Raw genomic sequence first — 267764 nt, forward strand, 5'->3', positions numbered from 1 at the left:
AAACAATGTACAAACGAGAAGAGAGCTATATAGGGAATTTCGATATAATATAAGAATTGCAACATATAATTCTAGAAATTTAATAACGTTCTCGCTTTATGTCCCCAATAGAGTTGTAAATCACAAGAAAAGCATCCATGTGGCTGAATCTCATGCGCAGGCGCCTCGAGGGGGAGAATTTAGAGAGAGAACTATAACTACCATGACTGGCCAAGTTAGAGTGGATAGCACAAGTTGGCGAAATGGAACTTGTAAAAGCTTTCTTGGTCCTAAAATTGGCGGCCAGGGTGAAAAAAAAAGAAAAGCTACCTAGAATCAAATACATAAAGCGTGCTTCAACGGTGGAATGCAAAGTGCTGCATGAGCGGAGGTCTGTCTGCGGCGGCTGCCGTGAATCGCGCCCACGCGCTGCCTCTCGCGATCTCCCGATTAGCGAGGCAGTCGCGCCACACTGCGCTCCGTTTACAACGCGCAGCACGAGCCAGACTGTCTGCGCCAGCCAATGTATGGCGCAACGAAAACACGTGTAGAGCTGCGCTAAAATTTCGCGTTAGGGAGTATCGTAATCGTCGGTGAACTTATCTTATTTTTTTGCCTTTTCGAATAACGCTTGTTTTACGTGGATGTAACTGAAGTTTCCCCCTACGCCAATGCCTAAACAAATTAAATTCTGGGGATTTAAGTGCGCAAACCACGATCTGATTATGAGGCACGCCGTAGTGGTGAACGCTGGATTGATTTTGACCCTATGGGCTTACTTAACGTGCACCCAATGCACGGCATATGGGCGTTTTTGCATTTCGCCTCCATTAATGCCATTGATCCTCCATTGGTAGCCGCCGCGACCAGGATTCGATCCCGCGACCTCGTGCATAGCAGCGAAACGCCAAAGCCACTAAGCAACCACGGGGGTTTAGCCAATGCTTCCTGAATGCATGTAAGATATTCATTAATAAATATATTTAGGAATAAACAAATAAAATAAACGTGCCGTAAGCAGGCACGTGGGAAAGGCGACTAGTGTTTCTCTGTTCGGTGCAATAAATATGTTAGTCATTACTGTTTATAGTTACGGTGATGCCTGCTTGGCTGGCGGCTACGTCCGCTAATAAACGAGCTAATATTTGCATAATTTGTAATTTTACCCTGCGCGCTCAATTTCTCTCTTTATCGAGCCTTCATATTGCGTGCTGAAGGGACTAGCGCAGGAGTGGACACGGGATGCAAAAAGCCGACAAGGACAAGCGCAAACCGAAGACTGCTAAGACGTCTGCGGGCAGCTGCTGGTTGCGAATACGGTATCCAAAGACGCGGGCACGGCAAACAGTGATTACGATCAAGGTTACGAGGACAGACGGATGAAGATTAACACAATCAACAAAGCCCGGCGAACTAGAAATGAACTGAAGCAGGGTGTGAGACCGGGCTAGTTGGTCGCCTTTTTGTGTACCGTGTCCACTCCTGCGCTAGTCACTTCAGCATGGAATACCAACTGGCCCGGTTGCTGCTGACCTCTAAGCTCACACTTATCTCATATGCCTGCTGCGTAGGATGGAGGCTGCAAGAGTTGGGGTCGGGCATGAAATAAGTGGTAGCTGGCCCATGCCATCGTCCGACTCATCCACGCTAAGGACGTTGTTGAAGGGAGGAGCTTGCTCGCATCGAGAACAATATCTACATGAAGACAGGAGATACATTTCATCAGTCTAGCATTACTGAAAAGGAAGCACACGGAGCAGCCGAAAACGGCTGCTTAAAAACCCTCTGTCCTCCCTAGATCTCTAGGTGAGGGAAAACTGCCGTTCAACCTTCGTCCAATGGGAGTGTCCAAAGTCGTCGTAGTTGACCGGCCTTTGAGGGGGAGGGTTCACACGCTCACTTCCGCACTTTGGCTTCACTGAACACACCGAGTGGAGAGGGTCCTCGTTGACAGGGGTTGATACGCTTGACCCAAGCTGGCGTCTCTTGATTCCAGAGCTGACTCCACAGTTAGCCGCCGCATCTGTCAATCGACTGTGACGTTTTCTGGAGCCCGTGAGAAAGCCCCGCGAAACACCCTTTTCCAGGAATTCTCTTGCTCCAAGTAGGCCGTGAAGGCGACAGCGAACCAACTAACGATACTCGGTCCGCCGAACGTGGCTAGCCTTGTTGGCGCCGCTGGGCTGTCCGAGGAGGCGCATTGTTGGCTTTACAAAGCGACTCGTCGCAGCGGGCTGGGAAAGGCTCGAATGACGCTACCCCCGCAGGCCGATCGTAACAAGGCACGCCCACGGAACCAAACGGAAAGGGACGTGGTAGTAAACAAATTGAGACCGAAGCGAATACGAATCGAATATGGCGCCGAATACATTTCGAATAGTTTTCGAATAATCAATGGCCGATGTCACAATTAATGTAATACGCTGTTAACAACTTGTAATTATTAAAGTTACCGCGCTTCTGTCACTGCAGTACGTTATGAAGTGTTGTTCATTAAAACACGAATGGAGCATTAGGAGCAAACGAGTAGTTTCTTCGCATGCACAGGATCCTTCAGAATGATCACTGTACAGTATGGCTACCTAAGTGACGTAGCATGCTGCGCTGAGCAAGTGCTCATGTTTTGTGTCTATACTACGCCCGCGGGGGTGATAACGTACAGTACTGTTGGTCTAAATTTATGTTTATTTGTGCGCGTTTGACGTTTTGAAATACTCGCAAAGTATTCGAAAAAATATTCGCATTTACGAATAGTGACTATTCGATTCGTTATTCGAAAGTTTCGAATATTCTCACACCCCTACTTGAAATTGGACGCTCTCATACATGCGGTAAACGCTAATTAGAGTAAGGGGGGAAACTACAAACGCAGCGGCTAGCTTCTTTTTTCTTTTCTTCTTCTTCCTTTAGACATTTGACACACGGGCAAAGCGAAAGTCGTCCCTGGGGACGGGGGCAGGGACCTATCCGAATTCTGCCCTTGTTTGAAGAAATTTTGACTGTGCCGTCGTGAAACGTGCCGCAACAACGAACGTCGTGTAATTTCTCTCGAGGCACGCGCTCCGCAACGTCATCCTCGCACGCGTTCCAGACGCCTTAGGCCGCACCACTGACGAAACGCCGCGTCCACCGCGGCCCAGAGACCGCGACGTAATCGAAGGACATGCCACACTTGCGCGCACTCTGTTAAAAAGCTTCAAGCACAATTTAAACAACAAACGTGCGAAGATCTGGCGTTTGTTGGTTTACTTCCCGATTCACAGGTGGCAGGGCAATCGGTAAGACCTCAAATTACGGCCCTATTTTAGTGCAGTCTTTTTAAACGCGAGGGTCCCCTGCGAGAGCACTGCAAATGGCCGTGCTTGAGGAACTCGGCGCACTGCGCCACGTCACGTCTCGTGCGCCGAAGTGCGAGCAGCGCACGGGCAGCTCTCGAGCCTTTCGCCGTTCCATTTCCCCCAGATGCGCCAGCCAGGAGTGTGGCGTCCGAGTGTCTGCACCGGCGCTGAATGCTGACGTGTCCGACAGGATTCATCGTGGGAACAGCGACATCGTGGGAACAGCGCTGGTCAGGGCACCGTCGCAGTGCCCCCCATTGGAGACCGCGGCACAGCGCCGGAATTCTCCGACGGAATTGGCAAGTTTGCGTCAGCATTTTTGCGTCGTTTTTTCCGCGACGGAACCGCGCCGAAGGGTCACAGCCAGGTCACCGGGTCGCTTTCGATCGCGATCGAGGCCGATCGGGTCAGAGTCTCTCGATCGTGATTGCCTACTTTGAGCAAGCTGCGGAAGGGAGCCAGCCACCGTCGAGAGATTCGATGCCTTTCGGACTCGATCGTGCTTAGAAAGGTCCCCGTGTGACCACGGGGTACGCGATGGAACGCTCCTGAGAACGCCGTCAGGCGACTGCTCTTTTTGCCGTCAAGGACGCTCGGCGCGATATAAGTCCTTGAGACAGCACGACCGCGGGTCGACGAGAAGGGTACTCGTTGCTGCGCATTTTCTTTCTTCCCTTTATTTATCTTTTCCGTCCGTTTCTGATGCCGGATGTCTCTTATCGGTCGCGTCCGCGCAAAGCGCACCACGGGTCTGTCGTGAATCTGCAATGCGCGATAGTTAGCAGCGAAGCGTCTTTGCCGCCTGAAAGTTTTGTCTGGAAGAACGCCGATTTGGGGGTATTTTGTGTTCCTGCGTCCGCCGGACGCCTAGTGGCCGATCCTAGCGATCATATGCTGGCGTCCAAGGGCTAAATAAATAAATAAATAAATAAATAAATAGAAATTTAAATTGATAGCCACAAAATGCAGTCCTCGGGATGTCGATTTGGCTTCTTTGTTGCGACCAACAGTATCGAACGACTCAACACGGCCCCGAAGCTACATGCTCCGACGGCGATGCCTTTACACGCGCTCGGTATACGTGTTTCGGTGCCGTTGAGTCGCGTCCGTATTGCGTGGCTCAGCCAGATAATCGAAAATTACTTTCACTGCAATAATGTATGCGAACGCGAACATCCGCGCACGACTGCTTTGATGCGTCGATTAGTGGGGGTTACTTGCAGAGTACGATTTCGGAAGCAGCGGCCGCGTGAGCCCGTGGCAGCGTAATGTCCCTCGATAATTTGAAAGTACCGCCACTCTTTGAACTCTGCCGCCGCTACGCGACCTCCTCGCCCCATTGCCTCCCCCTCCACCCGCGGTACGCGGTCTTGTGCCCGTTTTCCTGTACGACGATTGGTCTCCCTGCCGTTGCCCTTGGAAACGCGGATGTCCTGCGTTTTGTTTGTGTTTTTCCGTTTTGTTCGCCATTTTTCTCCTCAGCTCGGCTAGCTCGGCGTAGCGCACGTTGTACGCTGTGTTTCCTGCTCTCTGTGCTAACGCTATGCCGTGCTGTATATATAGCAATATAACTGCAGCAACAAGCCTGAAGATGGTTGTGCAGTTTTTTATGATACCACAAGGAAAGCCTGACGGCTTGCACAGGAAGCAGTGGCTGCATAACATTGGCCGAAAGAACTTTGTTCCGGCAAAGAACAGTGTTGTTTGCGAGGCGAGTCGTCTTTCTTATTGCTTGTATCAAAGCATCCCCTAATAGAGTGTTTTAGTTGAGCGTGTTTACGCTCCGCTAAGCAGCTAAGCGGAGCGGAAGCGCGAATGCGCATGCGCCGTCCGCTTAGCCGTACGCGGGATAGCGGAGCGAGGAACACGGTCCGCTTAGAAGCTGCCTGAGCGGAGCGTGCTGCGCAGTGCTTTGGCTAGCGTTGGCGTCAGAAAGGATTGGATTGGCTGCAGAAAGCAAGCGCGCTGGCTATCACGTGGCGTTCCCCAAGACGGCGCTTTATTTTCGATTGGATAAAATGGACCGGTAACGCATTACAAGCGCACGTCTAGATACTTCATGGAGAAATAAGTTATATATATACATATATACGTTTTGCTGTATAAAAGTCATCAATAGGTGTTTTTATTTTCTTTCATTACCCTGCATTTAGCCAGGGGGCGCTGCAACTACGAAAGGTCCGCTCCGCTACGCTAAACGTATAAAATGCTGCATCTTTTAAATTCTTCCGGCCTGCTCACCAGCGTTTCTGCTGTGGCAGTTTGTATGTTGCATCAAAATGGGGTTATTCTGCTGGTACTCCATCACCTCGCACGTCACCCACTGTTGTTATTCAGTCGGAATCTCTCTCAAGGTCTCGTTGTGAGCAGAAAATATCATGCGACGAGGTTAATGATTAGTGATTGAATAAGGTGGATTAGGGAGGATTAAGGTTAATTAAGGAGGATTATAGGGTGTATTAAGGATGATTAAGCTGTATTAAGGAAGAAGAGGGTAGATTAACGTGGATGATGATTAAGGTGGATTAGGGTCGATTAGGGTGGATTAATGGGAATTATGGTTAATGAAGAAGTATTAAGACCGATTAGGGTGGAATAATGGGGATTAGGGTGGGTTAAGGATATTAGGGTGTATAGAGGATTAATGTGCATGAACAAGGATTAAGGCGTATTAAGGAGGATTAGGGTGGACTGAGGTAGATGAAGCAGGATTAAGACCGATTAGGGTGGATTAAGGAGGACCAAGTGGGCTAAGTTGTGTTAGGGTAGATTAAGGTGAATTAAGGTTAATGAAGGAGTATTCAGACCGATTAGGGTGTATTAAGGATGATTGAGGGAAAATAAGACATCCACCCAATCGTAGCAATTGCTACAAAGCAAGACGTCTCATTTTTTCCTTAGTTACTTCTCTCCACCTTGCGGGTTTCCGCAAAACTATTACGTCAAGGATTATTAAGGTGGATTAAGGTGCATGAACAAGGATTAAAGTGTATTAAGGAGTACTACGGTGGATTAAAGTGTATGAAGAAAGCTTAACGTCGATTAGGGTGGATTAAGGTGAATTAGGGTTAATGAAGGAGTATTACCACCTATTAGGATGGATTAAGGAGGATTAGGGGACTAAGGTGTATTAGGGTGTATAAAGGAGGATTAAGTTGCATGAACAAGGATTAAGACATATTAAGGAGCATTAGGGTGGGTGAAGTGGGTTAAGTTAGGGTAGATTAAGGTGGATTAGCGTTGATGGAGGTGGATTAAGGTGAATTACAGTAGGCTTTTCAAGGCTTTGCATTCGCATCTATTAGGCGATACCTAAGGACACCTTGGAATTCCAAAAGTCAAAATCCAAAAATGGCGATCGCGATCAGGCCCTTTGAACGCGATTGCTTGCTGCAGGCTGAAGTCTGCGCACTCTAGCGCAGTATTCTGAAAACGCTAAAACAAAAAGGGAAGGCAGCTCAAGAAAGAACGTTTAAAAATATTTTTATCAGCAATACAGTAAGCCATAAAATTGAAATACTGTCCAAATTTAATCACATTTTGCAAATCTGAATTTGGAGCCAAGGCATTATGCAGTTCTTCGAGTTCCCGAAGTGGTTGCCGACGATCAGCAGACGATAACTCGGTCCGGATCGTTGGGCCGTGTAGCAGCGACCACTGTTGATCGCGATCAAGAAATACGATGCGGATCGGCCCCGATCGCGATCAGAAGTGTACGTGTGACACTGTCCCTTCGCCCTGACAGCAACAAATAAACGGTAAAATCGATCATCGCTTACTCTCATCTCACGCCAAGGACGAATCATTAGGTATGTTTTGTCGCTACTATTGAGATCAGCTGTTTGTCTTCACGCTACTCCGTTTCGGACATCATCAGGTACAACGCTGTGGAGGCTAGGGATACCTTCTGCTGTGGCTGCGTCCGCACTGAGAAACAGTTCGATAATCTTGATCGAACTTGTGTGAAACTTCTTTATTTAGGTTCAGTATTGAATGAAAAAAAGAAAGGTTTAATGCTTTGAAACAAACTGTGGTATATGGCTACCCACTGCCCTTGTTTTAAATCAATTTGTTCTTCGTGGCGTTTTTTTTTCGTCCTATTTTTTTTTCCCCAGCTCGTCGCGGCAGCCTCACGCGCACGCTCGCGCGAGCAAACGCCGTTGGCGCGCACCGAAGCATGGACGGAACGCGCGGAGTGATACTTCTTTTCGTCACCGGACTTGGTGCGTAGCTTCCACAGCGTTGCACCTGAAACGGAGCGCTGAACAGCAATAGCGGTTTCTTTTCCACTTAGCAGATTTCTATTTAACACACACACACACACGTGTGTGTAAAGACTAGGCTGAGCTCGAGGTGACGGCTTCGATCCCAGCCGCGGCGGCCGCATTGCGATGAAAGCGGAATGCAAAAAAATGCTCGTGCACTAAGGTTAAGGTACACGTTAAGGAACCTCAAACGAACCATGTGTCCCAAGTAACTAGTGCCTGAATTTAAATATGCGCAAGTGCCACGTAGCTGGACGGTAAAGTCCGACTTTTTTTGTATTTTCGCCTATATCTACACGGTTATTTCGGTTAATCAACTGCTCAGATAGTATATTCTGAGCAAAAGTGCCAGTGGGAAAATTCTATACCACGCTAAAAAATTCTCAATCCAGCTTTCTGTTGCTCAATACGTGCTACGTGAAAATACTTTTCCAATCCTGAAAGACCGCGAAATGCGTAAAAGTGCCCGTGACACTTTCCCGAATTTTGCGTTGTTTGATAATGATACTTTCACTCTCAATATACTATTTGAGAAGTTTATCGATTAGTAAGCACGAATTGTGTAATTAGGCAAAAAATAAAGAATCGCCTGACTTGCTCCAAGCGACGTCATTCTGATCTGTCCAGCGACGTGGCACACACACACACACACACACACACACACACACACACACACACACACACACACACACACACACACATTTATATATATATATATATATATATATATATATATATATATACACTGTGGGCTGCAACTTTGGATTCGAGGCTTTGTTTCGTTCATTCGCGGGAATTCAGCTTCTTGCCGCAAATACCGCGTCCCGTAATCTTTTGTAGCCTACTGCACTTCATTAAGTGATCTGTTTGTTACTTCCTTTGGCGCATTCCTTGATGTTCCAGCAGAGCGTTTTAATCAAGCAGGAAATATAGTACCAGAAGAGAGTCGTCACCGTGTTGCCCGCCTACGTGCGCGACGCTGGCTGAAGAGAGGGAGAGAAACAACTGATGGGAAAGGGCAGCCCACCTGCTTCCCTGCACCACTCTGCGCTCCGGGCCGAATGAAGGAGCCATTAGCGGTTTGCAGATGGGCGTCCTCTCGGTGACACACCGCAGCTGCTTCTCGTTGCTGCTTTGGGCCGTCGAGTCGATCACGACCCGTAGCTTTCGCTTCACTGCACGGATTTAGTGATGCCGAGTATTGGGGAGGGCCTGAACGTTTCGGGAGAGGAGGGAAGCTCGACTCCCCGTTCCCCGTGCGTGCCCCCCTCCTCTCAAACATGCCGCTCGACAAAGGGCTACCGAAAAAAAAAAAAAAAGAGGGACACCAGAAACGATCGCCGATGGTTGTGCGAAAAAGGGGACGAGCGGGTGGAGGCGGCGGCGTGGTGTTTGATCTGACAGGAAAACACGGCACCGGAGCAACCGGTTGACGAAGGACACAGCAGCGTTGGGCCTTTTTTTTTACTGGCGAACTCTGCGTTCTCAGGACATTCTCTTATTTTATGTTTATTTTTGTCGTACTGGTCGTTTCGAAACGCCTTGTAATGTGTACGAAACAGCCAGGACAAAAAAAAAAAAAAACGCGAAGAAACATTGTGTTCACCCGTTGCCATTGATGCGCTGCTCAGTAAGAGGTCGAGGGTTCGATTAGGAGCCTGCATTAGGAAAAACGCTCGCGCGCCGTACTTAGGGCGAACGTTAAACCCCGCACACCCCGCCTTGCAGCTGGTCAAAATTCGTACCAGCGTTTTTTTTGCATGCCTCCCGCCATCGTAATGCGAGCGAAATGGAAACCGCGTGACCTCGCGCCCAACTGCGCAACGGCGTGGCATCTGAGCTACCGTTTAATCAGCATCCAGATAACATAATTATCACGTAAAGACTGACGCCTCGCCTGAAGAGAGACTAAACAAGGGACGTTCTTTTTTGAACGTAAAATCCACACTGAATAGATAAGCGCGAAAGGGAACACGAGAAGAGACTCTCGTCTTGTGTGTGCGACACCGACGCATGGAATGAGGTAAGATAACCGATGGTCATCAAGGGTTACGGACTGGATTCCAAGGGAAGGGAAGCGTAGCAGGGGGCGGCAGAAAGTTAGGTGGGCAGATGAGATTAAGAAGTTTGCAGGGACGACATGGCCACAATTAGTACATGACCGGGGTAGTTGGAGAAGTATGGGAGAGGCCTCTGCCCTGCAGTGGGCGTAACCAGGCTGATGATGATGATACCGACGTGCCGATTCCGTCGAGCGCAATCCATGCGTGGCTGCTCGTATACGCGCGGCCTCGTGGAACGTAGTGTGACCGCGCATCCATACGTTCCACAAAGCAGACTGGTAGGGCTATTTGGTATTGCGTGTTAATATTTTTAGAGCAAAGAAACTCTATGGTGTTATGCGTTACTCTATATGTTAACTCTATGCTGCATCCGCGTTCGGTAGCCACGACGCCGCCAGAAAGACCGCGACACGGCGGTCGTGCAGCTGTTTCTACCGTCTATCACTTTAAGGAGGCCAGCTGTTTTAGGGAGTATGGTGATCGTCGGCGACGTTTTTTTTTTTTTTTCCCTTGCACACAGCCGACAGCACCGCGCGGCCGCCCGAGTGTCAACGATCGCAGAGGAGATAACAAGCAGCACGCATACTTTTTTTTTTATTTCCCCCCCACCCCTGAACCTTTCCTTGCCTACCGTCCCATGGTTTGGCATGGGTCGAACGGCGGTCGGTCGCTGGTCGGGTTCTCACCGGGAAAGAAAAAAAAAAAAAAAAAAAAACGCGTCCCGCATCGCGATTCGAACCCCCGTCCGCGAACGCAGCATTGCCGCGCGACTGGCAATTCGAGGCACTGCGCGTGTATTCGCGGGCTTCTTTCCCGCTCGTAAAAACAGTGTTATGTAGCACGTATCGAGCGAGAGAAAGCTGTATCGGGAGTTCATGTTGCTCTACAATTTTCTCACGGTCACTTTTAATCTAATTATAATGTTTGAGTTGATTAATTAAGACTAATTACGTACTTAGGCGGAATGCAAAAAAATAAGAAATAATCTAAATCACATCTCCAAGCGACGGAAAACCTCGGTACTGTCCAGCTACGTGGCATTTGCATACTTCAAAATCTCGGTGCAGTTGGGACACCCCGTGTAGTTCACAGGGGCAAATTTTGGTGAAAATGATTTCGCATATAGACGTCTGAAGCCGGCCACTCCGGAAATATTTTCAGGTGGGGCCAAAAGCCGAAGAAAGGGGGCGGGGGAGGACGTCGGCCCTGGGAATGCAGGGCTTGCTTGCAGTGGAACTTGCGCGAGGCTCACGCTGTGATCAACGCAGCTATACAGTCCAGATTGGGCGAGTTGGTTGTACATGGTACTTATTAAACTTTTGCGCGCACAAAGACAGGGCGTCGAACGAAGAAGGGTCACACAACATGCGCACAGTCGGGCGAGTTGGGTCAGCATTGCGGCCGTGTAAACGCGCTGTCTCTGCAACCGTCGTGTCCTTGGTAATAATAATAATAATAATGATAATAATAATAATAAAAATAAAAGTTAATGAGTAGTAAATTCGGTAATACTTTAGTAGACCACGACTAGCAGTGTCGGTAGGAGGTATTGCGTGTACCCAGCGACGATCATTCCAGAGCCGATCTCGCTATGTTGTTAAAGCACGGTAAATGGTTGCAGCCGCGGTCGCGCCTATTTATTAAAGAACAAATTACGTATATCTGCAGGCATCACGACAGTGAGTACCACGTATAGTTGGCGGACTATAGTCCAAAAAATATACGGGAATTGTCTCCTCCTCTCCCCGCGTTTTTATATATCTTTTTGTTCTCCATTTAGAAACGGGGCAACCACGTGCGGATGTGGTAAAAACTAAAAACACGAACGCAGCGTTTCCTTTTTTCGCCCCCCCTTTCCCCCTTTATTTATTTCATATACCTTAGTTAATGCGCGTGTGGCCGCATACGGGCGCCTGCCGAGTTGGGTTGGTCGGTTCACGACGACGAGAATAAAAAAACAAAAAAACAAAAAAGAACATCGCGAGAGGCAGGACCGAAGCTGCAAGGGCGTGTACAGACATTTGCTGAGACATAGTTACTAGCGCTAACAAGACTAACGGAAGAAAAAGTTGGGACAGGACAGAGGGCTGGACTTCAACTGACAAGCTTTATTCACAAAAAAAACATGGCATGCAAGAAACCACCGTATGCTCAAATAAATGCGCAGACGGACGCGTAAACGAACGTGCCACGTAGGGGAAAACCACATGCGCAACGAAGCCTATGATAGGCGCCCACAGCAAGCAATTACAAATCATTGATCAGGTTCTTCTCAAGGTACGCTACCTCTTTATCAGTGAGTGCCAGGGATGGAGCGCTTACATTTTCATCAGCAGCTCTTGAAATGCAATATATGCTTCAAATATTTCCCTATCTAACTTGTCCGAACGTCTTCTTCCGTTAGTCTCGTTAGCGCTAGTTACTATATGTCTCTCGGCAGCTCGACCAGGGGGCAAGCAGTGCAATCCGGTGGTGCAGTTCGGCTCGTCGACGCGTCCCAACGGCCGCCCCGTCGTCGTGTGTGGTTGCGCCCGCGGGCTGAAGCGGTCGAGTTCCAGACGGTGCGTACTTCGTGTTGTCTCCCCTCGCCATCGTCGAGGGTGAGAACACCGAGCTGGGGTTAACGAACCTCCCTTTCCCTACAGGAGTTTCGTTTTCCTTTCTTTCTCCCCCGCCGAAGGCGGTGCTTATCACTAGTTTTGACCACGCACGTGCTGTCTGCTACACGAGCTCTTCGCGTTGTTTCCCTCCTTTCGTTGCGTAGTACGAAAAGCCGTCGTGTGAGCGTGCCGCGCGATGCTGTTCGCTGAGCCATCAAGTAATCGTCGCTCTTTCCTTTATTTAAAAAAAAAAAGTTCGGGGGGGGGGGGGGGGGGAGGGGGGAGCGTTTGGTATATGAAAGTACGCGAGCAGAAAGCACAGGAAAATATACCATAGTCGATGACGACCTAAGCATTCAAAGGTCACACGTACGCCCTCCGACTCGGAACACAATTTGTATATAGATGCACCAGCCAATTAGGTTCACCTATATATATATACTTACCTGACGTCGAAGCGGTTTCACGATGAAGTCCGACCGTATAGGCAAAGTTTGTGCATGATGCTGGTATCGCTGCCCAACCACAGGTAACGTTTTAGCTCGAAACAACTAGCCTTTTATTTTCGGATTGGCTTAGCACTTACATTAGCAGACCAAAGTCATTAAGCTGTGAGCGGTTCAAGTTGGCTATGTTCTCTTTCGTAGGGGACGGGCAAGTGCATTGCGTTTTTGTGTGTGCATATAACTGTTTGCCATTATTAGGCTGTCACCGACTATAGACACCCTAAATAACTTAAAGCAACACCTTTTCTGCGAGCCAGTTTCGGTGCCGTTTTTCGTAAGGCATATGCATCGTGACGTCATCACGCAGAGCGTGGTCACGAGGGAGGACGGCGTCGGAGAAGCAACGTTTTCGCACCCGCTCGGTGATCTTACATTAGAGTTATAGCTTAGGGCACTCAAACGGCTTGCGTACGCAAGAACTAGGGGCCACGGTACTGCGCATGCAGGGACCCCTACGTCTGGGTCTGCGCATGCGCACTTGCTACGTCTCCGCTACCAGTTTCGGCGGAGCTGCATGACTACCGACGACTCCTAGGAGCTCGAGTCAAATGGTTAATTCCCGCCAACGTGAATAGTGTTCGAATGCGCCGCATCGCCAAATGTGCTCAAACAAAAAGTTCAAGGTATGGTTCTGTTCGTTTCTATTTCTGAAAAATAAACACCATGCAAATGTGTCAAGCGGACAGCTTACGCAGGGCGTGCAGAAACAGAGCCGAATGAAAGCGCGCCTAGGACCCTAGCCTAGGATCTAGGCGACACTACGCACGGAAGCGGTCACACTTCAAACCAGCATTTCTGTGTCCACCCCGGAAGCTTTGCTCGAGGTCGAAGGGTTTGATCCCGACCGCGGCAGCCGCATTTCGACGGGGGCGAAATACAAGAACGCTCGTGCAGTTACATTTAGGGACACGTTCAAGAACACCACGTTGTCAAAATTGATCTGGAGTCCGCCACTACGGCGTGCCTCGTAATCCTACATTGTGGTTTTGGCACGCACATCCCCATAATTCAATTAGAGTTTAATACTTCTGCCACGATGCGATGTGCCATGTGAGGTAGTGAATATGCTCAACCTTCTCAGAGGTTATGAAATATGGCGCACAACAATGCCTCAAGCAAACACCTCGCCCAGTGTGTTCTGCAGTGTACTACGCAGAAGGACAGCAGTGGTGCAGGCAAGGTAACGTTTAACATCAACTCGCCACTCTCGTGTTCGACTAAACGTTGATGAAATTAAACATTCGCCGTCAACATCGCCGCTAATGATCGTCAATAAAGGGATACAGCACAGATACCCACAGTGCATGGGATCCGCTTATCTTTTTCTTACCAAACCAAGACTTTTCTGTCGAAAGGATTTACATGTTCGGCATTCGAGAAGTGCGGTTGGCTGATTAATGCACCATAAGAAAATTTTTACACCCTTTGGGCCTTTATTTTACCCAAACAATAATCGCATCATCGATACTGCTTGATTTCCTTTCTTGAAAACTCCGCGCTCGCTACTTACCTGTCAAGAATGCCATGTCACGCTGATAACGCGCGCGCCGTTAAAGATAGGAAAATGCAAGCGGGACAACATACGCCCCTCGAAGGGCGCAAACTCATGGTGTTTTCCAGTGTGGGGTTTATAATAAAGTCCCAAAGCAGTATTCAGACTACTATATATAGTAGGAGACAGGGGGGGCATTAAATGTACACTAACGGCAAATACTAACTCGACGTGGACTGCTGAGACACCTAATATTCCAGAAACCTCCCAACGCTTGTTTCGTTCCAGGAAGAGGCTTAGTTTAGGATAAAATTGCATCTGAAGGGTCCGAATACCTGTATCGCAATTTAAATCTCCTGTCACACAACCAGGGAAGCGGCGACGTTGCATACGCCATCACACACCGACGCCCTTTGCTATTTGTACATCTTTGCGACCGTCGGCGCCCGACAGACGGCGGTGTACGATGCACGCTGTGCACAAACACTCAAACGTGCGGTCATGGAGAAACCGAGCCGTGACAGAGCGGTGGATTCGCCGCTGCACCTGATTTATGTTCAGGCGGTGTGCACCGTTTGGGCATCCCGCAACGTCGAAATGGAAGTTGAACTATCTGCCATGCTTGCAGCTTTGCGCGAGTTTCGCGAACCAGCAAAACCAGCGCGGATAACGAAACTACACTGAAACGCGAAAGCGCGGGCGGCGCAGAGTCGGGCGAAAATGAAACCTTTCGACCGCGCCCGCGTTGTTGTCGAGGCTATAATAAAGAGCTCTAGATTAGGGGGACGCAAGCGTTCAGGCCCCCTAATCTAAAACTCTCAAATGTCAACCAGTTCTCTTTTTTGAAAAAGCAGTGCTGGACAAGTAGCATTTTCTTTACAATTATATTTTTATGGCACGTGGTTGAGTACTAGTGGCAGAATTTAAATGAGTGTCTTCGTCATCGGGCAAGTACTCGAATGTCCCGGGAGAACCTAGTCGTGTCCTTTGTTGACCTCAATTTCTCGATCACTATAAGGCTCTGTTCGCGACTGACGCTAAGAAATTCCCGAGCACGACTACTCTGTCACTTTAGCTTGACTTAAAGGGCCGCTATAGGAAAACAATAAATCAGTTTAGACTGATAAAGCATTGCTTGAGAACTCTGCAGGCGGTCATTTCAAAATAATAGTTTGAATATTAGATGAGAAAATGGAGGTTAAAGGACCAATATTTGAATTTCGCGCCTAAACCTCTACGTCGGTACGTCAGTGTGACGTCAGGGATTTCGAAGTACGTTTTTGTATTTGGGCAGCGTTGGCTCAGTAAAGGTTCCCCAAACTTGCCATGTCTAATATTTGGTTCCTTTAGAACACTACACAGTCATTCTGTACCGCTAAATGAGTAAATAGGCCCTAGAAGATGCTGTGAAAATTCATGACGTCACAGCGGCCTGGTGCGGGAACATCAAGGAGACGTCGCCACCAGTATTTCGCTTTTTGCGCTTTTTCTTGCTAGCTAAGCGTCTTATCGTTGTAAGATTGGTGTTTGTGCTGTTGTAGAAGGGTAATTTAATGATGCAGAAGAAATCATTTTTTCTCTTTAGTGTCCCTTTAATAGTTTGTCTTTGGTGTTTGACCTCAACGAGGCCCGGTAACTTAGTGGGCATACTATATGGCGTTATGCTGCCGGGGGTTCCGATCCCAGCCGCATATTGCGGGGGGGCGGGGGGGGCGAAACACAATAACGCTTATTGCGTATTTACATTAAAGTTGGTGCACCTTAATCAACTCCAGGTGGTCGAAATTAACGCGGAGACCCCCACTACGGGGTGCCTCACTCTAATCGGATCGTGGTTTCTGGCACGTAAAACCTCATAATTTATCTTTTGCCCCCCCCCCCCCCCCCCCCCCCTGGCGTTCCTTAACACGCCCCTAAACGTGAGTACACCAGCATCGTTGTCCAACTTCGCCCCCACAGCTAGGATTGAACCCGCGACCTCGTGGCCGCGGGAGCGCCAGGAGTTCGACCACTATAAGCTCCCGCGTCCTGGAGGGGGGGTCAAAATTAATCCGGAGTCCTCCACTATGGCGATCTCGATTTCTCGATCGCTGTTGACTACATTTTGCGAAAGCTGCGGGAAGGAGCGAATCGTGGTCGAGAACTTTGATCCCGAACGAGGTCGACCGAAGGTGGCCCCCCGTGTGAACCGGGGTTTTACACGGTCTGTTCGAAAGAGTCTCTGGAAGTACAACCTGTCGCGACGCTCTGGGGCGATTGGCGAGTGTTTTGACGGCTGCCTGTGCCCTATGAAGGCACGCGCCCTATACCGCATAGTGTCTGTGCATTGTTTACTACACCTATTGGCCGTTACGTCCACTGGAAGTGTGACAGACAATTACCACGTTCCCCACTTCAGGAGGAAAGTCTGAACGTAATATGGAAAGCCAGAAAAAAAAAAAAAAGATTGCGAGAAAGAAATCGACCACGTGCGATACACTTCAGTCTCGTTAGTAACTCCAAGATGCAACGGGAAATATTGCAAAGCGTTGGCATCGTCAAGTGCGCGAACGAGATTGTACCATGAGATACGCTCTCCGAATATGTTGTGTTATAGCTGTTTTCGGAAACAGTTAACCTAAGGTGCTGAATTATTTCTGTGCACTGCGATATCTGAATTGCTTTCACCATTTTTTTTTTTTTTTCACGAGCAGGAGACCATCATCACGGCGGCCAAGCGCTCTGTTCTAGTAAGTACATATTCGGGACGTTGGAAAAAGCTTGTTCTACATGCAGACACAGTGGCGTAGCCGCGGGTTTCTCTCTGCACTCGGCCAATTGACTCGGCGCGATTATGTGTAAGAAAGGAGTAGATAAACATGCAGAACTACAGATGGTGAAGCCTGAGAACACTGGCTCGTTCATTACGTCAGCAGATGCAAGGGCGGTATTCTCGAACGATCACTTTCGGGGATAAAAACTTTCGCGAGATTTACAACGGCTGCGAACGACGACATTTTGGGCACAGCGCCCAAGAATGCTGCCGCATGTGAACGCCGACGTGTCCCGTGAAAAATCGCATAGCGACACGTGCGACTGCACTGATTTCTTTCGCTTCTCAGTCGCAGCGTGTGAAACAGCCAGGCGAAAATGAAAGTATTCGATACCGAAAGTGATCGTCCCACAGGACCACCCAAGAAACGCTTGCCAAGACAGAGCGCCGACGCTGTATCGATTTCGAACTACCATCATAGAATAAAGCTACCATCACGAAACGCAGCCTGTTGTGTACAGCTTGATCAATCAGTAGTAGAGAAATCAACATCTGCATAAAAACAACGTACTTCGAAAGCTGTAGCTCGACGCCGCCGTCGTTGCTGTCACTTCACCATACTTCACGAGAGCTTCACACCGTTTTTATCGACATCTGCTTGGATATCCTACATAACAAACACGCACGTCAACGCGTACTCTCGCTCTGTGAAATTCGTACGGTTTAGAGTGAATCGGACCTGCCGCCGTGGAGTACATTCCTTCCTCCGCCATGGACGTCCGCCGCCAATGACCAGCTGAGGCATTGCATAGATCCGTGCTGGAGAAGTGAGCTCGACATCCACGACTGCGCCTCGGCGCTTTTCCTTTAGGCTGGTAGCTAGCGCCTCTGGTGGCGACAGGTGCGCGCTCCCTGACAGCCATGTGATCGCGATCTCCCGCCAGTGGTGCGGCAAGTGCGTTCGCGCTCGCACCATTTTGCTACACGGAGGCTGACCACTACGGTGAGTTTGTGTCTGACGTTGCGTACGCGCATTTTTCATCTAATTTGTAACGCGTCGTGAAGTGTTAAATTTCTCGGCATCGCGTTTTTGGGCAATTTTTATTCGGGGGCTGTTGTTTTTTACAAGCTGGTAACGCGTCCGCGGCCTGTCAGAACAAACGCTAGGCCTCCGCCGTTCTCTGACCATGGATACCTTCACTTTCGTTCTAGAGCCTTCGGAATAAAGTAGGGTCAAACGTGCCGGCTTAGGTGCGTCATTATTGACAACATTTGCACTGCGCAAAGCGTACGTTATTTTTCACTTCGGTCTAATGTCAGCTACTTAAAAGGCGAGCTGTTTTTCCGCGGACTTGTCAAAAACGCAACACGTGGTTCGGTGTAGACGGTTATTTTATTGTTTCGTGTTCTTCGTTTTGCATTTTGCAACCCTTATCGCGAATCCGAGTTGACGACATTGTAACGCCCAGTTCCTCTCCAGTCGCATGATAATTGTATTTTCCTAGGTCAAGCTTGAGAAACGCGCAGCGTTTTTTTCTACGCTCTTTGTTGTCGAAGCGCTGCCTTGTAAACCATTTACCTGTCACTACGAGACGCGTTCCGTTTCTTTTTAATAAGTGCAATTTTGTGCATTATTTGTTGCAGGAGGCTTCATGGCCGAAGCTATGGCTGGTTTTACGGCAGGCGGCTTTGGGTAAGTCAACTGAACGTTTTCGAAAACTCTTTTCGCTTGCTCTGGGTCGCGAACGCGGCAGCGGTATTCGTATCTTTGTTTTGCAACGCTTTCTCAAAGCAGGAAGTTGTGTCTATCGTCATTTTTTTTTTCTCTTTTCGTCGCAGTCGGTTTTGCGATTGTCAGAATCGCGACTCGTTTTCCCTTGCACGGCGCACTGTTTCAGACGGTGTGGCTCATTCGCCATTTGCCGTCGGCCAAGCGCTCGTGGTTTCGGAATCGCCCGGTTACAAGAATGAATGGATGGAAGCGTAAAAAGTGGCTCGAACGTATTGTTCATGCTCCGCCGTGGACTTAGGGGCATGAGAGTCCACGGCGGCGGCTGTCTGATTGGAAAACGCGTTTGCGGCGCCATTCTGAGAAGCGCCCGCCCAGGTGTATTCGTGCATTGAAGCTGACGCCCGGTAAACGTGATCCGTTGTCGGGCGGCAATTCGCACATGCAGCATCTATTGTAACCTGCTCAAAAACCACGAAGCGGGAGGTGCGTGGCCGACATGTTGACTCGGTAGGCACACTGGAACCGTCGCGCTTGAAGCAACGCAAGCCGCTGTTCTCAAGGAAACATCCGTAATAGCCTTGCAAGGGTCAGTGGCTGCCGGTATTACGGTGGCGCTAGCGATAGGAGAGCGTAGTGGTTCGTTCGGGTCAGCTGTGTAGGTACTGTGCGAGCGTTAAATCAATTTCGGATGTTCTTGCCGTCGTTTGTTGCAGCTGACTAATGGTGCATATCGGTGTGCGCTGGTTGCTGGGCCTGAGATAGCGCGTTTTGCCTTTTATCGGGCTGCATTGTGTATAGCATGCAAGGGGTACTGTGTGGACTACTGCATTTGCGGTTTTCCTTTGCAATCTTACTGGTAGGCCCATGGACCACGGGCCACCTTCTTTCCAAAGTTAATTATTTCGTTGCAATAAAGTTGCATATGTGTGAGCCAATGCTCTTTCTGCTGCTGCATGTGGCGGTTCAACTGCATTTGACTTCGGACAAAGGCTATATTAAGGGCACTCGCTGCCAACTGCTTTGATGGTTTGAAAACTTGTACCTGTTAGCAACTCATCATGCTACACATCATAACCACCGGCTCATAAGATGGCAGCAGGAAAATGATTGGATATTTATATTTGCTCAAAGAACCGCATAAAGCACATAGGACATCAACGGCATACCATAAACTAATTTTTAGAAAACTATATATGGGAGGTGTCATTGCATGTGCAAGGATACGGTGCAAGGCTTTACCAATGCCATCGATTTCTCTTGGTTAACAGCAATTTTTTTGCTGTTTTAGAATTTAGGCTCATTCTGTGGTAAGGTAACTTGCGAAAAATTTTGCCCTTTGAGATCTGACGATAACCTTGCAAAGGACAGTAAAGAGTTAGCTGCATTGAGCAAGTTTATTTAGGTAAGGAGTAAATAATTCCTGAAGCAGGATTGACAACAGCAAAATGTTCTAACAGTGCAAACCTGTCACATTTTGCTGTTGCTTGTATTTCATTGTTAGTACAGTGCTTATGTATCCCGCAAATGGTGTACACTCTTGGAGCTTTTAAATGGGGGTACTTGCCCTCTCTCAAGCTCCTCAAGCATTCACAGGATTTTTCGCTTTAATAAAAGTTTGCAGTTTAACAGGTGTGTGATTAGATTTCTACCGAAATGCTGCACATTGTGCAGCCTCTTTCAGAGTACTGTGCTCAGTTTCCTGCTTATCGGGTAATGGCGCAGAAGCTAAACAAGTAATGTAATTGTAAGTCTATCATACCCGTCATTCGGTGAGACTGCCCTGTCATACCCTGTTTGGTGACAGACTGAATGGAACCATCGATAACATTCCAGAAACTTCCAATACATGCGGGCGCGTCCTATCGCATTTGTTGGGCGGTGAAATGTGGTCGCCTGATAAACAAGTACACGTGTCGATACGTTCTGCGATGTGTTTAGCTACATATGCCGCAAATACAACTTGCGGACGTGAGGTTTTTGTCAAATCAGATTTGTGCTTCCTGCATGCAGCACTGTTTAGTGTGCCATTGCTGCTGGTTGCGGAAACCTGTCGCTTTTCTCGGGTGGTAAATAGGTTCAGATCTGGGATGCCTTCTACATAATGGATATGTCATACTTTGAGACATGGGAGCTTGAGATTTTAATGTTACCTTGCACACATGCCATACCATCCATGTGTGGCCATTTTTGGTCTTAAATGCAAATGATCAGAGAAGTCCTCTCACACTTCTGTGGTGTTGCCCGCTTTGTGTGAAATTCATTAAAATTAAGAAATGGGTGTCGCAGCACTTAACCTTGGGGTTGAATTCTGTAACAGTTCATTTCCTAAATTTCGTCTGCCCTTTATTGTTTGGTTATCACTGTTATCTCTGGATTTGGCTAGTCACTGCAGAACCATGTCCTGCTCACACTAATGAGCACACACTAAGGAGGCATCTACGTTGGACTGGAAATTAGACCTATTGCTTTTGATTGTACTTGTGTGTCTGAAGTCTGCTTTTTTCAGCCAGTAGTGTGTGCCTCCAAATGTTTCTCTTCTGCTTCAAATATTTCAATTGTAAAGTTGGCATAGCTAAAATGACTGAAAACTTAGCGGGTCTGTTTGGACTCATGATGTGGTTTAAAGGCAGGAGTACAAAACACGGACGCAAAGACAACACTAGCAACGGTTATGAGCTCTGTCAATTGGGAGTTGGTGTTTGTGTTCTCGTTCATGTTTTGTACACCTGGCCTTTCTGTACCTTGGAGTGTAGTTATGCAGCCAGGTTGCATACAATAATGATAGGGAACCAGCACTGGCCAGGAGGTGCTATGGCAGCTTGAGTGTGCAGCTGAATGTGCTGACACAGTGTAGCAAATGTACCATGAAAATAGGCGTTTTTAGCAATAACAAATGTGCGCCTGTATCAACGCTAATGCCAGATGGAATTGGGCTTGGCCTGTCCGAGCGAGTGTGTGCTCCTACTTTGTAGCATGCCAGTGTTTGCAGTGAATTTGCAATTAGGAAATTGTTCTGAACTTTTCTCTGCCCGCTAGACTGAATGTTACAGCACTGGTACTTGTGTGTGAAGTTTCAGTGCTGGCTGCTCATTCTGATTGTTCATTCAGCAGACGACCATTACAAAATTTTCAATTTGGTCAGTATTTGGGGATAATGCGATGCTGTTTTAGACCTGGCATTAGCTTTCTGCTTTGGACAGGCTTAGGTCTGTGCGACCTAGCAATTTATTCAGTGGTGCAACTGTGCTAATAGTGTTTTAGTTGAGCGTCCTTACGGTACGCTCCGCTCCGAGCGGCCCCGCTAAGCCACAACGGAGCGGCGGGCGATTGTCCCGTTTTAGTTGCACGTTTAGCGTAGCGGAGCGGACCTTTCGTAGTTTCAGCGCCCCCTGGCTAAATTCAGGGTAATGAAAGAAAATAAAAACACTTTATGATCACTCTTATACCGTAAAACGTATATATGTATATATATAACTTGTTTCTCCATGAAGTATCTAGACGTGCGCTTGTAATGAGTTACCGGTCCATTTTATCCAATGGAAAATAAAGCGCCGTCTTGGGGAATGCCACATGTTAGCCAGCGCGCTTGCTTTCGGCATCCAATCCAATCCGTTCGGACGCCAACGCTAGCCAAAGTGCTGCGCAGCCCGCTCCGCTCAGGCAGCTTCTAAGCGGACCGTGTTCCTCGCTCCGCTATCCCGCTTACGGCTAAGCGGACGGCGCATGCGCATTCGCGCTTCCGCTCCGCTTAACTGCTTAGCGGAGCGTAAACACGCTCAACTAAAACACTCTAATTGCGCCATCTTGTGTTGGGCTGCTAAGCACGAGGTTGCGGGATTGAATCCCGACCACGGCGGCCGCATTTCAGTGGTGAGATGCAAAAACACCCGTGTACTTGGATTTAGGTGCACATTAAAGAAGCCAGTTGGTCCAAATTTTCGTAGTCCCCCACTATGGTGTGCTTCAATCGGAAAGTGCTTTTGACATGTAAAACCCATAATTTAATTTTGCCATCTTGCACCACACATTTAAGTTCTGCATAATCACAACAAACCTTGTGGGAGCAGGACACAAGGAGACAGGTTTGTCATTGCGTTTGCGATAAGGTTTATTATAGATACCACCACTAGCCTGTCAATACATGCTGCTGAATCTGTAAATGTTAAATAAAAGTGACATTTGACTGGATTTGCACGTTCAGTGGCAACCACAGTCATAACTGAGCGTTTGCGAGTGTTTACCTCTGGAATCCAAACCTAGGCAATCTGTTTCAGCGTCAGTGCCTTTGGTGTGTAGGTGCTTGGTTGGTGCACAGTAACCTTGGCTGCAGGGAAGAATCAAGTTCTTCTGTGCTGTACAGTGGATGTTTGTCTTGTGTGTTTGCTGATACGCAGGCCAGATATTTGAGCTGGTGCTCTGTTTGTGAGGTTATCAGAAAGAAAGGGCCTGGTGTTAAGCTGCGCACACCAAGCTGTGATGAATATGAACATGTAATGAAATTAAGCTTTTGTAATTACAGATTACTCACTTCTCCTTTGCTTTTGCAGTGATTATAGGATATATATTGAATTGTTTTCTGGGGGCTCTGTAGGCTTTCTAAGATTTCTGCATTCCTTTTTGTCACTTTCCTTTTCATATTGCCATTTTAATCTTATTGCCCGTTTGCAGTACTTTGCAATAGCCATTTTGTTTCAGTGCTGACCAGTAGCATAGACAGGGCACTGGGCACCCTCCCCCTTAAAACAAATTTTTGGCAATGCCACTAACATAGGTTGTGTTTATATTTTGCTTTCATATATTCTGTTCTACTGATGCATGATCTGTACCACTTTGCTATGGCCCCTTTAGTTGGCGTTGGTAGTACTTGAAATGAGTAAAATGCTATCGGAATTGCGAGTCTGTATAACTATAAGCAATGCCAACCCATTTGCACAGAAGGTGTGGTTTGAAAGCTTGAACACACTGATATTCGAGTGCCTAGCTATGAATCTCATCATGGCGAGTGGACAAAGCAGGTCATTAACCCCATACTCTGTGTCACAAACTCTATGCAGTGTAGTGAGCTTGAGCGGCATTAGCCAACTGGAATAAAGCCTGTAAAAATTTCAAAAGCTAATTAACGACCTTTAAAACGCTGCTGATAGTTGTGGGGGCTGGACTTGTGGCTGGAAGCTCCTTCCACCTGCTGTGCTTTTCCTAGCATGTTCCAACACCATAGACAGAGATGTGCATTGCCAGGTTAACAATGTGTAATGGTGTCAATAACTCATTATTACTTCTAATGTTTTGTGGACATCATTCTTATTTTGCAAAAAAAAATTGCAAAATGAAAGTGCAAATTTAATGCAGCCCACAATGTGCAGGGAATCCAGCATCTGTTTTCAGTTACCTGTTGAGGTGTGCAAAAGTCGGTATTTTATTTGCATGGGCGACACACTTGCTGCCACAGCAGAATTACTGACAGCCTTACCACCTTTCATGAAAGTATAAACCTGAAATGTGTAGCAGAGGTGTGTGGCATGAAGCGTGCTGCAGATTGCCAGGAGTGATGCTGTGATGCACACGAGCTGTGCATTTTGCTGGCTACAACTAGAACAGACGCTAGTTGTCGGGCTTAGAGGCATGGTGCTGCGCTTTTTCTTCTGCTCCTCATTTTACAATTACTCACGGCTATCATGTAGAAACAGTTCTACGCCATCCAAAGGTGTGTACTGTGCCTGAGTGAGTTGTATGATACTGAATGTGAGGGGAAAGAAGAGGCTGTCGCTACTTAGCAAAGAAAGTATGCCCAGGGACTTTTAAAGGGACGCAAAAGGCAAATATTGTGTGAACATCCGTTGTTAAAACGACATTCCAGCAGGCCAGTAGTGCATATTAGTGCCAACAAAATGCTTCATTTAAGTCGGCGAGTAAAACTGCATCAGACAGCCTGCAGTGCTGTTTTTTGTGTGAAATGTGATATTTATGGTTAAAAGCCAATTGAATTGGATACAGCTGGCGGCATCCCAAGACATAGCATGGACACAGCATTCTTTTGCTGCTTGTTGTCCAGGAGCCAGTGTGGCGGCCTGCCTGTTACCGCGAGATTGCATAACATGAAGGCAACCAATGCACCAATTTTGATGTGAATTAGCTTTTGCTATTTGGTCTCCTTTGTGATAGCAAGTATTAAATAGTAAAATGAGCCTTCACTATCTCATCTCCCAACAAGTGCAAAGCACCCAAGATGGCATATGCCCAGTCTCTGAGGCTATAGAATCTCAAAAGTATTTTCATTTCCAGCTCTTAGATAATGCCACATCATCTAGTATCTCGGTTTAAAATGTTGGCCTTTGGCACTTTCAACATTTATTTACGGGCATATGATTGAGTTTATTCAGACAACGAAAGCTTGTCGTTACTTTTTTCGTAGTGTTGCACGATGGTTCTGTTGTGTTGCTGTCGCTTGAATAATGCATGCATGTGGCTGACTACAGTGTGAGCTTTGTGAGACGGAAACAGGTGTGGGTGGTGTGGGGTCATGTGAAAGCTGAACCTAGAACAGAACTTGAAGGGCTCTTCTCCATTGCCCATCGAGCTCTGATTGCTGAATGGGAGCTTCGTGGTAAGACTGGTGGCACATGGATCAAGCCCTCATTCTTTACATTGTTACAGGGCACACAGCTGGGCTCGATTGTTGGCTGACACCATGATTTCCAACAGGAATTAGTATTGGGAACTCTGGCACTGCAATTGTTCAGCCATGATCGGTAGGATGGGCATTATGTGGACTTGTCAAATCTTCAAGCTTGCGGCTTCACATGCTCTTGCGACAGTTGTTACGCATTGTCTTGCTAAATTTCTAAGTGCTCAGGTTTTTTTTTCAACATGGCAAGGGGATGAGTGTGCACATATTTAAATTGCAAATTGTTGCATTTGTATCTTGCTGTTGTTAAAAATGAAGGATTTGCAAAGCCACAGTGCATTTTAAAGCCACAAAGACAGAAGTTGAGCAAATGTATGCGCTGTCCAACATTCCCATGCTTGCTTAATGCCACATTTCACTCTAGTAATATTCGTAGAAAACTATGGCTCGCATAAGCAGCACTACACAGAGGTGGCGAGATAGAGTATAGTCTGACTTTCGTGTGTGACATGTAGCACTGACTGGCTGCAATTGGGTTTTTCTTTCCAGCCTAGGCCGTGGGCGAGGAGCTAGAGTGACGGTAGGAGCCACATCAGATGCTAGGCAGCCGGGTGAGTAGTGGCATCATTTGTGCAATGAGCACATTCACTTTCTGCAAGTAAACAAACACAAAGGTTTGCTTTGTCACTGCGCCTTTACGATGTGCATGTCGAGCATGAGCCTTTCTAGAGTTGGGCATGGCATGCTAGGCTATGGATGGGTGGCAAATGCACCCTTGTGTGGTGCTGTGCAAGTCCAGCAAGGAGTGTGGTGGTGGCATTTGCACACTTCTGTCTACGAACTAATGTTTTAAGAATGCATGAAATGAGGACAGTGGGGTTGGCAGGTGTCATCTATAACTGCTTTAATTCAGTTGCGAATCGTGTGGCAGGCGAGGTTGGCTTGGAGGATTTAAATTTGCTGCAGTAACAGCATTGATGCTAGGTTATGTGGCGGCTTATGTGGGTAACATGGTGGCCACTGGAGGAGACGCTTGAACAGGACTTGTCCTGGCTGCACTGTGTGACCATGATTATACTCTGCTGGAACTGAAGTTACTCATACGTGTAAGTGAAAAAAACTCTTTAGATTGTACGTATTTCATGCCATATTCATGCTGTGCGTACAAAAAGATCAAACTGGAAATGAAAAGTTTGAGTACTTCTACGTCTTTAGTTTCCTGCTGGCAGTTTCAATGCATTAAAATTGGGTGTGCACACAGTGCTATCTTATTAGGCAGTCTCAGTTGGGTGTACGCAGGAAACCTGCGGAGGTGACAGTACGCAGGAGCAAACGTGGGCTCTTGTGTGCATCCCGGCTTTTCAAAAGCTGCATAGCATCTGTTGCAGGCTTTGCTGGACGTTCTAGCTTGTCCCTGAGAGTGCACTTTTGGATATGGCTGTTGCGGAAGATATGACTACGGTTTGCGATACGATTTCGGAGTGGCCGATATTGGCTACACGCTTTCAGAAGCTGGCATATGGCAGTGCCGAGTAGCACACTACTGGCTCCTGCGCATGTGCTTCGCTAGGTACGCAGGAGCTCGTGCCCTGTGTTTGTGGGTGGTTGCAGACACTCAACTGAAACTTGTCTAAAGTTGCAGAGCACCAATCTTCAGGAATTTTCATAGCATAATGTATGCATAGCATATATGCCAAGCGCCAGTATTTGTAAGATAGGTCTCTCCAAAGGCCACACTATTTAATAAAAACCTCAATATCGTAAGTAATATAGGAGAGTGATTGTGTTTAGAGCTTAAAAAATGCCGCAACTTTAGAAATCTTCAGTCAACAGTACTTCCGTCTAAAAGCTGGATAGACAAATAGTGTTTAAAGTGGCCAATAAACCCAGTTTGGTGACCAACCACTTCAAAATTGTCAAGTGTGGTACAGGCAAAAATAAATCTGCACAGTTATGTGCAGCATGTTGATGACACTGTTCTTGCATTTTCCTACTGATGTCCTTGTGTGGCATGGGTAAGTTATCCAGTGGCCTTTACCGTTAGGGTCTGCAATTGTGTTGCAAGCAGTGAATAAAGACATTACTGCAATGCACGCTACACTTTGTTTTAGTGCTCGTTAGAAACAAGATCTCGAGTTGGTATTTCATATAAAATTTGCCAAGTAGAGATACGTCCATGTGGTGTGGTGGCATTCTGTGCAAACGATAAAGCTGTGGCATTCGTCTGGTCACATATGACACGAAGTGTGTGTTGTGATGGGTCAAATAGTTAAAAATTAGCAGCTCTATACAGAGCTGGTATGGATGGTGGAGAATAATTGAGGTTTAAACATGCCTATGTTAGTGTCTCAAAGCAAGCCTTTTATTTAGACATAAAAGCATTTTGCTGCTGGTTATTTCGGGATACAAAATGCCCTAAAATAAAAAGCAAAGGCTTCTGTCCAATGCACTGTTAGTGTCTGCCTATGTTAAGAATATGCAGCACAAAAACGCGACTTAATCGCAAATTCAGTGGCCAGGAAAGTAGTAAGCATCAGTGGTAAAGGCACCTGACAGAAAGGGTTCAGGATGACTGATCTGCATTGGAATTTTGAGGAATCCTCGGAATTTGTGGTGAACTCAGGTGTGCCAAAAACGTTAATTGCCTCTCTCTCCAATGTATTCTTGAAATTTCATCCTACGGTAGGCAAAACAGCAGTTCTCCATTTCTTGTGAAAAGTTTTGCCAGGGCCGTGCCTTTTATTTAATAGCTTTGCATTTTGTAGCCCCCCCCCCCCCCCCCCCAAAAATTGCCTGCGCAGCACAGTGGTCTCTCGCTGCAGTGTGTTGCAGCAGCTGCATTGCGCATGCTCTCCTCCCTCGCACAGGTGCCGAGCAGTCTACTAACGGTTGGGGAACCACTGCATCCACCGCAGATTCCACAGGGTGAGTGTGCAATTGATGAAGCTGGATGCATGCCTGTGTTCTCTTGCGGATTACTTTTCTGGCAGTGTCCGGAATGCTCAAGTCACATTGAGGAATGCATTTACGGGCTCAGCATGTACGTGCTCACCTTGCATGTTCTCACCTGGTTGCAATGTTTTGCTTGCTTGGGGTAGTGTAGCCTTGGCGTAAACACAGCAAGCACAGTTTATTTATTTATTTATGGTACCCTCAAGGACCGAAGGCATTACAGAGGGGAGTGGGAAAACGGGAAGTATAACAGTAAAGTACCGAAAATAAACAATACAGTGTGTTAGTAATTACTAATTATACAATACTATGTAATATCTTGCCCACTATTTGTAAGTACGACAGACAATGTAAACAAGGTAGCATCTTGATAATTCTTGTTATTACAATGTTAACCAGTGTCGTCCTTAGTTGCTTGTAAGTACGGCAAGTAAATGAAATAACATGTTAATAATTCCTAATTATACAATGTTAGCTAAAGCCTTACGAAACAGTTTGTTGTCGAAAATAGATACAATTTCACAAGGAAGGTGGTTCCACTGCCGTGACGATCTGGGAAAGAAAGATTGACTGAAAGTGTTAGTGTTGCCTGTTTGAAGTCCTACCTTATGGCGATGATCGATGCGGCTCGATAGGTAATGAGGCTGAGAAAAGAAGTTACTGTGAAGGGAGGAATGGTAATAAAATTTGTGAAACAGTGTCAAACGTGCTATTGTTCTACGAGATGCAAGTGATGGAAGAGATAGATTGTCCTTCATTGATGTTACGCTAGCGGTATGGTTATAATTTGAAAATATGAATCGGACTGAGTTATTTTGGACAAGCTCGAGTGAAGAAATAAGGTTTTCATGGTATGGATCCCACACAGCTGCAGCGTATTCTAATTTAGGACGCACTAATGACTGGTAAAGTAGTAATTTTAAGGATGATGGAGCTTTGGAAAACTTGTGGCGTAAGTAACCGAGCATGCTATTAGCTTTACTTATTGTGTACTGAGTGTGAATGTTCCAGGTTAGTTTTGCTGTTATATGAACTCCTAAGTATTTGTATGAGTTGACGGGTTCGAGAGGAATATTATTTAGATAGTAAGTAGGAGTACTGGTGTTTCTCTGCACGCGCATAACTTTATATTTATTAATATTAAGTTCCATAAGCCAAGTGTTACACCAATCACATAGTCCAAGTCAGACTGAAGAGCATTAGTGTCATCGTTAGTAATTATTTCACGATATATCACGCAATCGTCAGCAAACAAGTGAATGTGAGATGTCAATGAAGAAGGTGGGTCATTAATATAAATCAGGAAAAGTAGGGGCCCTAGTACTGATCCCTGAGGCACACCAGAACGAACCTCAGTCAATGATGAATCATAATTATTTGCAGTAACAAATTGATGATGGTTAGTAAGAAAACACTCAATCCATTTCAGCGAGTTACTGTCAAGGTTTAAAAGACTCAGCTTGAATAGGAGCAGTTTGTGCCAAACCTTGTCGAATGCTTTGCTAAAGTCTAAAAATACACAGTCGGCACAGGAGGCGCGGTCTAAAATACAGTGTAATCTATGAGTGAAAGATATTAGTTGGGTTTTGCATAAGAATGTTTTGCGAAAACCATGTTGAACAGAGGTGAAAAATGTTTTAGAGTTAGAACTAGACGCTTCCCTGAAAGAAATTGCTACCGTGATCTCTGGTGCTGCTGTTTGGCTGACATGGAAGTGTTCAATGGGACACGATCTAATGAATACAGATACGCTGGCTATATTGTGCATCTCCAAATAAGAATTGCTTGAGGGGCCCCTTGCCAGGTCTGGCCATTTTGAGCTGAGAAGCACAGTGCATACAGTGAGCACGAGCGATAGTGTCTGCTAAGTATTACGTCTCTATGCGCCGCAGAGAGCTGAAATTTAAACAAAATGGCGGTTTGCCCTTCTCGTGCGTGCTGTGCTTCCAGCTGGAGAGTCGATGCATATTGTGCAAGTGCCCCTACGTACAGGGCAGTGCTGCGAAGTCACTCGTAGTGACGCCATTTCGAGTATTATTCGAGGCAGCATCAATTATTTGTGTAATCTGTTGCTTCACTAGACGAATTAACGTTAGAAGAAATAAACATACAAGCCGAATGACTGTGTGCTTTCGTTTTACTTCGCACCGCAGCAAGAGGTGCACTTCTGTTTCATTTGCTTGTTCCACATGCTGCAGAGGCATGCGCGGAGAACGAAACTCATTTTCTGCACTGTCCGGCACTGCATCGTGCTCTTCCATCCTCTCACACCCGCCTCATTGCTCATGATTGTGCCAGTAATCAGGTGTTCACGTGCAGAGTGGGCAAAGTCATCAGCTGCATGAAATAAGAAGTGCAACAGCTCGCGTGCGAGACTGTCACTGGAGGAGTGCCACTCTGCAAAAATGCACGAGAAAAAAATGTGCCGGAGTCTGTGACGTGCGTTGTGTGTTCCTCCAGCTCCGGTATGCGAGAAAGCAGGGAAGGAATATCACTGGCAAAAGCTAGACAGGGCAAGTACATAGAATGTTGGTGATGCTCACCTCCGGAAATCATACATTCGCAGCACTTCAAATATTTGTCCCTGCTATTAAAGAACTAATTTGAAAAAATTATTGCGTTAGAACTCTCCTTAGAGGGCACGTGACAACTTCCAGCATGCAACTCAGATTTGCTGTAGAAATAGAGGTGTGCTATTACCAAGCTTTCAATTTCGAAGCGACTTCAAATAATGAAAACCAAGTGCAAATAAAAATTTGAGCAGGAATACTATTCGTTTTACTGAATGTTTTTTCAGCAACCAGAGGTAAAGCAATAATAGAAATTGTACAAAGCTCTCTAGTACAACACTTAGCGGGCTATATTGTTACGGGGTTAAAACAGTCAGGCTTGTATTTACAGAATATTTGGAATAATTATAGCAGCTGACAAGATGGTAGCCAGCGCGCGCAACCCAGAGAGTCGTCGTCTTCCGACCAAGCTGACATCTTCATCAGCGTGTCACATGACCCCCGGCGGCGGAAGCACCAGCTCGGTACTGGTTAGGAAATGGGAGAGTGATAACAACTTGATACGTGCGACGTGGACCACGTCGGAGCGTTGCTGAGCCACGGTTGGCTCAAGAGGGGCGATTTCGTACGCGACGTCACTTACTTTACGGAAGACACAGTAAGGGCCAGAGTAGCGTGAAAGTAACTTCTCCGAGAGGCCAACGCGTCGCGACGGCGACCAAAGGAGAACCAGGGCGTCCGGTGTGTAATGGACGTCACGATGGCGGGCGTCATATAAGCGCCGCTGATTGTCCTGTGACTCCACAAGTCGACGTCGTGCATTATGGCGGGCTTCTTGAGCTTTGAGTATGGCTTCACGGGCGTACTCGGACGTAGAATTCAGGCTAGCAGGCAGAATGGTGTCGAAATGTAGCATAGGGTCGCGGCCAAACAAGAGGAACAATGGAGAGAAGCCGGCGGTATCATGGCGATATGAATTATAGGCGAAAGTAACAATGGGCAGCGCAACGTCCCGTCGCGATGTTCAGCGGAGACATACACGGACAGCATGTCAGTAAAGGTGCGGTTAAGGGGGGACGCGGGGATCAGATCGCGAAAATTGCAAAAAAGATAGATTTTTGGCCACAACGCGTTTCGGTATCTGCAATGCCTAATCTACGTTGTATCAAAATGGTTTGGCTTAAAACTCACTAAAGTGCGCGAAAAAAAAAATTTATCAGTGTATAGGGCAAGAAAACAGCTTTAGATCGCGTAAAATCACCGCAGTTCGCGGAGCCCTAACTCGTCTTTCCCGCCACCGAATGCCGCCATCTTGGTATCGTTCGAAAGCTCGAAGTTTCGCCGTTCCGTTTCTGAATTCTTCGGTCATCGCCATCTTGTAACAAACACAAAAGAAGCGCGGGTCTGCTAGAGGTGGTCACACGGGCCCTGCGATGAAAGCGGGCCTCAGATTGGTTCCCGTGCCGAAAGGCGTCTCGCCATTGGTTGCTGCTGCGGCAGTGGGCAAGCTGGCAACCGCAGCCGGCTGCAGTTGTCTGCTTTGCACACCATGCCGGCATTGTTCTTCATTTGACACTCGCAGAATTTGGATTTCTGAAAGCTCCCAGATCAGTGATGGATCGTCGCTCGTTCGAAAAGAAATTTTAGACGAAGCACGCCTTCGGAAAACGGGACGCGCAAGCCTACGGCGAGAAAAAGACCGCGGCCAGCGGAAGAAGCGGAGCACCCTACTGAACATGCGGATAACATGCCGTGCTATCTTGCACCGTGTGATTCCAGCAGCGAAGCTGACAATCGCTCTGTGCCATCTACCCCGATAACCAAGCCACCGGAAGACGTGCCAACGGAGGCTCTTGCATGTGTGCGTATGGCCGCGTGCGTCAGCAACCGAGATCGCGTTGTTGGAGGTGAACCTCCAGCAGAGACGGTGTACCCTGTTTCCTACGCATGTGCGACAGGGACACGCAACCTGCGAGTGAGCCCCAACCGTCGACGAGCTACAGTATGGTGACTCAAGGTTCACCAGACGAATCTTCACCCGAACGTCGCACGATTCAGGCGCACCTCAAGCCGCATTTCGTGTCAGCAGTGACGGCAGAAGCGCAGGCATGCAGCGTTCGCCACTCCCTTCGCGTAGTGTCCGCAACTGAGCGGGAGTTCAGTTTGATGGACCAGCAAGGCCAAGAACAAATTTCGGCCCCTTGTGACAGTGAGTACATTATTGTGCAGTTTTCCGTGATGAACTCTTTGATCGCCAAAACTCTGTGCCCAAGATGCCAGCAGCGTTCTGTGAGTGTGCACTGCAATACTAGGCTCGGTCTGGCAGTGAAAATGGTGCTGTCATGCACTACTTGTGGCCCTATTGAGTCCCAGTGGTTCTCTCAAAGGAAAGTGCAAGGGTGTTTGATGTGAACATTCGCTCAATGCAAGCTGTTCAAGCAATAGGGAAAGGGCAGACAGCCCTGAACGATTTCTGGCCACAATGAATGTGTCCTATCGTGGTTTGCACCACAAAACATTCCAGGGCCACTTGAAGGGGCTGTTCGAGCCTGCTGCAGGGGAGGTTGCCAACAACATCTTTATAGATGCTGTAGCTGCTGTGAAGGTGTACAGCGAGATGGAGGTTGGCTTCACTAGAAATGTGACAGTTGTTTATGATGGCACTTGGCTCACGCGTGGTCACGGCTCCCACGTTGGGGTTGGATGCATAACAGCATTCCACACAGGGCTTGTGCTGGACAGTATTGTTCTGTCAAACTTCTGCCTTGGGTGTAGGCTGGGCCCAGAAGAGTGACCTCCACATACTTTCAGTGGAGGCAACAGCACCAGTGTCAAAAAAACACTGAAGTTGGCTCTGGGCGAATGGAAGCGGAGGCCGCATTGCAGCTTTTTGGCCCTTCATTGGCCAAGAACGACCTGCGATATACTGCAGTTGTCTCCGAGACAGCAGTGTTTTCCAGGCATTGCGAGATGAGAGCAGCCATATGGGTTTATAGCAGTCACAAAAGAAGACTGCATAAACCATGTGAAAAAAAAAAGAATGGGCACTGGCCTTCGCTCCATTGTGAGCAAAGCCAAGAAAGGGGAACCACTGGGTGGCAAAGGTGGGCTCACAGTTGATAAAAAAGCTCACCAACTACTATGGCCTGGCTATCAGCAAGAACACTAACGATGTTGCTGCAATGCAGAAAGCTGTCATGGCCACGTATTATCACGTGTCATCTACTGACAGTGACCCCCACCATGAGCTGTGCCCCCCTGGCCCTCTCAGCTGGTGTGAGCAGAGAGCAGCAGAAGCGAAAAAAGAACCACAGCCTGCTCACAAATACAAACTTATGAGCAGAGTTTCCCAAGCCATGCTGCCTTTGTATCGTCTTTCAGACGTCCACTTGCTGGAGCGCTGCAAAAGTGGAAGGACCCAGAATGCAGCTGAAAGCTTGCACTCAGTTATTTGGTCAACATTGTCAAAGGATGAGCATGCCTCACATATTACGGTAGAGACAGCAGTAAATGAGGCAGTTTTGAAGTATAATTCAGGGAGCCAAAGAGCTTACTCGGAAATGTGTGCTACCTTGGGTGTACATCCTGGTGCCCTTGCCGTCCAGAGGGCTCAAGGAAAGGATAAAGAACGCCTGAAGAAGGCATCCAAAGCCCACCAAACAAAGAAGCAAAGGTGCAAGAAGATGCCTGGCAGCAATGAATCAAAATATTACAGCCCTGGTGCTTTTTAATAAATGTGCAGTGCTTTTAAAACTTTGCAGCCAGTTTTCTCTGTTGAGTTTTTTTTTTGTCAATCACCTCGCTCGTGGAAAGCATAGCACAACAATGGCTGGACTGATTTCGGTCCAGTTTGTTTTGCTGTGATCCATAAGCTGCGCTGTACTTAGACAGTCTTGATATGTTTCTTTATCTTTCCATTATGTAATTATATTCACAATAACTACATGGCTCCACGCAGTGAAGCAGTCATGTGCGTGTTAGGTTGAGCAAAAAATTATTAGTGCACAAAAAATAAACCGAACACTGTCTTGATGTAGATTAGACATTTGGGCAAACATGCAAAGTATTCCCAGCTCCCTATCATGTTTCGTTACTGTGCCAGGCTTTCCACAAGCAAGGAACTTATAAATTCTTATAAAATAAGATCTAATGAAGATATCTTTATGAAATTTTAGATTGATCTCATTATAGCAATGTGCAGTGTGTGTGCCAAATTTCAGCCCTTTCTGTCAAGAAACAAGAAAGTTAGTTCTGATCCCCTCCTCCCCCCTTAAGGCGCTCGGTTAGACTGTTCGTTTGTGGATGGTAAGCAGTAGCAAGTTTGCGTTGCAGTTATTTAATAACTGCAGTTATTTAATGTCGTGAAGGAACAATAGCTGCTGGACATGTTCGGGGAGCCGAGACACCTTCTTGCATATCACTGCAGTGAAACCTCGTTAAAGCGTAGTTGGTCGGAGCTCAGAAAAAGTATGTACGAAAGGTAGTACTGCTTAACCGAAATAGCATGAGATTACCCACTTACCAACCAAAAACAGAACTGAGTGTGATGAAAGGGCAAAAGTTTGCAGTATTTATTCACTTCGTGTGACAAAAGCCCGTTATTTTCGTTTGGTGCTGAGGCGGCCTACCAGCGTTGACAGAAGCCTCCAACTTACTGAAGCTGCGAGCCAGCTTTTCAGCCAGCCCCCTCTTCTCTGCAAACACTTGAACTGCAGATTCCTTGTTGATGGAAGCGCCGCTTTTCCCATTTGCGGCGGCACCCTCAAAACGGCGGCCCTTGCGGGGAATATTGGTAGTTCATGGAAGAGCAGACAACGCACGCAGGTTTCTACATCTCTGTTGAAAGGCATTGGCATTGGTTTGACGCGTTCCACTTGACTGCAGGCTACGTGCTACTTCTGTGCTTCCCCAGTCATGAGTGCTCCAGGCCCACTAATGGTTCGGCACTTGTTCACAGCAGCGTTCAAGAGGGCTGCCATCCTTAACGCCGAAGAAACAAATCACTGCATAGCGGGCTGCAATTTCGATGTTTCTGAACGGGTGGTGCAAGAGAGGCGACTGCAAGCAAAGCGAAATTTTCACCTGTGATGACAAGTGAGAAATTTCCCACGTGCCGAAGTCTGGACGCTTTCCGGAGCTCTAGGCTAAGCTTGCGGCGTACGTCGCTGAAATGCGTGATCTGTCCCTGCCAGTGAAGTGCGACATGGTCATGAAACAAGCCCGGACCTTTGCCTTAATTTTAAGGCCCTGCTTCGCCGAGAGTTCGAGTGGCTGGCGGCAGAAGACCACGAAATTACGCCAACCGAACCTGCCAAGAGCTTCCCTGACGGCTGCGTGTGCTTGGGTGCATTCGGCGTGGGCTGCTGTTCCACAAGATGTCCTGGTGTGGTCGTTTGCCAAATGTGAAATTTCGCTGGACCACGACACGCTGTAGGACCGCAGCAACAATGACGATGGCAGCACTAGTGAACACGAGTAGTCCAGTGAACATGTCGGCTACTAATAAATTTTTGTTGTCGAATGCTCCCTCGGGTATGCTCTCCATTCTTTTTTTTCCTGTCACGTGATATGGGGGGGTCGACTTACAATCGTGTAAATACGGTATGGCTCCGCAACAGCCATGGCATAAGCATGCAATGTGTAGCTTGCACTTGCAGCGCGCTCGGTGCAGAATCTGTTAACTGTAGTTGCAGAAGACAACTGTGGAATACTATGGGCGCACAGCAAGAAATGAATAGCACTCATCAACCAACAGGTACACAATGTACTTCTACGGTTTAATCCGGTAATAAACACATTAAAGGGCAAGAGTCTGCGATTAATCTGAACTACGTTGGATAAAAAACTGGCTTAAGGGGGGACGTGTTGGGAATTGGTGAAATTTGGCAAGCAGGTGTGATTCGTTATGGTGATATCATAACTGAAATAAGTTTTGTGCTATTATAGTTCTTCAGTTACAATTAATAGCCTTTAATGGTCATCCCCAAATTAATTACACATAAGTTTGCCGAGATTTTCACATTTGCATGTTCGAAGGCCCATTCTGTGCAATAAAGCTATTGGTTTATCTTTTAAATGCCAAAATGAGCATTAAAATATTTTTTTTTCAGCTTTCCTATACACATTGTCTTACTAACGACTTTTGCAAAAAACCCATTAATTTTTTTTTTTGAGGTGCCGTTAAAAGATGACAGATTTGTTTCACTTATCGATGATTCAGGATCTAAGTGCAAGAGACTGAATGATTTTATCTTCATTCGTTGTAAAATGGCACTGGGATGACTGAAAGCATACGAAAAAAAAAGCTGAGAAAACGGAAGTCAGTTTCATTTGTTGTAAGCATTTAAATCTTTATTTTGAGCACCTAAAATGGCACCGTCGCTTGTGGTAGCGTAGGTGTTCTGTGGTCGCGTCGTCAGCAGCACATGCGGGCACGCTTTCCCAGTCACTGACGTGCGCGGGTCGTGCCTCGTCAACAAGCTTGGCGGCGTCCGCTTCTTCGAGTAGTTTTCTCCCTCTTTTCTATGCCTTTCGTAGTCTTCCGTACACGTGGGCTGTTTGGAACTTCATTCCTTTGGGGCTTATTGCAGAAAATGTGCGTAAGCTTCCGCAATCGTCGATCATGTTGATAGGAACGTGCAGCTCGCTGATGTGCAAATGCGCGCGGGAGAGGTTCGTCAGTAATTCAAATCTACAACAGCCAATAGGAGCGCGCCCTGTGCCCCATGTGACTGCTACGCCCAATCGCAATGCTGCGCTTGCCTTTTTTAGCTTGCATTTGCTGGTTTATTTTTCGGTGGAGAAATGCGTCGCTGTGGCTATCTTTAGCTCCGATCTCTCCTCTTTACGATGATACCAAGATGGCGGCGCTGCATCAACGGATAGTCGGGCGATCCGCGGTGCGATGGGGCCTTCCGAAACAGCACTCCACGAAAGTGCTGTTTTCTCTATTTCTACCGCATATTTTGTTATACTATTTCACTACGAGGTAAACAAATGTCCGTGGATAGCGAAAAATAAATGAGAAAATCGAAAATTTTGACAATTTGACCACTTCAATTGCCGTGTCCCTCCTTAAGCAGGTATGGTTTAATGGGAATTTACTGTGCTTTAAATGAGGGTCTAGTAACATGGCTAAGCTTGCTACTTGGTCAAATTTGTAGTTGGAAGCAGTGCTTTTATAGCCAGATTGCGAGCACCTGGCAGCTGCTGTTGAGGTGCATGAAGAGGCAGCACAGTAGCACACTTGAGCTGATAGTGTTTCCTGGCCATAAGCACCGTCGGGCCCCTTTCTATTTTTTGCACAAGTTATGTCATATCTTGACCTGTTGTCTGCAGTTCACTGTGTAGATCTGCATTGTTAGCTTGTTGCAAGAACACAGTGCCAGATTAGTTTCGAGCATGCATTACTCATCGGTTGCTGTTTATAGGAAGATCTGTAGCTGTATTTTCTAACGCCTTTCATTTTCTAGTATTTTTGATCCTGGTCATTAGTTTGCACAAAGCTAGACCCCGTTATCACTCATTGGTCCAGTGGTATAATCAAGAAAATGAAATAGGACAACCTTGAAAATACGGCTACAAGTTGAATGCTCGAAAGAATTCCCAGTGTGACGGGATCCACACAGGCATGGTACTCTTCTTTGCAGCTGGGGTACAGGAGGAGGCCACACCAACAGTGCGCCGGCCGAGGCTGGCTGGGGCGCCACGAACGGGGCTGTCGACTCCGGCTGGAACAACAATGGCGCTGGTGACAACAATAATGGCAGCACGGCGGCTGCAGATGACCCCTGGCAGGAAGACACAAGCAGCGGATGGAAAGAGGAGCCCAGTTCGAGCTATGGCGGCTCCAGCAGCTTCGGCGGTGGAGGCAGCTACGGAGGTGGCGGCGGCCGCTCTGGCGGGGGTGGCGGAAGCAGAGGTCGGTGTCTCTTGTGGGCCTCGAGATGGAAGGCGGTCAATGCGAGGGAACCTTGTGTTTGAGTCAACTTTACTGATGTGTAGTAGTGCACCTCTTCCGATTACCAGTCCTTGACAGTCCCGGACTGCTTGGGACTGCTGTCCCACATTGTTTTCTTGGGAAGAGGTTTGCAAGCGCCGCCCGCCAGTCCAAAAGCTGCCAGAATCTCATTTTTCATGGACCAGAGATAACTGTCTGAGGACTCTCTGAACTGTCTGCAGATATTTGCTTGGACATTTGCAAGCAGCTAGCAGATGATGGCTGCGTTTTAAAAAGATGTGCACGGCGTCCGACGCCATGTTGTGAAAGGTGCCATGTGCTTCTGCCTACTTTGCACGTTCCAGACGGCAAATACTGTGTACTTGGTTGTCGCTTCCGTTAATTGGTGCTTTGTGTTCCATTATGCTCGTTTTTCATGAGCGATCTAATTGCTGCAGCGTCTTCATAAGCACAGCGATCAGGCACAGATGCTTGCTTTTCTTGATGTGTTTTGCAAAATCTGTCGTGCTCATTGCTATATGTGTAGCAAACGGCTAGATTTCACTTTTCAGGTCAGTGAAACAGGTATGCGACGAAGCATATGTTGCATGGGGCTATTTCGTGCTGGTAGCTGAGGTGGTATACAGTCGAATCGGGTTAATTCGAACCCGTGCAATTGGAACTGACACCGTGGTCCTGTGAAGGCTACGTGTATTCCAAAGGGTGAAAGTGCTCTGTAATTGGAATGCGCAAGCATTTGCAACAGTTAATTTGAACATACCGCGCTCAGCAGTGCTTCAAATCTCATGTCAGCGCCTTCGACCAGCATTGCTCTGACCCACTCATAGTGGGAAGGCTTAGGAGAAACCCCTCAATGCCACACGCAGAAAAAGGAAAGTGGCGGAAATTTTACTCTTAAATAGTAGGGTCGCCGCTTCTGTGTTGCTCAGTAATGCCCCAGTCACACTACAGTCGAACCGGGCTATCGAACCCGTTTACATAGAATTATTCTATACAGTCGCCGACCGTTTATTCGGACCTCACGGGGACTGCAGAAATGTCCGAATAAACAGGTGTCCGAAAAAGCAGATTAAGAAAAAAATATGAAATCCTTTATTTCCACGCACTCATTCGAGCTCGGCATTAGGCATGAAGAAATCGTGAGTGCGCCGTTGCACGCTGTTCGGTTTACGCGCAATCAGATAAGCCTGAATCTCGGAGGGGGTCGCACGGTCACTATAGGCGGCTGAAAGCACAGTCACTGCTTGTGCACGCTCCGCACGCGACGGCAGCGCAGCACATGGTGCGTCATCTTCCGACTCGGAGTCATCGTCCGGCGGTGCAGCATAGAGAATGGGTGCAGCAGAAACCTGACGAATGATCTCGCCGTCGTCGAGTTCTGCGCATGTCAGTACAGCAGTGTCAGCACCTGTGAAACTGTCAAATGAGACGGTGTCCGGAATCGCAATGCAACCACTGCGCAGGTCTCGGCAGAACATTTTCCGCGTCAGTAGGGAGCACATCGGAAGGCGACAAATCTTAGGCCTCCCGGCACCCGCTTGCCGGCATTCCCCAGCGCAGTCTGCGCGAGCACTGTCTGTGCCATTAGACACTCGACGCGATGTTTTCGTACGCCGCGTTGGAACACCGAAACCTCGACACAGCACACAAAGCAAACACCACCGTGCCGACACCAGTCGCACAAACGAAAAACGCGGCCTGCTCGTAGCGTCGTGCGCGAAAGAAACAAATCAGCTGCTGGATTGTCTTGACATGGCTTGCTAAGCTGAAACCGGAACTGCTGTACGGCCACTCTATCGAGCCAGGCAGAAACGATGATGATGAGCGGGGATTTCCAGTAGCGCCACTTCGTGGGGCATCAAGGAGGCTCCGTTCAAAAGAAAAATGGCGTTCAGCAAGTCGAACTATGCGCCGGTCAGAGTCGGTGCATGATGCCCTCGATCGAGTTGGCTCAAGGAGTGTCCGAAAAATCAGACGAGAGGTCGCAAGGTGTCCGAACTTTCGGCAGTTGTTATACATTATGGTCTATGGGGAGAACGGCGGTGCCGCGAAGCTGACCGAATAATCGGGCATGTCCGAATTTTTGGAGTCCGGAAAATCGGTCGGCGACTGTATATTGAACGATTTCTGGTGACGGTATAGTTACAATGAGTATATATAGCATAAGTTACACTTACATCGAACAAAAATAGCGACTCCCAATATATCGAACATCAAGCAGTGGAAAAGTGCCCCCGAAGTTGGCTTTCCCTCACGGTAGCGGGGAAACCCGGCGGCGCGGCTCCACCCAACCGCTCCCCCTACCCTGACTGCGCTGCCTCGGGCTTCTCGGGCGAGCTGTTGACACCCCCTGCAAAAAATGATCCTGCCCCGCCCGCTGCACTTGCTCAGACAGCCAATCAGAGGCTCTTGTGCTTTCGTTGTGCAAGATGGTGAAAGTGAGAGTTGTCTCGCTGCTTTTCTGGTTCATTGTGTTTGCGCCTTGTGGGCCTTCTCCTGCAGTGTTGCCGTGATGAAGCGGCAGAATTCGCCTTTCGCTGTGAAGCTCGAAATCGTAAATCGGGTCGAGTGCGGTGAGAAGTCAGATGTCCCCGCAGCGTGCAAGATTCAGAGGAGCACTCTCGGCACGATTGGGGCTAAAGCGGCAAAACTCGCGACCCGGCGCCTGTGGTGTCCAATGCGTAAGCACAGCTGTGCACAAGTGGTTCTTCATACATGCCGGTTTCCGCATGCTCAGTGATGACTGTAAATTCTGATGAATGCGACGAAGCCGTTGCCGGTGTTGCCTAAGCTTGGAGTGAGCTGTCAGAATTTCAAGAAGCTGTTGACAAATCAATGGTGGACGAGTTTGCGAGTGCAAATAATGGCGTCGCGACCACGGGAGAGCCCAAAAACGACTACATTGCAGACATCGTACTGAGCACAAGTGAAAGTGGGCACAATGAGGAAAGCAACAACGGTCCTTTGCCCACATCCTCCGAAGTGATTGGTGCGCTTGCACTAGTCCGGTGCTTCTATTGAAATGGGGAAAGTTCGGCCTCAGCTGCTCCGACTCCTTATACAATGTGGAAAAGTGCGTGTGTCGCAGGCAGCGAAATTGCCCAAGCAGAAGAAAATGCAGGACTATTTGATGCGAAACTAAGCTAATTCCATCGATAAAGTGATTTCATAAATGGTATGCGCTTTTATGACATCGAATTATTTAGCAGGCTCATATCGAATTATGCTCTATATCGAACTGATGGGCGTTTTTTTGTGAGTTCGCTTAGTGTGCGCGACGCTATCAGTTGCGTGGTTGGAGTGAACTCCGAAGCGTGGCTGCCTTTGCTTAGTTTGCACCACCCCGATTCTGCAGCCCCTTTCCGTGTAAGCAAATCGATCGGCGGCTGTACTTATTTCCGTAAAAGGTCAACATTTAATGCAACGAAATTTCATTAACGAAGCAAATTGCAAATTTTGTTGACTTCGTTTATGAAGGTTTAACTGTGTGTTTTGTGCATTTATACAGAAATCAGTTTCATGCCTTTATACAGCTAAATTACATCCACTTATTGCTATTCAGCAATCCATTCATCGCTCAATACTATTTATTGGTGCTTTTTGGCCATACAGCCCTTCCATCATTACACACTGTGCATCATCATTTTAGTGGAATCTCAATAAACAGAACTGCCTCTGAAATGGTGCACCAATCGTCACGATTGGTTGGTTTTGTATTCATGCAAATGTACTCAGTCTTGTCTCTCAGTAAGTGGAATTTCTGATAAATGGAACCAATTCCCCTGGTACATTGAGGTTCTGTTTATAGAGTCCACTGTGTTTAAAACCATAAAGATCTCCGGTGCTGCGACTGCCGGGGAAGTTGTTCGTGACTCTAGCAGTGGGAACAGTGCTACAACGGGGCCCGTCACTGTGTGCTCGTCAGTCTTGGGCAGAAATCTGACAAGGTGCGTGTGTGTACCACAGTGCACTCTGGCTGGGACAACCGGGCAGGTGGAGGCGGCGGCGGAGGACGTCGTTCGGATGGGCGTCGTACAGGTGGCAGAGGTGTGAAGTGGTAAACGCCGCCTGGGCTTTACATCGAAACCCTCTCGCTGTGGTTGCTTGCTTTGCGGGGGCTGGTCTGCTCTGTCGTAGTCTAGGCTGCTCGATTTTTGTGGGTAGTCCCCTGGGTGTCCCCTGCCTGCCTGTCCGTCTGTGTCTTGCACGGCACCGCTTGGCGCACACCTGCTAGGTCTGTCGGGTTCACCCGATCACCAAACCAGGGTTCCTGTGCAAACAAAAAATGATGGAACCGTTCTTGCTGGTGTTAGTAGTGTCCTTTTGTTTCTTTTCACTGGATGTTCAGCTTGCAATGAGTCACCTAGCCTGCTTTTGTGGTTTTTTTTTACTCAATCCCTGCCTTGTTGCTGTGCTTGCAATGAGTACCTGCATTTGCATGCATTCTGCCACAGCAAAAGCAAAAAGCGACCTGTCTTGTGCTGTCATCTCGTCTGATCGGGTTGCATCAGTGCCTAGGATTCTTGGCTGTGTATTAGTATCGGAGGTACGGAAAGTTTAGCTAGTTCGCGAGTGTTAGTAATGGAAGCAGTCTAACGTGGTCACTGTTGAACAGTTTTTATTGGAACTTGCTGCAATTGAAATAACAGAAATGGTGCAGACCCTGCATTCACAATTTTTGAAGCACTGCTAACACTGCAGACGTTGACATAACGAGGGCAGGGGTATTCTGTAGGTGAGGCTTGTGGGTGCTGTGCATGAAGTATGAAGTTGGTTTAATGTGCAGACTGATATTCTTTGTGCCTTCAAGTTCTCAGCAGTAGAGTTGACAAGTAAGCATTCTGGCACTGGTGAAGTTGAGATTAGATGCAGAGAGGGCAGCAGGACAGGGTCTGGGTGGTGTCTTACCGACTAATCTGTTGTTGCAGCCTGCTTCAAATGCAACCAAGAAGGGCATATGAGTAGAGATTGCCCTAATGCGGACTCTGGAGGTGGAGGAGGCCGCGGACGAGGTGAGTGGCTGGTTTCTCTACCTGTGTTGCACTGGATGTGCGTTGTCGTGTGCACGATAGGAATGTTTGAAGTTTGAATCAAATGAAGTGTACCTTTGAAAGCTTAAGGGCCTGTTTGCAGCTTTTTAGTGCAAACTCTGTTTTGTACGAACGTTGGTTTAACAAATATGGAATACCGTGCGGTTTTGCTATGCATTCTATGCAAAAGTCTTCCAGTTGCAGTAGCCGACCGATTTTCCAGATTTTTTTTTGGGGGGGGGGGGGGGGGGGGGCGGCTGAAGAATAGTCTGAAACATTGAGCAGTCCAAAAGACACGTTAACCCAAAAAATTAAATTTTATTAGGCTTTTATTAGACGAGGCACTCCTCAAAAAACATTTCTTAATTATTTGTACTGGTGATTTGAAAATCCACCCACTTATAAATCATTACAAGCTGATTTCAAATACATCATTAGTTTCTGTGTAGCTGCTGTAGTACTAGTTATGTCTTATACATTAGCAAAATAGAGATCTTGTGGGAACTTCATCATGAATAAATTTTTGTAAAAGGCTGTGCGCTGTATCTTATTTAGCTTTTTGTAGGCTGCTAAGTGTTGATATCTATTCAAACAGCATCTACAATTACTGCAACTACGAAAAAAAAATTACGACACCAACTATTCTTTCCCACGATCACATGAAAATAACCTAGTACATTTATCAGCCTTATACTAACAAAATTTGGCATACAAACTCTTCAAAATTTGTACAGTTCTGGTGCCTACTTGAAATTGCAATACCTCCAAACCGTAACAAGGTAATATTTCAGGGAATCTAGAACAAAAAATACTTGAAATGCTCTAATCTTTTGCATAGTTTCAGTAATTGTACGCACTGTTACTTCTTGCCCTTTAAGAGTTTCAGTGCAAATGAAAATTATGTATATACAGTGAAACCTCGTTAAACTGTGGTTGGCCGAAGCTCTGAGTACATACTAAACAGTAGTACTGCTTAACCGAAATAGCATAAGATCGACGACTTACCTGCCAAAAACAGAACTCGGAGTGCGATGAAAGTGGGAAAAACATGTAGTATTTATTCACTTCGCGCGACAAGTGTTATTTTCGTATGGTGTCGCGGCTGCCTAGCAGCGACGACAGCGGCCTCAAACTTACTGAAGCTGAGAGGCAGCTTTTCAGGCAGCCCCCTCTTCTCGGCAAACACTCTAATAGCAGATTCCTCGTTGGCGTTATGTATTGTCTGTGCACGCATGCGGTAGCGCTGCAGAAGTGGCAGGGCGCCTTTTTCATTGCGAGGTGCTCTTCTCGTCGCGACGGTTGCATTCATGAGGCTGACGTAGTGCGCAGCTTCTGTTACTGTTGGGCCTGAATCGCCCGTGCTGTCGCTTGTTGTGTCGTCCTGATCACTGTCGCTAGCCGACATTTCGGCAACAACAGAGGCAACGATGGTGAAACGTTGAACCTCGTGCCCGACATCTCTTCGCGGTTGCAGCAGCGCTGCCGAGCAACTTCTTCGCATTCCAATTGCCACACACTGTAGTCAACAGCAGATCCCTGTCGCGTGCCAGCGCCAACAGGGATTGTACGACGCCACTACGCACAGGGCGCTTGGAGGCTGTTTCGATCTCCGAGGCTTGTGCTGCCGGGCGACCCGATGGAGATGACGCACAGCTGTGTTTGCACGACGAAAAGTGGAAACACTACTTGTTAACCGATGCATACGCAATAAGCTGGTACGGTTTATGCGGATACAAAACTTTTAAAACGAAACTAGTGTTTAAGTGGGTACGGATTAATGAGGTTTTACTGTGTATATATGTGTATAAACGTCAGCCTAGATTTGAATAAATACAGTATACAAAGTGCGTATGTTACGTTGCTATCAGATTTTGAATATATATATATTGTGGGGTTCTCCTCCGTGCTCTTGGGACAAAGGAACGACAACACAGTAGTGCAAACAATTGCAAGGGCATTTATTGCACCTTTCATAGATCAATGCCTGCTAGCCTAGTTGCTATCCCCAAAACATGCCGATGGGTGCGCGACAAATCTAGAAGTCCGACTCACCGCGACCGGATAGCGACCGTACGGTCACGCGAACGGTGGCGCGTTCCAAGGCGGCCACGCGAGACGGTCTCACAGAAGCATGGATCGGCGCACGCGCGGCACGGCACGTCCGTACTGCTTGCTGTCCCGAACCAAAGAGAGCAAGCGCCTTCCTTTCGGCGCCCAAGTAACCCCGCCTATCGGCGGCGTTGGCGGCGCAAAACTCGCGCCATCTCTCGTACTGCGCCTCAACCACTCCGACCGCCGAGGGCGCCAGGCCACGCGAGCCGTGTGGGAAAACCAACATATCAGGGGACGCGTCAGAGTCGCACATCCCCACAATATATATATGTATATGTATATATATATATATATATATATATATATATATATATATATATATATATAGGCTGACATTACTTTTTTTCCTCAAATAATCGTTTACGCTAGGATCTGCTTAGATTTGAGGATGTTAAAGAAACGCCCCAGTTTGTAATTTAAAATGATATAGTCTGTATTCAGGGTTTCTACCAACCGGGAAGAGAGAAACAACTTTATTTGCCACTGCAGGGTAGGAAGTTAGGGCAGGTAGGCCTAGTGTGGCTACCAACCGGGAAATCGGGGAATTATCAGGGATTCAGAATAGTCTTGGAAAACTCAGGGAATTTGTGCTTCAATCAGGGAAAGTTAGCTGTCATTTTATTGAAAGGGAATGAAATGTCTCCCTACTGCTGGCTCGAGTAAGAGAGTAATCTTAATGAATTGTCTTTGATGCCGTGTCGTCAGCAAGAGGAGTTGCAAGTGTACAGTCACCAGATTTTCCAGACAACCTATTTTTGTGAAATGCCCGATAATGCGGTTGATTTCGTGGCACCGTTTTATCTCACTGCCTCAAACCAGTGCTCTCCCACGCAGATCCGCTGGCAGCCATAGCCACCACTGTGGCAACGCGACGCCTAGCTGCTCCTTCGTCGCTATGAAGCTTCTTGCTGTTCGGTGCAGTGATTTTGATTGCAAGAATTCGCTGCTTTCAGTAATGGCGCACCGACTCCGCCTCTGTAATCCTCGTGATTGGCTTCGAAGCTTGGAAAGCACGACGCGATGCATAATGCCGGTTCCCGAAAGACAGCTTTGCCTCAGCACAGTAATGTTATGCAGTGAAGCGTACGAGAAGTATTGCGCTCAAGCTTAACAAACTTGGGAAGTGGCTATTGTCACTGGACACACAGCACGTATTCCATAATTTTACACGTGCCGTGCAGTCTCCTGTCACAGTAAGAGCACCAATATGCCTAATAAATGTACTGGCAAGCCTTCAGAGCTCTTTCATATGTGCTGTGAGGATTTGAGCCCTTAAGGGCAGTAAAAAACATGCTCTCATTTTCGGACTGCCCGATTTGATTTTTTCGGACGTTTTCGTGGCCCCTAGGGAGTACGAAAAATCCGACGTTGACTATAACTGACGGAGAGGATGCTTCAAATGGTCCCTGGGGCGAACGCGCAGCAGTACAAGGACAAGAACAGCAATGAATGTTACATAGAGAAATAATCTGGAAAGTAACTGTGCTGCCTCTTTTTTGAGGGTGCTTGAGCTCAAAAAGCAAAGTGTTCGCTGACGCAAAGATGCAGGTGACCGTCATCCAGACCAAAATAAACACCAAACTGATGCAGTTGTGCATAGGCTAAGAGTATGTGAGGATAGTTGAGGTTGACTTGCCAACTGCTGAGGAAATCTCACTTGTGAAAAAGTTGATCTTGCTAAAAATTCACCAATCTTCTTGCTATCTCTTGATAGAAATAGCTCATTTTCAAAAATATTTCCTTTTGTATGCATCTTTTTATTCGTATTTGAAAATATTCGGCTCAATTTACATAGGGCTTTATAATTTTTCTTATTTGCTGCGCATTTTACTATCCCCTGCCTTTAGTTTTCTATTTTGAATAAAATAAATACTACTCTTTACTACTCGGTGTGGCGTTATCGTAATGGCTCCAAACAAGTGATGCCATTATGCTGATGCTTTCAAATAAAAAGTTGTGCTAGCCGATCACCAAACATTCAAGCTGGGCGGGGCTTTAGCATCAATGAGAAAAGTGTCATTGGTGGGGGCAACGGGAGATGTTTTTTGAGTGTGCACCAACAAGATGACGGCGGTACAAGAATGCAAGCACGCAATAACGGGGAGGAGCCATTCAAAGATAGCACCGCATTTCGATGCGCATGAGCCGTGGTGCGCTGTGCACACATGTGGGCGCAAGCTCGCGTCCGCAAGCGTATGAGGCTAGCAGCGAGGATGACATCGAGTTCGGCATGTTCATCTTAAATAAATGCTGTCTTCATTTTCTGTACGCTGTCCTCACTTTTTGTTCGGCCTACATTTGAGGCAAGCTTTTTTTCTTTTCTGGCCTCGGACATTTGGGGGTTGGCTTTGAATCGGGGCCAGCCTAGGTTTTAATAAGTGCTGTAGATAGATGTACACAACTCCATCAATTGCATTTCACAATTTTGACTCTGTCTGCTGTGCCCTATGCTGTTACACGTTGAAAGCCAAATGCTAGCTTTTCTTTTTTAATTGAAGCACTCAAGAAAGTTTCTTAGACATGATGTGCCATCTATATACGGAACCTCTTTTTGCAAGCAAAAAAGTATGCCAAGTGGATGGGATGCCAATTTAAATTTAGGTTGTCATGGCACTAATGGGAGGCATTGTTCTAATGGCTGGGCGTAGTGGTCTTTAATGGGCTCTCTCAGTGAGATGATTTTGTGTGTGCCTTGCTTATGCTGTTGTGCAGGCTGCTTCAAGTGTGGAGAGGATGGCCATATGAGTCGCGATTGTCCAAATGCCGACTCGTCTTCTGGTGGTGGTCGTTCTGGCGGCAGAGGTGAGCATGAAACACACATAAAAGCTCTTTGTACTGAAGTTCAACATGAAGCCAAAAGTTCTTCGTTATGTCTCTTACTTGGTTATATTGGTTATTGTCCTTTACTGCAGTATATGCCCAACGGTCGTGCACACAACTTCATACACGTGCAAAGACTGCAGCTCTGTGTATGCAACACACCACTTCTTAGCACCAGATGCAACAACCTTTAGGATTGCTGCCTACCGTACCACTTTGAGAGCCTTTTGCTTTGCACTTGGCTCGCTTGTATTGTTGTGAAACCATTGAAATGGCGATGCGCTCAAAGGGGACAGGTAGCACACTGCGATGTGAACAAAGTCTGTCAAGCAGCAAGTGGTGCATAACACTGTGCATCATCTACACAGCTGGTGCAGTATTCTTGGGCGACCTCCACGATTTTCAAATTAGCTTTCACGAGATCATGCAAACCTGTTGGAAGTATATGGCCGACAGAGCTTGGCGTTATGCCAGAAACACTTTCTGCAACATGTGCAGATGTAGTTCAACCAGCAAGCTTGGTCTGCTCGTGGCTTTCGAGATGGTGCCAAGAGAAATGGAGGCACTGGCTTTTAGCATGCAGTGCAAGCAGCGGGGGGGGGGGCATGCGTTCTTGGTGCAAGCTCAGGTGCTCTTGCTTGCTCATGCCTATACCATGTGGTAGAGCATTGTGCAGTCATTACATTGGGTCATTTATAAGAATGTAGTGTAGGGTGTTGAAGTATGGGACTAAAAAATGTGCTTGCAAGGAATTCATGGTTACTGTGCTGCCCTCTGGTGGCAGTACAAGGCACCAGAAAATGGGGGGGGGGGGGGGGGCGTTTTCTTGGAGCAAGTTTATTTGGACAAATTCCCGAAGCAGGCGAAATTCAGTACCCCAAATGCAATGCGTTCAATGTCAGTCTTTGCCGTTCCTAGTTTTCTGCGACTTGTGAGCAGTGCCTGAAAGCTGCGCCGATGCCTTCAGAGTGCTAGGGTCTCCCATTGTGCATCTTACGCGAGTGTTTGGCACGCAGGCTGTTTCAAATGTGGCCAAGAGGGGCACATGAGCAGGGATTGTCCCAACTCTGATTCCTCAGGAGGAGGTGGCAGTGGGGGTAGAGGTGAGTGAATGTTTGTTTTTGCAGTGGCGGTACGTGTGTTCATTAATAGTATGTTTTTTTCTTCTACGCGTAACACCTTGGTGGTATCTGCATGCACCAAAGCAGAGATTGTGACTCATTTCCCATTAAAAAAAAACAGCTTAAGAGGCAAAGGGTGCATAGTTGCCACCAAACAGGAGTTTGGAATTTAGGAATTAGGTGTAGGGGAACTAAGCACAGGATTGTTCTAATGAGTCTAGACTATGTACAGAATTTACCTTCACAGAATCAAGGTCTATTCATGCTTTCTCATCCATCATCATTGTACTCAAAACAGCTTTGTTGCTGTAAATAAACCACACGTGTTTCCATTGTGTCTGTTGCATTTGGTCATCTCTATTTCTTAGAACAGCTCTCGTGTCCCTGCTCCTTGAGTAGATGCTTGGCCTGCTTCTCCATGAGCATGGGAGGCTTTCCGAATGAAACATGTGACATCTTTGACATCCTGCACTGGAATGTGTTTAGTGACGGTGACACTGTGGCGTGGTTTTGTTGCATGCGGGCAATTTCTGAATGCTGAAGAAAGGAGTGGGAGGTGGGTTGGCATGCATATTTTTTCTCTAGCCCAGCTGTGGCTGCACATGGCTGTCGGCATGGCTGAGTGCGTACACTGCTTGCACGCCCTGTTTTAGAGGTAATCTGCTGCTTTGGCAAAGACTGGGCGAGTCGAGATGGCGTGGCATCGTACACTATCTTCCCGTGCGGTTAGTGCTTGGGGTTGCATAATCTTGAGTTTCAGTCTTTTTGAAGCGAGATGCAAAGTGCACACTCCCTCTTGCCGGCACTTTTCAGCATGGTGTCGTCCCACTGTGGGTGATGCAGTCGGCTCCTGGGATTGAGTGAATGCAAAAGTGTGGCTGCTTCGCTTCATACCACTGATGTAGAGATGTCAACACGGCTTGAAACCGTATCTTGCATTGCAGAGTGTTTCAGCTTTTTTCTCATTCAAATTTGCTTTTTCCCATTTGCCCAATAATTGGAAAATATGGTGGCCCCTTTTATGCAAGAAAAATCCATTAGTGAATACTTACTTGCATAAAAGTATGACTTTCAATATTGAAATTCAATATTTTAGTTTAAGCAAATTTCCAATTTTACTGACTTCGCCATGTGGACGTTTGGCTATATCTTCAGAATGAGCTAAAGGAGACATTTTCATTGGTGTTTGCTTTCTTCACTTTGGCCCTTGTTTGTCTAAGCTTTGTTCAGACTATTTTGGACACCCCCTTTATGGAACCAACTTTCTGCCATGAGATTAGTCCCGGGCTTTTCTGCTGAAACTTAGGCGTGGACAGTGCTGTTGTGGTTTCTCCAATCAACTTTAATTCATGAGAAAAGTTGGGTATGAGTCTCAATTTCACACTCATTGCGAAGTCTTCATTCTCTCCTTCCTGCCCTTTGCGTGTCTAAATGCTGAGCAGGACAGGCTTCTTGCCGTAGTTGCCCTTCAGCCTGCTAAATGAACTGCTTTAGAGGCATGCTTTGCAGCAGCAGTGGCATAGCGAAACTTCCGAAATAGATCTTTTGGATGAACACAAATCTGCTTGCCTCATGGGCGTCTGTCTTTGTGCTTTTTAGGCTGCTTCAAGTGTGGCGAGGAAGGCCACATGAGTAGGGATTGCCCAAAGGCCTCCAGTGATGACCGACCCAAGAGGGGTGAGTGTGTGCAGCTCAGTTCACGCAGAAGCGTATTGTAGTTGCATAACGAATGAGTTGAGGGAATTCTTTATTCTCCTTCAAAGCAGTGCGAGGACAGTTGAATGGTTAATTGATTGTGTGTACCACAGCTAGAGGTAAAAAGAAACTGACATGCGATGTTTTCTTTGTCTGCTGGAAGTAAATGTTTGTCCAGTCGACACGGCCTTAGATAAACAAGCCGGTCAACTCCTGCTTTAGTAATATTGGAAAATTGTAATGTGTGTGGAGCTTACATATAAGCTTCAGATTGGCAGGCTGTATACCCAGCAGGAGTGGGAATACTGTGCCAAATTGTGCCAAAAGCATGCTGCACCAGAACGGCTTTGGCAAGTGTCAGCGAAAGATCACCAGTGCCGGAACACGTGCCTATCTGCCTTTTCTCCCTAGCCCCAGCCTCTTCGTACACATGGCTGTGTGCAGTGTCTTGATGGTCAATCTTTTTGCGGCAAGTGCAAAGCCTAGCAGAGACAATTGGTGCCTTGATGCACATGGGGTTCCCGTGTGTATAGTGTCGATGATTGTGTAATCTCGCGTCCTGAGGCACGGTACGAAGTTGGCACAGGGCATCAAGTAAGACCTGTTAACGTTTATGTGAGCGTGCATGACACTGATAAACTTGGCCAAAACAACTCTGCAACAGTCGCATACGGGACAAGTGACCCACATCTATACCAAGCACTTCGCACGTAACTCTGCGGAATGTAAAAAATGTGAGACCATTTGTAGCTGCTAGCATTGCATGTCGAATAAATTTTCAATGAGCTTCAAATATCACAAATCAATATGTTAAACAGTAACAAAGAAATCTGCTCCAGAAACTGAGCAGAAAGGCAGAAACACAGTTATGAGAAAACGGCTCTCAAAGTTTTACCTTCTCTTCAGTTCTCTAAAAGGCACCAAATTTGTAGTCTTTGGGGTGTTTTGTGATGTGGGGCTTCTTGTACATATGGCCTCTGGTCTGGTGTGCTCTCCCCCTCCCCTTTTTCTTTTTATAGGGCATTATTTGCTGCTGCTCTACAAAGAGCACGGTGCCTAGGTTTCAAACCAGACCCGCCGTGGTTACTCAGTGGCTATGGTGTTGGGCTGCTGAGCACAAGGTCGCGGGATCGAATCCCGGCCATGGCAGCCGCATTTCGATGGGGGCAAAATGCTAAAACACCCATGTACTTAGATTTAGGTGCACATTAAAGATCCCCAGGTGGTCTAAATTTCTGGAGTCCTCCACTGCGGCGTGCCTCATAAGCAGAAAGTGGTTTTTAATCAATCAATCAATATTTATTTTTGACAAAATCAAATAAAAGATGGGTATAAGTACACATTCGGAGGTCCCGAAGTAACAACTGTCGGGGGGACCTCCTAACAAAACATGAAAAGGGGATAGTAGGATCGTGGCAAACAGTGAGTCATGTCATATACAATTTCCACATTGTAAATAAATGACAAGAGAGAAAAGAAATCTGTTAAAAATATCACAAGTATGTTCACAAAGTTAAAGAAGAAAAATAATTGAAGAAATCTTAAAAATAACATGCAACAGTTCAAACGAGGATAAATGGCACGTAAAGCTAACGAGAAGCATCAATTAAGGCAAAATTTAGTAACTCGGTAATTCAAAAGTACATTGCGTAATGGTAAAGTGAACAAAATTTAATTCTAGGTTCGTTAAATTATGCTGATGATGTGTGGTATATGTATTACCTCAAGATGACAGGCAGTATGAGAGATGACTGTGTATATACGCGTAATATAAAGACATGAGAAGGGTTTGCTGAAAAAAAGAGCGAGTTTTTATTATGGTGTGAATACCAAATGAGATTTTTTGAATAAGTGATTGAATATGGTACTGGAATTTTAGGTTCTCATCTAGTACTCCACCAAGAAATTTAGTAGTGGATCCCGCAAATACATTAATATTTAGACACTACAATAGAGTCAATGTGCAAAGTTTTTGAAGAATGGAATACCATAAATGTCTTAAATGGGTTAATGGTTAGCTTGTTTTTTACACACCATGAATGAACATTCGTTAGGTCAGCGTTAAGTTTATCCTGCAATGCAAATAAATTTTTATCAGATGCGAAAATAGTGGTGTCATCAGCGTAAAGAAGGCAGTGCGCATGTGTTAATATTTCTGGCAAGTCATTAATGAATATGAGAAATAAAAGTGGCCCAAGTATTGATCCCTGAGGGACACCTCTATTTACAGTTTTCGATGAGAAGACACCATTAACTTCGACTATATATTGTCGGTCAATTAGGTAGTTGCGAAGTATTTGTAAAGGCGGCCCAGAAATGCCATATGATTCAGGTGTACTTAAAAGAATACGATGGTTAATTGTATCAAACGCCTTGGTGAAATCAATAAAGAGAGCACCAACTAAGAGGCCTTGATCGATGGCTAATTTAACCCTCTCAGTAAAAGTAATAAGCGCTAATTCAGTTGAAAAATTGTCATGAAAACCAAATTGATCAGGAGTTAAAAGATTAAATTTGGATAAGTATTTAGTTAAACGATTATGTATAAGTTTTTCGATGACCTTACTAAAGAAAGACAAAATGCAGATAGGACGATAATTACTCGTGCACTTATGGTCACCTTCTTTAAATACTGGTATTACTTTACCAGTCTTGAGGTGATTAGGAAAGATGCCATCTATAAATAGTCTATTTGCTATATGTGCTAAAGCAGGTGAGATTTCGTTAGACACAAGCTTAATGCTAGAGGGGCGTATCAAGTCTAGGCCCGGACCGGTTGTTTTAAGAGAATTGATAATGTTACATACTTCTAGCAATGTTGTGGGGAACAGGTAAAATGAATGAGAACAGCGCGGAAAACTAAGCAACGTTGAATCAGGCTGACTACCGTCTGCAATACTAAAATGGTCACTGAAAACATTAGCTATGTCTTGAGGGTCAGTAATATTAGCAGAGTCGTGGTTCACACACGATGTGTGATATTTAGTTGTACTGCTGTTTAAGGGGGGACCTGGGCTTTGAGCAATATCATTATTGATATTGCTGCTATAGGAATGAAATTTGTAGGTAATATGTAATTTAATGTGCTTGATGCAAATATGTAATTAGTTTTTCTCTATAACGAGACAAATATTTTACACAATTTTTCCTGTTCCAATGTTTCGGGATGACTGGCAGAAATTTTTTTCCAGTAAGAAATGTAAAAGTTATGTGAAAGTATTCCTGAATGTTCAAGGAGTGCAGTAAGCATTGTCTCATGTTTCTACCTCTGTTCTATCCAAAGTTACAAAAGTTAGAAGTTGTAACTTTACATGCGATATATATATTTTTTTACTTTCCTCAAAATTTCAATATGTTTCAAGGTGCAGAAATGTGGTATTATAGACTTACTGCACTCCCTGGGAGCCTAGCTATCAGATAAAGCAAAAATTATTAAAATTGGATGATTGGGCAAGTAACTATGCCTCCCGCAAAATTGCTAATTACCAAAAAAAGCGTATTGAGAAAAGTGGAAGAAACTAGCCACCATGTGAAAAAAGCATTTCATTACCCTGGATGCATGAAATTGTCATAGCCAATGGCTCAGAAGGCTCTAGGGAAATAATCTGGATGGGGATTTCCTCGCTGCCTCCGCTTTGCAGCTGCTTGAAAAGCTGCCAAGGACATTCGCTTTCTCTCCACACTAACAATGCGACAACAGTCCTTTTCAGGGGGAACACTGCTATTGATATGATATTCATTTTTTCATCAATATTAATGAAACTTTGGAACCTTATTAAGATTCTTGTGATGATCTCAAATGTGTAATTATTTTTACCATAGGCCAATTACTTCTAAAGATAAATGAGATTCATTGTTCATCATTTGCAGAAACAAGAATACTACCCACACTACAAAAATTCATATTGCCACATGCCTAGTACTAGAAAACATAGGAAACACAATGGTAGGAGTACCTTTTTTATATAACTAATATTAGTAACTCTATAGCAATTCAATATCCACTGTTCCAAATGTGAGTTCCCCACTGTCTGATCTAAAGCAGAACTAAAAAAGTTTAAAGCATAAATTCCAATATCTGTTCCTACCATTGTGTACTTTGCACTCTCGGCTACAAATAAGCCACAACAAAAACTATGGCTCTATCTGCCTTGAAGGCACAGATATCGCTGCTGCAAATCAGTACAAATCAGCAAGTAAAAAATCGGTGTTTTGGGAAAACGAGAAAAAAAGAAATACATGCACTTTTAACCAAAAGTGCAGAAATAATTTTGCACTATTTTGCAGTGAAAGTGGCTAAAAGCCACCAGGAATGTAGTCTCTCTGACCGCTGCCACCCAAATGTGCCAAAAACATCGTTTAGCGCCGTTCGCCGATTGCCGGTGGCTTGCATCGCGCGCGCGGCACGGTTGCCGTTCACGCGGGTCGAGCTCCACGCCGACGCGATATCGCCGCAGCACACGCACGTGATAACGATCTTTATGGCGAGGCCATATTCCCGTTCGCTTTTGCCTACTGCGACGTTACCGCCGCACACCTTGTGCTTGAGAAACGATTAGTGCGTTCACGGGGTCCTACTGATGATAGCGTCGACTGGTGGGGCTGCAGTGCCGTCGGCGCGAGTGAGCAAATCCAACTTCCGCAAATCCGCACGCTGCAACATTGCAGTGTCACGCCGAACGCGGCCGCTGTCCGGTCACTCATAGGCGAGCTAGCTAGGCCTACTTCTGCATCGTTCGCGGCTACGACATCACTTGCGGATAGCGGCGGACGATTATCGATGGTTCTCTGAAGAAATGGAACGCATTTGAAAGTTATAAGCTGATCGCTTCTTCTTTTTTGCCGTAGTTGTGCCTCCTGGCGAACTTTTTCGGTGGATCGGTCATCGTTCCGCATTCGTCACAAACCTAAGAGACGCGCCGTCGCGTCGCCTGTGGAATGGAGCAGACGACAGGAACCTCGCGCAGCCAACCACAGCACGTGTTTCTGATCACGCGCGCTAGTGGACGAATGGGATCGCACGTTCGGACTTTTTTTCTTCGCGGATTTTAACGTCACCGGCGAGCCGACGGAGTCACTTTTGACGGGAAATTGAAGAAGAAAGGCTCCTCTTTCCAACGAGACCAAGATGGCTGCGATCGCGCGCGTAGGAAAAGGGCTACGCGCCGCGACAAAAAGGGTCGTTTTTGCGCGGAATTCAGTTCACAGGGATGTTTTAAATTTATATTGCGGGCAAAATACTCTTCCGCGAGATATGAAACTTGGTGAAATAAAGGAACAGTAGTTGTAGGTACTGAAAATGTTATTTTCAAAAAATCGATTTTTTTCGAGATTTTTTCGCCTCAAGACTTGTGTCCCCCCTTAAGAATTTTTTAATAACTTGCCAGTTTCGTCTGGTATCACCTCCATTTTTTCTAATTTTATTTTCGTAGTAATTACGCTTGGCATTTCTTAAAGTGGCTGTTAGAACATTAGAATATGTGTGGAAGCGCAATCGCAACGCATTATTGAATGGCTGGACTTTGTTTCTTACGAAGATTATCTTTTTTTAATGGGCCGCAATAAAGAATCACTAATCCAAGGCTTTCTTGGCGAGCTAAACCACCGCGTCACCGTAGTGTTACTTGTACATAAGTTAGAGCATTCGGATATTTTTGCAAAAAGATTCAAAAGCCATTTCGCAACATTGCTGTTCAAGCACGTCGGCCCAGTCGATTGCACGAATCATACCAGTGAATTTATTAGAATCAAAGAAAGTCCTGATATATTTTGCTGCTTGAGAAGGCGTTACGGAACCTATGCAAAAAAATATAGGGTAATGGTCTGTTACGGCATATTCCACTATTCCAGCTGTGCTAAGATCAGTAGGTATGCTAGACAGTACATGGTCAATTAAGGTATAAGGTCCGCCTATTTCACACCTCGTTGGAGCTGTAATTTGTGAGGAGAGACCGCAGCTAAGTACGTAAGTACTCAGAGCAACATTGACTGTCAGAGCTGATAATGTTGATGTTAATGTCACCACATATCACAATATCCTTGTTTTCATCAGTGTCATCAGTGACTGTGTTTAGTAACTGCTCAAATTCTTTGCAAAATTCGATGTAAGAGGAAGAAGGTGAACGATAAATGCATGCAATTGTGATGTTACGTTTGGTAGGCAGCTGCAGGTTATTACTCTCTACTTCTAGCCATACTGATTCACAGGCAATGACGAAAAAAAAGGTAATGACGTTTATATGACACTGAAGATTTTACTAAAATGGCCGAACCGCCACTACGATAACCTTCACAATGACAATATTCAGGAGTGTAGCCTGAAAGACCGTATAGATTCCCGTCACGAGATAACCACGTTTCAGATAAGCATACGAAAGAGAATGCACGAACAAGACTGCAAAGAAGAGCGATGAGATCATCATGATGCCTATGAATACTGCGGATGTTCCTATGTATTAAGGATAAAGGGGGTTGTTTTTCCTCAATTAGAGCTTTTGCTTCGTCAAGAGTAAAAACTAAGTCAGCCATGATGAATTAGACGTTAATGCAAGCAAGGAAGAAATTATTTGAAGATTGACAGATGATTTACACTACATATGTGTTGAACACGGCTGTTTTCAGACTTTCTGGCCTTAATGGCACAGTTATCAGTCCATAGAAATTTCCATCCTTCAGACTTTAGACTCTAGCGCCTGCGCAAAAAGCTGCTTATCAGGTGTGAGGTGATCATTAACAAAAATAGAAGTGGGCGGTTTATGTGATAGCCCTACTGCAGTTGTGAGTCTTGCTTTACGCGCTTTGGAAGCAAAGTCAGCCTTCTTTGTTCGCGAGCAGAACCGCGCGATAATGTTGGTTCCTTGTTTGGCAGGCACGCGGTGAACAATATCAATGTCACCAGCAGTGACAGGGCACCCAATCTTGTCACCCAAAGCCTGGATAATTGTTAGGCAGCTTGCTCCTTCAGTCTTTGGAATACCTTTAATTTCTACGTTATTTTGCCTGGAATACTGCTCGGGGTCAGCTACTCGTTGTGAAAGGCTTTTATTACTATCAATAAAAGACTTATTATCGTCTCTCAAGGATTTGTTTTCTTGGAGAAGGTTGTCATTTCTTGCCTTCACAGATTCGTACAATTCATTAATTAAACACACCAAGTCTGCGACTTCAGAACAGAGAATCTCAAGTTCTTTCGCTAACTCGGAATTAGTGGGCATCTCTTAGAATTACGCAGATCAACACAAAAAGCAAAGAGCAGCAGCAGTGGTGGCGGCGGAAACTTATGAGCTACGAGGAAAATTTCAGAAGCACTAACCTGCACAAATATGCAGAGAATGGTTAGAAGCGGTTCGCAAGCCGCAACCACTGCTGCCTAAGGGATGATCGCCGTTCCGGGGCAGTCGCTTATAAGGCAGGATCCCTCTGTCGGCGGCGCTGCAGAGGCGATGCAGTGATGACGGTGCTGGGGTCGGCAGCTTTACACGTGCGCGTCTTGGTAGGATCGTTGTTACACAGATGGCGCCAGGAATCAGATGCACACGAAATCTGCACAAATATGCAGAGAATGGTTAGAAGCGGTTCGCAAGCCGCAACCACTGCTGCCTAAGTGATGGCACATAAAACCCCATAATTTAAAAAAAATAAATAAAAAAAATAGGCTTCAAACCAAGTGACGTGCAGAAATCTGTGGGCATGAATATTGTTCCAGTGTACATTCAGGCAGCCTGTACCTGCAGGCTGCACGATTCATAGCAATCCCCAGTACAATCTGTGAGGCTTTTTTTTTGGTAGAATTGACCATGTTACTGAATAAAGGCTCTGAGTGTCAGCAGCCTCCGAAGTCATCTTTACTTGACAATGGCTGTACAACTTAGGATAGAGAGCCAGTGATATATACGCAGCTGCTAGGTGCTTTGCAGAATTTCCAGATACAAGGAGCCGACGCGCGAATTACCTAGCTGCGCAGTCCAAGGTGCCGACGCGCGAAATACCTAGTCGCGGGCTCGAGGAGTCGACACTCTGCGCTTATTCGCGCAGTCAGAGGTGCCGATGCACAAAATGCTTTGATGAAGGTCCGAGAAGTCAGTGCGCGATGTGCATGATCGCAGAGTCGAAGACTCCCTATGCACGAGATGTTTAGCCGCGTGTCCGAGGATTGCGTGGCGATGTGCTTCGGCACATATTCTGAAACATTTAGTGATAAATGGCTTAGACGCATGTCCGAGGATTCCGCGCATGAATCTTGGTCGCGAAGTCCGCGTCGCTGATGCTCGGAATGCTTAGCCGCGAGTCTGAAATGTCCACAGGCATAGGGATCGGCCACGCTACTGCGGTGACCCCGTAGCGCCTGTTTTGACACGTCGAGATTACGGCGAGTGGAGACATCCCGACTCGCGAGGTGCAAAGAGCCGAGCAGACGGTGCGAGCGCCGGACCAATGGCAAACAGCGCTGAAGTCATGTGGCAGGTGCAGCCAATCGCGAACTCCGGCACGACCTTCAAACATTTGCTTTTTGCGCGCTTGTTTCTGTATGGAGGAGATCGCTGAAGCGGCAAACTTGAAGACTGAAAAATGCGCTTTCCAACGAGACCAAGATGGCGGCGTTCGGTCGCGCCGTTCTGGACATATCACGGCTTGAAAAACTCTGTTCTTTCTTGATTTCAGGGGAGACGCTCCTCAGAAACCTTTCTCTTTTTTTTTTTAAATTTTAATGCTAGGCAAACGAAAATTGTACCGCTTATATAGCTTGATATCTTCATTTTAAATCTGTTTTTAGTTTTAGGATAGCTCGATGCTTTCATGTCCTAAGTGCCATGCAGAAGTGAGAAACAGTGCATGTTTGTGCAGCTACTGGACCTAGCAGTTGGCATGATATAGCAGTGCAAAATAGCTTTTCTTGTCCCTAACACCCCACTGAGTGCTAATAACCAAGATAATGCAATTCCCTTGACAGGCGACATTTTGAGAATTTCATATCTGGTGCTTCGCTTTCAGTGGCTGGTACCCAAATGTATTGAACATTTCCATTCTTAAAAATAAACTGATTGCATTAAAACCTAGATAAGTGCATTCTACACATCTTACAGATTATGCACACCAAATTTGGTCTTCACTGGACCAGAATAAGCCCATCAAATGTCATGCACAAATGCCATGTTTGGCCGAAAATATGAACCTGAGAAAAACATTTGAAAGTTATAAAAGTTCTTTACTTGTGTTGTAGCACTGAAATCTATATAAAAACACATAATGCAGGCCAGGGTATCTAGATCCAGTGCACATTAGAATTAGCCTGCACCATATGTTGTTCCCTCGCTCAGTCTTTGTGAGCACCATGCTGACCCACTTCCTGTGCTATTACTTTCTGACCCAACCCCAAGTTATCAGCCACTGCTTTTGTAGCAAAGAGGTTCACTTTCTTTGTTATGACGGTGAAGGATTTATGGTGCATCGGTTTTGGCAAACCAAGAACTGCACAAAATCGGACGAGTTGTGTCCAGCTCCAATTGCGCGCGCCGCAACCACTGCCTTGATATCCACGACGAAACTTTCTTGGAGTGGCCGAAGGGCGCGCTCCACCGTTAGCGTCGCCTGCGGGAGGTGCACGTCGCGACGAATACGTTAACGAGATAACGGACGTGGTACACGCTGCACTGTTGCAACACAACTCCAAAAACGACGCGAGTCCTTTTCGTTTTCTGGCCAACTCGCGGATAAAAAAATCTCGCAGTCCGCACACCGACATGCCGCGGCGCCCACCAATGTGTTCGCGGCGCCGATCTCGCAGATAAAGGCACCTGCCGTCTACTCGTCGCTCCTATCTTGATTGTCGAAGATTCTCAACTCTTTCTCCGATTTCCAGACGAATTCGTCAGCGCTGTGAACGAATCTTGAGCGGCCGGCTGGCTCTGAACCGTCGAAAGCGTTGCCGTCACCGAGGTTAGGCCTAGCTGCCGCGGACGTCTCCGTTGCACACCGCTTGACTTTGCGGCGAGTTCCCTTGAACTTGTGCTTCGACCGATACTTTCGAGATTGAAAATCGTGTTTCTTCATGGGATCCATCGAAACAAGGAGCAGAAAAATGCATGAAAGCCTGGGAACACGTCGAGAGAGCTGCGCGCGTCGCAGGAAGAGCAGACAAGCTGTGGCCGCATTGCGCTCTAGCAGCCAATGGCGTGGCCGGAATCGCACCACGTGATTTAAAAATCTAGCGAAAGCACTTGGTTTTGGCGGAGAAATGTTATTATTACTTCCGGGGAGATTGTGACATGGCAAAGCCGACCTCGGAGAGAAAAAGCGTAGGCCTACTGCCTTGCACAAGCCCAATGACTTGCGACACCGCGATTTGACACATCAAGCGCTGAAAAATGGGCCAGATTTGCACTTTTTCTTGCCACCTCGAGTGCTTTCACCGAGTTTATTTATAATTTCCCGATCATTTACGGCTCTGATTTCTTTATATGTGAAAGAGGAGGGATCAATCTTGCTGAAACAGTCAAACATAAAACTGACTTTTTTTAATGAAAATCGCCGTTTTTCGACTCGCGTCTCCACTTCAGCGAGATTTTTCGCTACCTTGGCTGGTAAAACGAATTCTTTAGAGCACCTCTAAGTGGTTTACAGTGACTATATTTGGTAATGAGATAGAAAAAGGATTACAGAAACCGAAAATGTGATCTTCAAAAAATCGAATATTTGGCAATTTTTCGCGATGCGTGCCCCCTGAGCTGTCGTCCACTTACTACCAACTTCGGGGTATAATGAACAGATGCCGCGTAACGCTCAGGTTCATTATAAGTGGGCTCAACTGTATGCTCGAAGTGTGTGTGAGGCAGCCATTTTGAAATGCCAATGGCGATGTAACGCAGATTTAAGGTCTTACTCGATTCTAACACATAAGCACACAATTTTTAGACACGTTTTATTGGAAAAGAAAGTGTGCATTAGATCAGAGTAAATACGGCAGGCTATTCCTCTTGGGCTTAGGGTTGGTGAGCGGCGAGGCCGTTTCAAGCACTTGCCCACCTTTCACAGGACTGCCCTGCGAAAGGCTTAGGAGCAGGACACCGGAATGAATGAATACCATAGTTCACAATGTGACACCGTTCCATTACTACATGAGACCGATTAGGTGGTGGTGTTCAGCATGGGAGTGAACATATTAGCTTGGTATCTTGTTGCAGTGAGTCAGGCTTCCTCGATTTGTCATACACCCATCAGCATGTTCTATGGGTTGCAATTTGGCTAACTGGCATTAGTGTTTGAAAGGTGTAATAAATGCCCTTTTCATTGCTTGCACTAATGTGGTGGTCGTTCCTTTGTCCCAAGCGTACATTTGAGACCCCACATTGTACCACGACCTACTGTATAAGGGGCGACCTGCGCGTGCGGGGCTGTGCCAGCGCCGCTGATTTGCTTTTGCTTGTGTTTTTTAAGTTTTCCAAACCGCCGCCGCGAACAGTTCTGCGCATGTCAGTACAGCAGTGTCAGCGCCTGCGAAACTGTCAAACAAGATGGTGTCCAGAATCTCAATGCAACCACTGCGCAGGTCTAGGCAGAACATTTTCCGCGTCAGTAGGGAGCACATCGGAAGGCGACAAATCTTAGGCCTCCCGGCACCCGCTTGCCAGCATTCCCCAGCGAAGTCTGCTCGGCCACTGTCGGCGCCATTAGACACTTGACGCGATGTTTCCGTGCGCCGCGTTGGATCACCGAAACCTCGACACAGCACACAAAGCAAACACCACCGTGCCGACACCAGTCGCACAAACGAAAAACGTGGCCTGCTCGCAGCGTCGTGCGCAAGGAAACTAATCAGCTGCCGGATTGTCTTGACATGGCTTACTAAGCTGAAACCGGAACCACTGTAGAGCCACTTTATCGAACCAGGCAGAAACGACGATGATGAGCGGGGATTTCCAGTAGCGCCACTTCGTGTGACAGCAAGGAAGCTCTGTTCAAAACAAAAATGGCATTCAGCAAGTCGAACTATGCGCCGGTCAGTCGGTGCATGATTCTCTCGATCGAGTTGGCTCAAGGAGTGTCCGAAAAATCGGACGAGAGGTTGCAACGTGTCCGAACTTTTGGCAGTTGTTATACATTAGGGTCTATGGGGAGAATGGCGGTGCCGCGAAGCTGACCGAATAATCGGGCATGTCCGAATTTTTGGAGTCCGGAAAATCTGTCGGCGACTGTATACCATAAGTTATGCATGATTATTCAACGTCTTTATTCATCATTGTTGGGCACATTGTCTTGCGATTTCTGTACAGCCATAAACACAGCTCTCTGTATCGGTAGCATCACTCTCTTCTCCTTCCATGTTGAATGCGCACGCCTGTTCTCTGGCAAACGGTTATATAGTCGGCCTCCGCGATAAACACGCGCTTGCGCCGAACGTCAAACGAACTCCGAACACGCTTACGGAGCCAATTCCGACATACGCCGGCTTTTGTTTGTGAAGCTTTTCGTTTCAAAAGCCCAACTCCAGAAAAGTGCTTAAATTGTAGTGACTATCTGTGTGATGGCACAAGAAAGCGCCCTTGGAATTTTTCAAGCTAAACTTTCGTTATCATTTGGTAAAGCGGCGTAAATAAATACGTCAATAACAGCAGAATTTTACGATAGTGGCATACACTGCAATTACAACTACTCACGTTCTGCTGCGGTCTCAACGGCACGTCACTTCAGTGAATGCGCCGAATGCAGCAAAGGAAAGCGTGGGCCCTGCAAAGCGGTACGTAGTGCGTTCATTGCGTCCGGCTCAGGACTATCGAAACCTACGGGAGAACGAAGTGGGGGCGAGCTCAGGCCTCGGCTAGTGCAGAAAGTGCGCACCAGACCATATTGGCACCACAGCCCTGACCAACATTTTAGCAAACAATGAGGGAAAAAAAAGCTCTGAGGGATTACACTATTTCAATCCTAGCAGCTGCGCAGCCGCGCATCAAAGTGGTTTCAAATTTCATTGCACTGCACAGCGAAGATACCAAACATGTATCGCATGTATCGATGCGCATTTTTCTAGCCGCACCCTGTCAATAATGTGAAATGCAGAGTTTACTGCAGCTCCTCTGCGAATTTTTACCATCATCGCAGTACTCCTTAAACAGGGCCGGAGCGTTTCGGGCGTTGCTGTGAGGGTGGGCACTGGCGGCCTCTACCGGCACGCTTGGTCCCTACTCAATGATCACTTGGTATTTCTTCAGCCGCGCGCTGCCGTAGGCGACCACGGGAGGCGCAGGTCGCTCTTTATACAGTAGGTCGTGCACGGTACATAGGTGTAAAGACACTGTTAAGGGTGCTCGTGTCTGCTACACAAAAGCTAAGATTTTGATAGTTCTGCACAATTCTTTCGACTCTGTAGGTTTTTAAAAACGGCGGTGTTAATAAGGTTACCTGCTTTCACCTTGTGTCCTAGAGCAGTGGGCACAAAAAGCCCACCAAATGAAGTTTCGAGATAATGTAGTAAGCGAGTGTTTTATTTTCAGGCTGCTTCAACTGTGGAGAGGATGGGCACATGAGTCGGGAGTGCCCGAACCCGCAACAGGAGCGGCGACCCAAGGGCTGCTTCAAGTGTGGCGAAGATGGCCACATGAGCAGGGACTGTCCCAACCCCGACGCTGGGGGAGGCCGAGGGGGTGATTCCTCCGGAGATGGTGGTGATCGGCCAAAGGGGTGCTTCAAGTGCCAGCAGGAGGGCCACATGGCAAAAGACTGCACGAATGAACCCGTGCCCCGCATGGGAGCAGACGGTGAGTGAGCATCGCTTGAGATTACAGCACTTGCTTTGGCTACTGATTTTTATGCCAACTTCACACGTGTGGACCTTGAGCGCACGCTGTGAGAGTGCAGAGCGTAGCACACGGGGCCGTGTTCTGGGTTACCTTTGCTTCTTCTGCATGATGTGGTATTCACTAGGATGGTATGAAGGCTGTTCTACCAGTTTTCCAACAGGTTACATCCACTTTGTGTGTGGTGTAAAGTTATTTGCTGAGAATACTGCTCCAGGTACCAGGAATGCCGCTTCAGTTGACAGCGACAACTGTGTAGAATGAAATTGAGAGCTACAAGTGGGTTGTACTGTGAATGCATTTGTTACCCCATTTTAATGCACTGAAACTAACGGTTGACCTTTTTGCGAAAGCAGGTTCACATTGCCCCGTGTAACTCACTTTCGTTAAAATGGCCCATGTCTTGTGCAATGTAACAAGCCTTCTGTTCCGTGATGCTGCCAGTGCGTACTTGCTGCTGTGCACTGTTTTGTCGTCTGCCCTCGTACTAAGCGCTTCGCAAAACGTTGTGCAGGCAAGCCAATGGAAGCACCTTACGTTCCGCCTTCACTTCCAACTGACGAGGACACCCTCTTCTCGAGCATCTCCACTGGCATCAACTTTGACAAGTACGACACCATTCCTGTGGAAGTGAGCGACCCTCAGTTCCGCACGCCCTTCACAAGCTTCGAGGAGATGGGCCTTACTAATCTGCTGCAGCAGAACCTGAAGCGGGCCAAGTATGTCAAGCCCACGCCTGTGCAGAAGTATGCAATCAAGATTGCTCTGGCTGGCAGAGACATGATGGCCTGCGCCCAGACTGGATCTGGAAAAACGGTGAGCCTGTGACACTGCTCTGGTTTCAGTGCCTTGGTTTGTGCTGGGGTTGCCACATCCTAAGCAGAACAAGTTTGCCACAATTCTCAAGTGTAGACACACTTGCTAGTCTAAGCTGCAACTCGAGAATATAGCCATACTCTACCATACTCGATGCTATATTTACTTGAATCGAACGCGCACTTCTTTCCCGGGAAAATGGCTCTGAAAATTGCATGGTACGATAGTCTGATGTGAAACCAAAATTGTATTGGGACGTTCGCAACAGCTTGCCGTCAGATGGAGCATCATTGCCATTGCAAAGTGACAACCATATGTTTCTGTAAAGGTTGTTGTTAGCTCATTTAGTGCTTGACTACGATCTTGAGTGGTATGTTCAGCCAACAACTTTTCGGAGATACCGATTTTAGTCAATATAACGCAAGGTTTGATTTGCCGGTCGTGTAAAAAAAACAAAAGCCAATGTAATGCTGATGAATTGAAAAAGAAATGGTACTTTTATTCAAGGAATTGCAATTTGAAAATGAGTCGAACCTCGCTATATCGAACAGCATGGTAAACTAAGGATAGTTCAATATAGTCAGAATTCGATATATAAAATCTCGTAAGAAACGAGTCAAAAGCTCCTGCAAAACAATGAATGATACAAGGGCATGGTTGGGGATCATTGTTCGGAGCACGCGTTTGGTTGCCCTGCGCGCAATTGGCCAAGGCCGCGCAGACTTCGTCAGCCACGCGAAGTCTGTGGCCCAGGCCAATCTCGTGTGGCGCCACCGATCGTGGCGCAGTAAATACTGCCTTCAAGCTTCACGCAAAGTATTTATCTATTTGACTGAAAGTACAGCAGCAGTGTAGCCTGCTTGTTGTTGGCAGCCACATGCTTAACCATGGCGCCTTCAGCATAGTCTAAAGGATCCACAAGCTATAGGCTGGTGCCCTCTATTGCGCCACAGTAGCGACGTAGAAGGGCCAATGCAGCTACCGTAAAAAACTCGCGTATGTTTTTTTTCCCTATTAGCGTCACAAATTTTCACTTCATGCTATATGCAGATCCGAACAAAAATTTCAGTAAGAAATCTGGGCTAGAAGTTTGCCTTTCGTTATTGCTGCGTGGCTATGGCTTAGCTTCCTTATTGCTGCGTGGCTACCGCTTGGTTTCGTTATTGCTGCATGACTACAGCATCGTTTCTTTATTGTTGAGTGGGCACCTTGGCAGCACACGTGAGAACTACACTTCGCGAAGTGCATCTTTTTTATTCCCCATCGAAGGACCAAGATGTCTGGACCACGAAAACAGTACTCGGCTGCTTTCAAGAGAAAGGTTATTTTAGCCGCACAGGACATCGGCAACAGTGCGGCCGGGAGGCAATTTGACATCAACAAGGGAAGCATCCACGGATGGCGTCGAAAGAAGGAAGCCCTTTTCGCATGCTGCGGAACGCGAAGGTTTCGCGGCCCAAGGATTGGGACATTCCCGGAAATCGAACTCTCCCTGACTCGCCAACAGTGAGACGCAGATGAAGCTGTGAGCGTGGAGCTTATGCAGGAAAAAGCTAAGGAGCTTGCAAGAGAAAAAGGTCTACCAAACTCCGCCTTCAAAGCGAGCGAGCACTGGATTTATTCCTACATGTGCCCTGCTGTATTTTCCTTACGCCGCCTAACTTCGATTTTGCAAAAGCTGCCCGAATCGTTCGAAGAGCTGCTTGTGGCTTTCCAGCGACATGTTATTTCGCTGCGCAAGTCCAAGAACTTCCAGCTAGGGCAAATCGGCAATACTGACCAAACGCCGGTTTATCTGGACATGCTGTCGCCCCTCACCGTGCACGCAAAGGGCTCTAAACAAGTTTGTCCGGTTCACTGGTAAGGAGAAAACGCGAGTTACCATCATGTTGTCGTGCACGGCAGACGGATGCAAGCTCCCGCCCTATGTATTCAATCGCAAGGCAGTGCCTAAAGGTGAGGAGCTGCCAAAACATGTGGTCGTGAGATGCCATGAGAAAGGCTGGATGAACGAGAATATTGTGCTCGACTGGATAAAGTCCGTCTGGTGTAGGCGGCCTGGCGCACTGTTGTCACTCCCGTCCGTCCTCCTGCTGGACACATTTCGTTGACAAATGGCTGACTCGGTGAAGAGGCTGTTGCGTGAATCCGGCACTGAACTTGTTGTTATCCCGGGTGGAATGACTTCTCAGCTGCAACATTTTGATGTTTGCGTGAACAAGCCGTTCAAAGACGCGGTTATGCAGATTCGATGCGCTCAGGTGAGCCTGCAGTGACGCGGACCGGGCGGCTGAAGCTGGCTTAGCCAGCCACGCTATGCAAGTGGATTGTGGATGCATGGGCCTGCATACCAGAAGACCTCGTGTGTCGCGCATTCAAGTGCGGCATCTCAAATGTGCTCGATGACACAGAGGATGAGTACCTATGGGAAGATCTATCCGAAGACAGTGATTGAAGTGCGCAGTGCTATTTAAATAAACGTTTTCGAGTTCTCCTAACTCGCATTATATGCGGATAAAAATTTCCCATTTCGTGTCGCAAAAATTTCGTTTCGTACTATGTGCGGATTTGTATTAAACAGGAGTTTTTACGGTACAGTCCCAGTGAAAGTCTAGAGCAGGTCAACATCAGTGCTTGGGGGATCAGCCTTGGCAGAGTCATTGTTTGGCCGCTACTTTTGCTGTGATCTCCACGCCAGTCAGTCGAAGAATTTATAAAGTCAGTAACAACTAGGACATGGCCTTTGAAAACCAAAAAATTGTGAAAAAGTTGATTTTTGGAAAACCACATTCGGGCAGTATGTCTTGTAATCTACCATTTCTGGAAATAACGTATAATTCATCACGAAACGATTGCAAATAAAGTTTATAACGAGCTGTGGCAGCCCTCGAGCGGTGAGCGAGTACTCAAAATGCTTGGTGCGAACGCCAGTTCTCCACCGCTCCCAGAGCACTGCCATTTTGTTCTTTTGTTCGAGCGTTCTTGTGCTTGCCCCCCCCCCTTGCTGGCTTGTGCCGTTTTGCAAGCTTGCTTGTCACAGCATTTCTTTTCGTGTGATCCTTGTTGGACATGTGAAGCCTCCGATGAGCCTTTTCAAGGCTTTGGCGCATCATTCGCGCATGCCACAGGTGGAACGCTCCAGCACAAGTTTCACCGATTTTCTTAGGGTAGCAGTAGGGGCCGTAGCAGAGACTGGGGCCTGCTCTCCTGGAGCAATATCTTTGCTTGTGCCAGGCTTTTCGTATGCTTTTTTTTGTTGCTGGGTGCTTGTGTCGTTGCGACGATACATTTTTTTTTCTACAAGTACTGCTCCAGGAGGGCACCGGTGATTATAACGGCGTGTGTAATGGTACGTCGGATGTACCTGCTTTGCTTCCGTTTTGCTAGCTCCACGGCTATATGAAAAGCATACGAAAAGCCTGGCAAGCTAGCAATACTAGCTAGCAAAACGGAAGCAAAGCAGGTACATTCGACGTACCATTACACACGCCGTTATAATCACCGGTGCCCTCCTGGAGCAGTACTTGTAGAAAAAAAAATGTATCGTCGCAACGACACAAGCACCCAGCAACAAAAAAAGCGCCCTGCGATTTCTTCAGCACCATTCACAACCTGCTGAGAGCCCGTACTCCTTAGCGGGGCCCTTTGAAGCCATCACCGCTTTCTTGCTGCACCAGGGACACAGCACGAGTCCGAAGAACTCTTGTACGACGAATAAATCCATGATCGCAAATTCAGTTCCGCTGTCGTGTACGTCCTGTTTCGTGTCAACACCCAGCAGCTCGAACTTTCGCTCTGTTGCAGACCGTGACTCCAGGCACGTTTTCTGGCGCTCGCTGCATGCTCGCTACTTTCTTCAGTTGTGAAGAAAACTGTCTACATGATCTGTGCCAACATGCGAGGCGTGGGCGGACGACGTGTTCAGGCTAGACATGCCGGGTTGCAGCTTGGAACTCGATCCGGTAGAATCTCCAGGCAGCAGCAGCAACTGGCAACTCCGGGAGTGACAGGCCTAGCCGCCTTCTGCCACACATTCCACGGCCACTTTCGCGAACGCTGGACACGTAGTAGCCTTGCGACGGCTACCTCCTCCAGCCATTCAGGCAGCGAAAGTCACCTTATCAAATGTCACGAAGCAAGCGGCTAAACAAACGTAAGACAGTGGTGCGATGAAACCGGAGATAAATGCTTTTCTTCTTTTTATGGCAGTCTAGGTATAGCAATGATTGGTTATAACGATAGAATTGTTCACTCTTCTTGATATCGTTATAAGTGGACTACACTGTACTAGAGGGAACGATGCTGCAGCTGTTGTCTTTGGGAATGATGAAGTACATGGATTTGTCTGATCTTCGTGCTTGTGAATTCACATGTTCTTGTGGCTTTGTATATTACGCTTTTTATGCCTTCATTGTTATAAATTTTGGAGCAATTTATACACTTCGAAGTGCAGAAGCCGCTGTGAACACGAGCAATCGCTCCTAATTGAAATGAGCTTGTCGAGGTGACCAAATCGAAACACGCCAAGAGTCTCAAGGTACTGGCATGTCTGCAATAAATTCATAAGGGCGATTCACATCGCTCGTCGACGCATGTGTCCGTGGCGTAATGGTTTCAATATCGGGCTTCTGTGCTAGAGGTCCTGTGTGCGAATCCTGCTGTCGGACAATTTTAATAATGTTCATTTATTTATTATGCAGTGTATTGTTGAAAATAACGAGTTCACAAAGTCAAAAGGCTGTTTGAAGCTCGAAGGACGAAGTTTAGGCAAATCCATGTACTTCCCTTAATTGCTGGTACAACCGTTCCCATTGCAGTTCCTGTAGATACTAGTGCCAGAGTTTCCTCTAGTAATTATTGTATGAAACTCAATGGTTGGGGCTACGCTCACCGCTGCTGATAGCTTGCCACAGATGTCGTTGCTAGGCCTTGTCCGGCTCACTTCAAATCTGCAGCAAACGGCGCTTCGACACTCCCGAGGAGCGTTTTTTGCCATTGTTTCCGCTTTACCCTCTTCTTGCAATAATTTCACATGAAGAAAACAGGCTTATATTCGTGCAGGGTGTCTACTAACCGGGAAAACCGGGAATTTGAATAGTCTGGAAATAACTCAGGGAATTTGTGCTTCTATCAGGGAAAATTAACTGTAACTTCATTAAAAGGGAACGAAAGTCGTGTTAATGCTGACTCCAGTAACAGGAATTGCAACGAATCGTCATTGACGCCGTGTCGCCGGCACGAGGTATTGCCAGAGTAGTCAACGACCGATTTTCCAGACGCCCAATTTATTGGACATGCCCGATAATTCGCACGGCTTTGTGGCACCACCACGTACTCCATATAGTCAGTGTATATTGCCCTGACTGCAGGCCTGAAATGGCAATAATCAAAGCCACCACTGCCGCCATTTTATCTCGCCGCCTCGAACCACGCAGATCCGCTGGCGGCCGTAGCCACCACCGCGGCAACGTTAGGTCTAGCTGCTTCTATGTTCGTTATTAAGCTTCTTGCCGTGCAGTGCGGTGTCTTTTCATTGAAAGAATTCGCCGCTGTCAGCAATGGCACCGACTCCGCCTTTATAATCCTCGCGAATAGCTTACAGCGCGTTGCGTATTGACAGTGTCCGAAAGTTAGCTTCGCCTCAGTACAGCAATGTTACGCGGTGAAGCATAACATGCGTAGGAAGGGGCAATTGTCACAGGACACAGTATGCATACACACGCGCACCCCCGTCTCCTGCCACAGTACGAGCACCGATATGCCTAATAAGTGTACTGGCAGGCCTTAAGAGCTTTTTCGGACGTGTCTGTGGCAATTTTAGCCCTTAAGGGCAGATAAGACATGCATTCCTTTTTTTTCGGACTGCCCGATTTTTCGGATGTTTTTGCGGCCCCTAGGGAGTCCGGAAAATGGGACGTCGACTGTACAACTGACGAAGAGGATACTTCAAATGATACAGGGAGTGAACACATGGCAGAAGGAGGATGAGAACAGGAAGGACCGACGTACTGAGGAATTAACAGGAAAGGAAGCGTGCCGCCGCCTCTTTGAAGGCGCTTGAGCTCAAAAAGGAAAGCGTTGGCTGATGCCGAGATGCAGGTGTCCCTTATCCAAACCAAAATAAGCTCTTCAAAGCAGTGAAACCCAGCACTGAGATGTTGTGTACGGGCTGAGAGTATGTCAGGGCAGCTGAGGTTGACTTCCCAGCTGCTGAGAGAGAATCTCAGTTGTGCCAAAGTTCAGGCTTCATACCGATGAGCTTGCTATCAGTTGATAGAAATAGCTCATATTCAAAAATATTTACTTATGTATGCATCTCCTTACAATTCGTATTTGAATATGTTCGACCCAATTTGCAATGTATTTTATCATTTCTTTCGCTGTGCATTTTACTAACACCTTCCTTCTGTTTTTTTTTTTAAATAAAGTAGATATTACTCCTTACTATTCAAACTAGATCAAGTCATTTTTTTGTTTCAACATGCATACTACAGCATCGGGCAACATGGTGTCAGCATGTCTTGACATAAAACAGAGTTCACGCTCATTCATAGAATTTCGCAAAGGCTATCAGGGAAAACCTGGAAAACTCGGGCAACTTGGAAATGTGAACTTGGTAGACACCCTGTCGTGGCGCCACCAGCTGCAATGTGAGCATGGCCAAGCTGCGGTTCGCTGTCCGTCGTCGGTAGCCATGCACTGCAGCTAAGCATGACTTGTTTTAAGAGTGATGAACTGCACAAACAAATCTTTGGCTTAATAAAGCTCGCATTAAGCCCTCTGCACTTTCTTTTCTTGCCGGAATATTTTGTCGCCGCCATATTGAATTTTTTGCCATTTTGGGATAGCGCCCCCACCCCCCACACCACCTTGCTGGTAATTTCGACTTGCTTGAGGGGGGGGCACTTGCTTGGAATTTTACAGTACTAGACTCTAACGTGCACACAATTTTTTAACCCATTTTATCGGGAAAGAAGTGCGCGTTAGATTAGAGCAAGTACAGTAGTCAGTGTTGGCACTGTTTCGGATGCCACTGCACGCACCACCTGTTGAGCCGATGGTGCGAGATGTGCTGCAGCTACCTCTGAAAGCAGCAGCAGCAGTCAACGAAGACATGGCGAATGACTGGCTGTCTGATAAGATGGTTGAGTTTGAGTACGACAGATATTGCTGAGCAAGACCCACTCGCTGAAAGGCTACAAATGTGTTGGGGGAAAAAAATTGGCGAAGTGCGCATGACAGTATTACTATTACGGTTGTGACAGGCTCCTTCATTTCTTCATAGGAAAGTCAAAGAAGCAGAGGTGCTTTTTGCTCTATGTGCCTGTTTAGTACAAGCACAATAAAAAAGCCTGGATGATTTGGGTGCTATTCGGTGAGTGGCAGAAGGAGTTTGATGAGCTGAAAGCCATCGGTTATTTTTTTTTTTTGCCACCCAGTGCCACTGCAAGGCTACAACCTCTCAACATGGGCACAATTCAATTACTGTTGCTGCAACCTCAACCATCAAGTCAAGATTCTAAAGGCCGACTTGTGGATTGCACTTCAGGTGCTCGAAAGATGGATGGATGTGACACGCGAAATAGGGCAGAACATTTTCAGAAAGACTAGTTTTGTCTGTATTGGCTTCACCCACACTAACGCTGTCGTTCCCGATTCCTGATCACTGAGAAGCATGGGAGCAAGCCGTAGATGCTAGGCTTGTGAGGGACACAGATGATCTCGACAACTTGCTGCCGATGATGCTGTATGGTTAACCAAAGAACTTGACGATGATGCAATTGTCTGTGAAGTGTTACCCAAGGCTTACCCTGAGGAGACCTCCTTCGATGAGGACAGTGATGTTCTGCAACGATGAATGGCTACGTTGCCACTTTGGAGGACCTTGCATATTCTGGGGGACTGCCAGAAAAGTATGCGACTAATTTGAAAAACTTGTAGAAAGCCATCAAATGCATTACTACTGGGCATAAGCAAGCAGCTGTCTCCCCTTTTTTGGACGTGTGGCAAGGCACCTGAAAGCTTTTTCTTTTTTGTCAGCTCTTTCGAACTTCAAATTGTTACAAGGACTCATTTTGTCCTGTAGTCAGTTTTTTCCTTAGATGTTAAATTCAATATCTAATTAAAGTAAAAAAAGAGCATATCTACATTGTATGCCATGGTAAAAAAAATGATTAAGGGCAAATAATTAATTTCCTGCACCTTGAAAAAGCTGTAAATTAATATTATACGCCACCTTGTACCTGCTACCTTTTAAGCATTGCTATTGTAGCTGTCGATCATCACACAGCCAGTCGGTGTGAACACAGCACAGTGCACGGCGCAAAGGGTCAGAGGTTTACAATTAAAATTTAGATTTTTGTGTGGTTGATGACTGCACAATCGATTTTCAAAATTAGTACCACCAATGTTGCATTTTACGGGCAGGAACATTGTGCGAACAACAAGGTACCGAAGAGGATTCTAATACTAATAATGTTTGAGCCTTTTGCCCTGACAGGGCTTTAGAGACGTTGTAATGGAGAAAATGTATGAACGAGAGACTTATCAGCTGGTCTCTACTGTATTTTTTGCCTGTAAGCTGGTTGGAACCGCTTGTCAATTGCAATTCATTAGAAGCCAACAGACACCGACACCACGGACAACATAGGGGAAATTACTTGTGCTTAACCCTTTGAGGGTAGATTTTTTTTTTGCCATATGCAACCGCCTAGAGTCGATTTTTTTTATTGCAGATTCCAATTCTTCTAGGGGCTTGTTTCGAAAAAAAATTTACCATAATTTTTTTAAGGTGACCGTAAAGTGAGAAAAAAATATTTTGCATTGGTATACAGGCACTCTTCATTCATGAGTAACAATAAAAAAAGGAAATAAACTTATCCGAATTAAAAATTCGATGCATTTTTGTGCGCAAAGTTCAAGGCTTTGAAAATCCGCACACGAGAATATTTCGCAAGCCTGAAATGTTCCTGCTCTTACACTAATAGGTATGTCCATAGCGTAATCGAACTGCATAGGTGCCAGGGTGTCTACCAACCGGGAAAACCGGGAATTCTCGGGGATTTTGAGTAGTCTGGAAAAAGTCGGGGAAAACTCGGGGGAATTTGGGCCTTACGAGCTGTTGAGAGAGAATCTCAATTGTGACAGAGTTCGGGCCTAATACCACTGAGCTTGCTATCAGTTGATAGAAATAGGCCATATTCGACAATATTTGCTTCTATATCCATCTCTTTTTATTCGTATTTGAGAATGTCAGACTCCATTTGCAATCTTCTTTGAAGACATTTTATTTGCTGGCATTTTACTAACCCCCCTTCTATTAGATCTCTTTTTGAATAACATGAACACTACTCCTTAGTATTCAAATTAGATTAAGTCGTTTTTTTTTTAAATTTTTTTCTATAGATTACTAGAGAGTGACAGCATCGGGTGATATGGTTTCAGCCCGTCTTGACATAAAACATAGTTCTGCATCACTCAGGGAAATTTTCAATGGCACTCAGGGAAAACCTGGAAAACTCAGGGAATTTGGAATTGTCAACTTGGTAGACACCCTGGGTGCGCGCACTCGAGAAAACTGTTTGGTTGTGTGCCCATCAAAAAAAGCAACACGTGTGACAAACTTGCGCTAATCTTCATCTTATCGCCAACCAGCGAGGGCAATTAGTTGTCGTGAGTCTTAAAAGAAAAACTGAAACGCATGCACGGTGGCATCCTTCCTATGTGCACCCCTGTGAGCACTAAATGAGTAAGGAACAAGCGGTCGCCCTTTGAGCGATTAGGAACGAGATAGCCATCAGTTTTGCAAGCGCAAAAAGCCGAAACCAAACGGCCGCGTGCACGCAAATGCACGAGCGGTAGTATATAGACGCGTGGGAGCAAAGTAGCGCTAAAACAAACCATGCAATGAAAACCGAGAGAGGGAGGCGAGCGAATTAGGAAAGTGGCGCGCTTTTTAAATGTACAGACGGTGCTGTAAATATACGGCATCGACCATTTTGGGACTTGTTCGCGGCGGTGTATTTTTAAGTCATTGACTGTCAAAGGGTTAGTAAATGAAAAAAAGAAATGATGGGGAAACGCTGCCGCTGTAGCTCAATTTGTAGAGCATTGCATGCGAACTGCGAAGGTTGTGGTATCGTTCCCCACCTGTGACAAGTTTTTTCATCCTCTTTCATTTCCATTAATTTATCGTTCCTTTATTTCATTTATCAAGCACAAGTAATTTCCCCTATGTTGTCCGTGGTGTCATTGTTTGTTGGCTTCTTACGGTATCACTAATAAAAATCGGGCCCCTCGGTTAACTCCTTCTTTTCGTTTGTCAATTGCAATGTAGTTTACAGGTTCCATGCGTTTGCGCAGGGCACAGTAAACTAGCTCTTCATCTGCCACATCTTCAGTTATTGTTTTCATGACCATGGGTATCAGCCATGTGGTCCTCAAGCACATGGCCTATGTAGTGTCGTGGCATCTGAATTAAATGGTGCTCACCCGGGCATGAATGAATTTGAATGAATAGGCTCGATGGAACTGTACACAGTCTGAATTGCTTGATTCTTCTTGTGACCGAGGTTTGACTGCATCATCTCTGCTTTGCTGAAGTGGGTGTCTGCTGGCTCTATGTGCAGGCGGCGTTCATGCTTCCCATTTTGCAAACTCTGATGAGTGACAGTGCCCTGGAGAACCCTGCGAACCAGCCTGTGCAGACTCCTCTGGCGGTGATCCTGTCTCCCACCCGCGAGTTGGCCATCCAGATTGCCCAGGATGCGCACAAGTACGCCTATGACTCGATCCTTAAGACTGTGCTCGTGTACGGGGGCACGTCTGTCCAGCACCAGCTGGCAATGCTCTCCCGTGGCTGCCACATCCTGGTGGCCACCACGGGTCGTCTCAAGGACTTTGTCGAGAAGGGCAAGGTGGGTGGCAACGGGCACTCCGTACTTCTTGCAGCCATAGGGTTTCCTGCTAAACTCACCAGAGGGACCTCCAGTCGGTTGGCTGCCACGGTAACGATGGTCATGCAGTGCAAATTTTGATACAATGAACTTCCAGGAACTGCGGCAAATCGTTTGTTATTCTGAAAGGGAGTTATAGTGGAAGCACAAAAATTAATTGCGGTGCATAAGTTAACACTGTATGGGCTGTTCATGAGAGCGCCAGTGTTGGATCCCAGCCCGTGCTGTTATTTTTTCGTACATTCTGCTGCCACTCACCATACGGTAACAGTGGCACACGCGAAAGAAACGCCGCCTACAAAACCATGAAGGAGCAAGCCCCTGTCCCCTTCTGCACAGGGTGCAATGTTTTTCTTCACATGCAATGTCTAGGTTGCCCCCCCCCTGCTTTTTTCCCCGCTTTTTTTTTTTTTTTCATCCCGCTCACTGTCCTAGGTTTTCGTTAGCCCGTGCACTGTGGGGTAATTTCTACACCGTGTAGTCTGCCCCGGCTGTCGTGAAGGACACCTTAAAATAGAAGAATCCCCGGATTTCGGAATATGAATTTGTGGCATCAAAGGCGTTAAAAGAAAGAGCGCACCTGCACAATCACTGGAAGTTGTTGCACTTGTGATGCAGTATTTTGTTTGAAGCCTGAACGATGTAGTTTAGGCACATGCATGTAGTGTACTCGTAGACAACTTTCTGTGCCATTGAAGGGAAAGGTATGGAGGGCAAAGCATCTGCATTTGTGTTACTGTGCCAAATAGTCCGTCAGCATTTGACAGTGCTTTTGAATTCTTGGAACAGACAAAATTCTTGGAGCATTTTCGAAAGTTCAGCACCCTTCGTTTTTTTCTGTTCGCTGAATTAATGCTTTGTGGTAAACTGAATTTGTTTTGTGCTGAGTTTCATGTGGCCGAGCAGCCCATGAAAACTGCTAAAATCTGCCACTGGCATGGCGTGCTTACAGTCAACGAACAGAATCTCTGATCGGGACAACTTTTTGCGGTCTTTTTCTTGATAGCCATTGACTGCATTGGACAGCGGTAGCACAAAAACTAAACAAGTGGTTCCTTCATATAAGACCAAGGTGGCTGCAATCAGAAATGTAGAAATGTAGAACCTTAAATCACTGAAGTTCCTTTTTCCACGTTCATTAGTAAACATACAACTCGCCAACATAATGTAAAGCGCTATTATAACTGAAACAGTCACTGTAGAATCCAATAGAATCCAGTAAAATGGTTGTCCTACAGTTGTGTTCTCCAGCCAAATGTCTTCATAAACATTCTGGCTGATACTGTTCTTACAATTGTTCCCATAAACAATAGGCGATTAATTTTAAATATATCTAGAACCACTCCGTCAATTTAAAATAATTTTTGAAATCAGCATAAAAAACAGTGATAATTTTTATCAAATGTAAACAAGAAATAGTTTCTAAACCCCCCCGCCCCCCTAAAGAACTTGGTGTTCCAGGATAGGCGACTATAGCTTACTTATTAGGTAACAAGCTTAATAAGTTTTTTTAACTCAGTTGTACAGCTTTTGCGACAAAGGTTGTGTAATTGTATTTCAGTGCATATGTTGCAGACAACCATATGCACTGGCATATATGCCTGTGTAATCAGATTCCCATGTTAACGAAACAATTGAAGGTCACACTGGGCTTCTGTTAACTCAGTGAAGCAGTGCACTTTCGAAAATGACATCCGCTCGTCTCCTTCCCATTTTGTTGTGCTCGTTACAGATCACATTCGAAAAGTTGCGCTTCCTGGTCTTGGATGAGGCCGACAGGATGTTGGACATGGGTTTCGAGCCCGACGTTCGCGCCCTCGTGGGGCACTCGACCATGCCACCGAGGGGCCAGCGTCGTACGCTCATGTTCTCTGCCACCTTCCCGGAGTCCATTCAGATGCTGGCGCGGGAGTTCCTGGACAACTCTGTCATGCTGTCGGTGGGCATTTTGGGCGCGGCCAACTCTGACGTCCAGCAGCAGATTTACCAGGTGACCCAGTTTGAGAAGCGACAAAAGCTTCTGGACATCCTCGCCGAGGAGGGCAGCGACCGAGTCATGGTGTTCGTGGAGAAAAAGAAGACTGCCGACTTCCTCGCTGCCTTCCTGTCCCAGAAGGGTGTCAAGACGACCAGCATCCACGGGGATCGGTATCAGCGGCAGCGCGAGGAGGCCCTGCAGGACTTCAGGCGGGGCACCTGCCCCGTCATTGTGGCCACGGCTGTGGCCGCCCGCGGTCTGGACATCAAGGATGTGCGCCACGTCATCAACTACGACTTGCCCCAGTCCATAGACGAGTATGTGCATCGCGTGGGCCGCACAGGCCGTGTGGGCAACCTGGGCAAGGCCTCGAGCTTCTACGACTCCGATGCTAACAGTGCACTAGCTGCTCCACTCATCAAGATCCTGTCCGAGGTGGGTGCTTGCTTGGCTGTTGCCTCCGTTGTGCCACCGTTTTATTGTCCTGTGCATATAAAATTATAAAATGCCTGGATAAAATTACCTTTACTGATCGTGCCGTAAAGCTCCACTTGCCACAATGTTTATTTCATTGTGCTCACTCTTGCCTACATTTTCGAGTTGCATAGATGCAAGTGGGTGTGCTTGCATCCCCCCCCCCTTTTCTTTCTGGTCAGTTCTGATATATTACAGCTGCATTAGTATATATATACGTCAAGCCTTTCACTCAACTGTGACCTCTGAGATTGTAGGAAAGTACAGCATGTTTTTATCTAGCCGTCCCATTCACGCGGGCAAGTGCATGTTAAGTAGTGGGTGTGGCCGGTTCCTCCGCACTGTGGTGCTTGAAACTGGGGGCGTTTCCTGTGTCCAGGTTTTAAGGCTCTCCAGTGCTGTTGCTGTAGCATGGAGGAGGCGAGAACAAAATTATTTTGCTCTGCTTTATATGATCCCTTACTGGTTTGGGAATTGTGGCTCAAGGTCTACTTAAGGCAAAGTGTGTGCTAGCGATTACAGTATTCACTCGAATTTAACACGCACCTTTCTTCTGATAAAACGGGTCCGAAAATTGCATGAGCCTTAGAATAGAGTACGACCCTAAATCCGTATTACCATATTGCCATCGGCATTCGAAAAATGGCTGCGTCGTACGCGCTTCTAGCCTAGCTGCCGTATCTTCCTGCATGTGCATACTTTGATGTTGTACGTGTAACCAGGCGCTGGTGTAACCTAGTCTACTGCCCGTCTTCCCGTTTTCTGCGTTTGTTCAATCACCATGGAAGTGCCGAATGCAAAGACACGCCAAGTCCACCATAATGCCACATTTAAAAGGAAAGTTAAGGGGAGATGTGGGTCTTAAAACCAATTTTGTTAATTTTAGTGTGAACGGGATGATATTTAACAGTATTGTTCAGTTCTTTCTGCTGATTGCAAATATATAATTAGATTTTGTATATCTTCATTAGAACAAATGATGCAAAGTTTTTAATACAGAAATTCAATCAATTTCTTACGGGACTTTTCAAAAACTTAATTTTGTCAAAAGGAAAAACAAAGTATATGGCCAGAACGCCAGAGAGTAGCTCTAGCCGGTGATGCTATTTTTATTGTTCTCAGTGCAATTATAATGCAAAAATAACAGATGTAAACATAATTCAAATATTTCTGCTAATTTTCGTTTGTATTTAGTGGCAATTAAAATTTAGCCGGCAGCTTTAGAAATAAATAAATAGCATCACCGGCTAGATCCATTCGACACAAATATATTGATACCAAACATTTTGCTGGTACTTCGAAAGAACATATGAAGATCCCCCGTAAGGCAGTGTGCGGTGTCCAAAAAAATGAAGCTGAGAAAAATGAGTTTGAACTTTCAGTTCACTGTAACTTTTAATGGGCTAACAATATGGCAATATTAATTGCACCACCATGTAGCCCTGTCTTTCAGCAACAAGTTCATGACATATATATGGCCATTTTGCAAAAATAACATTGAGATATTGGTTGCAAAATCATGCATAGTCATTGAAAGCAATGCCAGAAAGCTAGCACCATAAGCTTCACATTCCTATTTTAGGTCCTTGTTGAACAGAAGGCACACAAATGGCATCCCTATGCAAATAAAGTTGTGCAGAGTTCATGGCCACAACAAAATATGTCCTTTCCACAAAGTTTACGGCTACAACAAAAAATTGGGATCAAATCCCAGTGGTGGTCGCCACATTTCAATGGAGCTGAAATGCAAGAAACTTCATGTGCTTGTGTTGTAGCGCTTTCCAAGTGGTCAAAATTGGTCCACAATCAAATCACGGTTTTGGAACGTAAAATCCTAGAATTTAAATTGTAAACAAAATTTATATCTCTTGCACACTCTCACAATTGTGCATTCAGCAAAAGGTCACACCTATACCTATAAATGCCCAAGATTGTAGGCAGAGTCTGTTGGTGGCTTGTGCCTCTTTGCAAGCTTGTTTATCAAAGCATTTCTGTTTTTGTGATCCTTGTTGGACATGTGAACCTCTGACTATCATTTCGCGCATGCCACACGTGGAGCACTCCAGCACAAGCTTGGCACAGATCCCGGACTCCTTGGCGGGGTCCTTCGAAAGCATCAGCGTTTTCTTGGCGCACACGGGACACGGCATAAGTCCAAAAAAGTATTGCACCACGGATAAATCCACGATCGCAAGTTCCGTTCCGCCGTCGCTGACGTCCTCTTTCGTGTCAACACCCAGCAGCTCCAACTTTCGCTCCGTTGCAGACTGCGACGCCGGGAGCGTTTTCGCCTTATCGGCGATCGCTGCGCGCTTGCTTCTTTCTTCGGTCGTGAAGAAAACGGTATCTACACGGTCTGCGCCAACACGCGAGGCGTGGGTGGACGAAGTGTTGATGCTAGACGTACTGGATTGCAGCTCGGAACTCTATCCGGCAGAATCTTCAGGCAGACCAGCAGCCGGCAACTCCGGGTACACGACAAGCTTATCCGTCGTCTATCGCGCATTCCACGGCCGCCATCGCGCCTTGGCGAACGCTTGACGCGTAGTAGTCTTCAGACGACGATCTCCTCCAGCCATTCAGGCAGCGAAAAAGACACTTCATCGAACGTTGTCGAGAAGCGAGCGGCGCGATGAAACCACAGAGACAAACACGCAGCGCGCACGAGAGCGACCAGCCTGTCGGGAACGCGGGAATCGGCACTCAAACGGCGCCGGACCAATAGGAGCGAGGCGCGCGGGGGGCGTGCGTGCTTTGGCCAATCAGCGGCACGGGCGCATCCTTCAGAAATGACGCGATAGCGTCGGTTCCTCCTCACCTACGCCATTTTGAACCGACGCAAAATACGCACAAAGAAAGCAGCTTCCAAACAAGCTCAAAATGGCGCCCGCCGGCCAACGCGTTCGCAAATGACGACGGCGCGAAGTTCGAACATTTTTGGCGATTTTTTGCTAATTCCGCGGCCACCGTGGCCCGTATAAGTGTTTTTTTTTTATTATTTTCCGATTAAATTTAGGTTCTAGATTTCGCGGAGGGATTCTTGAATGTATAAACGTAGCGAAAACGCACTTTTCCAAAAATCGACTTTTTTGCGATTTTTTGTCATTTCAAGACCCGCGTCTCCCCTTAACATGTGTGCAGAGACGTAAAAAAATCGGGCCGCATCACAGGCGTTCACTTTCTGAAACTCGTGTGCGGGACTGGCGCAAACACACTATTTTCGCCAGCAAAGCAACAAGGAAGGTTTTCAGTGGACCAAAGCAGGGCCGCTTCGCCAAAATAGAAGAGCTGCTCGTGGAATACGTGCAAGAGCAGCAAGCGGCACAGCGGCCTGTGATACCGATCTGCTCAAACCACGGGCAATGCAGTTAGCCCTACAGAAAGGGCTAATGCAGAGTGACTTCAAAGCGAGCAGGTGCTGGCTATCAAACTTTATGAAAACGCTTTTTCCTGTGAAAGCAGACAGGGATATGCCAAAAATTACCCGAAGAATATGAAAAGAAATTGCTTTTCAGTGGTAAGTTTTGAACTGTGCCATTGAAACGGCAACCACTTCGGACAGATTGGAAATGCCGATCAGATGCCGCTCTACTTTGACATGCCTGCCACCACAACTGTTGAAAAGGGGGCGAAGCAAGTGAGTGTTTAGTCTTCCGGCCACGAAAAAAAAACTTGTCGCCTCAATGCTTTGTTGCACTGCAAATAGGCACAAGCTGCCCCCCTGTATCTTCAGACAGAAGACTCCCCCAAAACAAATCATGTTTCCGAATGGCGTGATCGTGCGCGCAGATGAAAAAGGTTGGATCACCACTGACTTCATCACTGACTGGATTGATAGTTTGGCAGAAGAGACCCACCCAGTGGCAGTTTGGGTCTGCGTGGTATGCTCGTGTCACCTTGACCAGCGTATCAAGGACAAGCTGGCTGCATGCAACACCGACCTTATCGTGATACCCGGCGGCGTGACATAGCAGCCAATAAAATGAAGCCTGCCTCACTGCAGGACTTTGCTGGATGGGTGAAAGATGCATGGTGCACGATCCCGTTTGCCATGGTCAACAAGGCCTTTGAAATGCGGCATTTCGAATGCCATGGACGGCACCGACGATTAAATGCTTTGGTCTGTTGATAGCAATAGGTTGTCTGATAGCGATGACGAGTGATATCTATTGTTCCGCTCGACTCGTACCGGCGCAGTGAAAATCTTGGCGGAAAGTACGCCGCTTCCATTTGCGTTCTCATTGATCGCAACTTTAGTGTAGTGGGAATAAATGTTTTTTTCCAAATCGGAGAAAATACTATTTCTACAGTAGAACCCCGTTCATACGTTTTTCACCGGACCGAGGCAAAAAACGTAGCAGCCGGGAAAACGCAACAGTGAGGAAAGCTCCGAAAATGAATGAAAAAAGTGCAGCTTCAATTATAGGCAATTTATTTCCACAGAGTGCGCTTAGGACTTAAAAAAGTCTAGAATGGTGGCTTGCTGTTTCTTTCGCTCGCTAGAAATAGCCACACGTTTCTTAATAGCCTGGAAGGCCGCATTGCTGTCAGCGTCGCTGTGAGGTGCGACGTACCTGCGGAGGAGGTCCAGAGCCGCGACGGCTTCTCCAAAGCTAGGATTTGGCAACTCACCGGCAACATGCGGCTCGTGCTCCTTGTCGTCGCCACGGCAATGGCAACGAAGGAATATCCGTGGGAAAGTTTGCCCTCTTTGGCGTAATCATGCTAACGATTGTTTAGTATTGCTGCGGAGCGCGCGCGTCCGAGCAGCCCAGTCAGCCCAGTTGCGCGCAGCGCGGCGTGGTTTCGCGAGAAATGTAAACAAGAGAGGAGAGCTGGCCCGATAGGCGGAGCAATGCCATGAGCAACGCCAACTTCCGGTTTCACTTTAGCTTCACAAAGAGTGACGTCAGGGCCTCTCCCGAGTTTCCTTCCTCCGCGAGTCGACCCATCCAACAACCATGTGGTGACCGTAATCACAGTGATGATAGTGAGAGCATTTTTCACGAATGGCCACCTAGTGGCGGCCTCTCGAACTGGCGTGCGGCTTCTTGCAGCCAGTTCCATAGCGAAGCCCGGCCAAGCCCGGCCAAAACTATTCAAAAGCCAAAATGGCGGTTGGAGCGCGTTGCCTACTTTAGCCCAGGCGGGTTTGGGGTGCTAAGTTGCGACGTATCATGCGGGAACGTTTTCACAGCTACTACGTAACAGCGGGGTTCCTTATACATTGGATCCTATGGAAGCTATGCCGGGACTGGATGAAAACGACGTAGCAGCCGGGAAAACGCAGCAGTGAGGAACGTAACAGCGGGGTTCTACTGTATATGAAAGCATGAGGTGCACGGTATTGTACTCTCTCTCTCTCTTTTTTTTAACGGAAAACTGGAGCGTGTTACAATCGAGGGCGCGCTCAAATTGCCACAGGCATGTCTAAAATAGCTCTGAAGGCCTGTCGGAACAATTATTAGGCATATCAGTGCTTGTACTGCGACAGGAGACTGGGGGTGTATAGTTGTTATAGTGAAAGCCACAAAATAAACCATTCTGCCCATCAACCCATCAGTTCATAAGTTGCCACCATCTGAGCTGTCCACGAAAATGTTTCTGTTGGCTCTCGGCCCGTGGTGTTGGTATTTTCCATAGATTTCACAGCCACGCACCACCAAAGCACCGTATAATAAGAGTGATGCGTGCAAATCGGAAACATAGCTGAGAAAACTACTGGAAAAAGGAAGCTCCATGTATGTCGCCACAAAGTGCAATGTTTCCTGTTATTCTTTTTCGTGTACCTTGCGGTGAGCACTGCCACCGTCTCGCTCCAGGCAGCCCCTGAACTATTCCAAAGCTTAAGTGCACAAAAATGATGCCATCCAGAAAGTGCGAAGTGTGGCCGTGGGGCATCCCTGCGAGTACGAAGGTTGCATTTCTCTGCACGCCTAACTAGTAGAGCTGCAGAAAGAAGGGCAAACAAAAAGGAAGTCACCCCCGTTGCTAGGCGACACTTGCCTGGGCAGAGCATGCACTCGCCAAACCCGATGCGTTGTCACCTCTGCAGTAGGTTTTTTAAAGAAATTCTCTCCTGCATTTTTTTAGCGCTGCTGTGCCTGCTCTGTGCCTTGTCTGCTAGCACACTGTTCCAGCTGCCATGAAGGATGCACGGAAATCTAAGAATCCCCAGATTACGGAATAGTGGTTCGTAGTACTGAGACGTTAAGGGGTGTGTAGTGGGCAGATTACCGCTGCTCTGCATTTCGTGAACAGTTAGATTGTTCATGTCCACAAAAAACGGTCTCTAGAGTTCGCTGCTCATGTGTGGCAAACTCCACATCAACGCAGCATCACTGCAGATTCCACATGGGATGACTATCTCTATGGCGACACCGCAGTCATGTTCACTTTTGCCCGCTGCCACGCTGCAACTTGTGCAACAAGAGAGCGTAGCAACTATAGAATCGAGGCTTACGATAGTGAAATGAGTCTCCGTCGCATCAGAGCCAGCTGCGGCTGCATCATTGTGAGCGAGAAAATCTGATTTTTGCTTGGTAGGCAATGTTGAAACAAAACCGTTAGCCTTTTTCACGTTCTCCAAATCATGGAGCTGTAGTTTTTCTGGAAGGCCACGTGAACACTGGTTGCTGCCAGTACCGCTTCCATTTGGTAAGCCTATTCTGCAGTCACGGGTAGCAAACTGTTGCCGGCATCTTCCAAAATTAATGCGCACTGTAGAAAGTAACAACCCTTGTTTTTCTCCTTTTTGGTGAACTTGTGGCTTGTAGCAAACTGAATTTGACATCATCCAAGTTTCACACGCCCGAGTAGACAGTGAAAATCTGCCAATGGCATGATGTGCCTATGGTCGCGTGTCTCAGTTGACAAACGGAAATGCGCATCGGGGCAACCTTTTCGCCTCCTTTTTCTTCATAGCCATTCAGCGCACAGAGTAGTGGTAGCACGGAAATAAACTAGAAGAGTGGCTCTTTCTCAAGATGGCTGCGATCAGAAACTTGGAATGTCAACTGCGCATTGTGGACATAAGCCCTCCTTTGCATGCATCAGCAAAAAATACAGCTCGCCGACGTGATATAAGATATTGCGATCAAAATATTGATTGAAGATGTGTGAAAATGTCCTAGATAATGCATCAAACACTGCAGAACCAAAAATGTTCTCAAGAAAGGGATTTTTCTGAGATTTTTCGATCTCTTGAGACGTGTCCCCCTTAATGTGACATGAGAACCGAATAACAATCGGTTTTCTGAGGTTCATAAGTAAACAGGGGAATTCTGAAAACTTTGATAATGTGCTGTTCGTAGTAACGAGGTTTCACTGTAATTCAAATTTTGCGGCTTATATATTCATTTTGTAAGCTGGTTTCACAGCTTTTGACGAGTTGCTGCTGGCATCAGCACTTGCTTTTGTCTGTACGTTCTGCTGTTCCGTGAAGGCGTGAATCCGCCTTCACGGAACGATGGCGCATGCGCCCTGCCCTAGTGGATTAGTTTCAAAATGTTTTGGAAAGGACACGTGCACGGCATGACATCGGGGGAAGTACTCCGGGGAAAAAAAACAAATGTGCACAGACGCTCACTGCAGCAATCACTTGTGCTGGTACCCGCATTGAAACTCCACTGGTAGCTCGACGTCGCTATGGTGCCGAAAACGTGCATAGCGTGAGACTGCAACCCCACTTTAACAGAAAAGGGCCAGGGCTTCATCTGGGCTGCACCGTGAACCACGTAGTTGCTGCTTTGCATTGATGGCTATCAAATTTATTCATAAACCCCTGCATTACACTTGCACGACACATCAAAAACACGTTGCTGACGCAGTCTTCTTGCAGCGGCGGCCCACTGTTGCTGCACTGTTGCTGGTGGTGGCAGCGTGTGCCTGACTTCATGTACTCATTTAAAGCGTGGTAACACTAGGTCGATAAGAGATCGACAGGACGCTGACGCCAACGATTGACCAACTATTCAGCACTGTGTCACTGAGATATTTGATCTTAATAGGCAGACGACGCAACCGACGGGTGCGAGTTGTCATACAGTTGAACCTTGCAATAACGAAATCGGCGGGAAACGCAAAAGAAAACGCTGTCGCGAGAATTTTCTTGTTGCGAAAAAGACAGTACAGATAGGTAATGCATCGCAGAACAAAACTTTACTGTCCAAATTCCGTTGGCCTACTTTGCAAGCTTTGCTCAAGGATATAGAATTGCATTGTTGACAGTACAAAGTGTAGTGCATGCGTCGACCAGCAGTGGCAGTACTGCCGTAACGCAGAATTCTCAGTCAACTGCTTTCGGAGATGCGATCACTTGTCGAGATTTTGTGTAACTCGGCACGGACGCAGACCAACAGCGCATGCAGCATCTCTCCAGCGCCCGTAGGTGCCGATTGCAAAAGTGATCGTACCTCGTGTACGTGAAGGCAAACGATGAAGATAACGGCCATTTCGCGCAAATCTACGTCCGGCGTAGAATCCGCACACGATGCCTGTCGGGTGGCACCAAAACTAGCGTTCTTGAAGCAAGGGGTGCGTATTCCCGGACGATCGGTCAATCATGGCCCCAGGCGTGACACTACATATGCTGCTACTGCCATCTCAAGCGCCATAAACGATTTCACGTAGGTGGGACATGGATTTCTTTGTTTTTGCTGCATTTTTCTCACCGAGGCGCACATTACGAACGAAGTGCACTGCTGCGATCGGGGATTGTCGTTCGAAACGCGCGTCCAGTTTGCGTTCAGTCTCGCCTCACACAATTGGCCTAGGCCTCGCCGAGTCGTCAGCCATGGGGAACGCCAAATGAACGCACGTTTCGAACAACAATCTACGATCTCGCCTGGTAGGCGTGCAAACACGTCGTCTCATGCCGGTGGCAACGTGCGTGCCGCTCATGGTGCCGCTTCAAACGGGCGATCAACAAACAAGATGGCGGCCATGACGTGTTTCCAGTGCACTGATCGCTTCCGGCGCTTGGTTGTTCTTGTGAACAAAAATGGCGGTGCCCACACAAGTGTAATGTGGTGGTATATTACGCAATTTTAATGCAAAACAATCTCATTTGAGCACATTATAGAGCATGCTAGCCCTACGCAATATGCGGAGTTACGTTCCGGCAAATTTCGTTGATGCGGGATTGCAGTGCAGCGACATTTCGTTGCCGAGAGGTATGAAACGCATTGAATCCTATGGGCGTTCGCCGGAGATATGAAAATGTTTCGTTGTCGCGAGAATTTCGTTGTTGCGGTATTTCGTTATCACGGGTTCTGACTGTATAGCGCGTTTTCGTGCCATCGCAGCTAACCCTAGAAAGTGTTTGCCAAGTAGAGCTTGATGGTTGCGCGACTGTGCTGTTCAAATGTAGCTTGTGCAGCTTCCACTGCAGTTGGCATTCCTTGTGCACGTTAGCTGGGACAGTAAAGATGTGTTCGGCCTTCCTCTACTCAGCATTGTGTATTGCACAACCATCGTTCTTGTTCGAGTACGTATTCAAGCACCCGACAGACATGCAACCCATCGGCATTCTTGCAACAGCTCAGATCGCGAGCGCAACAGGGAGTCCAGAATGCATGCCAAGAAAGGCGCCCATTAACTAGCACATGAGGGAGCATTGTGCCTGGCTGCCTAGGCGCAAGCGAGACATCAAAAGTTGCCCATGGTTCAATATTTGCCACATCCTCATTGCTACCGCTTTGCCGCCAGTTCCATGCGTTGTCTCCATAGGCACTGTTTAATAGCTGTTAATAACGAAATTAGGCAATTACCAGCCCAGCAGCTTTGCCACGATTACTTTAAATGTATACGCTAGGCATTTATAGTCAATTCAGCCCAAGTGAAATTTCATTGCATTTGGTCTTTAAAGGGCATATCTGGCACAAGGTATGCTGGCCCTGCCAGTACGGAGAACAAAAGCAGTGAAGAGCAGACGCTCGGCTGATCCATGACTGCACTGGACCATTTGCACAATGTCTTCGAGCGGCAATGTCGCTGCATCAGCTCTTCGGCACTGTCAAATGGTGACAGCTACGATTCCGTTAAATTCAATAGCCATGAATCGCTGCATGTGACCCGCCACCCGAGAGCCAGCGCCCCACACACTACAGCAAGAGTAGTGCTAACCACGCAATTCATATTTCTCTGGGAAGCATTTCACATACCTCCTAGAAGGTATTGTGGAGCTCTGCTTTGTGCACTTGTATGTCAATTTAGTATTGCGAAAGCGAAACCATCTCTGTAAGAGATCGCAAGAGATCACGTTACCTTCGAACTTGTTTGAGATTGAGTACTTCTTAAAGGACCCCTCACCAGGTCGGGCCATTTTGAGCAAACACAGAGCATACAATGCGCGCTAATGATAGTGCCTACTAAATATTACTTCGCTACACACCGGGGAAAAATCTGAAATTTCAAACCGAGCGCTGGTTGCCCTTCCCCTCGCAGCCGCTGTGCTCAGTCTGGCTGCACGCAAGTGCTAATCACGTGGTCTTGCCAAAGAGGCCACGGGTAAGGTGACGTACACATGCTAGTGTGCCTTACATACACGTTTGGGTTGTGACATTACTGGTAGTGACACTTCACCTCGAGAATTATTCAAGGCAACATCTGTTGCTTGAATAGACAAATAATGTTTACAGCAATAATAATACACACACCAAATGTCTGCATCTTTTTGTTTACATTGCACTGCATCAAGAGAGGTGTACTTCTGTTTTGTGTTATTGTTCCCACGTGCAGTCGCATGCGCAGGCACCGAAACTCATTTTCTATTGTGTTCCAGTGTGCAATTATGCTCCGTGATCTGCTTGTCTGTCTCGGTATTCGTTTAGCACTGACTTGTAGGGCTAGTCGGGCGTCCTCGTGCACAGCGCACAAATTCGTGTGACGCCGTCAGCGGAAGTGCACCCGCGCTGCCAGAAAGTGAGGAAAAAATCGTGAAGGCTTGGCCCGTGACGTATGCAACGCTCGCAGCCTGAAGTCATGGGTTCGCGTCACAGAAATATTTATCTCTGCTATTAATGAACCGATTTAAGAAATTTTTGCAGCAGAATGCTCCCTAGAGGGCACTTCCAGTGTATAACTGAAATTGGCTATGTGGCCTGGTGAGGGGCCCTTTAAGAGGCTGCTCAACCATTTCCTTCGGGGTTGGAAAAGGCAGACCGACCTGCCTGCCTGCCTTTCGCATGTCGGCATCGGCCTCCAGCCAGCTGCCAAATGTGACCCGGGTCACCCATGCCTTCAGGTTCGCAGTGCATTTACAGACAGCCTATGAATTCCCTTGAAGCAGTGGGGCTTCTTGTTTCTGCAGACTACAAGCAATGGCCATTTGCCTGTGACATCCATGTTAGCTAACAAAATTGTCACATGTCGTTGCTGTCCCCCCCCCTTCCCCCCCCCCCCCCCCCCCCCCCCCCCCCCCTCCGTGGCATTTCTGGCCTTTTAAGCACAGAGTCTTTGAAGCATCTCGTAGAATAAGGCAGTCTCATCCACATTGTAAATGTCCAAAGGCTTGTACTGGTCCGGTACTTCTTTGTTGGTCAGCAGCCGCGACATTGCCACAGGGTTGGCAGCTGCTGCCTCCCTGGAATTGACTTGGCCACTGTGTTGTGGTGAGCTTTGACACTGCTCAACCAGCAGAGCTTGCCTTAGTTATTGTGCCCGAGCATGCACACGAAGTCCAGCACCTTGTGCTAAAGCACTCTGCCAGACAATGGCACTGTGTTTTCACAAAAACACGCGAACACCACCATATATTTTTGTAATGTTTGGGGTCGGGCATGAAATAGATGGTAGCTGACCCATGCAGTCGTCCAACTTATCCATGCTGAGGACGTTGTTGAAGGGAAGGACTGCTTCTCATCGAGAACGAGGAATAAGGGATTTATTTACAGCATCTACAAGAGAACTGAACAGTTCATCAGTCTAACATGACTGGAAGAGGAATGCACCCAGAGTCGCCAATGGCTCCTTAAATACACCCTGTCCTCACCTAGATCCCTAGGTGAGGGAAAAAGGCCGTTCGACCAAACGGAGCGTCCAAAGTCCAAGGCACCTGCCCCGAGCAGGTGCCTCTTCATCCTAGTGTTGACCCTGCAGACAATGGCCGCCGTGTCCCGCAGAGATTCCCACTGTCCACGACTTCTAAGCCGCCCCGTGAGGCGGCCAGGATTTCCGCCATTTTTAACAGGCCGTGACGGCGACAGTGAATCCACTAACAATATTTGGTCCGCCGACCGCCTTTAGTCATAGCAGCGCCGAGGGGGTGTTGATGCGGCACATGGTCGCCCCTACAATACGAGTTGCCGCAGCACGTGGGGAAGGGTTCCACGGTCGCTTCTCGGAAGCTCGCCACCTCTGCAGCTGGCTGGGAAAATTTTGTAGGTTGGCACCCTTGCAGGCCGTTCATAAGTCTGGAAACACCGTAGCCATCACAGTTTGTTTCTTCGCACTATTTCTGAGTGCGCCGAGAATGAAGGCCTTGTTTTTCAAAATGGTAGGCATTGAGCTGCCTGCAATTGCAAATGAACTCCATTTTTTTCCAGCCCTTTTCAACTGTGAAATAATTGCAGCCTTGTCCTGTTGCATCAAAGATTTCTTCTTTTTAACTGGAGTTGGCACCTTAGCAGGCTGGCAAGGCAGACCGTCCGGATTGGTCACCACATGCACTGCACACATGACCATGTGCAGATGTACACAGAGCATAAAGTGTCGTCGGTGTTAACCAAGCCTTCACGTGTCGAATGTCGATTTGGCTAGTCTGTGATGGTCAGCTTGCCACACAAGCATTCTGCCCTGCTTTAGCAAATGCTGTAGTGGCACACAGAATTATAAATGTGCTCCTCTGCGAGGTTGCCTATGGTTCTTTTTCTAAATTGAATAGTAATGTTGCATTTTTGCTGGGGACACTGTGCAGTCGCATGTTGCGGGGTACAACTGCTCCACTAATAGCTCCACTGCATTTTTGTAAACAATAATGGTGGCTGCCATGCAAGTGCGTTGTGGCGGTAGTTTGCACTACAGTTAAGCAGTTTTTAGACACTTAGCATTACGTGCGTGGATTATTTGCGGACTGCCGTTCTAGAAAATTTCATTGAGGGATTGCTGTAAGAAAAGTTTTCCATGTTAAGAGATTCAATATGCATTGGCTGTGGGGATTTGAACATTCTGTTCCCTCAGGATTTCGTTAACACGGTTTTCGACTGTATCTGGTATGCCATTGTGACATTGCAAATTTAGTTTTTCTTTGTCTTTTTTTCTTTACCTGCTTGGGGTGCTTAAAAAAGCTTGCTTGCTACCCACCGTGGTTGCTCAGTGGCTATGGTGTTAGGCTGCCGAGCACGAGGTCGCGGGATCGAATCCCGGCCACGGCGGCCGCATTTCGATAGGGGCAAAACGCAAGACACCCGTGTACTTAGATTTTGGTGTACGTTGAAGAGCCCCAGGTGGTCGAAATTTCCGGAGTCCTCCACTACGGCGTGCCTCATAATCAGAAAGTGGTTTTGGCACGTGAAACCCCATAATTTAATTAAGAAAAGCTTGCTAGGGTTCTTTCTGTAATGCAATATAATTTTAAAATTTAAGACAATCCTTGCCTGTAGAATTCACTGTTAAAATCAAGGTTGTGAGGAGTTTGTGTTCATATGCAATTATTTTGGTAAAAGAAATATTAGGTGAACCTAAAATCTCTCCTAAAACCTAAAATCCCACAACGTCAAGCTAGTTACAGAATGGCCGCCGTGGGAAAGAAAGTGCAGTTGAGTACGGCAGATAATTTTGTGGTGCGATGAAATAAAGAAATTTGCAGGCGTACAATAGAATTGCTAGTGCAAGGCGAATTAAAAAACTCTGCGCTCTTCCACTATGAAGGATTACCAGCGAAGCTGTGTATGTGGGCAAACTGCACCTCTGCCTTGGGTGGCGCCGGCATTGTACTGTCTTCGGGATTGGCCCACACGTGGGGAGTGCTTAATGCCTGCTTCACCTCCGCTGCGGGTCAGCCCCGCATTGCACTATCTCCAGGATCGGTCCACGTACAGGGAGTTTTTTGCTTATCACTCCGACACGAAAATTTCCTTGGACGGTATAGGTATACAGCTTCACTGTAAAATAGGCTGACGAATCGACATGAAGCAGTGCAAGTGAAATGTGCTGATTGGTCATGTTTTTCTGTGTAGAGTCAGCAAGAGGTTCCCGACTGGCTGCAGACCGAAGCAAAGTATGGGGGAGGAGGAGGTGGAGGTGCCCCGGTGAGTGCTGTTCCTTTGACATTGTATCAGTGGCTATGATGTGTAGAAAGCACTGTGTACGACAAGTGTTCAGGCGGGGACAGTGCACTTTGCTGTCCTGCGGTGTGCGCAAGGTCCAGTGATGTACAAGGTCTGATAATGTCCCTTGGTAAAATGACTCGCTTGTTATAGATCTGTCGTGCAAGAGGCAGTAGTGCTTTTCTGTGAGGAATGTGCACTGTTCATGTGCTGTCCTATAACAAATTTAGCACTGCCACTCATTGGAAATGTGCATCTGCACAAAGGTTATGCTGCCGATGGAAGCTTATAATCGTGATGGGTGGGATGCTGCGCTAGCTCTTCTGGTGAGTCGATTAACCAAAAAGTGTTGCATCTCAAATGAGTTGCATTACAGGTATCACTATGCCATAGTTCACAGCTATAGACCTTTTCATCGGGCGAGGAGGATAGGGCGCGCGGAGAGCCTTTCATCCTCTCTGGCTTGGGCCATCCGGCGCGGTCCATCTTGAAAGTATTGCTGTCGCGTGCTGCGGAACGATTTCGAGATGTTTTAGATCGTACTTTGTGAAATTTATGCCATGTCCATTCATAAGTCGCCAGGGAAGCCTTTCAGTGCATCGGTAACTACAGTAGGCGGAAATATCTCTCGGGGGCGCAAAAATGTGACGCGCTTTATCAGCCGCGGTGTATGTATGTGTTATGAACTATTTTTCTTACATCGGTTTTAACTCAACAAAGAAAACCAGTGTCTCTGTATTAACAGCATGAAATGGTAAATCTGCTCACTATCTGATCGCTTGGCGTAGGGAGTAAAACATAAAGCATAAGAGCGCATGCTCGTGCACGATCAACCTAAGTCAACCACGAAACATCTAAGCGGCAGGCGCTATCAAATATTTGTGATGCACCGGCATCGTTCTCGCGCATTTCAAGTCTAGTAGGCTTCAATTACCGTCTACGCTAGCCTTCCTGCATGAGGCCGATGGCGCTGCTCAACACAGCGATCACTGCGGTTGGTGAACCAGCACGATACATATGTAAGCTTTGCGCTTTGGCATTGCCTTTTTTGCCTGTATACAGCCATAATATATGAGAGGGATCGCATAAACAGAATGCGATGCCTATTTTTGAGGACAAAATTTTCATAATACGTGTAAGTGCGCCGTAGAGAACGGAACGAACACAACTGAAAAAAATTTCGGTTATCATCCTCTTTCTCGAAAAAGCAAGAGAAAATGGGTTAATGCCGCAATACGACCTCACCTAGTCACGCCGCACAACGTTTATAGATATATAACCGCTAATGCCGTATGTCTGGACCATGTGGTATATAGAACAAATATATCTGTAACCCAGCATCTACCACTGCTTAGGACACTCGCGCAGTTCGTAAACAGTCCCTTTGCTGGACAAGCTTAATTCAGACTGTAAGGTATGCTGCTATTACTTACCAAAACTATTTTATTCACGGGCGGAAACCTCATCCATCGAACAAGGTAGTCACGCAATGTAACCTGCAGCGAACAGTTTGAACGCTTGTCAATGTATAACATCACAGCTCCTATCATAGCAGAACGGTACCCACGCTGTTACGATCATCGTGTATGTTTCATGGATCCTAAACCGCAGCTTAGAAATAGAGTATAATACTGCAATAAGGTCACATCAGTAAATGTAACATTTAGAAATACACAATTGATCTCTGAGGCTGATTGTAGGCTCAAATATGTGCGCACACGTCGCGCTGCGTGTTCCGTCCACCTCAACGCCAGCAGAAACTCCTGCCATGACAGCACGTCTCACTGAACCGTTTGCCACGTAGAAGACGCACGCCATACTAAACTGACCTCACGACCGCGAAAATAAACGCCAGAACCTACCGCCGAGCGTATACCTGCCATGCAAATGACCGCTTTCACCCAAGCCAGTATGGCGCTGCTCATAGGCGGCGCCACTGCATTCACAGAATGGCGGCGCCTACGAAAAAACGGTCTATACGAACTGACATGTTATCTTGAACCAATTGACCTTCAGGGAGTGTTAGACAGACAAGCAGCCACTCAGTTGACATCTTGTGGCAGCATTCTCAGCCGCGATGCATTGTGATTCATTATGTAAAAAATATCTGTGTTTGTTCAGGCTATTATCAGCGAGGAACATTTTGCTCGTCATGTGTGAGAATGAGGTTCAACTGTGTATACACCCTTGGTGTGATGGAGGTCTTTTTTTTTTTTTTTTTGCAAAATTCATTAGACAATATGCATAGGAAAGCTTAAAAAATAATCTTATGCTCATTTCTGCATTCAAAAAATAAACCAATAGCTTTATTGCACAGAATGTGCTTTTGAGAACATGCGGGTGTCGAAATCTTGGTGAACTTTGTAATTAATTTGGGTATGACCATTAGAGGCTGTCAATTGTAACTAGAAAACTATAATAGCACAAAACTAATTTCAGTTATATCAACATAACAAATCACACCTGCGTGCCGAATTTCACCAATTTATTACAGGGTGTCTACCAACTGGGAAAACCGGGAATTCTCGGGGATTTTGACTAGTCTGGAAAAACTCGGGAAATTTGTGCCTCTATCAGGGAAAATTAGCTGCAATTTTATTGAAATTATTGAAAGTCTCAGTAATGCTGGCTGGAGTAAGACGGGAATCGTAATGAATAGTCTTTGACGCCCTGTCGTTGGCTGGCAGAGTTGCCAGTGTGCAGTCAACGACAGACTTTTTAGATGCCCGATAATTTGGATGGCTTTGTGGCACCACCATGTACCCCACACAGTTAATAAGAACGTTCGAAATTTCGGATGCAAGAACCCTTTGCCGTTTGATTTTCTGGACTTTTTGCCGTGACCATGGGTCCGAAACTGCATTAATCAAAGGCACCACCGCTGCCGTTTTGATTACCTTGCTGCCTCGAACCGGCGCTCTTGCACGTAGATCCGCTGGCAGCCGTAGCCACCACTGCGGCAACGCTAGGCCTAGCGGCTTCAACGTTCACTATGAAGTATCTTGCCGTTGGGTGCCATGTTTTTCATTGAAATAATTCGCTACTGTCAGCAATGGCACCAACTCCGCCTTTGTGGTCCTCGCGATTGGCTTAGAAGCTTGGAAAGCATGGTGCGTTGCTAATGCCGGTTTCTGTAAGTCAGCTTCGCCTCTTTACAGAAATATTACTAGGTGAAGCATGCGAAAAAGTATTGCAGTGAAGCATAACAAGTGTGAGAATGGGCTTTTTCCACGGAACACAGTATGTATTCCTTAATTATACACTCGTGCACCCGGTATCTCCTGTCACAGAACGGGCACCGACAAGCCTTCAGAGCGTTTTCGAATGTGCTTGTGATTTGAGCCTTTAAGGGCAGTAAATGACATGCATTTATTTTTTACAACTGGGCAATATTTCGGGCATTTTCGCAGCCCTTAGGGAGTTCGAAAAGTCGGACTGTGCAACTGACCAAGAAGATGTTTCAAATGGTCTGTGGGGCGAACGAGTGACGGAAGGACAATAACAGAAAGGACCTACGCATTGAGGAATTAACGGGAAACGAAGCGTGCCGCTGCCGTTTTGAAGGAGCTTTAGCTCAAGAAACAGTGTTGGCTGATGCCGAGATGCAGGTGTCCCTCATCCAAACCAAAATCAACTCTTTAAAGCAGTGAAATGCAACACTGAGGCGTCACGCGTAGGCTGAGAGTATTCAGGACAGTTGAGGTTCACTTACGAGCTGTTGAGAGAGATTCTCAATTGTGACAAAGTTCGGGCCTCGTACCACTGAGCTTTGCGATCAGTTGATAAAAATAGCTCATATTAGAAAATATTTGCTTCTGTATGCATCTCCCTTCCATTCGTATTTGAGAATGTCCGACTCGATTTGCAATTCTATTTAAAGATATTTTACCTGCTGTGCATTTTACTAACCCCTCCCTTCTATTCTCTTATTGAATAACATAAACACAACTCCTTAGTATTAAAACTGGATTAAGTCGTTAAGTTTTTCTTATGCTTACTAGAGAATGACAGCATTGGGTGACATGGTTTCAGCCTGTCTTGACATAAAACAGTTCTGCGTTGTCACTCGGGGAATTTCGCAGGTACTCAGAGAATTTGGCAATGTCAACTTGGTAGACACCCTGTATTACCATAAATAAATGTTGTCATTGCCATGTCCCCCCTTAATTAAACAAGCCCATTGTGTATTTAAAAATCAGTCTTAACACGTAGTTTGACCTCAAAACTGGTTCAGCGTTTCTCATCACCTCGGTCGGAGTGTATTACGTTACGAGAACCAAAAGTTCTAACATGAAAACGTGGCCCAAGATGAGATGGCTGGTTTTTGGTTGTGCAGCCCTGCTTCAGACGCTTGTGGGCTGCTTGTAAGTTGATGTTGCTTACACCCGTCTCTGCAGAGCTACGGCGGTGGCGGAGGAGGCGGCGGTGGTGGCGGCGAGATGTGGGGAGGAGGAGGATCGGCCTTTGCATCCCAGCCAGCCGCCGAAGAGGAGGAGTGGGCCTGAACACTCTCAAGCCTCCAATGGGGCCAGCCTCCGTGTGCTGTGTTTGTTTGTGTGCGTGTGTGCGGATTCATTTTCTTTGTTTGTTTGTGGACATACGGCACCTGCTGGAAGAAGTGCAGGTTTCTTGTGTACATATTTCACCGAGTTGGGTGTTCATTGAGATTTTACCACTTGTTCAGTTCAAATAAAGATGCTTTCCACCTTGTTCGTGTACCACTATTACATTACTTGGTCAACCTGCCTGGCATTCCAAGATTGTCTACAGCTTTCCTGAAGTTTGTTTAGCTGTGGTAGTGACAAAGCATTTTATTTCACCGAGACGTCTGTTGTTTAAATGTATGAAGTGAAACATCCACATAGTAAAAGTTGTAAATAAGAAGCGTCAGCGTGGGCTTTCCGTACTGCGATAAAGGCACGGCGCTGGTATAAAGGCTAAAGAACGTTCGATCCATGCGTCAACATTTAAGTTGGAAGCAAAAATACGCTTAGCCAAACAGATTGCAACGAGTTTCATTTAAATTGCAAAGCACACCGTATGTGGTATATAAACGGCAAAACATGGTAAATTTCAAGCTAATTCGTGATAGGTTCGTGAAAGATCCCGGATCACCCTTCCCGGCAACTGCAGGTAATGGAACTACTGTTTACCGGGAAACGCTGGCGGCAAGCGCCATGCACGAAGCCGAGCTTTCTGGTAAAAACGTTGCCTGCGTAAGCAGATGCCCGAGGTTGTGCGCAGTGTAGGAGTTGTCGGACGATCTCGCCGCTGCCACCATTTGAAGGAGTTGAATGTCGTGGAGAGGAACTACGTGAACAGGGTTTACATTATTTACAGTTTAAACGAGGCATTCATCGACAGTCTAGCATGGCTCCCAAATGGAGCCCGTAAGACGAAGCATACACCAATCGAGCACACAGCTCACGAGTACGTTTCGAGCACGGAGCACGATGACGAGCACACACTAGCAGCCGACAACAGCCGCTTATAACCACTCCGTTCGACGTCATCGTAGAAAGTCCTCGTGGTCGCCTTTGAGAGAAAGGGGGTAGGGGTTTTACACACGCATGTCGCACAGGTTTCAGTGCTCTCTCCGAGGGCAGACGGCCTTTGCAGCGCAGTCGTCGTGGTATCCATTGCCCCGTGTCCGCGTAGTCAGGTGGTCATGCCCGACCCCAGCCGGCGCCTCTAAATTCCAGAGCTGCCTTTTTCCTGTAGTCTCCACATGTGTCGGCAGACTGACGAATCCTGAGGCCCCCGTATCGCAAAGCACCCTTTTGCCAGGGAGGCTCCCCCTGCCGCAGAGAGACCATGCCGACCTGACAAATTAACCAACAATGCACGGGGCGCCAAACGTGGCTAGCTCTGCTGTCGTCACCGATCCTCCAAACGCGGCACATGGTCGGTTAGCGCTGTCCTCGCTGGTTCTCTTCGGGGAAGATCGCAACGCTCGCAGCTGCAGCTGGCTGAGGAAACCTGCAGGTCCGCAACTCGGCAGGCCATTCCTAACAGCAGCCGCGCCAGAAAAAATTTTTAGGTTGTAATTGCAGGTTTTTTTTTTCGTACTATTGAAAGTGCGAAAGTTAGAGATTTCAGTTAAGACATGCGCTGTCGATGTTTCATGACTTTTGCAGGCTGTCATTAAAACGCGGAGGAATGTCAATGTAAGCCACGGTATGAGCAACTCGAGTGATATGAAAAAAGCCACTTGGCTGAACGCTTGCGCTGTGGTGTCTTGCTGCTCTCAAGTGTGCGTTAGGTTACTGTAGTTAGGTGAACCAGGTCGGGCCCGTCGGATGGCGGCGCACATGCATGTTGCTTAAAACCCCTCAATCTCCAAAAGTAGCGCCAACCACTTTCCTCCTCCGCTCACCGCGACCTCGACAGTGGCGCCGCCTATGCGGGCCCTGCCGTAGCAGACGACGGCTAAAGCTACCGGAGGAAATCCGCGGAAAAGTTCGTTAGAGCCCTGCGGAGCACTTTGATACGAGATTTTGCTTCATCAGTCGGCAACTGGCCCGAATAATTTGTTGAAATTGCGCAAAAAAAGAAAACATGGAGTAAAAGGTTGTTATTTAAGGCGTAAAGCGCGCACGTTGGGAGTTCGTGTTGCTGAAACACGACGCACGCACACGGTGTGCTCAAACGCGCGCGTAATTACCTCAGTTTAAGGTTCTGCCTGCGCGAAAGTATGTGTACGTGGTTTCGCAGGTTCATTTACGTACGTACAGGATAGTTTTGTTCGGCCGGCGCGTGAGAGATTCCGACTTTCTGGGACCAGCAACGCCTAACAACAGGGCCACTTCGCGCATTTGTAGATGTGTAGCCTGCGTAGCTTATGCACGGGTTGTGGCAGCCATGAGCAGCGTTTTCAGACGTAGGCAGTATTTATAATTTGAACAACTTAGCGGCACATGTAATCGTTTTCATTTATGTATTACAGTGCAAGTGGTTGGGATTTGATAGCAAGAACGAACTTGATGGGACAACTGGACAGAGGTTCCGAAAATAATTATCCCCCTACTCATTAGCACCAGTAACACTTTTGTTGAAGTGCTCATTTTATATCTGTATACTAAGTGCGTCTATATTCTTTTGCGTTGTAAGTTTTCGCAGAGAAGCAGTGCTGCTTTAACTGGGACACTCCAAGGCACACAAGACAGAGAAAAAAAATTATTACTTCTCTGCACTTTGCGGGTTTTCGCACAACTAAAGGGTTTCCTTTTTAGCTCTTCGATACGTTCGGGTGGATGTCTAAGTTTGCCTTCATTAATTACTTCTCTCCATTTTAATTGTGGGTTTCCGCAGAACTATTACATTAAAATTATTGGGTTTTACGTGCCTGAACCACGATATGATTATAGGCACGCCGTAATGGGGCACTCCGAATTAATTTTAGCCAGCTGGGGCTCTTTAACGTGCCCCCAATGGACGGGACACGGGCGTCTTTGCATATCGCCCCCATCGAAGTGCGGCTGCGATTTCTTCACGCGATCAATCGGTCTGCATACTTTCGTCGCACCTGGCCAGCAATGGCGGTCGGAGCACGCTGGAAATAAAAGAAAATATACAAAAGCGCGGCGCGTGCTTCCACGTGACACAAGTTGGCCAATGGTGGAGCGGAGGAGGCTGGGGCGACAGGAGGCTTGGAGGAGGAAACGTCGGGGAGAGTAGGTGGCGGAAAGATCTAAAATGCGCCTTTTGGAAAATTGAGGGGTTTTAAGGCTGCTGGTCGAGCGCTGCCCAGGAGATACAGCCTGCCGCTTCCCCATCGCCAGTGGCGATGCAGCACAACTTGTACCAAAGGCGCGCTTGAGAGCAGCACGATACCACTGCGCAAGCGCCCCGTCACGTGGCTTTTCTTTAATATTTCGCGGGCTTTCTTTGCAACCCGGGAAAAAGGACCACAATCCTGCGTATCATACTTGGGGTCCTTAGCCGATAATTCAAAAGTTGGGCAATTAAACTTAATGAGTTAGTTATGGAGAGAAAATGCGAATAATGTGCCTTCGGTTCAATTCGCTTCCGACGCGCCTTTCATTTTGAAAACCTTGGCTCCATGTTACGTGGTACACCCTGTGTAGCACCATTTTTCCTGAAGTTGACCTTGCGAGATATAGAGGACCGCGGACGACGCACCGTCGGGCAGACTGACTCATTTAATTGGCGGGGCGAAAATAGAATTGTCTTGCTTGTCCTTGGAGCACGCTGCGCTAGACGCGACTCGATTAGTTTTCCGGAGCAGAGCTTTCGAAGTCTGGGTGCGGTCTAGGTGACGATGCGCTGAGCCATCCATAAAATGCCTCGCTGCAGCTCGGTTAAATCGTTACACGCGAATGTGCTTATAGGCGCCACTAAATACTCTACGCATACCTACCCAGTTGGATGTGTGTCGAATGGCGCGACCGGTTCCCTTTATGGCAGTCAGAGTTGTGTGGGCGGGGCCGTACGTTGCATTCGGAGATGACGAATGCTCTAGCTCAAATAAAATCTGTGTATTATATGTACACCGCTTTGAAATACATCGACAATTTGCGCGTAGGACTTTAACTAGCGAGAGGAAGCACGGGGACATAATCACTTCTGAAGTTAGAAAGACGCAACCGTCTTTTTTCGATCTCATGTTTTAGTATATGTAAACACAACTTTAAATTGTTTGCTTAAACCCAGACATTAAGATATGCAAAATCGTATGGTACGTTGCCCTGGTGGGTTGCAGCATCATATCATCGCGTTATTCAAAATGCACCAGCTGGTGCTTTTCGGGTTTTTGTCTGTTGTGACACTTCGGTGTCATAACAGCGTGTCAATTAACTTTCTCGAAACACGACTACAAGACTATCGGTGGCGTTTACATGAACTCGACAGAGGCGGGTCGAGTCGTCTTATCGGACTGGAATCGGCCTGTCGAGTTTCATGTAAATGCTATAATTGGTCGGGGTGACTCGAGCGTCGAGTCGGGTTGGACCATCCCGACCCTTTTGCAGCGTGCATGTATTTATAAACGTGGACGGGTCGGGCGAGCCAGCAATTGAGGGAACACTGTGATGTCGCGATTTATGCACAGGCAGTGGGATTAGTAGTGTCGGGACAAGGCAAAGACAAAGGATTGTACAGTACATCCTCATCTTAATGATAAGAGCCATGAAATCAATTAACATGCATGAAATAGCTGTTGCCTGAAGCCCAGTTCGAACGCGTTTGTGTCTCGGCTCAACGCTACGTCATATAATTCTATGAACCAACGTGCCGTCGTTGTCCAAACTCGTTATAAACGCCGTCAGGTTGTGCTCGGTCAACCCGATTTCTAATTCGATCGGCTTGCGTCGGGTTCATGTTAACGTAGCCAACGATGAAACCACTTTCGTACAGGTCGTACCCTTTAAAATAATCTAATCGGTTCCGGTGCGGATGTCATACGTATTTGAATAGGGACATCGATAGAGCTAAAGTTTTTTCCTAAAGCTATAACCAAGATGTGGTGCTCGGAATTCCCAAATTTTTGGTAGAAATCACGGTTACGAATATAATCTTTGTTGCAAATATTTTCTTTAAGCAGACTGCTTAGAGGCGCGCATGCTCAAAAAAGGCAACTACCCACTTGTACATAAAAACAAAATATTTAACAAATTGTAGGATTTTAACTGAACTAATGTAATACAAGTGAAAGAAAATAAGCCATTTACCGTATGGTACAGCGTTCTTTATTCTATGGTACAGCTGCGTTAAATATTCGTTACGAGCCAGATTGCGTGCGCTTCTATGCAGCACGTCTGGCAACGCGGACTGTCTTTTACAGACGAGAGTTTTTCTTCTCATGCGTGCGGTTGTATCAGCGTCGTTTCCCAAAGGTGGAGATGTTTATGTTTGTGTTTGGGCGAAGCGGCGACAATGCTTCCTTCGTGCGGCTTCTTTAATAAACTGCCGTGTCCTTTCTTCGCGTCGGGACTCTGCGAGCGGCCTCACTGCCACTTCAGCCATGAGAAAAAGGGTGAGCTCCCTTTGGTGCTGGCTGAAGGCTCCTGCGCGACGTCCTTTGATTTCGCTCGAAAACGCCACTGCGGCCTCGAGATGTCCCCCAAACATCACCAGCGCGTTTGCCAATGCACTTAGTTTGGGTGCCGATCTCCCGCAGATGTGTTCTCAGCAGCCGTCGTCTCTGGTCGAGCGTAGAAAACAGCGGCTTGAAATGCACTTTGAAATACACGCGCATAGGCATTGCGGCGTGCGAACGCATGATCAACGAACTCGCTGAAGCCATTTTTTGCTCGCTTTGTAAACAATTGTTATAGACCAGCGGTGCTGTCTCGGACCAGAAGTGAACCCCAACTCGGGAATCACTTTCGGCTCCATAGCGCCGCTCATAAAGTCGTTGCGAAAGGGGCGAAGTCAGCGTACAAAAACAATTGGCATGTGATGAAACATTTGCAAGGCGGATGTCCTTTATCGGCCCCCAACAGTTAGTCTAGCACAAGCGAGAGACGCCGATGCGGCGACCATTCAATGTATGGGCGTGCGGGGACATGCCGTCACGTTCTCTCTCGGCAACCCCGGTTGTGTTTTTCTGGGGTCCACATATCGTCATCGTGAACGCTTATGGATGCGATCTGAAGGAACAACAGTTTGTAATTGGACGGGCCGTTTACAAGCGCTAGCTTGTGGAAATTGCTATTCACGGCTCATGTTAAAAACATGTCCGAACATGTATGTTGCGCGGCCGCCGAAGGAGAACCCCACATTGAGAACCCTACTAGTGGCTCCTGAGTTATCTTGTAAGATTCAAAGTGTGTTCATTGCACAAAGTGGCCATGGTGATGCGCACAGTGTTTCAAGCTGAAAGGCTAAATAATTTTGCACTTCTGAACTTTCCGAAGCTGTTCCACCAGGTACTCTAAACATGCATCACTGTGCTTATCTTGTTCTGTGATTCCGTGCAGAAGTGCAGATGATGTCTTCTGCAACTCTGACTGGGACATTATATTGTGATGAAGACAGTATTGTCATGTATTTGTTTTCAAACACATGATAGATAATGTCTAGTATCCAGTTTACCATGTATCTGTTTACGTTTACAAATACCCACAAATGCAAAACCATTTTCAAACACGCAGTATGTACATCTGTATACAAATCCTTTGGGAATGGCACTCAGGTTTGTTCTGGCTTATCGAAAACCAGCACTAAACATTTGAAACTTTAGGGTGTGAAAAAGCATAATGGCATACATACAACAAACACTTCGCTACAGGACCATCTGCCTGTGTTTCTCTCCCCCGACCCTCCCTCCCACCAAGAAAAAAAAAAAATGGTTAAGCAGTTACATTAATCTCTGGCCAGATGCGCCCCTTGCACACCCACAGTATGTGCCATAAGTCCTGTTCAGCGCCATATCCTGAGCACTCATTTAATTCTATCTGCTTCAGTGCGCTGCCAAACACAAAGTCACAGGTTCGACTCCCTTCTGCTGCAACTGCATTCTAAAAATGTTCATGTGGGAAGCTGTGAGGCCATCTGATTGTCCTGTCACAGTCACATTCGATCGCGATCGAGCCCAGCCCAGATTAAAATTCTTGACCTTGATGTGTTCCCTCCCACAGCTTGTGCAAATGAGCCAATCAGGATCGAGAAATTAGAGCCTGATTTGGCTCAGTCGCGATCAAAGTGTGCCGTGTGACACCCTTAGTAAAAAACCTTTGTGTAGAAAATTAATCCAGACCACTCCTTGTAGTATCTCTCATAGCCTCGGTGCTGCTTTGGAACATTGGACTATATCAGTCTAATGATATAATTAAACCAAATCAGATTTGCTTCTTATGGCTGCAGCTTGCATGGTGGCTGTGTACTTTCTGTTCAACATATATTACAATAGCGGGGTCTGTCAAATGACCATACCTGCCAACTCTTCCGAGTTGTTTGTAAGGTTTAGACATTCAGCCTCGTTTTACAATTTTACGAATGGAGTGTCAAGTTTTACAAAAGTTGAGCTGAACTTGAGTTTGTCAACTTGCAAAGTCATACACATTTGTTGGACATATTGAGCAAACCAAGGTGTGACATACAATAAATAGGCACTAGAAGGAAGCGTCTGAGGTGGGGACAGATTGCTGAGGTCTCACAGGATAGCAGTGATAATGTGGCAGTGTTGTATATTTCCCAAAGTGATGCTGAATGCTTGCAGACATTTAGTACCGTAAAGAAATACACCCGGATGGAGTTTCACTTGGCAGTGTCCGACCGCACCTCTGGACGTTTTCTGGTGATGAAAGAACACTGGAGGGGTGTGCGGTTCAAGCAAGTTTATTCAGACAAGTTCCTAAAAGCAAGCAAAATTATCAACAGCAAACTAGCCAAAAGAGTTTCTGTAATCTAAAAAAAACTTGTGTGTCGCTTGTCTGTCTGTGCTGTACTTAGTTTGCTGCTGCATGTGGCTGGAATATGTAAAGCTAAGTAAATTCTCCTAGAGGTGTATTCTCAAAGTAAACCTTAAGAAGAAATTAATGCCATTCCCATCTTCTTCCTTCTGGTATTGTGTTCATGGGATTTTTAAGAACTTTAATGTTCACAGGTTGGCAGATATGTTATGGTAACGCATGCACATGTCATCACCACATCGAGCCCTTGCACCTAGGCAAATTGCGCCAGACTTGGTAGTTACTGCCGGTGCACAATGTCTGCAAAAGTGGCGCATGCCATCTGCACAAACGAAAACTCAGACTAGAGCCATCTTTAAATAAAGTTTGAAGGTTTGCTTCAGTTCTTGTTCTGCGTGGCTTCAGCACTTGGTGCTGAGCACAAAAGACAATGTCATCAACACCCAGAGTGCTCCAAAGTATGTCTGTATGTGGCCTTGTCAAAATGTCAGTCATAAGAACACAGAGCTAGAAATTAGGGGAGCCCCACTGCATTTCGGTGTTCCTACTTTCCTTTGTCAGCTGGCCGTACTTCTCTGGTGTTTTGTTCCCGAGACTTGGCAGTTCTTTCCTTGAAGCAGTGTTGCATATCTTTGCACAGTTGTTGTGCAGTGTGCTAAGCTTCTCCATTATTTGTCTTAGTGTGGATTAAAATTCTTGTGTTTTGCATTCCAAAACCACAATTTGTTTATGAGGCACGCCATAGTGGGGGACTTTAGATTAATTTTGACTACCTGTGGTTCTTTAGCAGGCACCTAAGTGCATGACCGTTCTCGCATTTCGACTCCGTCAAAATGCTGTTGCAGAGGCCCGCAACGCCATAGTGGCTGGGCTGCTGTGGTGGGTCATAATGTGGTTTACACCCGTGATAGACTTCCCAGGCCTGAATTAGAGATGTTGCATAAGAACCACATGGAACTAATTTTTGATAAGGCTTTGACCAAGGTCAGGGTGCGCATTTTATACTGCACAATAAACATCCTGCTATGATAACCAAATGGGTTATGTGGTTTCATTGTCGTCTTCATCATTCAACTGAATGAATTTCGTAGATCACTTTGTACCTCAACTGCTTCAGAAAATTTGAATTCCAGTTCCCTATACTACACTTTTATATAATTTTAAATCCATATGCCGCATAAGAGGGTAGGTTGATAAAAGCCTTTTTCTAATTCCTGCGCTTTAATATAAACCACTTGTGAGGAGTGTGCTGATGATGTTAGAAAGTCTGTCCGTAAATTGTATTACATCTTATGGAATACTGAAATGTCTGAGACGGGCTTCTGTGGCAGCTCTGGTGGCACCATGCTGTGGCATTTTCTTCAGAACATAGTCCTTGCAGTTGTGTTCACATGATGGTGCCACCTGCACCTCTGCGCAGGTCTGACTTTCCACCGTTGCGGTAGTCCATAGACCATGATATATTTGCATACGGGCTGTAGCTATATTACAGTAAGTGCTGCCAGAGTCGCATGATGTTTTGCTTAGCCTTAGCTTCATTACTCTTTTGGCTGACATTGCCCATGGAAGTAGTGTGTGAGAAAACGCTTGTATGCGTGGTATTTGGTACGCCGCTCTTCTGTTGATGAAAGTGGCTGTTGTTGAAGTGTTGCATGTCAAGGCCCAAGCACCAGCACGCGGACTACTCCATTCCGGTGTATACAAATGCAGGCCATCAGGTTTTGTTTTGAATTCACCTCCTGGGACAGAGTAAAGGTGTTACCTTAAGTCCGGATTTTACATTGCAGGAAACCTTATTGAAAGAAGGTCAGGCTGTTATGCATAGAGCTGTCAATCGGCGTGCTTACTTAAGAGGACCAATCTGTCTTCTCTCTTTTCATGTCTATAAATAAATAGGAGCTTTCTCTTGTGGGAGAAGGCTGTATTAGTAGCTGATAGAACACAGCCTACACTTAAATTTTAAATTGCTTTAGTATCCGATAAGGCCACTGCAGGGCAGAGGTACCTCCATTGACATATATAGAGAAGGGCCTTTAATCCTTTGCAGGCAGCGGAAGTACACTTCCCACCTGCTACATGTGTGTAACAAGGCTGTGGCAAGCATTATTTCCACCACATGACTGTGTCGCGATCTCAGAGGAACTTTTCAAATTAAAAAAAAAAAATGCAGTGGTATTTAGAAGCATGGAAGCTTGAGTAAGTTTGTATGACTGCACGTTACAAAACAATTGACTGCATACATTAAAAGAACAATTGTATTTCACTTGTGTTTGTGATTTACTTGAATACGTTTGCATCTATTAGGATACATACGTCGCCGATCCCACAGGTAAGCTTTAAAAAGTGCAAAATAAGGCAGTCACATTTACAGTTAATAACTAGAGCAGGAAATTAAGTGGGACAGGAAGTAAAAATAAATTATCGTGACAAGCATTAAAAGACCGCCGACAAAGTATTCGATCGAAATTTTTTCACAAGGTATATTATTTTAAAATAGCGATTGACGGAGAAAAGTACATTAAATCACCATATTATATCTCGAAGAGACACGGCCATGCATGAAAGTCCGTGAGTTTTGTTTTAGTGGTGTCACCTTTTGATATTCTTTTTTGTGCGATCCACGAGTGAATAGAATGCTTTTTCGCCTGATATTGTTAGTATTGAAGAGAATGACAATTTTACCTTTCTTTAATATCTGATATTATTGGTTTGTATTTCTTTTTGTTATATACCTTCCAGTTGTAATGCCCACAAGGGTGAAGCAGGTATGTTACAAAGAAAGAAAGAAAGAAAGAAAGAAAGAAATCGCTGTACAGCATGAAACAATGAGGACATGAGGTAAAGAAAGGACAGGACAAGGGCTTCTTTCGCGCTGTGTAGCAGTAACATGCAGTGGTGCCCTCTGTTGCCCCGAAAATTGATATACAGTGCCTCCCATGCATTGAGCTGATCTCTGTGATAACGTTTGCTGGATCATCTTGCATGAATTGCTGTTGCAGAATGTGCGTAAAAGCTTTTAAAAAATGTTTTGCCATTGAAAAAGCAATTTATTTGGAATTTCCTGTGCTGTGAGTATGTTTTGTTGTGAAAATGATACCAGCACTGCTGCCTATGTGCAGCAGAGATGTGGACACAGTATATTTGCTGGGGCAGAGCTGTGTCACTTGGTTCTGACTTTTACTTCAAGTAGAATGATGGAAGGTGAAATACAGTTCCTAATATATCTCTTTTATCTTGATTTCTGAGCCTCGGGAAGACAAATCAATTGTTCTGTTTTTTGCAAGTATACGAAAAACAAATCCCTTTCTTTTTTTTCTTCTGCGCCCCTATTGGACAGGGGGAAGAGTGCTTGCCACCAGAGTACTTCCGCAAATGTTACTTGAAAAAATCTAACATTCTTACGGGGAACATTTGCGACCATGTCTTGTGGGAAAATAAGTAAACCTGTGTGCCAAGTTTGAAAAATTCACCTGTGAATGGGTTAAAAGAGATTGCCAGTTGCTTCCATTCTGTGTTTGCCAGAATGATACTGTGGCTTGAAATTTCCTAATCTGATCATGAAAGAGAAGAAAGGAAACCGAGGGCCCGATTTTTATTAGTTATGTCGTAAGAAGCCAACAAACAATGATACCAAGGACACCATAGGGGAAATTATGTGCACTTAATAATTGAATTAAAGAAAAATAAATTAATAGAAATGAAAGTGGAGGAAAAAACAACTGGCCGCAGTTGGGGCACGAACCCACGTCTTCGCATTACGCGTGTGACGGTCTTACTAATTGAGCTACCGTGGCACCGTTTCTTAATCCGATCGTGAAACTGATAATGCAACTGCTCCACAAATCTGTTGATTATGTTGGTTATGACCTCAAGATATAAGGCAAGAGAAAAACGGTGTTTTCCCATTTGATAGGTATGACGGCAGAACTCAAATGCATACTGACTGCTGTATGTAGCTGACCACTGAATGGTCTAGCCACTCAAATTGTGCAAGTGCACATTCCAATGGTTGATGCTGCATGCCTTCTGTTGAGGAATGCAAGTACCTGATGACGAACAAGTAGGCATTCTGAGCGGTGTTTGAAAGCTGGGTCATAGAAGACAAAGTGCATCAAGCAGTCTTAACTAATGTCCATGATATGCGAGGAATGAAAGACAAATGAATCTTGCCAGTGACCTTCTGATGTTCTGATGTTAGAGGAAGAAGATTGCACGGTGGCAGGATTTTTACTGACAATGAAGAGGAAAGCTGCACAGGTTGTCACTTTGCCATACATGCTCTGCACTCTTGTTGTTTTGTGTGTAGGTAATGTGTAAAGCATAAATAGCTCCAATAGCATGTTATCATCATCGGCAGCAGCAACTTAATTTCTCAGCTTTCTTTAGTCACCCCTGCCTTTTGTCAGCTGGCTGCATCCCTCTTAAAAATTTTCTAATTCCATCACACCACACCTGCAATTGCACTGCCATCCTCGGAAGTGTTTGTTTTCCCTTAGCACTCAACTCCAATAGGCCATCAGTTATTGACCCTATGCATTGTATTGCCTGCACAACTTAATTCTTTCTCTCAACTAGAATGTTGGCAACTCCTGTTTGCTCTCTAATCCACACCACTGTCTTCCTGTCTCTTAATGTCACACTTGCACCGAACTCAGAATATGGAATAGGATGCCTTTTTCCTGTTTACATTGTAAAATATTTGTTGGATGCGATACAGTGTCGGATGTCATGCAGTTGTGTGCATTGGGCTTGAGTTGTGCAGTTGCTTCAGTTGTACGCATTCTTTGGCACTCAGGAGATTCTCGGCTGGGTCTCCCTACAACCCCTGCCCAACCAACGGAGGACCAGTCAAATCAGCTGCTGCAGTATGTCAACGACGCCCTGCGCCGTGTCAGGCAGGACATGGCTCAAGTGTCCTCGCTTGGGTGAGTGCAGCACTGGTCATCTCACTCACTGTCCACTGTTGGTGCATAGCTGTGTAACCTGCATAGTTGCACTGATGTGAGTTCCCTTCATACGGGGTTTACTTGCAGTATAGTGAAGTGTGAGATTGTCGTGCCGCGCTCTTGGCATCAGGCATCTGTCCCTTTGTGCAAAAAGCATGGGACGGATGATATGAATGGACACACAGATGCGCAATCGCAACTGAAAGTTTACAGAAGGCAACACACCATATTTTGGCACGAAATTTCTTAAAAATGGTCAAAGGAAGTTGCCTGCTTAAGCTGCATGCAACGAAAACATGTTATAGCACTATTGCCTATATCTTTGTAATCATCCTACCCACGTGCCATACTTTGTTATCGTTGCTTCTTTGTTGCTATTCACAAATATGCGCCTACACACACTCAGTGAGTTTGCTCTCTTATTATTTGTCGTTTTCGTGACAAAAGCTGGTGTGTCAATAGGCTGCTCGCACCATTTGGACGTAGCTTAATCAGCTTCCAAAGCGCTTTGGCATGTTCTCTAAAGCTGTTGCCAAAGCGTTGTGTCCCTCACCCAGTCACTGTCTACGATATCTCCCAAAACAGAGGTTTGCTATGCCGCACCAGTATCGTAGACACCCATTGTAAATGTGAAAGCAACAGAGGCAGTTGAGGCAAGCAATGGACGCATCACCATGTATCAAACATGGCAGCACCCATGTGATTGCCATGAAAAAGGTCAGTATGGAGGAAAGCAGGGAGGCAGCGCGCAAGCGAGTGGGGGCGGCTTCGACTCCGCCAACAAGTGCGTAGTTTGCACGGCTGCGCTTGGTCGCACGTGCCGTAATTTGAAAGGGATCTGGAGAGGGCTCATACCTTTGTGTGCACTGTGTTCTCGCCGCTCTAGCTTTAGAGCAATAGACCAAATCAAGGTGAGTTCACTCGCTGCTGCTGTTGCGCTTGCTCACCCCAGTGTTTTGACAGCGAGTGTCTGCGCTTGTTGAGTGTGTTGTTCTCATGTTTGCTTGTGCACGCTGATACCGTGCTTGTTAATTCACTTAGTAAGCGAGTGTTTCTAAGTTTATGCGGCCGATAAAACTACTATCCTTGCTTCGTATAGCTGTCCGTTAATTTGCTGTCGCAATAGATGCTTCGGCTTTTTTTTTTTCACTAGCACTCATGCTTTCAAGTACTTGTTTCTACTGACAACCACCATTTAAAGGAATTCTTTATAACTTGTGTCTAAAGACGTCGCCATTGATTTCAACATGCCTCTTCTTTTTTGCCCTGCCCCCTTTTTCCCGCTTTCGTGCACTGCATGCCCTACCACGACCTGCACAGGGCATGCAGTATGCAATGAATGAGCGGATTAAATAAAATTGCTTTGAAGAAAACTGCAGCTGGCCGTGCTTCCTTGTGCAGTTACGTCCCGACACCCATGGTCACACGTCCGCCGGAACCGAAGCCGAGGCGCTACATCCCAGCCCAAAGCGTGCCCCAGTACCGGCCCACACCTCTGGCTGAGCTGCGCAGGCGTTGCCTCCTGCCCATTCGCGCACCGACCCAGCTGAACCAGACGAAGAGCGCAACTTCGGCAGCACCAGGTGAGGACTATACGGGCACGGCTGGGCACCACAGGCGTTTATCTGCTCACGAAGGGAGTGTGTTCTTTGGAGCTGAGAATTGGGCCGAAAATCTTTTCGTGTTCCTTTGCTCCTGGTTGGTGCAGAGCATTTATTTTTGCTTTGTTGGACTCCCATATCACCCTTGACAAATTTTGCCTTTGCCGTAATCGCCATGAACATGCCGTGAAATATTTTCCCTCATTTTCTCAAAACAGCATTTCGGATGGTGCTTCAGATGGTGCTGCAGTTTTGGAGGGACAATAACTCTGGTTCTACTTATCCTCTTGCAATAATTGTGTCTTTTGTTAGGAAGCTAGAGAACTGGAAGGTGAAGTAGGCCGAATAATATGAGTGAATATTATTACAGAAATTTTCAAGAAGTACTAATAATTTATCCCAAACGTTACTGTGGGTTCTTACTTAAAGCTGCTTGGTATACTCTGATACTCGCCCCAAATCAATTTGGAGCATTCATGCTTGCAGCTTTTCACACTTTGATCATTCAGCATCATTTTCATTTTGATATGCCGGTCTCCCCTATAACGAGTATTTCATACAGAGCTCATCTCCTGCAGTCCACACAGACACAAGAAGGAGGTGTTCTAATGCTTCGAAAACTACTACTTGCACAGGAAATTCAGTTGTACATTTAAAAGCAGTATATCAAAATACGTAAGTGGTGCAAGTTTGGTCAAAATGTGCCCATAAATAAAAAGTAAAATTTTTAAGTGGAATGTCCTTCCTTTAGGTACTTTGGTTCAAAGGAGGATACGTTTAATTTCACACGTTGGAAGCCATTGTGGGTGGTCCTATTTTTCTCTAGTGCTACTGCCCTTTCATGTAGATGGCACAGTACTCAGGCTGGTGGCAGCTTTTTTTGGCCTTGTCCACCACAGCCAGGTGTGCCAAGTGACTAGACAGAGCATTTAATGGAGCGTTCAAATTTTCTGCCATCGCATATTTATTTATTGCCTCTCACTCTTCTTTCTTTTTTAGCCGGCCCAGTTAAGCAATCCAAGTCTCCGGAACAGAGCAGCGATGGGGGCAGCCAGGTGAACGGCAGTGCCGCAGTTGACGATGACGATGCGGACATGGTGCAGGAGGAAGTGGATGCCATCGTTCGGCTCAAGGACAAGCGCCTTGGTGGACTGGACGGCTCTTTGGCAAAGCCTTCTTCCAAAGCTGAAGCCACTGCTGATGTCGAGGGTGCAGACAAGGCATCGAAGGAGATGGTTAAGAATGAGTCAGTGGAAAAAGAGAAGAAGGAAGAGGTGAAAGAGCAGGAGAATAAGGGTGAAGCAAGCAAAGTGAAAGAAGAGGATGAGAGCATGGCAAATGGCGAGACCGCAGAACAAGCTCAAAAGGAGGACAGCTCGGAAGAGCATCACTCAGGACCATCATCCAGCAGCAAGGGGCATTCGTCATCCAAACATCATTCGTCGACCAAGCACTCGTCCTCCAAGAGTTCACAGTCCAAGCATTCGTCATCTAAACACTCATCATCCAAGCACTCATCGAAGGAACGGTCCTCCAAAGAGTCATCATCCAAGGTGTCATCATCCAAAGAGCAATCGTCCAAGGAGCCATCATCTAAGGAAAGTTCATCGAAAGAATCATCAGCCAAAAAGCCTTCATCCAAGGGGACATCCAAGGAGTCGTCATCCAAACGATCCAAGGAGTCATCATCCAAGCGGTCATCTAAGGAGCCCTCAGCTAAGGACTCCACTTGCAAAGACTCCTCACCCAAGGAGAATTCCCCTAAGGAAATCTCTGAGGACTCGCCCTCCAAGGAATCCCCGCCAAAAGAGACCCCATCAGATGATTCCTCATCCAAGAAGTCATGCAAGGAATCACATACAAAGGGTCCCTCTGAAGATTCCTCATCCAAGGCAGCATCAAAGCCACCTTCTAAAGAATCGTCAAACAGGCATTCATCGTCGAAACACTCCTCTTCAAAGCACCCCTCAAAACACTCATCTTCAAAGAACTCATCTTCGCATCATTCATCTTCGAAGCACTCGTCTTCAAAACACTCATCTTCAAAGCAGTCCTCCTCGAAGCATTCTTCACATCACTCGTCTTCAAAACATTCTTCCTCTTCACGTCACCCATCTTCGAATCACTCCTCTTCAAAACACTCGTCGTCAAAGCATCCATCATCGAATCACTCATCGAAGCGGTCCTCGTCCACATCTGCCACAGACCACTCATCATCTAAAAAGAGGAAGGAAGGCGATTCCAAATCTAGTCACCACAGTTCGTCCAAGCGGTCATCCGGCCAAAAGCACAGCAGCAGCAGCTCCTCATCGCGGAAGAAGGAAGCCAGCGCGGAGGAGTCCGACAAGCGGGGAGCAAAGTCTGCATCCAGCGAATCGGAGGATTCCTCTTCAGGTGCTTCTTCCTGCCAGGAAAGGGGGTGTGACGAAGGGAAGAAGAATGATGGAGTGAAAGTGGAACCCGTCACGGACAGGCCTTCGTTCGAGCTGGAGTGGGATCTGGAGTCGGAAGAGGAGGAGGACCCGGTGGAGGAGTGCTTGCGCATATTCAATGAGGCCTCCCAGCCCAACAACACACCCGTGATGGCAAATCAGGTAATGGCCCTGTAGAGTGTCGTAGGGGCGTAGGGCGGCATAGGGCTTGCAGCCATTCTGGCTTTTGGATGTGATGGCTTAGAAACAATAAGCACACTTTATTTAAGGTTAGAAAAGAAATTTGTGAGGGCAACTGGCTATACCAATCCTGTAAATAAACCAAACTAGAACAATCCTGCAAAATGTGCTCACGTTGCACTGTGGTGTTCTGTAGTGTTCCAGTTGATGGTCCCTTCTGTCTGCGGTTTGCTCTCCACAGTCTGTCTCCCCCAACTGTGCAGAGATGTGGCATTTTGTGGTTATGGAAGGATGGATGGATGTTATGAGCGTACCCTTTGGAACTGGGCAGTAGGTTGTGCCACCAAGCTTTTGCTATTATACAGCCTAAAGCCCTACCTAGGTTAAACAATAAAGAAAGAAAAAGAAAACACTGTGAACTCCCACAACCAAATTTTCTGATCCCCTTTTACGAACTGTGGTTTTGTATGTCTCCGTTCTTTGTCGTTTCCCTACTTTTCTTCCACCAATCCTCCAATTGCCTCTTACTAATCCCTATTTCGGACATGTTTACTTTTACACTGTTCTCGCTGAACCCAAGGGCTTCAAGGAGGCCAATGGTGCCTAAATCGACCGCTGGATAGACGTCTTCACATTCTAACAAAACATGCTCAGTCGTTTTCCTAGCTTTACCGCAGCAAGCACATGCTTCTTCCTTCTTATATCTCGCTTTATAGGTGCGTGTTTTAAGGCATCCCGATCTCGCTTCGAAAAGTAATGAGCTTCCCTTTGAGGTATCATAAATTGTTTCTTTCCTGATTTTGTTTTTTCCTCTCAAGTAGTTACTCATGGCAGGTTTCTTTTCCATTGCCACCACCCATGACACTATTTCAGCCTCTCTGACTTTCCACTTGACCTTCTTTGTTGCTGTGTTGCCCACCCTATAGGCCGCATAATTGCTGGTAAGCTTCCTAGTTCTTTTCCTCCTCTGTGAATCAATGTTTTTCCTGTACAGATACCTGAACACTCTCCAAGCCCATTTACTTCCTTCCATATTCCTCACTCGTTCTTCATACTCAATTTTACTGCAAGCTTCCCTCACTTCAAAACTAGTCCAGCCCATATCACCCTGCACAGCTTCATTTGTAGTCTTCCCGTGAGCGCCCAATGTGAGGCAACCCACTGACCTTTGGTTCCCATTGAGTCCTGATTCTACCCCCTGATTTAAAGCAAACAACCGCATTTCCAAAAGTGAGTCCTGGAACCATTACACCTTTCCACATACCTTGGAGCACCTTGTGCCTATTGTATCCCCATAGCGCTCTGTGCTTCGTTACGGCTACATTTCTCTTCCCCTTCACTGTTGTTGTTTTTTCCTGTGTTTCCATATATCTATTGCCTTCGTTTATACATATACCAAGGTATTTATATTCTGTTATCCGAGGTATTTCCTGACCCTGTATCGCCACTGTCTGTTCACCGTTTTCATTGAATACCATAACACCTGATTTTCTAACACTAAATTTCAAACCTAAATTGTTGCCTTCCTGTCCACAGATATTAGCCAGACATTGCAAATCAATTTGCTCGTTAGCTAGCAACACAATATTGTCCGCATAAAATAAACCTGGAAGATGCTGCTCTACTACTGTGCCCGCCTGTTTGTATGAGAGATAAAAACTGATACTACTTCCTTCTAGCGCCCTACAGACCTGTATAGGCTGACATGACTACCTCCAGAAAATACACATTGCACTAATTGGGCTGTTACTCCATGTGGCTATGTTGCTATTCTGCTTTCTTCACAGTAAAATGGCTCTTTTCACTTTGCAAGGTTAAAAGGAAAGTTTAGCTTGCGCACACCATATTTGCTGACTTGTGGAGTGTGCATGTAGAAGATGCATATAGAAGATTGACTCTGCTCTGTCGCTGGCTTAGGCAAAAGGCATTATGTAAAACTAACTTTGGCTGATGGTGTCGTGCTCATAGTGAAGTGACTCCATGTCCGTTAATGGGCAAGAGCTCAAGAAATTATTAAAAAAAAATTATGTTATAGGGTTTTACGTGACAAAACCACTTTCTGCTTATGAGTCATGCCGTAGTGGAGGACTCCGGAAATTTTGACCAGCTGGGGTTCTTTAACGTGCACCTAAACCTAAGTACACAGGTGTTTTCGCATTTCGCCCCCATCAAAATGTGGCCGCTGTGGCCAGGGTTCGATCCCGCGACCTCGTGCTCAGCAGCCCAACACCATAGCCACTGAGCAACCACGCCGGGTAAGAAATTGTACTAGAAACGTTAATACAGTAGATTTCTGTTAATTTGACTCCAGCTAATTGTCTTTCTTTCTTCTTTTTTGTTAATTTGATTGTGACCGAAGGTCGCAGGCTGCGCCCATGCATTTTTACGAGTCCACACTTTTGTTATTTCTATCATATAATTTTCCATCACTAGATAATTCAAACTTGACCAGCCAGTATGCACATGCCTGACCCTGGCAGCATATGTCGGCAAAGCTTAGAGGACGGTGAGTGTGTTGAATGCACGTCATCTCCTGTCAAAAACGCCTGTTTTGTGCCTGCCTTATGAAGATTTTCGAGCAATAGCAGTAGCTCACAACGTCTGACTATGGCATTTACCCAGTTCTAAAGTGCGCCTTATTTTATTCCTCCAAGAAAATTGGACCAAGAACTGCATTTGTGGCATTCGTATGATACAGCTGTACTGTGGCGAAGCCGACTTCAATAAATGCACACGGCGAAGCAGATTTTAGGAAACTGGCCGCCCTTGTGCACACATATTTAACCGTTACCCATATCTTTTGCTAAAAAATCGAGTGGCATTAGATTTATACTGCGTTTAGGAGCTGTAATGTCATTTCTATGTTGGTTTTCTAGTTGAAACACATAAAAAGCATATGTGCATTTGATTCGGGGGGCATGGTATCATCTGACAAATACTGCCAAATGACTCAGTGGTGTGTTTTGACATTTTTTTGTGCATCCTGTTTAATTCGACCTGCCAGATAATTTGATCAATTTCATCGGACCCGTCAGGGTCGAATTAAGGAAAGTCGACTGTAGTCATATTTTATGTAGAATGATTTCAGTTTACCTCTGAAATGTTGTCTTTTATGTGCAGCCATAACTGCTAACATTGGGAGCTAGTGTACACAATCGACGGCTGGATGAGTTGTGAGAATGGACTGCATCTCAAATGCCATTAAGTTTTAATGCCATGAGGTATGTCCGCGTGGCTCCATGTGATTGCTGTTAGACCTTAAGGCATTCAGCAGTTAACATAATTTTTTTTGTGCCCTCGTGGCACCATTTGCACTGCCAAATGTTGCACTGCCCTCGTGGCAGTGCAACATTTTGTTGTTAACTGCATCACAGAGTGAATACTTTACTATCTAGTGTTACTGGAAATTAAAGGTGAATCATAACTAGTTTACCGGTAGTGTGTTACCAACAACCACTTGCTGCCCGAGACAGGTTTTCCCCACCATCTGGTCTGCACCTGTGGTTCTTTTCCTCAGGAGCGGGTGCATGTGAAGCGGCCGGCTGAGAGCACTCTGGAGCCTGCTGTCCCGTCCAAGAAGCGTGTTGCCCACAACCCAGATCTTGCTCGGGTGAGGCCCGCGATCGCTGGCTCGCACGGCTGTGTTTGGCTCGGAAAGTTGGGCACAGCTATTTGTTGCCCCCGTGTTGCTCAATTGCTGAGAAGTGTGACAACCCGGTTGGGCATACAGTGGTGGTGTGCTTCGTTATACTTTGCCTCCATGCCAGAGAGACAAACATGGTCAGTGGCAAGCAAGCATGCAGAAAAATACTTCTTACTTTTAAAAAACTGCAACAGCGAGCAAAGGGTTTCCACCATTTCAGTCAGTGAATTACAGTAAATAGCAGTGCATTAAGCATTCAGCCATATCCTGCCACAGAACAAGCACTGAATTATTTCTTAAGCAACGATTGCTCAGGGTGTACCAATTCAAATCTGACGTACCATGCAGTTGCACAAACTACAGACACCAAATGATAAAAGGGACGTTACCAAACAATATAAACAAGAGAGCATATATTAATATCATCCTCTTGCTATCCTAATGTTTAACCAGCTTCTTGGTTATGGGAATTGTACAGAAAAAGCATTCTTTGATGTTCAGAATTTCGCTTAACTAATTTTCAAGCTAAAGGCATTGTTGCATAATCAAGTGCTATATGTTTTGTTTATCAAACTTCTGCTCACCTAAAGTACTACTTTGTGTAAATATTTATTGCTAATTCACAAAAAAAATATTTGTTTCACTCTATAGCAGTGTGATATATCATTTAAAGTTTACTTGAATTTACGTTGCTAGAACAGCTGTAAAGTCACAGACAGGGTGCAGACCCTGTCAAGTCTTCGAAGCTTTATGTCCACTCCCAGTGCACGTATACTTTGTATATATGCAGAAATAAATTTAATCTAAAAATTGAATTTACAAACTTCAATATGCAACAAGTAGCTCTCTCATCGAACATTTAGTTTCACTGAGCCCTTTTATGCTGGACAAATGCGTTTAGCCACCACAGCCTCTTGAAGGCAACCTCACAGTTCCCGCTTGATATTACTTGAGCTAGATGTTTTCAGACTTTCTGCTGAGTGAAAATAATTCACGCTGTGCTAACGTGCGTTCCCCTTAACAGCGTACCTGTCTGTGCACACGCTGTTTGCCAAGTTGTGACCATGGGTTATGCGCACGTTTGTGCAGCGTCCGGCAGCAGCAGCTCCGCGAGGCCTGCTGGCGCACGTGTCCGCTGCGCAGGCCATGCACAACCGTTTTGCGCAGCTGCAGCAACGTTTCCAGGCAGCAGGACAGGTGAGTGGCCACTTCACATCGGGGCTCGTTCACACCGGCGATTGACAGTGGTCGCATCACCTACCTTACTTGCACCAAGGAGGGACTCGCGGTGACCTGCAAGCGTGACGGCCCATCGCCAGGTCTCGTGATTGGTGCCGTTCGCATCTCCTCGTACCGCCATTGCTATGTAAAATAATCGTCTGTGTATACAGACGTCCCTTTTCTGCACTGCTGATTGTTTGAGAAACTTTGTGAGTGCGGTCACCCGACTGAGAAATTGAGCAGCGAGTAACCGAGCCAAAGCAGTCGCTTTTCAACCGAGGGTTCAATGCATTGCTTATCTCTCGACAACGAAACATCACCAAACTGCACTCCCACAATAATGAAACCTGCCAGAATATTAGAACCCATATTGTCAACCCATGTAACATTATAAGAGTGCTATAAGTACTAAAAATGTGTTTTTTCCTCATTTAAATTGCATAAAGTGCGATCACAACATGCTTGTGAGGCCACTGCCATTTTTGTTTTCAAAAACAGGAAAGCTCCGGAAGCGATCGGTGTCGCTGGAAGCCCATCGTGACCACCATATTGTTGTCAATCGCTTGTTTCAGATGCAACGCCCACTTCACCATCGACCTCTATTGATATGTGATGATTGTTTTTGTACCCCATGCACGGTGCATTCTATGTGACTTGGTGACAAAACAAGGTGCAGCAAGAACAAAAATACAGGTCCCACCGACGTAAACTTGTTTATGATTTTTGAGATGGTGACCATATGCGTGAGTAGCCGAGCCTCTGGCCCCAGTTGAGAACTGGGGCCTTATTGTGACCCCGAAAGTCATCGCCCCAGAATACACGTCCTCTGCTTCAAGTACGCTGGGAATCTTGCATCACGTGTGGATTTGTCGTCACCAGACAAAGATTTGCCCATTTGGGCTGTATCCTTGGCCAGTAGCTTTCGTGGATACAATCACTTTCACTAGCTTTCACATAACTTGGCACAGAATACATAGACGTCTATGGCTTGGTGTCAAGCTACGTTCACGGCGTGCGTGTTCAGACATCGCACGCGCCATGCGAGCACCGCGGGTTTAAGCACTCCGTGCTGCCGTGCATACAGGGCGCTGCATCCGCGCCTGTATGCACGTACGCACACGCATTGCTGTGCTCGCATGCATGGTGGTCCCAGCCGGGAGAAGGTGAGCCCGTGCGCGCAGCAAGGGAGACCCTAGGCGAAACCCTTGGGAAAGAACAAATAACATTTATTAAGCTGGGGGTTCAATACAACAGTTAAAACAACATGTCCGAACCTAAATCTAATTGCGACACAGAACAACGGGGCCAAATGGTCGCCGGTGGCCACTAATGGCGTTCCGCGACACTGGGAACAAAGAGCCCAGCAAAGAGAGGCTGCCCATCCTTTGCTCCAGCGCGCACCCCCATAGCAGAGCAAATGGAAACAGAAAGAAGAACAGATGGGGCACAATTAGAAGTCGTTGCCTTGGGATGTTGAGGTGACGAAGCGTGCGTGCACCCACCGAGGCCGGGACGCCAACAAGCCGAAGTAATCATCGGCTGGCGGTGGACAAAGGGGCCACCGCCGGCAGAGAGGAGTGTGTACGCACCCTCCGACACTCCAACGCGGTCTCCTCGGGCCGCGTGTTTCGCGCATGTACCTGGAGCGCACACAAGCGGGGCCCGAATCCTGCCGACAGGTCGGCCAATGGATGAAGCCCGTCGACCTTCCCGTGGGTGGGACGACAGCCGAGCGACAGTGTTTTATGACCCGCTGCCATCCCATCCAGGCAGGGAGGAGAGAGACACAGAGCCCTCGGAAACCCAATGCAATGCAACAGCGTCGCACAACCACTGCGAGCGCTTGAAACCCCACAGCAGGAGACAGTGTGCACTTAATGAGTGCTATGGGCATCTATGAGATGTATTTCATGCAGAAACTGTAGCAAGCATGTGACGCCCTCTCGGGCATAATCTTCGTTGGCCCGCCAGGCTCAGTGACCAATGTTGCCTACCGAGCCTGGCAGGCCAACGAAGATTATGCCCAATGGGGCATCACATGCTTGTTAAAGTTTCTGCATGGAATACATCTCATAGATGCCTATACATCCACTGCTGAGTCATGCGAAATCCCGTAAAAGTGATCGTCTCATTGAAAGCAATCGGTTAGAAATACAGCCCCACTGGGCTAATCTTTATCTGAGCGCTGTTGCTCATAATTAGCCAAGTAGGCCGCCAACGTGTTTCAGTTGCTCGTAAAGGCCAACGTGCCCAAGGCTAAGTTACGCGAAAGCTCGTCAAGTGATTATGTCCCCAGAAGTTATCAGCTGAGAATACAGCTTCATGGCAGTGCTGCCATTGCTGAGCTACTCATGGGATGCACTTTGTGCTGTCGGCAGTTTGGCTCTATAGTAGTCCAAGCAAGGCCTGCCAAAGTAGGTCAACGGAATTTTGACAGTAAAGCTCCGTTTCACACGCACTTCCTGTCAGTTCTGTCTCATTTTGCAGTAATGCACTTCTTGCAAAGGTGTGTTTTTTCACTTTTTCTGCCGGTTTCCTTATTGTGGGGTTCAACTGTATGCACACATATAGAACATGACTGGAAAGTACTGCCACGAGGGACTGCTGAATTGCTCCTTGTGAAACTGGCCTGTTGTTGCACTCTGCCCATTTCATTTCTGTGTTCTTTGGCGAGTGCCTGGCTGCTCTCGTGAAGTGATGGATGGCGGCAGCGTTTGCATGCAGTTAAGTTGAACTGTGCTCGCTGCTTGTGTTACAGGGCCGAGTGGCTCCGGTGGCGAATGCGCCGCTGCTGGCGGCGGCGCGTCGCTCTGCCCTAGCCCAGCTGCCTCAGGGGACCCGCACTGCAGCCCACGTGGTGGCCTCCCAGCCCAAGGGCCAGCCACGGGTGGCCCACGTTCCAGCCGTGGTGAGCGGACTTTCTTCGGGTGTTGTTGATGATGATGATGATGGACCTCCGTCATGGCTCGCATCCACTAAGAGGGATAGGCCGAGAATCAGGCAGCAGGAGGGTAGCCACAGGAAATCCTTATTTGAAAACGATAAACGCAATGTAAAAGAAATACACGCACACACAGTAAAGTATGCGAGTGAGCAGTTGGACTAACTGAATGGTGAGTGTTAAAAGAGGCTACAGTCAAGGAGTAATGTTAATAAAGAATTTGGAGAAACCAATTTAGGTGAAAGGAATGCAGATTTGATATGTAGAATAAAGATACGATAATTGACAAGGTAATTGGGTGTGCTTCCCTCCACTATTCACTCGTACTTACCAAGTTTCTCGCAACATTCCGTATAGGGAAATCTGGCTGCACATCTTTTGAGAGTTCTTCAAATTAGTTCTGACACACATATTCAAAGTTCTCAGAATTCTGCATCATACCGTATTTTTGCATGTATAGCCTGCCACCGTGTGTAATCCACACCCTCAATTACAACAGCCCGGAAAGAAAAAAAGATATCCCCGCATGCAATCCGCGGAAGTAATTACATACAACACTGCTCAAATCTTTGCAAAAACTTCGGCCAGCAGTTCTGTTCCCCCATTCTTTGCCGATGCTGACAGAGCTGGATTCACACGCAAGACATTATTTTGGACGAATCAGTCGCATGGTGTGGGACGAGAATCGGATCACTTCGCAGCTAGCACTCGCGTGACAGCGGACGACAGCATGGACAGGGAAACACTGCGCATTGGTGGCGGAGCAAACGTGACCGAGCCAAAAATCCCAACGGTGATTTGGCTCACCACTGTATCGTGAGGCACTTTCGCACAGACTGAGGGAGCGCCACGAAATGAGTGACATACGAATTTGGAGGGGGCGCGAGCGCTATTCGCTAACTACTAAACACAAAATGGCGACCCGCAAAGCGGAGGAGAATGGGCGACCGTGAAAGAGGGGAGAACAGAGCTTCAACACCTAGGGCTAGGGAGGAGGTGGGGTTCCCTAGGAGATCACGAAACATTGAATAGCTGAGACCTTGCCTTGAGGTGTGGCTTCACTGTAGCATTGCATGTGCTGTGAAGCCACATGTTATGATGAATTTCGCATATAATCCGCACCCCCACTGTACTGTTAAATTTCTTGAAACTTTTGTGCGGGCTACACATGCAAAAATATGGTACTTGTTGCATACAAATGCATGATATTTAGTACATATAAACGCTTGTAAGATATTGTTACAGGGGCTTTGTTAGCGTGCGCTGTGGCACCATGAACATGCACAACGTATGAGCTTAGAGCAGCGGTAAGTAAAGTATTGAGAGGCAGAGTAGGTTTACAGATGAGTTGTAGGCGAAAGTAACCGGCAGAGTAGCATCCCACTTGTGGAAGTCGGCAGAAATGTAATTTGAAAGTATCAGAATTTGATACTAAAGTTATCCTAAAATACTGGACCTGGCGTCATTGACATTATCCTGATACCGAGATACGGAGTAAAATTTGCTGGTGTCTTGCAGCAGCAAGGCCAGGTATGATAGTGTTGCAGATTAAAAAAAATTGGGCAGTTCCACTCGAAAGGCGAAAAGCCGATCGCGATAGCAAATTAGTAGATGGCTGTACGAAGTAAGGATAGTAGTTTTATCGGCCATATAAACTTGTAAACGTTCACTTACTGACTAAATCAACAATGATAGAATGTGTAAGCGTGACTCAACAAGGACGTAGAAAGAAACAGACGCACAGAGACAGTGCTGTCTTTGCGTTTCTGCTTCTTTCTACATCCTTCTTCAGTTGCACTTACCCATTCTAGCATGGATTCAAACCAAGTAGCCCGTCATTCTGTTTTTACTAAATTAACCATGACGATGTCCCGCGTGCACAGATAAACATAAACACGTCTTGCTCGATAACGGTGTAAACTGTCTATGAAAACGCTGGAGTTGGCAATCGCGGCAGCAGCCTTGAGCCAATTGACCTCTGTCCATCTGTTGCTTCACGGCGTACGAAACGTAGGAAGCACAGCGCATACGAAGCTACCGGCACTATGCGCCCTCTGCAAACATTGCAAATCACTTTGAATATGAGGCCCGCACAGGTGCACACTTTGGCCACATCGCAGATCGCTTTCAAGACACACGAGCGCCACCAATGCGTCCCTACAGCGTCCGCCAAGGGCGTCTACTATGGCGTTCGCAATATGCGTGGCCAATGCCGTAGTAGGCACCGCAATGTCTCCACTCTGTATGGAGCAGCAGGCGAGGAGGACACTGAGACACCCTGGCAGCCGCCGGAGAAGAATGCCTCTCCTCCCTCGCCTCACCCCATTGCCTCGTGTGTCACAGAAGAGGGCACGCGTGCGGGCTGGGTTCCTTGCTCGCGCACGCGAGATTGAACCGCGTTCGCCGTCTCACCCTCACACGCTTTCACTTGTACAGAACCTCATGGCGACGCTGATGGCAGAAATGTGCCTGGAGTGTCCATATAATTGCTATCGCAATAAAAGCTAACTGGAGGGCTGTGCATGTTTCCTCAGTCTGCACTCACTTGTGGCAACTACAGCAGTTGCAAGAACTGAGCAGGCTAGTGTATTGTGATGTCATGAAGCATTCACCTCCTGGGTACTGCAACTGGTTTGTAGAAGAAAGTGTTGTAATAAACTGTTTGATCTGCTGTGACTTACCAGTACTTTTTCTATCATTTAGAGGGTTCGGATCTTCCTTCAACTCAAAATATGACAGGTTGAATATGCCTTGTCGATCACGCAGGTCTTGTCCAAGCGCCCCACCATCCCGGCCGAGTACGGTAGCCGAGTTCCCACGGCTGTGCGTCAGCGTTACCTCAACCTCTTTGTGGATGAATGCGTTAAATGCTCCAGCACCGAAGATGAAGCCATTCAGAAGGTGCGTTGACAGCCACTTGGTGACAGCTCCAGACTTCGATGCCGTCATGCATTGCAATTGACTCTGTGTATAAAGGTGTATTGCTTCAGCTTGTGCTTTTCATTGTACATCGCTCAGGTTTGGTTGTAAAGGCCAGCTATTGATGATCCTAACACTGCTCTCTAGAGGTTTAGTTTTGGCACTGTTATGCAATGGAACCCAGACATACGCTCTAAAATACAGTAAACCCTCCTTAACTGGAACTCTGATATCTCTAAATTCTGGTAAGTCAAAATTTTTTGGCCGTGGTTTTAACCCATGTGTTTTCCACCTCTTACTCTGAATATCACAAAATCTCTACTTTGAAGATACCAGGAAAAAAAGCAATGGATCAGCGTTGGTGTTGTCGCTTCCCATCGCTGCTATAACTGTAAAGCGGTGTCATGGGTGGCAAGTGACATGCAAGCTTCGCCGAGGGATTGCTTTGTTGGCCTCAAAAGGGGCCTCTTAAAAAATGCGAGAAGGTTGCCACGGCAGCCTCTCAGGTTGAGAAATCCAGAAGAAATGCTCAGGTGGGATCGCCATAAGCGTCTCGCCTCGTACTTTTCACTGGCTTGCGCAAGAAAACCCTCATGTCTGTCAGCCCTGCATGCTTTACGCGAAGCTTGCAGACATCCTTCTCCAAGGCATCCAGGTGCTCCATGTAGTGCAACAAAAGGTCCCTTGTGAAAACGAAGCCCCAGAGGGACTGAATCATCTGCAGGGCCTCTTGTAAGGACAACGTTGAGGCAGTCTGCCCTACCGCGTCATGGCTGCCATCGTCACTGTCACAGTAGCTGTCGCTATCCTATGTAAGGACGAGCGTGACGATCACCTCATTGGTTAGAAGCTCTTCGTTTCCAAATTTATAGCGGTGTGCTTTCTTTTCTTCGGCAACGTCGTGCATTGGCGATTGCCAGCGGGAAAATCGACCATCTTCCGTATTGGCGGCAAGTCAAAGGAGGCTGGAAAACCACGTGGCGAGGAACGACTTCGACGCAGCCAACTACGACGAGCACGAGCGGCTTAATCTGTTGGCAGAACTGCACAGCACGAGGGGCCAACGGGCAATCTGGGAGCAACCATGGAGCAGTGCCCAGTGCTGTCAGAGGTCCATTCGTGTTTCGGAGGGTGGCACAGCATAGAGCTATGGGTGCAGCCCATTCGTGTGTGGAGGGGTGGAAGGGCGACAGGAGAGAGGCGCACTAGACTGGCGATGCGGAGAAGGCTGCAAAACAGCATACGGTAGCATGCAGTAGCTGGAATTTCTCTTTTTCTTTTTTCTTTTGAAGGATTTTGCTTTCCGTTACATTTCGGCACAAACACCCAGCAGCCAGACTTTATCATTATAACCGATAATGCGGCATACGGGCATCATAGGAAGTGGGTTATTTCACCATCGAAAACATGCAGAAGTTGACGGTGCAGCAGCTTCTCATTGTTATAACCGATATATTGTTAAAACTGGTATCACTATAAGTGGGTTCGACTGTAGCTGGGATTTGTATTGCCGTTCTCGGTCCTCTTCCGTCCACGTTTTGCACAGCTGCCTTTCCTTACCGTAGGTATGTGCCAACGAACAGGCCCTACAAATGCTGTCCCCCAAAAGTGATCAACCGAGAGTGCGAACCCTGCACTCGCTGCATCTGCAACCGACGTCTATCCCCATTGCAGGCACTGTCCGAAGAAAAGCAGACATACGACCGGAGCTCCAGCAAGACCGTCTACCTGAATGTGGCCGTTAACACGCTCAAGCGACTGCGCCGAGAGGTGGCCCAAGAAGGGGGCGTGTCCTCTGCTGGCTCTGGCTCTTCCGGAACGGCCGCCACCGCTGCTGCTGCGGCGCCCGTGCAGACCTCCAACCGGGTGGTCTCCCACGAGATGGTGTTGCAGGGCGCCCGTGCAGCGCGAACGAGCTTTAGCATCGAGAAGAACCGCTACCGCAAGCCACCTCCGGAACTGACAGGTGAGCGAGGCAGCTAGAAAGCACTGTGCCACGAGAAATGGGACAGAAAATTCCAGATGTCGCGAGGTCGACGGCATGGGAGAAGGAAAAATACTACAAGGGAGCATGATGCTGGGTAGGAAAGGAAAAAATTGTCATTCATCTGACTGTGATATGAAGCTACAAAGGAAACCTGTACGAATTTCTCTGAAAGCTTTGTAGCTTTGTGCTGCAAAGGGGTCACAGTGGGTGCAGGCAACTTCTAAACGCCTGTTTCATGCGAGGTTTTTGTTCTAGCGGGTGATTTTTCCAAGTGTTATTGTAGTACCAATAGCATCCGTCCAGCTTATACAATTTTAGCAAAAAACGTCTGATTTTTAGAACTTGTTTACCATTGTCATACCAATGACAAAAAGCAATTTTTTTTTTCAACAAGTTTAGAGCAACACTGATTTGGAAAGATTCCAATGCAATTGCCAGCTGACTTTTTAGAGCCTGATATTTTGCCTCTGCTTGATGATTCAGGCTTTCCTGCAGCACCTCCCTGCACTCCATAAAACTAGCGTGCAGTGGCACCCGAAAGTTCTAGCACTGTTGCACGAATGTTTCATCAATAAACTTCATGGGCACTTCCATTTGTCTGTGTTGCAGATAAGTCTAGCGGTCACAGTAGATTGGAGGGCCTTTTTGTGCAGCATCCCCACGAAACAAAGACTGCAATATACTTAATGAAAAGTAAACATCTGGTGTAATGTAATGGATTTATCTGTTTTTAACAATTGTTGGTGCACCCAACTTTTTTTTTTGGAGGGGGAGGGAGGAGGGAGTTCAACTGTTGCATTCCTGAAGGTGTTTAAGGTTGGCAGGTCTTCAATACCCACAATGTTTGGGTGATGCCAGTTTTTGATCACTGCACGTCCTTTGGTGGGGTGGGATGCAGCGTCCCGCTTCTATGAGCTGCTGGAGCCGTACCGGCTGTCCACGGAGCAGCTTGTGGAGTACAACTACCCGCGGTCGCATCCAACGGAACCAGGCCGCGCAATTTTTGGCGGAACCGATGGCCGTCAGTACTCCAAACTGAATGGTGAGTCGGTGACTCTGGCCGAAGGATGAAGATTCGCGCATTCTTCTCGTGCCTTGCCTATTTGCACATGTTGCGTTGAAAAACCATCAACTGTGTCTTGTTCGTTATCATTCTGACCATGTGAGTATTTTATGTGGCAATTGCAGTAAACTTCAGCTAGTCTGGCACTTTTGCTTTATTGCAGCACAAGCACGTTGGCAGCAGATGCAAGACCAGTGCTGATTGGAGGCACCTATTGTTGATGTTAACATGTGAACTAAGCCAACTATGCTTGATGTCAATTAGTTGAAAACAGTTAATAAGGAGCCACTTGTTAACATTATATATATACTTAGTTGTTTCTGCAAAGACTGGCGAAAGTTTTTAAAAATTGCCTGTGGCAGATAACACAACTCGAGTCCATAAGCTAGATTACCCAAAGAGGTAGACATTACATCCACAAGAAATGTAAATGCATCATTGACTAATCAACAAAATTTCACTAATTAGGTTTTTAACTTGTTACTTTATGGCAAATAGTGCATCTTATGAATTGTAGCTAATGTGATTGCAATGCATGTCATCTTGGAACGAATTCTGAGGATGACACCAGTTTTGATATATGTGCTCTCAAATTTGTGGTAGGAATGTATTGTTGTTCCACTTTGTTGTTTTTGCCATAGCACCGTTTTAGACATTGAAGCACAAAATATAACTGGAACACAATTTTGTTACAAACTTTGGAAATTAATATACCCAAATCGGTGTCATCCTCAGAATTTGTTCCAATTGGCACAGCCAGAAGTTGGCTGTAGCATGGCAAGCATAGGTAAGTTACTTGCTCTCGCAGGCAAATGCAAGATTTTCGTGTCCAATGTACCGAGAGCGCCTCTTAGCATAGCGACGTAGACACCTGACAGCATGGTCTGTATGGGCGCATTGCCCCTAAGATTGGGTGGACGACAATTTTCCCTTTCGTGACACTTCCTCCACCTTGCGGGACTCCACAGAACTGAGTTGCAAAGTTTATGTCAGTGTGCATTGTTCGGTGTGGCAGAAAACTCTTAATGAGCGAAGAGCTCTGGCATACGCAACAGCCTGGCCTTGAAATGATATTGTGGCATAACTTCACATGACAAACTTCTGGTTTGCCAAATTAATTTCATGCTATTTGTTATAACAAGGTTCGACTTGCTGGATGACTATGCTTACAACTATGTCGTAACATCATTGCAGCTATCATTGTTAATAAAACGGCTGTTCTGAGTTGGTGCTTGTTTGAATCATCCTTGACGTCTGTGGCCCCTTTTTCTTAAAAGTAAGTGAGCCTGTTAGCGCTTTTGCCTGGCGAGCAAACATGTGATGTTGGTTCTTCATGGTAATGTCATTGAAGGCAGCCAAACAGTGCCAGTGTCAACCATGAGAGGCTTGTATGCTGTGCTGACTCACTTCCAAACAAGGTCTTGAGGACTGTTGGATAACATTGTCAATCTTGTAATGCCTCCTGCAATTTATTTTGCTCACTGCGCCTGCCAACTCTTAAAAAACTGAAGGAAATAGCAGAATTACACAAAAAATGAAAAAAAAAATCTTGTACAGTTTTGGCAAGCACCATACGTCATTGGTCATGGAACAGCAAGAACAGAGGAAACTAAATGTTGCATCACAGCCGCCATGAAGGTGCACATCAAAAATCCCTAGAGGGTCAGAACAGAGTGAAAATCGCCACTGCAGTTTTTTTGTTAGCCGTATTGTGGCTTTGGCTCACCACAGTGGCTCGGTGTGGCTATGGCGTCCTGCTGCTGGACTTGAGGTCACAGGTTCGAATCCCAGCTATGGCTGCAGCAATTCAGTGGTGATTAAATGCGAAAGAAAAATACACTTGTGTGCCTATATTTAGGCACTCAATAAAGAACCTTAGGTGGTCAAAATTACCTAATCTGGAGCCTTCCACTACAGCATGTCTCACAGCACCAGTGTTTTGTGATTCTATCAATCAAGCTGCATCTTTAGAATGTAAAACTCCATTGAAGGCCAGCTGCAATGGAGTTTTACTTTGGATAAGTTAGTTAATAAATGACTAGTGTATACATACTACTGGAGCAATCCTGGAAATTCTGGAGGGCTGCTACTATGCTAATTGTCCTACTAGCAGCCTTTAAGTAGAGCCTAAGCGGACAACACGTACCCGGTGCTTAGCGGACGTGACGTAAGTCCCAGTACGTCACCTGCCAGAAATTTCAGCGTGCTACAAACAGCCGCGGATGGCACCTTATCTCGGTCATGTCGAGGGAGCCACGCATTCCGTGTCACGCATCACTTTCGGCAAGCAATAATCGTGGTGTCCCTGTCCCCCCTCACTTTGGTATCAGGAACGTCTAGTTTTTCGAGTCCTTGTGATGCGTGCACTCGTATTTGAAATGAGATATTGCACGGGCTGTGCTATCAGAAACTAGGTTTTTGAAGTGGTTGAAGGAATGACACCTTTATTGGAAAGGCTGGCACTTTCGCCTAAGCTGGGGAACTAGGGGCATTCAGGTGCGAGAATGGGTTTAAACGGAGGGGGCAAACAGGAAATGGCCAGTCAGCCAGCCCTTTTCGCACCTGCTATACATGGCCATGGTAGCCCATAACAATGCTAACTCACCGGTGCTGCGGGATTTCTAAAAACGCTGCCTAAAATTTCATTGCAGTAGGCCTTTAACTACCATTAACTAATCCCAGAGCCATCGCAGTGGGTGTTTCAGTAACCTCTTGCCACGTGCACTTGGTGGTGGCATGGTCGTATAGAGAGCTTCTCGAGTGTAGAGGAGGGGCCGGTATGCCTTTCTCAAGTGCCTGTGTGTTTCTATGCGCAGACTCGATGCTACGATGCAGCCGGTGCGGCGCCATGTTCTCGCTGACGGAAGATGGTGACTACGTCCGCTCGGAGGAGTGCGTCCACCACTGGGGTCGCCTCTGGAAGAAGAGGAGTGAGTGTTATCGACCTTTGCACTTCATTCTGGTGTCATTGCACCTCAGCAGGCCGACTTCACTTGGCTCGCTGCATGTGCTCGTGGTGTTCCGCAATGCTGTATTTGCACGAATATAAATCTGCCAAGCATGTGACACGGGGGTCAGCATTTCGAGGTGCAAATAATGTGTTATTATGATTATAGAATAGGGAAAGTAGTAATACCAGTGACACTTGTTAATTACAACGACCTAATAATGCTATGAGAAAGGTCCATTGTATCAGAAGTCCTCTTTATAGAAAATTAGGGCCACAGCACGTTGTGAAAGACATCCTTGCCGAACCGCCTGTGTCGTCTTTGTGTCTTTCTTTTTGTGTGCATCTTATTTATGCCAAGCCTTCAAGCAAACACAAACTAGGCCAAGAAACAGCCCTCTTGAAGTATGTTGTGAAATGGTGAGACTTTTGCCTGGCTTTCTATCTAGTGTTTGGTTATTGGAACCTGAAGTGCATGCACAAAATCACTACTCTTTAGCATGTGCTAAAGAGGATGAAGGCGCTCACCAGACATTCATTGCATTGCTTGACATTTTCATTCAAATGTGTTACATTATATTACTTTTTCTCCCACCAAAGGTCGCGGGTTTGAGTGTCTTAACTAACTCTACCTTAATTAATTGTGCATTAATTAACTTCACCCTAATCAACACCAAAGGTCAGAGGTTCTACTCCCACCAACGTTCAAGGGTTTGCCTCCTACCAAAGGTCGTCGGGTCGAGTGTCTTAATTAACTGTCTCTTAATGAGCTGTGCCTTAATTCACTTTGCCTTAATCAACAGCAAAGGTAGTGGATTCAACTCTCGACCTTCATAATGTCAATTAGAATCCAACTTGGAGATAAGGTCGGTTTGTCCATATCTCCAAGTGGGTTCGACTCCCACCAAAGGTCGTGGCTTCGACTCCCTATGAATTTTTGATGCCATGAATTTTGGTGCCATAACGCCGGACATTGGATTTTTCACCCCATGAGCTGTCTAAGGCTTTCGCCTTAATAGCACTGTAAGTGTCTCGTGAAACGAGAAGCTTACCGCTAGTGCATTTGTTACTCGAGACAAGGTGCCTTTCGCATCACAGGTGGCCACAAAATGTTGCATGCAGTGCAGTGATGATATGCCCAAAATATGCCCCAAATATTTTCTGTTAAGTCTATTAAGCCATATCTGTTAAAAGCTAAATTCATTGCATGGATTAAAGAGACCGAACTAGCTATGAAGAATAGTCTGTTATATCCGGAGGTATGTTGTAGTATATGAAGAGCCATTGTGATCGGTGCAGGTTGTACTTACTATAGAATACGAAGTAAATATATGTAGTATAAGCAGTCGAGGACATAACCAATAATAGCCAATAATTTTGCTGAACTTTTATTTGCCAAATGAATGAAAATAGTTCTGAAAGAACAATTTGATAGTATAGACAGGCTCTGTGTTGTTCCTTTCTGCCCCTTTAACTTCTTGGTGCTCCGTAGACAGTCAGAAAAGAACTCGATGCTATTCTGGTGGCACAGTTTCATGTGGCAGTGTGTCCTTCCTTGCAGTTGCGGGAGCCCTGGAGAGTCGCTACAGCTGCTGCGAGGGTGACGGAGAATCGGACGGTTGCTGCGTAGCCAAGGTGAGAAGCGAAAGGCGCTGACACCCCTTTCCACAGCCCCACCAACTTAATGGGCACCAACACAATGCACGACACAATGATGCCAAAAAGATGCAATGCATCTGCAGAGATGCATTAGCTGCTTTGTCTGTAGCTGCACTTGATGCAGAGGATGCTACTATATTCCGAGCGAATGAGACCTTTTGCGGTCCCCTAACAAAAGACAAAACTACACGAAAAGTGATTACACATAATTTTCAGCATTCACACCAATGAACCGCAGAGGTCGTGTGACCAGGTTGGTTGCAAAGCGATGGTTGAAAAGCGTCGGTTGAAAAGCAACTAATTTCATGAAGTCACTCACTGCACAATATTTAAGCGTTACAACTGGAGTTGCAAACCTGCTAGACCAATCAGCAACTCAGAAGACGTGCATTGTTATTCAGAGTACACGCTAGCATTTATTTTACGTAATGATAGTGATGCAAGAAGATGTAAATGTATCAATCGCGGGACATTTTGTTGAGACAATGAGCAGATCGTGCTTGCCTGTTGTGAACCTTGGTCATCTCGAGTCATCCCTTCGTTGCCAGTCACAATCAGTCACGTGACTATTGTCAATTGCCAGTGTGAGTGCACCTTAATAGACACGGAGACAGAGATATGGATTAAAAAGCAAATGGAGAGCAAATGCAATGTACTGTACGTACTGCTCATTTATAAGTAATTTAGCCAAGCCGACATTTCATTGCAGTTAACCTTTGAGAGAGAGCCATACTGTACTAACCATGATTACTGCGTCTTCAGTGGTAGCTCCTCATCTAATTTCCGTCCACATGTCCACCTTTCCACTAGGATTCCATCTGAAACTTCAGGTGGCAGTTGTACACGCACTCACACACGCATGCACACACACACACATGCTTGCACGTGCCTTCATTCGGGGAGAAGTACTGTCTGGCACACACTGTGGTCTCAATTGTGCCTGCCTCGTGTTGCAGGGTCACGTGCACGAGGGCCCAGAGCCGAGCCAACTGACAGGCTTTGTTTCAACGCTTGCCAAGAGCCCACCACCTGGTGGGGGCTGTCCAGGAGTCTACGCACTAGACTGTGAAATGGTAAGTGTCTCGACCTTTACCGGTGGTTCTGCCTGGATGTTTGCCTTAATAGCGCAAGGAAGGCGACAGCACAAGAGAAAACGACGTCTTCCTCACGGTATCGAGGCAAACATGCAAACTTGCCCAAATCTCGGTTCTTGTACTTGGAATTTGCCAACCACTGTATGTAGTTGCCAAACTTCAACTTCCAGCTCAACTTCAACGGTGGTTCAACAAGATAGGTTCATGGGAAAGCTTGCTTACAGAATTTTGCATATCATCTAATTGTGGTAAATATGTGGTCTTCAGTGGAACTAGGACTGGTAAGTTTATCAAAAATGTGTTAGATTGGGGGGGGGAGGGTGTGTACCTGCCGCAGTGGCCCAGTAACCATGGCATGAATAAATGGTAGCAGTAAGTACATGGTAAAGACTCAATATAGTAATACGCCTCGTCGCACCGTCGGATAGACTTTTCTCACATTCTCAGACATTTGGTTTGGAACGCTTACTCGCTCCAGGCTGCTCAGTGGCCATGGCATTCGGCACCCGAGCTTCTGGTCGCAGGTTCGATGCCAGACCACTGCAGCCAGATTGCACTGGAGGTTGAATGCAAAAACAGTCACGTGCCACACTTTGGGTGCACTAGGTGATGAACATTAGGCGATGAAAATTAATTCGGAGCCCCTCGGTGTGTTATCCCTTGTAGCCCAACGTGCAACTTCAGGATGTTAAACCTCGCAGCTTAGTTTAAAGTCTGTTTGATTTGCCTGCACTTCGTGAACAAGTTCAGGCAGTGCTGCACTCACCATTTGGTTCGGAAAGCGAAAGTAAAGTTCACGCCCAGTTTCTGAACTTTTCTGCTCTGCTGGGATTGTCTCTGCCGGAGTTGGGCTGCGACGAGGCAGCAGGCAATTTCTCCGGCGCTATGGCAGCAGACGACACTACAAGAAATATGGCTGTGCTACTGAATGGCATGCTGACAAATTGCAACCTTAGTTGGCAGCGATGGCACCCGTGTCCGCAAGAGAAGCTGTATTCGTACACGGCCCTCAAATGTGTTTTGAGACGGGCAGAAAAGGCTCTTGAACTCGAATTCGAGGCAGTTTCTTACCAACTCCTCACATTATTTGAGGCATCCGATTTTTTTTTGTCTCAACAACTTGCATGTTCCAGCATTGCAACCATGACCATTATACCACACATTTGTACTTTCGGAGCACTGGCAATGAGCCGCTGTTTATCATTTTCCCTATGGCAATGCAGCCACAAATCTCACAATAACGGGCATCCGCAATGCAGTCATGGGCTCACCTGCTGGGCCGCACCAACCATAAAAGAAGGCGTGCGATGCAGGCGCACAAGCTGAAGGCTTGCACCATATGCACACTTTTGCATTAGTTTGTGCTCTAATGTCACACTACGGCTGCGCTTCTGAACTGGCACTGCACGAGCTTGGAACTGTGCAGCGAACTCCTGAAAAAATTGCAGGCAAATCGAACAGACCATTGATTATATGACACTGACATGCCGAACTCCTCTTCCTGTTCATCGTACCAACCGAACATTCACGACGTGTCTCGTATCAACAATGCTGCTAGTGGGAGTTTCACCATTCTGGTTAAGCCAAGTTAAGTGTGGAGAAAAGCCGGCTTATGGCTCAGTGCCTCTGTTGTCAATTTCTTTTCTGTAACCTTGTGTGTGTTTCCTTTTTCTTCCAACTTGCTAACATTTCAATATTGTAGGATATGAACATGTTTAATGTTGATGGGGAAATGGCGGTTTTTTTTATTCGAAAAGCCTCTGATTTGATTTTGCTTCAAGTGCTGTCCAATTCACTTTTGATTCATTCTCGGGAATTGCTATTTGCACACCCCTTAACAAAGATATGGAAATGAAAAGTTTGTCTCATTATAAATTTCAATATACAGTCGAATCTCGTTAATTCGAAGACGGTTAACTCGAACATTCGTTTTATCCGAATTGACGCCACAGTCCCGTCAAAGTTATGTGCATTGCAAAGGACGAAAAAGCCCGGTAATTCGAATGCGCAAGCGTTTGCGACGGTTAATTCAAACATACTGCCCTCCTGCAATGCTCTCAGCAGCGCGCCAAAGCACTCCTCTCACCCCGCCACAGAGGAAGAGTTTAGGAGAGACTCCTCCACGTCGCACGCGAAGAAAAAATAAAGCCGTGGCGGAAATTTGTGCCCAGGCTTGTGCAGGCGCGTATCACTGATTTCTGTTCGTGACCGGGTTAGTGACTTCTGTTAGTGTCGCAGCGCTGCCATGTACCCCATGGAGTCAGTGTGTAAGAAAGTTTGAAATTTCGGACGTAAAAAAACCTTCGCCGTCCGAATTTCCGGACTTCTTGCCATGACCGCAGGTCCGAAATGTCATTAATCGAAGCCACCACCACCGCCATTTTGATTGTCGCGCCGCCTCGAGCCGGCACTCTCGCACGCAGATCCGCTGGCAGCCGTAGCCACACCACGGCAACGCTAGGCCTAGCTACTTTGACGTTCGCTACCAAGCTTCTTGCTGTTCGGTGCCGTGTTTTTCATTGAAACAATTGGCCGCTGTTAGCAATGGCGCCGACTCCGCCTTTGTAATCCGCGCCGATGTTTTCAGAGCGCGGAAAGCACGACGCGTTGCACAATACCGGTTCCCGAAAGTCAACTCCGCCCCGGTGCAGAAGTCTCACGCAGTGAAGCATACCAAAAGTTCGAAGGGCAATTGTCAAGGGACATATGTTTCCATTTATTATACACGCGTGCACTCGCCGCCTCCTATCACAGTACAAGCACCGATACGCCTGATAACTGACTGTAACTTATAAATACGTGTGAATAAATCTTGTGGAACTTGCCACTCATGTGTTAGCTCGGTGCACATGCGCCACTGCAGGTAAGTCCTCCATTCAGTTAGCTTCCTTTAATTCGAACTTCTTTTAATTCGAGCAAATTTTCGGGCCCCTTCGAGTTCAAATTACCGAGATTCGACTGTACTGAGGCTCATTATACGAAGGTTTAACCATACAACACTCCTCATGGCACATACATATTACCACGACCCAAGGGCACCCCTGTGAAATAGTTTTCATCTGTGCAGTGCTACACTTCGGAAGGTGTCGAGCTGACACGAGTGACAGTGGTTGGCTGGGACCTGCAGCCTGTGTACGAGACGCTCGTCAAGCCAAGGGGGAAGATCTTGGACTACAACACACGGTGAGTGAGAGGGCTCACTGTGAACCAAGCTCACCATCAGCGACCATGACCCCCCCCCGCCTCCTCCTCCAATCAACCTGTTCTTTCTGCACTATGTGCACAGTCAGCAATAATCTCTTGCTTTTAGCTTACTTGCCAGTCATCCAGAAATTTCCATCAAGTTTATGAATTCAAGCTTGTTCTGCTATTTTATGAATGTTACGTCAAGTGTTACAAAAAAACAAATTTTCTTCTCGTGAAAGTTTCACATATCGATCTCCTATAATACCCTTGGAAGCCTCCTGATTGTTAAAGGACACCAAAGCAGTACTTGCTTAGGACAACTCTATTCTGACATTTTCTTGAAGCAGGAGAAATCGGCCACAGCAGAGTCATTAAAAAAGCCATTGTGATCTAAGAATAGTGTGTTCCTTGTCAATGTGGGCAGTTTCAAGTTTGCTGCTACTTGTGGGCTGTCTCAAAAGGTAAATTATTGGCAATAAAGTGCGTGTGTATATCCAACGAGAGGTATGTCTTCGGGACAGACTTTTAAATAATTCATGTTGTTCACCACCTCTTCCATTGCGTTGTTGTGTCTGCTGGATTTAAAAAAAATTTTGAGTTTGTAGAGTGGGCTCCAAATCTCTGCGTAGACAGCTGCTTAGCCATCTTTGCTTGACAATCACCATCTTAAGTCCTGTTTCAATGTGCGGTTAGACGGCAAAGAAAGCTTCAAGAAGACAGCATCGGAGTCAGAAAGTATGAAGACTACTTTGCTGTGTAAGCAAGCAGATGACGCAGGCAAGATCTGCTATGGGAAGCAACTGGATAGAGTCTAATCTAGTGATCTTGGTTAACACAACTTACCATTGTGGGGAAGGTCCTGTGGACATGGCTAGTGTGTAAAACAGTAAGCGTGAGTGCTGGTTAGACTAGAGGGAAAAACACAGGCTTAGGAAAGCGATGTGCACGAGTCGTCAGGCGGCACAGGACTATTATATGGTTTGCAATAACACAGATTAAGGAGCACCATAGCATCAAATAAAAAGTGAGTGAAATAACTGAATTTTTTAGTTTTAACAAGTTTTCTAAACAAAATTAGTCACATTAACCTTACGGTGCAACCTTGTGCTAGAAATTGGGCACCAGGTGGCAAAAGATGTCTAGGAATGTTTATGTTCCAATTACACAGACTGGTGCAGAGAAGAAGCTGTCTCCTAAGATGCCGGGTTAGACAGCTTTGCTTGCTGGAACGAATTGGAACACAGCCATCATTTGGCAAGTACTGTGCGCAAACCAGCCAGTAACCGCAAGGCTTGCCCACCGGACGACACTGCCAACCGCCATCGCTGCACAGCTGACTGCGTGTCCCTCGCTGCCGCCACAGGTTCAGCGGCCTGACGGAAGAGGACATGGTGGGTGTGGAGACGAACCTGCGGGATGTCCAGGCAGCCCTGCTGGCCCGTTTCTCGGCCGACACCCTGCTCCTGGGCCACAGCCTGGACTCGGACCTTCGCGCCCTGCGGCTGGTGCACGGGCACGTCGTCGACACGGCCGCCGTGTTCCCCCACCGACGGGGCCTTCCTTACAAGCGGGCCCTGCGCACCCTCATGGCCGAACACCTGAGCAAGATCATCCAGAATGGAGGTGATTGCACTCTCTTCTGTTCGGTCTGTTTTTACAGGCCTGGTAGGTTAGAACGGTGCTAACCTTACACCTGCATACCTTTAAAGGAAAAGTTAATTAAATTCTTGAGTATTACCTACCAAAACCACCAGATCATTGTGAGGCACACTGGGGTCGGGGAGTCCGGATTAATTTTGACCACCTGGGGTTCTTTAATGTACGCCTAAATCTAAGTACACCAGTTCTGGTGGCTTAGTGGCTAATGGCACTGTGCTGCTTAGCCTGGGCGCACAGCGTCAAGTCCTTGCCACCGTGGCTGCATCTCAGTGGGGGCGAAATGCAGAAACGCTGGTGTTCAGTGCATTGGGTGCGCGTTAAAGAACACCGTGTGGTCAAAGTTATTCCGGAGTCCTCCACAATGGCGTGCCTCATAATCAAATTGCAGTTCTGGCATGTAAAACCTCAGAACTCAATAGTCTTTCTTTTTTAAATCTAAGTACACAAGTGCTTTTGCATTTTGCCCCTTTCGAAATGTGGCTGCCACGGCAGGTATCGAACCTGCGACCTTGAGCTTAACAGAACAGTGCCATAGCCACTTAGCTATCGTGGTGAGTCACTTGCATACCTGCCAACTTTTGTGATTGTATTGTAAGATATCCAGATCTTCTAGCTTGTGTACGATAGTCATATTGACACCAATAATTTACAGTTTTTCATTTACACCTAGTTTAGGGTAAAAGTTGTTCCGAGGAATGACAATACAGTCACTGACCCAATTTTTTTTTTTCACCCATCGATTATATGAGCCTGCCTGCTCATCAGTGACGCTAACTTATAGAACAAACGTATAAGAATAGTTGAAGTTTCGGCCATGGTTCTGTAAATTTTTCATGAATACTCTTCATCCAATGTTGACGAACACTAAATGTTTGTGACTTTTTAGCTTCATGCTGCTCTTACGTGGAGAAAAAGTATATTCCCTTTTTTTTATAAACATTCTTCGACGAAGTTTATTCTAGCTGTGGCTGTATACAGCAGAGTTCCAATTAACAGCTCCCTCACAGAGTGAAGCCAGAAAATATTCAATAAACAATCAACATTCTGAGTAGTCAAACAATTTATATTTTTCACGAAATGTTAGCATTTCTTGGCTATGACAGTGCCATTTTTTCATTTCTAAGGTTAGCAGGTGTGCACTTGGCGTAACGCAGCGTCATAACCAAATAGTTGAGATGGTTCTGTAGTTGTTGCGTGTGCAGCGACTGCATGCCTGTTGCATATGCAAGGTGCATGTGCAAGCGCTCTGCGTGCATCGTGATGCAAACAGCACTGCTGAAATATTTCTCTTTATTTTAACATGCAACCCAGTGCCATCTTGCGTAGTGTTGTAAAAGCTTGAGAAAATTGTGAAATCACCTCCTCGGCTCCCATTGCGAATCCTTAAGACCAACATAAATTCAGTATATCTACGGGCGTTGGCTGGCCTTGCATCACTCTGCATCAGTGCATAAGTGTAGAGCGACGTACCAAGCCGAAATGCCCTGAGCTGGACATGCCAAATCTCAGTATCATCTAGCATGACGTGCCAGATCTTGGCACTGGCACTGAGATCTATAGTGTATCAAAATTTCGGTGTTTTCGCTTGTTTCCTTCCTCGGCACCAATGCCTGGTGACTCAACGCCAGCCGACTCTCTCGGAAACGCTTTATTTGGGTCAGCCTTGCCGCCTGCCTCTCGCAAACACAAAGTATATGTGCAATGCCTTACGTATGATTGATGCAGGTATGCCATTGACGTGAAATGGACTTACCTACACAAGGCCATTGCACTTGCTAAACTAAAGCTGCCTTTTGCATGGCCTACGAAGTTGAAGGCACAGTGTAGTACACTGTTAAAGGGAACACTGAAATGTGCGCCTCTCACTTTGCTGCCATCCTAGCTGCAAGTTGCCTGGGTGCCATGTCAGTGTACTGCACAGATGTGTCAGAAGATGTCAGAGCTACCAACCACAAATTATATGCTGCCAATATTGGAGATTTTGCTCTTGCAAGAGAAGACAGCTTGGACATGATCTGCACTTAAGTGTTCTCTTTTACAGTGGATTCCTCTGTACAACTCCTGGCAGCCAAATTCCAGTAGGTCTGAATGTAAGGACTTTTGGCCTGACTGGGAAATAATATACATTTCGGATTAGTGCAATCCATGACATACTTCTATGTCTCTTTCTTTTCGTACCATTTTTAAGCTTTATGAGCCACCTTCCATGTTATAAACCTTTCTGTTGGTAGCCAGCACAGCAGCCTGTGTCTTCTATTTCTGTATCCTCTGCTTAGCACTGTTTTCTGCCGAAACATGTGTCGGTGTAGCTCACCTAGCTGCAGTATTGGTTCATGTCAATTAAGTGGTCTAAATCAATCCTGAAGCCCTTCATTATAATGTCATAGTGTGTGTTGCTTTTATATTGCATGTCTCATAATCTAATCTCTTACACTCTCCCACCTCTGGCATTAGCTTAACCACCACTCCTAGCACGGTACAGCTGCACTTCCTTGTGAATGAAAAGTGGGCATACCAGGGTGCACCCAAAAGTAACCGGAATCGTACTCCTACGCATCATGTACTCATAGTATGTACGAGATTTTGCTGCTAGGGCGCTGTGGGACGACCTCTCCTGAGTCAGTATGCCAAGTGGTGTCAACTGGCAACGATGCGTGTTGTTTCTGTGGCAGTTCTGTGTGTGTATCGGTAGTGCATTCGTGACAAGAAGAAATGGCAGATTCTTGCGAACAATGTGCGGCTATGAAGTTTTGCTTTTTATTCGGCAAGAACGCAGCAGAAACTGTTGTAATGATACAAACAGTTTACAAAGAACATGCTCAAGAACATGAACATGAAGTAAAACGCAAATATATGAATGGTTTGCTCGGTTTAAAGGGGGGGAAATGTCCATTGAAGACCAGCCCCATCAGGGTCTTCCTTCAAGTGCGTGAACCGAGGCCAACATCACCATAATCCGTGATCTCATCAAGGAAGACCGGCGCAGAACAATAAACTAACTCGAAGACTTATCCTGATTATCTCGGAGCTCCGTTCTGTGGATTTTGCACAGCGATTTGGGAATGCGACGACAAGCTGCTAAGTTTGTGCCCAGACTTCTCACCGAAGAGCAAAGGGATCGGCGTATGGAAGCCTGTCGTGCAATGAAGTATACAGTCACAGACCAGCCAAAATTTTTCAACAATATCATCGCAGTTGACGAGTCAATGGTGCTATGGGTACGACCGCGAAAGTAAACAACAGAGAAGTTAATGGAAGTCCCCAGGCTCGCCTCGTCTGAAAAAAGCTCGTCGAGTTAAATGGAACTTGAAGACGATGCCGATCTGCGTGTTTTTTTCTTTCTTTTCTTTTTTTTTTTTTACATCAAAAGGATCGTACACTTAGAATTCGTCCCTCAGCACCACAAAACGTCAACCATCAGTTCTGTTTGGAGGTGTTGAAACGGCTGCGCAGAAGTGTGACACGAAAGCGTCCGTCCTTGTGGCATTCCGCCGAGTGGTTCCTGCATCATGACAGTGTTCCCGTGCAAATGGATCTCAGTGTTTGGCGGTTTTTGGCCAAGCGCACTGCTCGCCAGGTGTGGCTCTTGTGGACTTGTTCCTCTTCAGTCGGATGAAAAGGGACTTTAAAGGCAAGCGTTTTGCCTATGTTGACGAAGTCAAACGCAATGTTACGACGGCGCTAGCAGGTATAAAAGAGGCCGAATTTTCAAGGTTCTTCCAGCAATGGAATTAATGTTTGGACAAGTGCATTAGTACTAATGAAGAGTACTTTCAGGGTGATTAACATTGTAATAAAAAAGAAATAATGTCCACACTTCTAGTCAGGAAATTCCAGTTATTTTTGGATCCCCCGTTGTATATATGTGTAAATATAGCCAATGCATACCTGCCAACTGTCCCAAATTTTTCTAAAGGTTTACTAATTTGGGATAGCTTTACAATTTTACTAATGTTTCATCAAGTCCTAGGAAAAATAAATTATGCTCACGAAAAAGCTTCGCTCGTCAGTCTAAAAGAACCATACCCTTGGAGGTCTTCTGTTGTTGAAAGGACGCTAGAGTGGTAGCAGTTTCTAGCATGTTTATTTGTACAAGTTCCTGAGACAGGCACAAAATTGACAATAGCAAGCTCACTTAAAAAGTTGCTGTCATCTTAAAACAGTGCGTTGATTGTCACTTTGTGCTGTTCCACGTTCGCTGCTGGTTCTGCACTGCAGCTCAGTAGTAAATTATTATTAATAAAGTGTGTACTGTGTGTTCTCAGGGTAAGTATTTAAAAAAAATGCGTGGCTATTTCCTCTTCTGGTGCTGCCTTCAGTATCTTTATAAATTTAAAATTTCACAGGTTGGCAGGTATATCAGTGATAAGGACAATGTTAAGCACACATTCCTTGTAAGATGTGCACACCACATTGTGCCTGCACTGAAACACTGGAGAGTAAAGATTTGCATTTCTCAATTACTGATTGCTCGCCCTCAAGGAATTGCTCCAACCTTGCATACAGGGGCGTAGCCAGGGAGGGAGACACACCGGGCATGTGGCCCGTCCCCCTCCCCGCAAGATGTCTGTGTATCAGGATGCTGATTTATTATTTATTTGAATGATTTATTTTCGTATTGCAACAGCAAGTGAACAAACATCTGTTGGATCTGTAGCTGAACGCTAGTTAGAGGCCCAATAAAGTACAGGCAAGGCCTAGCATTGCAACATCGCTAAAGAGAGCAGTACACAGAGGAGAGCGAATTCTAGAAACAGAAGAAATCAAATACTTGGAATGTAGTGTACTGAAGGCACATACACTTAAAACTAGGGAAGCAAGCATTGTATACAGGCTAGTAGCTAACGTGATAAAAAAAAAAACAATAGCCAGTTGACTTATAAAGTGCATATTATGCTCTCTATTTGCTTTGTAACACAGTGATCAGGTGCTCTAAGCGAGAGCGTAGAGGTCTGTACTTGAGCATGCAAGTGATCACGTCACGCTTTCCATTGTGCGCAGTGGACGGTCACGACAGCCAGGAAGATGCAGCCGCCTGCATGGAGCTCATGCTCTGGAAAGTGCGTGACGACCTCAAGAAAGGCATCCGATGATGGCGCGGATGCCCCCAGCAGTGCCGAACATAGCCGCAAAAAAAGAACTTGGTCCGCTTTGCCATAGCTGGCAAGGAGGCGCACCACGTCCTCTGGTGGTCTGGAAAGCCTGCACGTTCAGCAGGGATGGCTTTCGCCTTTTGACACACTGCTTCACTTGCGACGAACGAATTTGGGAGCCCCAGGAAAGCGCCCGCAGCAGCTTTGGACTACCCTGGATCCATTGGTATTCGTCTTGCGAGAGCAAGGTTCGCTAGCGGGTTTTACAGTGCACTGAGCTTGAGGCTGGCCGTGCTTAGTGCTAGGGAGGCTAATCCTTTGGCTCCTGAAGAGGGCTGGACCATGGCTATTAGCTCTATTCAAACAATGCTTCAGGCATGTCATTTTAAAGGCCCGCCCGCGTACTACAATGCCAAGTGGAGCGAAGAATGAAACGTGTCGAACAAATTTGGAAATTTTTAGCGAAGCAGTAACAAACAAAAACGAGAGTTCTGCAAAAAAAAAAAGAAGACAGTTTATGATTTGTCAACAAGCATTTTGTTAGGAAAACTGAATAAGGACAGGCGGCTTTCTAGCATTGCCTCTGATTTTTTAAGAAAGCTGTCACTCAGATTGAGGACAAGAAAATGGTAGGCAACAGTCTTCGAGCCAGGTCGGCACTAGTTATGCTGCTAGTGTCAAAAAGCTTTCCTTGCCAGGCTCCCAAAGGTCACAAGTGTTTGGGTTTGAGCAAGGCAGAGTCTTAGTTGGACAATGATATAAGAGTTTTTACCTCGCTCATTTGGGCAGAATTAAAGATAGTCGCAAAAAAGAAAAGTAAGTTTTGTTGTTCGCTCAGGACTTCTAAATAAGATGTGAGAGAGAAAGTAATCACCCCTTTTCTCATCTGCCAAGCCTGGCTTCATCTCGTGCGCACACGAAGTACTACCGTGTCTGCCTTCATTATCTTTGGATACACTCCCCACTTCTCCTAGGTGGCGTGCTTGCCAGTGCTGGTCGCCTGTGGTACGCACGCCACCGACCAGAGCACCCACGTCCCATTGTTAGCACCGCTGGGGTCGTGCTTGACCTATTTTTTCCTGCACGCGTGGAAGTTTCTCAATGTTGAGGGGGAGTTGTAACCTATATTTATGTATATATATAAATATATATGGCACAAACCGTTGTCTGTTCTTGCGCTTGTTTCTTTTCTCCTTAACTGTGAGCAATACCAGAAGAACCACGTCGAATAAACGTGTTGTTTCAAAGTCACTGGCCTCGTCTCTTTCACTGAAATCACCGGTCTGCCTGGTACTGCAGCTGGATTCATTTTTGTAAACTGCCTTGTTCAAGAACTATCTGGGAATGCTCATGGGGTTCTTCCTCTGACTTGTCATGGGGTTTGCTGTCCATTTCTTGGCCTTAAAGCAGCAGCAGTTTGTGAAATTAGGAGTTCTTTAGCATATTATGCTTCCTGAACCTTCGCATTAACCACTCAGTGAAGCTGGAGGGATTACAAAATATGAGTAACCGCCATATTCAGAAACTCATCTTAATTTGAAGCTCATGCTTGACTTGATATAAATGATGCCTGGTGCGCACATGCCCAAGACACTCATTGCGTTTCTTTTGGTGCATTCACAATAGGCGTCATTTAAATCAAGCCAAGCACGGGCTTCAAGTTGCGCTTCTGAATGTGGGGGTAAGTGGCCAGAACACATACAGATAGCTGCTATGTAGGTTTACTTGTTGTACCCCCTCCCCCTTCAAACTTGTCAGCTGCTACTCGTCACTCGTACTATGCGCTTCCAGCATCTCTCTTGACACTTCTTGAGCCATCATGCTGATCTCTGGTGAACCACTGAAGGCAGTGGTGTAGCCAGGGGGTGGCATACCGAGCACGTGCCCTCCCCGCCCCCCCTTACGAAATGTCTTCTCTGTTAGTATGTGGCCTTCCCAACTCGCCTCTCCTTTCTGGCAACGGCGGCAGAACTGGTAGTGACATACTATTGTGACCCTTTGTTCATCCACGACACATCAGATAGATATACACAGCACAGTCATTCTCGGCAAAAAATTTTTAGGAATATTGTACAAAAGTGCTGTGATTCTGCCGGCGCCTTTTGCACCAAGTGTGGTTTTCTAGATGTAGCGGAATTTTGCCATATTGTGGAATTTGCCATATAGTGGAATCCACCATCTTGTCAGCACTAGTTGGCTCGGAACTATGCTATACAGCCTTCCCGATTGGCTCAAATAGAGCAACATGGCAGAATTGCACTCTGTCCATAATAGCACCAAGTCCACTGGATCTGTCACTAATAGATAGTAATTACGGACAATGGACATAGCCAATTGTTTCCAGACATTTAACTTCTTGAGTTGAAACGGGAGAAAAACAAAATTGTGCATTTTCTCCCGAAAGGCAATGCATTGAAAGTGATAGCAAGGCTTTAGCGCTGTGCCGAAGCTCCTCAGGCCATGTGGATTTGTGCTAACAGCCATGGAGAAAAAAAAAGAGTGTCACGTAACAACCTTGAATGCGAGCACCCGCCTCCCTCAAAAAAGGGGGGTAATCCAAGGGATGACGGAAATTCTGCCATAAGCACGTGATCACGTAACGTAACAGGCAAGCGGTACGCCGCCTGCCTGGCTTCGGTGCACGCTTGTTGCCTGTGCTCACGCGAGTTCCACTTTTCCAGCCTTTTTTTCCTTTTTCTTCATTCCCCGGCTGGGTGAAATTCCCAGTGTGCAATGCGCTGAACTTCCAGTGAGAAAGGAGCACAGAGAGGCATCAGAGCAGGTTGGTTTGTGGTGTACGCTAGGTGCGTGCTCCCTCTTAATCTTATTTCTTTCTTCCACGCTAGCAATACGCAGAGGCGATAACGGCTCTTGTGCAGCAGAGACAGCACCCTAGCCAGGCATCTCACCACACTGGTGCAATGAGGACTGCAGCCAGAGGCGTTGCAGGCGCCTCGCCTCGATGGTACGCGAGATCAGTGGCGTACCAACTATTTCTCGAGGGAGGGAAGGAAGGGGGAGCAAACCGCAAACGATCTGACCTCTCTCTCTCGTGTATATACAGCGAAATACTTTTGCAAAAAGTCGCAGTTTCGTCCGAGACGCGAAGCAGCGATTACAATAGCAAATTAGTAGACTGCCATAACAATTCTATTGGTATTGAAATGGCCCTGCTCGTTAGACCAAGGTCATTTTCATGAGCATATGTACGATAAGTCGTGATAACGCAATGAAATTTGACAGTTATACCTGTAAGAGGTTGACTACATTTTTGACAATAAGATACTCAGACTATAACGCTATGTAGGCTATCTCTGAACAGAGATAAATATATAGTTTCAGCATTTGATAATCCAGTGATTTCTTGCCTAAGGCGCACAATCGTTGGGTGCGGCTGATTGCAACACTTTATCCTAACCTTCCCCTTGCCCGCAAGTTAAATGTAGCAAGCTGATTTGAATACGGATATAGCGATCCCCCCCATCCCTATAAAAAAAACGGCGCGATGCAAGTTGCGCAATCTGATATTTGTTACCGCGGGAACTGCCCCGCGCCAGGCGTCATCCGCTACAGGGCGTCCCAAGAAGGCACAAAAGACAATCCTCGCTGCCCAAGCAGAGGATGCGTGGCAAAGTATTACTTATGTGGTGACTCTTCCTTTCCTTTATGGCTTCTTGCTCTCTCTTACGAAAGAAAGTTTAGCTTCAGCTGTAATTTTGTAGGGCTTTCCAGCATGCAGCCGAAAGTGGCCGCTTTCAAGAATGCGGGAAGGGCGCATTGGACAAACTATGCCCCCCCCAACTTCTGAAAATGGTGGGGGGGGGGGCAATGCTCCTCTTGCGCCCCCCCCCCCTTGGTATCAACGCCTATGCACGAGATGAGATCGGAGGGAAACCGTCGGCGTTTCTTGAAGGTTTCTTCGGCCGAAACGTAAAACATGGAAATTTATATGGTATTTTTGTGGGAATTACATCAACTGAAGTTATTAGTTGCGAAATAAAAAAATGGCGTAATGGGGCGGGGGCATAGGAGTGCTCGAAGTGATTTTCTTACTTCCTAAGCACGGTACATTCGTAACTGCATTGCCGGCCAAACCATACACACCAGCTTGAGGAATGCAACAATAAATTTCCAAGAAACTTTGCTAAATGCCCTTTAATATATTGAATCTTGTGGCTCACTCTACTCTATGTGTTTATCAACGCAGACCATGCTAAACGTTAAAGAATTATCCTTTCCGCCCCCTCCCCATTTCTCTTGCGCTCGTTCTAATGCACTGTTAGAGAAGTTTTTAAAAAAGAACTGAAGATGAGAGCCTGGCGAAATGCCTGACATGCTACTTCAGATGATTAATATGAAGGTTAATTCTTTTTTAAAAATATGCAGCGAGCATGTATAAAAAATTATGTACGAAAAGAATATATTTCAGAAACATGGATATGGAGGAATAAAAACATTCTCTAACAAAAGGTATCTAATAGACGCAATATACTACTGCTCTGGGGCACAATCGTTTAGTACGGCCGCACAAATTCTTACATTTATTTACCCTTGTTTAGGGAAGTTACCCAGAAGACGCAGAGACACGCTAGGGATGTGTAATGGATACCGTTTATGGACGCTGGGGGACATACCCTGAGGACGTACCAATGTACCAAAAGGATCCTGAAAAGGTCCCAAGTGAGATCCCTAAAGAGGTCCAACGGATGCCCCAGCTGGATCCTTCTTTTTTAGTTGTCATTGGGCCATTATTCAGACGTCGAATCTCATCGTAAAACTTAGTCTGGATGTTATAATTCACTTGTTTGTCAATTCTGACCCGTGCCTTTCGAAGCTTGTAATGTGCCACGCAACGTCGCTGTGGAAGTTAATGCTTTATTGCAACTGTCGCTCCGCAACAGGAAGTGTCATGTAATACAGCAATAAATAACGAAGAAATAATTCACGACGTTATCCCTATTTCCTTTACAAATATAACAGAACACAAGTAGAAATCAGAATAAGAACAGCTGACTAATGTCCACCGCGAGTATTCTCTGCGGTCAGGGCGGCCACGTGCTGCACACGTGGTAGATGCTGAAGCGACTGAATGCTGCGCATCTGCGGGTGATAAATTTTAAGCATTACGGAATTTTTAAAGATTACCTGTTGCAGATAACATGATTCTAGTCCGTTCACAGGGTTGTTCAGAGAGATGGATATTATTTGTAATAGAAATCGAAACACTCAACTAATTAACACGAAATCACAAAAAAAGTCCTGACTGCTTTGGGAGACATTGAGATTTACTAATTGAAGCCGGTGAGCTTGCAAGGCGTGTATATATATATATATATATATATATATATATATATATTGTCACGTGGTGGTGACGTAGAAGAACACAGTAGCAATACTGTGAACGAGAAAACTAACTTTTATTGGGCGAACTTGTGCCCACAAAACAGGCTACACTTATAGCACAACGAAAGCGGCGAACACAGTCGGCGATCGTCGGAAATCTGATCAGCGGGTCAAGCGCGTCGGCTTTTATACAGGATCGTCGAATGTTCCAGACTAATCGTTGGGACCCGCGTGCCTTCCACAAAGTTCTACACCATTCGAGTCAGGCGAATAAATCAGATAACAGAAGGTTCGTCGACAACAGACTGTGGATAGAAGCATCGATAACTTTCCAGAAACTTCGGATACATGCAAGCGCGTCCCGCGCTGTGCGATAAGATTTGTTAGGCGGCGAAACGTGGTCGCCCGATAAATATAAGTACACGTGTCAATACCCCCCTCTTAAAAAGCATCGTCCCGATGCTACAAATATAAGAGAGCGACACACAAAAGGACACTTATTAAACATAAGTAACAAAACAACGAAAAGAAATCAAGTCTAAAAGTCAGTTACGCGAAGTCCCAAAGTTCGTCAACGCTGGTGGTACGGCTTGAGTCGCACAACGTGGACAATTTCAGGTCGTGAGCGACGCCGCTGTGACAGCGAAATGCCGTCTGGCACGACCTCATAGTCCAGTACGCCAATACGTCGGATGATCTTGTACGGTCCGAAATAGCGACGCAAGAGCTTCTCGCTCAGTCCTCGTCGGCGTATAGGGGTCCAAACCCAAACACGGTCACCGGGCTGGTACTCGATAAAGCGTCGTCGGAGGTTGTAGCGTCGGCTGTCGGTCCTCTGCTGGCTCTTGATCCGGAGGCGGGCGAGCTGTCGGGCTTCTTCGGTGCGCTGGAGATAGCTAGCGACGTCAACATTCTCTTCGTCAATGACGTGGGGCAGCATGGCGTCGAGCGTCGTCGTCGGGTTCCTGCCGTAAACCAGCTTAAACGGCGTGATCTGTGTTGTTTCTTGCACCGCCGTGTTGTAAGCGAAGGTTACATACGGCAGGACCGCGTCGCACGTCTTGTGCTCAACGTCGACGTACATCGCTAGCATGTCGGCGAGGGTCTTATTCAGGCGCTCCGTGAGACCATTAGTTTGCGGATGGTAGGCAGTTGTCCTCCTGTGGCTTGTCTGGCTATATTGTAGAATGGCTTGGGTGAGCTCTGCTGTAAAAGCCGTTCCTCTGTCGGTGATGAGGACTTCTGGGGCGCCATGTCGCAGCAGGATGTTCTCGACGAAAAATTTCGCCACCTCGGCTGCGCTGCCTTTCGGTAGAGCTTTTGTTTCAGCGAATCGGGTGAGATAGTCCGTCGCCACGACGATCCACTTATTCCCGGATGTTGACGTCGGAAACGGCCCCAACAAATCCATCCCAATCTGCTCGAATGGTCGACGAGGAGGTTCAATCGGCTGTAGTAACCCTGCTGGCCTTGTCGGTGGTGTCTTGCGTCGTTGACAGTCTCGGCATGTCTTGACGTAACGGGCGACGTCGGCGGTAAGACGCGGCCAGTAATACCTTTCATGTATCCTCGACAGCGTCCGGGAGAATCCGAGGTGCCCAGCAGTGGGATCGTCGTGTAAGGCGTGCAGTACTTCTGGACGCAGCGCCGACGGAACAACAAGAAGGTAGTTGGCGCGGACTGGTGAAAAGTTTTTCTTCACGAGTAGGTTGTTTTGAAGCGTGAACGAAGATAATCCACGCTTAAATGCCCTAGGGACAACGTCGGTGTGCCCTTCCAAATACTCGACAAGGGCTTTTAGCTCCGGGTCCCCTCGTTGTTGATCAGCGAAGTCTTCCGCGCTTATTATTCCAAGGAAGGCGTCGTCGTCCTCGTTATCTTGCGGCGGCGGGTCAATGGGGGCGCGTGATAGGCAATCGGCATCTGAGTGTTTTCGACCGGACTTGTATGTTACAGTGATGTCGTATTCTTGTAGTCTGAGGCTCCACCGTGCCAGCCGTCCTGAAGGGTCCTTTAAGTTAGCTAGCCAACACAACGCGTGATGGTCGCTGACCACTCTGAATGGCCTGCCATATAGGTAGGGGCGAAATTTCGCTGTAGCCCAAACGATGGCGAGGCATTCCTTTTCCGTTGTGGAATAATTGCCTTCCGCTTTTGACAACGACCGGCTAGCGTAAGCTATCACGTGTTCATGTCCATCTTTTCTCTGGACTAGGACGGCACCGAGGCCTAGGCTACTGGCGTCAGTGTGGATTTCGGTATCGGCGAGCTCGTCGAAGTGCGCAAGTACGGGCGGCGACTGCATGCGTCGTTTGAGTTCTTCAAATGCGTCAGCCTGCGGCGTTTCCCACTTGAACTCGATGTCACATTTAGTTAGCTGTGTCAGCGGCTCAGCGATGCGTGAAAAGTCCTTGACAAATCGCCTGTAGTAGGCACACATGCCAAGAAATCTACGCACTGCCTTCTTGTCGGTGGGCTGCGGGAACTTTGCGATGGCAGCTGTCTTCTGCGGGTCGGGGCGGACTCCAGACTTGCTGATGACGTGGCCTAGGAACAGAAGCTCATCGTAGGCGAAGCGGCACTTTTCTGGCTTCAGAGTGAGCCCTGATGACTTGATGGCCTCGAGTACTGTTGCGAGCCGCCTAAGGTGTTCGTCGAAATTTTCGGCGAAGACAACGACGTCATCCAAGTAAACGAGACAGGTCTGCCACTTCAATCCTGCTAAAACCGTGTCCATCACGCGCTGGAACGTTGCAGGCGCCGAGCACAGTCCAAATGGCATAACCTTGAACTCGTAGAGGCCGTCTGGGGTGATGAAGGCGGTCTTTTCGCGATCTCTTTCGTCGACTTCAATTTGCCAATAGCCAGACTTGAGGTCCATCGACGAGAAGTATTTAGCGTTGCAGAGCCGATCTAATGCGTCGTCTATCCGTGGGAGGGGGTATACATCCTTCTTCGTGATCTTGTTCAGTCGACGATAATCGACACAGAAACGTAGGGTTCCGTCCTTTTTCTTTACCAGGACAACAGGGGATGCCCACGGGCTTTTCGACGGCTGGATGATGTCGTCGCGCAGCATTTCGTCGACTTGTTCTCTTATAGCTTCACGTTCCCGCGTCGAAACTCGGTAAGGGCTCTGGCGTAGTGGTCGAGCGCATTCTTCGGTTATTATGCGATGCTTTGCGACTGGTGTTTGTCGAATCCTCGATGACGTCGAAAAGCAGCCTTTGTATCGTCGAAGCAGACTTCTGAGCTGTTGCTGCTTAATCACGGGGAGACTTGGACTTATGTCGAAGTCTGGCTCGGGAACTACGGTTGTCGCGGTAGATGCGATAGAATCCGAGAGGACAAAGGCATCGCTGGTTTCCACAATTTCCTCGATGTATGCGATCGTCGTGCCCTTGTTGATGTGCTTGAACTCCTTGCTGAAGTTTGTCAGCAACACTTTCGTGTTTCCTCCGTGCAGTCGAGCGATCCCTCTTGCGACGCAAATTTCACGGTCGAGCAGTAGACGTTGGTCGCCTTCGATGACGCCTTCTACGTCAGCGGGTGTTTCGGTGCCGACCAAAATAACAATGCTGGAGCGAGGCGGTATGCTTACTTGATCTTCAAGCACACTCAAGGCGTGGTGACTACGAGGGCTCTCCGGCGGTATTGCATGATCTTCCGACAGCGTTATTGACTTCGACTTCAGGTCGATGACTGCGCCGTGTTGGTTGAGGAAGTCCATGCCGAGAATGACGTCTCGTGAACACTGTTGGAGGATAACGAAGGTGACAGGGTAAGTCCGGTCGTGAATGGTAATTCTTGCCGTGCACATTCCTGTCGGCGTAATCAGGTGTCCTCCAGCGGTCCGAATTTGAGGGCCTTCCCATGCAGTCTTAACCTTCTTCAACTGGACGGCGATGTGTCCACTCATTACGGAGTAATCGGCCCCTGTGTCGACTAAGGCAGTGACTGCGTGGCCGTCGAGAAGCACGTCGAGGTCGGTGGTTCTTTGTCTGGCGTTGCAGTTGGGTCTTGGCGTCGGATCACGGCTGCGTCGTGTTGATCTGAAGCTGGAACGTCGCGTCGTCAAGTCGTCTTTCGTCGGTGTAGTCTTGGCTTCCCGACTTCTTCGGGACGGCGGCGTGTCGTCATGAAGTCGTCGAGATGGTTTCTTCGTCGTCTTCGTCGGCGGCGGAGGATCTTCGTCAGTTCGACGAACAGCAACCGCACCTCCATCGGTTGCTGCTTTTAGTTTTCCGGATATGGGCTGACGGACCGGCCCCGGGCTGGGCCAGTGTATGGGCGGCGCTGCGGCGACAGGTAGCGGCCTGGTGACGGCGAACGGGAAGCTCGTCGAGGGCTCCACTGAGTGGCGGCGAGGTAGTCGGCGATATCGCGAGGTCGTTCGCCAATCTGTGGCCGCGGCGCGTTAACGGCGAAACCTCGCAGTCCCATCTCCCGGTATGGGCATCGGCGGTAGATGTGCCCCGCTTCTCCGCAGTGGTAGCAGAGGTGGTCAGGAGCGCGCCAAATGTCCGTCTTCCTCGCGTAGGTCCGCTGGGCGACGGGTGGTCGTGCTGGCGCTGGCGGCGGCGGACGACGGAACTGCGGCGTGACAGGGCCCTGGCGCGGTCGCGGAGGGGGACCTTGACGGCGTGCGACGGCGGCGTAGGTCATCGCTTGCGGCTCAGGCTGGGGCGATACAGCGGCTACTCCAAGTTGTTGTTGGAGCTCTTCACGCACGGCGTCGGCAATCGAAGCCACTTGAGGCTGTGATGGTGGGAACAGCTTTTGTAGCTCCTCCCGCACGACCGCTCGGATAGCCTCGCGCAGGTCGTCGGTGGCCAGTGATTGAACTCCGGCGTAGTTCGTCGAGTTTGTGCGGCGGTCGAATTGCCGGTTTCGGATCTCGAGTGTCTTCTCGATGCTGGTGGCCTCGCGAAGAAACTCGTCCACGGTCTTCGGTGGGCTTCGTACCATTCCGGCAAAAAGTTCCTCCTTCACACCACGCATCAGCAGGCGGACTTTCTTCTCCTCGGGCATTTCAGGGTCGGCGTGGCGGAAGAGACGGCTCATTTCTTCCGTGTAGATCGCGGTCGTCTCATTAGGTAGCTGCACCCGGGTTTCTAATAGCGCTTGGGCTCGTTCTCGGCGTACGACGCTTGCGAACGTCTGCAGGAAGCCGCTTCGGAAAAGTTCCCAGGTCGTTAAGGTGGCTTCTCGGTTCTCGAACCACGTCCTGGCCGCGTCTTCCAAAGCGAAGAAGACATATCGCAGTTTGTCGTCGCTGTTCCAGTTGTTAAAGGTAGCGACTCTCTCGTACGTCTCGAGCCAGCTTTCCGGGTCCTCGAAAGTTGAACCGCGGAACGTCGGAGGCTCCCTGGGCTGCTGCAGCACGACGGGTGACGCTGGGGCTGCCATTGGGGTTGACGTGGTGGCCATCTTCCTAGTCGTCTCAGGCAAAAGTCCGTGCTCCGGGGGCAGTCCTTGCAGCCTGCGGCTACCTCGCTGGTTCTTGGCGACGTTGGTGTCTTCCGAGTGAGGGCTTGGGTCACGGCTTTGTGGGGGCGTCCGGTACATGAACGCAAAGCACCTCCACCAGATGTCACGTGGTGGTGACGTAGAAGAACACAGTAGCAATACTGTGAACGAGAAAACTAACTTTTATTGGGCGAACTTGTGCCCACAAAACAGGCTACACTTATAGCACAACGAAAGCGGCGAACACAGTCGGCGATCGTCGGAAATCTGATCAGCGGGTCAAGCGCGTCGGCTTTTATACAGGATCGTCGAATGTTCCAGACTAATCGTTGGGACCCGCGTGCCTTCCACAAAGTTCTACACCATTCGAGTCAGGCGAATAAATCAGATAACAGAAGGTTCGTCGACAACAGACTGTGGATAGAAGCATCGATAACTTTCCAGAAACTTCGGATACATGCAAGCGCGTCCCGCGCTGTGCGATAAGATTTGTTAGGCGGCGAAACGTGGTCGCCCGATAAATATAAATACACGTGTCAATATATATATATATATGCTTTGAAGCACGAAAGTAACGCGCATGCATTTCGTCACACGCTTTGGGAAATAATATCTCGAAACTGGTGCACCCCTGAAAATTCATTTCAAGTGGATACGTCTTGCAAGCCCACCGGTTACAATTCGTAACTTGCAATATGTGCCATGAAGTAATTCATTACGAAATTAATTAGTGAATTTTTGTTAAATATTTAAATATGTGAATCGGTTCTTCGTGCTAGTAATGTCCACCTCCTTGAATAAGGCTTTTGTTGTCTGCCATGGACTATTTTTAAAACTTACGTAAAAGCTAAAAATGATCGCTTACATGCCATCTACCGTGTACAAAGCAGCAGATACAGGGTATACAGCCTATGCGCAAGGGCGCGCGCACGGCCGTATGGTACTGTCTCTAGGACCTGCCGCCTTGGACAGGTGAGGTATTCAACCAACTAGAGTTTTCAAAGTCAATACTATCAGAAAATACGCAAGTTGTGATGTAGGTAGGCGCTTCAGCTGTTATAGCTTTGGATTATAATTTGAACGTTGCGGAAAGTATGTTTCTGCTTTTCGGAGACTGAAAGACTGAACCTCTAGAAGGCCGACTGTTAATATGTGTGGCCGAAAAAAAGGCCCGGGTGTGACGTCCTCAAGACGTCCCTGGTAGGACAACTTAAGATAACTTGGAGAGAGCGCCCATCTGGGAAGCAGACGCACAGCCATGTGGCACGTCACCTCCCTGATGCAGGCTCGCAGAATATTTTTTTTCGGGCCTTGCCGATTAGAACATCACTTGGAAGTCCACCGGACGTCTCCATTGGGATTTGAGACGGGTAGATCTTTCTGAGACGTCCAGGGGCCATTTTCTCTCATCCGAGTACATTTTGTCTAATTTCGATCCCCTTTTAATGTGTAATCTTGGCTACGAGGTTATGCGCATGAATAAATTAGTAATTTAACATTTAATTGATTTCCGCAAACGTGATGATGCTCTTCGGCATCAAAGGTTTGTTTAACTTGACGTTGGCCCGTGAGTGAAAAAAATAAAGAAACCAAAAAATAAAGGTTTCCCAGAGGCATAGCCCAGAATGTTTTTCAAAAGAGGGGGGAGGTGGAGGGGAGGGGGGCATGCGGGTAATGTCGCACATCGTTTTATGCCAGGTATCCTGGTACAAAACATCTCAGAGGCGGGGGGGGGGGGGGCGCGTACCCGCTGTGCCTCCCCCTTCCCAGCCTCCTCTCTCTGTCTGCACCCCTGCTATTGTCCCTGCTATTGCTAATGTCGCTGGAAATTAGTGCTCTGTGTTGTTTCATCTCGTGCCTTTGCATGTCTGTGTCGTTCTGCCTCATGTGCTACAACAAATTACCAGACGTAGCCAAGAGAGCGTTTAGGTTTTAGAACACCCTTCCAAAATATTGTTAGTCCCTGCACTTTAAAAAAGATTTACACCCAATTTGAAGCTTATCTTAAATGTCCCCAAAACAATTTTCATCTATCTTGCGCGCCTTTCTGTAATGCTGAGTGTCCGGTAGTTACAGGTCAAAAACAACTCGCGTGCGTTATTAGTGTGACATAGTATTCTTGGCAAGAAAGCAGCGAGAGCAGAGTTTTCAAGAAAGGAAACGCGAGCAAGAGAGAATACGGTGGAGACGACATATGCACCCCGAGTGGTGTAAACATTTTCAGAGGTTATTAGAACACCTTAGTAGAAAAATGAGCGTCTGAAAACTACACTCTAAAGAATGTTTACACGCTTTGGGGCGTACTTCGCCCCCTAGCAATAGGGAGTTTTAGAAATAGGGCACCCAAGTGTTTTCGCGTACCCGTAGGCCCACGACCCCAACCACGTTCTTTTGTACTACTTTTGCTTTCTATTGCACGCCCGGCGGTTTACATTCCCTACTATACATTTCGGTGCACAACATCCACGATGGAAAACCAGGAAATATTCTAGAGTTCTAAGTTTTGCATACGCAAAGTTAGTGGATGCAAACAGGCGGGTATACAAAGAGGTGTACAAAAGAACGCAAAATGAGGAACGCAAGAAGGGCGTGGGGCCTTCGGCACCCAAAGACGCTTGGGCGTGTAATTCCACTGTAAAATAAAGTTTAAACCAATCTTGTCCCCGATCATTAATCGCCATCTGTCTTGCTTGCGAATTTCCTTTCTTGCAAACACTCTACGCTCGCAACTTTCCTGTTAAGACGCTACGTGACGCCGATAACGCGCGTGCCGTTCGTGGCCTGGGAGTGTGGGAGGCGCAGCGTTGTTGTTGTACGCATGATAGAGTGATGATGACGATGATCGTTTGAGGACAGATAGGCCCCAAAGGGTGCCAACTTTTCGTAGAGCGTTCTTTAAAAACTCGTCATTGCGGATACAGTTGTGTCAAAGAGTGCAAACTTTACTTTGAGTGTAACGTTGATATCAGATAGATAGATAGATAGATAGATAGATAGATAGATAGATAGATAGATAGATAGATAGATAGATAGATAGATAGATAGATAGATTTTACCTAGTTTCCTTCATCATCATGATGATGAAAAATAAACATTATTATTATTATCATTATTATTAGTATTGTTGTTGTTGTTGTTTTAGGAAAGGGTTAGGAAATTATTGTTTGAAAGCAAATCTCAAGGGAGAGAAGGCGAGATGGATGGCAAATAATCCAAATTTTTAAAGGACAAAAAAGAAATGACCTGGAGAATGCATATATATGCGTAATTCGTGCTTGCATGTTCTACTTTTTGGGAGAGAACCACTCCTACTCAAATGCATGTGAAATGCTGAAATGATTCCCTTAAATAAGCGACCGCTGAGCCGAGCGGAACTGCATTTAAGTGTTTCGGTTAAAAGGGGGAAAAGATTTTATTTATAGATCGAGAACATGTATACTGTCTTGCTTGCTTGCTTAACATGTTCATTTTGCTCTTTTAGAGACGATCACGCCTTGGCGTTAAACGTACATACATTCAAGGATGCTGCCCGTTCTTGTTGTTGTTGTTGTCCTGAGTGGCCGTGGCACATACCCACAGTGGGGGATTGGCCAAGAATCGGGCGGTTTAATTAGGTGCCTAAAAATAATAATGATAACAAGGGAGTTAACAATTTGGGCGTGTGAGTTTAAAAGTAAACGTTTTGTGTTTGGAGAAAAAAACAAATAATCAGATGAAAACCGGGTATAAGAAAATAATAATAATAATAATAATAACAATAATTAATAATAGATAAGAACTAAAAGAAAGCTATGGTTGGGAGGGAGAACGATCAATCTAACATGGAAATCGATTGGTTTCAATTAGGTAATTTTTGATCGCCAAGCAAACATTTCTGTGGCTGAACCCAACAATTGGAGGCCCGTTCTGCTTTGTATACGCGCACATCGACAGCGTCGTCTTCCTTGCCATTTGTGCCGTTCGTTTGCGCTGCATGTGCTACCGGTTCGTAAATAATGAGAGGCATATCTGTGTGCGCAACGCTCCACTGCCAGCAGCGGAAGGTGCAACGGGCCGAATATGCAGATAAGAAAGAACACGTACGTGGTTCGGGTCGCCATATCGCGCGATATTTAAGAAGGGAAAAAAAATCACGCTTATAATTGCAGGTTTTGCGGGGATTTACGTTAAGACCCGTTGACTGCTACGTATATGTCACTGTGCACTGACGGACATAAAGCGCATACCCTTATACGCCTCTAGTCCGGCCGGGCCCGCACTGCAGCATCAAGTACGCATTGGTAATGCGTAGTTAATGGAACTGCGGAGTTACACCTTACTCTCCGTAATATACGTTTATACGAACAGAACGCGCGCGCAGAGATGCCTAGTTGCGGTTAAGCGGAAACGTTTCTCGGCATTGCTCGCACCGTGCCTCCAATGTTCGTCGCAAACTTGGCAGTTAATTAAGCAGGTTTCGGGGTTTTCTTCTAGACACACTTTAGGGCTCGTACGCGATATGTCTGCGAGTTAACATCCACGTCCACCCGTGCGCGCTTCCATTAAATCCCCGCTCCTCACTGCGCGCGACAAAGCATGAACGAGCTCACTGTAACAGCTGCTGCATGACACTGTAGAATTGTGTTGCGGACAGATCTGAACCGCGGTGGCAACGGAGAACTGCGCATAATGAAGTAACTAATGTACGCGGCATATATACGGATCTGGCATATTATATTGCCTTTAATTCGCGCGCCCTTTGCCGCCTTTTAGCATTCGTCGTGCCCCGCCACTAAGCAAGCGCGCTTGCTCACACTTTCCAAGAACCGTGAGCGGCCTCGCCCGGCGTTGTTTACGAACGCGCGCGGCGTTGCGCAATTGACCGGAAGCGAGCTTCCCCGCAGAAACTCGGACTGCCGTGGCAGATGCGGCGGCGCAAAAAGCGAGCTATGTACACGCTATGTGACGAACCGAGGGGCTCGACTTTTGGCCAATTAAATTACTAATTAGAGAAAATGAAAGTGGAAGTAAAGACTACTTACCGCCGGCGAGAACCAATTGAACGCGCAACTTCGATCATGCATGACGCGTGGTGCAATTAATTTTTGGCGGAGACACAGCTGGGTTAGTTGTTACAAATACTTGGGACGTTTGTACATTTCTGAAAGTACTTCCTGGCAAACACAGGTTGAAAATATTGTTTAAAATGCTGTAAACCGCGTACACTGGGGTGACTTCGCCGCAACATTTCTCTGGCTCCTACTAACGTGACGCTCCTTCTCTACAAAACCTTAGTACGATCCAAACTTGAGCATGCGTCGACAGCTAGTATGGGACCCGCTCTATTTACTCTAACTGTTGCCGTACTTCCCACTTCGGCCAAATGAACAAAAGTCTCGACCTATACCTAATTCATCGCTTAATTCGTCGAAAGACATCGCATCTTTCTTTGTTTCATCAAAAAATATCATTTTAAACCCACTTCTCCGAGACACTCTTTTCCTCGCACCAACATGTACATACATGTACATACATTTTTCTACTCAACATATATCTCAGTCCGCAATGACCACGTGTTCAAAGTCGGTGTGCCTTGCAACCGCACCAACTTATATGCCGATTATTTTATCCCGGTAATAGCACTGAACTGAACCACCTGCCTGCTTCCGTCGCTTCGATCACTGCATGGGGTCACCACGTTCAAGATAGCCATCGATAACGAATATTATACCTGCTCTCTGTTGTAATTACTTGTATCTTTTGTTTCTCCTTTTCCACTCCCCTCTGTAATGCTTCGGCCTTGAGAGTAAATAAATAAATAAACATGCTCCCAACGTGCTCTATATATATATATAAAAAACATTTTCCCCTTTTAACTGCAACACTCAAAATGTAATTCAGCTCGACTCAACGGTTGCTTACGTAAGAAAAACGTTTCAGCATTCCGTGTATTTGAGTAGGAGTGGTTTCCCACAAAAGTAGAACATGCAAGCACGAATTACGCCCCTTCGGGGTTAAGAGTGGTATACACCCATATGCATACTCCAGGTCATTTCTTTTTTGTCCTTTAAAAATGTTAATTCTTTGTAACCATCCACCGCGTAGTCTTTCGTCTTGTCTCTCCTGAGATTTGCTTTCAAACATTTATTTCCTGTCTATCTATCTGATGTCAAGGGTATATACACTCAAAGTAACGTTTCCACTATTTGACGCTTGACTGTCTCCGCAATGACGAGTTTTCGAGAAAGACGGCGCCCTTTGGGGCATATCTGTCCTGAAACAATCATCCATTAAATTATGGGGTTTTGCGCGCCAAAACCACTTTCTGATTATGAGGCACGCCCTAGTGGGAGACTCCGGCAATTTCGACCACCTGGGTTTCTTTAACGTGCACATAAATCTAAGTACACGGGTGTTTTCGCCCCCATCGAAATGCGGCCGCCGTGGCCGGGATCCGATCCTGCGACCTCGTGCTCACCAGCCCAACACCATAGCCACTAAGCAACCACGGCGCGTCTCAAACAGTCATCGTCATCATCCCTCTATTTTGCGTATACGACAACAACTCTGCGCCTCCCACACTCCCAGGCATGGAGGACCGAAAATATTTTCCTTCCTGCATGCTCCCAGGCCACGAACGGCATGTTTACACCCCTCGAGGCATATGTTGTCTCCATCGTATACACTCTTGCTCGCGTTTCCTTTCTTGAAAAGTCTGCTCTCGCTACTTTCTTGTCAAGAATGCTACGTCACGCTAATAACGTGCGCGCGCTGTTCGTGACCTGGAACTACTGGACCTTCAGTATTACAGAAAGGCGCGCAAGATAGATGTAAATTGTTGTTTTGGGGACATTTAAGATAAGTTTCAAATTGGGGGTAAATGTTTTTTTTAGAATGCAGGGACTAATGATATTTTGGAAGGGTGTTCCAAAACCGAAACGCTCTCTTGGCTACGTCTCGTAAATTGTTAATTGTAGTGCAACGTGCCTTTCAGTGTCGCTATCGTTCTGTTTGCGCTTACGACAAATTACAAGATGATCGACCAACAAGACCATATATATACAGCTTCCCTCATCCCCTGGCTACGCCCTCGCGCCTGGTTGTTGTGCGGCGAACACGAAACGTAAGGTGGAGTGGAAGGACGCGGGAGGGGGGGGCAATAGCAGGGGTGCAGACAGAGAGAGGAGGCTGGGGGGGGGAGGCACAGCGGGTACGCCACCCCCCCACGTCTTGTACCAGGATACCTGGCATAAAACGACGTGCGACATTACCCGCATGCCCCCCTCCCCCCACCTCCCCCCTCTTTTGAAAAACATTCTCGGCTATGCCTTTTGGAAACATTTATTTTTTTTTGCTTATTTTTGTTCGCTCACGGGCAAACGTCAGGTTAAACAAACCTTTGATGCCAAAGAGCATCATCACGTTTGCGGAAATCAATTAAATATTAAATTACTAATTTATTCATGCGCATAACCTCGTAGCCAAGATTATGCATTAAAAGGGGATCGAAATTAGACAAAATGTACTCGGATGAGAGAAAATGTCCCCTGGACGTCTCAAGAAAGATCCACCCGTCTTATACCCCCATGGAGACTTCCGGTGGACTTCCAAGTGATGTTCTAATCGGCAAGGCCCGAAAAAAACGCGATATCACAGACACGATTGGGATATGGAATCAATTCACACGAAATATATTATGCGAGCCTGCATCAGGTAGGCGACGTGCCAGATGACTGTGCGTCTGCTTCCCAGATGGGCGCTCTCTCTAAGTTATCTTAGGTTGACCTACCAGGGACGTCTTGAGGACGTCACACCCGGGCCTTATTTCCGGACCACACGTATTAACAGCCGGCCCTTCTAGAGGTTCGGTCTTTCAGTTTCCGAAAAGCAGAAACATGTTTTCCGCAACGTTCAAATTATAATCCAAAGCTATAACAGCTGAAGCGCATACGTACACCACGACTTTGAAAGCTCTAGTTGGTTTAATACCCCTCCTGTACCAGGCAGCAGGTCCTAAAGACACTTCCATGCGGCTGTGCGCCCGCCCCTGCGCATGCGCTGTATAACCCGTATCTGCTGCCCTGCACACGGCAGATTGCATGTATGTGATATACTGAGCGATGAATTTTAAGTTTTCCTTAAGTTTTAACATAGTCGATGGCAGACAACAAGATCCTTGCCCTCGAGTTGCGTTATTCAGAGAGGTGGACATTACTAGCAAGAGGAACCGATTCACATATTTAACTAATTAACATCAATGCACTAATTAACTTCATAATGAATTATTTTACGGCACATATTGCAAGTTACGAATTGTAGCCGGTGAGCTTGCAAGACCTATCCACTTGAAATGAATTTCCGAGAGTACACCAGTTTCGAGGTAATTCCCAAAGTGTGCGAAGAAATACATGTGGCGTTACTTTCGTGCTTCAAAGCATAAAAGAGCATTCTGTTAAAAAATGTAAGTACGTGGAACAACTGAGCATTTTTACGGCGAATTGGATGGCACATATCTCCAAACTGGCGCCATTTTGCAAATTTATTCAAAGTATATATGTACGCCTTGCAAACTCACCGGCTTCAATTCGTAAATTTTAATATGTATCCCAAAGTAGTCAATTAAAATTGTATTTAGTGATTTTTGTTAATTAGTTGAAGATGTGTTTCGATGTCTCTTGCAAGTAATATCTGTCTCTCTGAACAATCCTGTGCACGGACTAGAATATTAGGTTATCTGCAACAGGCAATTTTTAAACATTCCGTAAAGCTTAAAACTGATCACCCCGCAGATGCGCAGCATTCAGTCGCTCCAGCATCTACCACGTGTGCAGCACGTGACCGCCCTTACGCAGAGAATACTCGCGGTGGACATTAGTCAGCTGTTCTTATTCTGAATTCTACTTGCGTTCTGTTATATTTGTAAGGGAAATAGGGATAACGTCGTGAATTATTTCTTCGTTATTTATTGATGTATTACATGACACTTCCTGTTGCAGAGCGACAGTTGCAATAAAGCATTAACTTCCACAGCGACTTTGCATGGCTGGTCCCAGCTGGGACATCCGTAGGAACTCCTTAGGGGTCTCACTTGGGACCTTTTCAGGTTCCCTTTGGTACATTGGTACATCCTTGGGATATGTCCCCATCGCCCAAAAAGGGTATCCATTAGACATACCTAGCATGTCTCTGTGTCTTCTGGGTAACTTCCCCATACAAGCGTAAACAAACTTAAGAATTTGTACGGCCGTACAAGGCGATTGTGCCCAGAACAGTAGTATTACATCTATTATATCCCTTTTTTAGAGAATGTTTGTATTCCTCCATACCCATAATGTTTCTGAAATATATATATTTTTTCATAGCTAACTTTTATACATGCTCGCTGCATATTTTTTTAAAATTGAGCGTTCATATTGATCACCTGGAGTAGCCTGTCAGGCATTTCGCCAGGCTCGCATCTGCAGTTCCTTTCTTTAAAAAAAATTATCTAACAGGGCAATTGAACAAGTGCATGAAGAAAGAGGGAGGAGCAAGGAGGGAGAATTCTTTAAGGTTTAACGTGGTCTGCGTGGATAAACGCGCAGCTCATGCTAATGATCCGCAAGATACAATATATTAAAGGTCATTTAAAAGAAGTTTATTGGAAATTTATTGTGGCTTCCTCAAGTTGGTGTGTACGGTTTGGCCGGCAATGCGGTTACGAATGTTGCATGCTTAGAACGTAAAAAATCACTTCGAGCACTTCTATGCCCGCCACACTACGCCATTTTTTAATTCGCAACTCATAACTTAGTTGATTTAATTTCCACAAAAATACAGATATAAATTCCCGTGTTTTACGTTTCGGCCGAAGCAAGCATAATAATCATGCCTTTTCGTATATGTGCTCCTTTTTTTTTCTAAACTATGTGCATACCGGGCCTGGACAATTCTGTTTGAGATAACACACACACACACACACACACACATATATATATATATATATATATATATATATATATATATATATATATATATATATATATATATATATATATATATATATATTGCAGAGAAGAGAAGCTTCTATTCTCTAGTATAATCTATATAATGATTAATAGAAAGAGAATTAAAGTACGAATATACAACTGCATGAATGATGCGCGGTGAACTGTAGAGTTTTACGCTGTGTTGTTTACTCATGCCTACGTGACCAAGTGAACATGTGTGTTTCGTTTATTTATTTATTTTTGAATAAGGTTTAATTAGTATCGATCGACTACGTGTGCTCCGATCGCTGGCTTAATTCATCATTTTGTGCCTTCTGCTGATGTTGTTGTGCTGCTGCACAAGGTCACTATATATAAATGTATATATAGCTTGATCAGAAATAATAAAATAATTGGCATATTATGCTCCAGTTCTGGCGCGCTCGGACGCAACGTCCACTCTATAACCAGGCTAGAGCATCCAAGGGGCAGCTGCAGCCACCGAGGCCTCCGCGGAATGTGTGCCGGTCGCACGTCTACTGAGTCGGCCTTTCTCCCGAACTCCAAGAGAAATGAATCGGCGACCGACGCGTCGCCAATCCACACAGTTTAGCGCGCCGTCGCGTGCTCACCGCTCACGTGTGCCAGCTAGCTGTATCGTCATCCCACCCACGATCCCGCACCTCGCTTCGCTGCGCTTCATCGGATAGTTGTGGAAGAGGCCTCATCTGCTCGCCCACGCGCGCCGCGTTGTCACCTGGCGGACCCGGCTGCTTTGGCCGAAGGCGATGGCGCGTACACTCACGAGTTCGCGGGCGCGTTTGCGAAACTCAATTCAACCCGATGCCGATCGAGAGGCAGGCTTTTCAATAGGCAGCCTCTCCATAGCCAGTTACGGAAACTAATTACACGTGTTTACAAGTAATCGTATTCTTGCAGGGGCTCGGAACTTCACTTTAGGTTTGTTAGATTCAGAAAAAAGGTGCACGGCACCACAAACGAAAGGGTGCAGGGGGTGCCTGGCTGCACCCACTCGCTGCAAGGTTCAAGGGTGCAGTGCACCGCGGCGGCACCTTGCCTTTCACCCCGTTCAATCGAGCACGGGGGTGCAGGGTGCGCTGCTGCACCTCGGGGAATCGAGGGTCTAGGTGCAGTGCACCGTGAATAGGTGCAGAAGGTGCAGAGAAACTTGGCTGAATCGAATATACTTTTTACCAACCTGTTGGCGTGTCGAAAGAAAGGTGTCGTCGTCACACGAGTCGCGCATTAGTGGTCTGTTTGGATAAGCCGAACATGTGAAGCTTCGAAACTACGACTACGCGTCCGTGTCGGTAAACTTGGATGTGCGTACTTACTATATCTCGGGGTCGGCGTCGCGTAAAGCGCGTCAAAGGGTTGCGCGCGCGGCGCAGTTGCGAGTAGCAGCAGCAGCAGCCGTTGGGCGTGCCGCCGAAACCGAAACCGCCGCCGCGGCCCGCTACCGGTTTGCGCTCTCCTGCGTGGTGCCCTTTTGCGCAAGACCAGGGGGGAGCGCGGCCACGGCGGTGGGACCTCTACCCGCGGCTACCCCCCCTTCGCCGCCGCATAATCACCGGCGCGTGTACGGCGGCCACTACTCGGCCACCCAACACACCTGCGCGTCGGCTTTCTTCTTCCTTTTTCTGCCGTATTCGGACTGGGTAATGGCGGCCGGAGAAGGAAGAGCGCGCGCCAGCCTCCCGATTGGCCGCGCTGGGTCACGTGGCATTCGTTCGAACCCGCTCACGGGCCCTTTGAAAATTTCTCCCGATGACGGCGGCGGGTGGTGGAAAGATGGCCGTGCGCTGAGGGGCTAGCCAGCTGAGCTGCAGCCAGCGACCACCACCGTCGGCGGGTGACAGGCCGCCCCAAATTACTGGCTTCGCGTGGGCTGCGTCGCGCGGCCGCCGTGACGGGAGGGAAAAGAGAAAATCGGCCGCGACCGCCGCCCCTTGGAGTTTCGGACCCGTGCCAGGGGTGATGCGCTCCCGGGCAGCCGCCGTCAGCTGAGCGCAGCAGTACCAGTGCGACCCCGTCGTCGCCACCGCTGGGACGACGGCTAGCTCCCGAGCGCCATGGAGGACATCAAGAGTGACGCGGTACTCCACATCGCCGAGATCATCACGGGTGAGTCGGACAGCTGGCCGCTCGGGCGCGTCAAACTTGGCGGCGCTTGTGACGCGGGGAGAGATAGGCGACTCGCGCACGCCCATCGGCCCGCGGACCGTTTTGGGACGGCGGTGCTGCTCGGGTTTCGCGGGTCGCGCCGCGCTGGCCGCATTGGCCGATGGCCGCGCACGCCAACGCGGGGTCGTTCGCGGGCCGCGTGGACACGGCGTCGGTCGCGACGGAAAGCCGCCGCGTTGCTGGCCGAGACAGCCCGCGATCGGCGGAGTGACATTCACGCGGGCGCCTTCTGCTGCACGCGTTCACGTTGCTCTTCCTGGAGGCGTGTCGTTTTCTCGGCAGCAGGCACTCCCGGGGCAAATCGTGCGCATCCTCGAGCTTTAGTTCAGCGTGAGGTAGCGCTGGATTGGCGTCGCGTAGCTCTGAAAAAAATAAAAGAACGGCTACTAATCGTGCACGATCGGCGATGCGCGGCGGGGCACCGCGTCGAGGCAGGTAGTACGTGGCGGGAGCTCGCTGAATGACACCGCGATCGCGGAGCGTGCTCGGCTTTGCGCGAAGGCCGTCGCGGTTGGAAGGCTGAACGGGGCCCGCGCGCTTGAGCAGCGCTTTTGCGGTCTGCAGCTGTTATGTCACGGACACGTAGTTTCGGCAGAGCCGATGGCGTGAAGTCGACTTATAGCTGTGTATGCAGCTGATTTTTGCCGAATTGTAAATGAGAGACCTTTTACGGAGTTCACATCTTCTGTCGTTGCACACATGCATTGATCCAATTAGCAGTTAGCACAAACACGTACGATTTTAGTTTCGTTTTACTGGTTGTTTTGGCGAGTAGGTTGTTTGGTTGACGGCTCAAAAGCCATGGTGATCGCGTTGGGTGATCGCGCTGAATCTTGAAACGGCAATCTCCTGCCTTACTTTAGGCCAGTAGTGGGTACTGCTTTAAAACGTTGATATTCACATGCAATGTATACACGCCGCAAGGCAGTAACGCACAGACAGGAAATAAGGTGTACATGGAGTGGTTTTAAATTATGGGGTTTTACGTGTCAAGACCACTTTCTGATTATGAGGCACGCTGTAGTGGAGGACTCCGGAAATTTCGACCACCTGGGGTTCTTCAACGTGCACCTTTTCGCATTTCGCCCCCATCGAAATGCGGCCGCCATGGCCGGGATTCGATCCCGCTACCTCGTGCTCAGCAGCCCAACACCATAGCCACTGAGCAACCACGGCGGAGGTGGTCCACTCGAAGAGGCGGACATTACTTGAAAAGAAAAAAAAGAATGAAATGCATAATTGACTAATTAACAAAATTTCACTAATTAGGTTTCCAACAAATTATGTTATGGCGCACATTGCAATTTACAAATTCTAGCAGATCAACTTGAACATAAAATTGTGTGGGCAACACCATTTACGAGATGTGTGCCATCAAACTTGTGGTAAAAACGCACTATCGTTCCACTTGCTTTCTTAATAAAACCTAATTTATGCATTGCTGCACAAAAGTAACTGGGAGGCCTATGTATTTCTCCGTGAAGTTTGGGAATTAATATCTCGAAATTGGTGTCATCCTGAGAATTAATTCCAAGTGCCTGGCAAACTCCCCTGCTAGAATTCGTAAATTGCAATATGTGCCATAAGGTAATTAGTTACAAACTTACTTAGTCGACTATGCATTTCAATTTTTTTGTGCAAGTAATTTCCACCTCTTCGAGTAGACGAGTTCATGGACTATAATTGTGCTTTCTGCCACAGGCAATATAAAAAAATTTTTTATAATGTTCGTTGAAACACTCTATATTGTCCTTCCTTATATGCACACAGAAGTGCTGCTAAAACAGCATAGCTGCATCCTGTGCTTAGCATCACATATCTTGGTGAGCGTGGGGGGGCAGTCAAACAACAGCAGTTTAAATGGCACTCTAAACTTCACTCGTTATTCTATTTTTAGTCCATGTCACTCGTCACTTGTTTGGTTGAAGCATGAAGTGGGAAGCTGCATTTGGCCAGCTTGGAGTTTTGGGGTTTGTCGTTTTCCTCATTATTGTGGGTGACTGGCATTTCTCTATTGAAAGCCTTCTGTACTGCTTAATGCCACAAGGAACATCCCTGGCACCATGATTTCCCGCTTCTAAGTCTGCAAAAGAGAGCAATGAGACCCGTAGTTGAAGCGAACTACGGAGATATGCACATAAAGTTATTATTGAATATGCCATTATTTGCATTTATTTTCTTTTTTAATACCGATTAATATATTCACTGACTATAGAGTCTCTGACATTCCAAGGCTCCTTCTAAGGTGACATGCAAACCATGTTTCTATGACAAGAGAGACGAACAAATGGTTACTTTCGTGTGCTAAAGACAAGTATATCAAACAAAACCTACAATTTACACTGCCTACTTAGTTACATAAATATGATGCACTAGCCCACGAAGTTAACCTTTCAATTACCTAGGACACATGATACAATATTAAGTACTGGGGTATAAAAGATGCATAGCAAAAGTGCACACAAGAAAAAACAAATACTGTGAACAAATGAAATGCAAGAAAACAGTATTACTGGATACTTTTTAAAAGATTTAGCTTAGAGCAACCGCTAGGAAAAGTATTAATATTTCGTCACATCATGCTGACATAGATACAGTACCTGCGTGCTGTCACTGATGTTTTGTACTTGTTTTATCGCTGCTTTCCTGTAGCTTTTTCTCTGGGGCCCATTCCCAAAGCAACAAACAAATAAAAGGATTTATTATGCGCACACAGCACTTAGGGCACATAAAGGATAAATGACTTGCATCACGTAAGTTGTGCTGGCAAAGGGTGTAGGCCTTTAATGGAGGAACCATTAATTACTCTTGTAAACTTGCAGGGCTTCCCTTTGGCCAAAAGACAATGCAGGCTGTTTACGAATGCTTGATTGTTAATGTAAAAGTAGGGATAGCTAAGCGAGTTGGTATGGTGAGCTAATTATAAAACAGTGCCAGGGACACAGACAGCGAAAAGAAGTGTTTATGCAGTTGTCTTCTGCTAATGCACTTTTTTTCTATGTTAGTGGCATACAACAAGGAAATGTTTAAAAGTTCACTGACTGATGATCAGCTGCCAAGTGGCACCTATGTACTAAACCACGTACTGCTTCTGCAACCGGTAGTGGAGGTCCGAGGAATCAGATTTGCCTCTTCCTACGTTTAATCTTGCTTGAACAAAACGCTTTTGAGTGTGAGAATTTTCGTTAGCCTTGTGCTTTCACCACCAGTGTGGTGAAGTGCTCAATGTGTGTTGTGTGCAGCAAACTACTGCTTAAATAGGATGGCAAGAGTTGGATTTAGAAGACTGACCAATGAATGGTGATTAGTGTAGGCTGAGCCTATCACATCGTTTTGTAGAATGTGTTTGCCAATACCTCACATGCATAACACATCATGTTATGTAATTCCTGGTGACTTTTATGCTGTATGGGCAAGGAATAAATCAAGGAATCAAGGCAAGGAATTAAGAGGACTGTCAAAACTGAGTTTTAGTGACTCCCTTCTTTTTCTCTGGTTCAACAAAAGACTTACCAAAAGTATCTAACTACAAGAGTTACTCTGACAAATCTCTGGAACAATGACATTGCAAGAACTAATATAGCTTTGGTAACACAAAAAGTGTTCTGTGTGAAATAGGTTGGCAACCTTATATGCTGCCACAATAACTTCTGTGTTAAATAAAGTACACAAATCCTTCCTTTCTTTTGTTGGAACATTCTTATGCAAGCCAGCACCAGGTACTCGCTGGATGCTGGTGCTACTGACTGGTGGAGAAAGTCTTCACGATGAGTCAATGCAAAGATAAGTCTTCGAGATAGGTTGAGGCAATGAAGCAAGTAATAATCTTTGAGAGAGTCAGCAGGGGATGAAAGGTTCTGAGGATTTTGAGGAAGGCAGGAAGGGGGAGAAGGAAAGTTGCTGATTGATTAAAAAAGGGAGGCGCAAAAGCAATGTGCGTCAGGGCTATGAGAGGTGCGGTTGTGTAATGCTTATTCTTGGAACAGCACAGAAAGATGGGACTTGAAGAAGTAGAATGCAAGATAGCACTGACTGTTAACTGCATTTTTATTGGAGTGGAAACTAAATGCTAATAGCATTGTGCGCGACCGAGAGCAGTGCTGCAAACGGCGGTCCGTTGATGTCAGACGGGGGACTCGCCTCTGTCGTCTGCTTCACTCCCACTAAAATAGCTTCATTTTCCCGTGTTTGCTTGCGCTCTGACTGCGTGCTCGCTTAGCATGGTGCTTTCCTATTGCTATCTCTATTTCTTGTTGGTGTTAGATTTATAAGTGCCAGTATTGGGAGGACATCAAATGTTATAATATATTTAATGTATCTTTTTTGTAACCACCCGATGTGTTAGCTCAGTAGTTATGGCATTGCACTGCCAGGTTTGAGGTTGCCGAATCGACGAGGGCCTCATTTCAATGGGGGCGAAATGAAAAAATGCCCGTCTGTAGTTTGATTCACGTTGAAGAAACGCAGGTGGTCAAAATGCATCCGCAGTCCTCCAGTGCAGTGTGCCTAATAATAATACCATGTACCTCAGGACCTTCATTAAGGTTTTGCATCCATCCATCCATAGTGGTTTCACCATGTAAATTCCAAGAATCGAATTTCTTTATGTAAAAAAACATTTTTTTCATATAATCACCGTTCTCGTGGGCACAAACAGTCATAAAACTCGTAATTCAGTCATAAAACATAGCGCCGAGTGAGTAAACTAGAGGCTATGCACATTTCGAAGCAAAGCTCGATTGCAGGGCTCACTCGCAAAATGTCGTGTTGACTAAGCGGCATTATAGTTGAATAGAAATTTTAAGGTTTCGCACATAATTCTAGTCACTTAGTGTTGCAAACATCAAACTTTATCCGACAAGAAAAATATAGTTTTACTGAGAAGCAATTTATCTCAAACATTAGATCCACAATAGTCTATCAGCTTCAGTCTTCAAGCATGCTTTACACTATTTGCTTGCAAATAAATCGCGTTAGGACTTCTTAACACAAAACTTATATTTTTTCAGGTTAGTGTAAGACATTTTGTGTTCAGTGCACTTTCAGGCTACCGGCATCAACTCCAAAAGCATCACTTTATCAGCGTTATAAAACTATCATGCTATAAAGAGAAAGAAAACTCTGGAAAGCCTGTCAACATTTTATGGTGCCATTGTGTGCATGTTAATGTGGTGCATGTTTTGTGCTCCAGGTACTTGTTCGGTCAAGAACTGGCAAACCTATGCTCCTCAACGGTGGTCTAAGCAAAGGTTGCCACTTGTTTTTGTTGCACAATGGCGCTAATTCTTGTTGATGGAGGAACCTCAGCTTTCCAATGTGCTCGCTCCCCGTGGCGGGAGCAAAGAAGCAGAGGGTTACGCTGAACCTACTAACATGCAGAGGCGAGTGGTGTTGGGGTGAAAGTAATCAAGTTTAAACAATATTATCTTGCAAAGGTCATCCCTACAGTGCAAGACTATGTAACTTTGTTTTCCCTACTAAATTGGTCCGCCCTTATATCAGATATTCCAGACCGCATATTGCTGCAATGCCGCTAAAGCAGTGCATGCATTAATGCGCCACAGTTACGACGTAGTTTACTGCGAATGGCATCGAACGTGCTTAATGCGCTGGGCAGCAACAAAATTAGAATGTCTGTGGCCAACCGAGCGGGCAACCGAACACGCAGCACGCGCTGTACAGCCAGACGCAGTAGCTGAAGGCCAAATGCTGCACTTCGTCAGAAAAAAGGGCCGACAAATCATTATGAGTGTGCCACAACAACGGAACTGCAATGACGAAAAATCACAGCTGTACATGCATGTGTATACACTGTCGACTAGCAGACGACACCACGAGTAATCTACCTGAAGCATGGTCACGAATGCGATTCCACCCACTGTGGCGGGGAATAGTGTCCTAGAACATTCCGTATATACTGTTCTACAGACCTGCCAACATAAATTTTTAAATACTTGAGTAGAGCAGATCGGCTTACAGGTTCAAGTTGCCTCCACGTAGTGAACACATGCATGGCACTGCAGCGGATTCCTCCCACTTACGTCGCACGTGGGAGTGTGCCACTCAGGGAAGCAACAAGAAAATAAAGTAAGCTATAGAAGAGCGTAAGCAGGCATGTAGGGATCATAGAGAAGTGAAAAAGTTGGGATTACACAAAGAAGAGGTGCTCCTTAGATAGAATAAATACCAGGAAAAGAAAAGGGTGATGAGTGAGCTCGTGCAAGAAAAAATTAAGTACACAAGTGAACGTTGGGTGCATAACATTTGCAAAAGAGACGAAGGTGCACCAAAAAGATTCTGGAGCCTTATAAGAGTACTCGGAGCTCCAACTAAATATTTTCAAATGGCTATAAAAGATGAAGACGGTAATGTCTGCGAAAGAGAAGATGCGCTGCGGTACATCACAGGCGTTATTAGGGATAACTTCGGCACGAAAGAAAGCGTGGTTCAGATTTAAGGAGGTCCAGCAACAGAAGCCTAAGAGATCAAAATTAGCACAGAAAGCTTTTATTGGAAAAAAGCAGAAGAAAATGTCCATAATAACACGGCAGCAGGACCCGATGAAAACCCAATACAGCTAATCAAATACCTTGGTCCAAAGAGCAGGGCACTGCTGACTAATGCCATAGAGCAAGTGATTAGAATGAAGAAAATTCCAGCTGATGCCGTGAAAGCAAGGTGAACCTCATCTACAAAAACAAAGGTGATCAGGATAAGATGAGCTCATAGAGGCCTGCTGATGGACATATATAGAGGCAACAGAGTCCCAGTTTTATGGGAAGGCCGAAAAGGTAATGAAGTGGTGGGAATTCAACTAGGACTGAAGCAAGGATGTCTTTTGTCTCCATTATTGTTCACGCTTTATGTTAAGGTAATAAAAATATGGCTGGAAAACAGTGGATTAGGGTTTGATTGATCCTACATGTGTAATGGACAAATGGTGCAACAGAAGCTCCCTGGATCAATGTATGCGGATGACATAATGCTACTAGCGAACAATAAAAGTTATTTACAGGCCGTTGTGAATATTTGTGGCAACGCAGTGACAAATCTAGGCCTCAAGTTTTTGCACAGAGAAATTGGGGAATTATGGTATATAATGAAGAGACAAGTAATTACGTGGTGTCAGTTCAAAAGCAACTCATACCCACAGTCAAGCAATATAAATACCTCGATCAGCATTGCAGACTCGTCAAGCTGCCCTGGTGTAGCTTTTTTCTGCAACCCCTCCATCTGTATTGCAAGATAGGAAATAAAAATGAATTGAATATACATCAACATAAGAAAGACATACTCAAGCAACCACCAAAAGGGAAAGCGGAATGCTGCAATAATGAAACACAGCACTGTGAGGAAACATTAAGTATGAGATGGTGCATGGAATCTGCAAAGGAGTAATGGTGCCAGCGCTAACTTTCACAAATGCCATTCCATGCTTAAAATCGGATATCTTGTCGGGGCTGGAAGTTAACCAAACATCGGTAGGCTGGTTGGCTTTGGGTAAAACCACAAATGAGGCAGTGCAGGGTGACATGGGTTGGGCCCCTTTTCAAGTCAGAGAAGCACAGGGCAACATTAGTTTTGAAGAAAGGCTCAGGAACATGGATGAAAATAAATAGGCAGCGAAAGTGCACAAGTATCTGTATGTGAAAAGCGTGGACACAGAATGGAGGAAGAGGTCGAGAAAGTTGGCAACCAAGTACAGGGTAATTTAAACTGTAAACCGACAACCAGGAGCGACCAGAAAGAAAGTGAGAGAAACAGAGACAGGATGCAAAGAATGGAAGCAAAAAAGGACCATGGAGATTTACAAGAATGAGAAGAAAGAAATTAGAAAGGAAAATCTGTACGATAGCACAAAGCGCAGTGCCTTGCTATTTGAATCGCGAGCCGGTTGCCTAAGGACAAAAACATACCGTAGCAAATATTCGGAACTAAATGAAACGTGTATGCCACAGTAAAAATCAATAGAACACTGAGCACATCCTAATGGAATGCGAAGGAATTCACCCAGTGAGAATCGTAGGTAACAAACACCTTCCAGAAGCGCTTGGGTTTACTAAATTGGACGGGAGCGTCAACCGGTTGGCAGTTGAGATAAGCAAGAGACGTAAGAGTATTGGTGGAAAAAAGCAGGGAAGAGATAGATATGAACGGACCTCTTAGTCATAGCTAGTGGTACAAGGTAGATATTGAATTAAGGAGATGTACACAAAATGCTGCATAAAAGCATGTATAGCATACCTGATTAAATCAAGCAGCCTAGGTGAATATTTGTGACCACTCTGTTTCAAATGGGATGCCATTAAATAATCGTCATCATTGGGGCTAATAGTGTGGTGCACAACATTGGTGGTGATAAGCAAACACGTAAACCATCAACAAAAACAAAGCAGCCTCAAGGTCATGATACCTTTAGAAGCATTCTTTCTTTGATGGGGCGATACTTGCCTGGCTTATGCAGAGTTCATATTTTTTGTCTATATGATGAGCCTCAATAATTTCTCTCATAGCTTGATCGCAATGCCTGTACAGTGTCTTCAAGATTTTGCAGATTTCACCCGCCGTGGTTGCTCAGTGGCTATGGTGTTGGGCTGCTGAGCACGAGGTCGCGGGATCGAATCCCGGCCACGGCGGCCGCATTTCGATGGGGGCGAAATGCGAAAACACCCGTGTACTTAGATTTAGGTGCACGTTAAAGAACCCCAGGTGGTCCAAATTTCCGGAGTCCCCCACTACGGCGTGCCTCATAATCAGAAAGTGGTTTTGGCACGTAAAACCCCATAATTTAATTTTTTTTTAAGATTTTGCAGATTTGTTTATCCCTACCATTGTTGTGTATGCTCCTATATGTAAAGCTTTTATTCAATAAAAATTCAGCTGATAGTTAGCGCTGTCCTGTATTTGCCGTCTTCATTTCTCATTTTTTCGTTCTGTTCTGAGAATGAACCAACGCCAACTCACCTGACTTTCAAAATACTGCTGTATAGGAATTCTGCAAATTAGTTTTTATTGCCTGGGATTCTTTAATGCACACCTTAGTCTAGTTACACGCATGCTCATGCGCTCAACCCTGTTGGAATGTGTCAGGGAATCGAACCTGCAACCTCATGCTCGGCAGCAGGATGACATAGCTACTTAGCCACCATGGCTGGTAAGGAAAAGTGTGAACAATTAATTTTGAGCTCATCAAAAGAGCAGACGGTAAGGTGTAAAAAAAATTGCAGTGGAGATTTACTGTTAAATGTAAGAGATGTGCTAGCATTACGTCGCATCTCTTTGAGGTTCTGGGTTCATGATTTAAACTGCGTTCATGACATTGCAAAGTGTTGCTGCTTTGAACAAGCACATGTGCATGTGTGCATGGATGTGTGTCACATATTTTTCACATAATCTTTTAGATAATAAATGTGCAGGAGATGGTCAAAATTTTCTCTTGGAATGAGTAGACTTCATGAGAGACTTCTTCGCTGGGAAGGAACGAAAGGTGCAAAATATAATCTTTAAAGGAGCCAAAGAGGGAGAAGCATAGATACAAAAGTTAATCATTAAGTGAGTCAAAATTAATGTTTGAAATAATCTTTGAGAGCGTCAGAAGGAGAAAGACAAAGTTATCTTTAAGGGAGTCAGATGAGGAGGAGAGGTTGATTATATGATCTTTGAGGGAGGCTAAAGAAATGGGAAGGTGAGAAAAAAAAGGTTCGAAGGGAAGGAGAGAAAATAGATTATCTGTGAGCTGAAATGCCTGGTGACACTGACCTTTGCCCAGCAGACGATGGGCAAATATGTGAAGTGAAGACAGGACCACTTTCATGTAAAAACTATAAAAGTGACAAAAGCGAAGATGGTTTGATTAATGTAGATTGTGAAATCATGTGTTCTGGACTGCTACATGGTTGATGCAGGCTCTATGCAGAATCAAATGTCCTCTTGGATAATTTCCTGCATCTCTCTGTGCTGACTAAAAGATTTATAAACAATGGTTCTCAGTAATGTAACCTCTTATGTCATAACTTCTATCTTTATTTGCTAATTTAAAGATAAAATTTCTGAATGCCATAAAATTGTGCTTGTTTCAAGCATTGTATGACACAATCCATTAATGTACACCATTACGTAACTACATATTTTCTATAGTTGTCAGTCCCTTTATGTTTTTAATGTGTTTCATTCATTTGATGCCAGTCTCTTTAATGTGTAAAAAGACTTGTGCTTTTTTCTCTATAAAGTTAGCCCTTGTGGTTTTCCTTAAAGCTTGTGCACTGTCAAATGTGCAGTGGTTTTTGGTAATAATGGTGCAGCTTTACACAACATGTTCATTTTGTAATTCAATTCACAGTTTTTAACCTCTTCCATAATGCGTGCATCGTAATGTCACGTTGTAAAAATAGCATCTTCTTTTGTGAAGAGGGACAGCTTGATAACGAAGTGTTCGCCCTGAGATTATTAAGTAAGATTGTGCACACATGTGCATGAACAGACTTGGTTGCACTGAGTGTGTCAGGATGCAACTAATACTTTACCTGAATCACAAAATAGAAAACTGAGTGCCTGTTCAGCTAAGATTTTAATACTGATGGCCGTTTTTGCAGCTCCATAATGAAAAAAAAAATGAACCACTTTGCAGCTATAGTTCAAAGAAGCGCATTGCATTTCTCTTGGAACCTTGCCTTGCAGCTTCACTTTTAGCACTGCTGTGCAAGTGATTTATTATCTTGCAGTTCCTTACACCTTACATGGCATTTCTTGTTCGTTAAACTGAATAGTTATCTGCGCCGATATAGTGTAATTATTCCTTTACTTAGATTCTGTTCCTTTCTTGTCGTCCACTGCTCATGAATGGTCGAGCCTGGTGAAAATCAAGATGTAGTGCCGCTCGGATCACTGGCCAAGCTCTAAAAAAAGAAAAGATATGGAATAGAATTGTTGCACCATCTCGGCCAATTGTTACCATTAGTCTAATGACTTCATGCAGGCCTGTTGCAGGGAGGTGAAGGGAGTGTGACCAATGTTGTTTACATAAAGATGTTGTGATGCATTGCTATTTGGCACTTTTTTACATTTTTTATGTTTTTAAAAGCTTTATAAAAATGGAAACTTCTTTTTCTCAGTATGGCTACCATTATTTCAGAACGACATGTTAGCAATGGAGAACTTTATCTATTTACAATCGTCTACAAGTAACTGTTAGTCGAATGCTTTTGATATTTTTAAGCTTTTGTACTTCTGATGGTAATTCTAGACAATGTGATTGCAAGATGTCGTCTGTATGACATTTTTTTCTATTACTATTTGACACTCATAATTTATTACATATTTACACTCCTGCCAAGTGTTAGGATTTTACCGTAATATGCTTGATTTTTAGTGCTTGTTTATATTTATCGTGTTTACACAGATATTTCAAAGTGTTTTTATTTGCATATATTTATGGCAAAACCAATTTCGAAAATGAGAAATTCAATCAGCGAGTAATTCTTTACAGCCCAATTTTTCGAACTCGTCCATTATACGAGCCTTTCTGTACGGCAGCAACATCAACTGATAGAAGCAATGTATAATGGTAGCCGAATCGTCAACAGCCATGATGCGAATGTTTACCAAACTTCGTAAACATTTGTGCATGTCTGGGGCGCAGTTCATTGTTGCTGTGACAATGTAGAGCAGGGTAGCTGTTCACGGCGCGCCTGCAGAACAAAGTATGCGAATCTTTTATCAACAGTGAGTCAACATATAGAGTAATCAAATAATTTTGAATACCTTTTAGATTTTCAGCGTAGTCTTTTTAGAGTGCTAAGGTTGGCAGGTCTGTATTTACAAATAAGCTTTTATACGTGCGTACGGGTAGTAAATGATAACACCACTAGATTTACTGCCAATAATATTTTATGCCCTAGAGCGCACACTAATTATGGAAGAATGATGGGCATTTAAGGCAATTAAACTGCAAAATAGTTCACCAGATGCACTGAAATCCTTATCATTCCTTACATTGATATTACTCCTTGAAGCTTTCCTTTTGGATTAATTTTCACTCTTTCAGTGTTGCTAGTTGTCTGTGCTATTGATATTGATTGTACTATTATTGATTGAAGCGTATTTTACTTTCAAGTATTTCGTTTATTGAGTAAATTAAGCTCTTTATATTGCTTGTCAAATTATTATTTAGGCTCCTTGCTCAGTCTTTATTGGAATTGCCGTTGAGGGCAGTTGAATTTTGGGGCCCTTTTCATATTTCCCATTATGTTGATAAAATGAATTATTTGATTTGAAATGAGTTGCCCTCCGCTTGTCACCTGTGTGGCCAGTAGCGACCTGTGCACTGACTGTTGTCATCTGTGTCGCAGACCGGCTGTACTTTGCCACAGTGCGTAGCACAGTGAAGCCAGTCTCGGGTGGCCAGAACCACTTCTTCAGCATCGACGATGAGCTGGTCTACGAGAGCTTCTACGCCGACTTTGGCCCTCTCAACCTGGCCATGCTCTACCGCTACTGTGTCAAACTGCAGAAGAAGCTGAAGGTGAGTGCGCTGTCCCATTTTCGTCTGGTACTTGGGAGCATGTTCAGAGATATGCAAGCTATATAAGCCTAATGTACAGCATGGTCTACTGTTAAAGAGCCCCTCACCGTTGGGCATTGCCTACAGACAAGCGCGGTGCGTAGGTCATGCAGTAGCTGTCGTGCCTGTAAAGTATCAAACAGCTTCACGGTGCCAAAACAGTTGAAATGTCAAACAAAAGGTCAAGTGCCCTTCCTCACGAGGTAGCCATGCATCCAGCTTTGGAATCAAGGTCACATGCGCAGACGCCTCTATGTAAGATAAGGCCTGCAACATCACTGATTATGGCACTTGAAAATAGGACACACATTTGGCACCCATAATTTTTTACTCGCTGGAAATGAACCTGTGGTAGATGCGGGGAGAGGCTGACGGTCCTCCACGTCCTCCTGGAGTGTCAGAAAGCCGAATCTGAGAGAAAGAAACGTTTTCCCCTAGCATACTGGCAGCAAATCCCCGTTCATCCTGCAATGTTCGTCAGCCCAGAACTGCTCTTTGACAACAACACAGTCCTAGGTTTCCTGAAAGATGTTGTGTTACATGTTACTAGCCCCACACATTCGTAGCGCTTCCTCTCTTCAGAGGATGCCGCTGTGATAGTTGTTTCATACAGCACATGCCTCTAGGCCCTTGTTTCAAGGGCTCTGGTGAGGCAGTAGTGCTAGAGCCAATTTTAGCGTCTGATATATTTTGTTTATCGTATCATTCTTTCGCATGCATCTTAATGCTCATAGTACGCGTCATTTGCCATCGCCATAATCTTACTACACATAAATTTAAGCATTTTATAGTGACTATTTTTAAGGCCCCTTTACAACAACGTCACATCAACTTCATAGAAGTCATAACTCCACTGTAAACTCATTAACACTGGCGTGGCACCCTTTGGCCATACCTGGCCCTTGCGCCAATAAACACCACACATTCATTCATTATGGCACATGATTTCAGTAAATCATCCAATGCAGATCGCGCAGTACTGTCACTGGAAGTGTTCATCATGGCAAAAAGTAGGAAAAAAAGAAAAGAGACAGGGCTTGTAACATAAACGTGTCGTGTCCCTCCGCTCCGCTATGGGAGAAGGCAAGGGAAGGAATTTCGCTTGCGGAGGCTGGTCTGGGCAAAGGGTCTATGTTCGCAGGGAAGCTTGCTTCTTGGCAGGATGGCAGCTCATTTCACTTTGTCCTGTCTCCTCTAATAATGAACCAATTCGGAAAATTATTGTGATAAAATTGTGCCTAGATGGTGCCCTGCAACTTCCAATGTGTAACTGAAATTTGCAATGGGACCTGATAAGGAGCCCTTTATAAAAAAGTATTGATTGACATGACATTTTTGACTTGGCCATTATTTTTTGCACTAACTGAACATACACACCTTTTAAACCCTAGAAGAAATACTGGAAAGCACTGGTACCATAATACTTGTTTCTAGAAACCCATTTCGATACACAGGAGGTGGCTGCATCATCATACATATACTCGTTCAGTTCCTGCAATCGCTGTGGTTGCTCCACAGAAAAGGCTTGATTACTGCTGGAAAATGTGAAGGCCAAATGTGATTTTCTTTACAATTTTGTACAAAAGCCTTAAAGGCACTGGTATGTGAGTGTGGCATTATGAATTTCATAATAATTTCTCACACTTGTGGGAGATACGGGGTTCTCCTCTTCCGTACTCTTGGGACAAAGGAACGACAACACAGTAGTGCAAACAGTCACAAGGGCATTTATTGCACCTTTCATAGATCAGTGCCAGCTAGCCGAGTTGCTATCCCCAAAACATGCCGATGGGCGCGCGACAAATCTAGAAGTCCGACATACCGCGACCGCATGGCGAGCGAATATGTTCGCCCCATGCTGGATCCCAACGCCTGGTCATTCGCGTATACGGTCACGCCAATGGTCGTGCGAAGGCGGCCATGCGAGGCGGTCTCGCAGAAGCATGGTCGCAGCGCGCGCGGAATGTCCACGCTGTTCGCCGGCCCGCCGGGAAAGAGGCAGCGCCTTGTCCCTCGGCGCCCTAGTAACCCCGCCGCGGCGCGACGGTCGCGCCGTCTCTCGCACCGCGCTTGTACCACTCCGAGCGCCGCGGGTGCCAGGCCACGCGAGCCGTGCGGGAAAACAGCATATCAGGGGATGCGTGAGAGTCGCGCATCCCCACACACATCATACTTTGGTGCACAGAGAACTCCTGGAAACTCTAGGAGTACTTGCTGTTGGGCCAGTTGGTGCAGGTCGAACGATAATGAATTTATCGCCAAAAACACAATCACAGAGAGAGAAGGGCATAAAAATGCTTGTCCTGTCTTTGTGACCTCTCCTCTCTGTGATTGTGTTTTTGGCATTAAATTCATGGTTGTTCCTGGAAACTCACTGGGCTGGATCTTTGCTTTTATGTTGTAGCTCTTCTTTACCGATAAACAACTAACTAGGCCCGAATAAACATTTGAAAGAATCTATGATGTCATAGTCAACTGGTGAGGAAACTTATGGAAGTATCTCTACTTGTTTTTCTTTTCTTTTTGCATCTTTTCTCGCTTTCCAAGCCCCAAGTCGTGGTAACAGTAGCCATTTTTTTCTATTGCAGAAGCATAATCTGCCATTGCAGCTTAGCTTGATGCTCCTCTTTACTGTCCCTATAAGAAATGGTGTCAGACAAAACATTTGTTTGAAACCAAGCATACTTTGGCTTGAGAAATGGATGCAGAGGAAAGTATCCTCAAGCACAAGTTGGCTGAGGTTGACTACAAAGACTGGGAAAAGCATGAACTTTGGACATCACAAAGAGAGTCTGTCCGAGCATTGAGAGCACTTAGCTCACCTCTTAAGAGGGTAGCGAATTGCGCTACTTGGTATGTACGTCATGCTTATTGTGGAGAATGGTAGCACAAAGCTAAAGTGGTAATCGCATGAGGGAGAAATCTACCTACCTGTGGCATGGATAGCGCACCGCACGGCCACTACGTTAAATTTTCGTCATCGTGTTGCAGCCTCATAGACCTCTCCGTGGGGATGGGGGAGTGTTTTCTCGAGAACTGGTAACGCTCCCTCATCCCCGGGAAGTGAGAAGCACCTAGTCTTCGCACGTGCATCTGTTTGGCGGCGGCGGGCGACCTTGGTGCTTGAAGGGGAGGGAGAAGAGGCTCATTGGAAACGACATAGATGGCTCTGCCCTGGAAGAAGTCCCCCATGTGAATATTGCTTGCAGAACACCAGATGAGGAGACAAAGATGTGCGCTACTTCCAACTGAAGTTTATTGTGGCAAAACAGTTATATAAGGAGTAGTCCAGCAAAACAAAAACAAGCAAACCATTTTATCCAAAGGATAATACGGAATGGTGAATATACACTATGGAACAATGTTTTTTCCTCATGCATACTCCGGGAGTTCCCAGGACGCTTTTCATTTTCCGATAAGGACAGTGACTTACGCATAAGCCATGCTAATGTAATCTGCGTAGCTTCTGTGATAAATGCAGGTGTGGGTATCTCTGTGTCTCTTGATGCTGTGGTGTCTGTTACCAGAACAAAATGTTACAAAATGATCCATATCAGTGTAATAAATAAAAAGCAAATAAATAAATAAATAAATAAATAAATAATAAATAAATAGCTAAGAGGAGTTACCTGATGTGACAGGCAAAAAACCAGCAGTAGAAGTCAGCACTAGCTGCTTGCGATCAATGCTTGCGCCAGTTGTGGATGAGTGTCCCATTGCTGCTTGCTTCTTTTTCTTCCCTACACAGTAGATAACTAAATCTTATTTCATAAGAATTGTTTTCCCATTGAGGTATATGTGGGTAGATCCCCAAGACTTATTGAAGCATTCTGATAAGGGATTGAGCAGAAGTGGAAGTTTTAACTATGATCCCTGAAAAGCAAACTTCCCGGTTGATGTCCCCAGTGCTTGTAACTAAGCCGGAACCACTGCTCCTCTCTACGCAGTCGTACGCCCTGGCCCAGAAGAAGATCATCCACTACACGACCAGTGACGGCAAGAAGCGGGTCAATGCGGCCTTTCTGATGGGCTCCTACTCCGTGAGTGCGCATGGCCCTGGTACACTTTTTGTAGCAGCTTTTGCAGCTTGCCATTCACTGCAGTGTGCGCAGTTCAAAGAATGCCACTTCCACACGATTGGTAGCTATTGTTTCGACACATGTTGACCTATCGCACCAGTTTCTAGCTTGCAGCTGCAGTATTGGATTGGGTTTTGATTGCACGTCTATGGCAAAGTTTCAAGGTGATGGGTGCGGATTTCTAGTTATCTGCCTAGGCTGAGGTACAGCCTAGGCTCACAGAGATAAAGTGCTTCAGCATAGCTGCGCATGCTTGATTAACACAGGGCACATCCAAATTCCAGTCCACATGCCTGCACCAGAGAGAATAAAAATTTGTCCCTGCTACGATGGCTTCAAAACAAAATTTAGTTTGTGGTATTACTATTGCTTGCCTGTTGTGCGATTCAAGTTGAGCACACTTCGTTTCAATACACTTCCCACCTCTTCTCGCTGCTGAAGGTGGGTGTCGTTTACTGGGCTATTTTTTTGGCAGCCTGTCACCGCTAGCTGCTTCGGCATGATTTGGGATTTGCAGCACAGAGAAGATGGAGACAAGAAAAAGTAGGGAAGATGTGAGCACCGTCCTTCATGCACTGTAAATTGCGAATTCGCCAACTCGTCTAGTACAGCAGAACCTCGTTCATACGTTATCGAAAAAAAATGCTAGTAAGGGCGTACTAAGCCTGAAAATGTGATCCGAAATCACAAAATTATTTGGCAGACTCAACTGGGGTTGACATCTACATAATGCAAACTGTTGTGTAAATCGTTGCGGCACGATGTACCCACAGACATCAAGCTTGTGGGGTTCGTGGGGTTGGAGCTACTCGTGACATGCATTGCTGTTTTAAGATGAAACAAGACGAAATGGAAACAAAATCGAGCTGATGGGCAATGATACAATGCCACAATGCCGCCGGAGCAGAACATGACTCTCACTTTGTGCCACCTGCAGCGGCAGCAAGTTTGGGTTATTGTCACTTGAACGTATGCGGTATGCTTCCAACGGTACTATACCATGCGCACTGTGAAACAGATAGGTGAAGATGCTTATCGCAATGGGTTAGGGGCGAACGGCAGTGTGCGACGGCGTGTGAAGAGATTTCAAGGTCAGATTTGCTGGTAGTTCGGGAAGGGGAAACTGAGTGTGTAGCGGCATATGTGCGGCATGTACTGTGGGGAAGCTGCTGTTGCAGGTGACCACTGCTCTCAACTGCGCACGCCTTGCACCTTTTCATGTTTACACGGGATCTAGCTCGCAGTTTGCTGATATGCTGAACGTTGGTGCTGAAAGATTGTTTTCCAGGAACGTATTAACTGGAAAAAAGAGGCTAAAGGGTCATTTTCTTGGTGTTCTCGATCACGAACATTGGCGCCGTGAAATCGTAAGCAACGGGATTGTATGAACAAGGTTCTATTACACTTCATTCTTGTTTTCATCATTCCAATAAGCATGAGGATTAGAAAAACAAGTGATGATAGGCATGCAGTGCTGCATTCGATGTCCTGGACATGGGCTATCTAACAGCCAGACAGGCTGTTAGACAGGCTAGCAGAGATTATATGCAGCTCAATCTGTTGACCTAGGTGCATACTTTATGGGGGGCATATATTTTGGAGTCTGGATGGGCTTTGATGCTGTGCACGGTGCTTGTACTATGGAGAAGGGTATTGTTAAAAGGGGGGCACTGTTGAGAAGGGGATGTTGTTGAAAGCAGGGTGCCTGCCATCATCCACCGCCGTAACAGAGTGCACACCTGTGCTCGGAGAGAAGACGCATGACTTAACATGCTGTGTAACATGGCTCACAGCTGTGCAACTTTCGCCGTTATACGTTGAAAAAGCAAGACACAGATGGCTCTCAAATTTATTCAGAACACCGACAAGAGTGCAGAGTCCAGTTTGTTATCAACCATGTTTGTGACTTCAACATGAGCCTGAATCAAAGTGAGGAATGTGACTTCCCGCAGATTACTCATTTCAGATCCCTCGCCAAATGGTTTTCTTGTTGTTTCCATAGATGGCACTTGTCAGTGGTGCCGCTCTGGAGTGTTGTCTGGAATACTCCAGCAAAATCCAGAGGTCAGTCAGTGGAACATTGGGTGTCCTCAACATAAAGTGGCAGAATAAGCCAATATTCATTCAATCTCGCCCTTATTTTCTTAGGCTATGTACTTGTACTCGTGCAGTCACATTCGTTGGCACTCTCTCGTTCCTACTAATGCCCACTCACAACCATTTTTATAGTCACTTCAATACAAACCTACAGGCACCCACTTAAGCTTATACTCTCGTCAACTCCTACTTGCCGACAGTCAGTCAGTCACTTTCATACTCGTGTGCTCTCGAACTCATCGGCACTCACTAATGTTCTATCTTGCGCCTGTGAAATGAGTGTGGAGCAAGTATGAGGCCGTGCAATTATGGGTGATTATGCTCACTTATGTCCTTGAAAGAGCTTGAGGGACTCGCTCGAGCTCTCTTGACCCTGGAATCTGTGATTTGAGCAACGGCAGTACATGGTACATTGCCTGGCATATCGGGTCATCGTAAGTTTGCCATTTTTTCACCATTGTAAATGAGGATGTGTATGTGTGCTTTCCAAAATGCAAGCGTTTTTCTGTGATGTGTTCTGCCACTGTAAATGAATAGATATGTTCTTTTTTGTGCTTTGTCTTGTTCTGTAATGCACTGCACTGCACAAATTTTTAGCACCTCTGTATGCTTCGTTGGGCGGATGAAATTTTGGGGTGTTCATTGGACCAAAATGCCTCCCCCATCCCATATGCAATGCCTGATGGGCCTTAATGGTAAACAAATAAATAACAAAAGACGAATAATAACAAAGGCGGTGCTTTCTTCCTGTATGCAGATAATCTTCCTAAAGCGGACTGCTGAGCAAGCTTACAAGTCTCTCTGTGCAGGCATCATCACGCCATACATTTCTTTCAGGTGAGTTCGCAAAACCGTTTCTGTGCCTTTTTTATCAGTGGTGGATGCGCAACTGGCTTGCACATTGTCACATGAACATAGTTTTAATCTTTAATTGTACCTTCTTAAACGTATGTGAGCACCAACGATTACTCTGGAATGTAAGGTGAGACATATAAACAGCAGATGTACTTGACCTGCTTGATTAGGTTTTACGATTGAGTACCGTGCTCGGCACAAATTAGATTTTTGGTCTGCGCTTTCTTCAGTGTCTGATTCATCACCGTTACTACATGACACTGTTGTATATTATGTGGAGTTATCTCAGTGCCGACATTGTAACTCATAGTTGTCGCTGTATTGAACTAGGCTAGTCTCTGATGTGGACTTAAAGAAAGGCAGTGCTGGAAAAGGGAATTCCATTGAAGTTTGATTTCACTCAAGAGCCCCTTGTGACGTCATCCGGTTGCCTTCTCTCGTGCAGGGACGCGTCGTTTGGGCCTTGCACGTACAACCTGAGTTTGCTGAACTGTCTGCGGGCCGTCGAGAAGGTGGGTTCGCCCTGGCGGATTGTGTTAGCGGTTTTAAGCTGGCGCTAACGAGATTTACTGGTCTAGCATGAACTAGTGGAACTTGATCACTGTAATGACCCGAGTGACCCCTGAACGCCTGGCACCTGTAATTCACCTCACGAGAGAAACATGTGTGATGTCCTGGTGTAGCTGTAGTAGTTGAAAAAACAGTTTGAAGAAGCATGGGGCGTAACCTAGGAGGCCGAGATCCTCTGCAGTCTCGCTTGAGTGTTATGTCCAGAGAACCTTATTTGGCCACCTCACAAAAGCCTTGATGTGATGGTTCGCCATCCAAATTGACCGATGCTGGCAGCAAAAGAATTCTACTTATTGGGAGGTAGCTGCACTATGTACGTATGAGGCTTTTAAGATGCAGACAATAGGCTGGTGCACTTTATGAAGATATTTTGCTTAAAAAATGATGGGTGCTTGTGATCATCATGGATGGGCAACGTCTTGGGACACTTGTTGTGTGCAGGTGTGCCGGCTGTTGCCTTGTTTGATTTGTGACGATATCTGTCTTTAGTTAAGGCAGTACTGACATGGAATTTCCAAGTTTTCATTTTTTGTGCTTGTATTAAACAATGGTCCAAACCCTCTAAACCCCAGAAAACATGCTGGCAGGCATCTAAATGGCCTGAGTAGTTTACTGTAATATTTGCAATAAAAAATGCCATAAAATAAATAAGTGTATCGCAGTGTTGTGATGAACTGGGCCTCACTCCTTTCCTGCAATTGCTGCACCTTCTACATGTGAGCACTCACGAGAGACTTCCGTAGCACTTGTATTTTTTTTTATAAGCAATGTCGTCATACCTAGCTTTATTGCCACACAACATCGGAAAGCATTGCTCCATTTCATGACGTCGCAGTAATGTTCATGGTGCCTGGTCTGGAATTTCGAGACCAACTTTAGTATGAAATTAAAATGTCTTCATAGATTGCTGTGTCATTCTCTTACATACAGGAAGCTTGTGGTAGAGCTTCCACAATAACTGCCAGCAGATGAGCTATCCAGGAACTCCTGCACCGCATGTCAACAGGTGTTTGTGCATGCCACAGTTCAGTAAAGTTGGCATAATTGCACACGCACACAATAAAATGAACAGAATGATTGTCAAGGCTTTTCACATATTAGCAAGACGTCAAGGTGAATATGTGAGCAAACTGTTCATAAGTTAACCCCGGGTGAAATAGAATGATTGTGTGGCACCGAAAAAAAAAAAAGTGAAGGCGATGCGCTTGTGTGATGTCTGTGGGTAAGGCTCATCCTGCTATCTACCTATTCATGTAAATCCTAATGTGGATGAAATAAAACAGTTGTTAGTCTGCGCACCTGCCTGCGTCCTGTTCTACGTTTTGTATTCAACACAGGTGCAGTAAGAAAACTAATGACTTGAGGTTTGTACAAGTTCGAAAATAAGTGTCGGTGCTCCTTTAATCTTCAAGCTCAGTTATTCTGGGGAGCATATGACGAGTGGTATCAACCCCTATGCAGGCGGTTCTCCACAAATTCCTCGACTTTGAGACATTTGACCTGGAAGAGTACGAGTACTACGAGCGGGTGGAGAATGGCGACCTCAACTGGATCGTGCCCAACAAGTTCATCGCCTTCTGCGGGCCCCACCCCAAGAGCAAAATTGAAAACGGTATGTGTTGTGTGTTTGTGATGCAATGTGTTACTCTCGACCGGTGATTATCTTTCACCAAATTACGACATCGTGTTGTCCCTGCATTAGAACCGTGGTTGACGTCGCTTCGTTAGTGGGGTGGGAACGTTGTAGTGTGTCATGAACGCTAGTACATTCCTGAACCAGTGGGAATGCCATTGACTGCTCTGGAACGTGTGACGGCACACCTGTGTATATAGCGGGGCGGCACTTTGCCATTTTGTGTTCTTTTGCACTGTTTCGACTCCGATGTATGCCGGCTTGCCCGTGTCAACAACACTCTTGCACATTATTACTTGATTCTATGATTGGTGGCTACGCTTATGCAAGGCACAAGCTCATCCAATAGATAAATGAATGCATTGCTACTCAGGTGGCAGCATGCCAATGTTAGCTAATGCCACATTCTTAGTTTAGCAGCAATGTCTGCCGGTGTGGCTGCCTCGTATTGCGCCACGCACCCTACCAGAGGTACGAAAGTGTTCGCCAAGATAAAGAATTGCTCCTTTTGGCCCGTAGTGTCTCGCTTCGACTTTTTTCTGTGTTGGTGCTCTACAGATGCCTGGCCGTTAGGCCTACAGCCAGCTCATTGTTCGCCAACACGACACAGTTCTGTTGTCCCTATTTGGCTTTTCTGCTTGTGTTTAAGTTTGTGTACCATCACTACCTCATGGCAGCATGGTGGTTTGTTTATTTTACCTTTACAGTACACATACATGTACAGCCAGCACTGGTTGAAATGCCAAAAAGCACAGTATTTGGTTTCTGTGCAGACTAGCAAGAAGTGGTGGTGACGAGGGTTCGTGATTTGTGTCGTAAACATTGTTCTTTTGCTGTCAGAAAAGAACCACCAACAAGTATAGGATGTGAGGACAGCAGCATACCCTGATTTTTGCTTTTTGTGATACGACTTTACAGTTTTAGTTTTAGACAACACAACAATACTTTTTTGTTCTCAAATAACCTGTTTTCCTTATTGGTACACAATAAAGACACGCCTGCAGTGCTTTTGTTAATTTTATTGCCAGGCATAGAGCTTTGCACAGATGTTTATGCTGACCACAGAGCTCTTCGTTTTCATTCTTCCTAATGAAGAATGTTGTTAGAACTTGTCTCATACGCTACAGTGATCAAACACGTGTGGATGATGTGTTTGTTTAAACAAAGTTGTTTAGGACACGTAATGCACAAACCAGGCTGGTCTGTCGCAGCAGTTGAATCAGTGCCAAAGGGAGACACAGTGAACGTGTCGGGCGATTAAAAAAGTGGGGTGATTGCAAAAATATTGTTATGATGCATTTGGACAGGACCGTGCACGCAAGAGGGAGGGGAAGAAGAAGTGGTAGACTGGCTCCTGGAGCTGCGACCTTTGTACCAGCCTGCGCAATTACCACAAACGTTTCTCCATGTAAATAGTTGTAGATACATTTGTGCATCGGTTTTTCTCTTCGTAACAATATTTTCAGTAGTAAGTGTGTTTGTATGATGCGTGGCAGGTAATTCCAGATCTCCAGTAGAAATAGTTGTCCTCTTCTGAGTGGGACAGCATTGTTGGTGGTGGTGGTGGCTGTTCCTTGCTGTGGCAACATGTGTGTGTATTGCATTTGACACAGTGTTGCATTGGTGCAAATGGCCTTGCGTAAATATCCTCAAATTTTGCTAAGGAACACTTTCACTTATGTAATTGTTGACTTGTAACGAAAGTTCTTGAGGTCACGGAGAAACACTAAGTAAGTTTAAAGTGACAAATAAATTTTCAAAACTCTGTTTTTGTTAATTTTGTGGTAGAGTTTGATTGCTAAACGAGAAAATTAAGGCTGAACTTCCATTTATTAAATTTCCTGCTGATACTCCAGTGCTGTTATGTTAGCATAGAGGATTTCAGAGTATATTCTCCTATGCAGGCCATTGTGGCATTCTAGAGATTCCCCAAAAAATGGCGAAGTTCAATGTTTGGCTTTTTCAGAATACAGTGTACATCATCTTGTAGTACGAAAAGTTGACGAGGCCCAAGCAGATGCAGTCGAAATTGATGATGTCACAACGAGCTGGGGTGGGAACAAGTTATTTTACAATCAACTTTTCATATTTGCACATTTTCTGGTAAAGCAAATTTCCTCTTGTAGCAACTTTTTCATGAAGCCATTGTACCCCAATTAAAGAACCAACACAAAGGAGGGCTGGACACCCCGGGCGCTACACTCACAACTGATTTATTGGAGTCCCCTAGCCGAGCAGAAAAAGATGTACGCGATAATGTGCATGCCCTCAGGTACAGCACAGCAGAGGGAGTCTAAAAAACTGAATCTCACTTCTATATACATAGGTAGATGGATGTGCTATTAACACAATTTGTGCCTCTTTTTCTGATGTGGAAAGCCTCCAAAAGTGCTATTGCATATCTGCTAGTTAACCAAATTTTCTCTTGTGGTAGTTTTAATGTTTTTCGGTATCACTGAAGGGTAATTTGCTAATACTGCTTAACTTATTGTTCTCTTTAGTGTCACCACTTTCAGTGGTGCATGTCGATGTAGGTGACCCGAAAAACCGCAACTGCCAATACCTTTGCAGGCCACCCGTTCCACTCGCCGGAGACCTACTTCCCGTACTTTCGCGAGCACAACGTCAGCACTGTGGTGCGGCTGAACAAGAAGATATACGACGCCCGCCGCTTTGCTGACCAGGGCTTTGACCACAAGGACCTGTTCTTCGTGGATGGCTCAACGCCCAGCGATGCCATCATGCGCGAATTCATCGAAATCAGCGAGAACACCCCTGGTGCCATCGCAGTCCATTGCAAGGTAGTCCTGGTCTTCCATTTTTAGTTCTAACAGTGCCACCTGGACACTTGCAGTCCTCATAAGTTGAGACTACATTGAAACTTTTTTATCTTGATTGAAGCTTAAAACATTTTCAAGTATAGCAGGATTGAAGTTGAGCATGCTTAAAGTTGTGTTGCAGTCCTCAATCTGAATTGAATTCAATCTTATTGATTGAAGCATGCTAGAAAAGGCCTATGGGACAGGGCTATTACAGCATAGCTGTAAGCAGCTATTGTGAGGGAGCATACAATGTGAAGACTGGAGGGTAATTTGAGCAAATGCTGTGATTGAGTATCTGTGATGGCTAATGAAGTGGAATTAGTGTTTGATATTTCTGCATTTTGTTATGTCATTGGCTATAAATGACATTTAGAAAAAGAAAGCAACTTCTATGTTCAGAAGTTTTTTCTATTTGCTATGTTCTAGAGGCATCATCATGCCATTGCCAGATCCTGACTGGATGTTTACCATTATCATTGAAAAGAAAGGTGTATAATCAGTGCATTTTACTGGTGCCAACATATGGGGCACAAACTTGTAGCCTGACAAAGAAGCTTGAAAACAAGGACCGCACTAAGAGTGATGGAAAGAAGAATGTTAGGCATAATGCTAAGAGACAGGACGAGAGCGGTGTGGCTCAGAGAGCAAACGGGGATAGCCAACATTCTAGGTGACATTAAGAGAATAAAATGGAGCTGGGCAGGCCATGTAATGCATAGTAGGATGGATAACCAGTGGACCATTAGAGTTATAGAATGGGTGCCCGGAGTAGGGAAGCGCAGTTGAGGACGGCAGAAAACTAGGCAGGGTGATGAAATTAGGAAATTCGCAGACGCAAGTTGGAGTCAGTTGGTGCAGGACAGGGTAATTGGAGATCGCAGGGAGAGGCCTTCATCCTGCAGTAGGCATAAAATAGGCTGATGATGATGATGATGACGATGGCAATGATTATGATGATGCTATGGCGGTTAACGACATTTCTAACATCCAGTGCATGATATCACAGTCAATTCTTATGCATGATAATGTTTGTACAGATGCATCAAGCATTTCATGGCCATGTCATCTTGCATCAGTATGTGCAAAATTGAGAAGTTGTTTGTAGCAGCCATAGATGGCAGTACCCATGAGCCAAAAGCAAAATTGTCTTTTGTCCTCGCCTGCTTGTGACAGAAATTTCTTTTAACACCTCACTTAGACTAGCAGGAATTTGTAACAACTTTTATTAACAGTCATCTTGATATTTGGGTCACCTTTGTATTCTCAAAAATGTTTTAGGTAGACTGTGTGCGCATACTTAAAATGGTAAATTGTACGGCTTGTTGGTTTAGGGCTATGTGAGGGTTCAGCAGCACAGTGATGGGACACGTGAAAAATTGCAGCACAAAGCGCTTGTCTTGCCTGTCTTTTCTCGGCTATTGTTGGACTGTTTGACACTTGTATTTGCTGAAATACTGAGCTGCCAAATTGCAATATTAACTTTCAAACTGGCTGACCAACATTGCAGTGAAATTTGTGGCTGCCGGCAGTGTACAGTTTCCCACAAAATTACTACTAGAGAGAACTCTGGTGCTATAGCGTCCACAGAAACCGCAAGTGTGACGGTTAAGCCTCGATGGGAATGATGGTTAGTGCGTGGAGTTGCCTAACCTGTGCCCCCCTGGCTTCGAACAGCATTGTGACTTTGCAGTATCGATCATTTTGAACAATGTACACTGCCTTGTTGATGTAATGATTCACAATGGTTGTGCACGTGCCCAGAGACTTTGTGTGTTTAGAAAACGGAGCACTTGGAAACTTGGAAAGAGATGAAGTGTAATAAATAATGCCACAAGAATATTTGAGTCCATAACAACGAAGATTAGACAAATCCATGTCCCGTAGTAGCTGAACGATCGTAGCGCCCTCTAGTAATTCTTGTAAGAAACACTACGGCTGGCAGCACATATTTTTTTCTTGCTTGGTCTCTTACTCGTTTCCTGACTCAAGGTGTGTTGACCTTGTGAACCGAACTTTCTAGCGATGGGTTTTGCAAACTCTGTGACGCATGTGAGAATTTTTTGGATGTTTGATCGGGGAGGTTGCCGCTCTGTTTGCAGGCTGGCCTTGGCCGCACGGGTACCCTGATAGCGTGCTACATCATGAAGCACTACCGCTTCACAGCGGCCGAGGCCATCGCCTGGATCCGCATCTGCCGGCCAGGCTCCATCATTGGCCACCAGCAGCATTGGCTCGAAGAGTAAGTGTGGCGACCACATCCTACAGCTGTTTGTGTGCTGACCTGAAGCATTTATTTCTGTGTACTTCAGCTTGGATCTACCTTGCTAGGTAGCACCTGTTGATGAGTATAATGGGTTTAGAGCTTAGGAGGGGGACGCGGGTCTCAAAAACAGAAAATCGCCAAAAAAAAAAAAACTGATTTTCGGGAACTACTTGCTTCGGCATCGGTAATGCCTAATCCACATCATATCAAAACGATTTGCCCAAAAACGCACCCTAAGTGTCAGAAAAAAATTATTTTGTCAGCGCGGATGGCGAGAAACGACCGCCAAATTGTGCAGAAAAACCGGAGTTCACGGAGCTATTCCTCGTCTTTCCCACTGCTGAGCGCCACTATTTCAGTATCGTTCGAAAGCTCAAAGTTCTGCCTTTCAGTTCCCTGCATCTTCGCTGACGATGGCCACATAGAAAAAGCGCAAACGTAAGACAATCAGAGGCCAGTCAGACGAAGCTTGCGATGCATGTGGCCCTCGTATTGGCTCAGCACGCCACCACGCTGAGAGGCGCCTTCTGATTGGCTGTTGCTATGGCAACTATTGCAATATTCAAGCAAATATTGCCAAATGAATCAGCGTTGTGGTTTGAAATCTTTTTCTGCATCTTGTTTAATTTGACCTACCGTTGACTGTACTACTAAAACTACTATTGTTTGGGTGTACTTAGATTTAGGTGTACGTTAAAGAACTCCAGGTGGTCGAAATTTCCGGAGTCCTCCACTACGGCGTGCCTCATAATCAGAAAGTGGTTTTGGCACGTAAAACCCCATAATTTTTTAACTATTGTTTGACGTAATAGTTCTGCAGAAACCCGCAACGTGGAGAGAAGTTGTGTTGTTGACAAATTCGGCTTTGCCCTGCCATCTGCTAGCCACCTGGTTAGCTCAGATGGTAGAGCGGCTGCCCCGGAAAGGCGGTGGTCTTGGGTTCGAGTCCCGGACCAGGACGAATTTTTCTTCAACTGTCAGGCTTTTCTTTCAAGGAACCCGTATGGGTTTCCTTTGTAGCAATGGCTACGAATGGGTGGATGTCTGATTTTTCCCTTCATTAACTACTGTTGTTACTACCACCACCACTGCTTCTATTGCTACTACTGCTACTGCCACTACTACTGGTACCAGTATGACATGTTTTTGAGCTGCACAAGTAAGGCTGTAGCAGTTGTCACTGTAAAAGCAGGCTGCACTGTGTTCGCAGTGCTGAAGGAAGTGCGTGTGTGTTTCAGGAAGCAGCACTACCTGTGGCTACAGGGTGACCTGCACAGGTCGCAGCTGAGTGGCAGCCAGCAGCAGCAGCAGCAGCACGCCAACAACCTCAACAACAACCAGGCCGCCCACGGCAACACGGGGACCACCACGGGCAGTGCGCGGCGCTCGCTCTCGCCGCACAACCGCAGTGTGTCCCCGCCGGCCACGGCGAGCAACAACCGGCGCGGGTCGCCCCGGCGCGCCATGCCGTCGGACACCGAGGGCACGGTCAGCCACATACTGGGCCGCTTCCACTTGACCGACAAGCGGACACAGCAGCAGCAGCAGCAGGTGACCCTCGGAGACTTGGCGTTTATTTACTGCTCGGAGGCCGACTGCAACGAAATTACACTTTGACCGAATTTGTTATGAATGAGTAGCATATTACTATACAAGAAATTATGACAAAAGTGCAGGGATGGTCTAATTTTCTTATTACCAGCCTTGAAGTGGCACCTAAGCACACAATGCAGACACCCGATGGGTAACGGACGTCAAACATATCTTGATACATCAGCTCCGAGATTTCCAGCGTGTTGCAGGTGACATATATTTGTGAAGCCCAGGTTGAGGATGAGGAGACCCACTGGTTCTTGATGTTTTTGGTCACGCGTCATTTTCTGCAAGCAGTAACAGCAAGTTTTATTTTGTTTGTCAGTTTTGGTATCAAGACTGTCAACTTTTGCAAACTTTCTGTGACTTCGTATGTGAAGCAGAAAATTGCACGGAGGCTGCTCTATGTCTACGTTATCTGAAATTAGGCTTTTTACGCGGTACAAAATTTCGTTGGAGTTGGTATCTAAATGAAGGGTTGACATGGCATATTTGACTGGTCACTTCTTTGCTTGGACTCAATTTCCAAACCACTTTCAAAAAGCTAGAAAAAATATACAGGCAAGCATCATAGCACCCAAAATAACTTGCCATTTAGTAAGGATTCGTTATGCAAAAAAGATGTGAGGCATGCAGACAGGACACAACAGTAGAGAAGTGGACAACACATGAGTGTTGTGTCATCTTTCTTTTTTTGCCTCAGTGCTCCCTTCAGTTGATAGTCGGCGTTCGTGTTGTCCGCTTCTCTACTCTTGTGTCCTGTCTGCATGCCTCACCTCTTTTTGACATAATAACTTGCCATAACTATAACTCAAGCAAGCGTGTCGGTGCCACTTAAAGGTGGCCTGAAACTCTTCTTGGACATGGTAAAGAAAAAGAAAAGTTGCTGATTTGTTAGCGAGGCTCCTGTGAACATGCGAGTAAAGTATTATTGCACTGCATCCAGTAGGGAAATGACAATCTTTATCAAAATCAGCGAAAAATTGCTTGTTCTTGCTTCTGCAATGTCGTCATGCAGTGTCATCACAAGCAACTGGACACACAACAGCTATTGGCTAATTTTGTGATTGCAAGACCATTTTCAGTAATACATTTATTACTCATTTGAGTTAAATAATTGGAAAAGGAAATACATCTCTGCGACCTCAAAATGACAGGAAAGCCATTTCATGTTCGCACTGCTGGTCCGAACAGGACAACTGCGCATTGCTGCGTCTGCTGCGCGTGGTCTCCAAGATGAAAAGCACAGCGTAGATGCTGCAACCGTCATGGGGTGCTGCCATGAGGGGCCGCAGTGCATTATTCTCTGGGCGGTGCCTGCAGCGTGTTGCTCCCTTGCACTTCCTTGCCATCTCGGCCATGTAGCTTCCAGTGTGCTAGTGCAAATGAGAGAAGGCAGAGAACCGCCGATCTGTCCCACGACTATGTCTAACCTCGCCGGTGCTTGAAGAATTCGAAAATGTATTGCGGCAGGAGGTTCACGGAGGCAGCCTAACTTGACAGTGATTCCATGCTATGATTAGTTGGAAAGGTGTTTCGGAACGCCTATAAGAAAGAGCATTAGCGCAAGGCCACCTCTCATATGAAACCTCGTTAAATCGTAGTTGGCAGGAGATCGGAAAAAGTGCGCACTAAATGGTGGTACCACTTAACCGAAATAGCATGACATTGCCCACTTACTTGTAAAAAACGGAACTTGGAGAGAGTGTGATGAAAGGGAGAAAAAACATGCAGTATTTATTTACTTAGCGCGACAAAAGTCTGTTATTTTCATTGATGTTGCAGCGGCCTCAAACTCGCTTAAGCTGTGAGCTAGCTTTTTTGCCAGCCCCCATTTCTGTAACGCGCAGCTTCTGCCAGTGTCGGGCCTGAATTGCCTGTGCTGTCGCTTTCCACGTTGTCCTTGTCACTGTCGTAAGGAGATGTTTCGGCAATAACAGAGCTAACGATAGCGAAAAGTCAAACCTCGAAAAGTTGAACCTCATAGCCAACAACATTTCACGGTCGTAGCAGCATTGCCGAACAACTTCTCCTTCGTGTTTCAGCTGCTCCACACTGTAGTCAGCAGTAGATCCCTCTCGCTGCCAGTGCCGACTTCTTCGTGCCACATTCGATCGCACGAATGATGGCCAATTTTTCTTCTATGCTGAGCACCCAGTTTTTGTCCGAGCTTCGGCATGACGCGAGTCCTAGCTTGCACGACGCCACAGTGCTCTCTGGTATGTTTAGTCTATTCAAAAGCATCTAAAATGCAGAAATGCATTTACAAGACAGCTGCTAGACTAATTTGAATGAAATTTGTTGCTTTTGAAATAGAAGATGAAATTCTAGCAACTCTAGGAAGCACAATATTGATTTAGGACCTCAAATGTTTTGTAAAAATTGACAAATATTGGTAAGTTTCCAACAAAATGGAAGCCCAAAGTTTACAAATTCGTTGCCTCGCTCTAAAAAAATATGAAGGATGCTGAAGCTTTGACTTTAAGAGTGGAACACGATAGCATTCAAAGGTCCCCGTGTGCTTCTCATGCTTCTCGGCAGCTGCAGCTTTTGTAACCGTAATGTTTCCTGGGAAACGCTGGCGGCAAACGCTATGCACGAAGGCAAGCTTTCTGGTAGATTTGCATGCGCTGGCGCGCGCAATTGTTGGACGCCGTAGCCAGTCTATTGAACGGTAGAAACGCTGGAAAAGGGGTTTGTGTTTTGAGATTCCGTGTAACAGAATGATGTTTTCTCGTATATTAAAAAACAATCTGATGCTATCATGTCTGTACATTGTGTGTAACTTGTACTTTTCGGTATTTCTAATGCATCTTAGATCGATCGATAGATTGATCCTTACTTTGAGAAATTTAATTAATTCAGTAACTTCTTTGTGCTACAAGGACTTGCGTTGTTGGATATACATAGTTCGGAATGATTTTTGCCGAAATGACAGTCAACGCTGGACGTGGGACACCGGATTTTCTGCGACACGGGACCTTTAATGCTCTTGTGTTAAAACTGATATCACACTACTGTAGTCTTCATCTGTTGAAGCATCTCAAGTGGACGCATGTGATAAATTTACATCTTATGTGAAACTGTCACAGTGTCCTACTCAAAAGTCCTACTCACACTACACACAAATTAGTGGCATATGTCGGTGTACTATAATTTCCAATTTCGGTTGCTGGACATGTACTGTCATTAAATGCATTTTCAGGAAATGTGATATTGTTTTTCATTGCTAACTTAGAAATCTGTAAAATTATCACTAGACCTTTCTTTTTTTTGAAATTCTGCATATTGAAAGGACTTTTCTTAAAATATTTGTAGCACGAATAGGAAACTCAATTGCTACGGTTACTAGATTATAGCTTTTCCCTTTAAACGAAACAAGCCTTATCAAAATTGGTGCAGTGGTCGTCGAGAAGAATGATTTCACCGTTCCCATGTATTTAGATGAAGCTTCGGAGCCGAAGCTCCCTCTTAACAATGTTGGTGGGCGAGTGACGCATCTTGATGTCGAGCATTAGACGATGCCACTGGGCTCGTTGAGCAGCGTGTTTTGTTTCACTATGCAGGTGGACCGAGCCAACAACAACACGATGGCGGGCGACTCTGAGGAGGACCTGACGCAGGGCGACAAGCTTATGCGCATCAAGGCGCAGCGGAGGCACCCGCGCTCCCTCACGGCTGGCACTCCGCTCGCGTGAGTGCCCGGCTCTTCCGTGCGTGTGTCTTGAGAGGAGTAGTGACACCACGAAAATCCGTGTCCTGCTTTCCTTGCTTTTTTGAAAGGTGGCTCGTGGCTCCCTAATTACGGTATGAAGCCTCAATTCTAGGCATGTGCGAATAGTAATATTTGAGACCGAATTGAAGGGAATACTTTTCCATTCAATTCCAGGCCGTTTTCAAAACTACATATAAAGCGGTGGTCCACATTCTGTTATATTCATAGCGTCGGTAAGATTCTGTCGCAACATCACACATTATTAAGTGTCTTCTGTTAAAAGTACAAATGGGGCATTGGCAACAAATAAGCAGCTTGTTCGCATACACCAAAGAATGCGAATGATCCCTGTATAGCCGGTGAAGTCCACTACTTAAGGTCCCATGTTTTATGCCTGCTATATTATGTTGGTGGGGGTAAGATTTACTGTACTTTTGCTGCAATTTTATACCAAGGTTGAGCGTCGGGCTAGTTTGTGCTTCATAATCCATGTTTTGCCCAATGCATTACACAAGGACAACAGAATGTTGGAACGCATCAGCGCTGCATGTGTCCATTCTGTTGTCCTTGTGCAATGTGCTGTGAAAAACTTGGATTATCCAATTTTACATTTCATTGGGAACAGTTGACTTTTTGTCGTTTTGTCACATATATGAATAGTGCCTATTAAATTTGAAGACCGAATCAAATAGGACACTGATTTGTTATTAGAAAATTTCTAATATTGGCATGGTATCATCCAATTTCTTGAAAGCGCCTCAAATATTTACTTACTCTATGTTTTATATGACCCAATCAAAGCTCTCATCAAGAGCAGCATGGCTTTTGGATGTGAAAAAAAGAAGACTAGGTAATTACATCACCGTTCACATGGTCTTTCAAACAACTTAAGACCTCATCAGTCGGACAGGTACGGCGAGTGAAGGCCATACAATGACTGTATCGCCTTAAGCTGCCAAACTTAAGGGGACGCACTCTTCCTTCTTGTCTCGTAAGGTGCTAAACACTCAGTTTATGCCAGCACAGTCATTGCATGTGCGTGTGCGTGTGTGCATGCGCGTGTCAGTGGCATCTGCTATCGTGAGACTGACACAACAGGTTTCGGTAACGTGATGACTCTTTACTTGGTGTGTGTTGTGAACTGGTTGCATTAAAAGGTAATGTAGTGCTAATTGTTTGTTGCTTTCTGGGGTAACTGAGGCCCCGCAGCATAATTACTGGGTCGACAGCTACACAATAAAGCAATAAAAACTACTTTTCTGTCAGCACTTCTTTCAAGAAGCATCTAAGGCAGCACAAATGCCTACCTACCAACTCCTCAAAGTTTTCTGTAAAGTTTTCAAACTTAGACTCTTACAATTTTGCAAGTGTTAAGTCAAGGTTTACGAAAAATAGGTTCCATTTGCAAAAATGTTCGAAAATGTTTGTGTGCTTAACATCCGAGGTGGTCAGAATAAATTGGGAGTTTCATGCTATTGCTTGCTTCATAATCAGATTGTGGTTCTGGCAGTAAAACACCAGAGTTCTATTAATTAATTAATAGTCTCCGTTGGGTTGTTTGCCTTACTTTTCTTTTTTCATTTTTCACTGCTTCGATGCATTTTTATGCAAGGTAGCTTATAATTAATTGTGTCTGTGTCCCACGAGATGTGTATGCTTAGAACAAGCTTTCAAAAACTATGCATGTGCAAATATGGGGAAGCACCAGTGTTGTGTGCTCAGAAACGTGTGTAAGTGTGCGTGCACACGAGGGAGAGAGTGTGCACAGCTAAGAAGTGGTGCCAATGTCTGCTTTTCAGTGGTGAAGAAGGCCGTCCGCAGCGGCGAGCTTCCTCTCAGCCCCTGAAAATAGGAGGCGGCGGGGGCACTCCCTTGTCGACCCCGGGGGGCCCCTTTACATCATCGGTGGGCTATGCCTCCCCGGTCAAGTCCCTGCGCACGGGAAGCCGCACCCCCACTGCGGCTGTCAACACGACGGGGCGTCGCCGCTCCCCCACTTCGCCTCCTGCACGCAGGTGAGTCGGTCTCTCAGCTCAACTCCCGAATTTTTTTGTAAAGACGTGTACAAACGCTTCCAATTTGGAGAAAATTGTTCCACATCACTTCCAAATTAAAAAAAAAAAAGATAAGTTGTATGTGCGATTTTATCTTTTAGGATGACCCGAAATGTCGGTGGACGTCATCTGACACGAAACAGAGAGTTTCCCTCAGCACACGTGTAATGTTCGAATCTAGTCATGTGAACAGACTACAACGAAAGGAATTGAAAGCCGCGGAGGAATGTGTTTCAAGTGCAGAAACTGAAATGCATAACGTAAAGTGAGCTGGTGAGCGCATGTTTTCTTTGGCAAGTAAAGTAGCCAAAGCTGTCGCCCGGACGAGTACGGCTCACGCTTGGCAGTGTTGATACTGTACAATATCGATATTACGAGTTTTTTGCACCATTCTGAAAGATTCGTGTCACCAAGAAACATAAGAGGGGATGCAGAAAAGAAATGGCCGTCTTGCTGAAATTTTGTAATTTCTTTCATACTGTTTCTGCAATCCTAAAACCGTCCTTTATCATATGGCAAAATATTTGGAGAAACAGACAGCAGAATTTTGGAAAATTGTCTCTGAAATCGGGAAGAAAATTGGGCTTTCAGGAGGTACTATTGCACCGTTGATCACGCGAGCACAGCTTTCCGTTGACGCTGCACCGCCGTCTTGGTATTGCCGTAAACACAAGCGATCATAAATTAATAGTCACAGCACTGCATTTCTTCATGCAGAAATAAAAGCAACAAAACCAGGGATAATAAGGAAACACTAGCATCACAATTCATTACTGCAGTCACATGGCACACAGGTTTGGTGAATTTGAATCACTGCGCCCGTTTCATGCACATTTTCGTTGCAGCGAACTGCACACTTAGATAGCGTATTCCGAGGCCGACACTGCAAGATCTGCCTAGTTATCTCGAGTTTCTTTCATTGCCGCATCTTAGCTGCTTCCTGATGGTGATAAGGAGATAATTTACGTAATATAAAGAAATCTGTTTATTTTTCAATGTGGTGGAGAAGCTACCTTGTATTGGTGCGATCTGATTGAGTGCAAAAGTAGAAAAGTTTCGAATTGTCGTTGGCTGTCAAAGACGATGGAAGGCACGGAATTCAGAGAAACCATGGAAGCGCATGCCGCCAATCTTGCTGACTCGGCAAGACTAGGTCCCGTGTGATTGCTGGCTCCTGATAAAGTTACAAGCTGTTTGAAAATGGCCAACAAGTTGCACGATACCGCACAAAATGAAAGCGTTCTTTTAGGGTGGTAGGAAGGGGTGGGGACGTGGATGGGGGTAGTTGCAGGATGGAGTTATGGTGGGGTGACATGCTTTGCCTGGCAACAGGAATGCGACCGGTGAATTGGCGTGGCTGCCCTGCCGGCCTAACGGCAGCCAGTGTCTGGTGCTACTGGCTCCACCAGGGACCGGGCGGTGGCTCGATTATTTGTATCATCCACTGTGGCGTGAAAAGTGGTTTGCAGCATTTGAAATTTAGCACGTTGTAAGCTAATGGACTTTGGTGGCCGGGACTTTGCGTATCTCGAAGGTTGTACCAGGTGTGATCGTATGATCAGAATTTTACTGCACAAGCAGCGAGGATGAGTACCTCTAGGGCTTGGTAGTTAGAGCGTTAATGATATCGCTTCATTTCCTAGCAATCTTAGGGGTGGCCTACTGCAGCCACGACACAGGCATGAAAGGAAGTGTGGAACTAGCGTTTGTTGCTACCACTACTAGAGCAATAGTCCTGCCCAATTCCAGAAGGACAAAGTGAACGGTAGACCATGAAACAGAGGAAACACTAGTACAGTCGACTTACGTTAATTCTACCCTGACAAGACCAATCAAATTGCTCGAATTATCAGGTGGGTTGATTTAAACAAGACGCAGGGGAAAAACAGGAAATTACGGAGCTGATTAACTTCGAAGTATTTTCTTCATTGTAACACGCCCCCAAATCAAACACACGCCCACTTTCTATGTGTCCAGTGTAGAAAACTCACATGTAAATGACGTTAATACGTACTCCTAAACAAAGTAGATATTTAATGTACTCGTTATTTTTTAAGCAAGAGAAATGAGCACGGGACTGGTTTCATATGGTTAGCTTCGCCGCAATACATTTATGCTATGCAGTAAAGCATACAAATGTCGCAAAGGCGGTTTTGGTATCGTGGCCTATTGCACCGTGCAGGCAATTTTCGGCACAATTTTCATGAAAAAGAGAGGTACGTTTTGTAATCAAGTGAATACCATAATCGGACATCGTGAGCTATGGTTATTGCGTGAAAGTCTACCTGGGAATTTTCGGGAGGAGATGGTATTTATTTAACGCATTCACTGCAGAAGGAGACACTGTTGTGGTCATCATAGGAGTCGGGCACGGGCGTGCTGACTGGTGAAGTTCAAGTTATCCAGGGAATGGTAATTTTAGGATTGAAGTTATGAAAATTTGGGCCCATAGAAATGCATGGGCGCTGGCCTGGACCTTTCGCCATGATCGAATTAACCAAAATATTGAATTAGCTGCAGTTGAATTAACCTAAATCTAACGTATGAGAAAGAGATTCAGCATTTGAGGCTGGAAAGCCAGGTACTTTGAAGTTAACCAACGAAAAAAAAAAAAAATCACACAGGTAAAGGAGAAAGTGTGGTCCACTATCAGCAGCAATACTAGGTTATATCAGTTTTCAAGCTCTGCCTTGAAGTGCTGTGAAAACGTGACCTGTTTTTGCTGCCTTCCTCTCCGGCCCAGCAAGATCTGCAGCCTCCTTCATTGAGAAAGATCATTGCGCATAGCACAACTTCCAAAATCAGTACCAGCTGTTCCATTGTGTCCTGCAAGGTGGTTTTTTTTACCATTTGCACAGCAGACAATATCACAGCCAATGTGTGGTTGTGTCTCTGATATTCGGCACATACGTGTGACTACAGAGCCAGATCATACGTGAGCTGTTTGCATTGTTTGCCGTGTGGTAGCATGGACAGTGGATTTTGCTCGGTCGGCTACAAAGGGGGCTACGTGATACGGTCGACCAGTTAAGGAACAGACCTTCATGGGACGATGTAACGGTGGCTCAAAATGCGTGCTGTATTCCCTGCACTTAATTTGGAAAGGCAAAGATGAAGCAGCAAGTGAAGTGACTGCTGCAGCATCCTGGCCTGCCGAGAATGAGAGCACATGTTTTTCTCCTCGTGGCTTCTTTGTCATCTTTGTCAGAGGCAGTTCAGTTGCAGATGGCGCCGCTACATCCACAAAGTGTTGGCTGCTAGCAGTGGCAAGAGCCTGCCCACAAAAGAGAGACCGAGAGGCACGCAGAACCAGTGCTGCTGGTGTAACATTCGGTGCATACCAGTGCACCAACGTTGCCCATACAGAAGAACTGGGCAACGTTGGTGCAACATGCTATCTGTACGCCATCTCGCTCTCTCTTTTGTAGAATTTTGATGCTATGTCGTGGTTCTCATCAGGCGCTTGTCTTTCTTTGTCTCTGCTCCAGCCACGGCTACATGTGATGCCCTTTCCACCACCTGGCCTGCTTTTCCTCTCCCAAAATTTCCTGTCCCCCTCCTCTCCTGCTGGCCTGGCCTGCCACCTGTCTCACCTGTGCCTGCTTGCCTTATTTCTTTGATTACTTTTTCTTTGTTGCTGCTGTTGTCTTCTTTTCTCTGTGACTAAACATCGCTGAACGTTCCAGAAAAATCCAGTTGCTGCCCAGGCCGAGTCGAGTCTGGTGCAGCTGACTTGGGCCGAGTGCTTATAAAACACATTGCAGCAATTTCGTCTAAAATTTATTTCGTCCGTTTTGCGTATTGTACATTATTTGTGGTTTTTGTATAACATGTATATTATTTATTTGTGTATTGTTACAATTTATTGATCCGCATGTCCAATGCTGCTTCCTTGCAAACTAAAGGATCGATATTCAGCATCTTTTCCTTCCTTTCTTTCTTCTTCTTGTTATCGTTTTACCTCATTTTTTTTCAATGCATGTATATTTCTTACTGAAGTGTGCAAAGCTATTCTTACTGCACTATTTCTTTCATATTGCTCATTTCACTACAGTTTCTTTCTATTCATTTGTACGCAAACTGCTTTTTAAATACGTCTACCCTGTAGTCACCTAATGTCGCACTGATGGGAGGTCTCCCCCCTGGCAGTTTTTACTTTGGGGTCACCTCCTTCTATGCTATGACACTTACAATAAACTTCAAACTCAGATGCACTAGATTTAGTAGCTCCCACATGGAAGCCTTGTTCACAGAACAATCTTGTGAACAAAGCTCCTGAGTGGGAGCAGAAATGTTAGCCTTGCTCAATCCTTTGTGGATAGTGTCTTGTTTTATTTCATCATGTTCCATCCCGACCTGAAGGGATTCTGTCATGCTCTCAATTTAATCCTGTAGCCTTGGTGGTAACCAAATGTTTTCAAGTAGATATTATTTAGCAAGAGCACAGCTCTGGGCAAAAGTCTGTGAGCAAATTTTTCGTACTGCTGGTGTTGTAAAAGATAACAAAATGAATTTTATAATGAAGCTGCTTATTGCAATAAATGCGGCAGACAATGTTTGATACTGCAGTAAAATCAGCTTAAACGGAACTTGGAGTACAAGAAAGGGTTCTGTTTATCTGAAGTTTCATTCAACCTAATGACACAAAAATAAAGAATAATCGTTTCATTCTAAAAGTTTTAGCGTATTATTGTTACTACGGTGAACAACCCAAAGTTATTGTGCTCTTGTTCGGATATCATCGCTCGCTCGCACGCAAGCAAGCAATTTGTCAATTAAAAAACAAACCCAGCTGCCTTCTTTTTCAAAAAGAGGCAACTGATAGGAAAATTCATGCTGCACGGACACCAGAGCCACCTTTTCCGTTTGTTCGTGTTGGTATATATGCATTCACACCAGGTCCTTCAAAGTGCTGCCGTTTTGTGCAGCATGAATCTTTTCTTCGTATTTCACTATCTGTGACAATTTAGCATGCGAGACACTACCACTCTTGACGCCTTTCATGATGCCCATTCTTGTAGCTAGTGCAAGCGCACTGTGCTCTCTATCTTTATGACTGGCACCATCACGAAGCACGGGACGTGAAAACTACGCAGTACGAGCACTGCATAGGAGCCGTTGTTGCCACGACGTCCTAACTGCCTGATGTATTAGATCTTCATGACCGTTTAGAATCGCCATTTTACACGGTTGTCGTGGAAGTCTCAGTTCCTGTTACGTTTAACCAGAGTTCACAAAAAAGGCTGTTTCATTTAAAGCGGCACTGACATATTTTTGACTATTTGTTTCTTTTTGTTTAATGAAGGTGCTTGAGCCCTACACCCTTCAAAGAATAGTGGCAATTCTTGGAGTGCTGGTGATAATCTTATACAATAGCATTTCTACAGCCAGATTTAGTTAAATTTCCCAGGAGGATAATGTGTCGGGATGTCGCAACACAGTATGTGGTCACGTGGGAGCAGGACATTTGCGACGATGTGACGCTCGCTTCGGCTTGCTTGGTCTTCTGCCATGCTGCTACATTGGCCCTCACAATGAGTAGCAGGACATGAGGCGACTGAGCGAGCCGGAGCGAGCGTCAAAATGTTGCCTATGTCCTTCTACATGCTGTGTCGTGACGTCACGACACAGTATCCTCCTGGGAAATGAAACCGAAAGTGGCTGTGGAAGGGCTATTACATAAATTTACCGATGTTGCTCTGAGACTTGTCACTATATTTTGGGGGCTTTAGAGGTCTAGGACTTTCGTTTAATGCAAGAGATGAATAGTAGAAAATTTAATGTCAGTGAAGTTTGTCAACATTGCGTTTATAGGTGGCCAACCAAAGTCTGTACCTCTGTTCTGTTTATGAAATTTCTGTATCAAGTGAATTTCGTCTTCCACCATATTACAACTTCACCACCTGTGCATATGCGCCAGGCCCTGCGCGGATGCACACCATGGTGTACCTTGTCTCTGCGGACAAAAGGCCAAAGAAAGGCAAAAAAGGTGGACGACCAGTGAAGCTGTTTACACGACAGAGAGGTGACATAGAATTTTTGAACAAAGGTATGAACATATTTGTTGTCCTGATCAGTGGTCATCATGACGATAGGTATGCACACACATTCTCATATCACCTCTGTTATTAAATGTGTCAGTCACGTAAGGCAATAAATGGCTCGTATCCCCTTTTGTCTGCAGTGGCAACCACATGACGTACATTTGCGATGTGCTTTCTGCATGACAGTTTCCGGTGTCAGTGAATTCATTTTACTCATTGTTATTACCAAGCTTTAATTCCGGCTGAAAAGTGTCGTTGGAAACACTCAGCACAAAGCTGAGTTAGAATTTATGATTTTAAGAAGCAGGCCCAGTGAGATTTAGACGTGCCGGATGATGCCTAGCTGAAGAAATGCCAAGAGAATTTTCCATCTGGCTGCTGCTGAAGGGGTGTTCTACGCGGGGGAGAAATCCCGGCCGTTGGCACTGGGTGTGTACGTAATGTGACGATGTCATGGTTTTGTTAGATGGCGTGCCGTCTCGTACCTATGGTAATGCCGTCTCGTAACACGCTTGTACCTATGCTTGCGTGTTCATCATCGTCACCTCCTTCCAAAATTGGCTCTATTGCCACTAATTTTAAGGGGGTATGAGCCATTCATTGGCAAGAAGAAACTGTCATCATTGCGGTCATCATCAGCATCATCAACTATCATCATCAGCAATGGCTCGAGCATCGTGGTCTTGTTCCGCAGCTGGCTCCGTTGCCGCTCATCATTCCAATGTAGAAGTGCATTTCTCTTCTGTCGTAACGGGGAGGCCATGTTAACATTATTTTTATTTACAGTGGTATAATAAACCATTGCTTAAGGGGGTACGAGCCATTCGTTGTCTTACGTGACGGACACATTTAATAACAGAGGTGATATGAGAATGTGTGTGCATACCTATCGTCATGATGACCACTGATCAGGACAACAAATATGTTCATACCTTTGTTCAAAAATTCTATGTCACCTCTCTGTCGTGTAAACAGCTTCACTGGTCGTCCACCTTTTTTTGCCTTTCTTTGGCCTTTTGTCCGAAAGCTCTTTGCTCACCACAAAGGACAAATTTGTTCTTACTGAAGCCTAATCTTTCAGTCTACAAGGGTGGTCGTTTGGGCTAGTTGGTAATTCATGGTATAAATGATGTACAGTGGAAAGGACAAAGACTGCGAGAGAGGACAAACACTGTGCTGTTTATTGCCGTTGCCTGTTTCAAGCAAATTTTGTGTTCCACCGTTGAAAGAGCCTTTGAAGCTGGCTCAGTGAAACTTGGTGGGGTTGTGATAATATGAATGGATGGATGGATGAATAGATTAGAATATAAAAGAATAGAATAGACTTTAGAACGACCAGCAAGGTTTAACGTGACCTGGGCTTAAGGGGGTATGAGTGAGGGTGTGTAAGTGAGGGAAGCTTGTGTATATATACAAGAGGGGGCATGCACAGAAGATGAAAGGCGGTCACAAGGGGTGTTCTAACAGCAAGTCATTGTACTAGTACATGTTCATGTGAAAAAAAAAAAGACATTACTATTACTATCTGTTCAGATACATGACTTCACTAGGTGTCAGCGCGATACAGGGGGCACTAACCCACAAACTACCCAGTTTTCCAATGAAATTTGCTATTATTTCCCACATGAGCTATGAGCTGTGTCTAGGCCACAAAAAAATTAAAACTAGTTTTGTGCAATACAATGCATTATGAATGCTCTATAGAGGTGTTATGCGTTTGTGTTTATGCTGACCAGGTAAAGATGGTTGGAGCTGGTGCTCATTTCATGGGACAGTTGGGAAGGAAAGCTGCACCGAATAAGGTCGTACAGTCTGCTCAGTGTGTAGCTCATCAGTTTCGTTATATATTTTAGCGTTTGATTCTGCGCCCTCTTGGTACATCCGCATCGATAAATGGGCAAGCACTGTCTATCTTGCACATCCACCACGTCCTGTTATCGTGATGATTGTTTGGCATGCCGGCAAACGACCCGCTTGCTTTCGTGAAACCTCCTGGTCACAAATATCCAATGGTAACCGCAGTCGTCACTCAAATTTGTACGCAGGCTACACTATATTGTGCCAGGCCACACCTGCACAAAATCAGGATCTTGCTGCTGCAGAACGCAGGCCAAAACTGTAAGATTTCATATTTAGTCAACCTTAGCGGCCAAATTTGGATCGTAATTAAACGTTTGGCAAAACCGCAAACTTCCAAAATTGCGTTCGTGGCAACAATGTTTGCGACGCCACTGGCACTGATAGAGTCCGAAAATTGTAATGAGTCATCATCGTTCGGTGCACGAAACTTCGGTTGCCGTATTACACTGGCTTTATGGCGCCTGTGACAGAACCGCGAATAAACCCAAGTAATCGAGCTTATTCAAAATATCGGTTGACGATGCAGACCGGACAGCCAGTGAACATTTTTGTCCCTTTTCTGTTTTCAAAAATATCTTGGAGCTTTTTCTCGGCAAGCGATGTGAGATAATGACAAACACACAATGACCAGTACGTCGCACTTGTTCTGCGATATTCTGCTATCTTGACTGAAGGTTGCCAAGAATTAAGAATTGCCTGAGAGCACTATGCGAACAGCATTCACTGTGCCTTGATGCGTGTTGTTCATGGTGGCCACTGTGAATGTTTCTCGTTCATTGTGCACAAATACATTTAGTTAGCTAAATTTATAAATTTGTCTAATCAATTAGATGACAATGAAAACTTTGTGGATGACATTGACAAATGACCGATAGCATTTAAAACAACCTAGGATTCGTGAGGACTCTTTTTGACTAGAAAGAAAGCCCGTGAAATAAATAAATAAGTAAATAATAATAATAATAATAATAATAATAATAATAATAATAATAAAACACTGACAACGTTTCTGCGCACCAAAGATTGCATCAATCTTTACGCAAACCTCGTCAAATAGGGGCACTCTGAATGAGCGGCTATGCTTTTTTTTCGCGCCGCATCAGCAGTTTTTGGCATGCATCTTTGGTCCCTACCTAATGTAAAGTAGCGAGATCTTGCAAAGGTTTTGAAAGTGAGCGCTTACGAGACCGTGACCCAGCTTTGCACCCAGGTTTGCAAACTCGTCATCACTGCACTAGTGCAGTGATGCTGACTTTTACGAGATTACTTATATTACTGGTGCGAGGACACTTCACGCGGACTTAAAAAGATTTGCAGGCTTTTTCTTTTTTTCTTTTTTTGTCGGGAAAAAGTATCATACAACAGCTAGTTTGCTATAGACGTTGTTATTGATCATTTCTTGGTGCACTCCATAATCTTTGCAGGAGAATTGCGATCTTGGTTGGTTGATACATATTCTTGAGAATTAAACCAGTCAAACCAAAACTTAAATGGAACGTACACATCCAACAGTCAGTATCTAGGGCAAGTAAAATGTTTTTTATTTGCAAAAATTTTAAATCAGCATCCAAAGAAGTTAAAGAAACAGTTTATTTTTTTGCATGTCACATCTATCCTTGATTATGCCTCTATGATTCGGGACTGTTTGATTCAAGTAATAGAAAAACTTCAACATCAGGCTGCACACTTTGTCTCCAATAATTAGAACCGTTTCAAAAGTATCATTGAAATAAAAGCATTGCTTGGATGGGAAATGTTAATCACCAGAAGAAAAAATTTAAAACTGAAATTCTTCCACTGTATTTTTTACAATAAAACAGGCATCGATAGCTGCAATTACCTGCTGGAGTCAACTTATGTCTCAACTAGCCTTGATCACTCAAAGAAGATGCGAGAATTCAGCTGTAATACGCACCGTTTTGCCAAATCCTTTTTTCCACAAACTGTGACAGACTGGAATTTGTTACCGGAGGAATGTGTTTCAATATCTGATTGTGGCGATTTTTATTCCCGCCTGTGTTTGTGACAGTGCATTACTATTTTAATTTTGTTTTAATTTTCTGTTGCGTTTGAAAATGTTCACTTATTGTGTGCTCCCACTTTGATGTTACTTTATCCATTCTTTACTTACTTCTGTAAGTGATTTAATACATCTTTCTCTTACTGTCCCCCCTGCTATAATGCCTTTGAGGTGATGAAGGTATTCTGCAAAAAAAAAAAAAAGGAATAATAGACGAACACAGGAGAGACATAGCATGCACAACAACTGGACTAACAACTGTTGTTAGTCCAGCCGTCGTGTGTGCCACGTCTCTCCTCTGTTCTTCATCTTTTAACTGGTTTAATCCACAACCTTTGCATTGGCACCTTGTTTAGTAAGTAAGGCAATAAATGCTAGTTCATTAAAATTAAATATTAGTTGCTTGTTCACAATAAAAAAAAAAAAAAGATGACTAGCATTAAAACAAGCCTGTCAGCATAGAGTGGGCACTCTTCACAGAGAGCCCTATGTTATTCTTTCTTGGCCACATTTTGTTGGCACATCCGGTATGTAATTTAATGCTGGTTTCTGAAAAACCTGTGTGTGGGCTTTCTTTGTAGCTTCATGCTATACAGTCGGGTGGATGACTATTTTTCCCTGTCATAAAGCTTGCTTGCCTTGCGGGCTTGCGCAGAACTGATCTGCTGTAACCTAATAGTGTTCTGCAAAGTCAAATAAGGATATGCCTGTATTTATCTCATATTGATGTTTACCAAGCTGCTCCAAAATGCGCATTTGCTGCTCCGAAACGGGCAATCCATGCTCCGAAACTGCTCCAAAGTGCCAAGTTTGCTGCACCCAGAGCTGCTCCAAAACTTCCTTGGCCACTTCCATCCTTGCAATAAATTCACTGTCCCCTAAGCTTACATGAGACATAGACTGCCACTAAAGGAGTCATTATTGGGGTCATTAGAAGGGTCAGGTGTGTGTGCGCTGACTGGTCAAGTTCAAATTATTAGGTGAAGGATGATTTTAGGGTTGGAATAACAAACATTTGGGCCCATAGAAATACATGGGCGCCAAACACGACCTTTGGTCAGGACCAAATTAACAAGAAAATCAATCTAACCGGAAGATTTGATTAACCAGAGTCAACTTAATGGAAGACTACTGCACATTGGAAGAGACACATTTGCGGCTCAAGCCAAGTGCAAAGGTCCCAAATGATAATTTGACAGGGATGCTTAAGCCCAGTCCAGTAGTAGGACAGGGATACTTAAGACTAGTCTGTTTGAGCAGAGTCAAACGTCGAATAGCCCCTTCTTCTGGCTTGAATATTGGTGTAAGAATAAAAGTAAGTGATCCAATAATTCAATTTCATCACGGTTGCTTTGACTGCTCTTGTGCACTTTGGTGTGTCTTCTTTGATTTTAGTAAAAGAAATTGTGAGGGAAGCTTTATTTACAATGGTTTCGATGCACAAGCACAAAGCAGACACAATTGGGGCTGACTGCAACAAAGACAGCTGTTTGCTGTAAAATGTCAATTACATGTATATTCAAAGTGCACTTGTATATAAAACACGAGGTGTTTTCTTAAGCAGGTAGTTTCATGCAAAAATCTTTTGTTAAATTCGTGCAAAAGGGTCAAGACTTCTCAAGTCTCAAGTCAAGAGTTCTCAAGACTAGCCTCCGCATGTTTAAAAGCACATGGCCCATTTAGTACAGATGCAGCTAGGGTTCACAAAGCAACACATTGCTAAAGAAACAAGGGCTGATGTCACATTTTTCTGGTTATCATTCAGTATGCTGGGTGGCAGTTGAGACAGTGTTGCAGTAGTGTGTTTGGCTAGCATGCAAGAAATCTGAGATTTAATTCTGAGGCATTACTGTTCTTTCTTTAAATTCTGTGGCTGATATTGGTTTCGTTCATAATACATGTACATCCTTTTGAGCCATTGAAGACTCCATAATAGCTGTTGCTGTAAAAGCTGCCTTGAGAGACAAGCCACTGTAGCTGGTCCTCAGGATACGGATAATGACTGAGCACCACTGAGGACTGCTTCAAGCTTGTGTGAAATGCAAAGGTGCAGCTTGCTCTCATTATGACATCAGGCCGTGACTCACCGCAGCTTCAAGCACTGAGCTATAACAGTCATAAGGTATATTGACTGGCAGTTTCAGATGACTCTGGCCACACTACGAGAGTCTTTTAAGACGTATAATGGTTTCCAGCAAGTACAAACGCGAGCACAAGAAGTAGAAACACACAGGACAACGCTGGACTTACAACTCAAGTTTATTGTGAAAAAATTCCACAAATCACCGCCACACATGCGTATATACCCAAGAACAATAACAAGGTTTGTAGTCAATTATCAACAAAAGTTCTATACATACACGAAAGTGAAGTCACACCCCTTCCCAACAAAGGCAACAACACGTGAATTAACATGATAAATTTAGAAATTGCAGTTCTTTATCATTGATATGAACCGAAGGTTCACTCACACATGTATGCGCGCCCAACTTTTTCACGTGGAACGCTTCGCTAATTTCTCTTTCCAGTTTGCTGTGCTCTCTCCCCACTATCGATACACTATCAAAAACAGGTCGGCATTCGTGCTTTTTGCAGTGCAATGGCAAGTTCCCTCCTGTACCTGCAGGTAGCAAATAGCGATGCTCGCGCATGCGGTTATTAATGCAACGACCTGTCTGACCGATCGGCCAGACCATGCACCAACTGGCCCAGCAAACTACTCTACTAAACTCTTTTAAGACAGTGACTCATTTACTGTGAGCATAAATGCGATTTAGAGGCTACGACAAATCCAGATTATCTCTACCAGACATGCTCAATCATAGTACAGCTTTAAAACTCTCTCTCTTGACTTTTGCAGCACTGCCAGAGTGCTCTGAAATGACCAGTCAAATATGCCTATAGAGAAATGAAATATGAGCGGAAAAATTCAAATCAGTGCAGAAATGTGATAAGGTTCTACCTGAGGCAGGTGGGATTATACCTAGCTGATCCGAACTTCGTCCTCAGCTACACCGTTATTTACAGAGGAAAACCAATGACATCTTTATATTCCATTACTTCTAATATATTTAGAGCGCAGCTTCTAGGTGCTCGTTCGTTGGCATTGTCCCTCGGCGTAACTGAGTGAATGAGCATAGCGAAGAATGAGAAAGCAAACACGGAGTGCTGCGGGCGATAAAAGACGTCCGTGTAACCGCTGTAGCGGTGGTGCCAGCCGAGTGGGGCAAAGAATTAAAAAAAACAAACAAACCTGAAAGCTCGTTTTCTGCAACAGTGGCAGCGCTGGCTGAATGGTGAAAGGAAAAGAAGAACCAGAAAGCTTGCCTTCTCGCATAGCATTCGCCACAAGTGTTTCCTTGTAGAGATTACCATTGCGTAAGCTGCAGTTGCTGGCAAGTGGCAACTGCCTGGCTGGTCTATATAGCATAGTGCCACACGTCCTGGCTCTGCCAGTCAGGTGATGGTGATCGGTGCGATGTCTCAATATATTGCAAACTGAACACATGTATAGAGCTTCGCTTAAATTTCAGATTAAGGAGTACTATCGTAGTGGTTAGTGAATTTTTTCCTGCAACATGAAGCTTTCAGCTAGAGCATGGGGCTTATGTCTCTTGTCTGTCCATCCGTGCTTCGAGAGAGAGAGAGAGAGAGAGAGAGAGAGAGAGAGAGAGAGAGAGAGAGAGAGAGAGAGAGAGAGAGAGAGAGAGACTCAGTGGTGTGTTGCATAGTTGCTTAAATAGGGGAAGGAGGCACGATGCAAGATAAGAGTGTAGAGGATATTGGAAGTATTGGAGGGCTTTAGCTTGTCGGTAAATATATTAAAGTTTGCGGAAAACTGGTCTACTGGAGTGGTAGACGGCAGCGGCAACACTGGTAGTGACATTTCGTGACATAGAGTGTAAACAGAGAGCACGCACAGTTACAACTGCAGTGACTTACCACATTCTGCTGGTGCTAAGCGTTAGCCGTGAGTAGCAACGTATGTAATCATTAACATGAAGCCCTTTCCTTCAAATTTTCCTTCAAAGGAAACACATGCGACAGAACAGTTTTTTAAAATGTATTGAAGTTGGAAAAAGAATGACAAGATTTTGCAACCAGCTTTGCTAATTTCCTCTACAGTGCCGGTAACCTGGTACGTAAATGGCGAGGTGTTTGGAGACAAGCTAAAACTCTCAATCAGGTGGTGCCAGGTGTTTCCACTCACTTTTTTTTACCTGGAAGAGAAGATTGTTCAGGGCAAAAGATGGGGGATGTTAACAAGATTAGCACAACACTGCACAGCACTGAGAGATATTTGTTCTTATTTATAGTCATGGTTAATGACTGCTAGGACTGGAGGGGATCATTGGAGACTGAAGTTCCTTTTGTGCATGCTATTTTTCTATTCGCAAGTCAGTTCCTGATTGTACTATTACCGTTTACCCTATGGCAAGCCATGTCCTGATCACTTTAGTAGCAGAAGCTATGCCTTCACACATCTTGGAAGCTTATTGCAGTGATCACAATCTGAATTGTATGTTTACATAGCCAGCATTGTAGTGGTATATTTCTCGCAGTGAACAAACAGCAACTGTGCTTTTCACACTATAGCCCACACCAAGTTCACAGTCCGCAGAGACAAATTTGAGCTTAAAATAAAGAATTCTTCCTTGGCTAATCCCCACGTACTGTTTAATCTGGTGGAACAAATTTTGAATGTGGATTTTTTTTTATACGATTGTACACAAACAGTATTCGTCTGGTTTTTCTCGTAGCTTTCACCAATATGCAGTCGATATTGTTATGTGATTTAGCATGGTAAAATGTTCCAGTTGCAGTTAGGTCTAGTTTCTTAATACGCTTTTTTTCAAGCGTCCTTATGATCCTAAAAAAGTTAAATCATGTATGATATGCCGATACAGATAGCCCACAGACCAAAATTTCAATTTCTGAACCTGACCAAGTCCACGGTCAATAGTGAGAAAAATATGGTAGTTATGCTCAAGCTTACTTTGCCTCGTGTCCTTGCATTCACCTCACATTCAAGCATGAAATCAAGGATAGTGGCTTGTAGAAATTCTTGCGGTGTTCTGGTTGACCTTTCTATTTTTTCTGCACCTTTTTTCTTTTTCTTTAGTTTTTAGTTTATATAGTAGTGTTCTTTATCATAATATTTAGCTATAATAGTGCTGTTGAACACTGCGCACACTTGTCTTTCAGTGTCTCGAGCCGCCAGGCGTCGGGCAGCATGCCCAGGTGACGAGGGGGGCCGGCCCTCCGGAGGGCGGCAGCGGAGGCGCCCCCCGGCCCCCCTAGCAGGCGCTCCCCCCGGAAGAGGCCCAAAAGGTGCAACCCCTCCACCCCCAGCCACCGCTGACGAACCCCTCTGCGGCCTGCCGCTAGCACGGCACGCCCATGCCTGTCTGCCCCTCCAGGATAGAATCGCCGGTTCTGTCACGTGCGGCGGGATGATAACCAGGCAGTGTCGCTGGCAGGTACTTTCCCCCGCTTGTAGACCTCCTCACCAGAGTATAGTGTGCAACACTGCCTGGAGTTGGGAGGTGACGGCGAGGCGTGCCTCTCTAATGATCCAGGCAAGAACCGTCATTCCTGTGGCAGAATGCGATGGTGACCGGAGGTCATGCAAACGAGCACCCTCGTACACATACCCCATCAACATCGAGTGCAACGTTAGAGCATGATAGCATACTGCCAGTTCCCTGCCACCACCTTTGTGCTAGCTGGCATCTGGTACAGCCGGTACCAGTTCATGTCAGCTCATACCAGCTGTGCACCAGAGTACCAGCTGTGTACACCGGTGTACCTGGGTACACCCGTGAGCAAAGTTATACGGACCACGGGAGTGCATTGCAAATTGAACCGACACACTTTCTAGCGGTGCGCGGCGCCTACTGTTAAGAGTCGTGTCAGCGCAGCAGTGCGCATGCACGTCCCATCATATCTGCCGACATGTCGTATAGCTTTCCCTGGCGAGGCTACGGTGCTCATCGACTTCGCTTTTTCTTTGCTCCGTCACATCTGTGCCATTGTTTTGCTGAGTGGCTGCAGCAGAGCTGGCTCGCATGTCCACTGCGCATTGGATTTCTTTGAATATCGCACAGCTAAGAAGCTCCACTGACGCCTTTTGATTACTCGCACAGAATTGCTTGCTCCTTGCAGCGACGTTATATAATCGGAAATGCTTCCAACCTTTGCTGCCGTGATATCGAGAAAGTTGTTGCAATCAATGTAGTTTGTTGCCCAAATGGACTGCGACTGAGTATCAGTGGTGCCTGTATGTATCACTTAAAAGACTAACAAGATAAAGAAGCCACCGTACAGCTATTATCTTCTGAAACTGTTCAACGAAGACGAGTGCATTTAATGCGCGGGTAAGTCTCCCTATAGACCACTGCGGGAACATTGCCACAGGCCAAAATATAAGAACAGGGCAGTAATATGCCGCATGCTGCTATAGAGTTTAATTCACGTCTGCCACTAGAAAGTAGATTACGTTCCGCATTTGGCAAAGAAGACAACTTGAAGATTCGTTCGTCTCTTGAGAATTCTTAGGGTAAGCTGACATGCTAATGTTGCTCTCAGATAATATATTGTCGATACTCTGTCGCACTCCACGTCACGACAAGGTACACCGATTGAAAACCTTGCTTCTGCACACAGGAGCAAATATTGGAAGCGTTTCCGATACTATAACACCCCAAAACAAGCAAGACGTTATGCGCGATTTATCAAAAGGCGCGAGAGAAGGCAGCAGGCCGCACGATAACAACAGAATCGTGACGTGCGGCGGTCACGCCAGCCAACTCTGCCGCACCAACTCAGTGAAACAGCGTCGAGGATGTGACGGAGCAGAGCAAGCAGCACCCCTTTGACGTTTGGTTGACGAACAGCGTAACCTTTCCAGGGAAAGCAATATAACACGCTGGCAGTTATGGTGGGACATGCATGCTCACTGCCGCGTTGGCTTCATTTTCGACTGCAGACACTGCGCTGTCAGAAGGCACGTCAATGCAGTGGTCCACATACTTTTGCTCATGGGTGTACCAGCCGTGTAATGTGCCCTAGACGTACAGATAGACTGCTGGAAGAGGTGATAATGGTACCGGTAGTGGTAAAGCGGTAACTGTATGACAACATTCTGTTGCCTGTAGTTTGGAGATGCTAGCATGGCGTGCCTGCCTGCCCTACTGGGCAGGAATTGCTGGCTCTGGGGCAAGCAAAATGATGATGACGATGACCAGACAGTGCCCTCGTGGGCTCTTCGTGTGCATATCTCACCAGAATTGAGAGTGGCATTGTTGACCAGAGTCGAGACGCTGGTGCCGTGATGCTGGTAGATGTTTTGCGAGTCTCTGGACAAAATTTTGTTTGTTCCAGAAACGATTGCCGCAAGCACTGCACGTGTAACTTTAACTTCAGTTGGACTCGAGAAAAAGGGAGTGGTGCATTCTTTTGTAACAGTGCTTGGAGGAGCTCGCTCTGCACCTCTTGCCCTCGTGCCAGTACTTTTAGTCAAGTTGCACCTGGAAGTACGTTTGGCATTTTGTTCTAAAGCGTGCAGTCGTAACATGCTGCAGCAGTTTTAATTCTCACTAAGGGCACTTGCTGCTAATTCATTGGTTGGAAGCTTTGCCACACACTTTCAACCCTATGGCTGGGTGCCCACAGCACAGATTTCTTCTACTTTGGAGTGGGGCACCAAGTCTTGAAATAGAGAGAATGACGCCGTACCTGTGGGTTGTGGCATGTACAGCCTAGTTCACCTGCATTCATTAACGTATCAATGTTTGAAGAGGTCCAGTTCATTGGGTTTGGAGTTTAACACATGCGCTTGCTCTTTTGTGGGTTTCTTTACATTGCCTTGAGTTGATTTGCGCAAAACTGCAGCACCAGATCCAAGCCATTTTGCTGGTCTGGTTCCCATTGAAGTGCAGCTGTCCTTTGGTAAAGGCCAAGAACTGGTTGCATGGTATGGAGGAACGCTGGTGGTTATACTGGTTTAAAGCTGTGTTGCAGTTGTTTTTATTTGTGTAATGTGAACCATTGACAATGAGATTTTATTTCATAAGGCCAATTGCAATACTGTGAAAGCTGTTGGCTGTGACTCCCACCTGGTGTTGGCTACACTCCGCCTTTTAAGTGCTGTCTCCTCATTGCAAACAAACGTGCTGCTGCTGTGTCACCGACACATAGTGTAGCAATGGCCATGCTCCCATTTGATCACGTTTTGATGATGTTGCCTTCAGTGCGAGCTGTTTGGCTAAGCCGACGGAAGCAGATGTGCTAAAATGTGTGGTAACTTGCCGCCTGAGCACTGTTGTGGCATTGTATGCTTCTCGAGCACATAGACAAAATGTCCATTGGCTGTAGTGAAACATTATGCAGAACATTGCGCTGAAAGTCGCACTGGAAGCCATCAATCGTAAATATCACCCAAGAAGGTGTGAGACCCTACCAAAGAATTTACTGTTGGATGTCACATTGCATTGAGCGACACTTGACGACATGCATTGACATACGAGGGGCAGTCAGAAAGTTTACGGAATGGTGGTTCAGCGTGCTGATGTTATGACCTATGGCAATGCTTACCTAATCACCTTCGAAGTATGATCCTTGCATGCACACACACTTGCTCCATCGCTGCTGCCCTTGTTGGAAGCAGTGGTAGAAGGCTTCTTTTGGAATCTGTGAGAGCTTAGCCGTCGCATTCGCTTTGATGTCTTCCACGGTTTTAAAATGTGTCCACTTGAGGCCCATTTTCAGAGTAGGAAACAGCCAAAAGTGACTTGGAGCGAGATCCGGAGAGCACGGTGGTTGAAGGATAATTGGAACGTTATTCTCGGCGAGGAATTGTTGCATAACAAGTGATGTGTGGCTTGGCGCCTTATTGTGATGCAGACACCACTGGCCTTTCCACTTGTCTCATCACGTCCTTCGAACTGCATCGCGCACCCTTTGCAAAACTTGCACGTAGAAATGGCCAATAACAGACTGTCTAGGCAGTACGAACTCATGGTGCACCAAGCCGTCGACATCAAAGAATACACATTACATTATGGGGTTTTACATGCCAAAGCCACAATCTGATTATAAGGCACGCCGTAGTCGGGGACTCCGGAAATTTGGACCACCTGGGTTTCTTTAACGTGCACTTAAATCTAGGTACACGGGTGTTTTCACATTTTGACCCCATCGAAGTGCGACCGCCGTGGCCGGGATTTGACCCGGCGACCTCGTGATTAGCAGCCCAACGCCATAGCCACTAAGCAACCACGGCAGGTTTTAAAGAATGCAATGAGAATTGCTTTGACCTTGGATCCGACGATTCAGGATTTTTTTGGTCTGGGAAACACTGGTGTGTGCCACTCCGGTGACTGCTGTTTCGTTGCCGGGTCGCAGGCGAAAACCCAAGACTCATCATTAGTGACGACCTGTTGGAGCAACGTTGGGTCCTATGTACTCGTCTCAAACAGCTTGCCAACGATTGTCATGTGACAGTCATCTGATCTGCGTTTAGCTGCCTCGGAACAAACTTCGCACTGACGTGTCTCATCTTCAAATCATTGCTTAAAATGGCTTGAATTGATCCTTGTGAGATACCCACTTCTTGCTTTAACTCCTCGAGTATCATTCTTTGATCACGGCGAATCAGTTGTTCCACTTTGGCAATTATTTCATCGTTTCGGGATGTCGACGGTCTCCCACTGCGTTCGTCGTCCTCTAACGTCTCTTGCCTTTTCTTAAACCGTGCAAACCAGTTGCAAACTGTGGTTTTCTTTAGTGCATTGTCACCGTACACTTGCTGGAGGACCAACAGTGTCTCTAAAGCTGATTTTCCAAACTTGCACGTGAATTTCACAATCGCATGCTGTTCGAACTGTGATGTTAGGCCGACTGCCCACCACTCGCGTCCAGTGATGCCTGTCCAGACCTGCTCTGCCCACACTTGCAAACATATCTAGCCCCCTACCCAAGCATGTGCACGCTATCTTATCGCTCGTTCGGTGTCAGCAAAGCAATTCTGGAAACATTTTGACTGCTCCTCGTATAGCAGGCCCGTCTGCCTCTGAACTTATGCGCATCGAATATCATTTGGCGCCATTTTTTGACTCGTGATGTGAAGTTTGTTAGCAAACTCGGTCGGTGATGTTTGGTCGCTGCTTAAGGCACGAACGGTAAAACCACACCAGCGTGGCACTGTTGTTTGTGTTACTCAACGCTGTACTCTGACTCCTGCTGGTCAGGTGACTAAACACGCCCAGACTTGCTGTGATAGCTGTAGCTCTGTAGGCAGCACAGTTCCAGCTAGGCCTGCTCTTTCATGCTCGCTTGGGCAGCCAGTCAATGAGTGGTTGGCAGAGTCAAACCTCATTATAACGGAAGTCGCCTCTGACTTGAAAATACTTTCATTATGTTCAGTATTTGTTATTAGTGTACACGTTGACTTTGTCAAAATATAGTCACAATCAGGTCTGTGTGAGAGAAAGGCAAGCATAGTGGCTCCGACAGGCCAGAAAAGATTCTCCAGACGATTTTGATGGCATGCTGTCGTCTTGCCATGCCAATATATTGCACGTGAGCAGTGCAGAATTAAAACATGCATTTTGCACCATTGTTAATATACAGCCATGCAATCTGGGTGATTACACAGGATTGGCACGTCCGCAAGCCAACTGTAGGACAGCCAAGCCAAGCCAAGCTGCTGACAAAGTCGCACATGCACAACCTGCATATGCCATTTCAGTTGCTCTTTCGGATTTTTTAATTTTTGCTTCTAGAATGCATACTTTAAGCTGCAAGCGAACAAATAGTTCCTTTGCTGTAACCTATACCGTCATGGCCCTTGCATCTTTGGTTTCATCACAGCAGTAGAAAACTCACTGAAATAAATCATGGCAGAGCAAATTTTGGATTTCCTTTGTTATACTCGATAATTAGTTATATATCCGCATTTGCTATATCGTGATTTTATTGTATTGGCAAGGCAAAATTAAATTATCTTTGTGTTAGCAAAAGTTTTGTTTGCTACCAGGCAGTGATAATGTTGCTTCGAATTGCCCTTCAAGGTGTGCAGTGCACCGTGTGTTTTAGTTGGCACAGCAGCAGTAGCAACAACAGAGTCTCACAGGTGATCTTTGAGGAAAGCACTGGGAGGCAGGCCACTGCCAATTTTGCAAAAATGGCATTGCTGTGGCCCACTTATGTATGTCAGGCACAAATATGGTGTCTACAGGCATGTTCAGGTTTGTCGTTCACAGAAGCCTGGACGTGCCATTCTTCCCGGTTTGTTTTCCTCATTACCCATTGTCAATTATCACCCGTTGTCACTTTTCACCCTCGCCACATCCCGCCCAACCACTTCCCGTCCTTGTAGCGGACAGTGAGAGCTCACGAACTCGGATGACACTGACACTGTCGCCCTAAGCAGACTGAGGGTGCTTCTGGAACCATACTAATCACTGATCCTTGTTGCTGCATGGATGTACCGAAGATAATGTTTCACTCATCACACTCATTTCATGCTTTGGGCCGATATACTCAGTCTCACCGTGACTCGGCAAACAGGCAAGGCTGTGGGACCTTCTCACTTCATGTGTGAGAGAGCCGTTAGATTTTATTTTGTTAACAGCCACAAATTCTTGTTTCAGACAGTTTTTGCTATTGCTTCTATTAACTCAAAGCCCCTTAATAAAAGAACTTCAGTGGACGTAGATGTGGCACCACCTTGGGTTCTAGCTTAGAAATATGCACGTTGGTGCTAGGGGACGACAAGTGAGTAATATGTTTTTTGAGTGTCTCCATGTTTTTGAGTGGCTCTTCATAATTAATAGTGTTTGCCTATGGATGACTGCATGGGCAGGGGCTTTCTTAAGTAGTAAAAGCCAGTCGGTGGTAAGCACGCAACGTTTTGCTTGGGGAACATGTACTTCACCAATGACAGAACGGACAACGCAGACGACGCTTCTTGGAGCGGTGATAGCTCCTGCTTTGGTTCAGCATAGCAGGTGGAGTAATGTGCTACCGGGATCCAATTGCTTGACTGCACCTGAAGCCTTCTACCTTGCCGAGTTATGATGGGACAGGGTACAGTGTTGGCAACTGTTAACTGCCCACTTTTGCAACATGGGTTACTGAGAGTCCACCTGTCCCTCTCACATTTTTAGATAACTTTGAGAGATTCACTGTTTGGGTCATCTGTATATGCCGCCCATGACTCATTTTGTTGTTCCTTCACTGAGACATTGCACATCAGACTAGGGCGCTGCTTGACGCAGGCGTTTGGCATAGCAGGGCCACAATACGATCATTGTACCATGCCGTTGCTGTCTGTGCAGCAGGAGACCATGCCTTCTGTATCAGTGTGACTTTCCCTTGCCCCCGTGTGTTGGAAAAGTGACTAATCTCAACCATCATCTGGGACAGTGGCTAAGCTACAATGGGCCAAATCTGCAGGCAGCCCACAGAGTGTACTTGTGGGCACTGAATAGCAGGACCCGGCAGAATGGAGGGTTTGGCCAGTTTCCTTCTTCATTTTTTGAAGAGGCCACTAAAATGAAACAGTGAGCGTTCTACACACTGTCCTGATGCTCGTTGGAGGACTGGTTCCTAAAAAAATGAAACAACAACTACAAGAAACAAGCAAACAAAAAAGCAAAGCAAAAACAAAACAGGATATAAGACACATGACGTGGGTGTCATAGCTCAGGACAGACAGTGGTATGAAATTGTTGGACTAATAATTTGTGTGTCAACTAACAACTGATTAGTAGGCCTGTTGCTCATCGGCTTGCTGTCCACTTGCGTGTCACATCTTGTTTCCACCGGTTATGGTGCTTCACAGTGTTGCAGGCCAGGGCAGTCGTCAACTGTTCTGCATTAGTATCACAGCTCCACTTTGTATCGATGTTGATTTCTTAAATCGAGCTAGTTGGTTCGTGATGTGTATCATATTTTTCTCTTAGCGGCGGCAGACTTCTTTGCCGGGTCGATGTAGAATTGGAGGCATTGTGCACTGTAGCTGATTGCGGCAAATTCCTGCCTCGGGCTGTTGTCCTTGTCTCTTTCTATTTTACTCATTGTCTGTTGTCTCCGTAAGTGTGTGTCTTCCTTTGTCTATGTACTGTCTGTGTTGTTTATGCCGAGAAAGAAAAAAACATGCCCGTGCGTTATAGACTGAGGAAGCCAGTGCTCCCGTAGAAATGGCCAGGGGGTGCTCCTGAATGGGAAGAAGGGGAATTAAGGGGCCCAATTTTTGTTAACCATAATTATATGAAAGTAACGGACAATAAAACAAAGGGAAATATAGGGTAAATAGCAAGTAATTAGTAGTTTACCCTGCGCTTTCTTTGGCTTTATTGTCTATTGGCTTCATGTGTTTAGGGACACTCCTGTGGCCTTTCTGTGAAGGTGGCCATCATCACATGATGATTATGATAATGATTATGATAATGATTATAATAATCATCATGCGACACACTCCTACTGCAGCACGGGGAGAAAGAATTGGGGAAATATGACGGGCTCGTCAAGTCGAGCCGCCGAAGTAGTTAACAGCCACTGAAGCTAAGAGGAACATAGTGGCATTATTTTCTTGGTTGGTGGAAAAGATTAGTACATTGCTTTTGTTTACATCACATTAAAGCAGAAGCAAAAGAAAAGGCAACGCTTAGCTTTTGAAGACAGATCGTGCAATCTCCACCTGTCGTGTGTGGTGCCTTGGCTTCTGCGACTTGAGGCCGTATTCACGAATGTGCTTCAACTTGATGCTTGACTCTGCAATAACTCTACGTAGGGCAGCACAACCCATGAATTGAAGCGGTCACCGTGAAGCGGTCACGCCTCTCAGTGATTCTTGAACTATAGTTTTGTGATAGCACTCTTTAGCATTTACTCAAAGGCACAGGATTGGAGGGGTGTTTCTTAAGCGACTCCTCATCACGGGAATCACCGAGGAGTGTTGTTGAAGCTCGGTGACTGCTTGAGTTGATAGGCAGTGCTTCCGTGCGCTCGGCAGAGTCGAGGAAGAGCGTTGAGCTGAGGTAAGTTTGTGAATGCAAGGGGTTAGCTTCTCTAGTGGTAGCACTTCTGTAGTGTCCTGCTGCAATCTTGATGCTGCCTTAAAAGATGCCTCGATGACCGTTGTTGTTAGGATTATGCCAAAGTGATGTGCAGCAACTCTAATTTATGCACCTCTCCTAACATTGTTACCCACTTCCACCGGATGGATGTTTTGGATTCCATTGCTGTAGCACGCACTGCCTTGGAACTCCTGGTGTAATCTGCGGTTATTTGTTTAGCAGCGCTGTGGACTACTTCGTTTGAAACATTGCGAGGCTCTTACCTGAAAGCATGAATTCTGCATCGTTTACCAACCTTTGGGAGGCGACGCACTGTCCATTGTCAGTGCCGAGCATGCAGTGGCGTCGTGCTGTGGGCAGGCTGTGAACTCGACCTCGGTGATTGGTGACGGCGACGTCATCCCGTGAGTGGTCATATTGAGAGGCCTAGAGTAAAAGGAGGGTGGTACGGTGCCTCTCCTCCATTTCAGGTTTCGAGCATCACCAAAGTAGATGCATTAAATAGGTGTTTCAGAACTGACACAGTTAACTTCTCTCGGCAAAGTGTTACGAGTGGCTGACAGGCATGACACCGCACCTGTGAACGATTCGTGCACCGTATCTTTTTTCTTCTCTTTTTGAGCTGAAGGCATAGGAGCAGTCTTGTAGAAATTCACATCGGTCATCAAACAAACACAACAACAACAAGAAACAGGGTTTACTCACTAGATTCACTCACCACTGACATGCACCGTGCAACTACTTGTTTTTTTCAAATCTTCCCCATCTTATCTTCATTTTTCTCGGGCCTCATTGTAAATTTTTATACATTTGTCACCTTGTTGACACATTGCCACTAACCAGCGATGGAATTCGTCCAAGTGCCGGGGCAAGTTACGGCTAGCGCTGCCGAAGCAAGCTTTCCGTTAAGCCCGACGGTCACAGCAGAATCCAGAAACAGAACATATCTGTAGCCTCAGGTCACAAAAATCATTGAAGCATGTTTTTTGAAGGCAGACAGGGTTCCCTAGATTCACACATTGCGTCCCGTTCACTCTGTCCATTGGCTTTGCTCATGTTTTTCGCAAGACACAAGTCGAGTCGTGTCCCTTTTCTCTGCTCTTTTTCTTGTCCCGGGCTTTTTTCATAATGTTGCTAATTGTGGTTTGGGTTCTTCAGTGAGGGGAGTAGCATGCCACTTTCTGTGGTCTTTCGGTCTTTCAATGGTGGCAGCCTTTCACACAAAGCTATCTGTGGCTCCATTTACGCAAGGCCTGAAATGTTATTGCGGCAACTAATATAAAAAAAAGGCCATCTTTTATTACAACTAATACTCGCTTTCCCATGTCCCTCTGGTACGAGCACTGAAGTGCATCGGTGGGACTGTCCATAGGTGAATGTTGCTGTGGCCATAGAGTTGCATATGAAGTTATTTAGAGGGAGCTGTGACGCTGTGATCGTGCAGCTACCACGGGAATTGTGGCCAGTGCACGTATTTGTTTAATGTTTGTCCCTGTGGCTTCAGACGTTCTTGTTGCATTATTTACCAGGCTTCATCTCTCTGAATTTCTAAGCAAAGTGTCTGCAGGCAATAGCTTCCCACGCACACGAATTATCGCTGCAAATCATTGCATTTATAGTGCAATATTTGTGTCGGGAATTACCAATTTGCAATGTGAAAAGCTGTTTGAAGCTAGAAGTACAAAATTTAGGCGAATCTGTGCGCTAACCAAACCGCTGGTCTTGCAGCTCCCATAAACAGTTGCACCTGAGTTTACTGTTGTGATTTTTGTAGAAAACACTTATGACTGTGGCCAAACTTCTTCAGCAGAAGATAAAAGGTGTCATCCACCCAACGGTTGCACGAAGATGTTTTGTTGCCATTATTGAGACAAGCCACTTCTTCAGACGCTGCCAGGCCTAACAAAAGATGCCGCTGTTGCCGCGAGAGTGCTTTGATTTGAATATACTGAATGGTGTCACAGAATTTGGCATTGGCCATACACTTGCTATGCGGAGAGCTCTACTAAATGTCTCGCCGAGGACATGTGTACAGCATGGCTGTAGCCATTTTGCATGTGTCTATGCAAGCAGCCAGAACAGCATAGTACTACAACTGTCTAACAAGAGAGAAATAGTTTGTGGGATTCTAAACAAGAGAGGAGGCTCAGAGTAAGATGGAGACTCGACGTGGTGAACAGTGGCCAAACAAAGGAGTTCTCGGGTTGGAGCCAACATTTCGACAAAGGAACTTGTATTCGTGAGAACAACGGGAAGTAACGTAACACATGACACGAAGAATCACGCAAGTACTGCATCTTTTGAATTGTGCATTGTGGTATTTCATGCTGCTTAGTATGAATATGGGCTGATAATGTGTCCTTCTTTCAGGGCACGTGGGCCATGCCTGTGTTAATGTGGAAAGGGTGGCATCTCGTGTAAATCTGTGATCTACGAGGGTTGCATTAGGCCTTGCTTGTACATGCAATGGCTGGCTTGGAGTGTCTTTTTTTTCTATTTTTCTTCCATTGTAACTTAATCTATTCATACTGTGACTGGCCAACCCATTGCAATGGAGGGCTGCATTTGGCTTCTTCAGTGTGGCCACATTCAGTCTGGCACCATTAGTGTGAGGGGCCAACTTACCGAGCCATCTCAGAAATTTCTTTAATGACGAAGCAGAAAGATAAGTAATGAGTTACGAGCATGTTTGGTAGCAACCTTGTGTTTCTTCTTCCGTGATGCATTCATATTTGGGAAGCGGGTGATAGAAATAAGGGAGTGCCCATGCTGAGATTAGAGTGTTTTGTCCTCTTCTGGTTTGCTCATATATAAAGTATCTGCATTCTTCTTGAGTTTTTGTATTTTTGCTTTTTCAAAGTGCTCCGGTGCAGATTTTGACGAGAGATTAAGACACCCAGACACTGACTGAGGGGTTGGTGCTTTGAGTGTCCTGCCGGTGAAGCCCCAAGGGTCTTTTAGGGCCATCTGTTCCTTAGATTCTTTTCCGTGTTCTTCCTAGATGTACCTAATAGGAGGTTAGTGGACAAACTCGCAGTACTCTGCCAAGGTCCAATTTAGCGAGCATTTCTAAGAAATTATTATTTCTAAGAAATGTCGCTCCAAAATAGGTTCATAAAGTGGGTGTTCATGGTCAAACTTTTTGCAACAGGGCTCTGTTCTTGTTCATCCCCTCTTGCCAGTGGTTTCTTCGTATGAATTGGTAGCCTTATTTTGTTTGTTTGTGGTGACAACACTGTAACATGCTTGCTATTGTAGACTGCAGGAGGACTGAACCAGAGTACTGGCAGTGCTAGTGATCCTGAAAATGGATGGCAGTTTAATGTGCTGCAGTGAAAATGCACCCATATTGTTTTTTTCTTTTTTAGTGTAGCAATTCTGTTACAGGTGGCTGCTGGTATCCACCCTGTATCATTTTTTTTATATGTCTACGACACACCAGGCCTGTCATGTAAACCATGTGTTTAGGCGAAGAACACTTTGTGGTTATTGTGGAAATTTGAAGGTCCGTTAAATTTATTTGCACTGTATCTGTGTTTTATTTATATGCCTGACAGATGTCCGTGGTGACAGCCTTCACCTAAAAAGGTGTACCTCAACTCATAACAACACTAATTATTTAGAGGTACATTCTGGGTTCCTTTAACCTTGATTGTATGTTCTTATCCAGTTTCTAAGGTTTAACTCGGCAACCAAAGCAAATGGCACGGGATTCTTGGAATTTAAGTGCACTTTATCAAGCAACCCAGCAGGAGCCACCGGTGTGCTTGTGCGAGCGTAAACGATCGTCAAGTATTGTGCGAATTTGTAGAAAAGCAACTTTGATATTGGAACTCTGTCCTGTTTGGCGTGCATAATGAGGAGCAGTAGAAACTGGATGGGAACTTATGTGGAGTGTCGTTGAAAGTGTGCACGCACGTGTATGGACAACGATTATGTCCGTCGCTGTACAATAACATGTATTTGCCAGTGCAGCACTCGTCAGTGTGTGGAAACCGTATGTGACGTGTTGCCCATGGGCTGGTGTGGGTTACGCGACTTTTGTGGGTGCTGTAAAGAAACTGAGTGTTGTTTTCCATCAGAGGGCCACTAGTTTAAGCAACCTCTGTGCATCCTTGACTGTGGTCTCTGCCCTTGTTCCCTTCGTTGTGTGCCAAGCTACTTACTCATCATTAGCAGCTGGGCAGCTTCTCTTCGTGGCCGTGTGGTTTAAGTGTTTTCTTCTTCTTGTTCTTGCTACGTATAAATATGCGTGTACGTATACGTGTACAATGTTTGTATGAAGGCATCGTCTTGTAATATTGTGCATACAGGAGGTGAGCGAGAGAAAGTGTACTATTTTAGATTTCCGAGTCTTAGAAACTATAGTGGTGTAATAAATTTTAGTTTTTTAAATAACACTATCATGGGGGTCTTGTCTTTATTTCTGGTCCTGGTGTGCCTTGGGCCTGGCAGGTCTCGCTCACTGATGTTGTGTATCGGCACTCTCTAGGCATCAAGGTACAGCACAAGCTGCCATTATTTCACCTGTATAAAAATATGAGTGCATCATAGAATAAACACCTTGCTGTTCAGTACTGCTCATGTCTGCTTGAAGAGCACGAGGTGGATAATGTAGTGCATCGTATGCCGCAAATCCCCAGCTGTAAATTAGCACGTCAGACTGACTTTTTGTTCACTTCAGGGAGCAGCGGTCATTGAGGTCGGAAAAGCATATGGCATGGCAAGACCTTCAGTTTATCACAGCACAACTTTCATCAAAGAATTTTGCAACTGTTGTGAACAGGAAGCCAAGACAGTAGCTATCTCACAGTGCCTGTACTATAGGGCTTAGTGTTAAAGGAGTAGACACCAACTTTAGAGGCTAAATTTAGTATAGCATATGCCTTGCATGCATACAAGGAGCACTTTCACAAAGCATGACTGACAGCAAATGACTAAAAGATGATTTTAATTTTAACCTTTAGAAATGAAATTGTACAAGACTCCCTTCTCCAGACTCATTGTGATAGCTGTCACAAAAAACGTTCTTAAAGTGCTCCTGAAACGGTTTGGACAAATTTTTTAGACGCATAGGGTACAGCTAAAGTTAATCATTCGCACCAAAATTTGTGTGAACGTCTCGTATTAAGGGAGCTATGGATCATAACAAGTTACCCTCCTCCATAGCCACGCATTTTCTCCTCAACTCGTTCACCGAGTGATGAGGGCTAAGCTCCGCCTTCACTGGCTCTGCATCATGATGGCACGTCGTGTCGTCGACTTCCGGTTCTCTAGGAGCAAGCGCGCGAAGCCTCTCCAAACTCTCCGCCTGCTGCTTGGCAGTCGACCCAAAGCGAGAGCTATCGAAGCAGCGTGCGTTGTGAGCATTCTGTCGCAGCGCCGAACGTGTCTGGCATTCCGGTAACCACAGGCTAGCTGGGCGTTTCGACGGAAAGGCGGAGGCGTAAACTCAAGCTGAAGGAACTTTAGCGTAGACGTACGTGAGCTGCCTGATCGGTCTCCACGGTCCAGCCACCCGTTGGCGCAGAGCTTAACCAGCCAAACAAAGAGCTAATATTGCTCTAATCAAGCGTAAAACATTTTCAACATTTACAAAAACGTGTTAACGATTACACTCCTGTGAAAAATTTACAACAGCAGCAAAGAAGAATACATTTCGTTACTGCTACTGTGTATGGTTGAGCTCTGTGCCACAAGGCTGCACCGTCCAGACCATTCACATTTGAGCGTCTGCTCATCCCGTTACACGGCACAGGCAAGCGGCCAGACCCTGTTCCCTTGCGCTAATACCGCACTCGCGAAACGCTATTGCGTTAGTAATCTTCCGGTGTAAAGTGATGGCCGCAAACGTGTAAATCCTGGCGCTGATCGGATTGCGGCAGTCCGATGCGCAGCAGCCAGTTCGCTCGTCTGCTGCCTTGCAGAGGGACACAATGTCGCAGCTTGACATATTGCCAGTCGCTACGTTTGCAGTCCACAAGGCAACAAAGTCGAATCACAGTGCCCACGAAAGGACTAAGACCGACTCTGACCGCGGAGCGCTCGTCAAAATGGAGTACGTTGTAACACAAGCAGACGACGCTTGCTGTTTGCTTGAAGTGCTTAAGTGTAGTGAGAAATTGTTCTTGTGCATTCTCTTTCTGTTACTTTTTTTATAAAAACAAATTAACTCACATTCCAACCATTAGGAACATCATTTGTTTGCCATAAAGGTGGAAAAATTATCGATGACACGCGCTGGGCAGCCAATCGGATAGCTCGCCCTAGTGACGTCATATGGGTGATTTACGTCATGTGGGTAGGGGCGGCTGAAAATTCCGCCGAGCAGTGTGCTGCAATCGGCAGCGATGTACATTTTTAAAACCTTGTAATAAATTAGACGCTTTACTCGGAGCGCTTAGATGCGTCAATTAATGATCAAAAGGACCTACTCTAATGACTGAGTACGTTTGTAGAAAATCGTCAAAATCATTTCAGGGTCCCTTTAAGAGCAAAATAGTGTGACGTTTTCACAACTACTGCACATGCATTTGCCGAAACACTGCCAGGGTATGCTAGTGCGCATGTCTCTGGCCTAACTCGAGCAGAGGATGGATGAGTCCGTTATCGTCATCGCTTTCGTAGTACACATGAATGCTGCAAAAGCGGGTACTTCTGATTTACGTCACTCAATTGTTATCCACCCCTGCTGGTGGGATTATTGAAATCTAGAATTGTGTGATGGAAACCGCGCGATATTAAACTGCTGGGGACATGATCGTGCATATGCCAGTCACTATTATGGATGTCTATATGTTGCTGTGTATTGCCCAAGAGAAAGAAAGTCGTCATCCGAAAATTTTTCTGCCCTCTTTTAAATTAGCTCGTTGAGCACTTCCCTATATAAGTGAACATCAATACAACACGGATACTGCAAATTATTGCATATAACGAAGTAAATTTTAAGTGTATCTCGACGCTATGAAAGTATGCTTATGACGAATATCGGATATAACGAAGATATCTTTGTGTTCTATGCAGTTTTGTTGTAAGAAGGCTTGAATGTACACACAGTGTTGACATTTCAAGCATAATATACCTTCCTGTGAGAGCAGCCAAATGAATCCACAACGCAGCCGGAGGAAACAAAGGGGAAATTAACTTTACAAAAAAAAATGCATAAATGGAATTGCGTCTGCAATAAGCTTCATATTGTCTCTAAAGGAGAACAGAACTAAAAGGAAGACAACTCACAACCTCTGCGTGCTGAGTACAGATGTTCTGGTGGAGTACGGAGGGGCAGCCACCACCCTAGCTACCAACTAAGTTAGGTTGGTGGCTGCCCATCTATCCCCTTACGTATTTGCGTACATGCATTAACCCCTTCCGTGCCTTGGACTAGCTGGGCTCGTCCTCGCATTTGTAGTCAAAACAGCTAAGGACGCGCTCTGCTTGTCGATGGTAGTTCATATTTTCTAGCAATGCAATGGATGCGCTGGTTTCGCCTTAATACTTTGTTGAGCTTCTAGTAGCTGGCAGCACACAATCCGGGGGGCAATGCAAGCAAGTGCGATTTTATATTGGGAGCAATAAGTTTTGTTCAGTCTGCGCCCAGTGTTGCCAGATGTCCCCATGATGTCCGGCTCCCTAACGGCGCAGCTACGTGCCACTAAAGCCTAGGCTCTACATTTTATTTGCCTCGCGCGAGAGCGGTCATCCTTGCCGCGGACTAAAGGGACGGGGAACGCCGCGTAAAGGTCTTCATACGAAAAAGGTGAACAATTACGGTACCAGCGCAACGGTGGTCAGTTCGAGAAATAACAGGAATCACGCGATAATTGACGGGAGAAGTCTCCTCCAGGACCGTGTACGGGCTGACCAACGGGTAGCTGGAAGTTGTTACACAAGTCAGGAGTGCGTACTGAAGTCTATAGGCAACACTTCGATCGTCACTAGGCCAGCAGAAAACGACGCTGTGAGATACTTCGTAATAATTGTTGCGGTCTTGTCACATTTTTACAGAAAACGAATCCTGTGACAAAGACGTCCAGACAAGCTCTTGAGCGTGTAAAGCCCGTATAAAGTGTTATGGCCCGCAACGATGGTAAAATGGCGGCCGTGAAGACGAACAGCTACGCACTCCTGCTCGCAGATATTGGGGTTCTTCTCGGCATCCGTGACTACGCGGCTTGCGGCCAGTGTCGACCGGGGGCACGCCGACGGCATTAGGCGAGGCGGGAAACATATCCTTTGCAGGAGGATGACGACGGCTTGAGAGCGGCAGCGAAGAAACGCCGAGAAAAAAGAAGCGGGCGAACGGCCGTAAACAAGGTAAAACGGCGTAAAACGACAAGGTTGTGCTTCGCAATATTGCTTCCCAGTTCCCTTGATCTGCGTGGTTATGCACTGCTATCACGTCAAAGAGCGTAGGGCAAAATTGCTCAGTCAGGCCACTGCTAACTAGAAGCTATGTTGTGGCTGCTGCTGCCGGAGGCCATAAAGTAATGCGGAGGCTCTAAGCGTACTCTAAGCTTCTAAGCACTGCCTCTAGCAGTTGTGAAACGACCACGGCCTCACAGGACGACACTATCAGCGCTGTGATGCAGGGTTAGGACAGTGGAATGACGAAGGCAGCAACCTGCGAAGAAGAGGCAGAGGTCACAAAAGCTGTTCCGGCGTTGTGCGTCAAGTGGTTGACGGCTGTTACTAGCCGCCGATTAACGGCGGGAGTCACGGGAAGGGGCGCAAACAGGTCGATGCATAAGACCCCTGAACCACCTGAAGTATTCCGTGGCGAACTGAACTGGTTGCAACTGTCCGGTAATAGCTGATGTTGGGCGCTTTTAAGGCTGACAAAGGACGCAGGAAGCGCCGTACTTTGCTGTACACCTTTACACTAGCAGACGGGCCACGCTAGTAGAAGTGATAGTGAAAACTTGAGCGTGTCGGTTCATGACCTTCGGATTGTATAGCGCAGACGGAACGACCGCAAAAAAAAAAAAAAAAAGGACATAAGGGCACAGAGCGCAACACCTTGAATTTGTCGTTCGCAGGCATACCCGTGCACAGAACTCTACTTTTGGGGATCCTGCGGCCAGACTTCAATTTCGCGTGAATAGAATACATGAATACATGAATTGTAGCTTCGGCTAAAGCCACTTCCCCTGGCCCGCTTTGACACCTTGTTAAAACAAACCTGAATTTATTGCTCACATATACGCTGTGCTCTGTGTTGTTGTGTCCTTTTCTTTTTCTGGTTGTTCCGTCTGCGCTGTACAGTACCCATAGTAGAAGCAACTTCGGACGCGGTGGTAGGTTTTGTGTAAACGAAGGTGGCCAGAAGTCAAATCGCCATGAAGGACTTCAAGGACAGGAGCACGAAGGGAGCGAGGTAAAACGGGCAGCCAGCGTTGATTGTCAGTATGATAGATATGGCGGTACAGACTGCAGTTGTCCAGCTCATTTGTGTAGGCTCTCTGCGAAACCGGCCGTTAGGCTGTCGCAAAGCTCCACGAAGGCGGTGTATAATTCGTTGAGAGTACAAGCCAGCGAAGTGGTGAAAAGAGAATGGTCCATGCTTGTCCGGAGGAAACTAGTCCAGAGCGGCCAGGCGCAAGACCGCTGTAGAATTAAGAAGCGTCCGAGAGCTCGCCACGGGAGGTTGTTGTTGAACCGATGAGGGGAGGCTAGGAATCGAGCTGTAATAAAACGCCTGGATCTAGGTGCTTTTAACCAGGCTTGTAGATATTCCATTGTAGACGACAAATCCAGTGACGAAGCCGTCCAGACAAATTCTTGAGCGTGCAAAGCCAACATAAAGCGTGATGATCTGCAACGATGGTTAAACGGCAACCGTGAAGACAAAACAACTGCTAGGCAGCCCTGCTCATTCATGGTATTGTTTTCGGCATCTGTGAGTACGCGGCTGGCGATTGCGACCACTCGCTCACGCGAAAAGCTGTCTCGCTGTAGAAGGACATCGCCAAGGCTGTGTCCGCTAGCGTCTATGCGAAAAAGGGTAGGTGTGGCCTCGTCAAAATGACGAAGGACAAATACTCACATTCCGGAGATCACAGTAAGACGGCACCAGAACTAAGTAGCAGTGTGTTTAAAGGGGCTGGATGGTTCATCATCAACTAACTTGTGCCATGGAGGAGATATGGAAGTGAAGTCACGTGTAAATCAGCGAAAATAGAAAGTGAGGCCAAGGGAAAAGCGCAAATATTTGATCCTTTCAGGACGAGGAAAGCGAAGCACCATACTTGTAATGATCAGGACAAATGTCATCCGTGTTCACAACGTGACTTTAATTGTCTTGCTTGGAAAATGACACTGTTTGAGGTTAAGCTAAAGTCCAACGCTGGCAAGGCACGCGAGAACTTCGTCAGACGTTGCAAGTGCTGAGAACATTTGTATGAGAAAATAACTATCATCCACATAGCACAAGCAAGTCGTCAGTTTTAGGCCGCGAAGAACGGTGTCAATTATGCACTCAAAAGTTGCGGGAGCACTGCAGAGGCCGAAGGGCATTACATTGAATTCGTAAAGACCATCTAGGGAGGCAAAGGCTGCTCTTTCCTTTTTTTTCCTCTTCGTGCAAAATAATTAGCCAGTAACCTCAAAGCAGATCGAGACTAGAGAAGTTCTCTTCATCCTGCAGGGAACCGAAGGGACCTTCAATGCGAGGCATATATGATATACATTCTTGCTTGCTATATTGTTGAGCGATCGGTAATCGATGCGAAATCCCCAGGAGCAATATTTTTTTCGGATCAGAGTAACGGAGGGTGACCTTGGGCTAGCGTAGGCGCGGGTATTCTTCCGTTGCAGCATGCCAGCGATGTTATCGTCAATGTTTTTCTGCTCGGCTAGAGACACGCGAAAGGCCGGCCGCGCACGATGCATTCGTCGTCTATCTCAATCGGATGAGTTGTGACGCAAGGGCATATCTCAATGTCAAAGGATGGGCGTCGAAGGAATATTCATGCTTCCTCAGCAAAGCAAGCAACTGTTGCATTTGCGAAGGGGACAGGACAGAGCGCATAGTGTCTGCAAGAGCGGAGGAAGAGGGAGAAGGGGATTTCAGAGGGAGCAGTTTCAAGAGGGGGGGGGGGACAACAAAGTGAGGCTTCGAATCAGCAACGCAATCCAAAATAGTGTCTTTAGAGAGAGCAACTTTAATGGGTGTTACCTTCACAGCGGCGACAAGCGGATAACCATTGTCAAATCGAATCAGACCCAATGTAACGGTCCATATCTTTTGTAAGAAAACGTCTAGAAGGTAACACTGACGCATTAGCAAAGTCGATGAGGTCGGTAGTAGTTCACTGACGGCCTGGATTCGCTGATTTTCCGTAACGAACAGTCCAAGCGGCGAGTCCTCTTTCTGGGCCGTTCATATGGACGGCACATTGCTGGCAGCGGATAGAAGTGGAAACAGCAAAAAGAAAATCACATCCTTATATGAGCTGTTGAGCACACGTACTCAACACTGCGAACTGTACCCGGTGTAGAAGACCATCGATGAATACGCGGGCAGTGCAGAAGGTCGACTAGCGTGCCCTTGAGCTGCGAGTAATGTGAGTCGGTCGTAAGGGGTGGTAACTTTCCGGAGACGAAAGCACAAATCACCATAAATAAACTCACTAACTGGCACCAGTCTCTGTCAAAACTTCTACGTGCACACTTTCAACTATCACGTACCGATATTAGACGGATATTAGACGGTTATTAGATGGATATTAGACGGGCACACTTGAGCAATTTTAGTCCTGTCGTCGAATGCAGCTTTTCCTCCGAAAACGGCAGCACTTAGTTTTGCGGCGACGGTCGGAGAGCTGCGAGAAAAGCCGTGATGATGACATGGAGCGTCGAAAGAGTGCAGGTGAGCGGCTTCTGGTAGTACGATAACTAGGAGACGTATCGGGAGGTGCGCTTGGAGACGGAGAACGGCTGGGCCGATTTCATAAGGCTGGTGTTGATAAGTGGACCCAGCAGAGCACTCATCTCGTTCATAGATGTCCGTACGCACAGCGCTCTTCTTGTTCACGCCTGCTGCAGAAACGTGAATTGTGACCGCGATATCCACAATAGCAGCCAAGTGGAGGAGATGGGCGCTAGGGTGGTGCGCTTGGTGATTGTACAATGGTCGGAGGCACTGCAGCGACCTGTGTGTATGTTGGTAAGAGCCTATGGATGGGAGGGTGACGCCAACATCTCCTTGAGGACGTCGCGCAATACGATACCGGAAGATTAAGTAAGAGAAATCGGAGGTACTGACAAGCCGAGGAGTCTGTTGTCCTTCTCGTATGATTGCTTGGATCGTCGCACACAACCAGAGAACTTCCGTGGAATGGCTTTCGGTAAAATCCGGTTGCAAACGAATGGACTCTAGTTCGTCAGGGTGTTGACACGTAGAAATGATGTCAGCGACGGCAGCCGGGTTATTAATGACGAATATGCTACAGGTGATGGGCCCAATACCTTTGAGGATATGGTGAACTCTGTCAGATTTGCTCATTACAGCGATCACGGGGTGACAAAGCGCAAAAACGTCCTCAATGTACGATGTGTAAGGCTCATCGAGGATTTGCGAGCGTCGAGGAAAGGCGGAACGGACCGATGGTGCGTCAAAAAATTATGCATGGCTCTGCTATCGCAAACTCCAGAGACCAGCGGAGCTGGGGGAAGGCCAGTAAAGTAGTGCCAAGCCACACACTTACGTTAACCGCGGTTAAGGTCGCCTGGGTATTAGTGTAACTTATGCTGAGCTTCCCCATGCTCCGCTTGTCCCTGGTGTTTGCGATAGCAGAATCACGCATAATTTTTTTCTACTGCGAGAAAGAGGACTGACGAAGCCAGCGCGCGAGTTTTTATCGGAGAGCAATGACGTCACGCCACCTGGGTCCCTTCCGCGCCACTCTTTCTCCCACGCTAGGCTCCACCCACCCTCACCGCGTCGCTATGCTGCGCGATGCAGTTTTTATACTCTGCTTTCACTCCTCGAGCTCGGCGAAGCTGCTGACGTCAAGAGAAACCAGCCCAGCGAGGTTCGAAAAGCTCCACTGTAAGATTGACGGTGTTCGAAGGTGGTTCAGTCCGGAAAATCACACTTGTGGTTAAAGAACCAAGTCTTAATTGAGCAATACAAGATAAACAGAACAATGAGTGTTTTAACAATTTTTGCCGGTGCATCGGCCTTCCTCAAGTTTTCCAAGAAAATGTCTCTTCGGCACGGACGTTGAAGACGCCATACCTACCACACAACACAGCTAGTCTGTTCTTAAAAAAATAACGAGCAATGCCACATCGGACTCACTTGTTTTTTTCGCTTATTCGTGCTAATATTATTCTTTGCCTGCTTCAGCCGTTTTGAATCTGTCTGTCTGTCCGTCCATCCGTACTCTTACGCCGGCCTGGTTGCCCAAGTTGTCTTCCTTCCTGCGCTACTAGGCATGCGCAAAGCATGCGCTAGGCGTGGTGCCTTTCTTGTCGTTTCATTGTCGTTATTCCAGCTATTTGGTCTAACTCTCGTCATCGTCACACCGACATTGTGACCCAGATAGTCTAACAGCTAGGGCCACTAGGTGTCGTGATCATGGTTGTATCGCCGTAATTCCAGCTTTGTCATCCAATACTCGTCATGCCGTCGTCTCACGCCATCATTGTCATGCATTCGTTATATATGCGTTGTCACACTGCCATAGTGATGCCGTGGTGGTCGTTTCATTGTTATCATTCCAGCTTCGCGATCTTACTCTCCTCATGCTGTCGTCACGTCTTCTACCCCGAACCCAGTGACCCAAGTTGTCCAATAGCTTGGGTCACTAGGTATGGGCTCGGGGTCGGGATGCCGTCCAATTCATTGCATCACCGTCGTTCCATCTTTGTCATCCAACGCTCGTCAAGTCGTCGTCATACTGTCGTCATATATTCGTTGTCACACCACCATAGTGATGATTTCGTAGTCATTCAACTGTCGTCATTCCAGCTTCGTGATTCGAATGTCGTCATGCTGTCGTCATCACGCCTTCTACTACGACCGAGTGGCACAAGCTGTCTAATAGCATGGTCTACTAGATATGTGTTCGGGGTCGTGATGACATCGTGATGATGTCATCGTCGTCATTCCATTTTGTTATGCGACTTTCACACAGTCGTCGTCATGTCGTCGTCGTCACGCTGTCGTTGTGTCATTGTCACCACTTCAGTAACGCCATCTGATTTTCGTCATGCCGTCGTCATGATAATTATCGTCATAAAGTCGATCTTTCTTCGTAATGGTACTGTAATCATACTGCCGTCATTCAATCGTGATTATACCACACTTGTCATGCCGTCATCGTCAGACTGACGCTACCACGCCTAAATTGTCTAGCTGTCGTCGTAATACCGTCGTGCTTGTGCCATCATCCCCACTTTAGCTTCGTCATCTGACTTTCGTCGTGCCGTCGTCGTCACGCCATCGTCATCATACAGCTTTCTTGATTCAGTCATTGTCATGTCATTGTCATCACATACTCGTTGTCATCTGATTGTGCTCATGTCATTGTCATGCCAAGTCTTCATACAGTCGTCGCCACGCATTCGTCGCCATACCCTGGTCGGGATGCCGTCGCGGTTAGTTCATTGTCATCAATGTAATTTGAACATGCGAGTCTTGTCATGGCGTCGTTGTGATGCTGTTGTCGTCCTGTCACCGCCTTCACACTATCGGTTCATCATCATCATCACTTCAGTATCATCATGCCGCCGTCGTCAAGCCACCTTTGTCGATCCATCGACGTCATTCTATCGCAATCATGCTGTCATCATTCAATCGCGATTATGCTACAGTTGTCATGCTATCGCCGTCATTGCGCCGTCATCACGCAGACGCCATCATGCACAGTGGCGTAGCTAGGTCGTCTTGCACCCGGGGCCCATAGGTCTTCTGTCACCCCCCCCCCCCCCCGGGTGTAGCCGGCGGAAAGAGGGGTGTCTTCAGACGTATATGACACCCCCCCCCCCCTTTCACAGGCCCCTTGCACCCGGGGCCCACGGCCCCCCGGCCCCCCCCCCTATTGCTACGCCACTGATCATGCATCCTATGTAACGCCGTCTCCACACTGTCTAGGTCGAGCTATCCGTCATTTTCGCTTCGTCATCCGGTTGTCGTCATCTCACTGCCCTCACGTTGTCGTCATTCCATCGCCACTGCCTCAGCGTCATACCTTCATGCTCATGGGAAACATTGGAAAGCGAGCGCCCAAGCAAGGTGCGACGATATCGGACTATGTGACCCATAGCCGAAGCAACGAATGACTCAGAATCAGCCCTGCGTTAAATAAGCGTGACTTGAGGAATACAGTCTGTCGCTACATTGCTCGATTTGCTATTCGAATAACCTTTGACAGACATCGTGACGTGAGTTCTGCCGTAATTTTAAAGTGAATCTTTTTTTGCCTCTTCGACTTTTGCGCTGCTGCTGCTACTGCTGTGGTCTCGCACGTCGCGTCGGGGGGTGGTTCAGTGCGTGTATATACAAGGCATAGAACCCGACGCGAGAAATTTGTTTAAATTTGCCATCGCGTGACATGAGCACAATGCCCTCTGGAGCTCCCTAGGTGTCGCTACATTAGCTTCTTGACAGCTGTAATTATCCGCGACCTCATCAAAAGCATTGCGGAAACTGCGGCGCTTACCTTTCTGCTAGGATCAGAGAGGACGTAGATAAAACTGTAGAGAGGAGAAAGGGTGCAGAGAATGGATGGTATCTACGCGAAACGAGCCACTGACGCAGTTCCCATACCGAGGGCAGAAAAGGGAAAAGATGACGTGCGAATGCACGGAAACAGTGGTTTCGTGCAAACTGAGCGTACAGCACGGTACGCTTCTGCTATTTCTGAAAAAATGAACTTGTGAATCGGACGACTGACGCAGGGCATGCCGACGCAAAGCCACATCAAAACACTATTGGGTCTAGGCGACATTACAAAAACGGTCGCACGTCAAATCACCACTGACGGCAACGGCAGTGCTTGAGGTTCCGGGTTCAATCCCGATCGTGGCAATTGCATTTTGACGGGAGCGAGATACAAGAACGCTAGTGCATTTAGATTGAAGTGCAGGTTAAGGAAAGCCAGGGTGTCATTTGAAATTAATCCGTAGTCGACCGCTACGGCGTGCCTTATAATCCGATCGTGGTTATGGCAATTACAGCCTCATAATTCCTTTATAATTGAACCCCAGTGCCACGATGCGATGTGCCATGTGATGCAATGATAATGCTCAGCCCTTTCGGAGATTATGGACAGTGGCGCACAACAATGCCTCAAGCAAACACGTCTCCTTGTGTGTTCTGTGTACTGCGCGGACAGCCAGCAGTGGTGCACGTAGGGTAACTTTTAACATCACCTCACTACTGAAGAAATTACACGTTCGCCGTTAACATCACCGCTAATTATCTTCAATGAAATCAAAGAGCATAAAAAGCTTCGCTTACATCGATGCCCACAGTTACGTGAGAACCGAATAATTTTTTTACTTTCTTTTGTTCTGCCACTACATCACCAAGGTAACAGGAGCGGGCCATGTTTCTATATGTACACAACGTTGCCGTCTTCCCTTTTACATGTGGCCATCTTCCTAACCTCCCTTCTGGCTTGTTCGGTTTTCTGCTCCCGCCCTGTTTTATTACAGACTCTCCCACATACAACTTGCCATTTCTGCTTGAGAAACGATACACCCAGTTAGCCACTGTTCAATCAACTAAACATATTGGCACTCGATCTTATGCGTGAGCATAAAACAGCTATCTACGTAAACAATGTTGTGAAACGCAATCATCCTTTCCCTGTGTCCATATATGTTGCATCATCACGTGCTACCAGAAGTATACTGCCGCTGGGAATTTCAACCTGCCTCCTGTACATAATGTATATGGAAAAGGGCTACTTGAGTTTGTTAGAGTTTGTACATGGAACAACATACCCTCCAAAATGAAAGAAACAAAAAATTTCGGCAAAGCACTAAAATCACATTTATTAGCTATAAACCACTGATTTGGTGCCTGTATTATTGCTTGGCATGCTGTTCTTCGCGGTTTGATAATGTGTGTAACTGGTGGTAATTTTTATGCATGCTGTAATAACAAAAAAAAAAATATGTGCTAATTTGTTGTGTTCATCCTTTGTATGGATCCCCCTGTGCTTGTACTGAATGTCTATTATATTTCGCATCCGGACTCATCCACTAACCTGCGGCTATTGGTTCCAACAGTCTTTAGCGTATGCACTGTAACACCTATGATGATAATAATAAAGAAAGAAAGAAGAGAAAGAAGAAGTACCGCTGCGGCACGCGCACTGGCGCTGTGCCGCGACTGCTCGCCCTCCCTTGTGTCAGCAGTCGCCTGCCTTCCGCTCCACACAGGAGCGGAAGAGTTGAGCCGCGCTCCCTCGAGGACTGCAGAAAATAGCGCCTCTTGCTCTTAACAGTCACTCGGTGTGTACATTATGCTGCTCACGAATAGAGCATTGCAAAGTTAACGTTCGCACGCTCTTCCAAAAACATTTCTGTCAGCCCGAATGGTGTTTCCCAGCACCTTTAAATCTGGTTTTTTTTTTTCGTTGCGCTCTTTAGATAGGAGACGCTTGAAGTTGGCGTTTACAAATGTAGACAAACGTTCACAAAGCGCGTCTCAATCGGATAAATTGTAGGGTTTTAGCGTATTGCCATAGTCAATCTACATTGACCGGTGTCTTGTTTACTGCGGCACGGGAGACGGCAAGATAGGCGCAGCGCCGTCGCCAAACACACGCGCCCTTTCCGCACTTCTCGCACGCGCTGTCTCCCAGCCCGAGTGCAACAACACGAGGAGCGCGCTCGCTGTCTGGCTGTCTGGACCGCCGCGTGCGCGGGAGGCAGGCGCCATGCAGTTCGTGTCCGTGGACGTGGGGACGCAGAGCGTCCGCGCAGCACTCGTCACAGAAAGAGGACGCTTCCTGAAGACGGCGTCGCGGCCGCTGGAACTGTGGAATCCGCGGCCTGGTTTCTACCAGCAGTCATCGGACCAGATATGGAGGGCCTGCTGCGACGCTGTCAAGGTACGCCCGGGGCCGCTTATCATTTCAACTGGAGCTTATCGTCGGCCGAGTTTTAATGCTACAGCCGAAATGACTACCTGCTGCTTCGAACACTCAAAAGCGTAAACGAGGATGACAACACAGTCGTGCACGTCGTTGTCGGTCTTGTGTTGTTTTCCTTGTCTGATCCTTGCTTACATGTGCGTCTCGTTACCGGCGAGTACGCGCTATCTATAGCCGCTTATCTTCGCCCGTACGAGAGGAAGGGCGAAGCTCTCTTCAATGAGAACAATAGTTGCTGTCCCTTCTTGAAGTGTCGCTCAGCGGCACGTGTAGGTATCCGCTGCCAACCGCCGTTATAGCGACAAGAGACCTCTTTATCAGCTGTCGTGGGAAATGCGCCCAGCTAAGCTTCCTTTGCGTTCCCGTTGCGTTTCCTCTACGATCCGCAATGTCTGCGACCTTTTAGACCGGAGAGTACGTCTTAAATTCGTCCTTCCCTGAACAGAGGGTAAGAAAAAGAACCGTGGAAAGCAACCGTGGTGTTCGAAATACGCTGCACAATCAGTTGAAAAGGACGAGAAACGGACTGCCAAAATACGACAGTATCTTAAGGCGGGAGAATGTCGCACACTACCACCACCACCACCACCACAGAACACCCACCACGGTGGGTGTTCTGCAAAATCAGACAGCGCAACAGGAGATTATCTGTAACGACGTACATTAGTCGTTCTTTCGGACACAGAAATGGCCAGGATGAAAGTTTTCGCCGCTGTGATAACAGTTTCCGCCCAGTCGTACGACGTTACGCTGCGAAAATATTCAAGCATTCGACGTTGGGAGCACACCATCTATCGTAAGCCCACTGCCTTGCTGGTACCATGGCGTGTGGTTTCACGCTTTCACTCGCACATACAGCGTAGGGCGCGCTGCGATGGACGGTGTTATCGCCCTTGGACTTTATACGAAACATCAAGGCGACAGCGACGTCGACGGAAAAAAATGCGCCTGGAGTGTCCATACGATTGCTATCGCCACAATATGCAGAAGACAAGGGTAATGTTCAATTGCCTGACAAGGGACCAAGAATTCGTGATCGCCAGCCTGCCTCTAGAGTCTGTGCCGAAATACGTTTATCTAGGTCAGTTCACTCACATGGGTTCCTGACCATAAGAAGGACATTTACAGAAGAATACAAATAGGTTGTTGCGCATGTGGCAAATATTACAAAATCCTGACAGTTGTTGAAAACCCCTGTCGTTGAAAAGAAAAGTAAAATAATTGCATTCTACAAGTGCTAACATATTCGGCAGAAACTTGGAGGTGAGCAAAGAAGCTCGAGAACAAGTTAAGGACCGCGCAAAGTGCGATAGACGGAAAAATGTTAGTCGTAACGTCAAGAGGCAGGAAGAGTGTGGTGTGGATAAAATAGCAAACACGTATAGCCGATATTCTAGCTGACATTACGGCAGAAACATGAAGTTGGGTAGTTTATGCAGTGTGTAGGCTAGATACCCGGTAGTCCATTAGAGTTACTGAATGGGTGCCAAGAGGAGGGAAGCGCAGTCGAGGACGGCAGAATACTAGGTGGGGTGATGAAATCAGGAAATGCGCGGGTGCTAGGTGGAATCAGCTAGCACAAGGCAGGGGTGTCAGATACGGACCCCTTTCCTGGCATCACTCGAGTTCCCCGACCACATCCAATCGCCGTCGCACCCAATTAAGGTAAGCAGAAGCGCATCTAACCCGTTCCCGGACCTGTCAGACAAGTTGGCGACCCCAACCTCGTACGCCGCACGTCGAGCTATTGTCCCCTTGCTTGACTCTTCGCGAAAGTGCAACGGGAGCCTGGCCCGGTTCCAGGTAATCTTGGTCCCGAGCGAAGTTGCTTTGCAGCTCTGAAAGGCCGTTCGAACACAACCCATCTCCTCCAGCTGAGCGCTTGCAGACCAGGAGGCAACGCCGCGGCAAGTCCTCCCTCGGAAAGTGGAGCCCTTGGTTGTGACCCCATGAGCCGAATGTGACGGCACTTGCACGGACGCCTACCATTGGAGGAAAAGGACGACACCTGAGCGGTTTTGACTATTGGCCGTAAATGACATGACCCCGAGAGACCGGAGGGGTTAAAAGCGAGAGACAGGGAGAAGAGAGAAGCATTCATTCATCCATTCATTTTTTTGTTCTTGCCACGGGCCGCAGCGTCCGATTTGCTGCCGGCCGTCAATGACTTTATGACTGTTCTTTACTTTGTGTTATTACTGTAAATAATGTAAATAAACCTTCAATTTCATCTCAAAATCCTCCTCAACGTCGGCCAACTCCTGCACTCGACGGCAAGATACAATAGGGGTAATTAGAGGTCGCTGGGAGAGGCCTTCGTCCTAGAGTGGACATAAAGATAGGTTGCTGCTGATGATGACAATAATGACGATGACGACGATGATGACGAATGGAGTAAAATGTTTCTGCTGTTAGCAGAATGTAAGAGCAGCCACAGCGCATCAGTTGCGCCGCGACCAAAACATAGTACATCTACTACTAGAAGCACAAATATGCATAACTAATGAGTGAAGAATTGGCGAGAACTTGGGTCCACAAGTAGCAGTTGTAATATGCGAAGTAGTTATATTATAAAAAGAAAAAAAACTGCCCTGCGATACGAGCGGAGTGAGACTTCCACGGTCGCACTACTTGCGTAGCTTTCGCAGCGTTGCTAGCTATGTATGACTTGATACGGAGTATAGGGTCTGTGCGGAACGAACAGTCAAATTCAAGCTACAAACACCGATGGTTTCCGTTGTGCGACATCTCGTGCACCATCAAAGGGCGGCGTCTGCAATGCGTCTAGTGGCGCTGCTCACGTTACCAGTGTTCTGAAACGCTGGGTAGCGGCCATGGCGATGATTCTGTCGCGCAGCAGCGGTTGCTTCGCGTGCCCATCACCGTTTCTACATGTCGCCCCCGCATATCGTTCATGCACCGTTGAGGAGCCTCAGCGCACAGCGCAACCTTGTTAGCGCTGTCAATGCGTGGCCATTTGGGGGATATGTTCAGATATTTTGCTTTTGTCCCTGGCTTTTGTGTGTTTCTGTCTTAAAGTAAATAATTTGAATTGAATTGAAAACATTCACAATCTTGTGCAGCCAACAGACAATGAAACCTAGCAATGCATAGGGTAAATTACTTTTTTTATTTTACATGTAAGTATGAAACGTAAACATAAGTGGAAGGGCACGAAAAAATTCACCAACGATTACGATACTTCCTAATGCGAGATTTGAGCGCAGTTCTACACGTGGTTTCATATCGCGATATATTGGCTGGCGCGGACAATATATCTGTCTCGTGCGGCACGTTGCAAATGGAGCGAACTGTGGCACGACTGCCTCGCTAATCGGGTGAGGCAGCACGTGGGTGACGCGCTGCCCTCGTGGGTGACCCTATGCCTTCCTTGGTTTCATTCTGTTTATGTGAGGGTGATTATCGAAGAGATGTCTTTTCCCAATACCATTATCGATCGTCAAAACTTCCACAGTGTTTCACAACGCTGTTGTGATGAAGAGTGGTCGAACACTATGTCGCCGGAGCAAACGTTTCTGCAAATGCGCTTGTCTTCGTCAGGGCGTCAAGTCCAGAAACATCGCTTGTCCGACGACTGTTGATTACTTCAGGCATCTACCTTCTGTGATCTAGCATTGGTTGAAACCCTGCTGCAAAGGACATGCAGCCGCGGGACACGCACGCTCAGGGATGTGATAGCATCGTCATCGTCTAGTGTACGTGTTTTTGGTGCACCCTAGTATGTGAAACTGCCGTGGCATTTCATAACAATAACGCGAAGTGCTTATGAATTTAAACTATTGGAATTTGAACGGCACAAATAAAGGCGAAACACGGCCGAATGTACAACACGTGTCCCAACAAGTTCAATTTTCAACCCTTCTGCTTGTAAATACTTGCACAGGAGACGTGTCGGGACGCCAAGGACGTAAGTGGCATCGGCTTCGACGCCACCTGCTCGCTCGTGGTGCTGGACGACTCCGGTCGGCCACTGACCGTCAGCCCCAAAGGTACGCCTTGGAAGGTAGACCCATTCTTAGAGACAAATGAACTTGGATTGTTTCCCCATCCGTTGCAGCTCACAAACCAACGTGCCTTTTCTGACTGTTCTCCGTGACCAATTGTAGGCTTGATGGGCAGCCCCACGTGCTCGCGCAGTCAATGATTCCCTGCTTGCCTTTTCTTTTTTCTTTCTCTTTTGATCGCTTTACCCGTTCGCTTTGCGGGAGGTAGCAAACCGACCGCTTGTCTGTTTGATTTTTTTGAGGTAGTTGTTGCTGTAGTAGTAGTAGTAGTAGTAGTAGTAGTAGTAGTAGTAGTAGTAGTAGTAGTAGTAGTAGTAGTAGTAGTAGTAGTAGTAAAGTAGTAGTAGTAGTAGTAGTAGTAGTACACAAACAATAAAAAAGAAATGTTAAGGACAAGAAGATTTGCTATATTTATCTGGTCGACATCCATATGTTTCCCCTCTTCTGTTCTGTTCCTGCTGTTTAGAAGCCTTGCGTGATAGCGTTTAGAAAAATACAGTTGCGCTCAAGCGTTGAAGTAGTGACATCGATAGTGCATTAACATATTCCGCGTGCAGTACCTATTGCACAAACATTCCGCAGCCTTTAAATCGGTGCGGAAAGCGACGGCAGCACAAAGAAGAGGAAGGACACAGGACGGGCGTTGTCTAACAACTAAAGTTTAGTGAGAAGAAACGCAAGAAAAGGAAGGCACGATCTGCCTGCGCATACCATTAAGTCACATGAACTGGATCACTGAGCATTTTAGCAAAGAGGTGGACACGCAACCATCATGCATCTTTTGTATGTGAAATGCTCCTGAGAGTTCACGAGCTTTTTAAAAGTCTTCGTGACCGATGATGATCCTGGTTCGATCGAAGAAAGGCTTACAACCAAATTCTTTACAATGTGCTGAAAGATGGGAGGTGGGCGTTCCCTTTAAAGTGTGATTCCAACTCGTCCAGCTTTCCACGTTACTGCGTCCGCAGTCGTGCGCATAATCTGTTGCAGCAAACAATGGCTTTGCTGCTGACGTAATTCTTTCAAATATGGCACATACCCTACATCGGGAAAGTTGAGTTAATATGAACACCGGCTCACTCTTGGCTGGAGGGCAACGAACTTGCCCACCAGTTCGCCCGAGAGATGGAACACCGGGTTGAGAAAGGTGAGCCACAGTCCATAATTAGTTACAGAGACATTACCAAACATTATAAGACGGAGAGGTGCCGTTACCCCGATCCTCACAAATCGCTTAGCAGAGAACAGCAAGCAATCTACAGGCAGATACAGGCAGGATCCTTCCCGCACCCTTACCTTCAAAACAAGATGTATCCGGAAAGGTACGAGGAGGATTGTAACTTCTGCAAAACTCAGTTAGGCACGCTCCAACACGTCATTGGAGTATGCGATTTCATCAAGGCAATCCCCCCACCTCTTACCTGCCCCACTACCTTACCCCATCCCTCATCCACCCTTACCGAGCGATGGGAGACCTTGCTAACCACCATTGCCCTGGAAGACCAGCTCGTCCTGATCTCCAGGGGCCAGGCGGCTAGGGAAGTATATGGGTCCCGTGAAGAGGGAACCACTTCCATCGACGGCGTCTAAGAAGATGTCGAGATCGGCTAAATAAAGTTGTTTCGCTCTCTCTCTCTCCTTACATCGCATGGATCACATTAGAAATGAAACTACCATCAACAGATATCAGTATTTTGAAGAAAAACTGAACAAGAAAATAGTTGATGTGAAATTATAGGAAACTATAAAAAGAGAGATTAAGAGAAGATCTTGCTAAAATAAGTCACTACCGAGACGACAATTTTATTGACGTGAACTGCTTGATACTACAACGAATTTGTGATGTGCATTGTGAATTGTACCTGCCGCGGTGGCGTAGCGGCTATGGTGTAACGCCACTAAGCACGAGGTCGCGCGGAATCAAATCCCGGTCGCGGCGGCCGTATTTCGGTGGGGGCGAAATGCAAAAACGCCCGCGTCCCGTGCTTTGGGGCACTTTAAAGATCCCCTGGTGGTCAAAATTAATCCGGAGTCCCCCACTACGGCGTGCCTCATAATCAAATCGTGGTTTTCGCCCGTAAAACCGCAGAATTCAATTCATTCTTCTTCTAGCTTGGCAGTGCGCTCTGTCTCCCTGGCGTCTTTCGCTGCCTGTCGTGCGGCCTTCAGCCGGTTTTCTTCTTCTAGCTGGACAGCTTCCATATGGACTAATGCACAGTATGGCGTGGGATGGTGTTGGGGGGTGTGCGGTTCCGAACATGCAGTACACCCATTCTAAGATTGTGCATGGCTCGTATCAGCTCTATCCAATCTACTTTACCGGTTGCCATTTCATGCTTACATCTACTCTCTGTCACGGCAGAGCCAACAATTTTTTTACTCATCGAATGTCCTACTGGTGAAAGGATGGAGGCGCTAAAAATACTCAGCACTACTAAAGTTGCGCTAAGCATATTTGTGATCAAGCGAATTTCACGTATAGCTTATCACAAACATGCGCTGAGGGCAAGACGCGTGTTTTTTCTTCCTTCAGCGATACATGACATTCCGTGCGAGGAATTGTGCGCATGCGTGCTATGGTGGCTCCTGACAGACCTCCAGTGAAGCACAGAGAGCCTCGTGCCTGTAGTGTCGGCAATGACTTACGCAGCTGCCGGAAGAGAAGGACTTTGAACAAAAGGCGACGACAGAAGCCGGAGTTCCTTGAGCCGCATGTACAAGAAGAGGCGGATGGAAGATAAGAGCTTGTTTTAAAGTTTGCGCCCGGCTACGTACACAGCCGTGACGTCTGGAACGACATAACGATTGATGACAAAAGGAAGAGAGAGCACTGAATTAGTTGCAAAACGAAAAAAAAAAAAACAGACACAGCGTCTTTATATTACGAACCGAAGTCGCAGCAAAAGCTTGTCTGCTACGCCTAACGCCATCGCACCTCCATAAGAAAGGCTTCAAAACATTTGTGCTTCAAAAGAACCCGTGGCTTCCCTGCTGATTATTCTGTCACGCTTAGTGTGCACAAAAAAAGGGGTAGTCGCTGATGACTACTGCTAACATCTTTTGGCTCTGGCAACCAGTTCGTTATGGACCATTGAGTCTGTCCGCGCAGGTGAGCCGGAGCAGAACGTGGTGCTGTGGATGGACCATCGCGCCGTGTCGCAGGTTGAGGCCATAAATGCGACCGGGCATCCTGTGCTGCGCCTTCTTGGCGGAACCATGTCGCCCGAGATGCAGCCACCGAAGCTCCTCTGGCTTAAGCAGGTGAGTGGGCGCCAGTTGCAGAATTGCAGCACCGACGAAATTCTGAGCAGCCTTGGGGCGAAAGCTTCAATGACGTGCCTAAAATAAGGAATCGATGTCACTATCATGAAGACGGCAGATGGAAAACCGAGATTAATCTCTCTACCCGTGGCTGCTGAAATCATACAAATAGTAAACAGTAGTTATAACATCTGTTCTGTATTATCAAAAATACCTCGCGTACTGCTAGAGGAAGTGTTTTTCTTTGGGGGGGGTCAGTAATAATGATCAGCGTAAAGGAGATAAGGGGGTGGTAGAAATAATCGAATTTGCTTACTAATTAAGTGTAAAGTCTGACTAGTGTTTGGCACACTGAGGTACAAGTGATTTGTGTGCAACTTTTTTGACACTCCGCCATTCATGCACTCACCAGGGTTTGGCATGGCAGGTAACGCAAACAATAGGACAGGAAACACTAAAGAAGCCTTCCCTAAATTTTGTTAGCAAGAAAATATTTACAATATTTGAATGTAGCATGTACAAGCTATGCGAGAGAGACCATTAGACGTCATTTTCTTTGTCTGTTTGTTCGTTTAAGGGATCTGGTTGTTTTATTACATGTGGTTTTGTATCAAGGTATCAGGGTAAAAAATACCGGCACTCTGAACAAAATGAAGAATTTGCAATTCAGCGCTCGTTCTTTCGCTTTCTTTGTTCCCGTATTTTGATTTCACTGTTAATGCTAATCGGATGTTGCTGTAGGTAAAGAACCTTAAGAGGATGATGATGGTGATGATGACGATTTCTTCAAAAGTAGAACAATTTAACTGTAGGTCATTCAGTCACGAGGGGGATTGGCACTGTAATAACATTATAAATGAAGATAGAAAAGGAAAACGAGATCATAAATAGAATAATCTGTATTGTCAGTCTTCTACAAAGAAGAAATAAAAAAAACTTAAAGATAATGATCAGGTAAAAAAACGAATTGAAATAAAGAAAGTGTCACAGGTCTGAGATTCTTTTCAGCATATAAATTTTATAATTTGGTGAAGCAGTAACGTACTTATAATGTGACATATAAAAAAAAAAAAAAAAAAAAAAGAGGAAAACAAGAATAGATGAATCTCACTTGCAGCACCGTGGTTGCAAGTGTACAACAGCTCAGCCCAAGATCACGAAGCCGAATCTTAGTCGTTTTCCCGTAAGTGGAAAACCTCCGGCAGGACAGAAAGGAAAGTGCCTCCGCACGGCGCATGTACTTCGTCCTTACTTAAGGCTAATTGCTTTTCTTGGCTCTCTCGCCCGTTCTTGTGGTTGGTGGCTGGTGGTCGGTGGTCGTACGGACTTTTTCACCCGCAACACAAAGGCAACCAGGTGCAAAGGTCACGTGCTCTGGCGAAACCAGGTTGCGAGGCCCGCTCGTCGGCGAACGCAAACTATCACAACTCTCTGAGACGCACGTGTTGCCTACCTATACTACCGATACAGACGTGCTGATGAACGCCTCTGTTCTTTATAGAATTACGCAGTGAAAGCAGAAACCCTACCTGAATATTTCCAATGCAACAAATATGGGCCTTAAAGCGCACCATTCCTTTAAGCGTTTGGCTGTCGCATTGGGAATTATCGTCGATGGTTTCTGCGAAACGTTTATGTTTTTTTTTTTTGCCCTGTCGTCTTCACATATTAACGAGGTTAAGCTCCTAATCTCACTCAGACGTTCGTGCAGGCTGTGTTACGAGCTACAAACGAAACGTCGCAGACAAAACGTAGAAACGTGCCATGCATTACGATCTGCCAGAAATTCGTGCTTCTTCCCGTGCTTTCCTGGCTCTTGGGCGATCGGGACGAACGAATTGTGTGACAGGCGGGAGGCCATAAATTTACTCCACGTTGTATCAGCAAGCCATTTGACATTCCCTGCAGCATATAGCAGTAGCTGTCGTTGAAATCAGAAAAAGCAGTCTCACCAAGCATTACGTACCTGTGCTGTCACGTTTGGAAGTGTTTCGCAACAAAGTTCTTGAAAGGGACCGTCAGTTTACTCGTGAAGTATTGGATTTTGTTTAGCAACAAGAAAAACTTGTACGGCGCAGAACATTCCATCGACTTGGGAGCGCATTGGTATGGCCCTTGACCTGTCCGATTTCCTCACGTGGCGAGCCACGGGCTACGCGTCCCGGTCCCTGTGCACGGCTGTGTGCAAGTGGACTTACCAGGCGGGTACGGTGCCCGGTTCCGATATGAAATCTGGCTGGCAGGACTCCCTCTGGACTCGCATCGGCCTCGACGACCTCACGCGCGACAACTATAGGATCATAGGTGAGCAACCAGACGGTCATCTCAATGCTGGTCAATGGCTATGGTGTTGGGCCGCCGATTACGATGTCGACGGTTCGGTTCATAAAAGCGACAGTCTCGTTTCTTTCGTGGCCGAAAGGAACAACCTCCTATGCTGTGCTGTGCACGTACCTTAAGGAATCCCAGTTGGTCACAGTTAAGCCGGAATTCTCCAGCGCGTTTTATTATAACTTCTGTGTCGATTTTGCGCAATCAATCAATCAATCAATCAATCAATCAATCAATCAATCAATCAATCAATCAATCAATCAATCAATCAATCAATCAATCAATCAATCAATCAATCAATCAATCAATCAATCAATCAATCAATCAATCAATCAATCAATCAATCAATCAATCAATCAATCAATCAATCAATCAATCAGAAAGCCGGTTACTTTTCTGTCTCGTTACGAGTGTCTCTTCCACTGGCGTTTTGCCCAGATCTCTAATCGTTTGAACTGTTTATTTTACACTAAGCGTGTGCCAGTGACCCAGCGTTCTGAACTCATTCTCTAACTATCCTACTGGTCGAAAGTTTTCTGGGCGTGTTTTCGGGCATTGATGCAGCGCAAATGTTAATTGCTCTGATTATTTCATTTGTCTTGCAATTTGCATTGCATGTTTGCATTGTATGTTAAGCTCTACGCATACCAGAGGAAGCTGGTAAAAATGAAGTGCGGTAGAAAATATGTTTTCGAACTGTTGGTTTGTTAGCATCAGGTGTGTCAAAGTGAAAAAAGAAGTGTAAATATACATGAACGAGAAGAAAGCAAAAGTCGAGGGGGCCGATTTTTATGATTAAACTTATAAGAAGCCAACCAACAATGACACAAAGGACGACATAGGGGAAATTGACTTGTTCTTAATTGAAGCAAAGAAATGAATAAATGAAAATTTAAGTGGGTGAAAAAACAACTGGCTGCAGGTGCCACACGAACTCCCGTCTTCGCATTACCCATGCAATGCTCTTGCCAATTCAGCTACCGTGAGGCCATTTTACCATCCACTTCCTGGGCTATGTATGTTTGTCTACTAAAACTAACCCTGGGAGTGTTAGCCAGCGCCACCACTCAACAACACTTTGCAATGTGGTGAACGTGGTGCGGTATTTGATTTGAATGTGGCAAGGCATTTGTCTCCCATTTACCACTAAATCGCCACTGAATATTATTATATTGAACTTGAACCGCACAGCAGTATGGGAAGGCTGAGTGACGACGAAATGAATCGCACCCTCCGAAATGACACCAACGCAATAGGAATGACTGAACCCGACCTCGAAGACCATGATTTTGTTTACGTGCAAGCATCGAAAGTGATTGGCAGGAGCTGGAAATATGTCATGGATGCTGTGCATTGTTTTGTTTTTGCGTGTGTGTCTTGGCGGTCTGCGGCTGGTTGTTATCACGCGATTGAAGGAATTGCGGGCACATTGAACCTATCCCTTTCGTGCGCAAAGTGAAGGGCGAGACGTGTGCCAAGATCTGGTGGGCAAAACGTTTTTCCTCGCGCCATGGTCGTCATGGCGTCATGGCGACCCTTTGCGAGTTATTTGTCCGACTACGTGAGTGCGCTGCCACGAGATGCGCGTCAGCGGTTTGTCGAGAAGCTCTTCGACTGACTGCGGCGAGCCGTACCCTGATCCTTTCCTCACAGACGCCGGAAAAGCTATCCGAAGTGTTGGCCGAACGGGCTTTTCGGCGCGATATATGTTTAACTCGCGAGCACGTCTGTACCTACCCGGAGTGGTGGCTCAGTGGCCGTGGCTTTGCGCTGCTGATCACGATGTCGGCATCGATGGCCGGCAAGATGCAAAAACGCCCGTTTACCGTGCAGTGTGGGCATTGTAACGAACACTGCGTGGTCAAAAATAATCCGGATTCCCCCACCACCGCGTGCCTCACAATCAGATCGTTGTTCTGGCATGTGAAACATCCGAATTTTAACGCCTGGGTCGTACACTACGAGAGCAATGAAATCGTACCGCTCGCTCAAGGCTTGCAGCTTCGCCATGGAGGGACATGTGCGGACATTTGGTTGAGCTCACCGAGTGACTGAGCATTCAGGGTGCAGTCGAGTGACATCTTCGATCACGATCAAGAAGCTCGGCCATGATTGAATGGGTCCAGATCGAACAAGATCACGATAAAGAAAAGTCCCGTGTGACAGGGGCATCAATCTATGCGGCATGTTTAAATGCCTTTAAATGCGTAAGCATTTCTATGCCTACCCAAAGAGAAAACCCGTCCGTTTCGATTTCGTTCGCTTTCGAGATAGGGCGCGCACCAACGAGCCAAATCACCTTCGTGCTGCCTCTCGCTTCAACGCAAACTAAGCGGCGAGAACACAGCGCTCACGAAGCTATCAGCACTTGGCGCACTCTGCCCAAATCGCTTTCAAGAAACAGTCTGCGCGGCCACGCTATACGTAGCTGCAGCCGGAACACGGTTGATAATGGTTCGCGTCGACAGGAGGCCGCGTCATCGACCAAGTCTACGTACGACGTTTACCAAACATGACACTTAAATTACGCCACGTACTAGCGTACGCATCGGCCAGTGCTCATCTTCCATGAAGCAGCGACGTCATCCAAACGTACCATCATATAACATGAGTGAATATTGCTACTACTCGCCTTTTCCTCGTCGTCTCATGCTGGTCTCAGTTAATATTTCGGTGTTGCAACCGAGCTTCTTCGTTTCACGATTCTCTCGCAATGTTTCTTGCACTAATATATACCAAACACAGCAGCATACGACGACAACACAGCAGGTGATTAGTAACAAATGCTTACGCATCATTTAGATGACCCCCACAGGGGATTCTCCGTATATTTTTTTTCGCTGCAGTTTAGCAAACCGCTGTTCACTTGAGTTACACCAATCTAATACAGCTTGCCAAGTGGAGGGCTGTCTACGTGTCATCTGCTGTGTTCATCATGTAAACGCAAACCTGACTGCATTTGTTTTACCAAACTCTCCCACGTATGCTAGAAGATCACGTGACCCGCTCATGCTCTGAAGAGCTCTATTTAACAGCGCCACCGTTACTTCACCGTTGTTTCCAGACTGTGCGGGGCGAAACGGTATGCGTCTCGACCTGTTTCGAAGCAGACGATAGAGTGGTGGCCTCGCATTTTCTGACGCCACACTCCATTACAATATGGCGGTCGCTGTCGGTAGGAAAGGGCTCGGACGCAGCGATTGTATGGTAACGCAAGGGAAGTGCCTTGCTATTTGACGCTCGTACTATCTGCCTGAGTACAAAAACATACCGGAGCAAATATTTTGAGGCAAGTGCGCGCTGCGAAAAAAGCGCGGAAAGGACTTGGCACATTGTAATGGAATGCCAAAACATTCACCCAGAGAGACCCATAGGGAGCGTCAAACTTCCAGAAACATTGGGATTCAAAGAATATTGAAGGGTTAACTGGTTAGCAGTCGACATAAGTGAGACACGATTAGAGTGTTTGTGGAAGTAGGACAGGGAAGAGGTTTATAGTGTCACGTTGTAGTGACGATGAAGCAGGCAGAAGAACTGTGATTATATAAACTAGCGTTTTATTGGGCGAACTTGTGCCCTCAGAAGCAGGCTACACTCATAAGGAGCGATAGCGGCGAACACACTCGGCGATCGTCGAAAATCTGATCAGCGGGTCAAGCGCGTCTGCTTTTGTACAGCAGTCGTCGAATGTTCCAGACTAATCGCTGGGACCCGCGTGTCTTCTACAAAGTTCTACACCATTCGCGTCACGCGATGAAATCAGATAACACAAGGTTCGGCGACAACAGACAGCGGATAGAAGCATCGATAACATTCCAGAAACTTCCGATACATGGATACATGCAGGCGCGTCCCGCGCTGTGCGATAGCATTTGTTAGGCGGCTATACGTGGTCGCCCGATAAAGATAGGCAAGTGCACGTGTCAATAGAGTCGGAGTCGCTGCAAGTGTAGGTAATTAAATATTTCGCCCAATAAGACGCTAGTTTCACCACTCACAGTTTTGCTGCTTACTTCATCGTCACTACCACGTGACAATATTTAATCGTCATATACTTGCAAACCTGTCTGTGACTACTTCCACTGTTACTATGATACTCAGCGGTCGCAGCACCTGCGTAATGTACTACTTTGAATCAGAAATCAAGTAGTCCTAGAATGTTTGGTGTGTGCTCTGTTTCCCGCAGAATCACAGTTGCCAGAAGCATTTGTGCTGCGAATTTATTGTCTCTTGGCCGTGTTTCTCCTTTACGCCAACTTTTTGAAAACCATGAACCATACGAACTTGCTCAGCTCTCCTGTCCTTTTAAAGAACTAATTTTTCTTTTTGCATATTGAGAAAAGCTGTAGTGCACACAGGACTGATACAATTATGAGCGCAGGCCAGGAATTCCGGCCGCCAGGATCCCCCTGTGGAAACGGTTTAAGCATCGAGGCTGCCATGGAGATGGGCCTGAAGAAAGGCACGCCCGTCGCCACTTCCATCATCGACGGGCACGCCGGAGGCCTTGGTGCGTAGTTCTTGCGGGCCGTACATGCACAACTTAGTGCAGCTTCGCTCTGTGCGCATGTTCAGTTTTGACACTAACGAAAATTTTGCACCCAGTACTCTAGAACGTTTGAGCTCATGGTCCCTTGAGGGTCGTGTTTTCTCAACTTTATTCCTCATGCGTGCGCACGAATATATAGGATGAGTCAAAGTTAAAACTGCTTGAGACACGAGGTTTATCTTCATGCTGGGCCAGACGTCTTCATTACAAAAGCAAGTGGTGGAACAAAGTGTTCCAGTACGGAAAAATAACGGAACAGGGACGCGAGATTTAGTAACAGTGAATATGCGCGACGAGGCGCTCTCGTTTAGTATTCGAACTGGTAAGTTCTGGGTCTTTCGGGCTGGTGTTCCGAAGATCTTGCATCCTTCTTATCAGTTGTGAACGGAAGGCCCTTAAGGAACTGAAGTTGGTATGGAGAGTTTTGAAGACACTCACAATCCTATATACCTTTTGCGAAGTTATCTCTCAGTTAGCAGTCATCGCGTATTAGGATGTCTGGCGGCACATGCTATAGTGCACAGGACCAACCTGAACTATTGCCTCTGATGTCTTGCTCCCTCGTTCTCCTCCCAACGTTTATGGTCGACCAGTTCACATTCCCGCTTTCAACTCCCTGCTGCCCTCCGTCTCGTAATCGACGAGACGGTGGACACCAACAAAGGACACCAACAAGAACAACCCGTTACAATCTTACCACAAAATAACAAGTAAACTAGTAACAAATAACAAGCATGAAGAACGACGCGCCGTTGCTTCACTGACCAACGCTGTGTTGCAGTAAGGGAAGGCGAAAAGCCTGAGTAACTTCTAGAGTAATCTTATTTCATTTTAGTCCTGTTTTTTGTTGATAGAATTATTGCGCTGGTAAAATTAACTTGCGCATCATGTATTAATCAGCTGTTACGTACTCTACCAGCTTTCAGTTTCTTAATCTGATAACTGGTGGGAACAAATTTGACAAAAATTTTTGAAGTGCAGAATTTTTAGACCTTCCTATTTCGCGCTATTTTTTCTAAATAATCTGATACCAGAAATACCTATTGCATTTTTGTTCTCGCCACGGTTGCCTAGTGGCTATGGTGTTGGGCTACCAAGCACTAGGTCGCGGGATCGAATCCCGGCCACGGCGGCCGTATTTCAACGGGGGCGAAAACGCCCGTGTACTTAGACTTAGGTGCATGTTGAAAAACCCCAGGTGGTTGAAATTTCCGGAGTCCTCCACTACGGCGTGCCTTATAATCCGAAAGTCGTTTTGGCACGTAAAACCCCATAATTTCATTTTTTAACGAACCCCAGGTGGTCTGAATTTCCAGAGTTCCCCACTACGGCGTGCCTCATAATCAGATCGTGGCTTTGGCATGTAAAACCCCATAATTTAATTTTTAAATTAACCTATTGCATGTTTTACTGATCTCGTTGAAAAATTGCAAACGTCATATTGTATTATTTATTTGTCAGAACTACAAGAACTGCTCATATACACATGCGCAAAGACTGCGGAAAGTTCACGACGAGTTAACGCGTTATTGGCACTAACGGACGTTCACTGTGATGACTATTGTTACATCGGCTGTTAAGGGGTCAACCTTGGCCATCAACAGTATGACGCGATATGCAGAGTAATCCATGGAACGATAAATACCATCGCAGATCTCCGGTAGTTGCCTGTTTTTCTTCAATAGAGTTATAGATGACGATTATGATGATGCACTGCACCATATTGAACCTTCCGGTTTTCCGTAGGCCTGCTTGGCTGCGAGGCGGAAGGTGACTTCCCCAAAGAATTCTCCCGACGCCTGGCCATTATTGCTGGCACATCGGCCGCTCATATGCTGGTGAGTTGGCCACAGATGGCGCCGTACGACAGATATTTGTTCTCACTCATTGCGCTGTTTCCTTGGCGCTTTCACACTATGCAGTAGATACATCAAGGCGACGCCAAACAGGAATATTGGGCTCAACCTAGACTGACAGACAAAACTTGAGACAAACTAAATAGACCAACAATGTACCATCTGTGGAAGCTTACAAACCAAAATGAGTCAGAACATGTAAATTGGGTGGCGACGCTACCTTTACATAGCCACGCTAGCCTCCCGTAACGACACACTTTGTGAAATCAAAACTGTAGTCACACTACTGAAACAAATACAAATACTCAGCAGAAAACTTTTCATACCTTTACTTCCGTAACATGGCCCAAAGAAGGAGGAAATATAAGATGTGAGCGGCAGGCAAGTTAACCAGATTAAGTGCCTGGTTGGCTATTCTGCACAGGAGGATGGGGTGAGAGCAGAACAGATCAGAAAACAAGAGAAGATATAAAAAAGCCACGCCTTCTGGCAATCGATGTTATGCGAAGCAGTGTGCGGGGAGCCTACCAAGTTGACGAAACGACCATGAGAGCACCAAGACGTTGGCGGCTGCTTTATGACCTACATGGCACGCATGTCACGACATTCACGTCAAGACCTATCATTTATGTTTGTCATACACTCTTGTCATACTATCCCCTTCAGCCACGGCGTACACGTTTGTGGACGCAACTTTATTTTTGTCATTACTGTGCAGTGATTGCAACGAATAGACAAGGAACATTAAGCTTTTAGTAAATTGAACATTCTGCATTCTTCAAGTACAGCCATTTCACTTCTGAGTGAAATGTGTCGCCTCATATGACTGCTTTGGTGAAGGCACTACCTTGTTTGAAGGGACGTTTGAAGTGGGGCGTTTCGGTAGTAATTGCGAAATATATTTTTTACCCCTTGTTGCAATGCTTGCACCCAATAATTAAACTGTGCATGTCATTCGAGCGGCTGATTCAATATTTTCAATGAAGAAACGTAGCATGACTGACAGTACAATAAATGAATATTTAATTACTACGTAATTATGATGGGTCTCTATAGAATTCAGAGAGTCATTCTCATCCCTCCTTAACTTGCTTTCTAGAGGGTATCCAGCACCTTGCCATAAAATTATGCAAATTTAAAACATTTATCGACAGTCGATCGTAATTCGTGACTGAAGGGGCTATGCGAGTTTTGGTACACACCAACTTAAGGAAATGGCCATGAGAGTACCAAGACGTAGGCGGCTAGATAAAAAAAGTAGCAGACCTTCGCCAAGAAATACTTGGCACTTAAAAAAATGAACACATTAGTTCGCGCACTCCACAGTATTTAGATAAGTCCCATTTCATTTAAAAAGCACCCTAGCGCTTTTAAAGCAGTTCGGTCTGATTTCGGCTGGGAATAGGGTCCAAGAATTCTGGCTTCTCTAAGGGGACGGTTGTCAATCTTCTCAGGCGAGGTGCTGAGAACTTTGTGCGCTCAAACGACGACAGTCACGCAGGTGTGCTATCGTCTTTTTGCACCCCCATACTTCAGATTCTGGACTTGTGGCCACTCCGATGAGGTAGGAGTACCCATTAGTAAAAGCTACTCCAAGCCATAAATGAGAAATGAGAGTTACCTTCCGTCGTTCCGAGCCATGTGGAAGGCCGAGCTTCAGACGAGGATCCAGAGAACAAAGGCGATGGTTTTTAATGTCTGTCGAATTCTATTAGGCCAACGGAAACTGTCGAGCAAGCGCAAGAAACTTTTCCGCTGCGTCTGTTCTTGACATCGGGATAGCGACGCAATCGGCATTGTCAAGTGAAGATCGAGTGGCTGCGTCTGCTTGCTCGTTTCCAAGGGTACCACATTGACGTGGAAGCCATTGAAATACGATGTAGTGTCCTTTCTCAACTGCCCGATGCTAAATTTCTTGTGCGTCCGCGACAAGGGCTTCGAGGCGTAGAAAGTGTAATTCACAGAGCCAGCTCTGGAGGGCGACCTTGGAATCGCAAAAGATTGACCATTTCTGGGGCGTTTGCTGATTGATCAATTGAATTGCTGCACGCAGAGCTGCTAGTTCGACAGCCGTAGTTGATGAGAAATGCGATGCTTGAATTTTATCACTGTAGCTTTTGCTGGGACAAATACTGCTAACCGCATAAGCGACCCATCGGTGTAAACATGCAAGCGGTCAGTGTGGACTTCATGTAGTAACAATAATGTTGCCTGATTCAATGCTGCTGATGGCATTTGTGCCTTCTTCTTGATGCCTGGAACGATAAGGCATATTCTAAAAACAGTTGCACCTCTTGAGGTGTGTATTTGCACACACCATAATCGTGATCTGTCTTGGTTGCGTTTTCTTTCTTGAAAACGCTGCGCTCGTTACTTTCCCGTCAAGAATATTGTGTCACACTGATAATGCGCATACCCTTCGCGACTTGTAAGTACCGGGCTCGCAGTGTTAAGAAAGGAAATGCGGGCAAGACAGATGAAGATTATTGTTGTGGGGAAAATATACACCCCGAAGGGTGCAACTGTTTTTAGAGTGTAGTGTAGGTGAATGCACGCCAAGCTTCTGGGGCGTAATTCGATGGCAGCGATGCTCCATGAGTATTCAGGAGACGGCTAAAACTAGTATGCGGCCTAGTCGTTCGCCGGCAAACAAGATGCTGAAGGGTATCATTGCGACATGTCAAATGTGCACTCTTAGAGCATGGACTGCAATGTACGTTGATATAGGGCAGTCACGAGCTATGGCGATTGTGGCTGCTCTGGATGCGCACTTAGGGAGGCCGAGGCGCCTCCGTAGAACTCGGGATTGTATACTCTGGAGAGTGCGAAGGTGCGCTTTACTTGTACTGCCTAGCACGGGCAGGTGATATCTTAGGAAAGCGATAAATAATGCATAGTCTAGCAGTAGCACCGTATGTGCGCCCGAAGACTTTCTGCCGGCAAATTTCAATGCCTGTGTTATTGCAGTCAGCCTCTTCTTCATATATAAAGTATGTGGCGTCCAAGACAAATCACGGTCGATCATCACTCCAAGATGACGGTGCTTTGTTTCATAAGCATAGCATATGCGTATAACATATGGGGTCATTGTTCTGCGTGTTAATGCGAGTAATGGACACTTTTCTGAGGTCTAGGCCTTTCATATGCAGATCAAAAGACATTCGTGCGAACGCCGTCTGCAGTGTCGCTCGTATGTTCGGACGTGTCACGCCGGACGCCCAGATGCAGATATCATCTGTATAGGTGGATATCTGTACCGTCCTTGACAATCATCCAACAAGACCTAACAGTGCTACGCTGAAGAGCGTGGGCCTTGGGGTACACATTTGCTCGTTAGATGGTGGAATGTCATTCCACCCTCGGTAAGCACAAAGATGGATTTTTCCTCCAAATAGCTATGAATCTAGCTCAATGTACGGCCTACAATGTCCATGTCAGTCAAAGGATCGACAATTTCTTGGTGTGCCTATCATATGGTGCCTTCGTGATATTGTGATTTCAGTGCTTTTGAAATAAAAAAAACAGCTACCGTTAACCATTACATGTTCTTTAAATGTTGAATAGATGTTACTAAGTCAAGGACGTTATGGATGGATGACCAACCGCGTCGGAAGCGCGTCATTGCATGTGGACATACCTGATTATGTTCTAAGTACCATTCAAGGCGCATCAACAGCATCCTTGCCACTAGTTTCTCAATGAAACTGGCATGACCAATGAGATGGTGCGATACCAAGTCTAATGAAGATTTAGTTGACTTAGGAACTAGGCGAAAGGCTTTCCAATAAGAAGGAATCAGTCCTTTGCGCCATGATTCATGCATCTCTCCAGGAGTACACTGCGGGCTTTTTGGCCCATGTTTCCTAGTGCCTTGTTTGTGACTACGTCGGGCCAAGGCGAGCATAACTCCTTACAAGTCACCAGTGCAGCATCTAGCTACTTCATGGAAATCATGAGATCCATGCGAGCGTCCTGGGATGCCGGTACATCACGTGATGTTGATGCAGTTAGTGACGGCAAGCCAGCAGTTCTTGTGCAGAAATCCTAAGCAACGTTGACCTCACGTCCTTGATGCAGGGCAAGATACTTAAAGAGATGGCACTGTTGGGGATACGATCGTAGGCCGCGCATAGTTATCCATATATTGGACAGGTTTACGAGGATCCAAGAACTTGCAAAACGATTTCCACTTTTGGGATTGTAACGTATCGAGGCAGCGCTGGATTTCCTTTTGGATCCGCCTCACTTCGCTCAAATCGTGAATACATGTGGCGCACCTGTATCTTCTTTCTGCTCGTCGGTGAATCGCTCGAAGCTTTTCTAATTCACCTTCATATTCTGTAGATTTTAGAGGAGGCCTAAAATGGAACATAGCCTTTTGCAGTGCATTTCAAATCTAATTCTCCCGGAATCTCGTGTGGCCTTCTTGACAATCGTCTTCCATAAGCGACCTGAACGTCGTCCAGTCTTTTCTACGAATGGCAGTATATAGAGACTCTGCCACTAACTTCATCTTCAAATAGGTAGGAACATGGTCACTTCCGCGGCTGTCTATTTCTGAGACCCACTTTACACTTCTTCAAAGACACCGCGAGATCAAAGTCAAGTTCAGACAGCTGCTGTAGGTCAGTCCCCGTAAATATGTTGTGCTGCCGTCATTGAGACAGCAAAGCTCTTGGTCCGAGGCAAATGCTACTGATTTTCTTTCCTTGTAGTCCATCTTCAATGCCTCCCAGATCGGTGGGGTGCGTTAAAATCTCCACTAAATGTCCAAGAGTCATACGTTGCGGATAACAAAGCACCCAGTCGTTGCGTGTCAAAACGACTGGTTGGAGAAATACATGCAGCGATAAAAGTGAATGTAAGTTTCTTTGTTTTTACAGTTAACCACACATATCGATCGTCATCGTGAGGCAGAACAGAATGTAGCACGTAAGTGAGTTCACACTGAACATAAACGACGACATTGCTGAGGACCCTACACGTCACGGATGGGAAAACTTCATAGCCCGATAGCCGGATTGTAGTTTGAGGATTTGGTTCGCAGACGCCTATGATGGAAAATTGGTTCGAAAAGAATAAAAGTTGGAAATCGGAAATTTGTGTTCTGAGATCTCGAGCATTCCACCGAAAAAGCGATGCTTCCTTGACGTCTTTACGGAACGATAGCGGTGAATGAGCCATGATGCCATTCGAGACTTGCAAGTAATGTTTTCATTGCGTCCAGTACTTGCAGTGCGCTGTGAGCATTCGAAGTGTTCAAGTTCGTCACTAATGTAGGTATGACGTTCATAAGTCCAAAATAACTGATAGCATGGCGTGCAAAGCAACGTGACATTTCGTCGTCATGGCTAGCCATGCTTGCTGTCTCGTATCAACGCTGCGGTATGAGTTAGGTGCTTTTCACTGGGGGTTTGGGAGCTGGCTCTCGACGACTGTGCCTCTGACTCTTTATGCCACTTCATTAGAGCTAACTCGTTTTTTTTGTCGTGCGTTTAGACTCGTGTGACTTGGCTGCGCATTCCGCTTCATTTAGGACGTTCGCTGACAGCGCAGTGCGTTAAAAGCATGACATTCGAAAGTGTGGCACGGTACGCTGTTATAACGGCGTAACGGCGCCACCTCAGAGGCTGTGCGAAATCTAATGCACACGGAGCATTTTTTCGTAGTCTGGTGATGTTTGACAACGCCCAGTTAAGAAAAATAACGCCTGTGCATCACTTGCTGACCTGCTACGCTATACAATAAAAGCAAGTCATCGCTTGCAATATTGTAAGAAAGGAGATGTACACACCATCAACCCATTTCGCCGTTCCCTAGCTCGGAGCAATTTCGTCAATTGCCATCAACCGCTGCGTTTATTGCTTCGACGTTACGCGCGAACAAACCTTTTTACAACTGGTGGACGCGCAGGTATCGGGAAGAAACGCTGGAACTCTTCTCCAGCCCGTACTCGCCAGCTCGCAAAAAGACCCCTTACACGTGCTGTCCCGGTGGTTTCTTTCTTTTTCCCTTGGCTCGTTGCGCCAACATTGCCCCGCCGTTTCCAGCCGCAGCACGAAGGCTAATCGGTGGGGACAAACTGACTCCGAGCCGTGACATACGATGATGATGGATATGCTCTTAAAAGAAGAGGCATTAGGCAACAGTCGGGCTTTCGTGATTTGTTGGTGTGCCAATCTTTGTTGCAATGTTTGCGTGTCTCGCTCTCCCAATGATGTATTAATATAAGCCAATTCTGAACGATGTGCTGCTTCTCTCTCTGGCGTGTGATAAAGCTACATGTCATGTTTATTGCATAAATCCCCATTTATATACAAGCACACGACCAGCATAGACCAATATTGCTTATATAAGACGAACGATGACCGTGGTAAAAACTTCCAAGACACCGTCATAACCACACCATCTGGACCAAAGCTGGCGGAAAAGGGCGAAGATGGACGACACCACGCTCTAAATTATAACGGTCCTGTGCTTAGATTTATGTGAGGTGTTCACTCAGTGTATCATAACCGGAAACTTAGCGCCTGCACTGTGCCCTGCCTCCTTGTTCTTGTCTGTACTGCTCTATGATTTTACCTGCTTCCTTATGGACCAACTCGCCTAAGAAGCAGTCTTTCTTCCGACATTGCAAGTGCGGTCATACTACGTGTGCGCAGGCAAGCGAGAAGTGCATCTTCACTCCAGGCGCTCCTGGCCCCTTCTTTTCGGCCATGGTTCCGGGAATGTGGCTCAGCGAACCGGGGCAGAGCGCAGCCGGGGCACTGGTGAGTGTTCTTATTTATCACGTCTTTTACCTAATACTGCAAGATTGCGACCACTGTGACACGAGCTGGTTAGTTGCATGTCACCTTCAATGTGGCTGGACAGGACAATGTCATTTGCAGAACACAGACGGATGAGGTATTTCCTGTCGACCCCTTCACCTCAGCCTTGGCAACTTGCACTTTGAATCTTTCTTGCAAGCATAAATAGAGTAAGATTGGAAAGAATATGCCTCCTTGCCCTTTTGGACCAGTGTAACTGCTCTTTTCTTGTGAGAAACTACGGAATCTGAAACATCTATACGTGTTTAAAGATATATATCCATAAAAGCCCAACACCATAGCCACTGAGCAACCACGGCGGGTTTGATAGCCTTCTTCTTTACTGCTGTAAAAGAAAAAAAAACGTATGGCCAGAAAAATGTTCTAGCCAAATTAACGTGTACATGTAAACAAAATAACAGGTAACGAAATGTGAACACACGGTTCCATCAAGTGTGTAACGAAACAACAAAGCACTGTAGAAAAAAAATTCGTGGATTATGGACAAAACCACAGAAAAAGAAATAAAAGCGGTAATAAGAGTACAAGAACAACACACACATTAACAGGTCATCAAAACGTATAGAAAATAAAAAAGAAAACATGTGTAAATTACTGCTCACATAGCATTGATCAAGTCACACTTGACGAGAAAATTTGGGCAGTTTGAGAGCTAATCCATATTTTTTGGACCACGACCCCAATTCAAGTACTGTAAAGCACTGAGACAACTGAGGAGGATCTCTTGCTGCACTCAATAAGATAGTGCTCCGCAGAAGCGTCCATGGAGCCACAGTGTGGGCACTCACATGACCTCCTTTTTCATTCACGATG

The 267764-nt window shown here is 46.3% G+C and overlaps 4 protein-coding genes across 9 annotated transcripts in view; all 4 read left to right on the plus strand.

Annotated features, from left to right (window-relative positions):
* The first annotated feature begins 3397 nt into the window (after positions 1-3397).
* Positions 3398-98542, plus strand: LOC126518329 (ATP-dependent RNA helicase vasa-like). Of its 3 annotated transcripts, XM_055064310.2 has the most exons (17): positions 3398-3616; positions 16937-16972; positions 18640-18688; positions 25902-25963; positions 28220-28277; positions 38464-38735; positions 42741-42821; positions 43703-43786; positions 48629-48718; positions 49753-49839; positions 51457-51534; positions 65040-65303; positions 65857-66158; positions 76787-77074; positions 78846-79526; positions 93743-93814; positions 98230-98542. In XM_055064310.2, the coding sequence occupies exons 3-17, from the start codon at positions 18648-18650 to the stop codon at positions 98335-98337; spliced, it is 2568 nt and encodes an 855-aa protein (XP_054920285.2). In that variant the 5' UTR covers positions 3398-3616; positions 16937-16972; positions 18640-18647; the 3' UTR covers positions 98338-98542. The 3 variants fall into 3 exon arrangements, with proteins under 3 accessions (XP_054920285.2, XP_050024129.2, XP_050024130.2); XM_050168172.3 differs by lacking the exons at positions 3398-3616; positions 16937-16972 and adding an exon at positions 17895-17998; XM_050168173.3 differs by lacking the exons at positions 3398-3616; positions 16937-16972; positions 42741-42821 and adding an exon at positions 17895-17998.
* Positions 98543-103622: 5080 nt separating this feature from the next.
* Positions 103623-146028, plus strand: LOC126517769 (uncharacterized). 2 transcript variants are annotated; one of them, XM_050167561.3, is made up of 16 exons: positions 103623-103826; positions 111002-111131; positions 112554-112735; positions 113753-115347; positions 118883-118975; positions 120098-120205; positions 122988-123137; positions 125937-126071; positions 127764-128055; positions 128975-129118; positions 131956-132069; positions 133648-133721; positions 134702-134818; positions 137907-138022; positions 139389-139648; positions 144686-146028. In XM_050167561.3, the coding sequence occupies exons 1-16, from the start codon at positions 103727-103729 to the stop codon at positions 144775-144777; spliced, it is 3702 nt and encodes a 1233-aa protein (XP_050023518.2). In that variant the 5' UTR covers positions 103623-103726; the 3' UTR covers positions 144778-146028. The 2 variants fall into 2 exon arrangements, with proteins under 2 accessions (XP_050023518.2, XP_054920476.2); XM_055064501.2 differs by having other exon boundaries at positions 113762-115347.
* A 21248-nt stretch (positions 146029-167276) lies between these two features.
* On the plus strand, positions 167277-230392 carry Cdc14 (cell division cycle protein 14). 2 transcript variants are annotated; one of them, XM_050167461.3, is made up of 12 exons: positions 167277-167681; positions 180089-180261; positions 184248-184340; positions 187234-187313; positions 187777-187843; positions 189363-189513; positions 192106-192335; positions 194456-194595; positions 195858-196170; positions 199779-199906; positions 201727-201942; positions 217111-230392. In XM_050167461.3, the coding sequence occupies exons 1-12, from the start codon at positions 167630-167632 to the stop codon at positions 217148-217150; spliced, it is 1683 nt and encodes a 560-aa protein (XP_050023418.2). In that variant the 5' UTR covers positions 167277-167629; the 3' UTR covers positions 217151-230392. The 2 variants fall into 2 exon arrangements, with proteins under 2 accessions (XP_050023418.2, XP_050023419.2); XM_050167462.3 differs by lacking the exon at positions 217111-230392 and adding an exon at positions 205470-205748 and having other exon boundaries at positions 167279-167681.
* A 13356-nt stretch (positions 230393-243748) lies between these two features.
* Positions 243749-267764, plus strand: part of LOC126517842 (FGGY carbohydrate kinase domain-containing protein-like) — a 32394-nt gene continuing 8378 nt past the window's right edge. The window contains exons 1-7 of one of the 2 annotated variants that reach the window (XM_055064555.2): positions 243749-244057; positions 248004-248109; positions 251234-251385; positions 253464-253689; positions 258098-258226; positions 260012-260103; positions 266784-266891. In XM_055064555.2, the coding sequence (XP_054920530.2) occupies positions 243884-244057; positions 248004-248109; positions 251234-251385; positions 253464-253689; positions 258098-258226; positions 260012-260103; positions 266784-266891 (987 nt within the window). In that variant the 5' untranslated portion in view covers positions 243749-243883. The remainder of the gene's footprint in view (positions 244058-248003; positions 248110-251233; positions 251386-253463; positions 253690-258097; positions 258227-260011; positions 260104-266783; positions 266892-267764) is intronic. The other variant, XM_050167644.3, reaches the window with a different exon arrangement.

This window comes from Dermacentor andersoni, chromosome 11, assembly GCF_023375885.2.
Source record: "Dermacentor andersoni chromosome 11, qqDerAnde1_hic_scaffold, whole genome shotgun sequence".
NCBI lineage: Eukaryota > Metazoa > Arthropoda > Arachnida > Ixodida > Ixodidae > Dermacentor > Dermacentor andersoni.

Excerpts from the sequence above, each read along its gene's own strand:
- LOC126517769 (XM_050167561.3), top strand. The coding sequence starts at position 103,727 with ATGCTTCCTTCGTGCGGCTTCTTTAATAAACTGCCGTGTCCTTTCTTC. Across the intron at positions 118,976-120,097 it reads ACAACCCAGATCTTGCTCGG|CGTCCGGCAGCAGCAGCTCC; the intron begins GTGAGGCCCGCG and ends ACGTTTGTGCAG. Across the intron at positions 138,023-139,388 it reads ATCTTGGACTACAACACACG|GTTCAGCGGCCTGACGGAAG; the intron begins GTGAGTGAGAGG and ends CTGCCGCCACAG.
- Cdc14 (XM_050167461.3), top strand. The coding sequence starts at position 167,630 with ATGGAGGACATCAAGAGTGACGCGGTACTCCACATCGCCGAGATCATC. Across the intron at positions 180,262-184,247 it reads AACTGCAGAAGAAGCTGAAG|TCGTACGCCCTGGCCCAGAA; the intron begins GTGAGTGCGCTG and ends CTCTCTACGCAG. Across the intron at positions 189,514-192,105 it reads CAAGAGCAAAATTGAAAACG|GCCACCCGTTCCACTCGCCG; the intron begins GTATGTGTTGTG and ends ATACCTTTGCAG.
- LOC126518329 (XM_055064310.2), top strand. The coding sequence starts at position 18,648 with ATGGCCGAAGCTATGGCTGGTTTTACGGCAGGCGGCTTTGG. Across the intron at positions 18,689-25,901 it reads TTTACGGCAGGCGGCTTTGG|CCTAGGCCGTGGGCGAGGAG; the intron begins GTAAGTCAACTG and ends TTTTCTTTCCAG. Across the intron at positions 28,278-38,463 it reads TCCACCGCAGATTCCACAGG|CTGGGGTACAGGAGGAGGCC; the intron begins GTGAGTGTGCAA and ends TCTTCTTTGCAG.